The sequence below is a fragment of the Mercurialis annua genome, linkage group LG7 (assembly GCF_937616625.2).
Source record: "Mercurialis annua linkage group LG7, ddMerAnnu1.2, whole genome shotgun sequence".
Taxonomy (NCBI): Eukaryota; Viridiplantae; Streptophyta; class Magnoliopsida; order Malpighiales; family Euphorbiaceae; genus Mercurialis; species Mercurialis annua.
In genome coordinates this window covers 5575162-5861152 of record NC_065576.1, presented here as the reverse complement: position 1 = coordinate 5861152, position 285991 = coordinate 5575162, and the positions used below count along the sequence as shown (strand labels likewise).

Here is a 285991-nt window from a genome sequence, read left to right as displayed (position 1 = left end):
TTCATAAAATTAACAAAGCAGAATGTCCAAATAATTTTTATAAGGCAATATGTAAAATATAATTAAAATTATGAATGAAAAATATCAGTTTGTCATTCTCTAATTATAAAGTATATGTATTTAATGAGGATGTTTTCCTCTAAAGCAATTGTCTTTCATATGTTATTTATAGTAGTATTTTAAAAACTGAACAAGTGGTTGAATCAGTGACATTATCGATTTTTATTTCAACCAGTTTAACCGTCTGTTTAACTAAATAAAATTCAAACACAATTGATGGTGGTTTAACCAGTTTGACTGTTAGTTGAGTTTGAATCAACCGTTTCAATCCGGTTCAATCTAAATGGATCAAATTTATTTTTATGATTAATTGGACAGGATAGTTGGCCAATAACCGGTTCAACTGGTTAGTCAAATCTGATTTTTTAATCCATTTATATGTTTGTCCAAATGATAGTGAAGCAAGAATTTTAGTAGTAATTATTTTATTAGTTTTTTGCTTTTATTTTTGGTACATACATGTTCTCAACACAAATGGGTTACATCTTGTAATTAATAATGAGTTTATGATAATTTGTCTATGTTAATGCTGTACTAAATTGACATTAGGAAACAATTAATTAGGTATTGAAAGAGAGAAAGTGACGTACCAACCTCTATATATGATTAATATATATTATATTAAAAGCTTGTCAAAATCATATTCTTTCTGAATTTCCTTTACCTAAAGCCTTAAAAAGGGTTATCTATATTCTGTGGAGTTTTCTGAGGCTGCAAAGTAGCGAATCGGAGTCGACATCAATCTAGAGTCCGTGTTGAAAAAATTGGGTTAATGTCAAAACCAATTAAAAACTTACATGTTTTTTTATTTTAATCATGCTGTTTAAATTTTTTATTTTCATATAAAAATTATCATTTTTTTTAAATTCATATATGGCGCTGAGCTGACACTTATTCATTGGTGTAAAATAACCTTTACCTCAGCGAATTACACCAATAGAGCCGTGACACCTCCGCCCTGTGTATGAATTTGAAAAAAAGTGATAGTTCGTGCATGAAAATGATAAAATTTAAACTGCGTGATTAAAATAAAAAAACATATAAAATTCATGCTTTTTGACATTATTCCAAAATTTTATTTAGTCAAGTGTATTTTTTTTATCAAATGACAGGTTGTTCGATCGTTTTATAGACCGAGTGATCCGGTTGTAGATGTGGAGTTGAATTTTATAGAAAAGAATAGAGTGCAAAGTGGTTTAATAGCATTTTTTATAATTAAAGTCAGAGGCATGCGATTAGGAGATCTCTTGGTCTAACTTTATTGGAAACGAGCTACATCGATACACATTTTTAGACTAAATGATACACTTTTTAGAATGTATAATACGTTGTGAATTTCTTTTAATTTTTTAGACCAAATGACTTTGCTGTTTGGCTCAAATTTTTTTAAAAAAATTATTCTATTCTCTTTAAAATAATTATTTGATACTCATCAATCTCTAACATTTTAAAATCAGAATGAGACGACTGTCCCACCTTACCCCACCCGAGTCATGCCTTCATCTAGAAGATTGCATATTTGATTCCGACGAGAATGTGTTTTCTCCTGTCTTTTTTGAGTTTTCATAAGGCTAAATTGTTTTAAAAATCACGAATTTTAACATTTTGCACTTTTAACACGAAATTTCAGTTTTATCTAACATCAGACACCAACTTTTGAATTTTTGTAGTTTTGACAACGAGTGATGTTTTGTCAAAATAATGCCGATGTAGATGCTAAAACAATTTTTATTCCGGTGTCAACATCAAAATTTTTTGATAAAAAATTGATCGGTATTTGAAATTGCAAAAATATAAAAGCTTATATATTAAATTGTCAAATTAAAATTTTGTGTTAAAATTGAAAAACATGCTAAAGTCATAATTTTAAAAGCAATTAACCATTTGCATAATTATAATTGCAATTAGCATTTTAATAAACAAAAACTATCTTTAAAAATAATTAAAAATAAACCTAGCTTGTGAAAAATAGTTAAAAATTAAAAGAAATTAAAATAATAAAATCAATAAATATATTTTCAATTAAAAATTATGTTAGATTGATCTAATAATTTTATGACGTGTCTTTATTAAAATAATAATAAAAAGTAGTCTATTATATATATATATATATATATATATATATATATATATATATATATATATATAGCATCTTATTTATTATTATGATAAAATAGTACATAATTGAAAAAAAAACTTATCTACTTTTTTTATCTATTAATATTTTTATCAAAATATTTATGATTTTTTTAATATGGTTCAATTTTTCATAAATATAATTTGAAAAGTATTGATTGTATCTTATTTTTATGAATAGGTAAAAATCAATGTCTGGCAACAATCAAAGCCACAATGTTACAACAGATTTCATCAAATATAGGTGTGTGTTGCATTAATATAGATGATGATCACTTTTGAATTAAAGAGAATAAATATATCACATAAGATATGATTAGGTACTGTAAAAAAAAGTCAGTGCTTTTTTTTATAGTAGTCGTACGATTAAAATTAATATTACAACCAAAACACGAAATTCAGAATCTTTCAAAAATGCATTAGTATTATAAACTAATCCAATTCTCTTTTATTCAAAGGTTATGTTCATTTTTAAAAACTTTTTATTTAGTAGTATATTAGTTTGATTATTCTAATGGAGATGCATAAATATTTTCATTATCTTTATAGAAAACCTCATTTGTCATACATAACCATTTTATTCTATCTAGATGGAAAGAGTGTCTCTTCGATTATTAAATTTTTTACATTAGATGATCGATCAGCTTTTAATTAATATAATTTTTTTTACTTTAGAAAAAGGAATGGAAAGAATAAAATATAGAAGTATAGATTATCATTAATTAAAACATTACCAATATAATAAATAAGAATCTAATCTAATCTTTAATTTTGGTGGTAAGAGGTGGCGGCCAATTATTGAGTGACATAGAATGTATATTATAGTAGTAGTATTGGAATCAATAGAGCAAAAACAAAAAGAATTCTCAAGGAAGAAAAGAACAAAGCAAGAACTTAAATTGGTGTTTGTGAGAAGCAAATGGTTAGCATGAGGCAGACATTTAAAAGCATCACCTAATCAAAAAGAATATGGGCATTTTTCAATCAATTACTAATATTTTAGTTTTCCTTTTCCTCACTTTTAATTTTAGTTTCATGTTTAATCAATTACTAATATTTATATAACCGAATACCATTAATTTGAGTAATGAAGATAGATATTGTAACCTTTTTATTATTATTTTGTTTATAATGCATGGCGTTCTTATATATTCTCCAGTCTCCTGCTTCTAGGTTAATTAATTTACTATATTGAAGAATATTCTCTAGATGGGTTTTGGTCTTTAGATGCAAAAGCTACATGCAATCTGTTTTACAACTTCCATTTCAAAATCCAATGGTATACTTTCCATTGATGGTTACTTTTTTTTTTCTTCCAATGAGTATAATATTTAACTTACAAGAATGGATAATAAAATTATAGTTAGAAACTCATCCGATAATTTTTTATATTCAGAACAATTTTCACTCGAGTCGGTAAGTCTCTTATGGTAGAGAAAATTTTATTTTAAATTTTAAACAGCTGCATAAACGAGTACATGTTGAAACTACAGTTTCATTTAAATAGAAAAAAACGTTTTACTAACTGACGTGCATCTTTAGAATAGATGGTAAACATTATAAAGTATACAGATGGAGAGAGAGTTAACTTCAAAATCTCCGGTAATATCGAAGATCAATCAAGTTACCAATTTGATTGGGCGGTTGTATTTATTAAAAATGTGCATACATCATACATGGCTTAATTTTTTGTTTATAGACATACATGGCTTAAAATTGATAAGAGAATTATAAATTTATGGGCAGGACATACATTAATTATTTTTCTTGTTGACATTATATATAGAAAATAAATAATTGAATGAGTTATTAGAAATATTAATGGGAGTAATTAATTATAAATTGGTGAGAATGTGACAATCCACTCACATGCTTATGAGAGTGTTTAGGTTCAACCATGACCTAATAACTAGAACTAGTTAATAGGTGGTTGAACCTTCACACTTATAAACTTATTTATATTTGTTCTCCTAAGCAATATGGTATTATCTTTAACATGAGTGGGTAGGCTTGAAATTAAGAAAAATAAACCTCGATAAAAAAAAAAGGCATTATAAGAAATATAGAAAAGCTGAAGTGAACAATACCCTCTCTGACAAGTAAGTATTGTTTGGTTAAATTTATACAATAATTTCCATAAGTGAGTATTTCTTTGAATTTTATTGCAGAAAAATAGGTAAAGTATGAAGATGCATATACAAAAGGGGAAAAAAAGTAATGGGAACATGCATGCCAATTTTTTATTAACATAGCTCAAAGCAATAAAGATGACTACTTGAAGACTTGCTTTTGCTTTGCCTTTGCTATGCTTAGAGCTAGTTTCCAATGGTAGCTAGGGCACCCCCTCTTTTTTAATGCTTTACTCATATCCATCACATGGAATAACATCCAAACAAGAAAAAAGAAAACTATCCATCCATAAACTAGAAAAAAGACAGAGTGCCTTGATAGGTGCATTTTACACCTATGTTTAGGAGTTGTTTTCGCTTGTTTTTAGTATACTTTGAAGCACTTTTTCCCCGTATTGGTGTGCTTATTTTGTGTATTAGTGTTTCAGGTAAAATGAAGCAATGCGAAGTGTTTTGGGCTTAAAGAATGAAGAAATCAAGTATCGGAATAGGAGCGAGTTGAAAGAGCGAAGAAACGAGCAAGATATGGGCATTTAAAGGAGGGGCTCGATCGAGCCCTTCACTTATCAAGGAAGGCTCGATCGAGCCCTATGAACAAAGCTGTCCAGAAGTTTCTTCAAGGCATAAGGCTCGATCGAGCCCTCACTCTTAAGTGGATGGCTCGATCGAGCCCCTTAAAAAGAAGCTCAGAATTTGAATTTCGAGACAAGACAAAACTCAAAGGCTCAATTTCTATTTTAGGCCCAACACTCCTTAGAAGGGTGTCCTTTGTTTACCTCATTTGTAACCCATATAAATAGCACATTATCTTTTTTAGGGTACAACAAGTTGTAGACATTTTGGGATTATTCTCTAGTTTTTACCTCTTTTAGATCAGCCATCTTCTCCTTGGAGATTCCTCCATTGTTGGAGCTTGATGCAAGTTTTATTTGCTTTATGATAACAAGATCTTCATTTTTATTACAAGCTACTTATTGTGAATCTTCATTATCTTTATGGTTGTCTATTCTATTTATTTAATCAAGGTAATTCTTCTTACTTTAATGTTCTACTTTGCTCATTCCTTGATTGTTTGTGTTAATCTAAATATGAGTAGCTAAATTTCCCTTGTTAGGGGGTTAGTATGATAATTTAGGGGTTTGCTTGATTGGTTGGTCTTTAGTATTGTATGCTTTTGTTTCTTTCCTATTACTCATTGCTTGATTAGGCTTAGCTACCTTAATCATTGCCATAGTTTGATTGACGCACCGAGAGGTGGTTGATTAGATCGACCCTTAGGTTAGAAAACCTAGATTTTAGAGCTCCACGAGAGTGGGTTTGAATCTAGGTGACCTTGGAGCGGATTGATTAATCGTTTGATATTGATTTAGTTTGCCTTGTAACACGAGAGTGAGCTTGGTGTGATTGAATGACTAGATAGCGGTTTTGGCATTCCTTGAGGCTCGAGAGAGCGGGAATGACGTTTTAGGCCTCGCTCGGTCCTTAGTAGTTTACACTTGACCAATCATGATTGCATAACCTAGGTTGGATTACTAACTCCTTGACATTCCCCTTTTATTGAATTAGATTCTTGATAATTAATTCTCTTACTTGTTTAATTGCAATTTCACGTTAGTTTAATTCTTAGTTAGTAATTGGATACTTGAACCTTCAAGTGATCGTTGCTTTCCGAATTGAATTTCCATTTACGTGTTCGCTCACTTTAAACCTCTTGTCTTCGTGGGATCGATTCCGTATTTCCGGATTACTACAAGTTAGTATTTTTGCTAACAAGTTTTTGGCGCCGTTGCCGGGGACAAGGTTGCGTTTAATTGATTGAAAGTATTGTGAAATTCGGTCGAGTTAGCGTTATTTTCTGTTTTTGGGTTTATTGTTATTAATTATCTTTCGTGGTTTACACTCGGTGTTCTTGTTGTTGTTTGTGTAGGGAATTTGATTTTTGTGTATGCACAATACGCGACGAGCAAATCTACCACTAGAACCGTTCCAAGATAACCTCGGTAACTACGAAAGAGGTGTAAGAAGAAGAGCCCGTATATCCGAAGTTATGAATAACGAGGGAAACAATTATGATGAAGAGGGGAGGTTCAATCCTCTAATGGATGGAGGGGAACAACAATATCCACCCGCTCCTCCATTAGGGAATGTGAACCGACCAAGACAACAAGACCACCCAAGGGATGATCGGCCCCAAGCGCACGCACAAGTGCCAAACCAACAAAGACAAACTTTGGGTGAGTTTTTCTTGCCGGATGTGGACAATGCAACTTTTGGATGCTTCGCTATGCCGGTTCAAGCGGCAACTTTCGAGATCAAGCCGAGTACCATTCAACTTTTGGAAAATCGTTGTGCCTTCTTTGGGTTGAGTCATGAGGATCCTAATGAGCATATCGCCAAGTTTTTGGGTGTTCTAAACACATTCAAGCTTCATGGGATAACGGCGGACCAAATTAAGCTTCGGATGTTTCCTTTTTCCTTGAGGGACAAGGCTAGCATTTGGTTGCACTCTCTACCTAATGAGTCCATTCACAATTGGAGGGAGTTGGCTCAAGCCTTCCTTAACAAATATTTCCCTCATGGCAAGACTACAAAGTTGACTAAAGACATACTTGAGTTTGTCCAATTTGAAGGAGAGTCACTTCATGAGGCATGGGAGCGTTTCAAGGATTTACAACGAAGTGTACCCCATCATCGGCTCAATAAAGAGCATGTTATACAAATCTTCTATGATGGGACAAATGTCACTACCCGAGCTACTATCGATGCGGCTTCGGGGGGTTCACTTATGCAAAAGACCTATGAGGAAGCCCTTGAATTGGTGGAGAAATTGGCCGTGGTTAGTAGTACTTGGGGTCCTATGGAAAGAAGAGCGCCACCTACTCAAAAGTCACTCATGACTCTTGATCAAGTGAGGGAGATGGAGTCCATAAAAGCCGCAAATGCTTCGCTTCAAGCTCAAGTGGATGCTCTAAAGAAACAAGTCGCTCCTATGCAAAGAAACGCTCCGGTGGCTTATGTTCAAGTAGGTTGTGAATTTTGCGGTGATTTTGGCCATTCGGGAGGAGAATGCCTAGTTACGGGTCAAGCCTTGAGTGAGCAAGTCAACTACATTGGAGGACAAAGGCAAGCTAATGACCCTTACTCTAACACCTACAACCCCGGATGGAGGAATCATCCAAACTTCGGGTGGAGAAATCAAGAAGGGCAAGGCAATGCTCAAGGGCCTAATCAAGCGGGTCCAAGCTTCCAAGGTGGAAATAGACCTCCCCAACAACAAGGGAATTACCATCACAATCAAGGTCATGGTAACAATGCGGGTGCTAGACCTCAACATCCTCCCGGGTTTCAACCTCAAAGAAACATGGATGAAGGGAATATGCTTGCTAAGTTGATGGATGAGCTTAGAGAGATGAAGCAACTTCAAAAGAATCAAGCCGCCACTAATCAAATGCTTGAGACTCAAATCTCTCAACTTGCCATAAATCTTCAAGGTAGACCACAAGGGGGATTGCCATCTACTACGGAGAACAACCCTAGAGAACATGTTAAGGCGGTAGAGCTCCGAAGCGGGAGAAACCTTGAGAAAGCCAATGGAAAGAGGCAAGTTGTCGAGGAGGATGAGCCTCAAGTGGTAATTGACATAGGAAGTTCAAGTCAAGAGTTGCCAAAGGAATGTGAGGAAGTGGTTGTCGAGGTTGAAGAGACCTATGTGAGGCCACCACCGCCGCCACCGTTTGTACCACCGGTTCCATTCCCAAGCCGGTTAAGGAAAGCTCAAGGGAACGAAAAGTTTCATAAGTTCCTTGAGATTTTCAAGAAGTTGCAAATTAATCTAAGCTTGGCGGACGCACTAAGGGAGATGCCCCAATATGCAAAATTCTTGAAAGATATAATTATGAACAAGCGTAGTTGGGAGCAAGGTGGGACAATACCGCTCACGGAAAATTGTAGTTCCATAATCCAAAGCACCCTACCAACAAAGCTTAAGGATCCAGGGAGTTTTTCTATACCTTGCACTATAGGAAATATGAATGCTATAAATTGCTTGTGTGATCTTGGGGCAAGTATTAACTTGATGCCATTGTTTCTTTTTAGGTCTTTGTTTGGTGATCAACCGGTAAAGCGCACCTCGATGGTATTGCAACTTGCCGATCACTCTCTCAAAAAGCCGTATGGGATAGTGGAAGACGTACTTGTTAAAGTGGATAAATTTATCTTTCCGGTGGATTTTGTGATCTTAGACTATGCGGTGGATAAAGAATGTCCTATGATCCTTGGTCGCCCTTTTATGAACACCGGGCGTGCTCTCATCGATGTTCATGCCGGCAAGCTCACCTTGAGAATTGATGAGGAAAGTGTAGAGTTTGATATGAAGAGAGTGATGCGGAATGCCATCGAGGAGGAGGATTGCATGAGGATAGACTTGATTGATGAGATTGTGCAAGAACAACTTCAAGAAAATGTGCAAGTGTTGAATCAAGCAAAGGAAAAAATCTCTGCTTCCTTTAACACTAAGGGCTCGATCGAGCCCTCCCTTTTAATGAAAGGCTCGATCGAGCCCCATGAGTTAAAGGGGGCAGAAATTTTTTCTCAACACATTTCTCAAGTCTCGTTTCATTCCGAGTCGGGGGATGATGAATATACTAGAGAGGATGAACCGAAGCCGGAAAGTTTAAATAAGAGCAATGGTGTGACTCCACCATCTTCGGAGTTGCCCCCGAAGGTTGAAATGAAGCCGCTTCCGCCACACCTCCGGTATACTTTTGTTGGGGAAAATGAGACCTTGCCGATAATCATCTCAAACAAGCTCTCTAAGGATCAAGAAAGGAAGGTTGTGCAAGTGGTGAAAGAACACATGTTAGCAATGGGTTGGCAAATCTCCGACATTCGAGGGATAAGTCCTCAAATTGTGATGCATAAGATTAATCTCGAGGACGAGTCAAAGAAGTCGGCTCAAAGACAACGAAGATTGAATCCGAATATGAAGGAGGTAGTGCACAAAGAGATCGTCAAGCTCCTCGACGCCGGAATAATCTACCCGATTTCGGATAGTGAGTGGGTTAGTCCCATTCAATGTGTTCCTAAAAAGGGCGGTATGACAATGGTGGAGAATGAAAAAGGAGAGCAAATCTCCACGAGGACGGTAACCGGTTGGCGTGTATGCATCGATTATCGGAAGCTCAATGAGGTAACCCGAAAAGATCACTTTCCGCTACCATTTATCGATCAAATGTTAGAAAGGGTAGCGGGACACAAGTTTTATTGTTTCCTTGATGGGTACTCGGGTTACAATCAAATCTTAATCCTCCCGGAAGATCAAGAGAAGACGACCTTCACATGCCCCTACGGTACCTTTGCATACCGGCGAATGCCTTTCGGACTATGCAACGCACCCGCCACATTTCAAAGGTGTATGACCTCAATCTTCAACGATATGATTGAAGATATTATGGAGGTGTTCATGGATGACTTCTCTGTGTTTGGCGATTCATTCGATGGTTGTTTAGCGAATCTAAGACGGGTTTTAGCACGATGTGTGGAGACAAATTTAGTGCTAAACTGGGAAAAGTGCCATTTCATGGTGGATGAAGGCATTGTACTCGGGCATAGGATATCGGAGGCGGGAATTGAAGTGGATAGGGCAAAAACAGCGGTTATTGAAAAATTAGTCGCTCCGACTACGGTCAAAGGAGTTCGGGCATTTTTGGGCCACGCGGGTTTTTACCGGCGCTTCATTAAAGATTTTTCGTCGATTGCTCGACCTTTGACAAGTTTGCTAGTAAAGGATGCGTCGTTTGACTTCACAAAGGATTGTCAAGATGCTTTTGAGAAGCTAAAGTCGGCACTTGTGACCGCCCCCATTATTTCATCTCCGGATTGGAGTTTGCCCTTTGAGCTAATGTGTGATGCTAGTGACCAAGCATTGGGTTGCGTGTTGGGGCAAAGAAAGGACAAGCGGGTGCATGTGATCTATTACGCTAGTAGAACTATGGCGGGAGCACAACTCAACTATACCACTACCGAAAAGGAGATGTTGGCGGTAGTGTTTGCCTTGGATAAATTTCGGCAATACTTGCTCGGATCAAAGTCCATCATTTACACCGACCATGCCGCTTTGAGATACCTTTTTACTAAGCAAGACGCCAAGCCAAGACTTATTCGCTGGATACTTTTGATGCAAGAGTTTGACATAGAAATCCGGGATAAAAAGGGCACGGAGAACGTGGTAGCAGACCACTTATCAAGATTTGAAAACCCGGAGCCGATTCCTATCGGTATGGAGATTAATGAGCGGTTTCCGGATGAAACACTTATGATGATTCGGGAAGTAGAAACGCCGTGGTATGCCGATTTCGCCAATTATCTCTCATCGGAAGTCATGCCTCCGGACTTGACATCGCATCAACGGAAGAAGTTCTTATCCGATGTTAAAAGGTACTTGTGGGATGAACCTTTCTTGTTTAAAATATGTGGGGATGGGATGTTGAGACGATGTGTGGCTTTGGGAGAAATGATGCCCATTTTGAGTTCATGTCATGAGACCGGACATTATGGTTCGGCAAGAACCGCCGCTAGAGTGCTTGAGAGCGGGTTCTTTTGGCCAACTTTGTTTCGTGATGCCAAGGAGTTTGTTGACCATTGTGATCGGTGCCAACGTGTAGGCAACATCTCGAAGAGAGATGAGATGCCTTTGACTTCGGTTCAAGAAGTGGAAATATTTGATGTATGGGGTATAGATTTCATGGGGCCCTTTCCGGTTTCATTCAAAAACCAATACATTTTGGTATGTGTGGATTATGTTTCGAAATGGGTAGAAGCGGAGGCTTTGCCCACTAACGATGCTAGAGTGGTGTTGAGTTTTCTTAAGAGGCTAGTGAATCGGTTTGGGACTCCTAGAGTGGTTATTAGTGACGGTGGTTCGCATTTTTGCAATCAGCAATTTCAAGCTCTTATGAGGAAGTATAATGTGCATCACCGGGTCGCCACACCTTATCACCCCCAAACGAGTGGCCAAGTTGAGGTTTCGAACCGTGAGTTGAAAAGAATTCTCGAGAAGACGGTGAATGGATCCCGGAAAGATTGGTCCTTGAAGTTGGATGACGCATTGTGGGCATATCGGACGGCCTACAAGACTCCACTCGGTATGTCACCATTCCGTATTGTTTATGGAAAGGCGTGTCATCTTCCTCTAGAACTTGAGCATAGAGCATATTGGGCTATTAAGAAGTTAAACTTTGACTTCAAGAAGGCGGGGGAAAAGAGATTGCTTCAATTGAATGAGTTGGATGAATTCCGATTCATGGCATATGAAAATGCCAAGCTTTACAAAGAAAAAACGAAGCAATGGCACGACGCCCATATTGCCCCCAAGGTGCTAGAGGTTGGTTCATTTGTCCTTCTCTATAACTCTCGTTTACGGTTGTTTCCGGGAAAGCTTAAGTCCCGTTGGAGTGGCCCGTTTAAAATCCGAAACGTGGCAAATCACGGTGCGGTAGAATTGGAGAATTCTAAGGGTGAGACCTTCAAGGTCAACGGACAAAGATGCAAGCCATATCTTGGGCCCTTGACCAATCGGGTGGAAGATGAAGTTTCTTTCACCACTCCTACTTGAATTCACCGCGAGATAGTCGAGCTTTCGACTTTAAACAAGCGCACTCGGGAGGCATTCCCGAGAGGTTCGATTTTCTACCTTTATTTTATGTTCTTAGCTTTTAATCTTGTGTTTTTGTGTTAATCTTTTTTCTTATTTATGTTCGATTTGATGCCGGGTATGTTTCGTTTTTGGTGTGTAGGAATCAAGTGGAAAGGAAAAATTTTCTGCCCCCTTTTACACATAGGGCTCGATCGAGCCCTCCTTCTTAAGTGAAGGGCTCGATCGAGCCCCCTTTGTAAACGGAAGCAGGGAATTTTTCCCACATAGGGCTCGATCGAGCCCTTCACTAAAATTCAAGGGCTCGATTGAGCCAAGCCATTTAAAGAAGACATGGATTGTTTTAATTTGATTGGTTCAAAGGTGGAGGTTTGGATTGATGATGTGGCATGATCTCAAGCCATTAAAAGAAAACACAAATCACATGGATGGGTGAGGTGGCTTCATCTTAAGCTTTCAAATTCAAAATTCAAAAATCAAAGGTGTTTCCCCCTCATTTTTGCCATAAATGTCCACATTCATTCATCTTCTTCCTCATTCTTTTTACCCCATTTAGAAAACTCCATAGCTTTCCTCCTCTTCTTCAAAAAAAAAAAAAATTCGGCCACCACCTTACCCCCACCATCCTCCGGCGAACCTTAAATCTAACCACACTCTCAAGCACCCTTTTCCTTACTCTTCTAATGGGAAAATCCGGGCAATCATCCAAGTCCGCTAAAAATCCACCACCTCAAGAACAAGCTCCACGCACCTCCACCATTCGTTCTCGCCGGAAAACTACCGCCTCCGGAGCAAGAGAAGTAGGGGTTAACACTCCGGCATCTCTCACAAGACGTTTCAACGCACCTTTTCAAATCCGTTCCGAAGAGGAAGGCTTGCTCTATGAGAAACTTAAAGCAAGAGGTATTACCAAGCCATTCCAAATTGATTGGGAAACCATGAAGAAATTAGGAATTGAAGCTATGGTGAAGAGCCTTCTTTGGCGCTTAGACTTGCTTGAATTGGCACAACTTCCTCATGACTATTGTGAAGCTCTCGTTTATGAGTTTTTCTCAACTTTGAAAACAAGTGGAGAATCGCTTACCGAGTTTGAGTTTCGATTGGGTGGAAGGCGAGCTCATTATGAATTGGATGAGTTGACATGGGATTTCAAAATGAGCAATGAAGGTTTGAAATGCATTCCGGGGGTGGGTTTTGATGAGCACGCCATTTGGAAGGAACTCTCCGGGTTGGATCATTACAACTCCAACACCTCCAAGACCAACGAAGTGATGGATACCGCACATGTGGTAGTCCTCAAATGGTACGGTCACACTTTTTGTGGTCGAAACGAATATAGCAAGTTGGCTAAGGAGGATCTTTTGGCTTTCAACGCCATGTTACACCCGGAGGTGGAAGCATACCGAGTTAATTCGGCGTATAGGCTCTTGCGCAATATTGGTGAAATACCCGAGCTAAGTACGAAGAAGATTGGTTTTGGGTGGTTTGTCACTATGCTAGCTAAGAGGGAGACGTTGCAATTCGGTGACTACAAATGGGAAAAGCCGAAAATGATCAACATGGAGCACTTGCGGGCGGCTTCATATGTCAAAAAAGGGGAAATTGTGCCTTACTATCGAAGAGCCGCTTATGTGAGTCGCCATGGTGCTAGACCTCCATCACCAAGTGATGAAGAAGAAGACACCGAGCAAGAACAAGAGCAAGAAGTTGAGGCGCCGAGGCAAAGGCCTCAAAAAGAACAAGTGCGGAGGAGAGACAAGGGTGTAGCGGAGACAAGCGCTCAAGGAGAAGAGCAAGGTGCCGAATGGGGAAATTGGCCCGAAACCGAGTTCCAAGGGGCCCAAGCTAGTCATCAACAAGCTCCGAGTGACTTTGAGGCGGAACAACGCCAATTCATGAAGGAACAAAGGTATATGATGAAATACCTTCGGGCTAGGCAAAGAAGGCAAGAGGAGAAATTGAGGGATTATTTCAACGCCCAAGGCGGGCCACGCTACCCATCGCCCACACCATCTCCGGAACCCCCGACATTCGATTAGCAAGATTTGATTTCTCCAACTCTTTCTTATTCAATTTCACGCTTTATTTTTCTCTATTTCATGCTTTGGGACTAAGCTAGAAATAGTGTGAGGAGGGTTGGTTGTGAAATTGTATCTTGCCTTTATGTTTTTCTTATGCTTTATGCTTTCGTTTATTTTTTTTTAGTTGTTTTTAGTGTTTGCGCTATTTATTTTGGGTTGTTTAGAGTCACCTTAAGCACGAAATCTTTGGCTTTAGTTTGTTGAAAGCATGATTAGTGGCCTTGGTGTATTTTTGGAATTTGTCAACTAATGTATTTCCCGATCAATGAAGTCATCAAGTGTGTTTCTAGTTTAATCAATCAAATGTTGATGCTTGCTTAATGAAATGCAATGTGTATGACATGTTTCAATGAGATTAGGGTGAATTCAATTAGTTGGTTGTTGTGATTTTGGCAATTTTCGTGGTACTTAATGCGGATGCATGATATGTGCTTAAAATTGTAAAAATTGGTGCCATTTTGAAATTTGATAGCATGATTGGCATGTGTTCATAGGAATGAAGTATTTGGCATGACACCACCCTTATTTGAGTGTTTGATTGAGCCTAATTATTTTTGATGAGTGTCGTTTGCTGGCTAAATCCTAGAACTTGCTTGGTGTCCGTTCGAGACTATATGGTTGAGTGTCAATAGCTAAATGAGTATGGCATTAGGACTAACCCCATTTTCGGATAAGACCACTTTAAAAGCCTACCCTTCACCCGTAGAATTCACCATTTGAGCCTAAACCCTTCCTTGATACACACCAATTATACACCATTATCCTTCAACATTTTACCTCTTAAACACCCAAATTTGATTTGAATAACTTAATTTTGAAAAATTGTGACGCTAGCTTGATGATTAGGAAGAAAATGTGAAAGTGCTCAAAGAATAAGAATTTGCCTCGAGAAAAAGAAAATCAAAAGAAAGAAAGAATAAAAACAATATCAAGAAGAAAAAGAAAAGAAAGAAAGAATAAACAAAGGCAATAGAAAAATAAATAAAAAAAATATAATATAACAAAACAAAAAAAAAAAATTCACAAGTGTTGAAAATCCGAGTTAGGTCAAAAAGTGCATAATAAGTTAGTTGTTCAAGTCAAGTTTTAGCCAATTATCCAAATTTTCCTACCCCTAACCCCTAGCCAAGCTACAACCCTTACACAAGTCCATATGATAGTTGTTGATTACCGAATCAAGTAGTGGAGTTCGGGACTAAGAGCAAGCTTATGGTGAATTTTCGCATGTGGTGAGCCTAATTGTTTACCCGAAACACTTGAGTGTTGGAGTGCCATCTTGAGAGAATTAAATTGCTTTTGCTTGATGTCTATGAACAATATGCCATGAATTGCCAATTCTTGTGGACCAATGTGTGCATGTCCCGTAGATGATTGTAACTTCGAGATTGCTTGACATGATGCCATATCGATAGTATTCTCAATGTCATTGGACTATGTCATTATAATTGCATTCCTCATTTGTTTGCATCGCTTGTGGTTGATAATACTAGTTGATTGTTTTTGTGTCTTCATTGATTGGGAGTTCGGTTGTTGACATGAGTTCATTATCACCAAGGTTGTTAATGTTGTTTTGTTAGTAAGATTCATTTCTTGCTTGGGGACAAGCAAAGGGTAAGTGTGAGGAGGTTTGATAGGTGCATTTTACACCTATGTTTAGGAGTTGTTTTCGCTTGTTTTTAGTATACTTTGAAGCACTTTTTCCCCGTATTGGTGTGCTTATTTTGTGTATTAGTGTTTCAGGTAAAATGAAGCAATGCGAAGTGTTTTGGGCTTAAAGAATGAAGAAATCAAGTATCGGAATAGGAGCGAGTTGAAAGAGCGAAGAAACGAGCAAGATATGGGCATTTAAAGGAGGGGCTCGATCGAGCCCTTCACTTATCAAGGAAGGCTCGATCGAGCCCTATGAACAAAGCTGTCCAGAAGTTTCTTCAAGGCATAAGGCTCGATCGAGCCCTCACTCTTAAGTGGATGGCTCGATCGAGCCCCTTAAAAAGAAGCTCAGAATTTGAATTTCGAGACAAGACAAAACTCAAAGGCTCAATTTCTATTTTAGGCCCAACACTCCTTAGAAGGGTGTCCTTTGTTTACCTCATTTGTAACCCATATAAATAGCACATTATCTTTTTTAGGGTACAACAAGTTGTAGACATTTTGGGATTATTCTCTAGTTTTTACCTCTTTTAGATCAGCCATCTTCTCCTTGGAGATTCCTCCATTGTTGGAGCTTGATGCAAGTTTTATTTGCTTTATGATAACAAGATCTTCATTTTTATTACAAGCTACTTATTGTGAATCTTCATTATCTTTATGGTTGTCTATTCTATTTATTTAATCAAGGTAATTCTTCTTACTTTAATGTTCTACTTTGCTCATTCCTTGATTGTTTGTGTTAATCTAAATATGAGTAGCTAAATTTCCCTTGTTAGGGGGTTAGTATGATAATTTAGGGGTTTGCTTGATTGGTTGGTCTTTAGTGTTGTATGCTTTTGTTTCTTTCCTATTACTCATTGCTTGATTAGGCTTAGCTACCTTAATCATTGCCATAGTTTGATTGACGCACCGAGAGGTGGTTGATTAGATCGACCCTTAGGTTAGAAAACCTAGATTTTAGAGCTCCACGAGAGTGGGTTTGAATCTAGGTGACCTTGGAGCGGATTGATTAATCGTTTGATATTGATTTAGTTTGCCTTGTAACACGAGAGTGAGCTTGGTGTGATTGAATGACTAGATAGCGGTTTTGGCATTCCTTGAGGCTCGAGAGAGCGGGAATGACGTTTTAGGCCTCGCTCGGTCCTTAGTAGTTTACACTTGACCAATCATGATTGCATAACCTAGGTTGGATTACTAACTCCTTGACATTCCCCTTTTATTGAATTAGATTCTTGATAATTAATTCTCTTACTTGTTTAATTGCAATTTCACGTTAGTTTAATTCTTAGTTAGTAATTGGATACTTGAACCTTCAAGTGATCGTTGCTTTCCGAATTGAATTTCCATTTACGTGTTCGCTCACTTTAAACCTCTTATCTTCGTGGGATCGATTCCGTATTTCCGGATTACTACAAGTTAGTATTTTTGCTAACATGCCTTCTAAACTATTTTACGGTGGGGGAGTGTTTTTGATCTCTTTCTGGCTAAAAATCACCTCTCCACTTCTAAATCTTTCTATTCTTACAACAAATAAACGGTTCTTACTATTTTTAGTTTTAGTGTTGTTTTTGGGCTAAACCCATCTAAAGGTTCTTGTACATATATCATTTTTGTTCGAAAAGCATTGGTACTATTTTTTTGTTTTTCAGGTCCCTCTATTTATATAATTTTTGATTTTCAGGTCCATTTTTAGTTTTCTCCAGTCCCTTATAATTTTTTTGTTCCCCTAGTCTTTTAAAAGGATCTGATTGGAATTTTGCCAAGTATAAGGACCCAAATATAAACAACTTTAGTATAGGAGCCTCTCGAACAAAACTAGTAAAATAGAGGGGTCTCCGTATGAATTTTGCCTTGTTTTTAACTAATATTTAATCTATCTATCCTACATGGGTTTTATTCTTTTATAGCAAAATATGCCGAATTGAAAATTGTTGATGGTGCCCGCAAAATGGATCTTTTTTTTTATCTTTAGTATTAAATTTGTGATAGATCTACGATTTACTAATCAAAAATATATTGTGTTGTTTGACCCTATTTCAATTCATTTACATAAATGAATTTAACATATCATATTGATACAATCCATATATAATTTAATTATAATAAATGGCTTAAATGAATTGTGTTAGTATAACTTTTATTTGACATACCGGATTAAACAAATTTAATATAGTCAGTTCTTTTTATTTTGTGTTCGTGATGATACGATTACTAATTGGATAGCGTTTGCGTTGATTTTAATCGGGTCTACACATTAATTTGATATTATGCGAACACATCTCATCAACCCGTTTTAATATTTGTAATGTATAAGATAAAATGAATTTATATTCACTACAAAAAATACTAAAATTCGCAGCACACATTTTTGCTGTTAATAGTGCTAAAATTGTTACTATTAACATATAGCAACAAAAAAAAAATTTGTGGCATGTTACTGCTGATAAAACGTTGCCTTAAGTAATTGGTAACAAAATTTACTGTAAAATGCTGCTATAACTTAACTATGGCAGCAACTTTCGATATTAATGCTGCAAAATGTTTTTTAGCAGCAAAAACAAATTATCTGCAAAAAAATTTATTGCCAAATACATAATTCCTTGTAGTGATTTATTCGTCTTTTAAATTCAAAAGGCACTCGTATACATAGCGTTAAAAGTATAATAATTATAGTTGAAGCTTCACCAAACAACAAAACATTTTTTCTTCCTAACTTATTAAAAAAACAACTAAATCTTTTGATTATTTGACAATTATCAGTATAATTGAAAAACAAAAATAATTACCTTGATCATGACATTAAATATAAGCAGTCCGTCTTAAATTTCCATGATCAACAAAGATATAAAAAATTACAACAAAGCAATCAATGTATAAGTATAATCCACAATAATGAATCGAATTCATGCATATTAAATCCAGAGACAACATTGATCAATTTATTACATATTTAGTATTAAATAATCTTATTATAAACATAATTAATTTTTATATACTTGACGGCAATCTGGTCGTCATCTTCAACCTTCTCAAATTAAGGGTAATTGATTAGCATCATCGAAATCATCTTTGGTGTCAATATATATGCAAGAACATCTCTCTAGCGACGAGAAAAACACCGACGCGACGCCGTTTAGGAGCCATGAAGCTACTCCGCCGTCCACCTTTCTGCATGCGACACTGTTTATAGCACAGCTCTGGCTAGACGACGGTGGCAGTTCTTTTGACGGTGGCAGTCCTTTACAATTGCAAATACAGCTTCTATAAATGAAAGCCGTAACCATTTATTTTTTTATTTCAGAGGATTTTGAAGGTAAAATGTTGACAAGAATGATAGGGTTTTAAAGAGATTTTAATTAATAATATATTAAGCATAATAGTATGATTTAATAATATGATGAGATAATCCATATCAAAACTCTAGAAATTTAATTAATTGGATGGTTTAGATATCTTTTAGGACAATAGTAAATTTCAAGTTGTAATATGATAACGATTCTTGTCTATGATTAAAGACACTTTATTAAATAAAGGAAAATTTATATATTTATAATTATAATAAAGTAGATAAATATTCACATGACCCTATCTCTCTTCTCCAGTTTGCGGATGATACAATTCTTTTCATTCCTTTTGATATTGAAAAACTTAGGAATTTGACTCGTATCCTTCGTTGTTTTGAATTGATCTCTGGTTTGACGATAAATTTTCACAAAAGCTCCATTTCAGGAGTTAACGTGAATGATATTGATTTGTCATTGGCAGCTCACACGGTTGGCTGTAAGGTTGATTCTTTCCCTTTAAAGTACCTTGGTCTTCCTCTTACAAATAGAAAGCTTTCTATCAATTCTTGGGACAGTGTGGTTGAGCGATTTAAGTCAAGATTGGCTTTCTGGAAGGGTTCTCTGCTTTCTCCTGCAAGATGGTTAGTACTTATTAAGTCAGTTTTATTCAGCGTTCCAGTCTATTACATGTCCGTTTTTAGTATGCCCATTCATATTCAGAAGCAGTTAGAGTCTTATATGATGCGTTTTCTCTGGAAGGGAGATGGGTTTGCTAGATCTCTTTGTAAGGTTGCGTGGAAGGTTATTTGTCAGGACTTTGCTAATGGGGGGTTGGGTATTTCTAATCTTCACCTTAGAAATCAAAGCCTTCTTTTAAAATGGATTTGGAATTTGAGAATTAATAATGGTACCTCTTTATGGTTTAAGGTGGTGTCTAATTGTTCGTCGGTTGTTGATTGGAATTTTTTAGTTCATGGGGATGTGAAAAAATTGTCATTTATTTGGAAGGGCATAAAGAAGATTTGCTGCAATGATACCAAGGTTTGGGGTATTTTTATCAATAATTTAAAATATTCCATTGGTGATGGAGCCAGTGTTTCATTGTGGAATGACAATTGGCTCGGGTATGGTTCGTCGTTACAGTTGTTTCCGCGGCTTTATAAGCTCTCAAACCAAAAAAATGCTACTATCCGTGATGTTTGGGATACGGGTTGGCGTTGGAGACGTCGTTTAAGAGGAGCTGAAAACTTTATTTTGGTTGAGCTTCAATCTCGTTTTAATGCTGTCAATGCCACCTTGGGAATGAAAGATAGGGTTTATTGGAACTCTAATTCCAAATTATATAGCTCAGCTTCTTTTATTCAGCTATTTCATCAATCTTATGGGCCTGGTTCAGTTGTTGTGTCTTCTACTGCTAGGAGACCTGCTGCTTCTTTTGTAAATCATCAACCTGTGGGTTATGCTTCTCATCGTCATTCTACGGCTGCAATTGATGAACAACGTCGGGGTTCAGACCTGCAAAACCTCCAACCTGCTGCTGCTTCCTCTGAGCATCATCCTTCCACTTCTAGACCTGCTGCTGTTCCATTAGCTCACCCTCATTCTGAAATTCAGCTTCACCAACCTGCTACTGCTTCCTGCATTTTTTCTGGTCCTGCGTCCACTGCTGATTATGGAGTCCGTCAACCTGCTGCTTTTGATTATGGTGAACGACGTCATGCTTTATTAAATCATCCCTCAGCTGGTAATTTCCCTCCTAATTCATTTCATGATACACGGCATGGCTCAGTAGATACTCTTAATGGTAGGGATATGAATGGGACTTATACTTTGTTTGATTCAGCGTGGAAATCTTGTGCTCCTCCTAAAGTCAAATTCTTTATTTGGCTTGCGTTGCATGGTAGGATTCCTTCCCTAGATTTTTTAGCATTACGTTCTATAGTCTCGGTTGATAATTCCTTATGTTCGCTTTGTGGTGTGGTTGAGACTCAAGATCATATTCTCATTCATTGTCTTTTTGCTCGGAATATTTGGTGCGGCATACTCCAAAAACTCGATGTTCTTTGGTCTTTCCCAAACTCTTTTGGTGATTTTGTGATACAATGGTTGAATATTATTCCAAAAGGGCCGTATTGGAAGCTTTGGCAAGTTTTTTTGTTCTTGGTTTTATGGGAGATATGGAAATGCAGGAACATCAGAGTCTTTCAGCATAAAGACTCAAGCAAAGAGACGTTGCTTTTTAACTGTTTTGCAAAGGCAGCATTCTTTTTTAAATGTTGTTATAGGGATTTTAGTTACTCGGGATTGTAATTTTTTAGAAATCCTTTCTGTATTCTGTTTTCGGACAGATGACTTTGTTCTCTTTGTCCTTTCTCTGAGTCGTAGCCTCTAGTGTGCCACCTTGAGTGTGCCACTTCTTGTGCGAAAGCTCATGAGTTAAGGTCTTTTGCCACTCCTCGTGGCTTTTAATATACATACTATTCATCAAAAAAAATAAAGTAGATAAATATGTTTTTTATTTGATTGGTTCATTTTATAATTTTAATTATTTATATTGGAACAATCAAATACAAAATAAAAATAATTAATAAAAATATATATAATTCAATATCTTAACCTAATTTATAATACTTAGTCCATCAAAAAATATACATACATATTTTTTTGTAGTAACATAAATATTTTAGAAACAACTTACATTTTTTTATAAAATTAGATAAACTATTTAACATACCTTTTATGATTGTTATTTTATTATGAATTAGGTTATAATAAAAATAATTTTAAAGTTTAAAATATATTATATATGGAGTAGGATTCTATTGATTAGAACCTTTATTTTCGTATTTTTAATTTGAATATAACGGCCAAACACATAAAATATATATTGGACCATATTATTTTATTCAAAATCTATTAGATAAATACATTATATTTTCGAATATATAATATTTTTCCCTTGTGACACAAAAATAAATTATTTTCATAGGTCCCTCACCCTTTTTCTTCAAAATAAAAAACTCTAACTGTTTAATTTGTCTTTTTTTAATGTTTTTTTTATCAACGGCTATCGGTGATTTATTTTTATTATTGTTAATGTTACCTTTTAAGTGTTGTTTAATTTTATAAAATATAATAAATAGTCAAATTTCTTTTATGTTGTTGATTTCGTTAGTTAAAATTCACTAATAAAACACATGTTAAATTCAAATTATAGAAAATAAAAATTAAATATAGATCACAACCTTTCAACAATAAATATGAAATTGCTTAAGAGTTATAATACTTTTTGTAATATTTTATTTTGTTGTATGTCCCTTTTTATGAAATTTTTTGTTTGTTTTTTCTCTATAAAATATTTGTCTGTCTTTTTGTAAAAGATTTATCAGTTTTATATTATATTAGAGTAGCTTTATAATATTCATTTTTATTTATTAGACGATCTTCTAATTATGTTATAAATTTAATTTCCAAAACACTTTTTTCGATGCCTGTTATTTAAAATAATTTTATGCCTTCTCTAATTATGTATTACTGATTTCTTCGATCTTTTAGTGGATTTATTGATTTTTTTTTATATGTTTCGATTTAAGTATAGGAACAAGTAATTAATTAGGTAATGAATGAATATAACATTCTTGTTTGCATGCACAAATAAAATTGAATTGAAATTAACTTTAAAGTTAAAATTAATGTTTAAATGAGGTCAAAATATATTATAGTAATTCCAAATAATCTTTGTATGTTACTTCAACTTGTTAAAGTAATTACAGTTTTAATTCTTAAGTTAAGTTTTTAATACGTGTTGAAATAAATTGCTCATCTATGATTTAATCGTTTGACAACTCTACAATACTACAAAAGAGTGTCAAATACATTTCGAAGAAGCTCGTAAGATAAATTAAAATCAGAATCAAGAATCAAGAATGAGATCAACTAAACTTAAGATCATATCAAAATCAAGAATGAGATAAATTAAAATCAAGATCGGAATAATCAAGAATGAGAATAGCTTAACAACATAGTAAAAGTATTATATTTCAGAATCTAATACCATAAAATTAAGTGAGGTATATAAGATATTCTTTTCCTTCTAATAACTTTAAGCATCCAAATCAAAAAACAGTTAAAGAAAATGAATTCAGTTCAATCAAAATGATAAAATCACGTTTTCCATGCTTAAAAGAAATTCTAGCTTAATTTTATTATTTTTGTGATTGAAATGGATTTTGATATTTTTTTTTTATGAACGATTACTATTATAAAAGGCCACTAGAAGTGGCAAAAACCTCTCTACAAAAAGTTTTCTCATAAAAAGTGGCAAGGAAGTTTATAAATGTGAAGGTTCAACCATCTATTAATTAGTTCTAGTTATTAGGTCATGGTTGAACCTCAACACTCTCATAAACATGTGGGGTTATCACATTCTCACCTATATAAAATCAATTACTTCCACCAATATTTCTAATATGATATCAGAGCGTGTCTGGCTTGGGTTCTTAATTTGCCGGTTGTTCGTCTGGATGTCAAGTCCAAGCGGCCCGGTCCGGTATTGCCGCTGCGTATTAAATCAAAAATTTCAGTGGGTCTGGCCCGAATTCTTAATTTGCCGGTTGTCCGTTTGGATGTTCATTCCCAGCGGCCCGGTCCGGTGTTGCCGCTGCTTGTTAAATCAAAAAAAATTCAGTTTCAGGGGGAGTCAATTTCAAGTGACAACTGGATGTCCAGTCCCGGTTGCACTTGAAGGGGAGTGTTAAAGATAATCCCATATTGCTTAGGAGAACAAATATAAATGAGTTTATAAGTGTGAAGGTTTAACCACCTATTAACTAGTTCTAGTTATTAGGTCATGGTTTAACCTAAACACTCTCATAAGCATGTTGGGTTGTCACATTCCCACCTATGTAAAATGTTGGTAAAAATACGCAAGCGTACGTAATCGACAAGTAATACAGACTGTGAAGTCCGGATATCGTACCCACAAGGAAAGCTCTAAAGACAACCAGTTGAAAAACTCGATTTGAATAGCCGAAAAGACAATTATGTTTGTTGTGAAATTAAAAGACAGAATTTATCAATTGTAATTTGAAGTAATCTAAAGCTGTAATTAAATTGGTGTTTAACAATAATGAGAAAAGCAGGGATTATTAATATTTGTTATGCTGTTTATTTAATTTGGGTTATGGATTGTATTGTTCTGATATGGTTCGCACTAATCGGAAGCACCTAAAACTCTCTCTCGAGCAATTGCAGGCAAAAGCATAAAACTAATGAATAACAGGTTAATTACTCACTCTCGCACAGTGATTAACCTAATTACCGATTAATTGAATGATTATGATATAAATCCTAAGAACACGTATTCGTTAATTCACTCTCGCACAATTAACTCCTACGTTCTTAATTATATTGTTCTATTCCAATTTTACTCTCTCGAGCTAAAATCAAAACAATTGGCAAAGACTAAGTGATCAATTCAGACTAGGCATTAAGTACAATAATTAAGAACATATCAAGAACAAAAACCCATAATTCCGATTTAACTAAACAGACATAATTTGATTAATAATCCCCAACGAAGGGTTTAGCTACACATAATAATGAAAATACTAAGAACAATCATTAAAGAATTCATGCGAGATTAAATAAAATACTGAATATGAAATTGATAATAATCGTACCTTGTTCGAAAGTAAACTAATGATAATCGATAACAAAATAAGGGAGAACCGATAAATTCGATAATCGACCGATAAGAAAACTCTAATCTAGGGTTTATGTCTAATAAAAATTAAGCGAACCCTTGTTCAATGTTACAAACTAGTATTTATACGGCTCCCCACTCTAAAATTCGATATTAGGTCGAAGTCGGTGAAAACCCCGAAGTACCCTCGTGTTTCACGGCTTTTAGAACTCATTCGGGGATATTTTTGTCAGTTGAGTCGTGCATTCGAGGCAGGTGTGAGGTCGGGTATAGGAGTGTGCGATCGCACACTCCTTTACTTGGTCAAAACTCCATTTTTCTTGATTTGCTACTGTAACTTCTGTTTTGCTCGCACACCACTTCAGCACTGAGTGTGCGAGCGGGTAAGTGTGCGAACGGGTTGGGAGGTGTGCGAACGCACACCTCCTGACTTGGCCAATTCTTCATTTTTCTTCCAATCTTCAATTTTGCTACTGTATCCTCCCAATTAGCTCGCACACTGGTCTGCCATTGTAATAACCCGGAAATCGTGTTTCCGGGGCTGGAAACACGGCTGCACGAACGTGCAGCTCGGTAGCTGCACGAACGTGCAGCAATGCTGCACGAACGTGCAGCTCGGTAGCTGCACGAACGTGCAGCAATGCTGCACGAGCGTGCAGCATTATTGCTGCACGAACGTGCGGTTGAAGCTGCACGGTCGTGCAGCGACCCGCTGTGCCATGCACAGCAGGTCTGATGCCAAGGGGGAGGAGGACTTTTTGGGGCTCTCTGCCCTAAGAACTTGATATAGTTTCGTTGATCCGAAAATGTTTTAAAACAATAACTTCTTTTGGAAGAAAGTGAAATGAGTTCCAAAACTAAACCTAAAGACTTTTAAAAGGAGATTTTAAAAATAAAGTAAAATGTTTATAACAGACTTTAAAAGAGTTAAAGTCAACGTTTAAACGGTTTAAAAGATTTAGCAATCAGTTTTGCTAAATACTTAGTATATGACCGGGAATTGTTTTGACAATTAGGTCTATACTATAAATGGTTTTCTTTAGGTATTGTGATACCTAAAATAACTTCCAGAGAGAAGTTAGAACGTTTTCTCAAAATGAGAATCTATAATATGGTTTTAAAAGAAAACAGACCATAAGTGCTACGTGTTTATATGATTATATGTTTGACCTAGATCTGGGTTTAAGGACCTAGAAGTTTTATAGGAAACATATATTGATGTGTTTTATCCTGTTTGCTTTGTGTGTTTAGTCCGACCAGCTAGCCAGCAGTCTGACCACAACCACAGGATTAAGTTCCAGACTTAGCGGTGTTTGTGAGTTCATTTGTTTACTTTTGAATATTAGTATTCAATTGTTTTTAAATCCATAAATCGCACTAAGTATGAAACTTAGCCAAGGAAGATCCACTGAAACGAGCTATCTATTGGGCAACAATAGGACTGTGTGATCACCGGTGTTAATGAACTAGATGAGAGGTAAATATTATAAGCATACATATTGAGATTAGGTTTTAAGCCAGATGCTTATAAAGCGGCTTAAACCTAATGGGTAGTCCTGAGGTGGCAGTGATTTAAGTTCCGGCCCAGCAACCCTATACAGAGTCAAGATGGCTGTGATACATATGTATACAGCACTTCCTGTATTAAACAAGAGTTGTGCATACGCATTATATATATGATAGCACTATAACGTAATCAGGATTAGGGTTTCATTTGGATCGAGGACTGGTAATATTTTTATATACCGATATTTTGTATATACGCGATTTTGGTATTTAATTGTAAACCTATCTACTCACTCAGAAATATTTATATTTCTGACCCCGTTGATGTTTATCATTTTCAGGTACCTAGCTATCGGGTCTGGTCGAGCTTCCACCCTTTTCCATCAGGGAAGCTTATTCTGTTGTTATGTAAATAACACTTTAAACTCTGAGATGCTGCAATAGTGTATATAGGTTTGATATGCCTGTAGCCATGTCATGGTTCCTCTGTCTATATACTCTGATAGGAACCTGACTTTGTCTCGCTCTAATAAGTGGCTACTCAATAGGCATATGGTGTTTTATGGTGTCCCCTACGGGTGGGCCAAGCTTCGTGTCTTTGGTCTGCAAAGACACTGTGTGTAGTTTTAGCTGGCCTTACGTTTGTGTGCCTGCTGTGCATGTTTTTAAATATGTTTGATACAACGCTTTGAAAAGAAAAGTGTTCGGTATATTTTATTAAACATATTGTTCGGGTGCGCGGTTTGAGACAGGGCTGCCTGCGAGGCAAGGCACGTGAGCCAAGTCCCTGTACCACCCCACCGGTTTTCAGAAATGCGCGTGGGTCAGAATAACTGGGGTTATTCAACCAGCATTTCTGAAAGTGCTATATCGCCTATATGAATATTTTCAGAATGTGTTTTCCACGTTAAACGGAAAAATGTTTTAACGGTATTTTCTGAAAACGGGTCGTACGCGAGATTTATATATAGTTATATTTAGGAGGCGAAAAATTTATAGAGGTTTTAGGCTTGCTACGGGTTTCGGAAAAACCATTCTCATTCCCTAGCGCCGGTCTCGGCTCGAGTTTCGAGGCGGAAATCGGGTCGTGACAAAGGTGGTATCAGAGCAATGTTTTAGGACTTGAATGTCTGAAGTATTGTTGCTGATATTTGTTAAGTAGAGGTACTAGAAGTCATAAGAGTTCCTAGTGAACTATTGCAGCAACATAGGATTCGAGTCATGTCTTGATCAGTTGTCAGTTATTGAATACATTCAGCTATAGATAGCAACTATACATGTATGTAATGTGTATTGATGTTTTGATCAGGAACACATGAGTTGTTCTTGTGTTAGAGATACGTTACAACTGATGGAACATGTGAGATGTTCCTAAAGTTGGAAACACGTTACAATCATGGAGCGAAATGGTCAGAACAGATGACCAATATTCGAGGAGAATGGTTCTGTTAGAACACAGGACAAAGCGAAGATTTCTTCTGAATTTTTGTTCGAGAAAATAGTTAGATTTTCTCTGAATTGTGTGTGATTGTTATATGTTTTGCTTATATAGGTTTAATAGTTGATACCTGTTATATGAAAATGTGATTTTTCTATAACTATTACATACGGTACTTATGCTGAAAATTCATGTGTTTCAGTATGTCTGGGCCAAGTAGAGCTCATACGCATGTGGGGTCTGATCCACATAGTGTACCAGGTTTGCCTGTTATACCTGATACATCTGTTCCCATAGAGGCTGTTGACTCAACATCAGCATGTGACATGGACATATGGGAGGATGCTATTGGAGTAGAGGAATTAGAGAGAATGTTGAATGAAGACATAAACAGTACTGGAAATAGCCATAGCTCTGTGTCTGAATCGACTGCTACATCAGCTTATCTAGGATTTAAGGTAAAAGAGTTCTTAGCTGAGGTGGACCATCTAAGGAAGGTTCAACAGCAAATAAGACACTCGCCAAATCAGTCGTGGGAATACGTAAGCGAGTGGGAGGTGCAAGAGAACCAAAGTTTGGATAGGCTGAGGAATTATATGGATAAGTATACTAGGGAAGATTTGAATGTGGAGGCATATACTGTTGAGTTTATGCGTTTATGTGAAGAAGTACCTGAGTTAGTTCGTGATGGTGAGGAAGTTGCGAGTAGGTACGTCAAAGGTTTAGGGCCTGAGTTCGAGGAACTCATGGCGGTAAAGTCTGATTCTGTAGCATATCTGGCTGGGCGTGCGAAGCAGATAGAAAGTAAGTTGAGGAGGAATGACATACCCCTCCAGCCGTACTATTACACCAAACTTGAAGAACCTACTGCTACATTTCCTAGGGTAGGAAACTCTGGACCCGCGAGGCACTACAACCCCTACTTTGTTCCGCGAGGGGGAAAGGATAAGGGAAAACTGAAATTCCGCGGAGGGCGAGGTAAAGGCCCGATGATTCGTGAGGCGTTTCCGTCTTCGCGATCATCGTCAGGTAATGTTTAGTTATGTGTTTAATGTTTAAGTTAGTATGTTTATGTGTTTTCAATATCACGTTAGAATTGGAAAACATAAACTACAGATATAAATTATATCCTTAAAAAAAAAAAGAAATACACATATAAGTAAACATTAAAAGTAAATGATAAATGAGAATTGATAAGTTAGGGATGTTAGGAACGTGCATCCTTAAAATAGAAATCAATAACTATTGATAAACAACCAAATGATATGAAGCAATAATAATCCTAAGGTGAGAATAAATTATTAGGATTAAGAAACTTGAAATGTTACAAAGAAATAGTTTGAAAGAAGCTTACAAGTGAGTATTGCAGTTTTGTTTTAAAAGAATGTATTATTGTGCTCAGATGCATCATGAATACATATTGCAACAATTACTATAGAAAAAGGAATACTTGAATTCCATATACCTATATAAAATGATTTTGTTAGGACATGCATCATGTATATTGTATATCAAAGAGAAAGAGGATTGTATAGCAACTCTTTGGGGATGAGAGATGTCATCACCCTGAGCCACAATTGTACAAAAGTTTTAAAATGTGAATTGTTAGATTCACAGTTTTGAAGAGATAAAGTTAAAGAAAAAAAATCCAGCTGGTACACACATATATTTATATATGTGGGTGAATATGTGTATATGCACATATGTTTGAAACGATTGGTTTGAGAAACCATTTGTTCATAAAATAAAATTTTGTGAAAATAAATTGTTGAGAAACAATTTGTTTACAAAACAAACTGTATTTGTTTTAAAATGTAAGCATACTCAAACGAAAACTCTGTAATAATGTCAAGATAGGATACAAGATAGCGAAAATAAGATGTTGTGATTTTTATTGTTCATAATAAACAATAAAGATCTGGATTCTAATGTTTCATTCCGAAACATCAGAAATACTAAAGATTGAGAAGAGTAGGAAGTGAGAATTTACATTCTTACTCTGAGTTAGACTGAGATGTAAGTCTAGTGATGGACTTTTATGATAAATAAAAGTTCAAGACTAGATAATAGAAGATAATTGCGATTAAGATAAGAAAGAGTAGGATATAATTAAACACAACTCGGTTAGTTTGACTTCAAGTAACTGTCGGTGAACAAAGTCATACGCATGTGTTTAATTAAAATGGATTTGAGATTGGTCTTACAGACAGAGCAGACGTCAGTAATGGACATATCTCTTGAATCCAAACGAGTGGTTAGATAAACCAAAACTCATAAGTCTGAGAGGAGTAAACCTCAGCACTTAACCAATAAGCAACAACAAAATAATTAATTAAAAGAAAGATGATGAAAAGGAAAATAATACTCAGAACCAAGTAGTTACACTACTAGTTCTGATCTGAATAAAGAGAGTCGTTGATTATGTTAACGACAGACAGACTTTGTAAAGTCGTGTCAAATGAAGTATTCATTGATAAATAATTATTAATTATTTAATGAATAAACAATATACTTAAACAGTATAATAAACCTTGGATTAACATAAATGGAAATGTTATCAAAGTGAGAAAGAGATGAGAATAAAGAACTCAAGGAGTAAGTTTCAGATGTTATCTAGAAACTAACAAAGTATAGTAAAACCTCGGTAACTAGTGATCGAACCGTTAGATCGGTTTGATATTGGGATAGGATAATCCCAGGACGGTTATCTAAGTTTTAACCGTTGCGATCGCCGAACGGAGAGGAATATGATGCTTGAAGATGAAGGTGATGTTGTGAAACTTGCGTGAATTTTGGCAGTGAGCCAAAAGCGCAAGTGATCACGATAATAAGTGTAAACTTTAGTTAGCTTGGAATTATCAACATAAGTTCCATATATGTATACAAAATGAATTTGAAAACTGTGTTGAGACAGTAATTTCAGAAGATAAATTCCGAGAACCGAGCCTTATGACTGCGAAGTCTAGGCTGACTGGTAACGGAATATACATGTAGCGTACATGTATTTTGAATGTCGGGCCAAGAATGCATAATGCATGGCCGACTAAAAGTAGAAAATATTTAATGAACATTTTGTTTTAGTGTAAAACGGTTTGAAAATGGAGCTACCGTTGATAGTCAGTTAATTAAACATGATAGTAACAGCTATAGCACAGTTATGAAAACTGTTAGCTGTGAACAAGGAAGATATGTATATGGAGAAGAAGTTAAGAAGTTTAATTAACATTGGATATCCCGAAAACTAGTAATGGAAATATAGTTTTGCGGTGATTGTGAAGGAAGTTAGAAGGTGCTCTATAGTGAGATAGTTAGATTGCAACCACATTCCGGAAAGAGAGAAGATCAGTTACCCAATCTGTAACAGGAAGTTACTATAGATTGAGGAGTAAATAAAGGACATTCTATACAAGATATAGAAATGTAAGGAAATTAAAAGATGAGTAGTTAGTTTATGAAATAGTAATCATAAAACATACTAAAAGTCATCTCAATAATAAGATGAGCCATAAACAAACAACTAAGGTTGAAAAGAAAACAAAAGAAAGAAAAAATAAAATAAAATAAATAAAGATGTGTGACAAAGGTGGTATACTAAAAGAGGAGTTATTAAAAGCTAGCAAAGGTAACCTAGTTTTATGATAACCCTGGAGTAAGTTAAATGGTATTAACTTATACCAACCTATTTGGATCGCTTAGCAAGAAAGAGACTAGAGATTAGTTCTTGGAATGCGTTGAAGGACGCTAAGCTAAGGAGTAAAAGATATTCCATACAAGTAATAGGATCAAGAGAAGTATAAAGTGGATAATCTGTTGCTGAACGGAAGTTCAAACAGATGATAAGAACAACAGCGAGGAAGAGAGATATGATTGAAAACGCCAGACAAGATGGTGCTATGCTTTCCAAAGTATGAAGTAAGAATAAGTATAAGTAAAATTTGGATTATAAGTGAAAAGTAAGTATATGTAAATTCGAGGACGAATTTATATAAGGGGGAGAGAATGTAATAACCCGGAAATCGTGTTTCCGGGGCTGGAAACACGGCTGCACGAACGTGCAGCTCGGTAGCTGCACGAACGTGCAGCCATGAGCTGCACGAACGTGCAGCTCGGTAGCTGCACGAACGTGCAGCAATGCTGCACGAACGTGCAGCTCGGTAGCTGCACGAACGTGCAGCAATGCTGCACGAGCGTGCAGCATTATTGCTGCACGAACGTGCGGTTGAAGCTGCACGGTCGTGCAGCGACCCGCTGTGCCATGCACAGCAGGTCTGATGCCAAGGGGGAGGAGGACTTTTTGGGGCTCTCTGCCCTAAGAACTTGATATAGTTTCGTTGATCCGAAAATGTTTTAAAACAATAACTTCTTTTGGAAGAAAGTGAAATGAGTTCCAAAACTAAACCTAAAGACTTTTAAAAGGAGATTTTAAAAATAAAGTAAAATGTTTATAACAGACTTTAAAAGAGTTAAAGTCAACGTTTAAACGGTTTAAAAGATTTAGCAATCAGTTTTGCTAAATACTTAGTATATGACCGGGAATTGTTTTGACAATTAGGTCTATACTATAAATGGTTTTCTTTAGGTATTGTGATACCTAAAATAACTTTCAGAGAGAAGTTAGAACGTTTTCTCAAAATGAGAATCTATAATATGGTTTTAAAAGAAAACAGACCATAAGTGCTACGTGTTTATATGATTATATGTTTGACCTAGATCTGGATTTAAGGACCTAGAAGTTTTATAGGAAACATATATTGATGTGTTTTATCCTGTTTGCTTTGTGTGTTTAGTCCGACCAGCTAGCCAGCAGTCTGACCACAACCACAGGATTAAGTTCCAGACTTAGCGGTGTTTGTGAGTTCATTTGTTTACTTTTGAATATTAGTATTCAATTGTTTTTAAATCCATAAATCGCACTAAGTATGAAACTTAGCCAAGGAAGATCCACTGAAACGAGCTATCTATTGGGCAACAATAGGACTGTGTGATCACCGGTGTTAATGAACTAGATGAGAGGTAAATATTATAAGCATACATATTGAGATTAGGTTTTAAGCCAGATGCTTATAAAGCGGCTTAAACCTAATGGGTAGTCCTGAGGTGGCAGTGATTTAAGTTCCGGCCCAGCAACCCTATACAGAGTCAAGATGGCTGTGATACATATGTATACAGCACTTCCTGTATTAAACAAGAGTTGTGCATACGCATTATATATATGATAGCACTATAACGTAATCAGGATTAGGGTTTCATTTGGATCGAGGACTGGTAATATTTTTATATACCGATATTTTGTATATACGCGATTTTGGTATTTAATTGTAAACCTATCTACTCACTCAGAAATATTTATATTTCTGACCCCGTTGATGTTTATCATTTTCAGGTACCTAGCTATCGGGTCTGGTCGAGCTTCCACCCTTTTCCATCAGGGAAGCTTATTCTGTTGTTATGTAAATAACACTTTAAACTCTGAGATGCTGCAATAGTGTATATAGGTTTGATATGCCTGTAGCCATGTCATGGTTCCTCTGTCTATATACTCTGATAGGAACCTGACTTTGTCTCGCTCTAATAAGTGGCTACTCAATAGGCATATGGTGTTTTATGGTGTCCCCTACGGGTGGGCCAAGCTTCGTGTCTTTGGTCTGCAAAGACACTGTGTGTAGTTTTAGCTGGCCTTACGTTTGTGTGCCTGCTGTGCATGTTTTTAAATATGTTTGATACAACGCTTTGAAAAGAAAAGTGTTCGGTATATTTTATTAAACATATTGTGCGGGTGCGCGGTTTGAGACAGGGCTGCCTGCGAGGCAAGGCACGTGAGCCAAGTCCCTGTACCACCCCACCGGTTTTCAGAAATGCGCGTGGGTCAGAATAACTGGGGTTATTCAACCAGCATTTCTGAAAGTGCTATATCGCCTATATGAATATTTTCAGAATGTGTTTTCCACGTTAAACGGAAAAATGTTTTAACGGTATTTTCTGAAAACGGGTTGTACGCGAGATTTATATACATTTATATTTAGGAGGCGAAAAATTTATAGAGGTTTTAGGCTTGCTACGGGTTTCGGAACAACCATTCCCATTCCCTAGCGCCGGTCTCGGCTCGAGTTTCGAGGCGGAAATCGGGTCGTGACAGCCATTAAGTGTGCGAGCGGATTACGGCTGACTTAACCCCAAAATGACATTCTTTAATTCCAAATTCCGCTTAATCGTGCTCTTTGACTCCGAGACTTCTAGAAAACATCAAAAACGCTCCAAAAGTCGTCATATTCGCATTTTTCTCCTGAAACACTCAAAATGACAATAAGCCACTAATAAACTCAAAAACGACAAATATAATGCAAATATTGACTCCGAAAACAACCTATAAATAGGAGTATTTCTACTCCCATCATAAAATCAATTACTCCCACCAATATTTCTAATAGCAAGTGAAATAAAAGACCGACTTTAAGAAGCCACCATAGATAATACTCCCACCAATATTTCTAATAGCAAGTGACATAAAAGACCGACTTTAAGAAGCCACCATAGATAATACTCCCACCAATATTTCTAATAGCAAGTGACATAAAAGACCGACTTTAAGAAGCCACCATAGATAATTTCCTCCGTCGCTATAATTTTATTCTGAAAAATTCTCTTGTTTCTGCAATTCCAAATCTCTCAAATTATAATAATGCACAACAAATTCCACAATTTTGCATAACCTCCCTTGGTATAAAATTTACCCACCAAAGAAAGACATCATCAAACGAATTTGGCATCACCCATATAAGCTCAAATCTTTGTAACACACTATGCCATATCAAACGAATTGGGCTATTCACGAATTATTCAAAATCGACTCAGAATAGTGTGAAATCGACTTTAAAAATTCAAATCGAGCTGAGTTGGAATATTAATTGGAAAATCCCATGAGCCTCGCTGGCCTAAAAAACTTTTACACATATAAAATATTAATTTCTTTCTTTTATATATTGATTTATGTATCGCTGTATTTTGGTATTATATTTTAATTAGTTAAATTTTACATTTTATAGTGAAAACAATTAAATGCATCATATTTTATAATTTTCTAATAATTTTTTTAATTTATTGAACTTAAGTTTGGCTAACATTTAAATATACTCAAACTTAAAAATTTAAGTCTATTCAAACTCATACTCTAACTCAAGCTTGTTGTATAACACATACAAACTTGAGTTCGAGTTTGGCTATATTTATTTGCATATTTAGTAGATTTATTTTTTAGTGAAGGGACTAAAATTAATTAGGGATCAATAATGGGCCAAATATTTTTTTATGAGAATAAAATGCGCCAAACCTCCTTTTTTCCCCTTTTTAAATAAATATTTATAAAAACTTAAAATATTTTCAAAAATACAACATTAAAGTTTATTTTTAAAAAATACAATTTGTATTTTATTTTGTAAAAATAACTTTTATTATTCTCAAATATATTTTTTAATCTCAAAAATATAATTTTAGTTAATCAGCAGTATACTAACAGGTGACTAATGATATACTAAAAAACAATTTATATTTTAAATGAATAATGTAAATTTACTAAAATAAATTATTAATGATGTATTTAAAATTAATTAACTATAATTTGGTTGTAAACACCACTATATATACCCGTTGTCAGCCTCAAATTCGTATTTTGGTGAAGTCCCAAAGTCGCCCCTTCATAATTTTAGAATCGAAATGAAAGATCGGGGTCAAAACGTAATTTTGGACAACTCAGCAGATAGGCACGATGGGAGGCGCGTTGCGAGGCGCGTTGATTCCATCGTGCCTTGCAATTTCAGCACACTTTTTCCTAAGGCACGATGCAAGGCACGATGCCCCCATCGTGCCTTCCATCTCGCCTCTCCTTCAATGCAATAAACAACATAGGCACGATGCGAGGCACGATGCCAGTTCACTAATGTATCCTAAAAATAAAATTATATTTTTTTTAAAGTACAGTTTGTTTAAAATATACAATTCAAGTTTGTCAACGTTTTACTAATGATTTAGTAACAATAAATTCAAAATAAAGTTTATTACAAGTTTACCAACGATTACCCTAACGTTTCTAATAGTGTACTAAAAATAAAATTGTTTGTATATCATTAGTAAATCACTGATTAACCAACAAACCGTTACATATACACAAGTGAACAATATTACATTAGAAGATCAAGAGCATCATTGTAGGACATCCAACGGTTTATCCAAGTTTAACCATGGTTAACTAACACCAATTTATACCTATCAAATAAACAAAACAAATTAATATCATCTCTAATCTCCCAATTACAATAAAAAGGCAACAGCCACGACCATGCCAACAATAAGAACAACAACTACAGTTGAACGACCGACGATAATTTTTTGTTGTATGGGCGGCATCTGAAAATTCAATAGTAAATTATTATTTTATTTTTGTGAGAAATAAAATAATTGGCGAGCAGAAGATGAGAACAACGGCGACCGGTAGATCGTTCGTCTATTATGCCTCTTGTGTCAGTTCCGATTGCGGCTGTTCCAAAAATCCCAACAGCAGTAGTACAAGTGGACTCGAGGCAGAGAAAAAAGACCCGACCGAAGCAAGCGGTCCTCTTCATCTTCACGAATCCCAGTAGCAGTAGTAGTAGAAGAAGATGATGTGATGTTGAAATCGTAAGCGAGAGAGGCGAAGAAGAGGAGAGAAGATTTCTAGGATTCGCTTTTAAAAATGATTTTAGTGGAAAAGAAGATCAAAGAGATGAGCCCTTGTAATTATGAAATAATGAAAAGTTAAAAATGAAAAAAAAAGAACAAAATGTAATTATATAAAAGCGAACCTAACAGCGTAATGATGAGAATATTTTGGGCAGTTCACGTGATTTGAGACCATTGATTGTGATAAGCTAAAGCAATATGATAAAGGAATAACCCATTTTCAGGTTCGTAAATTATATCAGTTTTATTCATCCGGTCCTTCGGCTGTTTTTTGTCCTTATTTGGTCTTTCAATTTAGCGAAAATCATTTTCAAGTCTCTGAACGATAAAAACGTTGATTTGTTATTTTCTAAAATGCAATTTGTTACCCTAAACAGCGTCGTTTTTGGCAGTTAAGGACCCAGAAATGATTTTTCACTAAGTTGAAGGACCAGCGTAAATTAATTTAAATGCATTTTTCTTTTTTGCAATTTTTAGTTTACAACAACATATGAATTTTAAATTTCTTTTTGTTTAAATTGTTTTGAGATATGTTGGGACTTCTCTTTTCTTTTTGGTCTATTGGATCAAAAAATTCAAAGTTTTTCCACTTTTGCACTTTTTGCTCTATAATAAACAATGTAATTTATTTTGGACTTTTAGTTTCAAGTTAAATTAAGAAAAAATTATGCCTAATATGAAATTGGCTCAAGGATGCATCTGGTGCACCAAAGGCTGCTCAACCTCAAGCATCATTTGATATGGCAAGGACCCGAGCATCCAACAAATCATATGGAGTGAGGCTAAATAGACTTAAATGGAAAGGAGAGAAGGCAGTACAGACTAACAAAGAAGACTTGACTATAGCAAAAAAGACTGGATGTAGTACTTGTCCTAGAGTGGATAAAAAATGAGGATGGAAGGATCTGACTGAATTTTGGAGGAACTAGTGCTGTAATTAAACACTAATTTATTTTTTTGCAAGTTAGAAAGTTTGAATTGGAATGCATTCAATATAGGTTCATAGAAAATTGCTTACCTTTTTGACAACTAAACAGCTAACTATAGCTTTTGCTTTGTATTGCAACTGCTTACCTTTGGGCAATTAATAAATGCCACCTATATATATTACTACTGTTTTGTGCAATGATCTGTTCAGATCAATTCTATACTTATATGTTCATTGCTATTAGGAATGGCAAGAAAACTACATACTTTTGGCTATTAGGAATGCCATTACGCAAATTGCATACTACTATTAAAACACAAATTACAATCACACTAATAGGAACATAGTATAAAGATCACAATCAGAACCAAAATAATAGAAGAACATAATAGTACTTAAAATTCAAACCACAGTCAATTACATTGGTAGCAAAATACAGTTCCTAGTACTGAAAGCAAGAATAGTAAACCAACAAAGGTTTAAACCAAACCAAAAGTACCAATAACATCAACATTCAAAGTACCTAACCCAACAGTGCATAAAGTACTCCAAAAATAAGTCAGACGAGCTGCATACTAGTTAGAATTTTGCCATAATAACTAAACTAAACATAAAAGCAGCAATTGCAATGAAGACATAGTTTGAGAACTCCTTTTGTTGCTTCAGCAACTTAATTTGTTTCTAATAGTCTTACATTCTGTCAATTTTGTTTCCAGCTCCAGCTTCACTTCATTGTTCAGGTCAATATTCATCGTCTCCAGGGCCACTTTCTCAACTTTGAGCTCAATCATTTGCTTCTTCATCGCAATTGAATCCAGGGTACTAGCATATACTCCATTAGGTATTTCAGGCGACAAACCTCCCCCCTCAGATACTCCCCCTCTTTCCTCAGAGTATTCTCAGATCGTTTCAGGTTCTTGAGCATCATCTTAATATGATGAGCATACTCCTCATCATACCAGTGAAAGTAGGAACATTGGCTGGCCTGTATCAAACAAACATTAACATAACATTACATTTTGAACCCTAAGCCAACATCAATACAAAGAAAATCAATTCCATAACCCTAATTGGCCGAAACCCTAAATTGGAATAACCCTAATTTACCGAAATCTTGAAATTGCAATGTAAGACAAAACAAAAAATATTATCATTCCAAACCCAAAATTTGAAAAAACTCATAAATTCGTTATACTTATCCCCAAGCTTTAAAACCCTAACCCTAAATATTATCAACCCTAACCCTAAATCTGTAACAATAACCTTCAAATTCGTTAACCCAAACCTTAAATTTGTTAACCCTAACCCTAAATGACTTGCAGTTTGTTATTACTTCGTATCGAAAGATCTTCTCCTAGGATTCTTTTCTGACCATGAAACAAAGAGTCTTGCTTTTTTTTCCACACTTGCAGTTCGTGATATCAGTAGGAGGAATGACACCGTCATACTCTATTTCTTCAGCCATTGCAACCGTCGACGTAATTAGGAGAAGAAAGACAGAAACAAAAGATACAAACGGGTTAGAAGAATAGAAAGATACAAAATAACGGGTAACACTGAAGTTATATTCAAAAGAAACCCTAACCTTAAATTACTTTGTGCAATATTACTATAATAACCTTACCTCCAATTGTGCAAGATTATCCAACGTGGAATTAAGCTTCTGTGTATATAATGACGTGTAAAAAAAAATTATGGACGATAACAGAGGTTGTGAGTCACGCGTTCCATACCGTCAACAAAAAGATTTTTAAATGGCTGAATCATAAAGTAAAGGGACCAGTTAAAGGAAAAGAAAACGTTAAGGACCAAGCGAAAAAATTGTATAAAGTATAAGGATCTTAATATGGGTTTGGTCTAAATTTAAATTTAAGGAAAAGCCATCATCATCATGTCTAACATCCACTTAACTCGTTCAAATTTGTCATCTTTCGGTTGCCCAATCACAGCAGCAACAATTATTACCTTTCCTTTGTCCTTTGGAATGGCTTCCTTGCATTTCTTCAATATTTTAATAGATTCTTCATCGTTCCAATTTTGAAGAACCCACTGCATTACAATTTGTGGAAAATTATTAAAATAACAAATTAACCTTTAAAGCAAAATTAATTATGAGGGTATTTAAAATGATCTCTTTATAATTTAATGACCAAACTTCATTTCTTCAATTTGGTTGCGAAATTTTAATTTTATATCAACCAAAGATTTTTCGGTCACACATATATATATAGCTGGATTACTTTTTCATATGAACATAATTTAAGGTAAGGCCGAGCCAATTCGGCTCAAAATATTAATAAATTAGAATTGCATTCGATTCTAAAATTTATTAGTTTAAAATTAAATATAAACTCAATTAAATTTTATTTCAAATTTGGTATCTCGACTCGATAATCTATATGAAAGGTCCAAGAATTAAATCTTACATAGTTGCTAACTTTGATGATAAACAGCATCAGTCTTTGGAACATTCTCAAACATATCACCCCCAACATGCGTAACACCGTCACATTCAGGTGCAACCGAAGCAACGTGAGATAGATCTAAATTAATACCGTTAATCCATGGAAAAGCCTTAACCAACAATCATAGAGTGGTTCCATTACCTCCTCCTATATCAACCAAAGATTTAACACCGTCAAACACCTCCAAACACCCTTCAATTAGTTTAGGTATTAGAACTCTAGCGTCACACGACATTGCGTCATCAAATAGTTTGCTCTAACCACCATTTGCTTCGGTTTATTTTCATAAATACTCTCCATGAGGTTCCTCAAATAATGAATTATTGAAAATTCCTCGAACTCGATTGCCTAGACATTCCCTTGCCAAAAGCATATCAGGACTAGTTTGCATCAAAATAAAATCCGCCATGCCTTCTTCTCCTCGACGGAGTAATCGACGAGAGAAAGAGAAGTGTTGGCGTAGCCTCTAATGCCATCGGCGTTGGTGGATTTCTCCTTGATTTTTTTAATGCACTAATAACAGCATGATACGAGAAAGGTAGGATGGATCAGAGCATCCAACGGTAGATGATAGCTCGGAAAGCGTCATGAGACCTTTCATAATGATTATCAATGGCGTCGGCTATTCCAAGCTCAACGGCACACTTAATTGTTCCCATGATGGAAATTCCGAATATATATCTCCATATTACAACTTCCTCGTTCTCTTCTATTCATCTTTTCTTATTTTTAAATCTGAAATTCTTGTTTCTTCCATTTTTTAATTTTTTTTAATGGAAGAAATATGACATATATTGGATAGAAATTATATAACATATAATTGGACATCAAGATAAATAGAAAAGTATGCAATTATTTCTGAAAAATTATAGCACGCAATTGTTATGTCATGTCATTCGTGTAACAAACTAATAATGCGTTAGTCATATGAAAAAATTGATAATAAACAAATTAAACAATAATTAAAAAATTCTTTATTGTAAATACTCACTAACTTGTTATAAATATGACATGGCATAATCAATGCGTGAAATAAACACTCATTATTTTTATTGTTTTTTCCTTTCAGAAATGGCATGGGATGTCCTATACATTTAATGAATTATTTTGCAAGTTGTAACCAAATCTAAAATGGCTGTGCTGCACAAAATAAAATTTATAACTTTATTAGTATCAAACAATTTGAAATTTATAACTCCAATTTCATTTAGATGTAAAATTTATATGATAATTCATTAAAAAATTTAAATTTATCACTCCAATTTAATTAAATATAAAATTTATATAATAATCCCAATTTTTATATTTCACGAGATTTTAAAATTAAGATGAGTAAAATTATATAATTTGACAAAATTGAAACGAAATCATGCGTTTCAGGACAAATTGGATAAAGGCTTAATGGCAAAAAAAACCCAAACCTTTACGACTTGTTGCAATTATATCCAAACCTTTTAATTTTTGCAATAATATACAAATTGTATTATTTTATTGCAATAATATCCAAATTGCACCTTTTATATGAATTTTTTTGAGTTTTTTGCCATTTTTGGAGACTATTACTATATTATTATACATCAAAACATAATAATAGCCTAATATCTTAATTGAAAACAACAAATTTAACCATCAATTTGACTACTATTACTACAAATAATGAAATTTGGATATTATTGCAACAAAAAAAATGCAATTTGGATATTATTATAAAAATTAAAAGATTTGGATATAATTGCAACAAATTGCAAAAGGTTTGAGTTTTTTTACCATTAGGCCTTGGATAAAATTGAAAGGTTTGGAATTTTGTAAAATTTTCATAAAATGTTTGTCTTTGTTAATCATTTGACGCGTTAATTTCAATGAATATTATTTCGTTTATAACGTGTGTCACATCTAATTTCCGACAATTTACACGTCATGCGTCAATAATTGTCATCATGAAAGTACGGGGTATGACGATATAATTATGTTCTTAACTTTAATTGGCTTAGTTAGTAATTGAAAGTATAAATATCTTTAAAAACTAATTAGTTGAATATAAAATGTAACTTTCCAATATGTTCTTAACTTTTATACATATTGACTTTCTTGACAATTAACTTTTATAAAACATTCTAATTATCTAATACCTTCTAAGAAACTTACATTTTTTCTCACAGACGTACACAAGAAAATAGGAAATTATAAATTTTAAAATAATTCATAAAGTACAAAATCATATATAAATCACAAACAGAGTCAAAATATATAGAAGCTAATAGAGTTTACGCACAAAAACATAAGCAAATTACTTAAAATATCTTATAAAAAAAAAACTAAACTCATCGCAAAGTCCTTATATTATGAGTTTTTATTTCAATTGATCTTTAACAAATATTTTACATTTAAATAGCCCTTTAACTTAAACGTCATTTTATAACATGAAATGACGACGTTTAATGTCTGAAAGAATCACATGCATGCAAAATCAATAACTAAATAACTGCTTAAATGTAAATATTTGTTAAATGCTAAGTGAAATAAAAGCTAATAGTACAAGGGCTCTAAAATGAGTTTAGCCTATAAAAAATATAAACTAATTATCATAAAAATTAAAATTTATGGAAAGATAAATAATGACTTCATCATTACATGCTCTAATTTAATACTAACATCTTAAATACACTCATAGGGTTGAGTTTAAAAAATTTAAAGTTTAAGGGAAAGCCACAATAACAGACTGAACTGCAGGAATAGAGTTTATTACATAATGGCTAAAGCCAGCCTCCATCAAAATTGAATCCCATTCATTTAATGTCCTCTCTTTGCCTGTGTTGGTGTGAGCCATAATAATCATGTCTAACATTAATTTCACTCCCTCATATTTGTCATCTTTTGATTGGTCCACCACAGCATCAAGAATTATCACCTTTCCTTTTTCCTTTGGAATTGCATCCTTGCAATTCTTCAAGATTTGTATGCATTCTTTGTCGTTCCAATCATGGAGGACCCACTGCTCAATATTTGAAAATTTATTAAAAACCGAAATTAAATCGAGCCGAGTTGAAATAATGTTAAATTACCAACTTTACTGAACTATTAATTAAAAACCATAAATTAATTCCTTAAGATTGAACCTTAAATAACTAAATATAGTAACTAGCTAGGTTTGAGGTAGGATCTAATTAAGCTGACCTGAGCAAATATGAGTTGAAATAGTATGAAGTTATGAACCATATCTAAAGTTTTAATTTTGACTCAAAATTAATGGAATTTTTCTTAGTAATTTGAGCACAAGTTCAGTAAAAAAATTGAAATTGAACGTAAGATCTCAAATTTTGAATTAAAAATGAAAAAATAATAATTTTATACTCCCTCCGTCCCGTTTAAGAAGTCCTATATTCTATTTTAGGATGTCCCATTTAAAAAGTCCCATTACTATTTTTAGAATGTTTTTCCATTAAATACTCTATTTTACCCTTATTTTAGTCATCTTGAAAGAACAATTTGAAAAATTCCACTATAATTAATAGGGGCAAAACATGAAAAAACAAGAATAATAAATGTTTTCTTAATCTGTGTGTAAAAGCAAATGGGACTTTTTAAGTGGGACGGAGGAAGTATAAAGTAAGAATATTATTGTAATATATATATATATAACTATCATCAAATTACTACAAATAACTTTTTAAAATATGTTTGACAGTTAGGCCCGTCAGTTTTACTAGTACTAGTAATCATATCTAATAAACAAATGAACAAGATAAAAAATCTAATTAATAAAATAAAATAAAATTTTGTATCTTATGCAATTTTGATGAATTTTTTATCTATATTTGAAGATTTTTTTTTTATAAATTTTAAGATTAATAAAATACAAGTTATGATTATTCTTCACATATAAAAGACTGAAATATGTATTATTTTTTTTATCAATTAGATCCAGTATCTTATTTATATGTTGTTTGAATAGACTTATCTAAACTCGTAAAATTAACAAATAAGACAGTTAAAATTACAAACCTTTATGATAACCGCATCAGCCTTTGGAACATACTCGAACATGTCACCACCAACATGCGTAGCACCGTCACATTCCGGCGCAACCGAAGCAACATGAGGTAGATCCAAGTTAATACCGTTAATCCACGGAAAAGCCTTAACCAACAACCGTAAGGTAGTCCCATTACCTCCTCCCACATCAACCAAAGATTTAACACCGTCGAACAACTCCGGGCACCCTTTAATAACTCTAGGTATTAGAGCTCTAGCATCGCACGACATTGCGTCGCTAAATAGTTTGCTGTCGCCAGGATTTTCGGCTGTATATTTCCATAAATGGTCTCCCCCACACTACAACAAAACAGACCTATAGGGGCGGTTTTTTCCTCCTATAGGGGCGGTTATAACCGCCCCTATAGATTATAACGGCATTTTAGAATCCGCCCTTAAAACGCCGTTTTTTCCGGCGCCACTACGACGTAGGGGCGGTTATAGAACCTGCCGGGGTAACATGTTTATCCTTGGTGCGAAATATAGGGGCGGTTTAAACCGCCCCTAAATGTATGTGCTTTGTAGGGGCGGTTTAAGCCGCCCCTAAATGTATGAACTTTGTACAATGTGTGTGCTTTGTAGGGGCGTTTTAAACCGCCCCAAAAGGTTATATATTTTCCAAATTTTTGTCTGCATTTTCATAAAATATCCCCTGTTTACTCCAATTGCATCTTGTTGATTAAACAAACTTGACGCATCATAATTAAAACCTAAATCTAATAAAAATATAATATATGAACAACAATGCTTTCTTAATAATCATAATAATCTACAAATATTTATATTTAGTGCCAAACTGAATTATAACAAGACAATTTCTAGTCTCTTGCCAATGAAAGTAATAACAATATATGATAACTAAGAAAAAATCTAGATAATTCAACACAAATTGCCAACAGATAGTCCCGGTGCAGACGGTGCTAGTAGAGATTATGGTGTGCCCGCTGAATGGACAAAATTGAAGAGTTGGGTTGACTTTCAAACTAACTAACTTGAAGAATGACCATCCTGCAAAGATTGTACAGAATAAAAATCAGATTTCAATTCAAACTGTTATTGTTCAGTAACTTAGCATCAAGTAGAGAGATCAAGTTAACATCAGCAATGAATAAAACACAAAGAAAAAGAGCAGATACGATATCTAAAACTTGACCCACTTCATATTACCAAAAAATCATTACAAAAAACTTTTACTCACATGAAAATTTAACTGCATGCATTTGAGAAATGAAATAAGAAAATAAAATGAATTTATAAACATGAAACAAACAGCAATCACCTGGATCCTTCTATGGTGGCTTTAAAATAAAAGTATTTCCACATGTTATAGCAACAGGAAACAGCTGCATGATAACAAAATAGGAAGTAAAAAAAACAATATTAATAAGCCTTAATATTCCCTCCAGCAACTGGAAAATCGTAAATTTATAGTGACAATGATACTTGTATTGTATCCCTTGCATACTCCAGAATGAGGACTAGGAAATAAACCATGAAAGAACAAAAACTAAGAATTCTGTAGGCTTACCCATAGTGGGATTATTGCTGAATACTCGAATGGCCAAATTCCAGCACATATGCCAAGTGGTTCCCTAATGCTATAGGTATCCGTCCCATTAGAGATGTTGGAAACAAATTCTCCAATTTGCAGAGAAGCCAATTCGCAAGCATGTTCCACCACCTCTACCAGTGAACATCCAAAACTTTGTAGACCACAAGGATCACAAATGAGAATGTTCATACATAGAAAATAAAAGAAACTAACCTAGTCCGCGTGATACATCATTATATGCGTCTTTCAAAGCCTTTCCATGCTCGGTAGTAATGCTCATTGTCAGCTTATCCTGGGAAACATATTCAGTTAACTAAAATGGAAAATAAGTAAGTAACAATACATTTAACCTTTTAGTTCAGAAGAACTTCAGATTAATAAAGATAAAGCAATTAACCTTTTAGTTCTTGTTTAAAATGGAAAATAAGTAAGTAAAATTGAGTAATTAATTTCCATGCATATATACCATGATGAGCATGAGCATAAAGGGCATTCAAGACAAAGCTAAACCCAAGAAATGATGTGATAAACCCTGTGTGCAACATTTTAGTGATTATTGATTTTCTTGGTTAAGTTTTTGTACTTTTCAGCAATTTAGGAAAATGAGTTAAGCAACTCAGTGAGTTTTATAGAGAAGTGATAATGATAGACTACAAAGTTTTTCTGTCAAGAAAAAACCAAATTTAAGGCACTAATACAATACTGCAAGCACCACGAAAGAAGTAGACTATGCTGTCAGTGCAAATTAAACTGACATACAAACAAAATTTCACAATGAGTTTAGTCTTAACATGATATTGTAACTTATCACAATGAGTTTAGTCTTAACATCACCAATTCTTTTTATTTAAAATGTAGAGAGTTTCTAAATTACGATAAACTTATAACAAATTGAATGGACGATTACAGTGAGAAAAGTATTAAGTCAGAATAAAACCAGATAACTAGAGCAATGGTCACCTCACATGTAGATATTCATTGATTCCCATCGATGCCTTGTTAGCCTCTTCAACAAATTCCCTAAAATGCATTATTAAAACATTGAATTAACAACTCAAATTGATAAGCATGCATAGCTTGTTAAAAAAATTCTACAGAATACCTGTTTGGATGAGTATTTCTACAAAGTTCTGCAAAGTCAACAACACAACAAACCTAAGAAATGAAACACAACCACTCATAAGAATTTAAATGGATAGTAAAAATAACTTAACAGGCAAAAAAAACGAAGCTACTAAAACCTTAACCTAACTGAGTTTGAAATCTCATCATGTTAGAGATAAACTTATCAAACCTCTCATTCTTTTTATAATAAATGCAAAACCTCAATCCCTAATAACAGCAAATAGAGTGATAAATCAACCTCTCATTCTCATAATCCTAACCGCATCAAGTTACAGCACACACATGAATTCCAGAACCCTAAAACAACCCTAATTTTCAAAATAAAATTGAAAACCAAATCACAGAAACACAAGTACTAATTACTAAAATATAAAAAACATATCAAATAAGAGAGAGCAATGTTACCTACGATTCCAAGGAGAGAGCAATGTTACCTTCGATTCAGTGAGAAGTGAATTACGAGAGCAGCTGCTAGTGAAATCACGACCTAAATCTACTAGTGAAGTGAAATCAGAAACCTAAATCTACTAGTAAAATCGGGAGAAGTGAAGTGAACAAATCAGATCCGCCATTGGAGAGCAGATCGTTTTGAGAATTAGGTCACCACCATTAGGTCACGAGCTGAGAGGATGAAGAGAACTTGAACGAAGAAGAAGAAGAAGATGATCGCCATTGAGAGAGGAATCATATTTAGGGGGCAGTCTACGAGCTGAGAGGCGAGGGGAAAAAAATTGATTGTTAAAGTTACATTAATTTAAAAACTGCCCCTAGACTTATCAAACCGACCCTACGATACACATTAATAGGGGCGAGTACTCGTTCCGCCCCTATAAAAGGGCTTAGTTTTTAAATAGTACTCCTCATAGGGGCTTTCCATATAACCGCCCCTATAAAACCGCCTCTATTGCTCTGTTTTGTTGTAGTGCCATGAGCCTCCTCAAATACTGAATTATTAGATATTCCTCGAACATGATTGCTCAGACATTGCCATGGCGCTAGCATCATAGGGCTGCTCTCCATTAAAATAAAATCCGCCATGCTATTTTCTCCTCGACGGAGCAATCGACGAGAGAGGGGTGTGTTGGTGTAGCCTATAGCGCCTTGGCCGGTCGGTTTCTCCTTGAAAATCTTTTGATGCACTAATAACCGCATGATACGATAAAGGTAGGACGGATGGGTGCATCCAACGGCTGATGATAGCTCGGAAAGCGTCATGAGACCTTGATGATGATTATGAATGGCATCGGCTATTCCAAGCTCAATGGCACACTTAACAGTTCCCATAATGGAAAATCCAAATATATAGTTCCATATCTCAATTTCCGCCATTGTTTCCTCATTATCTTCTTCTTCTTTTTCTATTTTTGAAGCTGAGTTTCTTGTTTCTTCCATTTCTTTGTAACTATTTCTATCGTTTATTCTATCCTGTGCTTTTTAAATTCATAAATGGTCTCCTCCGTGTGATTTTCTTTTATGGAAAAGCCTATCCCTATCTAGATAAAAGGATCCATTTTAGTCTTTTATCAAAATAAATGAGGATATTTAAGTCTATTTATTGAATAGTAAAAATTAAATAACAATTACAATCTCCGGTAAACATAAAAATTAAAATTTACATTTGATAAAAAACTTAAGTGGCAATATGCCCCCTCAACTTGTAAGCAATGGGCAATTAACACATAAATTAACTTTGTGGACAAATCAGTATACGAACTTGGCGATTATGGGCAATTTGCCCCAATTTGGCAATTTTTCCCTTTAATTTGTGAATTAATTGTATTTTAAATTGGAAATTTGCTCCTTTAACTTGTAAGTTAATTTTTCGAAATGGCTAATTGCCCATAACCATCAAGTTCGTGTATTGATTTGCCAACAAAGTTAATTTATGTGTTAATTGCCCATTGCTTACAACTTGAAGGGGCAAATTGCTACTTAAGTCTTAGATAAAATAAGGTGGATATAACAATTTAGTGTAAATATTTCTTCAAAATAAAATATTTCACCCATGATATTTCAAAAACTAGTTTTGCTTTACGTGTTTCACACGTAACTTGTAGTGTGACTCGTCAAATTATCTAATATAATATTTAAAATGGTAGTTAATTAGGAATAGTTTATCTTATTTAATATTTTGATAATTATTTTAATAATTTAACAATTAAATAATTATAGATAATTTAAATAGAAAATATCAAATAATAATTAAAATAGTAATTTATTGTAAGTAGTTTACCTTATTTAGAACTTTATATAATTAAAAAATAATTATTAAATATTTAAGATAGTGTATTTTAACTTTAATAATTATTTTAACATAATAGTTTATTTTAGCTAGTACTCTAAATTTAATAATTATCTTAATAGTTTTTAATTAATATAATTATAAGATGAAAAAAATATTAATGTAAATGTGTCTATCCTATGTCCGTAGTTCTTATATAGTATAGATATAGTTGAACGAAAAAGGCATGTTAGCATATGTGGCACTGATTTTTCTATCAGAAGTACATAATTGTCCTTTAAATTTTTATGAAAAAAATTTCAAGCATTTAAAAAAAATTTGGTCCTTTAAGAAAAATTGGACTAAAAAAAAATTCTAAAACTATTAAAATATAATTAAACAAAGGATTAATTCACCCTCTTAACTTGATACGAAATATTAAATAAATCATTTTCAAACGAAAAGGATCAAATAGACCCATAACTTGTTATTTTCGTATTAAATTCACCCTTTGGCAAAAAAAGAGAATGAAATTATCTAATCATAATAAAATTAACTCCAGTTAATTCTAAATTAACCCTAATATTTTTAACTAATAATCATATCCAATAACAAATGAACAAGATAAAAAGTATAATTAATAGAATACAATATAATTTAGTATCTTATGCCATTTTGATGATTTATTTATTCATATTTGAAGATTTTTTTATAGTCATTTTTATTAATTGGTTTTGACTAAATTTAAACTCTTCTGAATAGTTTATAATTTTAGATATCTAAATATTTTATTTCACTCTTTGAATTATGAAAAAGATAAGAAAAGAAGAAGAAATTCTAAACACTTATTTTACAGTTTAAGCTATATTATTAATACACACTTACATATAAATTATTGAAGTATTCATATCTCATTAGTTTCTTTATTTTAGCATTTGAATTATTGATATATCTTTGCCATTTTAACAATTAAATTAATGCTAATTTTAATTGCTTTTTTTTTTTCAGGATGGGTGCTTTTGCAATTTGTTTTCAAAATAAAAGTTATTTTGTCAATATCATTAATAAACTATAATAGCAAAACAGCGTTATAATCAATGCTACTGGTATTGGTCCCTCGTCATTTTTTTAATGCTTTAAAATGTAATTATGAAAGTTAAAATTATATGATCACATTAATATTGTGTAGTTTGATTATCTTTTTGTACAAATATATAAAGTTTCATAATGTTTGTTCATATACGTGTACGCAAAAAAATCCAGATGACAATTATCCATCTTCAACATTTTCATGAGTTCGTTTGATTCACAAAACACAAACATATAGATACTTATTGATAGAAACATTAATCATCATCTAATGCTATATACAAAAGTTTATCACAATTTATCAAATCGTTAAGGCATATTAGAGCTCTTATAAATCCGTAAAACAATTAAACTTACCTTTCATCTTGGAATAAGGGAAAAAGGAGAGAAATATTAAAATAATATTGATACTCAAATTGAATAAAAAATAGATAGAATAGGTAGTTTATATAGATTAGGATATTAATCAAGATTAGAACTTTTAACAAAATTTTAATAAATAATTAAATTAAAATAACTATTTTAAAAATAGTGGAAACTAATGAGATTGCTTTATTTTGTGAGATTGATTGAGAAAGCTCTATTTTATGAGATTGATTGAGAGAGCTTTATTTGGTGAAATTGAATGAAAGGTCTCCATTGGTCCTCTTAATTATATAAGTATATAGATATAGATATAGATATAGATTGAGTTGTTTGATCGATGACGTCTTCAATTTTTAGAACAAGGGATCAATTTACCCCCTCAACTTGGCACGAAATATTAAATAAGTTAATTTCGTTGCTTTTGGTCCAACAAGAACCTCTACTCCTCATCCCAAAATTTCTGTGGGTTGAGGGGGTGGTAGGTGGAGGCGGAAAGGTGACCGTAGCAAGAAGAAAAGGAGGGAGAATAAGAAAAAGGGAGGAAGAAGAAGAGCGGAAGAAGAAAGGAAAAAAAAGATTCTTAAATTTTTATTAAAAATTGAAATAATTAGTAATAGTTTTATAATTGTAAAGATATGATTGAAATTTAAAATTTGGGGTATTATTAAATACTGTCCTTAGATTACTAGGTGCCACCCCATTTTTTTACCTCTTTGCCCTTTTATTATTCAAAAAACAAATTAAGGGACGTCTTCGAGAAAGTCTCCTCCTTGGGGAGACATTTTCCGCAGAAGTCCCTTAATTTTTTGGGAAAAAAAATATTATTTGGAAAAAAATCTAAAATTAGACGAAAAACACTTTTTAAATTAAACGATTTTTTTTGAAATTAAAGAAAAAACAGTTTTGAAATTAAACCATTTTTTTTGAAATTAAACGATTTTTTTTGAAATTAAACAAAAAAATTGAAATTAAATTTTTTAAATAAAATGAAATAAAATGTTTTTTTTATGTTAAACAAAATAGCATATAATTTGTACTTAAAAATAAGATAAGTGTATTTTTTGTTAAACCATTAAAATAAAATTAATATAAATATTATAAGTGTATTTTTTAATAAAACAATTAATATATCTGTACTCAAAATATTATAAGTGTATTTTTTTGATAAATAATTAATATAAATATATTCGTGTTTGAATGTGAGTTGAGAGAATTTGAACGTGAGTTTTAGAATTAGGAAAAGGTAAAAATGTATTTAGATAAAAAAGGGTGGTATTTAGTAGTTCATAAAAATTATTAAAGATCAATTTAACAAATAAATAAATAATAAGGGTTTTTTTAAGTTTTTTTAAGTTTTTTTAAGTTTTTTTTAGAGTACAGTTCACTTGCTTAGGTGCGAGTGGAGGATTTTTTAATACAAAAAACATGATTTTTAGATCTGTTTATATCAAAAGTGCAAAAAATTACTTATTTAATATTTCTTGCCAAATTGAATAGGAGATTTGATCCTTTGTTCTCAATTATTGTGTAGTAATTAAACTGAAAATTTTTATGGCTGAAAATTTGACATCATTGCACAAACAAATGGCTTCAGACATTCAGTAATAATGGTCCTACATAAAGTGTCCTTTCATGGAGGGAACATAACATATATGATCATATATTTTACCTTTAAAAGATTTTAAGAAAAATTATTGTCACAACCGCAATTTGTCTTGATGTTTTTTTTGTCATTCTAAAATAAACTTTTTTGTCGGCTTAATAGTAAAAAAAAATCAAAATTTTACGATTTATTATAATTTAAATTAATTTTTAAATTTTTATAATAATAGCCAAATTGTATATTAATTTTTGTTGCAATAACAACTAAATTAGTGGCCAAAATTACAATAAAAAAATTCAAATTTGCTATTATTGTTAAAAAAATGGCTATTATTATAAAAAATTAAAAATTTTGGTTAAATTGCAATAACTTATATGGGTTTGGCTTTTTTTCCCACCATTAAACCTTTTTTATTTAGACTAGTTTTTTGGCCACGTGCTACGCACGTTAACGATATCTATATGACCCATTATTTAATATTATAATTGTATATTTTTTAATAATATATTATTATTTAAATTTTATTAGACTTGTATATTTTTATTTGTTTTGTTGAATTATTTTATAAAATTATAATTTCTTTTATTGGAAATGTTAAAATTAGAATTAAGAAATAGATTTAATTTTTGATATTGTTATTAAAAAATGATAATATGATTGAAACAAATTTATATTATTTTTCATAGTAAATAACTAATAAATATAAAAAATATCAAAGCTTTAAAATAAATATTATAATATGATTATTTAATATTAATGAAACTCGTCATATTCTTTTATATATATAGTGATATATCTGTGCAATTCCTATTAGGATTAGAAATTTAACACATAATGATAGTTGTTGCACAATTCCTTTTAGCATTATAAATTTAATACATAATGGTAGCTACTGCGATAATTATTTTTAATATGTTTCCTTTATGGATTAGGAATGTCAGCTTTCTATTTGTTAAGCACAAATATTCTTATATGTCACAATTAGGAATATCAACTTGGATAAAATATGTAGAGGGTATTTTTGTCCGTGAACGGAAGTGTTCCCCCCGCGAATACACTTTTATATTTGTTATAGATATTGTTGATTCAAAAGTTATACAAATTTGAATAAAATAATAATTATATATATAAAAAGAATACAAAACAGATGATATAGCTAAATCAATAATATTTATGTCCACATATAATAATGAGGAGTTGATTTTATTATCATGTGAGTAGCTAGAGTTGTGAATTGTGATAAAATTATATCAGATATTAAAATTCTTAATGATACACTTCAGACTAAATTCTGTTTGAATATGATTCTAAAACATATTAAAACATTTACACAAAATTCAAATTAAGCCCACATCTCATTCGGTTGTACGACTAGTTCACCAAATAGAACTAGTCGAAGAGCTGAATGAGGAAGAGGTCACACTTTTGATGTAGAGCCAGATGTAGAACTGTGTGATGATCGGAGGCTATATTTCTAGTCTAAAGCTGGCTCGACATCCGGCCCCCTTGGGTGAGCCGGCTGTAGAACCGATTCAAGTCTTCATGCTTTGGTGCTTGGCCGAAGTCAGAATTTTAATATTAACGGGCCAAATCGCAAAAGGTATTATATGAAAGAGATAATTTAAAAAAAAAACAAAAAGGCTTAAATCGTAAAATACAAAAATTTTGAATGTTAGTTTTGATATTTTCTTAAAGTTGGAGGGGCCGTGGCCATCCCATGCCTCCCCCTACCTCCGTCACTGAATGAGCCATATATTTCAATTGTCTCCACCTTGACAGATATACAAAGAGCGGTTCTACCCTCATCTTCTTTACCTGCAATTTCTCCAAGCCAATGTAAAAATTATCCATATCATTCATAATCATATGCCTCTTAGAACCTCATGCAATGAGGTTATCCACGTCCAAAGCTATTCTTGAGCTTAGTAACTGTTCCAACAAATCTGATGCATTAATTAATTGTTATACTTTTTTTCGCTATGAAAATTCTTTTATCTTTTATGATATTCTTACTCAGGATATTTTTTTTTATAATTACTAAGCTTTATTATTACATCAATATTTTTCAATTTCTTATGATAAACTAAATTTTAAACCACGTTTAAATTACTTTGACTATTACAATAAATTATTGTCTTGCAAACTTTGTAGAAAAGCCTTCATTAGGTACCTTTTTATAAATGAACCTGTTGTAACATTGATACCGATTCTTGAATTTTTGGTACCAATTGTCGTGACCGGTTCGTGACCGGATTGGTATGCGCAGCGGAATCGAAACCATTCGGTAGGTATTTAATTATGGATTTGATCAACAAATATAGCAAAATAATAAATAACACAAGAGATTTACGTGGTTCTGCATTAAAGCGTACATCCACGGGCGAAAGATTCGAGCCATCCACTAATCATCAAAAGGAGTACAAAATTGATGGAAAATCACCAAATAGAGAACATCTCTAGTAAATATGCCCTTAGAAGAAAAACCCACAAAGTGTTTCTCTCTCTACAAGAAGTACCCAAAAGGGTAAGAATTAACTTATATTCCTCACATCACACACACCCCCTTTTCCCCTTATTCACATCAATGTCTACATTGTGTGTTCGGTTTTTGGTGTATTCTAAAAGGTGAATAAGGTAGTGTATATATAGTGAATAAATAGTCTATATGGCATTAGGAATATTAATCCTAATTGGATTTATACTTCCTAGTTAGCCAATGATAACAAAGTTATCCTTCTCCCAAACACTTCATTAATAGAGTCCTAATACAAATAGGAATTAGAATTCTAGGCATATTCCAACAATCTCCACCTTGACTTGAATTCTCCAATAAACTGTGATTACTGTTGTGCTCCAATTTCTCCATTTAAGTCCAAACTGAACTTATTCCAAAAGAGGTTCTTTGAGGAGGACCATACAAGTTTCAAGAACGTCTTGAACTTGCTGAAACCAAAATGACTTGAAGATTTACTATCTTCGGGTGTATCAATCAAAATTTCACGAAGCTTCGAATTTTGTTGGTCTTAAAACTGATACCAGAAACAAACGTCATTAGTAGCCTATAATGATTAAATCAAAAAACAAATGTTGAGGTCGTAGCATATCCCTTAATCTTCATAAGTCGACCAACCCAATGAGCATACATCACAAGTGCAGCATCCAATCTCACTTCATTGCCAAATAACCCATAAAACTCGTAGTTTTATATATTGAGATACCAGACATGTGCATATAGAAATCATGTTGAACATTCATTATTGTTCTAACTGCCTCATTATGCATCTTGTCCTTAACTGAACCAAAATCCCAAAATTCTGCATGTATTGACCGTTGCCCATAACTACACTCCACTATCAACTCAGTTGTAGACGGAAAACCAATCGAAATTGGCACATATGTGATATGAACAACCTGAATCTGCATAAATTTTGGATAAAAAATATTCTGCCTATCTCCAAACAAATTGGCTTATGAGCGATTCAATAGTGACGCCGTTTCAAATTACAAACGTTGTAATCCATCTTGTGTCTAAGATTGCTACTTAATCAAAACAAAATCTCTTTTGCAATATCATGATTTTATCAAAAATCTGATTATGCCCAAACGAACTCTTCATTCAACAAACTCTTAAAAGAAATTTTTATATTACCAATAGAATTTTATGAGAGTATAAAGAGATTACCCCAATCATTCATCTTACAAAGGCTCTATAAAATCCTCAAATAGTTGTGTGTTTAGAAAAGTCATACCTTTTTCTTTGTAGTTTAAAGTAGCATATTGATCTCCATCACAAAAATCTCCTTAAGAATTTTAATACCCAAGTCTGTCTTCAGTTGACGACTTTCGGCACTTTCAAATTTGGTGGCTTCTCTATCTCCAAATAATCTTTTTGTGTCAAGTAATTGCGCCTTGCGAAATCCTCCAAATAATACTTTGCCATCATAATCATAATCCATAATTAAATCTGAAAACCAAATTGGCTCTGATACCAATTGTTGTAACATTGATATCGATTCTTGAATCTTTGGTACCAATTGTCGTGACCGGATTGGTATGCGCAGCGGAATCGAAACCATTGGTAGGTATTTAATTATGGATTTGATCAACAAACAATAATATAGCAAAATAATAAATAACACAAGAGATTTACGTGGTTCTGCTTTAAAGCGTACATCCACGGGCGAAAGATTCGAGCCATCCACTAATCATCAAAAGGAGTACAAAATTGGTGGAGAATCACCAAATAGAGAACATCTCTAGTACATATGCCCTTAGAAGAAAAACCCACAAAGTGTTTAACTCTCTACAAGAAGTAACCCGAAAGGGTAAGAATTAACTTATATTCCTCACATCACACACACCCCCTTTTTCCCCTTATTCACATCAATGTCTACATTGTGTGTTCGGTTTTTGGTGTATTCTAAAAGGTGAATAAGGTAGTGTATATATAGTGAATAAATAGTCTATATGGCATTAGGAATATTAATCCTAATTGGATTTATACTTCCTAGTTAGCCAATGATAACAAAGTTATCCTTCTCCCAAACACTTCATTAATAGAGTCCTAATACAAATAGGAATTAGAATTCTAGGCATATTCCAACAGAACCACAATAAATGGCTAAAAAAACTCTAGTATTCAAAAATTTACGGATGATAAAGATGATGACTATGAGAAAAGAGGATACACAAAATCAAGAAATAATAATACGATCTGGATTTTCATAGATTTCTAAATAGAATAAGGAAAAGATGGATATAAGACTTGTAGAAAAAACTCCGCCTTAATCATACATTAGATAACGCCCTTTAAATATTCTTTTTTTTTTACGGCAAACTCTCTTGTTCCGACATTTCCAAAGATTCCACGCTGTTATGTCCCAAACAGAGTACCACAATTTAATATATGTATGTACTCATACATAAACGGAAAACATTTCATACATTCTCAATAAATTGGTGCCATAAACACGTTCATGCAATAATTAATTTAAGCCTAAGGGAAAGCAACAATAACAGAATGAACTGCAGGAATGGAGTTTATAACATAATGGCTAAAGCCAGCCTCCATCAAAATTGAATCCCATTCACTTAATGTCCTCTCTTTTCCTTTAATGGTGTGAGCCATCATAATCATGTCTAACATCAACTTAAGTCCTTCAAATTTGTCATCTTTCGGTTGTCCAATCACAGCATCAAGAATTATCACCTTTCCTTTATCCTTTGGGATTGCTTCCTTGCATTTCTTCAAGATTTTTATGCAATCCTCATCGTTCCAATCATGGAGAATCCACTACAATCCAATTTATGAAAAATTATTAAAAATCAATTATTAACTAGCTAGCTTTGAGGTAGAAAAGTAATTAAGAAGAGTCCAAACACTATTAAATTTTGAATTCGGCTTAATTTCAAACTTAAAGTTTTATATTCGAGTAGAATTCGATCGACTTTTAATTAAAAAGTTAAACTCAAATTCGATAAAATGATTGAAAATCGAATCCAGATGGACATAATTATCAGTTAAAATTGTAAAAATAAAATCTAATATGAAAATAAGAATAATATTGTTACTTTATATTATTATATATAATTATAAAGGATGCAAAATAATAGCAAAATGATATTATATTTATAATTTCGAACTTTTTGACAAATATTTCTAACAAAATGAACAATCTTGTCCGTCAATTAATGAGCTGGGTCTATTATATTTGAATATCAATTCAATCAAATTTATGGAGTTTTTCCTTTCCAGTTGAACCAATTAAATAAATCCACGTGAGCAATTTACATCGGAGCTGACACGCCATGAATATATTTGAATCGATTCGCAAGATTAAGGAATCAAACTGATTAAATTATTTTAGAGATATATCTGTCAAAACAGTAAAAATTATAAATATTTAAAATTATTTTGTCTAAAATCAATTAATAAAAACTCAATTTGGTTTGTGAACATGTCAAGTCGAATATTTTAATATAACTCAACATTTAATTTGAGTAGCTTGAATGTGAGCTCGATTAATTTAACACTGAGTTGATTTCAAATTTTTATCGAGTTAGTTCCATTTTTTCTCAAATTAGCTTGACTTGTTACGTCTAGTCTTAATATATAATAATGAAAAAAGAAGTCGTAGCTACATGCTAACCTTGAAGATTATGGCATCGGCCTTTGGAACATATTCAAACATATCACCACCAACATGAGTAACACCGTCACATTCTGGCGCAACAAAAGCAACATGAGGTAGATCGAAGTTAATACCGTTAATCCAAGGAAATGCCTTAACCAACAATCCTATAGTAGTCCCGTCACCTCCTCCGACATCAACCAAGGATGTAATGCCGTCAAACACCTCCGGGCACCCTTTAATTACTTTAGGTATTAAAACCCTAGCGTCATTGGACATCGCGTCGCTAAATAGTTTGCTCTGATCAGGATTCGCTTCCGTAAATTTCCATAAATTTTCTCCATTTGCCTCCTCAAATATCGACTTATCGGAAGTTCCTCGAACATGATTGCTCAGACATTGGAATGGTGCGAGCATCGGAGGGCTGTTCTCCAATAAAATAAAATCCGCCATGTTGTTTTCTCCTCGACGGAGCAATCTACGAGAGAGAGGTGTGTTGGCGTAGCCTGTGGTGCATCCGATGGTGGATCTCTCCTTGAAAAACTTTTGGTGCACTAATAACCGCATGATACGAAAAAGGTAGGATGGATCGGTGCATCCAACGGCGGATGCTAGCTCGGAAAGCGTCATGAGACCTTGATGATGATTTTCAATGGCGTCGGCTATACCAAGCTCAATGGCACACTTAACTGTTCCTAATATGGAGAATCCAAATATGTATTTCCATATTTGAATTTCCGCCTGTGCTTCCTCATTCTCTTCTTCTAGTTTTTCTACTTTTGAATCTGAAATTCTTGTTTCTTCCATCTCTAACTTGTTGTTTTTTCTTTTGAATTTGGTTTCGACAGAAATATGTATGCAAGAACTTTACATTAACATTATACTATTTATTGACATATAATTGGACATCAAGACAAATAGAAATATGCAATTATTTTTAGGGAACTTTACATTAACATACTACTATTTATTAATTTTTAATTGGGTTAATTACATATAAAATCACCACCTTTACACGAAAAATAACACGACCTTTAAAACGTGTCAATTTAGGGCATCACCTTTCATTTATTTTCAAAAATAACATGGGCAAGTTTTTAGATAAAATTTTGCTGACTTAGACACCCAATGTAAGTGCCACGTGTCATGCCACGTCAGCAAAAATGCCACTAAAAATGTGTACATGTTGTTTTTGAAAAGAAATGAAAGGTGGTGCCCTGAATTGCCACTTTTTAAAGATCGTGTTATATTTGCAATTTCGCGTAAAGATGGTGATTTTATATGTAATTAACCCTTTATAATTGGACATCAAGACAAATAGATGAATATGCAATTATTTCTAGGGAAATGGTTCAACATTGCCCCCCAATGTTTATATTGGAGTACAAATAAGTATCGTGACTTTATTTGTTTAAATATAGCCGTAACTTTTTAAACGGCTCAATGATGCCCATATTTAAAATAGTGTTAACCATCCGTTTCACAGAGGGGCATAATTGATCTGATTTTAAAACATCGAACATATGTTCAAAACAGTTCAAGAGGTGTTTATTGATTTTAGAGGTGTACATTAAAAGTACTATAATAAATGTTAATATACCACAAATAATTAAATTAATCCATTTAAATATAAAAATAAATTATACTAAATATTAAAATATAGATTAAAATTTTATTATACCTTCTCAGTCTAAACAGAGTCTACTTTCTCTAGCTTTTATCTCAAAACTCTTTTCAATTTCAATAAAAATAATTTGTTCTAGTGTCTTTTTTAAAAATATTTTAGTGAATTAATATTTAATCATTGCTATATTTTGAAATATATAAGAAAATCGGAATTGATTTTCTTATAAAATGGATGGCTAACATTATGGGAAAACTGGACCCTTACTACTGTATTTTTCTTACCAGAAATGACAAGGGGTGTCCTACATATATATTTTAGTTAGATTTGTTTTAGGCTAAATTTATATTGGAGTCCTTAAATTATACGATTTTAATTTATCAGATCCCTCATCTTCTATTTACCTTTCTAAGATCCTTAAACGTTTACTTTTTGATTCATTATTTATTAGGTCCTTAAATGCCATTTAACGACCAATGATTCTAATACACTAAAAAGTGAAAGTATAAGGATCCAATAAATTAAATGAGATCCACTTAAAAACCCAATGAACCAAAAATAAAAGTTTAAAGATTTGAGGAAAAACAAATAAAAGATGAGGAAGTTGATAAACCAAAATCGTATATTTTAGGGATATTAAAATGAGAGCCCTTGTTTTACTATATCTAAAAGATCTATATAATAAATTATGTCTTGTTATGTTTTAACTTTATTTGACGAGTCGTTATACTTACCAGTTGATTTTTTAACTTTTTATTTTCTTTGCTTCTGCGACACATGTTTGCTTTTTTCTTTAGATTCGAGGCACGTGTTCTAATCATATGGCGTGTGTTTGTTTGCTTATTTATAGAACTCCTTTAAATTTGTTTCATCTCTTCATCAACTTCATCTTTCATTGTTTATTATAAAATCATGACTTTTATACCACGTTTCAAAAATAACATGATTTTTAAAACGTGTCAATTATACACACCATCTTTTTTTTTAAATAACATCGGCAATTTTTAATGGTATTTTTGCTGACGTGGCATGACATGTGGTAGACTCATAGAGTGTCCAAGTCAGTAAAATTTCACTGAAAATTTTGCCCGTGATAAAATTGAAAGGTGGTGTCTATGATTGACACGTTTTAAAAGTCATGTTATTTTTGAAACTTGATGTAAAAGCCATGATTTTATATGTAATTAACTCTAATTTAAATTTATTTAGATTTAATGGTGAAACACTTCAAATATTTCTCTTTTCTTGTCTGGCTTTGAAGGATCTTTAACCGGTTAAAAAAAATTAATTTTTTTCTTAATTGGATTAAAATCTCAAATTTAAAAGCTTAATCACAAAAAAAACCCTCACCTTTTAACCCCTTTTCAGTTGCACCCTGACGTTGCAATTTTGTCAGTTGCACCCTAATTCGCACCTTTGGTTTTCAATTCCACCCTCAAGTACTAAATTGATCTCTTTTTCATTTGAAAAAAATTAAAATAAGTCATTAATTTTTAACTTTTTATGTGGAAAAGAGTTCAAACGAGTACTTTATAGTTTATAAGGGTTTTTATGAATTTTTTCCGAGTGAAAAAAGTCCAATTTGATTTTGAGGGTGGAATTAAAATCCAAAAGTGCGAATTAGGGTGCAACTGACAAAATTACAACGTCATGATGCAACTGAAAAGGGACTAAAAGGTGAGGGTTTTTTTGGTGATTAAGCCAATTTAAAAAAAAAGTCGTTACATTTTTATTAATTTTGGATTTTGTTAAGGATGTTTGTATAATGGTTGTTCTTGTTTTATTAGATAATTTTTGGATCTATATTAAAAATAAAACTTGAAAAGTTTAAAACTTTAAGCATCAAGCGATTTTAAAATATAGTGTCATTACTTCAACTTTGTGTGTATTTGGACAACCTTTTAATGGTTGAAAAAAACCCTATTTGATAACTGTATTAACAGCTTTCACCATTATCTTAGAATAGTTCTTACAATTTATTGAAAAACCGTTCATCTCTGTAATATTTATTATCATCAATGAAAATTTAAGTCTAAAAAAATAGTGAAATTCTCCAATAATAAATTATACAATTTAAAGATAAATAAGAAATCCCTCCAAATCTAAGGAAAAGCCACAATAATGGAATAAATTGCATGAATGGACTTAATAACATAATGGCTAAAACCAGCCTTCACCAGAATAGAATTCCATTCACTTGATGTCCTCTCTTTGCCTGTGTTGGTGTGAGCCATTATAACAATGTCTAACATTAATTTAACCCCTTCAAATTTGTCCTCGTTTGGTTGCCCAATGACAGCATCAAGAATTATCACTTTTCCTTTGTCCTTTGGAATTGCTTCCCTGCATTTCTTCAATATTTTTATGCATTCTTCATCGTTCCAATCATGGAGAATCCACTGCACTTTATCAATTCGTGAGAAATTATTAGAAACCAATAATTAATTCTAAGGCAAAATAAATTTATCTACCCATAATGTTAGTGTCTATGTCAAATATATTACTATCTTTAAATTTTACCGGTTTGTCTACCGGTTTTCTGATTTTTGCCAAATATATTCATTACTCGTTTTGAGTTCATGTTGTGCAGTATTATTCATCTGCATGTAAAAAATTTATCGTACATAGCTTATACTATTTCGAGTCAAATCAGCTATAAATGAAGTGTTTATAAAAATTTAAAAAATGACGAATTAAAGTAATAACATTTAAAGATCGTAGTATATCTTAAAAAGAAAAACCTTAAAACTAAGGGTCGATAAACTTATTTTGTCAATCCAAAGATATGTATAAGCCCAATTACCAAAGTAGAAGTGTGCAGCACACCAAATTAATCAAAAAATCAAACCAAATTAAAAATAGACAATTCGATTGAACAATAACGGAGTCAGGGGACGCTGAGGGGGCATTCCAAAACTTGATTAAATAATGTAGAAAAATAATGAATATCGAAGTTTGGCCTCTCGACTAGATTCTAAAATTTAAAGTTCGAAGTCAGTTTTATTTTAGGATCTCAATCTCAAATTTCAGTAGAACAATTAAGAGTTAAAATCAACCAGACTTGATTCGATTCTAGATATATTTGCATAAAAAAAATTAAAAGTTAAATTTTTCAGTAAAATAAAAATATTATTTATAATATGAATAAATTATACAAACAAAATAGAATAATCAAACCTTTATTAGGCTCGTGAGTTATTCAAATAAATATTTTAAGTTGACGCAACTCTGTTAATATCCAAATGACGATAAGCTAGTTGGTTTCTAACCTTCATGATAACAGCATCGACCTTTGGAACATAGGCAAACATATCTCCGCCGACGTGAGTAACACCATCACATTCCGGTGCAACCGAAGCAACATGAGGTAGATCGAAGTTAATACCTTTAATCCACGGAAATGCCTTAACCAACAACCCTATAGTAGTCCCGTTACCTCCTCCAACATCAACCAAAGATTTAACGCCGTCAAACACCTCGGGACACATTTCAATTATTCTAGGTATTACAACCCTAGCATCAGACGACAATGCGTCGGTAAATAGTTTACTATGACCGGGATTTGCTACTGCGTATTTCCAGAATTGGTTTCCAACTCCATGAATTTCTTCAAATGCTGAATTATTTTTGGTATTTACTCGAACAAGATTGCTCAGACATTGCAATGGAGCAAGCATCGCAGGGCTGCTCTCCACTAAAACAAAATCCGCCATGCTGTTAGTGTTATCTCCTCTCCGGAGTAATCGACATGAGAGAGGTGTGTGGGCGTAGCCTGTAGTGCCGTGCACGGTGGCTTTCTCCTTGAAAATCTTTTGATGCACTAATAACCGCATGACACGGTAAAGGTAGGAGGGATCGGTGCATCCAACGGCGGATGATAGCTCGGAAAGCGTCATGAGACCTTGATGATGATTATCAATGGCGTCGGCTATTCCAAGCTCAATGGCACACTTGACTGTTGCCATATTGCAGAACCCGAATATATAATTCCATATTTCTACTTCTGCCTCTGCTTCCTCATTAGCTTCTTCTTCTTCTTTTTCTATTTTTGAATCAGAAATTCTTGTTTCTTCCATCTTTTACTTGTATTTTTCTTTTTGAATTTGGTTTCGACAGAAATATATATGCATGAACTATACATTAACAATACTATTTATTGACATATAATTGGTCATCAAGACAACTAGACAACTGTGCAATTATTTCCATTGTTTTTTTCTTTCCAAAAATGGTAAGGGATGTCCTACACTGCATATTTTAGTGAGATTTTTTTGAAGTTGTAACCAAATCTAGAATCATCCATAATAGGAAGAGATAATTACTAAAAAACGAATCCATAACATAAAGCCTAATTAAAGTTGATAATTCTCTGGTGGTAGAGAAGATCAGAGGGAATACTTATGCAGAGGGATATTCATTGGCTTATGAAACAGGATTGATAGAGGCTAATATGGCTGCTGACCACCTTGCTTTGTTGATTCCGGACAATATTTTGGGTATTCATCGGCATGAGTCCCCTCCGAATAGTCTTATTCCGTGGTTAATCAATGATACTCGTGGCGTTACCTATGAGTGTAGTGTTCTTTGCTAGCGTATTCTAGGCTTTTGCCTCCTTTTTTGTACCAAAAAAATCCATAACATAAAGTCTAATTAATTAAGTTCATCCTCATGTTTTAAGGATGAATAAATAGATCTCTAGCGATCTGATCAATTCATTAACATCTGTTTACCCTTAATTAATAGTGTTAGTTGACTTGATTAAAAGATTAATTAAATAAAGATCATTTTAAACTTTAAATTTAGGTGTATTGGCAAAATAAATCTCAACATTTCACTTTTATAGCGATTTAATCCTAACATTTAAAACGTTACGAAACAAATTCCAACCCTTCGTTTTTTTGGCATTTTGTAGCCCAATTTTTAAACTCCGGCCATTTTTGCATACGTGGCTGTCTGAACTATTCCACCTCACTTATTGCTTGCCACGTCACACTAAAAAAATCTCAGTCCACTCCCTTAATTTTTCATGTAATTTTAAAAAACAAAAAATATATTTTTTGTTCATTTATACCTTCTCCAACAACCATGCCTTGCCGCCGGACCACCTCAACCATTAGACCACCTCCCCTAGGCGCCGAAAACCACCTATCACCGAAGAAAATCTCCGTATAGGTACACAGACAAAGAAAATCTTGTCTTCTTTGTCTAGGTAACCAGATGAAGAATCATCTTCTTCGTCTGGGTACCCAGACAAAGAATCGTCTTCTTCGTTTGGTTACCCAAACAAAGAAGAAGATATTGTCTTCTTCGTCTGGGTAGCCAATCGAAGAATCGTCTTCTTCGTCTGGGTACCCAATCGATGAAGGTGTTCGGCGGAGGGAGGTCCAGCTATGGGAGGTGGTCCAACGGAGGATGTAGTGTGGAAGAGAATAGAAATGAAAAATAAGTTCTTTTTAAAAAAAATTATTGTGTAAAATTGAGGGAGTAAATTGAATAATATTTTAAGTGATGTAGCATTAATCAGGCTGATAGGTGGCTTTTTGGATGCCACATATATAGAAAATGGCTGGAATTTAAAAATGGGCAGCAAAAATGCCAAAAAATGATTGGAATATGTTTCGTAACGTTTTAAACGTTAGGATTAAATTGCTATAAAAATTAAACGTTGGAATTTATTTAGCTTATACCTCTTAATTTATAGTGTTGTCATGAAGTTTCAAAAAATCATAACCAATTAATATTAATTATAAAGTTATAATTTATAAATAGTTATTGCATTTTAGTTTTAAATTATCATGTTTTTTAATAATATTAATTTATTATTGAAAAAGTAAAACAATATATAAAAATAATAGGAATTGACAAAAACAGTTGAGAACAATAATGATGAAATTATATTATATCATATTGTTTTTTATATTTTGTTTTATTTTTTCATCATTTTTGTTCTCAACAGTTTTTGTCAGGAATAGGCTCGGACAGAGGGACAGGGGCCATTAAGGCTTGTATCATGGGCGCTACTTGTAAGAGGGCCTCCTCTACATATAATATCAGCACAACTGTAAATTTATCCCAAAAACAAAAATTAATTGTAAACGTTTAATCTTTATTTAAAAAAATAAAAATATAACTTTTACGTTTTTATTTCTGGATAAAGAAAACTTCTGATTTAGAGTCGAGTAACTCACACTTAACTATTTTAATCAATTAAGAATAATATCATTTATTTTCAAAAGACAATTGATCTTAAATTTAGGTAATTAAAGACAAAGCTGACTCATGTCGATTTTTAAACTCGTTGATTTTATACCATTGTGTACCCAATTGATCTATTGTTATTAATTTATTAAAATGATCAAGTATGAGTAAATTGATTATTGCGTACAAATTTAGAAATCGAAATAAACTTAATTTGCACATATTATATGCATATACCAAAACAAAGCATTATTTAACCGTTGAATATATATACATATACACACACATTTTCATCTATTGAATTTTTTTAATCTATTTGACATTCTAACTTTTAAATTATGTCTATTTAACTTTTAAAATATAAAATGAGTTATAAACATTCCGATATAGCCGCCACATAGATCAACACACTAAAAAAACTAAAAGTAATTCATTCATCCTCTAAAAAAAAGTAATTCATTCATAAGTTACACAATTATTCATAAAAAAAAAAGTTACACTATTTAAAGACATTAAAATTCTGATAAAGCCGCACTTTAATGACAATTTAAAGAAATAAATTCGTCCAAATCTAAGGGAAAGCCTCAATAAGAGAATAAATTGCAGGAATAGACTTTATAACGTAACGGCTAAATCCAGCCTTATTGAGAATAGAATTCCATTCACTTGATGTCCTCTCTTTGCCTGTGTTAGTGTGAGTCATTATAACCATGTCTAACATTAACTTAATTTCTTCAAATTTGTCGTCGTCTTGTCCAATCACAGCATCAAGAATTATCACCTTGCCTTTGTCATTCGGAATTGCTTCCTTGCAGTTCTTTAAGATTTTTATGCATTCTTCGTCGTTCCAATCATGGAGAACCCACTGCATTTCAATTTTTTTTGAGAGCGCTAATTAGTAATTAGCACTGAGGTACGCGGCATTAGTCGAACAAGGCAAAAATGTACAACAACACGGTTACTGAATTATAAATATGATAAGAAAAATATCTACAACCAGACGACAGATGGATAACTATTGTGTAATTCACCTAGAAAAATTTAAAGTAAATCACAAATATGAGAAAGACAAATCAATAAACTTTAGAGCAATGTTCTTAAAAAACAAACTGATGGTCGATCCAGCAGTGGACGCCAGTTTCTGAATCAATCGGTTCAATTGTCGGTTGAATCGGTTGAACAGCTAATAAAACATAAAAAATATAACTTACTGGTATGGTTCATGATTAAATTGTTTATTAATCTGTTCAGCCACAAGTTGATCAAACTTTCAACTGTTTAGAATAGTTGATTTTTGATTCAACCAATTAAACTTATCGATCCAATTTGTTTTTTCAATCACTACTTTATACATAAAATATATCTATAACTGTTAAAGATTAAAATTAATAAATTTAGAGATAAGAAGCTTTAGATTGAGAAAATCTAAAACTTTTATAGAAAGAAAAAATTATTATAAAAATAATTTTGCAAGAAAAAATTTATAAATTTCATACTTAAAATTTAGTGAGAGAAAAATTAAAAAATCATTATGTGAAAAATAATATATGAATATTTGAAAAATAATCTAAGTTTAAAATTACACCAAACACAATCTTTAATTTATTTCATTTCACTTGAAATGAATTATATATTTCATTCTTTGTGTTACCAAAAACAAAAATTTATTTGGAAATGAAATGAATCTATTCTTGGTTTCTAACCTTGATGATAACAGCATCAGCTCTCGGAACACACTCAAACATATCACCGCCGACATGGGTAACGCCGTCACATTCCGGTGCAACGGAAGCAACATGAGGTAGATCCAAGTTAATACCGTTAATCCACGGAAATGCCTTAACCAACAACCCTATAGTAGTCCCGTCACCTCCTCCGACATCAACCAAAGATTTAACGCCGTCAAACACCTCCGGATATATTTCAATTATTTTAGGTATTTATTACAACTCTAGCATCGGACGACATTGCGTCGCTAAATAGTTTACTATGACCAAGATTTGCTTCTGTATATTTCCACAAATGGTTTCCGATTCCATGAGACTCTTCAAATGGTGAATCATTATTGATATTTCCTCGAACAAGATTGCTCAGACATTGCCATGGTGCAACCATCGGAGGGCTGCTCTCCATTAAAATAAAATCTGCCATGCTGTTCTCTCCTCGCCGGAGTAACCGACGAGAGAGAGGCGTGTGGGAATAGCCTGTGGTGCCCTGGCTGGTAGGTTTCTCCTTGAAAATCTTTTGATGCACTAATAGCCGCATGATGCGAAAAAGGTAGGACGGATCGGTGCATCCAACGGCGGATGATAGCTCGGAAAGCGTCATGAGACCTTGCTGATGACTGTCAATGGCGTCGGCTATTCCAAGCTCAATGGCACACTTAACTGTTGCCATATTGCAGAATCCAAAAATGTATTTCCATATTTCCACTTCTGCCTGTGCTTCTTCGTTCTCTTCTTCTTCTGTTTTTTCTATTTTTGAATCTTCCATTTCTTAATTTCTTTTTCAATTTCGTCCTAGCTGAAGTTTGTATGCAATAATAATGCAACAACTTGACATTAAATTTCTATAATTATTGGGCTAGTTATACGGTACCACTTAGGTTTTAGTACCACTTATGTCATTCACCTGCTTGAACCTGCTATAGCAGGTAATTTTAATTTTATTTCATTTGACTATTTTCTTTAAACGTCTTATTTATTCTTCCTTTCTTATTTTCTTTCCTAAACTTAACATAAACCACTGCTATTGTTTTTTTCTGCTTTGGTTCATCCAGAAAATGATTCTAAAATTCAATAATGGCATATCGCCAAATTTGTTAGGGATAATATCGGCATGCCTTAAAATTGTATATACTAATGCTTATACGGTTGCTTTTACTGTTTGTTATGCTGGTGTCTCAATCGTCGCCTCTATCTTCTCTTCGTCTACTAAAGATCATAAATATCAGGTTTCTTTTGCCTTCTCTTTTGATTTGAGTTTTTCTGTTTTTTTAGTTGATTGATGCATCAAATTCTTCGTAATTGGATAACCTTAGTAAAAGTAACGATGAAAATGAAACATCTTAATTTTAGTTAGGGTTTAATTAGAGGTGGATAATTTTTTCTGTCTCTGGTGCTTTGTGATTGTTAATATGTCATTTAAGTAGATTTGTTTATTTTAATTTAAGTAGATTTAGCTTGGATGAATTGAGAAACAGGATAAGTGACAGGTTCAAAATTGTTAAAATATATGATTGTCTCAAATTGTAAAATTGTCTCAAAATTGTAAAATTGTCTCAAAACAGGATAAGTGACAGCTTCTTATATGATTGTCTCAAAATTGTAAAATTGTCACCATGAGTTTTTTAAGAGCTTGCAATTGGATTTGTAATTCTTTTAGAGTTTTCAAAGTCAAAATACTTGAAAGAGATTTTGGAGCCAAATACTAAACTTGAATATTTAACAGGTTCATACAATTTTTTTGCCTTTTGAGTATGTTTATGTGAACGGGATACCTCTTTTCCACGAAGAGCTCCAGACTTGTCCAAGTCCACCAAAGAAGCTGAACCCGAAAACTATTGGTATAGTAAAGTGTTTGGTCTTTGGGGAAAGGTGAATGTAGTGTACTTTGTGATATACTTGTTTTTCTCGTACTTTGGATGAGCCTGTATATAATACGGGCGCTAATGGTTGTGATAGCTTATATATAACAAGAAGGGTAGAAGCCTTCGCTGATCATAAGCGCTCATTTGCTGGTGGTCCTATTAATGCGGATGCTAGCAACGGAAACACACCGGTTTACATCAATGACCGAGAGATAACAAAAGTGGAACTTAGAAGCTAGAATCTTGTAGGATGAAATCATTATGAATGCTTTTTTTAATTGATGCATACCGTATGGCTTTAAATATAAAGTTTTAGTTGTTGAAAATAGATTTTGTGCCAATCCATTTAACTATGTAAAGGTTATGAGATGATATGTTCAGTTCATTATGTATGACAGTGGACTGCATTTTGAAATTGCTCTTGTAAGTGAACTTAGTTCTTTAGACATCTAAGTTTAACATGAATGGATTGGTGTACCCTTGTTCTCAGACTACGGTGCTTTTTATTTCCCTATTTTAGAAAACTTTGTCTTTATATGTGCCTAATCTAGATAGTCCACTTAATTTCAATTAAAAGACTTTTAGTTTTATTTTTCATCATCTTTTTTCAGGCCAAGATTCTATGTAAACCTGCCCTTTTCACGGAGGACGAGCAGGAAAATATTAAATTAACCATCCAGAGCAATGTGTATGGTTATCTTGGTATACTCCTTGAAGGACATGACCAGATTGAAGAAGAAAGTTTGGCCGTAACATAGAGAAAGATCAATCTTCCAATGAAAATGACCCAAGTGGTATGTATACCTTTTATAAGCTCTTATAACTTCGCCGGCTTATATGTCCACTCATAAACGCATTCATTTATACAAGATAGGAAATGGCACTGACCTCAAAATAAATGTAATGACATACACCGAGTATTTTCCATCTTTTGATGTTTGCTTAGCTTTAGATGAAATACCCCGCGGTGTTTCATCAAATAGAATTGAAAATCGCTCTTTAGAAGACGGAAATAAATTTTTGTCTCGGGAATTTTTGTATGTGATTTGGTTCTCTTTCTCTGTGGCTTAGGGTCTTTTTTGTAGCTAAACTTAAAATGCTGATCAAAACAGGAAGTACTAGCAGCATGAATGGTGCAACAGTTTACTCAATTGCAATTCTCAATTAATCATGAAAAAAAGATCATTAAATTTACAGTTTACGTAACAGATTGTAACAAGTTGCAGTTTAGTATTATTAAAAGTGATGCTTTAAAAGATCATTAGAAGGGTTTGATTACATTTTACACTAATTCATTAATTTCTTATGTAATTATGAATTATCAGAACATAAAAACTCGAATTCTCAAACATTTTTTTTGTGTTGCAGGTTAGTCTCGAAGAACATCAGAGGAAAAATGCAATACATTTCAGATCTTGATTTTCCTCATGAAGAGCCTTCAATGCTTGAATATCATGAAGCAAGGCAACATAAGAACCGAGAGGCAAAGGTTGTGTGGCTACCGGTGGTGGGACCGATCAACAACATGAAATTATATAAAACAGAGCCAATTTGATGCTCTCCAGTCATTGATGCATCTTTACAGAATAAGTAATTATTAGGACTTGATGTGAACTACTAAAAATTTACTTGTCTTCTAGCCCTACTTTATTAGAAACAAGAGATTTTTTCTATGATGGTGCACTAATCACATTCAATTTTGGTCATTTTGTTTAAATTACAAATAAAACATTTGTATTTTTCTTAGATGATTGTAGAATTTCAGCCTTTTGAAGCCACTTTTTATTTATAATTTTGATCATATGTGATTATAACCTTTTTTATTAACATTTCATGTGTTTTGCTTTGCACTTTTTGTTCTCTGATATGCATTGTGCTACTTCTACAGTTTATTTTAGTTATTCAATGGTAATATGGTATCAAACTTGGAACCTAATCCATGCTACACAAACAGAATGTTATTATGCAGGTACCACATTATAGTACCATGTTTCAAAAACCTCAAGGCCAAAATAAATGACACATTGCAGATTTCATGTTGCAACTTCAATATTGAAGATATTCAAGAGTTTTAGAAACAGATTTTGAATTTTTTGATTCTTGTACATTGTAGTTTCATCTTTTCTTTCTACATTTAGAATTTTACCCCTCAAAGGGAGAATAACCTACTAAATGAAAATAAAAAAACAAGAATAAAGGAGTCATGATAAATCAAATTCAATAATAAAAACAACACCAACAGATGCGTTTATACTCTGAACATAATAAGCTTCCTCTTATTACTCAAAAACGTTGTCCAGGAAAACAAAGACCACAGGTAACATCACTCATGGAGCCTGCACATCTCAAAACAACCACTTTCATCGCTAACTGGAAATTCATTGATTGGCAATGGCAGCTAACTCAATTTCAAAGCTCACCTTTTCCACGTGATTTCATTCCTCATCCCAAAACCTCACAAAGCCAAATAATGATTCATCAAATAAACTGAAATTCAAATTAACAACTATAATATTTTACACAGAAACATCAAAGTATTGCTAACCATTTCAATGTCTGAAGCTATTCATGCCGTCTGGTAATTGCCCGTTGAAAAAACTCTAACCGACTGATATACATGGACATCTCCAATGCACCCACGAGAGCACACTGAGAAATTTGCCAATGGGTAGAGAGTTCTTCGATCTTCCAAAAGTGCTTCCCCTCCATCAATAGGAATAAATCTAAAAAAGAAAATCAAAGATATCTCATGATCCAACTGGCCCGGGGCAGATGAAGTCGTTTGATTGTACTGAACTGGTTAAATTTAGGGAGGTCCCCAATTGAAAAATCAAAGGCAGAGAGCGATGAACGCTCGTGGTACTGTAGATAGGAGAAATAGTTTAGTCAGGTGAAAAAGATGATGACAGACTACACTGTTAGAACAAGGGAAAAGACATAAGAGATGACTGTGACTTAAATATGTCACCGGCAGAATAAATAGCTGGTCATATAATCAATGGAGGAAATTAAGCAAAAAATAATCTAACGGATATGAGAGCCAGTGGTACCTAAACTTAAGTTGTACTGTAGAACGACCCTTGCTGATGACTGTCAATGGCGTCATGAGACCTTGCTGATGACTGTCAATGGCGTCGGCTATTCCAAGCTCAATGGCACACTTAACTGTTGCCATATTGCAGAATCCAAAAATGTATTTCCATATTTCCACTTCTGCCTGTGCTTCTTCGTTCTCTTCTTCTTCTGTTTTTTCTATTTTTGAATCTTCCATTTCTTAATTTCTTTTTCAATTTCGTCCTAGCTGAAGTTTGTATGCAATAATAATGCAACAACTTGACATTAAATTTCTATAATTATTGACATGAAATGGTACATGAAGACAGTATGCAATTACTTCTTTTGTTTTTTGTGTGCAACTTCCGAGATATATCATAATTCAAATTTGGTACTTTAAATTTTAAAAATTAAATAATATAATTTCTTATTTTTATTTTCTATTCTTTCTCTCCATCTATTTTTGATGTTAGTCAAATAAGTCAAACAAATTTTAAAAAAAACCACTTTAATATTTAAATTTATATTTTAGTTATATCTAAATGAAAATTATATTATTATGGGATTTAGTGAGTTTACGATATCAATTTAATTTTTAATATTTTGATATTTTAAAAATATTTTAGTTTAAAAACTAAATGAATTAAAAAGAATTGTTTAAAAAATTAAAAGTGAGAGAATAAAAATTAATTAATTTAAATTTAGGCTTGATCACCAAAAAAACTCCGACCTTTTAGCCCCTTTTCACTTGCATCATGTTTGCAATTTTGTCTATATCACCCTAATTCACACCTTTCGTTTCCAATTACACCCTAAAAACTAAATTTCCTTTTTTTCTCTATATACTAAAAGTGAAGGATCAAATTGGCCTTTTTTCTAGTGAAGAAGGGTCAATTCAGTTTTTAGAATGTAATTGGAAACGAAAGTTGCGAATTAGGGTGATATAGACAAAATTGCAACGTCAGGATGCAAGTGAAAGGGGTCTAAAAGGTTGGTTTTATTTGGTGATTAAACCTTCAATTTATTAAGTTTTTGAATTTTATAAATTTTTATAATTTATATTTATATTTGTGTCAAAATAAGTCTAAATACTAAATTAAAATTTCATTTTTTTTAAATTTTTTGATTCCGTTGATTAACATTAAAAATGGATAGATGGACTAAACCGTTGACGGAAATAAACGTGGAGGACTTTATCATTCGATCTTCTGTAGATATGCTATTATGAGATGTTAACTTCCGATAATATAACCGGACATGGAATAATCCTATGTGGACTAAACATATAACACCGCCTCATCTTCTTCTTTTTTCAACAATCATAACACCTTGACATTCATATAATAATTTAATTTTATTTAGGATATATGTCGGTTCGATCGCTAATCAAGCTAGTTAAAAGAATAATCAGATTTTATTAACATTAATTCTTTAATTCTTTTTTTATGAATACCCCTAATTAATTTTAATAAAAATGATGAAAAAACAGAGTTTATTTTTGATAATAATTGTTCATTACATATAAATTCATTATTTAAAATTCTATATAATGTTTGTTTTATCAATCCTATAAAATATTACAAGAACTTTCAAATTTATGACTAAAAATCTAACATGGTCAATTTTAACAAATCAAGCTACTAGATATAAAAATAAATTTAATAATAAATTGAACTTATTTTATCAAAAAATAAGCAAAGATATATGTCCAGTTCGATGGCAGCAGCCTTTCAACCATGATTGTTCCTCTTCAACCTTACCTCTTCATCACCGGAACCAGCCTCATCCTCCACCTTCCGTTGATCCACCCACACAGTCCTCTTGGGAGAGTAATGCTAGCTCAGAGAAGAAATCGATTGAACAAAACATTTGGATTCCTTAGTGTCGATCAGAACTATGATATCTTCTGATTTCTTTTGATTTTACTGAGGAGTTGATCACTTTCAGCAATGCATTCAGTTCATTTAGATAGTTATTTGATTATATGAAAAATTGGAAGGACTCCTTCTCTTCTAATGAGCAATTTTATTTGGGTGACCCGTTATGGAATACCGCTTATTGCTTGGAACACAAACTTCTATATGCTCGTGGGAGATAAGTTTAGAAAGGCGATAACAGTTCATCCAATGATAAATACGAAGACCTGGCAATTTTAGACACGACGTGATTAAATGATACGACACGACACGAAGTTAAACGAGTTTGAATTTGATGTAAACGGATTTGGGTCATAAACGGGTCAACCCGTTTATGACACGGTTAATTTCGTGTTTAAATGGGTTATACACGCCTAACCCGTTTAAACACGGTTAATCAGTTTTAATGGAATATTATTTATTTTTATTATTTAAATGCTATTAAATTCTTAATTTTAATTAAATTATTTATATTATATACAATTAAAATAGTATTTATCTAAAAATTTAGTAATAATTCTTTTAGTATTATATTAAATAAATTAAAAAAGTAGTTAAATAATTAAACGAGTTTGAACGTGTCACTTTAAACGGGTTGATACATTGACACGTTTAGATAAACGTGTTTATACGTGTCATGTCGTGTAATCCGTGTAATATTTGTGTCGTGTTTGGGTTTTGTATATCAAACTCGATTAATAATCGTGTCGTGTTCGTGTTTAGGCTAATCGTGTTCGTGTTCGTGTTTAGGCTAATCGTGTTCGTGTCTAAACGGGTTTGACCTGTTTATGATCCGCAGACACGAATTGTCAGGTCTAATAGAGTGTATAGATTCGATATATGTTCTTCTTTCCACTAGCTTGAATCGTATTGATTGCTCAGTTACAGTTTTGATAAACAACCAGGAAACTGTTAAAAACGTTCATGAACTAGAGTTTACGATTATTCTTACAAGCGAACAAGATTTCTCCTCTTCTTCAGACTCTGAACTAAACCAATCTCTTCTTCAAACAGATTCCGGCAGTGTAATACTGTAATATCCCGTATTTTTTTTATTCGTCAAGCTTTAGGTAAAATTTTATTATTATTATTATATATTTTTATTAAATTTTATTTTAGTCGTTTGTTGATTCGATTCGTGTTTGGTATGTATTATTAAATCAAAAATAAAAGAAAATAAAGAAAGAAATATAAATGAATATTTTAATCCATGCAAAAAGAAAAAAATTCATGCATTTCTTTTCTTATCCACGTGAAAGTGGAGATTGGCCCATTCATGGCTAAAAGCCCATTCCTTTATTAATTAGCAAGTCAAGTTATTTGTTAGAAGTAGGATTTTGCAGAATCACCTTAATATTCAAGTATATGCTTCTGCAATCACGTTTCTTTCAATTCTCAAAACCTAAATATTTCATTCTTTCAAACAACAACTCAGCCGCCATTCTTACATTTTTGAGATCATCATCATTCGGCCACTCTTTCATTCATTAGCTTGGTAAGTAATCCTTTAACTTCTTTTATTGTTCCAATATCGTCAAAATACGGTTCTTGATTTCTAGCTTATTGTTTTAGCTTTAAATCCGATTGTTCTTCGACGGTTCACATCGACTCAACGATATCTTTGATTCTTACGTATTGAAATCAAATAACGGTACGTTAAATCCCTCTGTTTGCCGCCGTTTCGATTTCGACATGTTAACTGCCGATATGATTTATTTGCTGCTACGTCTCTTTACTTATTATTGCTGCCGATTTTTATTTGTGAGTTTGGTTTGATGCCGATGATTTTGATCCTTTGATCATGATATTGTGTTTGTTCCTATGTTTATAACTGAGGTGTGTTGTCCCTAGCAAATTGATTTGCATTGGTTATGATTAATTCCTTGAGTTGTTCTTGCTTCAATTTAATCCATCTTCTTGTTTGTTATGGCAGCTGTCTTGATTTATGTTCATTAATCTTAATCTTTATTCATTGATTCATTGTCTTGTTCTTGTGATGATTTCTTGTTCACGATTATTTATGAATAATAAACCAAGGTTACGTTTCTATATGAGATCAAAAAGATTGGTTGCCTCGTTTGGCCTTTGATCTCGTTCTGGTAAAAAAATTTATGTTTGTTTGTTGGCTGTGAACTGTGTTATGGATGTTCATGACTTTAGCTTAAAGTATTTCACTTAATAATGGTTGTTATATATTGGTTTTGGGTTGTTAGTTTATTAGGATATGATTGGTACTGCGTACCTTTTAACAAGGTTATGATTTAAACTTTCTGTTTTGGTTTTGCTTTTTTTCAAATTATTATGGCAGCAACTTTCATTATTCATATGTGCATGGATTATTTCCATTGTTAAATTATGATTGTCCATCATAATTGTAAGATACAAAGAATTATAATAATTTTATTTTCAATTTTTAAAACTAAATATAATTTCGGCTTTGATTATAAGTTGAGTTGTTTTTTTATAAACTGATAACGATATTTATAATTTTAATTTAATAATTTATAATTACTTGGGTAATTATTATATTTTGGAATTATTGACTACACGTGTCAATTTGACGTTTTAAGATTTTAAACGTTTTTATTTATTTATTTTTAATTAAATAAATCATTAGTAACTATTGAATACTTGGATCTTAAGATATTGAGTTCCGTTTTAAATACTGATTTATTATTTTAGCAAATTGTTATTTTGGTAATTATAGATTATGGTTTATATTTTTGATAAAATATTTTGGGTCGGGTTAGACTTGGGTCGCCCGACATGTGAGGTAGCTTGGTAGTTATCGGTAACTCGGCTAACCCACTATTTAGAAATTAAATTAATTTATTATTTAAATATTATTTAAATAATATTTTTGAAACGGATTTTAAAGCGGGAATTCAATAGACGTGATTGTTTATGGCTTTATTATTATTTGAGTTTTATGATTACTCTGACTTGACTTTATATTGACTTGCTGTGTGTACTAGTCCTATGTGGTGTTTAGTACTCTTTAGAGTTAGGGTCTGATTTTAATTATGATTTTAATATTTTATTTAGACCCGTCGACTGTTCGTACTTCAGAGGCGAACCAGAGTTAGGTGCTTGTCAAGTTTCACGAGGAATAGCAAGCAGTGAGTTTATATCTCTATTTACCTCTTTATTAAGCAACTATTATATTTTGTATATATATGTATAAACAGCTTTCGAACTGTTTTCGGCATTGTGGATTTGATTTGGAACGTGCTACTCGATGGGCATCATCGGGACTGCGTGCGCACCGGTATTGATTATGGTATTGAGGTAGGTTTGAGATACGTCTCACCTTAGTGAGGGCACCGGTGGAAGATACGTCTCCTGGGCTCACTATTTATTAAGTGATAGTCGGGGATCGGTTATTGAGATACGTCTCACCGACACGACAATGGATTTAGAATTGTGGTTTAGGGTTTCATTGATAATCCATAATGAAAATGTTTTATTAAACGTTTTAAAGGTTTTTAACTTAATAAATGTAAATGGTTATATAAACTCTACTCAGTAAATCTGACCCCGTTGTTTTCCCAAATTTTCCAGGTTTATGATTTGAGCTTTGGTCGATCTCCGTTTCTTCATTTCCGGAGGTTTTTATTTTATTTTCAGAAATAAAGAGTCGAACTGTTTTAAACTCTTAGACCGCAGTAGTAGTATAGATTAATTATGATTAGTCTTTTATTATATTTTCAGATCATTGATTGTTAGTGATTACTTTATCGTTTTTGGCATGATTACAGTATTTATGGTATTTATATTATATTGCCATACTGTTGAAGTTATAATTTCAGATAAGTATGCTTTGAATATATATTGCTTATTGTACTGCTAGACTAGGCTGAAGTCTCGGTTGCCCCCGAGCATGTGGTTTTATGCAGGTACATTGTTGTGTATGATATTTATCTGTATTCCGCAAGACTTGCTACGGGTTTTGGTACGACCATACCCATACCCTAGCGCCGAGCAAGTTTGTCACGACCCATTTTCATGAATCGTGACCGGCGCTAGGGTATGGGTATGGTTGTACCAAAACCCGTAGCAAGCCTTACGGATAACAGTTAAATATCATAAACAGCTATGTACCTGCAGAAAACCACATGCTCGGGGGCAACCGAGACTTCAGCCTAGTCTAGCAGTACATATAAACAACATATAATTTAAGTATACCTATCTCAAGAAAAACCTCCAACAGTATGGCAATATATAAAATACCATAAACATTGTAATCATGCCAAGGCAAATAAAGTAACAGTTGGACCATTCCAACAACCAATAGTCTAAAACGATAAGTATACGACTAAGACATAAATAAACTCATACTACTACTGCGGTCTAAGAGTTTAAAACAGTTCGACTCTTTTATTCTGAAATAAAATAATGAACCTCCGAGAATGAAGAAACGGAGATCGACCAATGCTCAAATCATAAACCTGGAAAATTTGGGAAAACAACGGGGTCAGATTTACTGAGTAGAGTTTATATAACCATTTACATTTATTAAGTTGAAAACCTTAAAAACGTTTAATAAAACATTAGTTCATTATGGATTATCAATGAAACCCTAAACCATAATTTTAAATCCATTGTCGTGTCGGTGAGACGTATCTAGTGCATCCTGTTTTTCATGTTTCTATGCTGAGGAAGTGCATCTCAGATCCTTCACATGTGATTGTGCCTCAGAGCGTTGAGATTGACCAGGAGCTGTCCTATGAGGAACAGCCAGTTGAGATTGTCGATACGCTAGTGCGTAGGTTACGGAATAAGGAGATTCCGATGGTCAAAGTTCTGTGGCGAAATCATTCTGTTGAGGAGTGCACTTGGGAGACGGAGTCCGATATGCGGAAACGTTATCCTTTCCTTTTTTCTTGAGGTACGTGTAACGTTACCTTTATGTTTTAGTTGATTGTTTCGGTGCTTGTTGTGTTGTTTTGTTTATTTGTTTTTGCGTTCTAAATTCGAGGACGAATTTTCAATAAGTAGGGGAGAATGTAATATCCCGTATTTTTTTTATTCGTCAAGCTTTAGGTAAAATTTTATTATTATTATTATATATTTTTATTAAATTTTATTTTAGTCGTTTGTTGATTCGATTCGTGTTTGGTATGTATTATTAAATCAAAAATAAAAGAAAATAAAGAAAGAAATATAAATGAATATTTTAATCCATGCAAAAAGAAAAAAATTCATGCATTTCTTTTCTTATCCACGTGAAAGTGGAGATTGGCCCATTCATGGCTAAAAGCCCATTCCTTTATTAATTAGCAAGTCAAGTTATTTGTTAGAAGTAGGATTTTGCAGAATCACCTTAATATTCAAGTATATGCTTCTGCAATCACGTTTCTTTCAATTCTCAAAACCTAAATATTTCATTCTTTCAAATAACAACTCAGCCGCCATTCTTACATTTTTGAGATCATCATCATTCGGCCACTCATTCATTCATTAGCTTGGTAAGTAATCCTTTAACTTCTTTTATTGTTCCAATATCGTCAAAATACGGTTCTTGATTTCTAGCTTATTGTTTTAGCTTTAAATCCGATTGTTCTTCGACGGTTCACATCGACTCAACGATATCTTTGATTCTTACGTATTGAAATCAAATAACGGTACGTTAAATCCCTCTGTTTGCCGCCGTTTCGATTTCGACATGTTAACTGCCGATATGATTTATTTGCTGCTACGTCTCTTTACTTATTATTGCTGCCGATTTTTATTTGTGAGTTTGGTTTGATGCCGATGATTTTGATCCTTTGATCATGATATTGTGTTTGTTCCTATGTTTATAACTGAGGTGTGTTGTCCCTAGCAAATTGATTTGCATTGGTTATGATTAATTCCTTGAGTTGTTCTTGCTTCAATTTAATCCATCTTCTTGTTTGTTATGGCAGCTGTCTTGATTTATGTTCATTAATCTTAATCTTTATTCATTGATTCATTGTCTTGTTCTTGTGATGATTTCTTGTTCACGATTATTTATGAATAATAAACCAAGGTTACGTTTCTATATGAGATCAAAAAGATTGGTTGCCTCGTTTGGCCTTTGATCTCGTTCTGGTAAAAAAATTTATGTTTGTTTGTTGGCTGTGAACTGTGTTATGGATGTTCATGACTTTAGCTTAAAGTATTTCACTTAATAATGGTTGTTATATATTGGTTTTGGGTTGTTAGTTTATTAGGATATGATTGGTACTGCGTACCTTTTAACAAGGTTATGATTTAAACTTTCTGTTTTGGTTTTGCTTTTTTTCAAATTATTATGGCAGCAACTTTCATTATTCATATGTGCATGGATTATTTCCATTGTTAAATTATGATTGTCCATCATAATTGTAAGATACAAAGAATTATAATAATTTTATTTTCAATTTTTAAAACTAAATATAATTTCGGCTTTGATTATAAGTTGAGTTGTTTTTTTATAAACTGATAACGATATTTATAATTTTAATTTAATAATTTATAATTACTTGGGTAATTATTATATTTTGGAATTATTGACTACACGTGTCAATTTGACGTTTTAAGATTTTAAACGTTTTTATTTATTTATTTTTAATTAAATAAATCATTAGTAACTATTGAATACTTGGATCTTAAGATATTGAGTTCCGTTTTAAATACTGATTTATTATTTTAGCAAATTGTTATTTTGGTAATTATAGATTATGGTTTATATTTTTGATAAAATATTTTGGGTCGGGTTAGACTTGGGTCGCCCGACATGTGAGGTAGCTTGGTAGTTATCGGTAACTCGGCTAACCCACTATTTAGAAATTAAATTAATTTATTATTTAAATATTATTTAAATAATATTTTTGAAACGGATTTTAAAGCGGGAATTCAATAGACGTGATTGTTTATGGCTTTATTATTATTTGAGTTTTATGATTACTCTGACTTGACTTTATATTGACTTGCTGTGTGTACTAGTCCTATGTGGTGTTTAGTACTCTTTAGAGTTAGGGTCTGATTTTAATTATGATTTTAATATTTTATTTAGACCCGTCGACTGTTCGTACTTCAGAGGCGAACCAGAGTTAGGTGCTTGTCAAGTTTCACGAGGAATAGCAAGCAGTGAGTTTATATCTCTATTTACCTCTTTATTAAGCAACTATTATATTTTGTATATATATGTATAAACAGCTTTCGAACTGTTTTCGGCATTGTGGATTTGATTTGGAACGTGCTACTCGATGGGCATCATCGGGACTGCGTGCGCACCGGTATTGATTATGGTATTGAGGTAGGTTTGAGATACGTCTCACCTTAGTGAGGGCACCGGTGGAAGATACGTCTCCTGGGCTCACTATTTATTAAGTGATAGTCGGGGATCGGTTATTGAGATACGTCTCACCGACACGACAATGGATTTAGAATTGTGGTTTAGGGTTTCATTGATAATCCATAATGAAAATGTTTTATTAAACGTTTTAAAGGTTTTTAACTTAATAAATGTAAATGGTTATATAAACTCTACTCAGTAAATCTGACCCCGTTGTTTTCCCAAATTTTCCAGGTTTATGATTTGAGCTTTGGTCGATCTCCGTTTCTTCATTTCCGGAGGTTTTTATTTTATTTTCAGAAATAAAGAGTCGAACTGTTTTAAACTCTTAGACCGCAGTAGTAGTATAGATTAATTATGATTAGTCTTTTATTATATTTTCAGATCATTGATTGTTAGTGATTACTTTATCGTTTTTGGCATGATTACAGTATTTATGGTATTTATATTATATTGCCATACTGTTGAAGTTATAATTTCAGATAAGTATGCTTTGAATATATATTGCTTATTGTACTGCTAGACTAGGCTGAAGTCTCGGTTGCCCCCGAGCATGTGGTTTTATGCAGGTACATTGTTGTGTATGATATTTATCTGTATTCCGCAAGACTTGCTACGGGTTTTGGTACGACCATACCCATACCCTAGCGCCGGTCACGATTCATGAAAATGGGTCGTGACAAATACCCCATAAGTTTCCGACATGTTTCGCCGAGGTTTCGGAGGATTTCTAGTGAATCACATGTTAAATTTTTGTTGAGTCATTATTCGATTTGTGGTTTGGTTTGAGTTTTGGGGAGTTTGCATGTGTGGTTGCATTTGGGTTTCATTTCGGGGTTTTAACCATTGCATTTTGTCGAGTTTCCTTTAAAATAAAGCTGTTTTTAGCTGTTAAACGATCGTCTATATTTTTCGAGGAGTGACGAGGTTAATTATGACGATGCAACCTTAAGCGCTCTAATCAAATAGGGGTGCCTTGGATAGCTCGAGATTTGAAAAGGATTTTCTTTAGGCCCGGTTCTTGTACTTTACAAGTTTTATCAGATTCTAAACATGCTTATGAACTTCAATTCCGGAAAGCACTAAGTTGCGCAATGACAAAGAATAAGAGTCGGGTTCAAATTGAGTCTGGGGCTCTCATAGTAATACGTGACATGATATCTGCTTCTCTTGAAATATCTTGTGGCTTGATTGTTATTTATTTAATTAAAAATTTAGCAATTTACTTTTCAGTTTTTTATGAATAATTTACTTTTTAGTTTTATTAAGCGTGTCGCAAATAGAATTGCTCCTATATTAGCTGGGGAATCTATTACTATACAAGCTAAACGTGAATGAAAGCAAATTGAGTCTGATGCTCTCATAGTAATACATGAGCTGATATATGCTTCTATTGAAATATCTTGTGGTTTGATTGTCGTTAATTTAATTAAAATATTAGCAATTTGCCTTTTAGTTTTTTTGATGAATAATTTACTTTTTAGTTTTATTAAGTGTGTCGCAAATAGAATTGTTTGGGTATTAGCTGGAAAGTCTATTATTATACAAGCTAAACGTGAATGAAAGTATGTCTCATCTTTTGAAATTGTTCCTTTTCTCTCTTTTGATTAATAAAGATAATTTTATTGCATCTCTCATAAACATCACTATTGTTGTGTTGGAAGACCTGCCAAGGTATTTTTGGTAAGGTATTGTCAATTAGAAATAAGATGATGAACTCAAGTTATTCGCTAATGTGCGCGTAGTTTAAATGGCTAATTTCTAAGTGCATTAAAAAATTGTAGGTTCGAATCACACCACTGTAACTAACAACTAACCATCGAAACATTAAAAAATCAATTATTATTTTTGAAAAAAAAAAGTCAAGCTATTCTTTGCAAGTAGTAGCAATGATTTAGGGTTGTGAATGGTGGAAAAAATGAAGTTAAAATGCCACCCACATACCATTAATTAGCTAGCAAGTTTGAAGTCCCACTATGACCCAACGGTTATTTTACCACTTATTATCGATATGTACACATATGTCAACTATTCTAGAGCCAAAACATGCAATTGCAACTTGGGGGAGTTCAATTGGTTCTGTTTTTATCCTACAAATGTTTAACTTAATTTAGTTTGAGAAATTTAAAAATTAAACTAGCTAAAATAATAATAAAAAAATTAATTATTAAATTTATTTAAATAATATATAATTATTTTACATATATGTATATTAATAATTGTATGTAAAATTGTTTTAGAAAATATTTTTAACTATTTAAATAAACAAATTATTTCCAAATAAAAAAATTAATAGCTGAAATTTTTTACCAAGCCAATCAAATAATTTGGTTTGATTCGACGTCAGTTTAAACTTTGTATTATGATTAATTTGTTTGGATATTTAATTAATTTTGATTTGGTTTATTTCAGGCGATCGAATTCAAATCAAAATGAACCAAATCCATTAATTCAACGCTCCAAATTGCCATTGTTATATTCTAAAATTTTCATGTTCACATATTGGTTTTTAGTTAGAAATACACTAGTATTTAAAAGGCCAAAGTCCCAAAACATATCAAACATTTACGGTATATATTTATGTATTAATACAAAACACTTAAAGTAAGGAAGAATATCAACTTAAAATATGCATAAATTTGTAGATTAAGTAGCTTTTTTATGATGGGTGTTGTAAGATCTCGACACTAGAAATCATAAACCATATCATTTAAATGCAGATTTTGAAAGGTTTAGTGACTTGATCATAACTGATAAAAGTAGTAAAAGTATCCATTTCGTGAAATATAATTTGTAATTATAATACGTCTCTAAATGTAGTTAATGTATTTACCATTTTTAATTTTTTATAATTATATCACCGTTTAAAAATATGGTGGTTTGTAGCTGACATAATAGATGACCTGGTGCAAGATGTCATAACTAATTGATCATAAATACTGATATTTTAAATCATAATTTATTATTTTATATGTTTTTTCTCACAAAAATATATGGTCATATATTGGATTTTATCAATTAATTGTGGCATTTTACTTATCGCCCCATGTCGTCGGGCGATATATTAATTATAGATCATTAAAATTTTAGATGGTCTTATAATTATAAAAAAATTATAAATTATAAATGAAATTGATAAGTTTAAAAATTATAAACTGTGATTTATTGTAAAAATTAATTTTATATGTAAAACACCTTAAAATTATAATTATAATAACAATAAAAATAATCTAATGTTTTTGTTGTGGGACATAAAATCATGTCATGATGATCTAGTCACACGCTTCAGCATTTGAAAAAAATGGCTGAAATGGAATGTTTCTAGGTTATTCTAGAAATATAGAGATGTCTCCAATTGTATGTGTTGGGAAATCTGGGTATGAATGAAGAATTCAGGGGGAAGTTATTATATTAATATCCATTAAATTGAATTTAAAATACTATAGATAGTTGTCTATTAAATTTAATTCCGATTCATATTAAGAATCTAAACTCAATTAAGTGTTTGGCAGTAGTCAAAGTTATTTATTAAACATCAAGTACAGATTGTATTTGGTTAGGTGGATAAATATATATATTTCATTCATTCAAATGATCAAATATTTGAATATTATTTGATGTTATATGTCAAATCTAATTACAGTCAAGAGCCTTCTAGTACATAAAAGAGTGTCTCAATAATGATATAGCGGATCTCATTTAAATGATTAAATATAATATTTTTCCCGTTACTAATGATATAGATTATAAAGTCTTTAAAAAAAAAATTGATGGCAACATTTTTTTTGGGTTAAGTTAACCCAATTAGCTAGGTCAAAGATGACAAAACTTGGGTAAGACATTCTATTAACATTAAAAATTTATATTAAAATAAGTAAATCTATTTATACGAGTTACTTGAGATGCAGCTGCTCATAAAAAGCTACATTCAATGATGAAACTAGACTAAATATTCAATAGGGTACAATTTAGTTATTCAAAAAAAAAATTACTATTGTTTTTGAAAGGTTTTGTCCAAAATATCATCACCCATAAATTTTTTAAATTATACTATTCTCCCCTCATATTTGACTTTTTTTTTAGGGAAAATATAATATTTCCAACCAAAACTCATAAATATAATATTAACTCTAAAAAAATTAAGGCTTAATCACCAAAAAAATGCCAAACCTATACGTTTTGTGTCAATTATAGCCAAATCTTTAAAAATCACCAGATTTAGCCAAACTTTATATGTTCTGTTTCTTTTTTAGCCATTTATGAATCGAACCGGTTTTTCTGACACTGTGGCGTCCACGTCACCGCCAACTAAGCAATTGGCTGGCATGTCAGCTGAAATATTTAAATAAAGTTTGGCTATAACTGACACAAAATGCATAGGTTTGGTATTTTTTTGATGAATAAAACTAATTTTAAAATTAAATAATTAAATGATTAATTATATTATAATAAAATTCATATATATTTAAAAAATAATATTTTTATTTAACGCTAATTAAAATTAATTTATTTTTACTAAATTTAAATAATTATAATAATTTTTTTACATATTTGAGGGATATATAATTAATTTAAATTCTAATAAAAACAAAAAATGTTATATTCATTTTAAAAATTTTTTTTTTTAAATTTCAGTCGTCGGTTCTTTGACACCGCCGCCGTTTGAGACCCAATTGTTCGTCTTCCGACGAACAATCTGAGAGTAATATACACAAAAAACATACGACAGTGTTCATAAGTCAATTATACACACATAAACATAAAAATAATTACTGAATAGATTGTTTATTTAAAGGACGAATTTAATTATTTTCTAGTTTTTTTTTCTTTAAAAAGTGAAGCTCATTGCGGTGTAATCAATATATATCATGATGTTTATAAGCATAAACGCATATGTCATTTTACTCGGCATAGCCAAAAAAATTACCTTAATTTATACATAACTATTTTATTTATTAATCTAGTCATAACAAGATCTCAACAACATTAAAATACTAAATCAAGTTCAAAATCACCATAAACATTAAATCCTTTCACCAAATTTAATTCACTATTAATTCCTAAATAATACGTTAACTCATTTTTTTAATTACATATTCATTAAAATATATTATAATATAAATTTATTAGATTAATTAGGTTTAATAAAAAATTAAAATTAATTTTAATTAGTATTAAATAGGAAATATTAATTATTTTTAAATATATATAAATTTCATAAATGATATAATCAATTTACTAATTATTAAATTTAAAAATTGGCTTGAATTTAAAATTAGGTTTATTCACCCAAAAAATACCAAACCTATATTTTTTGTGTCAGTTATAGCCAAACCTTATTTAAATATTTCAGCTGTCATGCCAGCCAATTGCTTAGTTGGCGGTGACGTGGATGACACGGTGTCAAAAAAACCGGTTCGATTCAAAAATGGCTAAAAAAGAAACAGAACATATAAGGTTTGGCTAAATCTGGTGATTTTTAAAGGTTTGGCTATAATTGACACAAAACGTATAGGTTTGGCATTTTTTGATGATTAAGCCAAAAATTAAATATGGTAAATATACACTATATAATATAATTATTAATAATTTTGAGTTAGTGTATTTTAGTATTATTTATCTATTTTTAGGTTTTTTAAAAATGAATTTTTAATATATATTTTTGAGGTAGGGCCCAGGCCATGTCTAGCCCTACCCTCTCTCCGTTTTCGGCTACTTCCATGTCCTCAGCATTTTATAGATATGGATCAATCTGTGATAAATAATCATACCTAAAATGTCAATATATTATTTTAATCAATTTTTAATTTTTTTAAGTGTGTGAAATAAATATTTAACTTTTTCTTATCATTCATCAAATTAAAATTCAAATTACTAATTACTAATTAAACTAAAATATTTTAAAAATTCATTGATAAAATTTACCAATTTAGATTATATATATAAGAGAGAGTTTGCATACATTATATTCACCCTTCAACTGACATTTGTTTTTTGAATAATTCTTCAAATAATATATACACTAAATACAATGGGGAAATTTGTGCAAATGTAAAATTATTTTTATCTTTTAGCATTCAATTGAAAAATAAATAAATATTTTTATTTATATATTTTCATAAAGTTAAAATATTAAATTTTAATACACAATTCAGAAAAATGTAAACATCATTAATATAATAATTCCTAAATATTGCATGCAAAATTAAAACAAATCAATAGCCATAAGTATGATAGATACACCATCCTTTTCTTTCTTGTGGTCTTTATTCCACCTTTTCTCATACGTAAAATCATGGAAATTATTATTTGATGCAATTATTTAAATAAATAAAAAATAATTAATGAAAAATAAAATATTATTATAGAAAATTCAGACACCTTTAATATACTATTTTCTAAAAATTGACATGCAAAATTAAAACAAATCTATAGCCATTACTAGTCTGACAGATACACAACCTTTTTCTTTTTCTTGTGGCCTTTATTCCACCTTTTCTTATACGTAAAATCACTTTTCTAGAAGTATATAATAAGTTAAGAACATTGATATAAAACTTTATATTTTTATTTTTATTAATCAAAAATATCGAAAAATTAATTTCATAATAAAGAAAGCTGCTATAGTTGAAATATCATATCATTCTCAGCATCTAGAATTCACATGCAAAATCACTTTATTTATTGCTCTTATCTATAAATAATACACACACAACACTACAATTTCTATCTCAAAAAACTCAACCATTTCTCTTCATATTACTCTCTTTTACACTTAGCAAACAAATTAATTAAGTTGCTAAAAAAAGATGGTTAGTGTTAGAATTTCCACCCTATTCTTGATTTCCCTCCTCCTCTGCTCCGCCGTAATGATCAACGCCGGCCGGCCCGAGCCGGCCTTTCCAAGTGTTAATTCCTTGGCCAGCAACCAACAAAAGGTAATTGATTTAAATTAATTAATTAATAGCACACATGCTAATTCATGATTAATTTGGTCTGTATTAATTTTTTTATATCAAATTTGGATTTATTTAGGGTGTTGATCAGGCAGAAGAAATAGAAGAAAGCTGTGAAGGAATTGGAGAAGAAGAGTGTTTAATGAGAAGAACTCTTGTTGCTAATCTTGATTATATCTATACCCAGAAGCATAATCCATAAATATATTTATTATTATTTTAGCTAGCTAGTTAATTTCTTTTTTTAATTATATTATTAATTTCTAGCTGGCTACTTTTATGTAATTTAACTTGTTATTGTTTTCTGTTAAAAAAAAAAAAAACTCGTTATTGTTTAGTATTTTACTTGATGATGGTTAATTATCAGTTTGATCATCATCTGTTTTCTGGGTATCTTATTATCATTAATTTGATTTTGACTTTTTCTCTTTTCTTAATCTTAATCTTCTTGATATATCATTAGAGGAAATTTCTTACCTAACTCATAACTTTATTTAATTATAAACTCAGTCAATCAAAAAGTTAAAAAAATTCCTTAACAAATCTGGCACGCACGATTATGAATTTAGTAATTTTATAAACTATAATTCAGAATTATGAATTTACGAATCTTCTTTGCATGTTCGGTTAGCCAGTAACCATAATCACAAGTTCATGACAAAGGTCGTCCTTAAAAGTATATCCTTAATTAACCAACAAATCTGGCATGCACGATTTCAGTTATATACTTTGAGCTTATACTTCAATTATAGTCAACTACATAAATAAAAAAATAATTTTTTTAATGGTATAAACGGTGAGTAGGGGTGTAAACGAACCAAACTGCTCGCGAACAGTTTGGTGTTCAGCTCGATAAGAGCTCGGCTCGTATTCATTTGTATTCTAAACAAACCGAGTTCGAACTTGATTATATGTGCGTTAATTTAAACGAGTCGAACATAAATATAGTGGAATTCGACTCGTTACGTCCACGAACATCTCGATTGTAAATTGTTCGTGAACAGGCTCGTGAAGGAGTTTGAATAAGGGTTCGTGAATGAGTTCGTGAACATGTTCGAATATGAATTTGTGAACATGCTCGTTTAAAAACTTGATTAGATGTTCGCGAACTAACTCATATTTAAATTTATTTATATAAATATATTTTAAAATTTTAAAATTAGATGGTCTAACAAAACTGTTTAGTTTTGATATCATGTATCAAAACTACGTAGTTTTGATATGAGAAATTAAACTTACATTGTATTTGTGTTTGTTCGTTTAGCCCTAAACAAACAGGCTCGTAAACGGTCTCGCGAACAGTCTTGTTTAGTATTTACCAAACACATTCGCGAGCTTGTTCAGTATTTATCGAACTCGTTCGCGAGCTTATTTGTTTAGCGGCTAAACGAACGAATACGAGTTGAACACGAACTGAACTTGAACACTATAAAATTTAAAGTAACCGAACACGAACACTCCGTTTAAAGCTCGAACGAACATGAATCGAACATGAATACCTTATTCGCTAAACAAGACGAACATGAACACTACAAAACTCGGCTCGACTCGGTTCATTTACACCCCTAACGATGAGCAGCTAATACTAAGTTGTAAGTTCAATTCCTCTCACAAGTGTTTTACTCAATCAATGATTAAAAAAAATATTTTTATTTATTTTGTAATCAAATTTAAAAGAAATAAAAAATACTTATTAAAATAAGGTTACAATTGACGAAATTAAAATATATGCTCCAAAATGATTTGACATTTTTTAAAAACAAACATGTAATTAACAATAATAACAAAAAAATTACTTATCAAAACTAAGCTCTCATAAGTAAAAAATAATAAAAAATGATTTATTTAGAGATTTTCTTTTATGAAAATTATTTAGTGATTAGGCCTACATATTTATTGAAATTATCGTTTTTGTCGTAATTTTTCAAGGAGTATTGTGGCCTAGGTGTACACACTTACGTAATTGCTTTATTTTGGTTGAGAATGTTTATTCAATAAAGCAACCGAAAGAAAAAGCAACACATTTTGCATGTGATTAATTGTATCTTCTCATATAATATTAATCAAGAATAAATTATCCTAATTAGGGGTGTAAACGAACCGAGCCGTTCGCGAGCAGCTCGGTGTTCGGCTCGATAAAAGCTCGGTTTATGTTCATTCATATTCTAAACGAACCGAGCTCGAGCTTGATTTTATGTTCGTTAATATAAACGAGCCGAACATGAACATATTGGTGTTCTGCTCGTTTAAGTTCACGAACAACTCGAATAAGAGTTCGTGAACAAGTTCGTGAACAAGTTCGTGAACGAGCTCGTATATAGTTCATGAACAAACTCGTTTAGAAACTCGATTAGGTGTATGTGAACTAATTCATATTTAAATTAATTTATATAATTATGTTTCTAATTTATTCAGCTCATATTCGTGAACGAGATCAATTAGATTGTTTTTAATTTATTTAGCTAATTATATTCGTGTTTGTTCGTTTAACAGCTCGTATTCGTTCCTTTATCCGCTAAACGAGCGAGCTCGTGAACGAGCTCGTTTAGTACTTATCGAGCTCGTTCGCGAGCTTGTTTGTGAACGAGCTCGTTTAGTATTTATCAAACTCGTTCGTGAGCTTGTTCGCGAACTTGTTCGTTTAGCGGCCAAACGAACGAAAACGAGCTGAACACAAACCGAACATGAACATTATAAAATCTAAACGAATCGAACATGAACACTATGTTCAAAGCTCGACTGAACATGAACCGAACATGAACACCTTGTTCGCTAAACGAGCCGAACATGAACACTTCAAAACTCGGCTCGGCTCGGTTCATTTACACCCCTAATCCTAATCAGCCATGGAAAGCCTCTATTTTTTTCTTACTTTTCTAATTTTCCATCATACTAAAAGATTTCGTCTAATTAACAATTCATGCTATGCAAGTCAAAAAATAAATATTTTTACTGTAAAATTATGTTAAAATTCCCGTAAGCAAATTTTGATAATTACATTTTTTTATTTATTTTTATTTTTTGAAATAAACATATTGTTCTAATTGCAGTTTTTTCCAAGAATTGAATGCAAACAACCAACTTTAGTTAAGAAATAAGATAGACCTAAATTATAGTTGGCAGTTGAGTGGAATAAATTTGATTGCAATATCGTAAAAGATTGTAATTTTGACATTACAATTCATGACAAGTAGTGAATCACCATTGTTGTTAAATTTGATATACCTTTTTTTTTATAAATTAAATTTAAAATCTTTCGCAAAGTTACATCACCATTGCTGTTACCGCAACCGGTCGAATGAATTACGACGGTGGATATCATACGAGTATAATTTATATTCCAGTCAAAATAAAAATATAGATATTAACTTGAATGTTTTTTTTAGATTTATACTTATAATTATGAATGCATTAATACATGTTCATATTATAAAGTACAAGTTTGAAAAATTGATAAAGAAAAACGGCATTCACATTGAAGTCACAAAGTAGTGTCTAGTTGATAGCCACCACAGGCAGGACCACGACTGCGAAAGTGGAAGTGGGCTGTGGTGATTTGCAAAATATTTTTTTGTAAACCGTTTTTTGTCTTTATATATATATATATATAGGTTTAATCACCAAAAATATTTCGACCTTTTAACTTCTTTTCACTTGCACCCTGACGTTACAATTTTGTCTATATCACCATAATTCGCACCTTTCGTTTTCAATTACACCCTAAAAACTGAATTGACCCTTTTTCACTAGAAAAAAAGCCAATTTGATCCTTTACTTTTTGTATAAAATGTCAATTTGATCCTTCACTTTTAGTATATTAAATACTTTTTAGAAAATAAATTAAAAATGAAGGATCAAATTGACATTTTTATTTGTGAAAAAAGTTAATTTAGTTTTTTAGGGTGTAATTGAAAACGAAAGGTGCTAATTAGGGTGATATAGACAAAATTACAACGTCAGGGTGCAAGTGAAAAGGGGCTAAAAGATCAGGGTTTTTTCGTGATTAAGCCATATATATTATAAAGATGGAGAGTTTGTGGGAGAAATTACACCCACAATTTAACAGTTTGCCACACAGCGCTTATACATATTTGAGGTATAGCTCATTAGTTTGTCTTTATATAATAATACCTATCTTATAGGTTTCAATGATTTTTGAGTGTATGTAACGTAGAATCATAGTACGTAATATTATTTAAATTTTATTTTTTATCGAGTTGATTAATCGTTCGTGGCATTTAGATTTATGGTGTTTAGAATCATAGTACGTAATATTATTTAAATTTTATTTTTTATCGAGTTGATTAATCGTTCGTGGCATTTAGATTTATGGTGTTAGAATAATCTCTAACAATCTTTTTATAATTTTTTATTTTGATATTAATGATCACCCATTCTTTTATTAGTGAATGTAAGTGATTGTCGAACCATATATATTTTATAATTATATGATTATTTTTTAATTTAATATTTGTCTAGTTATTTTTGAATAGTTGTTTTATTAATTTCGCTCGTCTAATCTTACAACAGTTTTAAATTTAATCCTTTTTTCTACTTCAATTAAAAAAAAGTCAAATCTATCTTTAAGTCTTTGTACTTTTAAATTTTGTTTTTTATTTATTTAAAAAAATATCTTTATTTGGTTTCTTTATTTAATTTATTTTTAATTTTTAATTTTTTTAAGAGTAAACGCTTTTTATAAAACGTATGTGAAACCGAATTTAAAAATCCACCTAACTTGATTTTTTTTTTTTTAAGATTTATGCTTTAGGGGTATTTTTGAAGGAAGGGATGGAATAATTTTGTTGACTTAAAGAGAATTGATGGGGATAAAGCCAAAGTTCTTTTTCTAACAATCTAATTAGAGTTTAATGCCTATGAAAATTGTATGGACCATAATTGGTTACCTTTTGACAAAATTCCACAAAACATATGCTCTTTAAAGTCCTTACATTCTTTGCACCCGCTTTATCTTTTTCACAAATTGTAAGAGTTTAGCCTTTGGGCAAAAAAAAACAAATTGTAAGAGAAATGTTGAATTGGTTGGTATTTTAGAGCATCCACAATGTAATCCTAAATTGTCATGCTAATGCTATAATTTGACATTGAGCTTTAAAATCAGTCTCCAATGCCATGCTATACTCGGTGCTAAATTTAGCATATGCTATATCATGTCTTAAATTTAGCATCCATTATAGCATATGCTAAATTTCAACAACCAATTAAAATTCATTGTTAATTATAATTTTTTACTATTACTTTTTTTGTATTATTTATTTTAATTTTATTATTTATTTTAAAATTTATACTCTTTTATTTATTTTTATAATTTTGATTAATTAAAAAAAATAGACCACACACCAACATATTTAATGATTTATAAAATAATTTATTTTTATATAATCCATCGATTATCTTAATAATTTTTTAAAAAAGATTTTCATAATTATATCAATTGAAAAATAAAAATTTATATTAAAATAATTTATAAAATATATAATTGAATTGCTTTTTTTTTAAAAGTTGATATATATTTATTATAATAAATAAGTATAACATTTTTTAGCATTTTACATTGAAGATAAAATTAGAATTTTATGCTAAATATAGCATTTTGTTACTTTTTCATGCTAAATTTAGCATAAAAAATGACACTGCATTGTGGATGCTCTTAGTCAACAAAACATATCTGGATAATTCATATGTGTAATCATATTACTTCCTGAAGTATTTTTAGGAATAATTAGGCCTGATAAGTCTCAGGAAAATACAGATAAGTCTTAAAGTATTTTTAGGAATTAGGCATCCATGTTTTCAAAATAAAACATTACACCCTCTAAATTTTAAAATCGTATAAATAAATCCTTCCGTTAAATATGACAGTTAACAGTTAAATATAACTATAATTAATTATATTTAACTGTTAACTGTCATATTTAACGGAATGTTTTCAAAATAAAACATTACACCCTCTAAAATTTAAAATCGTACAAATAAACCCTTCCGTTAAAGTATTTTTAGGAATTAGGCATCCATGTTTTCAAAATAAAACATTACACCCTCTAAATTTTAAAATCGTACAAAATTTAATTATTAAAAGTTAAATATAATTAATTATAGTTAATTATGATTAATTAGTGGTTAATTGGGGTTTGATTGATTTAATTGGGTTTTATTATTGTCTGATCCTTTTATAAGGTTTTAATTTATTTTAATAAGAATTTAAATTAATTATAGATAATTAGAAAGGGGGTTAAAAGTGTTCATAAAATTATACAAAATTGGTAAATATTTTAAAACATTAAGATTTTTTTGAACAATTTTACCATAAAGTTATTTTTGACTCGTCAGCAATTAACGATAGTTTATAACGTTTATGGATGGAAGAATTTAATTGTTCTTTTTCTAAAACAAAAAAGTTTAAATGTTCTCAAAAATAATTTAAAGACTTATTTGTAGTTTCGTAGAAATTATGAGGGTCTTTAATACCTTTTACCTATATTAAAGAGATAAAATGTTCATAAAATTTTGAAAAAAGGTGCAAAAATGGCTCCCTTAACTTCCAAAAATTATTTAAATTTATCAAAATTTGCTCTATATTATAATTTTATTTTATTTTTAAAAATTATCTTTCGCATAAAATGATTTTGTAATTTGACCCTCATAATAAAATAATTTTAGTTATATTGTTTGACTTTAACTTAATAATGTATAACCCGTACCATTTTGAGTTATAATTTATTGTCAATTGTTTACTGTGTATTTTTTCTATAATTGAAAAGCGGAATATGTTTATGGGAAAAATTGAACCCACGCCTTACCAGATTGATGGCAAATGCTCATATTGTTTTAGTTGTAGATTTATTGTTGATCATTAAGAAACAGAAAAGTGCAGATTGATTTGCGTATTCACATTAGGCCTAATGTTTAAAACCCTGACCTTTTATACCCTTTTCAATCCTACCCTGACGTTGCAAATCAGTCAATTTTACCCTATTTTATATTTTTTCATTTCAATTGTACCCTAATGTATAAAATTGACATTTTTTTATTTGGCAAAAATTCTCAAAATTGATCATTTTTGCATTAAATTAACTTTTTATATTAAATTGATCATTTTTGAAGAATTCTTTTGATGTTTTGTCAAATAAATAAAGGTCAATTTTATACTTTAGGGTACAATTAAAATGAAAAAAATATAAAATGGAGTAAAATTGATAAATTTTCAACGTCATAATAGGATTGAAAAGGGGATGAAAGGTCGGGGTTTTTCCGGCATTAAGCCTTCACATTATAGAAAATCAACCTGCCAAAATATCTTAGTAGTGCTTTGATTTTTTAGTCAATATCCATTTATATTTGAAGCAACTTGCAGCTTTCTACAATTTAAAATTTTGTTAATTAATTTATATAAGATCATGAGCTGGGTTTTTGAATGTTCAAGGATTTGAATTTGACCATATATATTTCTTACTATAAGTTTAATGTTTGTGTTCATGCCGGCATCATCGCATTAACTAGTTGACATTTCATAGTTCGTAAGAATTCACACATAATGCATGGAATATCAAAATTAATAAATGAAAATTGATTTCTACAGTCGTGGTACGTTGATCGAAGTAAAAAACTATCAATTTAATTAATTTGTAAAATTGTTAAAAGCTTGAACATTCAAAGTCCATCTGAACTATTTTAACTGAAAAGAGATTCATATAGATTTTTTTCTTCTTAAAAGGTAAAATATATACTTTTTTAAGAAAAAATAACTATAAAAACATGGGTTGAATATTTAAACCAAAAATTATAAAAATATTTAAAAAGTAAAAATAATTGTAAAAATATTTGACCATAAAAGTATATTAAACCCACCCTAAGCTCTAAACTCTGACCACCACTTATACCATCTCCACCCCCCATCACCGACAACTGAACACTAACAACGGCCACCACCAACTTCGGCTATTCAATGTTGGCCTCCACTGTCTGACTAACCACCGTCCCCATCGATAGCCACCACTCTCACTACCAGCCACCACCACTACTGATGGTTCTCGGTAGAAATCACCAATAACTGTCGGCCCCCCAATTTTTCTTTTCGTCTTTTCGGCCACCATGGACCACTTTCCTTATTAATAGACCTAAAAACTAATCTAAATTTTAAAATCTCCAAACTAAACTTAAAGTTCTAACAACAAAACTCAAAACTAAATAAATATTTTTAAAAAAAGTTATTTAAGTATTTTTGTAAAATTTTGGTCAAACAAATATTGTCTTCAAGCTACCCATCACGAGGGCTCTATTGGTCATAGCTATGAACTGTAAGCATAAGACATAAAGAACCTAGGTTTGAGTCCTACAGATGAGACTTATTTAATGCATTTGTGGATGAATAGTCAAAGTACATGTATTAAATGGGAGGTCCGGGAAGTGGGATACCGAGACTAACCTCCCTAAGGGTTTACCAAGATTGTCGGCCTCTGTCCACTACTAAAAAACTGTGTTTTACCGACGGATTTTAGCGACGGATTCAAAATCCGTCGCTAATTTTTTTTTACCGACGGATTTAGCGACGCATTTGAAATCCGTCGCTAAATTGTCATTTAAATTGGCGGGAACACTCCCGCCAATTATTTAAAAAAAATAAAAAAATCGTAAAAAAAATATTTAAATTAAATAAATTTTTTATCAAAAAATGATTTAGAAAAATAATTATTAAAGAAAAAAGTAATAATTATTTTTTTAATTATATATAATATTATTTACATATAACATAAATATATATTGAAAATATTGTTATTTATTTATTCATTAATAATTATTTAAAATAACTATTAATTATAAAAAATAATTATCTTAAAATGTGGGAGGAAGTATTTGTCATTTTTTAGTTACATTTAAATATAATATACATTTATACATAACAAGAAGTTGAACTGGTTCAGGTGGGGATACGCGCGGGAGAACTTCAAAATTAAAGAGCAATGAGTGGGAGCAGTGGGAAGGATGGGTGGCCTACTGGGAAGTTTATAAAAATTGCGAGTGGGTGATGGAGGCAACGGATGGGTAACCGAGGGCGACGGGTGGGGGGCGGATTGTGACGGGTGTGTGACCGATTAAATAATAGTAATTTATTTTACGATTTTTTTTATTTTTTGGTAATTAGCGACGGATTTAAATCTGTCGCTGAAATCCGTCGGTCATTAGCAACGGATTTAAATCCGTCGCTAAAATCCGTCGGCAATTTCTGAAAAATCCGTCACCAAATTTTTTGGTCCGTCGCCAAAAATTTAGCGATGAGGATTTTGCCGACGGATTGAATCCGTCGGGAAATCCGTCGAGAAACGTTTTCCCGACGGATTTCACGCTTTTAGCGACGGAAAAATCCGTCGCTAAAAGCAAGCATTTTAGTAGTGGTCCCTAAAGGGTGGTCGGGCTCTGCTGGGGGTTCTCTCGTCATAAAAAAAATTGTTTACTTAAAGACTTCTTTTCTTTTTCATTTTTTTCAATTTCAAAACTCTAGATGATAATAGTATTTTTCATATTATTTTCTCGATTTCCGTCGATGGATAATATTTGTCATTGATAGTAGTCATTCCCTTTTTTATATCACTTATTATCATTAAATATTATAAAAAGACAAAAACATTATTTTTTTTTATTTGATTGGTTAAAATTCACTATTTCAAATTCAAGGCGAATCAAGACATTTTAACAATAAAAATGAATTCATTTATGGATTATAATAGTTCTTTAAACGTTTTATTTTGTTATTTGAAAATTGTATTCATCTGTTTTTTGCGAAAGATTTATTTATCTTTTTTTTAGGCTAATAATCACCCACGGACCCTGACTTTAGGGGTATCTTACGCTAAACCCCCTGATCTAAAAAAACCTGCCGTAAACCCCCTAAACTTTACCCAATAATTAGCTAAACCCCTTTTCGCATAAATTGACCAAAATACCCTTCAAATCTGTAAATAAATACAAACAAACCAGACAACTTCAATCTAACCACACTTAAAACCTATCCAATCAAATCAAACCAAATAATCTAATCAAACCTAAATTTATTTAAAAATTAAATAAATAATTATTTTTAATTTAAATAAAAAATAAAAAAAATTTCAATCCGGTGCCGCGGTGGGTTTAAAATTAATTTAAAAAAAATTATTATTTTTATTTAAATTAAAAATAATTGTTTATTTATTTTTTAAAATTAAAAGAGTTTTTATTTGAATAATTTTTTTTGCGGCAATGGACGGTGGTGGCCGGAAAAAACCGGCGGCGGCGGGTGGAAGTTTTTGGTTGGATGGTTTGATTTAGTTGAGTTGATTGGTGATTTAAGTATGATTTGGATGGTTTATGTCTAATTTGATTAGATAATGACTTTAGATTTGGTTAGATTAGGTTGGTTTGGTTTTTGTTATTGACCTTAGGGGTATTTTAGGTATTTTTGAGAAAATAAAGGGCTTGGGGCGGTTTTTTGGGGCGGTTTTAGGGTAAAAGGGGTTTAGCTGATCATTAGGTAAAGTTTAGGGGGTTTACGACAGATTTTTTTAGATCAGGGGGTTTAGCGTAAGATACCCCTAAAGTCAGGGTCCGTGGGTGATTATTAGCCTTTGTTTTAAAGTATATGTTCCTTTTTTTCAAAAAGTTTTTTAGATGATAGTTGAATCAGATGTCATGACTGGCTGATATCAAAATTCGATTTGCGAGTAATGAAAAAGTTTGATTGAAGATATTATTTTTAGCAAACATTAGATAATTTATTTTTTATTTTTATAAACAGACAAATCAGAAATAACACATGTTAGTGCAAAATGTCTATTGCATATCAGGTTATCAAATTTGAGTTTAAATTTTTCGAAGTCCTTACAAGTATAACAATTTTGTCGATAAAATAAAATTTTCCTTAAAAAATCAACTAAAAATAGTTGCAATCATTTTTATTTTTTAAAATATAGGGTCTAATTTCCTCTAAAATATATGGTATCAAAGTTGTGAAGTAATTAAGGGATTTTTAGACAAATACCCCCAAATTACTAAAATAATCTCACAAATATCCATTGACCAAAATTAGTTAAAATATACCGTTTGACTAAAATAAGTTGCAAAAATAATTTTTCTGTTGTGAGAAATACGATTTGATAAAAATCACAGATTTGTCTCGCGATTTTATAGCAGAATATCCATGGCATTTTTTTCTTTTAAAATCGATGAAGCATAGACGAACAAGATGTATTTTGTCTCGATGCATTAAATTTTTCTGCAAAATTGTATTTAATGTTGCGAAGAAATTTAGGGATTGGAATCAGAGAAATTTTTTTTTTGCATTTTGTTCATCGTTTCCCAATATTGGGCTCTCTGGATGTTGTACAAATCGGTACAGATGTTTCAAATATTGATCCTCAAGAGATATGTTGAATCTGCAGCTAACCATTTTGGTAGATGTATGTGCCTTCAAACCCAATTATTTCTTTAATTTTTAAATTTTCAGTTCATGATATTGTGAATTATTTGTTCGAAATTATGTATATGTTGGACTGGTATCTATCAATGGCGACGGAAGTTGGGTCTGTGAAAGTTTTGAAATGGTAAACACAACACCCACGATTCTGTAAGTATTCATTCAATTTTTGTCTTTTCAAGTAGAGAATTTTGGTTTATGTTTTGCCTACAATTACCCAACTTGTGTAAGATTATCATTGGACTTTATTTTTTAGCCAAATTTGGTTTTTTGTTGTAATTAAGAACATGATAGTAAACTGATTGCCTTTAGCCTCTAAAGCTGTTCTAATAATGATCTATCAGGTAGAACAGGTCAAAAAAGAAACAGGCTTCAGTTCTTAAGTCTTGAACAAAGAAGAGTTGCTCTACTGGAAGGATATTTCTCTTGCAAAGTGGTGCTTCCCAATCCAAAGTTTTGGTGTTTTCCAATGATTCAAAAAGGTGGATTTATGGCTCCTACCTTGCAATGAATTTGTGAGGTTAATATAAGCAAGATTCAGGTTATATAGCTAAAATTGGTAATGATCAGTGTTGTTTCACCCAATATAATTCACACTAGCTGGAAGATGTAGTTTTTAGCTTTTCTCCAAATATCAAGTCAATTGTTGTGTTAATCTTCTGTAATATTAGAGATGCTCATGAAGTTGTACATTTTGTATAATTATTAAGAATTATGTAATCTTGTATCAAGAATTCAGAGTTTACCAATAGTGAACTATCGGTTTCTATCAATATATAAAAAGATACAACTTTTATTATCAATTTATTAAAAAAAAAATTACTATTGATTGACTATCAGTGTTATAAATATATATAAAATTAGTTTATCTTTTGGTTTACTAACGAGTAGTTAACTTACGCTCTACTATCAGTTAACTAATAAGTAGTTAACTAGTGGTCTACTATCAATTTACTAACGATCTACTATCAGTTAACTAATAGATAGTTAACTATTGGTCTACTATCAATTTACTATATTTGTTTGTCCTTTACGATTGCAATTTTGCTAGCTATTTTTCTTATAAGATGGAAATAATATTATGGAAACTAACTATAAATTTATCGACAGTTTACTCACGGTTAACTAACGGTGTACTATCACATAATTTGTATTAATTTCTTAAAAGATGGAAATTAACTATAAATTTATCGACGGTTTACTCACGGTTAACTAACGATGTACTAAAAATAAATTTATTATTTTTCTTTAAAAGAACATTATGTTTAAAATACAAAATTCAAGTTTACCAACAATTTATTAACCATATAATCATAATAAAATTTATTACAAGTTTCCAACGGTTAACCTAACGCTTACTAACAGTGTATTACAAACAAAATTATTGGTGTACCATTAGTAACCATTGGTTAACCAACAAAAAAAAATTACAAAATTTTACTATAAACCCTTCGTCTTCACCACCGCAACAACAATTGTCAAACAAAACCTAAATCGTCTTTTTTAAAATCAAAAATTATTAGTTAACCATTAGTTAACCATTGGTTAACCAACGACAAAAAATGGTTATAAAAATTACAAATCAAAAGCTAAATATGGTTAATAACAAAAGCATCAGTAATGAAACTAATGAATGGAAAAGGAACTCTTAGCTAACACATAGTTAACGATAAACAAAACCACTTTAAAATATAAATAAGTTTACTAATAGTCAACTATTTGTTTTCTAATAATCAACTATCTATTTTTTAACAGTTTACTAATAGTCAACTATCGATTTACCATCGACAAATAAAAAAAATTCATTATTTTTTTACAATTGGTTTAGTAATAGTTATCATTGGTGTACTAATAGTTTACTAATAGTCAACTATCAATTTACTATCAATATACAGATAAAAAATCATTACTAGTTTGCAATCGGGTTACTGATAGATAACTATCAGTTTACTAATAGTTTACTAATAGTTAACTATCAGTCTACTATCGACATACAAAAGGAAAGTCCATTACTATTTTACAATTGGTTTACTAATAGTTAACTAACGGTGTGTTATCGAAAATTAAAATTCAATAATTCCCCCATCAAATATAAAATTCTTTTATATTGAGCCATCATTTGAATTGAAATCTAATTCTAATCTAATTATTATTAAAATTGACAATATCAATATAAATATAACACTATATAACTTGTATAACAATATAAAAACACACGTGGTTTTAATTGCAAAAAAAATAATGAAAACATATGCTGATTAGCATAGCAAAAATAAAAGTTGGTGATTTTTGGTGAAAATTAAAAAATATGTTAAATACCAAAAACATACAAAAGTTGGTGATTTTTGGTGAATTTAAACCCCTCTTTTTTTTATCTAAAAGACATAAAAAATGAGTTTTTGATATTTTGTGTGAAGTTGAGGAGCGCAACTGATCATTTTATCTTTAACTAATACGTACCTTTTTCAAAAAAGAGGAAAATATATGCTGATTAGCATAGAAAATACATATACAAGAAAATATTACTTCATTTTCAAATGGATACTAACAGATCTTATTCATCCATCAATGGACAAACTTCACCTGATTTATTGGATTCAAACATTTATTAAAAGTAATCTTAAAGACACACTGGACAATTTATAAAAATGATGAATCAAGGTTTGGGAAAGCTAGCCTTGATCTTCTGAATAGTATATTCATCAGTTTTAAAGGCCTTGGCAAGAATTCCAAAGAAGTTATAGGAAGTGCATAAACAATTTCTATTATCATTGAGTAGTTTTATCAAACATAACATGTGCATCATTGAAAACTCTACAACCACCTACACTAAGCAAATCAAAACTAACAAAACATTAAATCAGAATAACCAACATAATGTGGAATTGATGAAGTTTTTAATATTTTTCAATTTATTTTACAAATTACAAAAACTTTAATCAGTTTTTTTGATTTAATATCGGTTCACAAATAAAGCGTCGGAAGTGTAGAACACATAGGACGGAACTCCAAATTCATCAACCACATGATCCATTAAAGGCGTACAACACATATCGAGAATAAACCCAGCTAGCGATGCATCATCATTTCGAGAATCGATCAGCTCTGAGGGTTTTATCTTTCTCAATATGATTCAAACCCATGGATTCTGAGTACTCTCGAGTCGATGAGTTTATAAATTGGAGACGGGGTGATGAGAGGATGATCAATGGCTCCGGTTATTCTTGTCTGCAATTTTATTAGGAGGACAGTGATGGAGAGATGGTCGACTCCGGTAGGGAGATAGTCCAATGTATTTATGATGTTATTTTAGAGTAAAAAACAAAAGACAAAAGATAAAAATAAAAGGAATGCGGTTTGAATCGTATTTTAGCAAGGAAAGATGTTGGTCTATATAAGTGAGAATATTTAGGCCTTAGGTGGTGCTGGGCCTAATTTCCTCAGTAATTAAAGGCCAAGATGATTTAGGCCAAGTCCATGACAAAGACAAGGCCCGCTTCTTAAGAATTGATCCGTCATTGTAAAACTGGAAATTCCCAAATTCATAAATCATAGAAATAAACCTCAAAACCCTGAAATTTGTACAAACCATCAAGAAATATGTTTTTCAGAAGAAGCAGATTTTTATCATTTCCTATGGTAATTGGAGCTGTATTGTAAGCTTCCCTCTCTGTTTTTTTTTATCTTTTTAGTGTAATTATATCAGATTTTATCTCAATGATATGAATTGATGGTTGTTTTAGCTTCTTTTAACATTAACAATTGCTGTTATTTTAGTATTCTAATCATAATTATCCTTAATTAGTTGCTCAATTATCTTGCTTAATTTTTATGTTTTTGTAGTTTTAAGAACATTGGAGGTAGAGATACTTAATTCAATTTAGCTATCAAAAGTGTGAACTTTGAGTGATGACCAAGGAAAAGGCTATGTAATTATAGTGACCATGGTAGTATATAACTTCTGTGGTTGCTGATGGATAAACATTTACGAGCGAATAAGAGTTAATTTCTATCGAACTTATGTAATTCCTATTTTTTTCGTGCTTTGTTTTTTTATTTGTGATGTTTGAGTGTAGGAAACTTTACTATATTTTGTTAACTAATCTGGGTGTTACGCAACCCTTCCGATCTATTGTTGACCTATTGTTGTTTTTGAGTCTTGGAGTGGCAATATGCGCATTTTTATACGAATCGGTGAGCCACTTTGATGCAATGAACAAGAATCAGAGAGAAATTTGGGGTTATGTCGATGTTTATTTATAAGAATCAGATTTCTATACTAGGTTACCTATTACTGGTGTCGTATTTTGATTCTTTTAATCTTGATCCTTACTTGGTTGGGCTTCTTTCTTCAATTTTCTGCTCTCCTATGGTGTCAAATCCTCTATAAGATTAATGATTGACAAAGTATGAACCTATTTAGTATTTAGTGATGGGGTTTGTACTCTAGAAATTGCCTCTGGGCATAATCTTTTCTTAATTTACTTGAGCAGATTGTGGCGAGACCGCCTAAAGACATATTTATAATGGACAAATGGATTTCATAAAATACTGTGAAATTCATTTGAAGCAAACAAAGCATAAGGTGTGTATGCTTAATTATAGATTGAATCCATGTGCAAATGAATTGAAATTTAGATTAGAATCGAACCAAACAAGAGGTTAAATCTTCAAGATAAACAATATGAATAATTCTATGTGTAGCTAAATACATTTAGATGCCTCATCATGGTTGTCTCAATAACTAAAATATAGCCAATATTGGCTATTTCCAAACACAGGCTATTCCAAAATCAGGAAATGTTAACTTCTGTTTTTAGTTGTTTATTTATATTTGTGATCAACTTATTCTATAAAAGAAAGTTGGAAATTGTATGTTTTTGCACCGCTGTACCTTCCACTTATTTTGGCCAACGTATTGTCCGCTTCCATTTTAACTTAAATGCTGGTAGTCATCAACAATGCATGTAAAGTTATATACTTAACAAGGCTCTGTAATTAGACACTTTGAATACTTCTCCTCAAACATTTTCCTGCTATGCTACAAATGTTTTGTCAAAAGAACTCATATCTCCGGTGATTCTTCGTTGTATTTCTATTTAATAATGATAATATGCCATTTCTAACCATGCTAGCTACACAATTGGTTCTTTCCTGGTGTAATTTGAAGTAGCTTTTCTTCTCACAAATTTTTGATATTTGCACCAGATTGCTCTTACATGCACTTCCATATTGTGTCGTCCTAATTCTAGAAGGTCGGCGTTTTCCGTCAAAATTAACTTTTGTTATTCTCTGTTATACACTGCTAACTACATCAATTAAATCAGTAATACGTCATCTCAACTCTCTTCCCGTCTCTCTCTCTCTCTCTCGCTCTAGTTGATAGGAAAACTAAAACAAGAATACATGATTCTCTTGCTAAAGAAGTTCTAGGCAAAAATTATCTGTAAATCTGATTTTTGATAGCCTGACTGATTTTATGAGAAGGACTATAAAATTTGTAAATAAAAGGAGATTGATATAAATTACATTTTGTTTAATCTAGCTGAACTAAGTGCATTAGGAAACACTGCGCCTCTTTGTAATACTCACTACTCAGGTTATATGAAATATGATGCTACTTTCAGAAAAAAAAATGCAAGTTATTTACGCAAATTTTTCTGCTATCTGGAATTTAAAAGACTTGTCTGATACTTATTTGAACTTTACTTGGCTAACAAATTCTGTTTAACTTAGAGATTCCTATGCTACACTGGAAAAACATTAAGATAGTTAACAATCTTGATGTTCTTTTACAATTAATCTTCCTTTCAAATTTTCTTTCACCTTATCTACTTTTACACCTTGTACAATCTAGTAGCTGGAAGTTTCAAATGTTTTGGAGTACTTGATCTGATTTTGTACTGAGATGTTTCTAGGCTTTGGAAATGATTATGCATGGATTTTGCAGGATTGGAATGATTTCTGGGAAAGCAATATTTGGCCCCCCACTTGATGAGTATTGGAAAAAGAAGCTTCAAGAAGATGCAGCTACAAAAGACACCGACAAAAACTCTACATAGTCGATATACTCATTCGCGGCAGTAGGAACATGAGATTTGCTGATTAAGGAGCCTAGTAAGTGTATCCATTCACTATTCTTGATGCCATACAGAGTTTGGTAGAGAATGCAATGCTGATACATCAAAATAGTTTTGGGGCTGAGTCGATCGTTATGCAATATGCTTGTTAACTGGTCAAACTGTAAAAGCAGAAACAGCCTCCTCTAGCTGATTCTCAAGGTAATTGAACCTTCAGTTGTATCAATTTTGACGAATTAGTACCGAAGCAAATATTTACTGTGCAAATAATGCAAATCACCTTTATGTTGATCCTAACAAACGCGTTTCTGTTATTTTCTAGTTGAACAATCGTATTGATCCTTAATTAACTTTTAATATGCGAGTATGTCTACGCACAGTCATACATCTACTATTAACATTTTTTTAGGTTTTCATGTATAATCCTGATTAATGGCTTTGATTATAAGTGAACAAAGGCAGCCATCATTAGGACTAATTCATTAACTGTAGAAATGCTAAAAAAATCTAAAGTGTATGCAATGAAGGCTCTGTAGCATCCAAAACATATGATGTACTACTAACAGCAAATTTGGAAGTGTATTAGTAGATGCAATCATCATTTAGCCAGTGGCATAACTGTCCATCAAACTTCAGTATCGTTGAGCTATATCCGTTATCTTTATCTATGATGGCTAAAACAAAAAAACACAGAAAATGACGTAAAATTTTGAGTTTCAGAAGCGTTTCTGACATGAAACCCTGAAACTTAAAGACTCGATAAGTTTTTCTGCGATGTAACCCATTAGTTATCTATATAAAGTCATAAATCGAAAAAAAAAAATTGACCGCATCATCACTATCTCGGATATCCCAGATAAACAGAAACTTAATTTAATTGGAAAAAAGAACTGCAAATAGATATAGCATATTGATCTATAATGAGTATATTTTTCTTTACAAATGCTGGTATAAGAAATGAATTTGAGCTATACAATACACAAATAACTTAGGCTGGCAGCATAACCCAACCACCATCCAGTATATGCAAACACAAAGTAAGACAAACAGTCACAATTGCAGAAGATTTTGCAGTAACATATCTCACAACTCTAATCCCACTTTCAACAACAGTTTCACCAACAAAATCAACACATTTTCTAATCCCATCATAAATTTTCTCCACCAAGAACTCCAAAAAAGATCTTACAGTCTCAAATGTAATCCTCCCACTCAAATCAAGAACAAGCCTCCTATTCCTAGGTACTGCCAATGTAGATGATACTTTGCCAACCCAACCACCATCCTCAGTCGATTCAGTCGAACTCGAAAACGTTTCTTCTTCGCTGGATTGTTTTTTCTCCGATATAGCAAGGTTCGAATTGGTTTCGGAATCAGGATTTGTTAAGACTTCATGAGATGTCTTGACAAGAGTCTGAATTGCACCATTACAGACTGATACTAAAACATCTGAAACTTTCTTTTCATGCTTGGGATTGGTTAATCCTGAAAAAAATTCATCATAAGTGTTGATATGCATAGTTTTGTCAAGATAAACAGCAACTGCTGTACTGACAAACAACTGAATGCAATCTCCAATAAGCTCCTTACATTTGTTGCTACAAACAATATCAACCCAATCTGTAATAGAATTTGAATCAATTTCTAAACTAGAATTTCCACTCTGATAAAACCCCATAACCAAGTTTCTAGCAAAACTTCCAACAACAACAGAAACAAAACCAGAACCTGCTGGAGTTGTCAGCTTATCAAAAACCTGATCCAAGAAACTTGAATCAGTCTCATTTCTTGAACTAGACTTATCATAACCACTCATAATTCCCAAAGTTAAAGCTTGAGTAAGACTAATTACTGACTCAGAAAACTCTGAAGAGCTTGTAAGTTTTGAAATTTGCTTCAAACTATTAGGAATTTTGTCAGAATCTGACTGAAGAAAATCCTTCAATTCCCTGGAAATCACCCCAATTGTTTCAGCAGAATCAGAGACAACTTCAGCAACAGAAATAAAACAACCTAACAGCTTGGAAATTCTTTTTCTTCTCTGAGCAATTGAAGGAAAATTATAAACTCTATAAACAGCATAACTAGAGAAACCAAGACCCAACAACATAGCCACCCATTTTTTCTTTTTCTGGGTATAATCAAGAACACTCCTTTTCACAAACTGCAACTCCATTAGAAGGATTTATACAAAAAGATCAAAACTTTCTAAATATTTCAAAGAACCCAATAAAATTTACATAAAAAGATTAAAATTTTTTTGAACCCAATTGGTTTTAAGACCAAAGATTGGTACTTTCTTGGTGTAATTGAGACAAAGATTATATATGAGTTCATGATAGACAAGAGTTGGAGCCATACAAGAAAAACAAGAATTGCAGAATCAAAACTTGTCCAAATTGCTTATCCATTTCTGAGACAAAAAGGTTAACAGAAATTGGATAAATGAGAGAAGTGGAAGGAATTGGATAATCTAAGTTCGCAAGAATCGAGGAGGATAGGAAGATAAATGATGTAAGAGTCTGTTTGGTTGCAGAGAAAGGAAAGGGAAATGTAATTGTATGGGCATGCGGTGGATTTGGATTAGTAATGAGTAGCTGGTTTTTTTATTTTTTTTGGATGGGAGAAGAGAAACAGTCAACTTCCATGTTTATTTAGCCACTTATTTTTTTTTTTATAATTTTTCAGCAATATTGTAGATATAAATCTTTTGATAGAGAATTTATTATTATCTGTAAATAAATAATTAATCAATATGTATGTGAAATTAATTGAACTCTATTTGACTATTTGATTTACAAAAGTTGTTGATTTTAGCCTTTGTTAAAAAAAAAAAATATGTATCTACACATAAGTACTTTTCAATTTAAAATCAGAATAAAATAATTAAATAAGATTATTCTTCTCTATTGTTCATACATATAAAATGTTTAAACCATTTGGATGAATATGTGCTTAATTGTCTATTTGCACTATAAGTTGTTGATTCAATTATAATTATATAGTAGTTCACTTGAATAAATAACATATCTCCTAAAAAAACACACATGTTAAAATTTTTAATTCCTCTTTATTTCCTTTAAAAAAGAACTTCTCTTTATTAATGTATTTTGAAAAGTAAATAATTAAAAACCCAAAATGGAAAATTTATTATTTTATTGTAAAATTAGGCGCAGAAATTTTAACTAACATAAATTAGAAAAATAAAAATAAATAATAAATTAGAAAAACAATAAATTTATATATAGAGATTGAACTTTAAAAATAGTGAATGGCCTATCTTTTTTATATATATAATTAAATAAGAAGGAGCGTTTGTGGGAGAAAATGAACCGACGGTCTAACAATTTTCTGCCTAACTTTTATAACATTTGAGTTATAATTCATTAGTAGTGAATATCTTATTAATACACAAATGTATAATTCAACAACTATTTACTACACTTAAGGATAAAATTAAATAACTAATTAACTAATATCAAATATAGATTACAAGAGTTCATAATATCAAATATAAATTACAATATATCGCTTTACTGTCTAAATTTTAATCACCACAAATTGATTTTTAGAATTCAAGAAAAATGCTGATTCTATTTAATACAACTACTATGTATTACACACTTACAATCTTAGAGCCACGTTGTATTGTAGTTATATTATTAGAGACGAAAATTGCAGCAAGAGAAAATTATATTTGCGTATCACCAAGGGGGCGGAGCCAGGTTGTCCCCAAGGGGGACTCTGGCCCCTCCCAAAAAATTTATTGGCTTTAAAATGCCTTTGAAATCTTTTGAGAAAATTAGGAAAAATACTCTCTTTTTGAAAATAATATGATTTCCTACCTCAACAAAGAAAAGATAGAGAAAATACCTCACTATTTTAATATATTTATTTTTTTACTCTAACACCTATTTATATTATAATTATACCTACTCTTTATTATTATTTTACTCTAACTATATTATTGATGATTCATAAGTGACAACTGTCACTTTTTTCCTATTTTTCTCTCTCTTTTCTCTTTCTTCTCCATGACTTTCTTCTTCTTTTCTGTTCTTTTTTCCGCCATTTTTTTTCTTCATTTTCTTCTTCTTCTTCTTTTTTTTCTTTATTTCTTGTTCATTTTTATTTTCTTCTTCTTCATCGCTAATTCATCGCTCCGTCGTCGTTCCGCCATCATCCCGCCGTCGCTCCGCCGTTTTTCATATTTGATTTTAGCGATTTTCCTCAACTCGTGGTGATTAATACGATTTCTTTCAACTTTCATATCTAAATAAATTACTCTTGAATTTTTCCAATTATAAATCTAAAAATCTGTATTAAAAACGATTTTCTGCACAAAAAATGATTTTCTGCAAAAAAAAAACAGCTTCTGATTATCATATAAGTATCATCACTGCATTATCATGTAAGTATCATAACACTGCTGAGAAAATTGATTTTTTACTAAAAAAACAGTGTCTGATTATCATATGATTAACACTGTATTAACATATCGTTATCATAACATTATATGATTATGATAAGGTTATGATAATCCAAATGTACGATAATGATAATAGTATGATAATGTTTTTATGATAATATAATGATAAGCTTATAACAGTATGATAATATGATCCTTACATGGAAAAAAATTACAGAAATAGTGTCATATGATAATGTTTTATCATACGATAACGAGATGATAATATTTATGGTACATATATGATAATATCTATGATAATGTATGATAAAATAGTGTCTGATTATCATGTCGTTATCATAGCACTGGAGTATGATAATTAGATGATAATGAATTATGATAAGGTTATGATAACTGGATGATAACGTACGTGAAAATAAAAGTACAAAAGATTCATGACACCAGTATGATAACCAGATGATAATAAAATAATAAAATTATGATAATAGTATGATAATATGATACCTATATGTAAAAAGATTACAGAAAAATTATGATAATGAGATGATAATGTAAAGATAATAGTATGATAATATGATACATGTATGAAAAAAGTAATTACAAACGAATTAATGATAACGAGATGATAATGTGAAGATAATAGTATGATAATATGATACATGTATGAAAAACAATTACAAAATTTTTATGATAATAAGGTGATAAGGTGAAGATAATAGTATGATAATATGACCTTATTATACTTCATTATCATACTATTTTCTTCACATTATCATCTCGTTATTATAATTTTTATGTAATTATTTTCATATAGGTATCATATTATCATATTGTTATCATAATTTTATTATTATGTCGTTGTCATAACATTATCATTTAGGTACAATAATACATTATCATCTCGGTATCATATGATTATATTATGATAACGAGATGATAATACAATGATAACAACATGAAAATCAAGTTTTCTTTTGTAGAAAATATTTCTTTATACAGTGTTATGATAACAACATGATAATACAGTAATACTCATATGATAATCAGAGACTGTTTTTTTTTATATAAAAAATCATTTTTTCTGCAGTGTTATGATAATCATATGATAATCAGATGCTGTTTTTTTTGCAGAAAGTCGTTTTTTGTGTAGAAAGTCGTTTTTTTTCATCATAACATCGTTTTTCATGCAGATTTTTATATCTAAACTTGGAAAAAAAATCAAGAGTAATTTATTTAGATCTGAATGTTATAAAAATCGCAATAATCACATGAATTAAAAAAAAATGGCTAAAATAGAATATGAAAGAACAATGCAGTGACGGTGGAGCGATGGAGAAACGGCGGCGGAGCGGTGAAAGAACGAAGAAGAAAGAAAGAAAATGGAGAAGAGGAGAAATAAAGAAGAAAAAAATTGACGAAAAAAAAAGAAATATAGAAGAAGAAGAAGAAGAGGGAGGAGAGAGGAGAGAGAAAAAAAAAAGAGTCATATAAAAATGACAGCTATTATATGGTAAGAGTAAAAAATTAAAGAAAATGAGGTATAATTATAATATAAATATGCTTTAGAGTAAAAAAAATAAAAGCATTAAAATGATGAGGTATTTTCTTTATCTTTTCCTTATTGAGGTAAGAAATCAAATTATTTTAAAAAATAGAGTATTATCCTAATTTTCCCAAATCTTTTTGTTTTCCAAAAAAATTATAGTAGGTATGCTTCAATTTTTATATAATTAACTCTCTGAATTAATTTGTAGCTCCGCTTGCACCACAGCAGGTGGCTCCCGTGGTGGGTTTTTTTATTAAATTTTGAAAATTGATTTTCTATCATGAGCTTGCATTAAACCTCATCTAAACTTTAATTCTCTGCATCATAAACAAATATTATGAACGACAATCAATCACTTTTATCCATCATGTCGCACTTTGACCGAACTATTACAAGTGAAGAACTTCAAACAAGTTCAAGAACGTCTTGAGTTTGTCTACCAACACAAATCAAATAATTTATCAACTAACCGACACCCAGTTGTGAGTTTGTTGGTCCGAATTGGTAACGCTATACAAAAATCTGGAGACAAAAATGAAGGTGTAATTAACCCAACAATCTCATGCAAGGGGGCGAACCCGACGAGTTTTCATCATAACCACATGATCATCTCTTAAGATCTTAAAAATCTCATTACTTCAAACATATACACAAGTTTTCAAAGTAGATGAAGAGAAAAAATTTACACATTTTAATTAGGAACATATCGAACACCAAATATTCGAACTCTTCCATCATATGCATCTTGATATGGTTAAACCATTATCCAAAATTCTATAAAACCGTCCATTGCTCATAACTATAACTTTATTATGATCAATCTTAATTTGCATATCATTTTAGTTAAACAACATTTGTACCCTAATCTTTTTTTTTTCTAACTTAGTTTTGTCCTTTAGATGTTTCAACATGCTTGAAGGAATTGTTGAACATGAAGCCGTAGTTGATGCAATGGTTGGAAGTGCAAGCACTCCTACTAATTAATTTGTTTGGTTTTTATGCATTTGGGTTTAGTTCAACAAATACTAGCAGTTGCAATATTACTGAAAATCAAAAGGTTGGATCTTGTGTAGTTTCTTCAATACCACCTTCTTCTACTTCAGGTTTGTTTAATTATGTAATTTGTATATTTAGTGGCTAATTAATTGAATTTGGTTGTTAATTTTAGTTTATATTAGTAATAATTTTAATTATAAATGAATTAACACGTTTCATCCTTTGATTAATTGATAGTTTGAAGATGTTAATTAACTTATGAGAAAATTAGGAAAAATACTCTCTTTTTAAAAATAATAGGATTTCCTATCTCAAAAAGGAAAAGATAGAGAAAATACGTCACCCTTTTACTATAATTTTTTTTTTACTCTAAGACATATTTATATTATAATTATACCTACTTTTTATTATTATTTTACTCTAATTATATTTCTTTTACTCTAATCATATACTATCTGTCACTTTTTTTTCTTTTTCTCTTTACTTTCTCTTCTCTGCTTTCTTTTTTTTTCGCCATTTTTCTTCTTCTTCTTCTTCTTTTTCTTCTTTATTCTTATTTTCTTCTCCATTTTTATTCTTTTTTTCGTCATCGTTCCTTCATCGATCCGTTGTCGCTCCGCCATCGTTTCGTCGTCGCTCCGCCGTTCTTTCATATTTGATTTTAGCGATTTTTTTCTTAATTCGTGGTGATAAATACAATTCATTTTAACTTTCAGATCTAAATAAATTAATCTTGATTTTTTTCAATTTTAGATCTAAAAAGCTGCATGAAAAACGATTTTATGATGAAAAAAATGATTTTCTGCACGAAAAACGATTTTCTGCAAACAAAACAGCATCTGATTATCATATGAGTATCACTGCATTATCATCATATTATCATAACACTGCAGAAAAAATTATTTTTTTTATAAAAAAACAGCCTCTGATTATCATATGAGTATCACTGTATTATCATGTAGTTATCATAACATTGCGGGGAAAAAAATTCTGCATAAAATAATGTTTGATTATAAAATCGTTATCATAATATTATCATATTTCGTTATCATAACATTATCATATGATACCGTGATGATGATATTTATGGTATCAAGATGATAATGTTATGATAATATCTATGATTATGTTATGATAAAACAATATTTGATTATCATGTCAGTATCAGTATATTATCATGTTGTTATCATAAAACTACAGTAAGATAACTAGATGATAATGAAATATGATAATGTTATGATAATATCTATGATTATGTTATGATAAAACAGTATCTGATTATCATCTCAGTATCAGTATATTATCATGTTGTTATCATAACACTGCAGTAAGATAACTAGATGATAATGAAATATGATAAGATTATGATAATTGGATGATAACGTGCGCAAAAATATAATTACATAAGGATTTATGATAACCAGATGATAACGGAGTAAAATCATAAATATTTTTAAGCCCAGAGTAAAAACATAAATCTGAAAAAAACGTGAGATATTTTCTGCAACTTTTCAGTGTTGAGGTAAAATGTGCAAATATTTTCATTTTTAGAGTAAATACCTAAACTTCCCTTAACTTATTGACTAACGGATCAAATTAATTTTAACATTAAATAGTTTTAGCAATGCTTTTAAAAATTTAGAGATTTGGATAATATGGTAAAGTCGGCTATGGTTCACAAACTGGCAGTTCTGGTTTGCAACCGTATGTTCAAGCAATGTTTAAACCGGCTCTGAACAGCTTCTTGGACAGTTCCACGGCGATTCGGAACACGTTTGTTATGTTCGTGGTTTTTATTGTGGCTGGTTTAAAAACAATATTTTACACAAATTTTGAAAAAATTAAAATCAAGTTAAAATTAAAATTAATGCAAGTGATTAATTATACTTTATAACTAAAAAACCATCTTGTTTATCATAAGCTTTGATAATTAAATATTTATATATGATAGTTATTATCATATATATGCTGTTGTAGAAATAAAATAAAATTAATGATTAGTATTTAAAGGAAATAATAAACTAAAATAAATTATCATATACCGAATTAGAGGTCAATGATAAATAATTTATGTTTAAGAATTCAAAAGTTTATCTATATCTTTTGCTAACTTCTCTAGTTTCTAACTTTCTATTAAATTAGCGCTTGAGCGTTTAGCCCAGTTGGTTAGGACGTAAGGCTTTCTGTGCATATAAGGTTAGAGTTTTGACTCCGACTCTCCACAGCCTGTTGTTTGGCTGATTTAAATGAATTAAAACTGGTACTAACCCGTTAACCCCCGCTAACAGCTAATCTAGTGTAGTTCTGCCTTTGAAAAAAAAAACTTTTCATTAAATTAAATCTATCTATGAATAAAATATAAACATCGTTTAGGTGAAAAAATATTCGCTACTATCTTTAAAAATATTTAAAATAAAAATTTATTTTTCTATGAGATGAAAAAATTATTTAATATTTCTAACAACAAAGTGATTTGTTAACTTTAAAAATATCTTACAAATTCACATTTGGATTAGTGATGGCCGTTAATAGTTTGACTAGGTAAAGAAATAAGTTTCCAAATGACAACAAACCTCCTAAACCTCCTCTCCAAACTCCACACACACACGTGTCCACCTTTTCAGGATCGAGCTGCCGCAATCCAAGTGCCACGCGTCATAACTGTACACGTGTCACGTATATAGGAAACCCCTCGAAAACTAGTCCCATACAACCACGTTTTAGAACACACATTAAAAAAAAACAATAAATCTTTTAAAAATATGTAAATTAAAACAAATGTAGTTTAATTTATTAAATAATTATTTTAATTTTAATTTTATATAAATGAATATATTATTTTATAACTATTTTTATATTTTATCAATATTCATATATCTTTAATGTAACTAAAAAAAACTCTAAAATCAAAACGTTACCGAATTATACGAGTTAATCCATATTTTGAATTTATATAAATTAAATAATTCAATTTAAGTTAGTTAAATATTTTGAACATGTGATTTATTTGATGCTGAAATATATTAGAATCTAATTGAATACAAAAGTTAATTTAAAATACTAAATTAAAAATCAAATTTATTAAAAAATTAAAAATAATTTACGTCAGTGAGAGAAATTTAAGGGCCAAGTTGATTTTCTTTTCATATTTATTTGACTCTTTTTAAGTGAGTCAGTGAAAACCAGAGCGAAATAAAAAAAACAAGAAAACGAAGAAAGGGTGTATTATATAGTGTAAGGTTTAATCAGATTTTTCTTTTTAACATATAAATAATTTTATGTTATGTAATTTGCTGTATTTTAAACCATCTGTTTGATTTCTCCACAACTCTTTTCCCTTATAAACCCTTCTAAATTTAGCCATCTCCTTCATTTTCGTTTCCTCGTTCATATTTTTCTGGAGTGATCTTCCTCCTCAAGCTAGCTCTCAATCCCAGTCAAAGGTAATAAAAACAAACAAAAAAACTTTAATTATTTTATGTTCTAAGTTTCTTTTAAATCACGAGTCCTTATTCGAATCAAAATCTTTTAGTTTCTGTAAATAATCATTAAATTTTAGGTTAAAATCCGCGTTCTTTTTTCTTGATTTTGTTTTATATGGTGTTTTCTTGATTTTCAAGAAAGGTTGTGGTGAAATGAAGAAGCAAATCTTGATCAAGAACTGAAGAATTTAGAAGAATGCAGATTTCTTACCAGCCTTATATCGACCCGGATTATGATTCTTTAATCGAAAGAATTTACCCTCCTAGGTATGTTATTGCATTCTTTAAATAGTTTAATTATTTTTAGTTTCTTGAATATGTTTATAGTAGTAATTATTTTATATAATTTATCTTTGCTGGTTTTTGGGTTTTGCAGAGTTTGTATTGATAATGACACATACCAAGACTGCACGCTTGTTAAGGTTAGATTTTTTTTTTACAACTTTATAATTTAATTATTCAATCTTATTAGAATTATTAGACTAGGTAGCATGGACACGTCATTCAATCAACGTGACCCGATTCGGAAATGTTTCGGATATTGGACGTTTGGAAAATGTTTCAGATATTTGAAATTTCGGGAATGTTAAAATAATCTCGTTTCCCTGTATCCCTGTCCATGTGTCCCTTTCTCTGTGTTCGTGTATGTGGTACCTAGTTAATTAGGTTTTGTTTTTGTCTTAATTGGTTGATTTAGATTCCATTTAAAGCACATTTAAGAAAATTAGGGTATCTCTAAATTAGAATAATGATGGGGAATTAGAGATGATGGCGAGTTGGGTTGTTACTGACCCACCGAGTGGAGGGCCACTAGAAATCGATATATAAATTTATTTTAAGGAAAAAAGGAAAAGCTTTTAGTGTTTTATAATTAATCAGCTTTATTTCTTTTTAGCTTTTTATAAATGTTAAGAAAGCAGCTGTATAGCAGAAGACTCATTTCCCATTCCTTTTTAGAATCTAAATTGGATGATGTTATCTAGTTGCATAAATACATTGGATCATAAAACAGAATCTGTAAACTAGGTTTTCATTAAAGTGCTCGAGCCAGATTCAAATCTTCCGACTATCGGATTAAAAAAAATTATGGTTACAGAACTATAGCTCTTTTATAGAACGGTTACCATCATTTACTTAGTTATATTTTGATACCTCAATTATCATTTTTACGCTATTAAGAGTTTATTATAGCAATTTGGTCAGAAATTACTTATGTAGTTATCAGAGGTGTCTATTTCCATGTAGGCAATTTTTGGCATGAATTGCTCTAATAATCTGCTTTTGATATAAGGTAGGGGTGTGTAAAAACTGAACCGAATCAAAAATAATTGGTTTATAAGTTCGGTTCGGTTTTTGCAAATAAAAAAGCTCAGTTAATTTTTGATATAAATCAAATATATTGATTCCTTTTGTGATACTTAAGTTTAGAAAACTGGCTTAGTTTGACATCACAAAAAATCATGTTTTATTTCGATTCAGATCGGATCAGTTCATTGAATGCTTAATAGCAATTTAGCTGATTGCAAATATATGTATTGCAGGTTGATAGTGCAAACAAGCATGGGATTCTATTAGAGATGGTCCAAGTATTGACAGATCTTGACCTTGTTATTTCCAAATCTTACATTTCTTCTGATGGAGGATGGTTTATGGACGGTCAGTGCCTTACATTATATTATCCTTTTAGACTATTTTATTCAATTTTCATTTTATTATATAGTATGATTCTTAGGAGTTGATTAAATAATTGAAGTTAGGGATTGTTCCAATTGCTTTATGACCTAATTATGAGTCATTCCACTACTGGGTATTTGCTTATGTTTGCATGGTCTACAGTGTTCCACGTGACTGATCAGCTTGGGAACAAGCTTACTGACGAAACCCTCATTCTTTATATACAAAAGGTATTTTTCTCTCTTCATGTATATGCATAATCCCGTATTTATAATTATATTGCACGGAAACTTATTAATTCTTACGTTTTATTGTGAAATTTATCGATTCTTATGTTTTTGCGGGAAGTTTATCAATTTGTACATTTAACCGTGAAATTTATCAATTCTTTCGTTTTAGCGTAAAATTTATCATTTCTCTTACGTTTTGATGTTTTATTTGCGTTTTTAGAAACACTTTAATCAATTCGTATTACTTCAGCCCTTGAGATATAGTGTATAATTGCTTTGAAACAAATGAACAAAAACACAGGCACTATGCGCGAATAGAAGAGTGGGAGTGTCGCCGGAGATACAAAATTGCCTTAAAAGAGAAGTTAGGCCATTACATGTTTTGACAGAGCACACGGCGATGGAGATGACTGGAATTGATAGACCGGGTCTTTTGTCGGAGATTTTTGCTGTTTTAGCTGAGCTGCAATGCCATGTCACGGCCGCTGTGGCGTGGACACATAACAACCGAGCGGCTAGTATAATCTATATGGAAGACGGGATCAGTGGCGGACCAATAACGGACCCGAAAAGACTTGCCGACGTAGAAGAGCAGCTAGAGAATGTGGTTGAGGCTCATCACGGGACCGGGGAGATGAGGAGTGTCAGATTAGCGTCGCCAGTCCCCGGACAGACCCACACAGAGAGGCGGCTCCACCAGTTGATGTATGCTACTATGGATTATGAGCCGTGTCGTGGCTGCACAGGTAGTGGCGCTGCTCACCGGAGGGACTGTACTAACATTCATGTCTCGATAGAGCCTTGCAAGGAGAAAGGATATTCAGTGGTCAATATGAAGAGCAGAGACAGGCCGAAACTCTTATTTGATACGCTTTGCGCTTTGACTGATATGCAGTACGTAGTGTTCCATGCAGTTGTTAGTTCTAAGGGCACCATGGCCGAACAGGTAACAACTTGATGTATTTCAGAATAAATATCGAAAAGTTGATGTTTTTTTGCTGAAAAAATAAGCGAGAAGCATTGTGTCGCAGGAGTATTTCATTCGGCAAAAAGATGGATGCACTTTGGATACAGAGACGGAAAGGCAAAAACTCAATCAATGCTTAATTGCTGCCATTGAGAGGAGAGTATCCCATGTAAGCACAATACAGTTTCATTATCATAATCAAGTCAAGCGCACATAATTTTTTTATTATATTAAACTGAACCAAACCAAATTTGTAGGTTCAGTCAGAGTAAACATACCAAAACTACAGTAAACTGAACTAAAACATGTCCGGAAACTTATATGGCTATAATAAACATTGCAGGGATTGAGACTTGATGTTTGCACTCTAAACCGAGTGGGGTTACTCTCAGACGTAACGCGGGCGTTTCGCGAAAATGGCCTATCAATATCAAGAGCTGAGATCGGCATTCAAGGTGAGAGATCAGTAGGGTCATTCTATGTCACTGATGCTTCAGGGGATGAAGCTAATCCACACACTATAGAATTGGTGAGGAAAGAGATAGGAGGATCTGTCCTTGCAGTTAATACATCACCAGGTTGGACTCCTAGGACTCCCTCAACAACGGGTATTAGCAGATCTAGCAGCGGAAGTATGGGTGAAGATAAGCAGAAATTCTCATTAGGAAGCCTATTATGGTCTCAGCTCGAGCGGCTGTCGGGTAATTTCAGCTCTATACGGTCATGAATTACTATCCGAGAATCCCTATAGAATGTAAATAAGATGAATAGTCTCGCTTCCTAGCTTCGTCGTAGGTTCTATTGTAATAATCTACCTGCATAGTATGTAATTCTGTGTAGTTTTTACAATATATTCTTGTTCTTAACTTTCAGAATTTTAGGACTAAGCAGAAGTTGAAATTAATTCTTTGCAAATTTCTATCTATAACTCCAAACTGCAAACAAAATCAATTCATTTTCATAGTAAAGAATGTGCTCATTTCATAAAAGTGATTACACAATAGAATGAAAATGAAAACTTTCAGAATTTTAAGGACTAAAATTTCAGTTCTCTTTCATAAACACCATATAGAGTTTCCATCTGTTGATAATATTATATATATATATATATATATATATATATATATATATATATATATATATTCAGTTCATGTCCCTGCCTCCACAATCTTAGTATGGTGCAACGTAATTCTGAAAAAAAAGATTAAAAAGAAACTGGGATATTTTGATTGGACATTGAATATCATTACATTATAAGAGAAATCAATCCAATTTAAGATTGAGGTTTATGTACATATAGTTTCCGGGGCCTAGGGTTGACTGCGGAAACCATAAACAAGCTATACACAGAGGTTATGTAAAGAAGGAAAACACATAAAGCTGCCAAAGGTATTTTTATTTGGATTCATCACATTGCATCAATATCATCAACATCAAGCCAATCATTGGACTCCTTAGAATCAGAGTTGTAAGCACTTACCTGCTCGTGTTTCTTGGAGATAAAATCAATATCCTTAACAGAATCGCTGGAGCTTTTGCTTAACTGAACCCAGTCTCGTGGGTCTTTAGGTGAAGAATCAGAGCGGTCTGATGTTACTTTCTTATAACTTATTGGCACCTCTTCATCATCCTCTTCAAGATCACTAAATGAAACATCTTCGTCATTTTCAATATGAATTGTAGTTCCACTGCTGCCTACCATCTCCGAACTTTCTTCTTTCAACCAATCGTCAGCATCATCCTCACAATTCTCATCAGGAATTTTGGAGGTGGAGGTGGAGCTGGATGGGTCCTTGGTGAGGGAAACTGGTTCTTCCTGAACTACAGCTTTGTCAACAATTTGTATCTCCTTACTCTGAACCGGGTGCTTTTCTGTTTCCTGTTCATCTACAAAAACAGAAGGGACCGCTGCATTGCCTGAAGTCTTGGCCATAATAGATGTCTTTAGAGGTACTGATTCAAACTCAAGACGAGATGGCACTGAAAGAGACTGCTGATGTGGCAAGTCAGCACTTTCTTTTGTACTATCGAAATCCGACCAACCTGCTTTGGTTGGCTTAACTTGCCTCTGCAACTCATGTGACAACATTGCTCTTGCTTCCATCACCTGTATGAAATTGTCAAGTTTAAAGAAGCAGCATAGCAACTCAATTGCTCAGGAAGAAAATATCTTAACATCGTGAAAATCTTGAAATCAACTGAAAAATACGACTTCCGAATCTGGACACTTGAACTCAATACTGATCTCACCCGGAGAAAAAGATTATGCAGTAACGGCTATCAGTCAATCACTTTAAAGTTTAAACACAGCAAAAAGATTTGAAACAATTCTAAGAAACTACCCAAAGGATAATACTCCATCAATTTTGTAGAATAAACTAAGCAAAACTTTTTGTTCCACCTTAACTTCATAAACTCAGACATTAGAAGTAATCAAATTTCACAAATTAACTAGCTAAACTATCTGTTCTTTTCTATTCATCGCCAAATTCTTTTCTATTTTACGACTTCACAAAGTACATGGCGAAGATAAAACCATACCACAGATCAATGTCGCACCATAGCAACTAATGCATAATATAGACATCCATAGAAAACATACAGCATATACCTGTGGAGTAGAAAGCAAAAGAGCATCCTCTTTACTGAGTCTTGGGTGCAAAAGAACAAAGTAAATCTTCCAAAAGCAGGCCTCACTCATATATTCCGGGCAAAGTTCATACCGGAGCGCAGCTAACCTCGGCGAAAGCTGTTCAACAGCCAAAGCATGCTCTTGTTGTGTATCAGACATGTCCAAATCTAAAGAAAACAGAGCTGTTAAAGCATTGTTTGATATAAAAAACATGAGATTTTAAACAATAGCAATGAATTTATTCACATTTTTACCATCAAAATCATCATCATCAGGGACCGGAAAGTCAAGCCAAGTTTCCGGATGGCCGGCGATATCTCTAGCAAAGGCAATAACTTCTTCAGTAACACCGACAACATTCCCGATCAAATCACGGTCATTAATATCACTTTCCGATCCAATCTGTAGAAAATTAGTTGCGATCTTAGTGATTTCCGATACATTTACATTCGTCGATAATTTCGAGATTCCAGACCTAAATCTCCCGCCAATCTCAGCAAAGTCGCTGCGAATCCCCGAAATTAAATCCTCGTCGTCGTTCGATTCATCAATCCCCTTCCTCGGATCGGACGGCAGGAGGAGATCCTTCTTAGGATCGTCAGATGCAGGAGGCGGTGGAGCGAGAAATGAAGCGACGCCCCAGAATTGACGAGTTAGGGTTTTGGATAGCTCGGAGAGGTCTTCTTTGACGCCGCCGCGAGGAGATTTTGACTCAGTAGCGGACGGATTATTGAGCTGTTCCTTATCGTTACTGTTCAGATCGTTTTCGTGGCTGTGTCCGTCGCCGCCGCCGTCGTTGTCGTCGAGCTTGAGAGTGTTGGCAATGGACCTTGCTAGCCATGACATTTTTTAATTTTTGTGGATTTTTTTTTCTCTGGTCCAAGTAAAGTATACTTGCAGTTTCAGAGAGAAGAGCTAATTTTTCCTTTTACCAGCTAATTATTGTTATCATTATTAATATTAGGAAAAATTATACTGGTGGTGCCTGAACTTTTCAATACATTTATTTAAGTGTCTCCATTTTGATTACTCCCTCCGTCCCGTTTAAGAAGTCCCATATTCTATTTTGGGATGTCCAATTTAAAAAGTCCCACTACTATTTTTAGAATATTTTTTCATTAAACACCTCATTTTACCCTTATTTTAGTTATTTTAAAAGAGCTCTATGGAAAATTCCACTATCATTAATAGGAGCAAAACATGAAAAAACATGAAAAGATAAGAATAATTAATGTTTTCTTAATCTGTGTGTAAAGTCAAATGGGACTTCTAAAGTGGGACGGAGGGAGTACTAATAAATTAATGATTCAAGTTTCTAGAGTATATATAATAGAATAATGTTTTTAGTCATCTTTTATCACCGTCTAAAGCTAAAAAAAAGTTGTTATTAACTTTTATTTCGATTCCAAATAAAAATATATTTCATTTACAAAACTTATACTTATACTAATTAAGCAATAAAATTTAAGTAGGATGCAGAATATATTTGTCTTTTTAGAAAGATTATTAGATAGACTCAGTCTACCACGTCATACGTAAACTAGCCTATCATATTATGACACGTTATTAAAATAGTGGCACCATCGTAATTTTATTTATTACTTATTTACATTTTTAAATAGTAATATTACGATAGTGTCATTATTTTAATGACGTGTCATAATATGATAGGTTTAGTCTACAAATGACGTGGTGGACTGAGTCTACCTAAGAATTTCTCAGCCTTTTTGATATTGGTGTGCAGAACTCATTTAAAGACACTTATTTCGTATATTTTTAAGAGTTGAAATAGTAAGTCGAAAGACGTAAGAGTTTAGGCACTCAAATGAATATTTAAGGAAATTCAAACACCATTAGTGTAACATTTTCCTATTTGTTTTGATGTTTAAAAAGTTGTTTAATCCCTAAAATAGAATCAGATAGGATAAAATTGACACGAATCTCATATTCGTAGTCTTGGAATAATTAGTTTTAAAAGGGAAATGATTGGAGTAGGCTGGACATTTAAATATAAAAAAAAAAAAAAACAAAAATTTTAATACCAAATTTGTTCACTAGAGAATTATTACTTCACAATATTAATAATCTACATCAATTTGAGGTGGCTGGAGATTTTTTTGGGTATATTTTAAAATAAATTTTGAATTGGGTGATTAAATTAATTTAATTAATTTTCACAAAAATCGAATGATAATTTACAAAATAAATATTGATTGATTATATAATTTAAAAATATATAATGTCTACAAAAATGTGCAACATTTAAGTAAAATGAGACCTTTTTTGATCTTATATCACGCTAGTGAGCAGGCTAAAATACTCATTATATTTGATTTTAAAAAACTGAACCACTAATATAGAGAACATAAAAGTTTGGACACCGAAATATTTTTTTTTATAAAACATATTGATATCGTTGATGTAACATTTTCTAATTCTTAATTTTATTTTTTCAAAATAAAATATACAATAATAATTTTAATCGTTGAATATCTATGTGGCAACAAAAATTTGGTACCACATAATTTTATCGACTATACAAACAATAATTCACATGAAAAATAAAATGATTATAATTAAAGCATAAAAAATCTATAATTCAGTAAGTGCAACTAATTAAAACAGCTAATGAAGAAGCTACAAACATCATACATACTATAAGTTAAGCTTTTGTTAATTATAATATATAAATAACCTAGACAAAATACGTTCAAAAAAATAATAATAACCTAGACAAAAAGAAATACAACTACATCAAGAAAATAAATTACACAACAATTAAACAAGGTAAATTAGTAATAATATAATTATTCTATAATTAATATAGTAATTGCACAGTCGCACTAAATTTCCAGTAATCCATCTCTCTTAGAACCATTTCTACTGCTAGAAAGACTCCACTGATCAGAAGATGAATATCCACCACCACCTCCGCCGCCGCCGCCACCAGATGACGACGACGACGACAAGCTTCCATTATTTCCACATTTAGCAACAGCCCTCAAATTCTCCATCAACTCATGAGTCTGATCATCTTCCGAAAGAATCTCCAAAAGCTGCTCACGGCTAATCACAAGCTTCACTTTCCAAAACCCATCACCACCGCCACTATAACCAACTCCGCCGTTTTTACCGCTGTATGATCTCGAGCTAGACAAACCACCAGCCGGCGCCGATCTCTTCGCCATTCCTTGATGATCAAACGACATTCTATACGGAGTAAACGAATTCGAAGCGCTTTTTGACCTGACATGGCCGGTTTTTGCATGGCTGTTGATGATCGGAAGTAAAAAGTAAGACTGAGCTGGTAAAAGATTTTCATGTAGTGGTAAAGGTTTCCAAAAGAGATCGTAGCTTGGATATATTGCGTGGTTTGGAAATTCGTTGGTGATTCTTCCGGCGGTTATTGGCTCGGAAAACTCCATTACTCCGCCGTTAGGTGTTAATACTTTGATTACTCCATTATTAGCGTCGTCGTCTCCGAGCCCGCCGAAGAGGCAGTTGCCCATTAGAAAGGGAAAGTTTTGGAGGGAGAGGGAAAAATCGTCGGTGGGAATTGATGCTTAGGGTTTTATGGATACGACGAGTCAAAAGAAGAAACAAAAAGAGTGGTGCACTACCGCCATTATAGTTCAACTATTCATACACAACCAAAGAAAGAAAGGCTTAAATAATAATAAAAAAACATACAAACATTTACAACTTTTATTGATTCTAAAAACAAGTTTAATATTTTTAGTTTTAATTATAGTCTAATTGCAAAATTTAAATAAAAAAATATGCTCCGTCTTTTTTGTCTTATAAAATAAAAAAAGTTATCACATTCTATGTTAATTAAAGATAAAACAATATTAAAATTTCTCATATTTTACTATGTGACCTTTTAATATAGTGAGACTATAGTAATTCAATTTATAAAATTGAAAAAGTATTAAAAAAATTCAACGAATTAACTATAAATTAATAAATTTTCACAAAAAATAATTTGTTTTACTTTTATAGAACGAAGAGAGTATTTTCTCTAATGTAATTATAGTTGTGGTTTTATTTTTTAAAATATAATATCCATTTTAGATTTTAGCAAAGGGACATCACAGGCTTTAAACTAAAATCTTAGAATTAATAAATTCATTTTTAGTTATTTTAATTAATTAAAGATAATATATTGAATTGTAAACATTTAAATTGTAAATTAAAATCAATTAATTTATATTCAATTTTTTTGATAGAAATTTAATCTGATTACAATAGTAGTTGGTGGTTGATAGTTAGATTTTTTATTTTTTTTAAATCGGGGTTACACCACTGATCCTACTGAGACACAAAGCCAATACTTCAGAAATATGTTGGAGCGTCTTAACCAGTTGTCCTAGGCCTTGGTGGCTAATTCAGTTATTTAATTGATTAGAGAAATATTTTTAAATATTGGATCAAATCGTTCTTAAATAATAAAATTAATATTGCATTTACAGATCATTGTTTAACATAAAATTAGTATATATTACTCTTAATTGATTTATACGATAGTATAAAAAAATGTATAACATGAACGTCGCATATATAAAAATTGTTTATTTCATCCTATAATTAAATTGAAAATAATATTACACCTAAATTTAATAATATTTTAATTAAATAACTAAAATTTAATAAAAGTAAAACACTTTATTATACATTATGTGCATAAATGATGAAAAATATAGAGAGCCGGTTAAGCCGGAGAATCAGTGATTTATTATAAAGAGTTTATGATCCTATCTTCAATATATTAGAGCATCTCCACTCTAATGCTAAAATACCTCACAATGCTATAATTTAGCATTTAATATAAAAAAACACATCTCCATTGCACTTCTATTTCATGTGCTAAATTTAGCATATGCTAAACTTTGTGCCAAATTTGTTAGAAAGTTTAGCATATGCCAAATTTGTTTATATCTAAATTATTTACTGATTTGCCATTAACAATGATAATCACTTATAAAATTATAAATTTAGCATTTAGTTTAGCATTTTGCAATGGAGTGAATTTCAATAATATGTAATATATATAGCATTTTATTTTATTTTGTGCTAAAAATAGCATAAAAAATACAACATGCAATGGAGATGCTCTTATCTGCGGTCAAGATGGAGCAAAAGAAGGACCGCTGCACTTTGTTTTTTTTGTTTTTTTACTTTTTCTTTAGAGGATTTATCTAGCAAGAACATGCCCATGTTAGTGCAAGAATTTCAGTCATTGGATCTAATCCTTTTGTTGGTAGATGACTAAATCGAATGGCTGTAATTTTGAGTGCATGACGCGCATGCATGCCTTTAATTTTTTTCATTACAAGTGAAAATGAAAGTTATATTATATGGTTTTCATTTTAGCGTACAAAAAGAAAATTAAAAGAAAAACAAGAAAAAGACAAGTGGGAGACCAGAGTGCTTAATGCTCGCATTTCCCTCCACATTTCAACTCCATTTGCCTCTTCTTTTTAATGAGGATTGTATATCATGATTCTTTCGCATTAGTGTTGGTGTTAAAAATTATATTTGAATAACTATCTCAGTTAATCATAAAATATCAATTAACGATAAAATTTTAATTTTAGATAAATATATTTACAAATTAATTAGTTCAGTTTATTTTACCCTCTTTACTGAGGTGATAACATATAATGAAAATAATTGAAACAGATATGGCAACAAACTATTGAGCCATTAGAAGTTTAAGGGATAAAATTAGTCAAAACGCATATTTTGAAAGTGTTTTTTATTGGTTAAAGACCCTTATCCAAAAGCAATATAAAATAAACCAAATTTAATACTAGTAGCCTTTTAGCAATGTGGCGGGGTATTCACAAGATTTGTGTTACTAATGCTGAAATTTAGAGTTTGTTTTGCGGCAGAGTGCAGTTTAAGGTGGGAAATAGAAAGAGTATTTTCTTTTGGAAGGATTGGTTTGAAGGTCAGAATGTTCCTTTGGCAATTTCTCACTCTCAGCTTTACAATTTAGCGTGGAATCAAAAGATTTTACTTCATGAAGTTGCGGATGTTAATGGCGTTTTTCAACGCATTTTGTGGAAGCGGAGACATAGAACGGGAGAGGATTTAATTTGGGATAATATCAGAAGCATTTTCTGTCGAACGCAGCTTGTTTTCAACGGGCCTGACCGTGCTTTTTGAAACAACAACGGTGACAGCTTCTCTCCGGCACAATTCTGCTGGTTGAAGACGATCAGTTCGGGTGCAGGGAGGTTTTTGATTGGTCTTTGGAAGCAGCAAATCCCGCCAAGACTTCAGTTTTTATTTGGCTTTTGCACAAGATCGTATCACTTCGAACTCGTTTCTTTTTAAGCGAGGTTTGTTATCTCTGTATCAGCAATATTGTGTTATGTGTAGTGAGATTGAAACGGGCATTCATATCATTTTACATTGTATGAATGCTTGGGTATTTTGGTGTTATTTTCTTGAGCGTCTTCAGATTATGGGTTGGTCGGCTCCTCCGGACATTGAAAGCTTATTTTTTGAATGTATTTTACTTGAAAATGTAAAATACATGAAGTTGTGTGGTATTATTTAGTTCTTCAGTATTTGGGAACTCTGAAAAGCCAGAAATAATAAAGTCTTTAAGGATATGGATTCGAATTACAGAGATCTAGTTTTTATTTGTATTTAAATTTATAAGGGTGTGGTTCATTATAAACACCACAATCCTGATTTTTCGTACAATAGTAATGATGTTTTTAGGAGTTTAGATTTTTTTTTTTAACTTTTGATGCGGCTGCATTTTCTGTAGCTCTTGTTTTTCTTATCACTCCTTGTCAAGAACTCAATTTCTATTAGCTTACTAATCCATTAGCTTATGAGCTACTGCTGAATCCCACAATTTTGTTCAAAATGTCTATGTCAAGAGCGTTTGTATTTAAAACTAGGGATAATGTCACAAAAATTCACCAACTTTACATGTTTTCTCAATTTAATCATGTTCTTTAAAACTTCTCATAAACATACACCAACTTTCAATTTTTTTCAAATTCATACATAGTGCTGACGTGGCACGCATTCATTGGTGCAATTTGTTGAGGTGTAAGTCATTTTCAACCAATAAATAAGTGACACGTCAGCACCATATATGAATTTGGGAAAAAAATGAAAGTTGGTGTATGTTTATGAGAAGTTTTGAAAAACATGATTAAATTGAGAAAACGTGTAAAGTTAGTGTATTTTTATGACATTAACCCTTAAAACTACGAGTTTGCCTCACTTAATCTTTTATTCCAATTAAAAGGGCAAAATAAACATTTGTTAAATAACTATCATACAATATTCTTTTTTTTTAACCGAAAGACTCATCCAGAAATCAATCTATCTATACTATATATAAAAGTCTGGATGGGGGGAGGGAGGGTGGAGACATGCAAAATTTACTGAATAATCCTTTTTATTTTACTACTAAATAAAGGTTTTATAGTCATTAACTAATTAGTTATTTAATTAATCACTATTGTAATTAAAGTCTTAATTAGAATAGGTAGCTAATTATCTCCAATTTAGTTTTTAATATGTAAAAAGTAACTAAATTGTATATTAATTATCACGTTCTTTACAAACTGTTAAATAAAATCATCACCTTTTATATTTTTGCAAATCTATCATCTATGAGAAAATCGGGTGTTCTTTTCCTCCTAAATAAATGTCATAATCTCACTAATGCCCTAATTAACGCAAAAAAATATATTCCTCTTACTCTGTTCTTTTTTATTCCGGTTGTCAAGTCAACAATTCGTGATAAGATTTGCAAAAGAAATAAAAGTGGTGATTTTATTTGACACTTTTTAAATGACGTGATTAAAATGAAACAAATATGTAAAGCTGGTGATTTTATATGAAATGAACCCTTTTTTATTAGACTACATCTATTTTATTTTTAAAAAGTGACATTTTTTATGGTTATTATGATTAAAAGTTGTAAAATTAAAAATTCAAACCGTTTTAAATGATTAGCCGATTAAATAAATAACTATTTTACATTTTAAGTTTAGATTGTAAATATTAAAAATTATAATATTAAGGATTGGTTTATAAATAAAACATGGCCGAATTGGTCCATGCTCAACCTACTAAATATGAATTGATCTATTTATTTTAAAAAATAACTTAAGTTGGTGAATTGTATCTCATTTTTATATATTAAATTATTAATTTTTTTATTTTATTTGATGTTTGAATATAATCGACTCAAAATGTAAAATTATTGAATTAAAATTGTCAATTTTTTTATTATAGCTGTTAAAATATGAATTATTTTGCCTTTTATGAATTACTTTTTTTTTTTGTGAAAAGAAATGAACCCACGATTTTAACATTTTGGGTTTAGAGTTTATATCATTTGAAATACAACTCGTTAGTACTTTCAAAAATTACTTTCCAAGTTTGTATGAAGATGAATTTCATGATCAATTACCTCTGTACTTCATCAATCATTTTTCCTCAAAGAAACGGAAATTAATAGTTATAAATGTACAATCTCTTCATTTCGTGTATTTTTAATGTAAAGAAAACAAAGCTAACCGCACCATTTTTTTTTTCATAACCAGTTAATTAATAAATTCAAATAATGACAACAAAATATATAATCATATCATATGATACATTTTGATAACTTTCATTATTTCACATACTACTCACTTCATTCAGCAATTGTTTCAAGCTCCGGCCGCCATTTCAAAGAAGGGTAAATATTACTTCCGTCACCGTCGCCGCCATCGTCATCGTCACCATTATTATCCGTCTTGATTTCATGACCCAACACGCAAATCTCCTCCACTGATATCTTATCTGATAACAACATTTGAAGCTCTTGTTTTGTAATAATCAGTTTAATTCTCTTACAGTTACCGCCCGTAGAAACCGATGAAGTACCCTCCACCGGAGAATCATCACCGTCACTGATCACATTTCCGATCGTTAACTTATAATCACGAGCAAGATTCTGTAAATTAGAAGAAGAGTGTGATTTGATAATGTGAAATGTAAAGCAATTTCCCATGGCTGTGTTAATTCAAGAACTGTGAAATGAGAAATGGAGAGGAGTAAGTTAATTAAAAGGAAGAAGATGAGACGTTATGTAATGGAGAAGACGAAGAGAAATTTTAAAGGGACAAGCGATGAGCTGCTTGCATGTGCATATGAACGTGTGATAATATGAACAAGTTTACTTTTTGTTACATATAAAGCCTTAGAAATTAAAAGGGCAATTTCATTCCCACAAGTTTAATCTACTAATATATAAATTACTATATTTTTATCTAGAAAATTCGGTTTCAAATTTTTTTCCTCTAATGTTTTAATAATAATAATGATTATAATGAAGTAGTAATAATAATAAAAAGACAATGTGCGAGTCTGTAGCGGAACCCGAATTTCTTTTTAACTCGAGCTAGTCCACTTATGATCATTTCAATGGTGAGTCAAAATATTTAGTTAGGTGGGGCGGAATTTTTTAGACGAATTATACGATGTTTGTTCTTTTTTAACCGAATATTATGTTATTTGATATTATTTTTAAATTTTTAGACCAAATGATATTATTTTTTGAGTCTTATTTAAAAAAATATTTAATCCTTATTAAAATAATTATTCGGTACTCATCGATCTCGAAAATATTGAAAATAGGGTGGGACGCCCCACTCTAGTTTCGATAAGGACTATATCATTTACTTTGACCTTCTGATAGTTGGAATTAACATTTTTCGAACCGTTCTTGTCACGACCCGATTTTATGGATCGCGACAGGCGCTAGGATATGGGTATGGTTGTACCAAAACCCGTAGCAAGCCTCACGGAAATCAAATAAACATTTAAACCTGTAGAAAACTGCTCGGGGGCAACCGAGACTCCAACCTAAGTCTAGCAATTTATAATACAGTTCTAATATAAATAACTTAAGTATCTGAAATATTTCACAGCATGCCTTAAATATAATAATAAAATATTCCAGAATAAACATGCTAATAATAAACAATCGGTCTAATCGATAATCCCAATGCAATAACAAATCTAATATATAAACTAGTTCTACTGCGGTCTAAGAGTTTGAAAACAGAAATTAGTTTAATAACATAAAAAACTCCGAGGAATCAAAAGAATCGGAGTGGACCATATTTCAAATCATAAACCTGGAAAATTTGGGAAAACAACGGGGTCAGATATACTGAGATGAGTTCGCAATACTATTTACATTTATTAAGTTTAAAACCCTTAAATCAAAACATTTTTATACTAACATAATATGATTATGGAAAACAGTATTGAAATGATCCCAGCGTAAGTATGACATAGCATACCGATAAACCCAGAGTGGACGGGAACAAATCCTCGTCATATATCTATACCAGCGTAAGCAAGACTTACGTCTGCCGTTTCCCAGAGTACTTACCGGTGCACACAGTCTCGATACAAGCCTATCGAGTAGCTCGTTTCAATCCAGATCCATAATCCGTAAAAACAGTTCACAAACATTTATAATATTAAAATATGATGCGGTACTTAATAAAGCGGTAAATAGCACTACAAACTCACTGCTTGCTTATCCACGTGAAACTTCGGCAAACAGCTAACCCTGATTCGACTCCGGAGCGCGAGTAGTCGAAGAGTCTAAAATTAAATCATACGTTAAAATCGCTCCAACCCCTAACTCTAAGAATACTAGACACCACGTAGGACTAGCACAATTAATCAGACAATTAAATATCACACAGAGAACACAATTCTCAAATAAATTATAATGCCGTAATAATTCAAGACTATTGAGTTCACACCTTAAATCCAGTTCGAAATATTATTAAAATAATATTTCCAATAGTGGGTTAGCCGATCTTCATAAAACTACCAAGCTAAATCCACATGTCGGGCGACTCAAGTCTAACCCGACCCAACCAATAATCCATAATTATAAACCACAGTTTATAATTATAATTTAATAAAATAAAATGAATTAAATATCAACATGAACTCAATAGCTTGAAACCCAAGTAATTATAATTATCGGCAAAAAATTTCAAATAGTTAAATAATAAAATAAAGCTAAAATATAAATTAAATCCCAAAGGCATTCTAAGCCGAAAATCTTAAGTTATCGATTAAATAATAATTAATAATAATTATTAAATTAATTTTTAAATACTCAAATATTATTTTTAGGTCTTAAAAATAATATAATTAATTTGACAAACTTTCAAATTAAATAAAATCCCCAATTCTTATTTAATATAGTCAATATATAAAATCACATATAAACTATAATAAAATTAATATTAGTTTAAATTTAAAATAATAATGCCCAAAGAAATTTCAAATTATTGAATAAAAATATAATTATCGATCTCCAAGTATAATTATCGAAATAAAAATTTAACAATAGACATATCTAACATTATTCTTAGATCTAAAATAATGTTGTCAAAGTAATTTATAAATAATAATATTATCAATTTATTATAACAATAAATAATAATATTATTAAAATAATTTAAATAACAAAAAAATATAATGTTATTAAATTGCCAATTTATAAATCAAAACTAAAATCGTAGATTAAAATCGGAAATAATTAACGTCAAATAAAATGTGAGTAGTTAGAAATAAACTCAAGGAATTCAATTGATTTAAAACAAACAATTAATTAACCAACTTAGCCTATTAACCATCACTATCAATTTGAAGAAACAAAATAAATCTAATTACTCCTGCCAAAATCTATACTCACACAGCAAGGGCATTAATCTTTTCTAAGAATAATTTAACAAAGCTCAAGTTGGTTTGTAATTCAAATCTAATACCACTAATAACCAAGTAAAATCAATATAGTGATAACAAAACATGCACCCAGGTCTCATGAATAACAAAGCCAAGAACGAACTCAAGCAAACTGAAGAAAACGGTAACAATGGCAGTAGCAAGAAACCACCAACAACCAAAAGAGCGATGAACCGAATTCAACCTAATTTCAGAAAATTATACGTACTGTTTGAAAATAACACGTTCAATGATATTTGGAGATGATGCGGCTCAGTTTTAACGCGAGAACAATCCTAAGTACAACAAGAATCATGCCCAGAAACAGTTTAAGGATTTGGCAGCCACAACATACAAACGAAGAACCGAACGTTGCAAAAAAAAAACTAGGAAGATTGAACTTACCAAATGCCTTAGGATTGACGAGAACTAATAAAACTGATGTAACTATGAAACCCACCTCAGATTAAAGCTAAAACAATAGAGGTATGAGTTAGGAGACGGTAAAGCGATATCGAAAGAATAACCTTGAAAAGAGACGAAGAAAACTCACCGGATTCAAAAGCAATAGAGAAGAAACAAGGTTATGATATTAGAGTCTTATTGCTTGTGTGACGGCTAGGGTTGATAGAAAACAATAGACTATGAAAAATAGAATTTTTTAAAAACGCAAAAATACCCGAAATCTCGTAACAGCGCAGTGCACGTTCGTGCACTTGAGTGCACGATCGCGCACTCCATCGCTCCTCAAAATCACATCAAATTTTGATCCAACAGTCAACTTTTTGTCGTTCACAGCATACCAAAAAATGAGCCCGATTCAACGGTATCAATGTTTTATCAAAACATGTCAGATTTAGAAGGCACACAAACACAACATCGTTTATAATTCGGATGCAAATCAAATCGCCATCGAAAACTCACACGACACATGCGACACATATAATATACAACTCCAACCCCAATTAAAATTTCACACTTGCTAAGTCTAGGAGTGGGCATGGACCGGTTAACCGGTCCATGAGGGTAATTTGTAAACCGGTCCATTGTAATACGGTTTTTAAAATTAAAAACCTAAACCTAAAATTTTAAACGGTTAACCGGTAAATTGGTTAACCATAAAAAACGGTTCGGTTTTTCGGTTTTTCGGTTTTTAACCATATAACCATTAGAAAAATTAAAGACAAAAAAAGATATATTTTTAATTCTATTTGATTTTTTAGCAAACAAAAAAAAACTATAGAAATTCAAATTATATTAAAAAAATATAAATCTAAACTATCTTATAAATAGTTAAATCAATGCAAATATTTAAAACTATTATTATTTACAATTAATTTATGAGTAATATTAAAGCTAGGTTTGTATTTTTTGAATTGTTTGTAGTGTTGTTCACGTCCACTTTCTACTATTTATAGACTTAAATATTCCTATTTTTGTTAAGTAAATATTTTAATAAGGAAAACAAATTTCTTTTACAATATTTTCATATATAAAATCTCCTAAAATATATAAATATTCCTAAATAAAATATACGTCAATATATTTTTATATTTAAATTTTATTGTGTATATTATAAAATCAATATTATTTTATAGATCATAAAATATATCTTATTAATTATTAAAAATATATGAATATATATATATATAAACCGGTTACCGGTTAACCACGGTTTTTAGAAATCCAAAACCTAAACCTAAACCATTAACCATGAAAACTAAAAATCAAAACCTAAACCTAAACCGTTGGACCGGTTAACCACATTTTCCGGTTCGGTTTTCCGGTTTCGGTTCGGTTAATCGGTTTGACCGGTTTTTTTGCCCACCCCTAGCTAAGTCCACCATTAATAATCCGAAAGTAAGTCGAAAACACAACGAAACTATGACGGAAAAATACGGGATATTACAGTTCTTTTATTACAAAGTCTATTTTTTTGTCTTGACAATTCTGCAGTTTGGAATCAAAACTCTCCAAATTCCTTCTTAGTTCCGCTATTGATGGAATCAAACCAATGTAAATATATATATAATTATCTCATTTATCTTGGAGAATAAAAAAATTCTTCATTTTAATATAGTCCTCTAATTTCAAGTTTAAGGATATAATCGAAATAAAAAAGTACAAAAAGAGTTCAATTGTTCATCATGATAAATACTAGGGACACATTTGCACTTTCTTTCAGTTAAATCTTTATGCATAGTTGCATACATATATCTCTATTATAAAATTCAAGCATTTGAAAAGTATAAATATACAATGACAAAAAAAAAGTATAAATATACATGTCTGAAAAATATGATTAAAGGACATTTGTAAATGCTTTAATCATATTACTAGGGATAGATGTTTTTATCCTGAATTTTATATACATACTTTTCAAATGTTTTAATCATATTTTTCTGATCTATAAATACTAGGGAGTATAATTTCACTGATTTAGTTACAGAATCAAACAAAAATGGCAAATTAGAGAGCGAATTCCACTATCTTTCAAGATTAATTGAAAAATTAAAAATTATCCGCATTTTGTAGCTTGAACAAGAGTTCTCTATTTGAAATATAAAAGGTAATAAAATTTGAAAAATATATTCATTACATAATGAGAGATTGAGAAAAATAGAAGTGAACGTAATTAGCAAGGGATTAAAAGAGAAAATTGGAGCATATAATTTCAGCGTGTACGTTTTTGCTAGATTTATTGTAACAAGTTAACAGATTCTTTGTTATTTATAAGAGATAAATTGTAAATTGTATATTTGGATCCATGCATAAACACATTTTTTTTTGAATTGGCCCCTCCCTACTACAATTTATATATATATATTGAATTTTTATATTTTTATTCTCTAGACATTAGGACTTCAGTCTAAAAAAAATCAACATATCAAATTAGACAGGAAAAATATGATTAAAGGACATTTTTAATAAAAATATAAATGTAGAGAGCTAATTTAATAAATGTTAATATAAAAATCAATTAAAATATTATCACAATAGCACTAGCGCGCAGTGGCGGATCCAGGATGTTTGTATGGTGGGGTCCGTACTTATGATAAAAATTAAATGATAAAATATATAAATTTATCTAAATATTATACTTTGAAAAAAAAGCTAAATATTATGAACATGTTAATAATAATATTATAATCGTCATATGCTGAGTTAAATAATTAAAAAAATTGTAAATTATTAGATTCAATTGTCAATGAATCTAACTTTTTAATGATGTTTAACATAATTAACTGAATAAATTCATAAAAGAAAACAATAATTTATTATTAGATTATAAATTATTAAATAAAATTTAAGTATGTGATTTAATAAGTTTTTAAAATTTAATAAATATCAACAAATAAAAATGAATATAAAATTTATTAAATTTTATAATTGATTTTGATCAGGTAAAACTATAAATTTATACATCTTTAATATAAAATATAAAAATGGTAAATATTTTTATATTATTGCTGTCTATTTCGTTTTGTTGTCAAATTTGTAAGTCTAATTTTTATACATAATTGCAGCAACTATAGATTAATGAGGGTTGATTTAGTTGTATTTTTCTTATTTTTCCTTAAATGCATTGATGCATGTATATAATTTTTTTTTTTTAATGAAAGGATGGGGTCCATGGACCCCACCCTCCAAAGAGTGAATCCGCCTCTGCTAGCGCGTGTCGGAGTTCAACTCAATTCATTTCCGGAACTGAAAAACTTACTGCATACAAAATTAAAAATGTAGGAATTTAATATAAACAAATAAAATTAAAGAAATCCACTTTAAAAAGTATGATATTACAAAGATTTATTATTTTTTGTCTAATAATAAAATAAATAAAGTATGGTAAGACAAAACAAAATAACCATAGGAAGGAAATTAGCAATAACATATAAAAAAATCATTTTATTTCTATTTTTTTAAAATGAAACGCTGCCGTTTTACTTCCAGAAAGAAAATCAATTGGTATTACCCAATAAACATCTGCAGATAAAGGAAAAACGAACCAGAGCAAGAATGCTGCTAGTTCGGAGCCGCCTTTTCACGACTGTCCTGTCACCACCACCGTCTCTTCCTCCTCCGTTCCGGCAATCTCTACCTTTTACTCTCTCTTCCAACTTCTCCACTCAAAAATCTCCAAACCCAAAAATCTCCGCTTCAAAAACCTCCAAACCGGTACTTACCGACTCCGCCCGGTTCGCTCGGACCGTGCTCTTTGTCCCTCCCGGAGTAGAGCCAGATGAGGTCACCGAAAATATGGTGTTACCCGGGTCGAATATCGTTGTCGGACCTTACGCGGGTCACTCACAGATTAAGGAAGTGGAGTTTGTAAAGAGTAGCAGTCGGGCTAGAGATTGCCCGAGAGATGACCGACCCGAGTTTGCCATTTTGGGACGGTCTAATGTGGGGAAGTCTTCACTTATTAATGCTATGGTTAGAAAGAAAGAGGTTGCACTTACTTCTAAAAAACCAGGTTTAGTAGTGGCAATGGTGCATTCAAGTTTTAATATTTATGTACTTCTGTTTGTACAGTAGCACGGACACTTCATTCGATCAATGTTGTTTGTTGTTTCGGAAACATGTCGGACATTTGGCGTTTCGGACACTTCAATTTGATTTTAACATAGGAAACCTTAAAATAATGCCGTTCTGCTGTGTCTGTGTCCAAGTGTCCCATTTCCCGTGTATGTGTCCGTGATTTTATAGCTGCTTGTTTGAATTGATGATAGTTATTTTTATGTAGGGAAGACTCAGCTGATTAATCATTTCTTGGTGAATAAAAGTTGGTACATTGTGGATTTGCCTGGTTATGGGTAAGCAAAGCATAGCTTGCCTTTTTATTTTTAATCTAACTATTTTTATGCTGAGTCATTTTAATGGTTAAATATTAAGGTGGAATAATAAGTGGGATTTTAAGGGTAGCATTTGAAAGCTGATAGATGTCTATAGTATGCTTGCAAGTTCTTTTCTTTTCTTGATTAAGTATATGCTTCAAATTTCAAAAACTGCCTACAACAATGCTGAAATTTCTTTACTTGGGTACAAAAAGTTTCAGTTTAAAGAATGAGTATGCAACATTACCTTCGGGATGTATGTTTGATTGAGAAATTAACTTTTGTTTATGTTGAGTTTATCAGTGTTTGATTTATGTTGTCCAGTAAGGATATATGTTGCTTACCTGGAAAGGAACACGCTAGGAAAAATTCTTAGGTGAATCAAGTTCATAGTGTAGAATTATATACTTTTTGTTGATACTATGCCATGTGTTGTAATTGGTTTAAATCTCCAATGCACATCAAGATCACACTAGTTTATGATTGAGTTAACGTTTTTTGAATTAGAATTGATGTGGCTTTTATTGATTGGAGACTTGATTACACCATGTATCACACGATTACAAAAATTTAAAATGTTATTTATACCTAAAACTTTCTTCCAGACTAGGCATTTCTAGGACTTGAACTTCATGCTGTCTCTTTGTAAAGTTGTGGCAGTTATCTTAAATCTGTTTCCGAGTGAGTTGAGAATGAGTGAAAGATTGTACTTGACTCAGTGAAATATACCTTATCGAGCACATAGAAATTTGTATGTTTGCGGTAATGTTGGTTATATTCTTTGTTATATTACTTGTTCTACTTTAGCAACCATCTGCAGTGACCTTCTGTCTGCTCTGTATTTCATACATAATTAGAAAGTACCATTGAAGGTACTGCTATTTCATATACATGATCACAAACTGGAGTTATTCCTATTTTCCCCCATTGCCCCCCACTGTTATAGTTTATAAGTGACTTTTTAGTATTTAATTGTTTATCGGCTAAATTCACAACCATAGATGATGTATATTTTAGAGCATTAGTTGCTTATAGGTTATTATTGCTCATAGTTGTCTATTAGTCACTGCAGGCATGCATGTGTTTCTTGGGAGGCATATTACACACTCGTACTCTTCTTTTTTCTAAACAAACACTCGTATGCTTCTTTGAGAGTGCAGAATATCAGAGTTCCAATTTATCTAAAAATTCAAATTTGGATGCTTTGACATATGGGCATATAGTTGTTAAAAGTGCGCCCAAGGCGCGCCTAGGCACTAGAAAAGCGCTAGGCGAAGGTGTTGCGCCTAAAAAACACCTCAGGCAACCGCCTTTCTCCGGGCGCACTTAGGCGGTGCTAAGGCGTTAGAAGCGTAGCAATGCTGAGGCAAGAGGCGGCGATTCTTTGTTTAACAATTACAGAGGTTAAAGAAATCCTATTTTTTTGTATTTGTTATACTACTGCGTTTTGCGCCTTCAAAAAATAGAATAGAAACGTGTTGACTAATAATGAAAAATCCAAACAGAAACGTGAAGTTGAAATAAAATAGAAACCCTATTGTTAAAAATCTATTGTGATGATAGCTTGGTAAGGAAACATATTGCGGCAGCATCAGGGGCTGGAGAAGGGATTGGAGAAGGGAGAAACACATGAGTTAATACAAAATCAAAAATAGTTGCAGGAGATCAAGCTTCAGACTAGCTAAAGAAACATAAATTGTTGAGGAGGAGCAATCTGAAGATGAGATGTTTAAAGAATTTGATTCAAATGATCAGTTCGATTTTGATGTTTGTCTATCTGGGAGTGAGGGTCACTCACTCTTTGACAAAGAGAGAGTTAGAAGCAGAATAAAGAAACTAATGGATATTTTTAAGTTGCAACTAATATAGGCTAATAGTTTTTTTGGACTTCTTATTTTATTAGAACCATAGTTTTTGTTTTACGAATAATTATTATGCAAATGTTTATATATTTGCTATAGTTATAATTTTCTTTTTGACATATATGCGCCTAGCTTCGCTCGGACATGCATTTTTTTTGCGCCTAGCGCCTCAGGCTATATGAGGCCTTTGCACTTTAGGTGCGCCTAGGGCCTTTAACAATATGCAGATGGCATTTGATCTTCACTGCTATTAAGTCATGCTTCCTTTCTTTAACTTAATATATTTAAAGATTATATTTCCTTACCACAGTCTATTAAATTGTTACTGAATCTCTATTTTCAGGTTTGCTAAAGTCCCAAATTCTGCTCAAACGGATTGGTCAGCATTCACAAAAGGCTATTTTTTGAACAGAGAGACTCTGGTTGCTGTTCTACTTCTCATTGATGCAAGTGTGCCACCTCAAAAAATTGACCTAGATTGCGCTGATTGGCTTGGACGCAATAATGTAGGTTTCCCTCTTACTTGAATCTTCCTGTATAATCAATCTATGTTGCATGGAAATGAAACAAGGAAATTCCGAAACAGAAAACGGTGGAACAATTTTTTTCATATAACAAGTTATTATAAGTGTAAAGTTTCTGAGTTTTAGAATCGTTTCCAAAATCAAAAACGAAATGCCGATATGTTGCATTCGACAAGTTCCCATGCAACATAGCATATTGCTAAAACTAGTGGTTCCTCATGGTTTCCTACCTGTACAACATTTCAGATACCAATGACTTTCGTTTTCACAAAGTGCGACAAAATGAAGGGCGGGAAAGGAACGAGGCCTGACGATAACATCAGGAGTTTCCAAGAGTTGATCAAACAAAATTACCGGGAGCATCCCCCGTGGATCATGACTAGTAGTGTTACTAACTTGGGCAGAGATGAGCTTCTCCTACATATGTCACAGCTAAGAAACTACTGGGATCAATAAAATGTGAGTCGAACAACTACAGCTTATACTAATTCATGTTTAAAAAGTTTTTTTAAATAGATGTTTCAGTTTCTAACCAACAACTCGTTACTTGTTGATTCTTGTTAAAACTTATATCTAGAGTCGGAATCTGCGCTGCGATGAATGTAATGCGAATTCATGTGTATATAGACTGATTGCATCTTACCCTTTTGTTACTTTTCGTGTGTATAATACGGATTTACTTTCTTAGAACAATAGGTATTTTCTACGGGTTTACTTTCTTTGGTCAGTTTCAACATAGTTTGCCTTATCTAGAGGAGTACGAGTTATTGAGTATATGTTATTACTTAGGTCACTTGCTGCTCACCTGACTCTGTAAGTTTGACCAAGACCGTTTTCTGAATTTAATCGAATCTAAATCAGTTGGATGCCTTGACGACTTTGTCTTTCGTCAAACTTGAAATCATTTTCCGAATCGAATTGATTCATAATTTGTTTGATATCTTGATGACTTTGTCTTTTGTCAAACTTTGATTGCCTACATGATGCATGTTTGCTAATATATAAATATAAATACATTCTGTGCACATACGATTCTCAGCAGTTGGTCTGTTGATCCAACTGTTGAAAGTCAAATGCATAAGAACGAATACACAAAATTTGTTTGTATATTATATAAATATTAGTTAGTGTAGAAACTTGTGATCCCCAAGTATTTAGTATGATTGAAATTTATATTGCACAAAATCAAATGATTTATATTAAATTCTGCTATTAGTCTTTATTCATTTATCACTTGATTTTTCGTTAATTGTTTAATATGAAATTAATTCTTATCTCTGATACTCTTTTAAGTGCAACTGTGTTTGGAATAATTGTTATTTACTTAATATGAATGGGTAACGCTCCCGTCACTAATATTTTTTCGTTTATTTTTCTGAGATTTAAAATCATTAATGGATTTACTTTTATCTACTATGTTCAGATCATTATTTGAATCATTTGATATCATGTAAAATAATAAATTCATCTATTATGTTAGACATGTCCAATTTGATAAGATTTTAGAATTTATTTCCATTTCATCAAACCTTTTCTTGATCAAATATATTTATCAGATATAATAATAAAAGAATTATCAAAATCTCACTTAAAAGTTATAAGTTTATAGATGAATAATTTATTTATATAGTTGTTTATGTTTCGAATTTAATAAACATTTACATATATGCAAGAGTATACAAAAATTAGAAGTAAAAATTATTATTGAAATCCAATTAAAAATTTGAGTTTTTGTTGAAGGGTTTTTTTGACTAGTTGTTAGAATGACATAATTAGAGAAATGATTGCAGCCTATATGCATGAACCTGAATGATGCTGACTGATATAAATGACTAATTTAAGAAAGTTTTATATAGATTTTTTTATCTGAATACTACAATAACATTTTAACTATCCATGACATACATTTATCAAAATATAATACACAATTCAACTGTTCAGCTCAGCACCTTTAAAGATCTGATAGCAGGAAAAAAAAGATTTGATAGCAGAAGATTTTTGTTGGGTAATTCAGATAAAAAAGATAGGCAAAACCAGTCTCGAGATCCTTATACTTCACCATTTCTGTTCAGAAAGCCCTTGTCCAAAAACACTTGTCTTTTTAATCCTTATGCTTGCAAAATTTTATTTTTTCATGCGCCTATACCGAAAATATTATGTTTCCAGCCTTATACTTGTTTTCAGTTCATAAAAAAGAGCATGAAAATTGAAATTTAACAAGCATAAAGATTGAAAAAATAAGTTGTTGGGATATGAGATTTTTGAATAAAATGGTAAAATACAGGGATTTTAAGATGAATTTTCTTTTAAAAGATTAAAAGAAAGAAATTTACTATACTTATATTCTTATTAATTTAAAGGGCAATATTACAAAGTAGGAAGTTATCTACTTTATCTAGCATTGGCCTCAATGTGTCAAATTAATATTTCTAACTATAATAAAGCTTTATTTTGCTCCCTCAATTTGGTATAAAATATTAATTAAGTTCATGACTTTGGACAAAAATTCACATAGGTTGGTTAATTTGGCTCATTTTACCCCTTACCTAATGTGTCAAAAAAATTATTGGAGCAATTGGAGATTAGCTGACAACAAATTATTGAACTGATGATGTAAAACGAGTCTAAATGCCTATATTGAAGGTGTTTTCGTCCAAAATACCTATTTTAAAAATGTTTTTGTTCAAAATAACAAACTTGGCTTTATTTGATTTTTGTTCCAAGTTAAAGGAGCAAAATAAAACTTTGTTATTTCTAATAATGTCAAAATTCTAATTGCATTATAAGATATGAAATGGTATAATAAGGTTATCTAATGCTAATATATATAGTCAACTTTTGTCGAGTAGAACTATTTAGATAGTTGAATTGAATGACAAATTTTGTCAAATGTAATTTGTTCATACTTCATTTGTGGCAGTCGGTAGTAAAGAATGCAGTTGGCCGTTATAGTAAAACTCTTTTATTCTTTAGATTATCTTTAAAAATACTTATTTTCAAATATAAAATAGCAATTATATGAAATTATTGTAATTAATTTAAATATGAATGAAAGTAATAGATAATTATTTTAAATAGGGTAGGTTACATAACTGCACCGAAAAGTTGTTGACTTTTCATGCGGTGCTTTTCGCATAAAGGAATTAACATTCAGTACAAAAAATTTGAATAAAATTTCATTTTATACGAACTGTCATGTCAGCAGGCCTGACACATGCGTCAGGCCTGCTGACGCATGAACATTTGCACCAGCTGTGCTGGTGCACATGCTCCACTGACCCGCGGGAGACGCGCGGGTCAGCCTGCTCAACTATTTTTTTTTTAAAACAAATCTTTTCTTATTTATTTATTTATTTAATAACTAAATTTTACCTAGTATTTAAAACAAACAGTTTACTTAATTTTTTTTCTTCAGTATCTATTTATTTATTATTTAATATTTAAATTTTAAAATACTAATATTAATTTTAATTTTAAAAATATAAATATATTAAATTTTAGAAATATAAAATATAGAAATACACAAATAATACTTCCATCGTCTCATAAAAATAGACATATTTTTTTTTCTATAAAAATAAAAAAGTAGCCACGTTTATTATTAATCTAAGATAAAATTATCAAAATACCCTCATGATTCTATTGTTAGAACATTAAAAAAAATATAATTTTATAAATTACTTATCGAATACATTATTCTTACACATCAAAACACGGGTTTGATACATAAAAAATATATTTATTATGTATAGATTATATATCTACTAAGTATATTTTAAAAAAAATATATATCATGTATAAATTATGTATCAACGATTTATCTTTTTAGCACATTTTAAAAATGTATTTATCATCTATAAATTATATATCATATGTATATAAAATATGTATACAAAATATATATGTAATACATGTATTAAATTTTTTGATAAGTCTCTAAAATGTAAAAAAAATATTAGTAATAGAACTTAATAAATAAGGAAAAGGTTTCGAACAACGCATATGCATTGTCAATGTATTAAATATGTATCGTAGGTGTATCAAATATGTATACAAAATATAGAGAAAAATGTTTCGAACAACGAATGTGTATTAAATATGTATTGGAAATGCATCAAATATGTATTAGAGGTGTACCAAATATATATATACAAAATATATATGTTATACATGTATTAAAATTTTCGACAAGTCCTTGATATGTATAAAAATATTAGTAGTAGAACATAAAAAAGACAAAAAAATAAGGACAAGGTTTCGAAAAACGAAAATGTATCAAGTATGTATTGGAAATGTTTTAAATATGTATCGGATGTGTATCACATATGTATCCGAGATGTATTTAATATATTTTTCAAATGCCTTTTGTATGTATAAAATATACATCGGTTGATTCAATTAAATTGATAAAAATTAAAAAAAAATAAAGTTTAATTAATTCAATTAATTAAACTTTAATTTACTACATTTAATTCACTTCTTAATCCAAAAATTTAAAAAATAAATATATAAATAATTTATTTTGAGAGAAAATATAAATAATATATTTACAAAATAAAAGTATTTTTTGTTTTGATGTTTTAAAATAAAATTAATATAAATATTTTTTAATTAATTCAATTATTTATATTTTTAAAATTAAAATTAATATTAATATTATTATTTTTTTATAAATTTATAAAGATCGGATTATTTTTAACATAATTTAATTGAACTTAAAAAAAACATAAAAAAATAAGAAAATTTATTTGAAAAACGAATATGTATCAAATAGATATTAAAAATATTTTAAATGTCTTTGTATGTATCAAATTGATTCAATAAATCGATAAAAATAAAAAATAAAAAATACCAATTTAAAAAGTTAGTTAATTTAATTAATTAAACTTCAATTACTATATCTAATTCATTTCTTGATTTAAAAATTAATACAAGTATTTTTTAGTTTATTTAATTATTTATATGTATATTTTTTTAAATTAAAATTAATATTAGTATTTTTTTTATAAATTTATAAAGATTGGATTATTTTTAGCATAATTTAAATAAATAAATAAATATAATTTTTGAATATATATATATAAATAATTTTTTATAATAATAATTTTTTAAAGTATAAATAATAAATAATTTTTAAAAAAAAAGAATCATATGATGTGTTTCACTCTTATATAGAGTGAAACAAATCATTTAACTGACCCGCACATCATGCGCGGGTCAGTTACTTAGTGCACCAGCTTTGCTGGTGCACTAGAGAACATGACGCGCGCTGACATCAGCAAAATTGGTATTTATTGTAATAATTTGGTGTTATTTGATACATATGTAAATTTTTGGAGAAAAAAGATACCCATGTAATTTGGGCCCAAAAAAGGCTTACTTATGTAATTAAACCTTTTAAATAAATATTCTATATTTTCTTGTTAATTTTATGAACTGAACATGCACCAAATCTCTTTTTCAACAGTGCGGTTATTCTAATGATCTATAAAATGCAAACCTTTATGACTATTGTCATTCTAACACTTAATTTTAATCAGATATTTTTTTTAATTATAACATAATTGCAGACATCAGATATAAGTTTGTTTTCTAGCTTACATGACTATGTATTTTTTACTTACGTAATTATCATATCAAAATAAATTAATAATTTGTAGTTTAATGAATGATTATACTTATTGTTTTTTATTTAAGATATATTTTATACTTGTACAAAGTGGAGCTAACATAGCAATCACATAAGCAAAGACAGATTCTGCTCATTCAGATTTTATAACTATAATATAATGAAATAAAATCAATAGAATTGAAAGTTTCAATTAGAGATACAACAACAGTTAGGAAGTCTGATTTTCTTTTTTTAAGATTATTAGGTTTTTTTTTCTCCAGTATTGCCAATAAAAATACAAATAGCTAACCAATGGGGTTGGTTCAAGTAATAAGCGGCTTGATATCGCTTAAGCAAAGTCTCGGGTTCGAGTCTTGTGAATGCAGAAAATTCCCACTAGAAGACTCACCCACCATGCCAGGCGCGCGACGCTGGTCGGATCCGGATTAATCAGGGCGATGCTTTGTAAACCGGATGGGCTTACCAAAAAAAAAATACAAATAGCTGAAGTGTTAGCATCAATATTGGTACTTAATATAAAGTATTAAATAACTGATTACGAGAGTATCGCCTAGTTCACAATATTATTTCAAGAAGAAATTTTCCGATAAAAAAACACAACTAGATTTTACTTTTACTTTGTACCTATAAAGTTGACATTATACATATTTGGCCCGAAATTTTTACACTGAATTGAAATAATACATAAGTATAAGTTTTTAGAAAAAATAGAAACAAAAAATTATTGCCACATGGTAAAGTCCGGCTGTCGCGTCAGCGTTTTGGCCGAAAAAACTTCACTAAAATAAAATTAAAGTTTAGAACTCAAAATCAAACAAATCAAAATTCGATCATTAAAATGTAACAAAGCGATAGTTTGGATATTGCGAGTGCAATATGAATATGATTCATATGAAGAACTAGAGAACTGTGCTTAGCTCCAAACTAGAAAGTGTCCCAGGACTCAGAATCGGAAAATGACACCAACCATGAGTAGACGGTGAGAAAATATTAAACTCGAGAGAAACACTCTCCGAGACCTTCCTCGGTTTCGAATCCGGTAATGTATCGGTCATCAGCTCGTGATACAACGCCGAAAACGGAGTCTTCACGGGAGAAGGATAAAACTGTTGCACCGATCCTGTTGCTGCTGCAAATTCTCTGCTAAAAAATGCAGGTTCCCTTTCAAGATCGAGCGGAGGCGGAGCAACACGTTGTAGCCTCTGCTGCGGCTGCTCCAGTGACTGATCGAACGGTTCAGCTGCACCGGTCAGCTTCTGAACAAGGTCCCTGAAGTTTATAGGATCCACGTTATACACTCTCGGCGGAGTTGGTGGCAATGGTGCAATTGGTTTCTTCCATGGCTTCATCTGATGAGGCTTACGAACCGAATGAAGCGACGAGTAAAATGAGTGTGACGAGGCTTTAACAGTGTTGGTTTGTTGCGGGTATTTTGATAAGTACATCGGAGGAGATGATGATGAAGAAGAAGTAGTTGAATATTTATCCATTTATGATATGCTTTTTGACCAAAGTGAGGAATGAGAAATAATCAAAAGATTAGGTTATATTTATACGAAATTCTTGAGATGGTGTAAGTTCTAATTATATTCAAAATTTTGTGTTTGTTACCGGTCACAACCAAAACTTTTATTTTCTTACAGTTTCAATCCAATTTGAGAGATTTGTTGCAATTACATACCTCAGTTTTTTTATTTATGTGGAAAATTAACTCTTGTGAAAATACATGTAGATCTCATATGCACAATGCTAAAGAGACATCAGATAAATAAAAGACTAATATTTATAAGTCAATAGCTTTTCTCTCTTTTCTCTTTAAAAACTCTAGCCATTTATAGTTTTTTTTTATACTTTTTGGATGTTGATAATTTTTTTTCCGTTGACGGTAACTATTTTTTATGTTATTTTAATTTCATAAAATAGAATAAATTGTTAAGTCTTCTTTCTTGATAGGTTAAGATTTATCAACGAATCATAAAATAAAAATAGATTAAAATCTTTCAATAATAGAAATATAATTATTTATGACTTATAGTAATTTTTTATTATTGTTTTATTATTTGTTTTTTTTTTGAATTTTTTTAATGAAAGATTGTTGCTGTTTTTTAATATGAAAAGTTTGTCAAATGGTGATTGAATCATGTCATGATTGTGATTTTTGATATCAAAAATCAGTTTGTAGGTGTTGAAAAAAGTTTGATCGAGCACTGTATTATTAGCGAAACAATATTATCGATAATATCTTTTTATTTTTGTAAGCAGCTATATTGCAAATCAAGCAGCGTATGCATGTTAGCGTGAAATGCTAGGTTCTTTTCAGGTTATGGAGTTTAATTTTCAGCTTTTTTGAATTTTTTACCAATAAAGACTGTTTGATTTTTGATTTAATAATTTAATGAATTAGGAAAAAACACATCAAACACAAAATATATAACAAAAATTAAAAAAAAATTGCTTATTATTATCGTTAACACGTAAATATGTTTCTTCCACATATATAAATTGAGATATGATTGTAATAAGTTTTTCAAATTGAGACAAAAAATAAAATTGAGACAATATTTAATGGCTTTTAGGCTTTTTTAGGTAATAAGACAAGAAGAAGGCAACGGCCAAATAAAGCTGTTCACAGGCGAAAAACATAATCAAAAATTTAGTGGACTACTATTTACCGCCCCAAATAACCACCCACCGCCCAACTTTTGACCAAACTACCCCTAACCTATTTTCAGTTTTTTTTTTTAAATCAATTCTTTCAATTCAATTAAAAACCCAACGAATATTCAAGCGGATTTATAATAAAAATGTTAAAATCGACTAAAAATAAATCTAACAATTAATCGGTTTTAAATTTGTTCATTTAAAAATTTTTAAATTTTTTTTTAAAATTTTTTAATGGACAATCGCCCTAAGATGGCGATGGTCCAATGGACCATCGTCCAGCTTTGGCGATGGTCCAATGGATCATCGCCAAAGCTGGACGATGGTCCAATGGACCATCGCCATCTCCTGGCGATGGTCCATTGGACCATCGCCAAAGCTGGACGATGATCCATTGGACCATCGTCCAGCGTTGGCGATGGTCCAATGGACCATCGCCAGGAGATGGCGATGGTCCATTGGACCATCGTCCAGCTTTGGCGATGATCCATTGGACCATCGCCAAAGCTGGACGATGGTCCATTGGACCATCGCCATCTCCCGTCGATGGCCCATTAAAAAATTTAAAAAAAAAAATTAAAAATTTTTAAATGAAAAAATTTAAAACCGATTAATTGTTAGATTTATTTTTAGTCGATTTTAACATTTTTATTATAAATTCGTTCGGATATTCGTTGGGTTTTTAATTGATTTGAGAGAATTGATTTTTTTTTTAAAAAAATGAAAATGATTTAGGGGTAGTTTGGTCAAAAGTTGGGCGGTGGGTGGTTATTTGGGGCGGCGAATAGTACTACCCAAAATTTATGTGTGTGTTTGCTATCAGCCGACGGACGGATGTGATAGCTAATACATATACAAATTATTCATGCATCATAGCTAAATTGGTCCACTTTGCTGAATTTTTGACCATTTTCTTTCTTAGATTCTTTCCATAGTTTTTCCTTCTTTTTTTGGCAAAAGGTAGTGATATTTATATATTTTTAATGAATTATATTGACATAATCAGTAATATATAGCGATTTCCGTCAATGATTTCAAGTAACAATAAATTATCGTCATTTTTTGCTGATTTGACGCCGATATAGTGTTATAATCAATCTTTAATATGACGTGATAATACATCTTTCACTACCATGTGGCCACAATTGATAAACGAGTTGTTTCAATTCGAATATGTCGGTTCACAGTTCAAAAAAATTAAGAATTCTGTTTAACAGTTGGTATTAAAACTGATGTTCCAATTTTAAGAAATTTGGAACTGGCTTGAAACCGGTTTCTTTACGATTTTAAAACAGTGTTGCCCCAGTTTGAAAAATTCGGTTCGATCCAATTTACATGTCGAACCGGCTTGTAGCCACCTCTAGTCACATTATCACCTTGTCATCACAAATTGCCACATGATATGAATATTTGTGACGCATTGGCCATGTCATGCCAAATATGATTGTATTGCATATATTTTATACTTTTTTCTGTTTGCTTTAACAGATTAATAAAATTTTAGTGTTGGTTTTAGTGTTTATGATAGTGTAAGGATCAAACTGATTTCGTTCGTAATAAGAGTGTAATTTTCAATTCAATATAAGTATCCAATCGTTCTTGAAAAACAATTCTCATTAGTGAAAATGTTTGTGATTTGATAATGATAATTGAAGATAAATTGCAAGTTGCAACCAATGAACGAAAACAAACTCAATCATAAACTTAATTAAATTAATATAATATTGGGTTACTATTAAATAGCCAGCCATTAAAGAACAGCTTAGATCTGGACAAATCTGGACAAGGTGGAACCTGAAAAATGGACCAGCCGCCACCTTTGGACTCATGTAATAAATCTTCTAACCGTCCCACGTGGACTTTTAGAATCTTTGAACAAAAAGCTGCTCAACAATATCCAACGATTTTTAATTAGTATAAAATAAAATCATGAATTATGATAATACAAACTATTTAAAAAAAAAAGAAATAAAGAAGATTTATGACAAATATCACACTCCATGATGACATGATCAATAGATATTGTGTTCAACATACACTGAACTTGTTGTAAATCTTTGTTAAAAGTGTTCCAAACAAAAAAAAAACACTAAAGTCTAACCAAAAAATGGTAATCGAAGATATTAAATATTAGTATAAATTTAGTGTTTAAACTTGTTCGGAAATAACCATTTAATATTTAAACAAATATTTAGATCAATTTGATGTTTAAACCGGCTACAGTAACATTATAAAACGAATCATTTTACCTCCTAATTTTACACCGAATATAAAAAACATAAAACTATAATATTTTGATAAAAAAAATAAAAAATTTATATACGTCTAAATTATTTAATTCTATAAAGTGAGAATATAATGACCACTCTCTTGATACATCAATTTGTCTTTAAAATTTGAAAAAGGATTTTCAAAATATACATTATTGTTTTTTATTTTAAAACTATTATTTTAAAACTATTATGTTTATTTTTTCCAAAAAATATTATTTAGTACTATCAACTAAAATATTATGAAGAATTAAATTAATTACTATAAAAATATTGGGATTTTTATCACAATTTGATAAATTTTCCTTTTTTGATACATAATGCTATGTTCAAGGAGTAAAATGACCATTTAACCAACTGGGCATGTGTTCCTTGTGTTCATGGGTCGGACCCGCCGGGTTTTTTTTAATTTTTTATACAAGCCCGACCCGAGCCTGACTCAGGCTTTGTTTTTATCCAAAACGGCCCTAACAATAAATTTTTATGGGCTCGGAGCGGATTTGGGTGGACATACATGTAAAATCTATAAAAATAAAAGTTCGAGCTCGCTCATAAAATAGCGGGCTTTTTTTAGACTCAGCCCGGGCTTGAAACGGAAAATTATTGTCCAAGCCCGGTCCTTAGGGTCAGGCTTGGACATATACCTAAAGGTCTAGTTTCTTGTCATCATTTTTAAAAATTACTTGACAAAATCACCTATTTATAACTTTTTAGTTGGTTCAAACATAAAATTGATATAAATATTTAAGAATTTTTTTGTTCAATTTAAAAAACATGAAAATTTAATTGTGCTTAAAAAACGAAAAAGGTTGATCTGTACTTTTATAAAATACTCGAAAATACTTTTTGCCTATAAATGTTTAATGTGGTTAAATTTGTATTTTATCTTTTAAAATATAATGTTAATTTTAGATTATGTTACACTAACTGTATCTGACCATGCTCGTCTTGGAGAGTTAGGATAATTTAGATACCTTGAGCAAAAAATGAATAAAAATAATACTATTTACTCTTTTAGTTTAGGCATAATGCCTTAAAAAAATCCCGACCTTTTAGCCCCTTATCAATCCTATCCTGATGTTGAAAACTTGTCAATTTTACCTTGTTTTGCATTTTTATGTTTCAATTGTATCCTGAAATATTAAATTGACGTCTTTTTCATTTAGAAAAAATTAAAAATATTATGCATGTCTAGCATATATTAATAGTATGTTTTTAAAATTTATTTAAATTTAGTTAAATTAATTAAGAATTTAAATTAGTTTTAAGTTGATTATGGTTTTTTGTTAGTTTTTAAAAATAAAGGATTTATTTGTATTTTTTTGAATAAAAAGAATTTAATTTTATCTTTACATTTAGTTAATTGAATGATTTCATCATTTAAGTAAAAAATAATTAACAAAAATTTTAAAATTGGGGTACAATTGAAATCAAAAAATTCACAAGTGTTTAAAGTTGACGACTTTTCCACGTTGGTGTGGAATTGAAAAAAAGTTTAAAGATGAGAGGTTTTTGAGTGATTTTGTTTCCATAGGCTTAACTCTATTAGATGAAGTTAAATTATATATAAGTTAAAAGATAATAACTTCTTATCACAATAAGTGAGCCATACTATAAGAAAATGATGATATTGTGTAACAATCATCCTACTTTTCAGCTACCAAATGAGCCGCCCAAAAATATAATATAGACCGAAAATTTAGTGTAAAGATAATTGTCATTAAAATTTCTCATCATCAAAATATTTAAGTTTATGTAAATCCGATAATTTTATTTAAGATGAAAAGATATTTAAGTAAATATTATTTTTATTATCTAAAATCTCGGTCACTGTATCTAGTATTTTACCAAAAATTAGCTAAAATAAATTGAATTAGCTATTAAATTTATTATCTATGATTACTTTGATTGTTATATAATATATTCTTTATCTATTATTATTGGATGAATATGTCACAACCCTATAATATCTGAAATATTACAACCCTATAACTTTTAAAAAGTTAGTTGTCTTTTTCCAACATTGATCAAATTTGCTATTTTTTCTTTGGTCAGTTAACTTTGTTAGTTGATTTGATAAAAAAAAATTGATAATTAAAAATTAAATTAGATTAAATCTAATTCTCAATTTTATTTTTCATTTAAAAAACTCTATAAAATTATTAATTTTTTATAAATATTAAAAAGAGTTTATAATTATTACTAAACTTAATATATTTATAACTATTTTTATTTGCACTTAGAATAAGTTGAATAGTTTTTTTTAAATTAATATAATCTAATATATTTTGATTCAGAAAAAAATAAAATTTCATTATGTTTCTACTTTATTTTAAAGTTTAAAATTTTTCTAATTCAAATGAAATTATATAACAATTATATTGAATTTTTTTATTTTAAAATTGAACCAAATATATTATATTAATTTTTTTAACTCCAATTCAAAATTTCATTTTTAATCTAATTTAAAAGAACAAATATATAATAATAAATATATTTTGGTTCAATAAATAATTTTAAAATTTATTTGAATTTTTTTATTAGTTTTATATATATATTGGAAAGAAAATAAATTTATAAATTTAATTGAATTTAATTCTAAATGTTCAAATCTTTTGTCTAGTCAACTAACCGAATTAATTAAAAGGAAATTATAAATTTGATCAAATGTCAAAAGAAAAACAGTCGATTTTCTAAAAAATATGGGAATAATAATTTTTTGAACCTAAAAAATGATGATTCAAATAAAAAGAATTGTCAAATATAAACTAGGCCTAATATTAAAATAAATTCAAATTTTTACGGGTGTTGTAATTCTATTCAAAAAAATCCTAATTTCAACATTTCATTGCAATTTTAGCCAATCGTTTTCCAATCAATTTAATTGTTTTAATTTTTAGTTGAATTTATAAATTTACTCCGTAATGAGCAAAATCCATTTTTCAGAATTTCAAAATTTAACTTCTAATATTAAAAAATAAAAAATAACGTTAAACTCTAATAATACTTTCTCTAACTTGTTCGATGATTGAAAAAAGAAACAAATTTGAAGTTAAAAATGACTAGAAAAGTCAAATGAAGCTAATAAGTATAGTTTTAAGGTGAAAATTGAAAATATTATATTGATAAATTAAAATTAAAGTTGCAACAAAATATTGAAATTATACTATTATTAAAAAATTAAAAGTTTTAAACAAAATTGCAACAATTTGCAACAATTTGGATTTAATTTATCATTAGGCCTATTGTCCCTATTAATTGTTCGGAAAATTATACAATACCACTATTACGCCATATCATTCGAGCAACAAATAAATAATATATTAGCCATGTAGAATATTTAATGATAAAAAATATATAATAATTAATTTTTTTATGATAAATACTTATTAGCACATTGTTAATATATATCATGCCAACGGCCATTATATGAAATAAGCTCTGATTATTGCTATGAAAGCAGTGTCACTTTTTTTTCTTCACAGAAATAGAAATTGGTGGGTGGGATGAGGGATGTTAGTTTTGTAGTTGAACATCTTTTGAAGTTGATGACTATGCAAACTCCGGTTTTCATTGTTCATGTGCCGCCTTTTGTGGGCTCTCGTCTTTTTACTAAAACGCGGGAGCTTGGAATGATGAGTGAAGGCTATGTTTGGATCATAATTGATGGGATGGCTAATTATTTGAGCTCTTTAAACCCTTATATTATTGAATGTGTGATTGGTGTTCGGCCTTATGTTCCGAAGAGTAAAGAGCTCGAAAACTTTTGTGTTTGTTGGAAGAGAAATTTCCTGCAGGAAAATCCAGGAAATGTTGATTCTGAATTGAGCATTTCTGAACTATGGGCGTATGCTGCTGCTATTGCATTAGCCTTGGCAATTGAGAAAAATGGAGATGCAAATCTCGCCTTCCGGAAGGCCAATACTTCTTCTTCGTCGAATGACCTTGCATTACTTGGGGTGTCACTAAATGGTCCTGCACTTGCTCAAGCATTATCAACCACTCGCTTCAAAGGCCTTACTTACCAGATATTTCCTTTTCATTAAAGGACAGTTACCACTATAAGCTTTCCAAATAATCAACATCATGGGTGATGGAGCTAGAGGACTTGGATCTTGGACACCTAAGAATGGACTTGTCAAGAAACTGAACTCATCAGTAGCAAAAACAAGCACTTCTAAGCCTAATCTTGCCTCTGTTATCTGGCCAGGGGATTCAACTTCTGTTCCTAAGGGATGGGAAATTCCGACGAATGGCAATGAACTACGAATTGGAGTGCTAGTGAAGGAAGATTATAGTGAATTTGTAAAGGTGACAAGAAATAGCAGGACTAATGCTACAATTGTCACAGGTTACTGAATATATGTTTTTGACGCTGTAATAGAAGCATTGCCTTACTCAGTGAGTTATAAATACACCCCATTTGTTAAGCCTGACGGTACCATTGCAGGAACATATAAGGATCTAGTCAATCAAGTGTACACGGGGGTAAATCTTTTAATCTTTCCTTAATACTATAATTAATTAAGTTTATGTATAATGTTGTCTGAGTTAATTTTACGTGTTCCTTGACTAATAGAATCTTGATGCTGTGGTGGGAGACACAACTATAATTGCCAACAGATCCTTTTATGTGGACTACACATTGCCTTACACCGAGTCATGAGTATCAATGATAGTTCCAATTAAAGACAACAAGAGTAAAAATGCATGGGTTTTCTTGAAGCCTGTAACTTGGGATCTTTGGGTGACAAGCTTCTGTTTCTTTGTTTTCATTGGATTTTCTGTCTGGGTTCTTGAACATAGAGTCAATGAAGATTTTACCAGGCCCTCCTTCTTATCAAGTTGGCACAGCCTTTTGGTTCTCCTTCTCTACCATGGCTTTTGCCCATCGTAAGTAAACTACGTATTGATATATTTTTTACAAGAATAAGTTATAAATATAGAGTTCCGGAATATTATAAGCATTTTCGGAAATGAAATGTAGGACTCGATAAGTTTTTCCGTGTAACATAGATATAAAATAAAGAAGTACTAGTTTATAATTTCAGGGGAAAGAGTGATGAGCAACTTGGCCAGAATAGTAGTAACCATATGGTGCTTTGTAGTATTGATTCTCACTCAAAGCTATACAGCTAGTTTAAGCAGCCTCCTCACTGTCAAGCAGCTCATACCAACCGTAACTGATGTTCATTCGGAGATAATGTAGGGTACCTGAAGGGCTCTTTCGTTCCAGGAATCTTGGCAAGCTTAGGTTTTGACGAATCGAAGTTCAAAATGTACAAATCTACTGAAGAATGCGATGACCTTTTCTCGAAACGAAGTAAAAATGGCAGCATTGTTGCTGCTTTTGATGAAATACCATACATAAAGATGTTTCTTGCAAAGTATTGCTCCAAATATACTATGGTTGAACCGATGTTTCAGACGGGTGGCTTCGGATTTGTAAGTTCCTTCCCTCTTTCTTGCTCAACAAGAAATTTTCAGATAAGTTTTACATTCTGATAAGGAGTTTCAGGTTTTCTCTAGAGGATCTCCCTTAGTAGGCGATTTATTAAGAGCGATCCTGAATGTGACAGAAGGACATAAATTGAAGAGGATTGAGGAAGCATGGTTTGGAAAACAAGTCAGTTGTCCTGATCCAAGCTCTACTGTTTCTTCCAGTGGCCTTAGTCTCAGAAGTTTCTGAGGATTATTTTTAATTGCAGGAGTAACTTCAGTGTTAGCTCTCGTCATATATGCACTCATCTCCTTTTACCAACGTCGGCAAATATTTCTACCTAATCCGGATGTATTAGATTTTTCATCGGTATGGAGCAGAATTATTAAGTTGCTCAAACTATTTGACCACAAGGACCTGAAATCACACACTTTCGGAAAGGGTAGTGAAGTGAAGGTAACACCGTTGGCGACGCCAAGTCCTTCAATCTATTCCGTCCGAACAGATTTTCCTGAAGAACATGGGACGCCTTCTGTAGATTACAGCTTCTATTTGGACTCTAATGGTTAGAGTCAGCGAACATGATACATTGATTACAAAACTTTACTAACACTCTCTCATTCATTTACATGAGAGCTCATGGAATATATTGTTCTAAACATATATACTATTAGTTGCTACTGTTAATTATAAATAAAATAGTCATATATTCGCGCGGTTGCGCAAAATCACTATAAACTTTTCTTTTTTTAATTTTTTATATGAACTTTAATTATTCTGTTTTGAAATAACGAAAGTTTAATTACACCCAAAATAGTTTAAAAACTTATGTGTACTTTTATAAAAACTACGAGAATTTTGTATATCTTTTGCCATTAAATAATATTAAATTTTCAATCAACATTGCGTTTTTAGTAACTTTTTTAATTTTGTATGGTTAATGTTGTAGAAGATGGTCACCACTGTTCGGTGGTGTCCGACCAAAGTGGGGGAAGGAGAAGGCGGTGGTAGCCGGAGTGCGAGAGAACGGCGGCGGAATTAAAATTTTGGAATAAAAATTAAGTCTCGAGATAAATTGAGGTTTAATTAAATTAAATAAAATTTTAAGTTAATTTTAATAAATTTATTAAATAAATTATTTGATTAAAAATTAATTTAAATTAATTTAAACTAAACTAATTCAAATTATTAAATCAAGAAATTTTAATTATTTTTAATTAATTAATTAAGAAATATTAATTATTTGTAAATGTATATAAATTGTATAATAATATAATTAATTGATTTGAGTTAAAGATTGAGTTTAATTTTGTTTTGGTTATAATGTGGTTTCATGTGATTTGGTTGGATGAGAGGTGTTGTCACGTCAATAATTTGCTGAGTTGACAGTGACCTGGCAAACAACTTAGCAAAAATTCGGTTTGATTCAAAAAAATGGCTACAAAAAATTTCAAATATTTTAAAATTGGTTAAAATAACCGATTTTAAAAAGTTTTGCTAGAACTGATAAAAGCGGCAAACATTTGATATTTTATTGCGATTGACATTATATTAAAATAAATTAATATATTAAAATGGAAAAAGGGTCACTTATGTCCCTAAGGTTTGCCTCTACGATCAAGTAAGCCCACAACGTCCGGATAGGTTCAAATATGCCCCAACGTCTTAAAAATGAACAATCAGACCCCCGATTTTAACGCATAAATGAGAAGTTGGGTGTGTGGTTGTCAAAACCGAGGGCCTGATTGTTCATTTTTTAAGACGTTAATGGTATAGTTGAACCTTTTCGGACATTGAGGGGTTTACTTGATCCTAAATCCAAACTTTAAGGGTATAAATGACCCTTTTTCTATTAAAATACATAACATTGAGCTTGGTGGCATGAATTTTTAAGGGATTATAATTTGAAAAATTATTGGAAACATTCGCTGTTGATAATCTATATGTTAGGACAATGAATTTAAACATTGAGCTTCATTAAAAAAAAAAGTTAAACATTGAAATTGGTGGCACGATTTTAAGTGGATATAATTAAGAATTTGAGAGTTTTATTGGGAACATTCTTTGTTAATAAAATCTTCATGTTAGGATAATGATTTTAAATAAAATGTCAATGAAGAATACATGCCTTCACAAAGAAGCATTGACTAATGAAAATGACTTCCTAAATGAATTGGTTTTTTAATTAATCAACTTGGATATTGTCACTTGAGTGTACCTGTTAGCATAATTACAATATTATTTAATCATTTTTCCGGAATTAGAATGTGGCTATATATAATTATTTATTCGAGTTTATTTATAAAACATTATGCGTTGGAAGTCGAAAATTATATTATGTAAAATTAAATTTTTAATAATTGGGAAGTAAGAGAGCTTGTGGAAAAAATTGAACTCATGAGTCACGGCCTTGATAGTTTATTATATAAAATTTATTAACTTGTGATATTAAAATAATTCATTTTATATTTCATAGCAACAATCTAAATCAACTCATCCTTAAATATTATTTTTAATTATATGATGATCCAAAATTAGGTCTTCAAATTTAAAATTATAATCATTTGACAATTAAGTTATCTAATACTGAAATACCACATAAAAGTTTACGATCTCTAAATGTACCGAGTTAATACATATAATGAACTAAAAATCATATTTTAGATAAAATCAATCACTTAATACTAAATTATCAATATTTTCTACTTATTATTTATTTTATTTCTATTGAATTATTTACTAATTTTAAATTTAATTCAGATTCTTTAATATTGATTTTCTCAATCTATTAAAGAAAGCTAGTTGTCTCAAAAAGAAATGTGTTAACCCGGTGATGAAATTTAATTTGCTGAATCAGCTTCTTGGATTTTTACTAATAATACTAGACCTTTTTATTAGTGATTTTCTCTTTTTTATTAAAGACTAAACAATTCCTGAACTCTAAACTAAAGTAGGACTACTTTTGAATGAGTCAAGCATGTAGTTATTTCTTTTTTACCAAAGACCTATAAATATTATTTTCTTTTATTATTATTCTTCCAAAAAAATTATTTTCTTTTCATTTTAGAAATTATCCTCAAACTATGTTATTTTTAAAAAATAATCATTCCCTCCGTTCCAATAGAGTTGTCCACTTTATCTTTATCACACAGTTTTAAAAAACACAATTATTGTTATGGATTTTATAATTTTTTCTTTATTTTTCTTATTATACTCTTAATTAATATAGAATCCATTTTCAATTTACTTTATTAGTGGGATTTAAATAGAAGTAGAATAAGAAGATTAAGTTTTAAAATTATTACTTTTCGAAAGTGGACAACAATTATGGGATAAAAAATTTCTCAAAGTGGATAATTCTATTAGGACGGAGGGAGTATAAAAATTTGGATCATGAATTGTTAATTACATTCTATATCCAGTTTCATAAAATATTTACAAAAATACCCTTTTTAACCAGCTTTATTCAGCATAAATACACAAAAGATACACTATAAATACACCACAAAAATATTATAAATACACTAAAATACACTATAAAGACACCATAAAATATAGGTCTAATGGTAAAAAAAACCCAAACCTTTACGACTTGTTGCAATTATATACAAACCTTTTAATTTTTGTAATAATATCCAAATTGCATTTTTTTGTTGCAATAATATCCAAATTGCATTTTTTGTAGCAATAATAGTCAAATTGATGGCTAAACTTGTTGTTTTCAATTAAAATATAAGGCTATGATTATGTTTTGATGTATAATAATATAGTAAAAGTCCCAAAAAAAAAACTCAAAAAAAATTCACATAAAAATGCAATTTGGATATTATTGCAACAAAAAAATGCAATTTGGATATTATTGCAAAAATTAAAAGATTTGGATATAATTACAACAAATCGTGAAGGTTTGGGTTTTTTTTGCCATTAAGCCTAAAATATACCATAAAAATACTAAAAAAAATAAAAATAAAAACCAGAAAGATTATATTTGAAATTAAAAGGGCAATTTAAAAAATGAAAAAGATATGAGATGTAATTATACAGAAAATGGATACACCGATTAATGCCAATATAAACTGGTAAATGCTATCAAAAGTCTTCTAAAATGGATTGACGTATTATTATCCAGCATATTCACAGAGAAGAAAATTGTTGTCCTGACAAAATGGTCAGCCATGGCCTTTATCAGTAATTCGATCTCAATGTCTTCTACACTATATCTACAAGTATTTCTAGCTTTGTTTCGGATGATAATGCAAAAGTTTTGCTACTCTATATGTGTAGATCTCTTTAGTTTACCTCCCACCAAAACCAGTCTCCTTTGTATACAAAAAAAAAACAAATGAATTTCGGTGAACATTACATATACATCATTCTATGTGGCATCCGACCAACAAATTTAAAAGCTAAAGAAAGTCTGTGACAAAAAATGATACTATTTTGCTCATTCTAACAAGTAAATATATAAAAAAAACACTGTCTCAAAATTCAAGTTTATTTATTTTTGTTATACTGGCCCTTTTTTAGTATTTTAATTTTCAAGTCCATTTATAAGTGGAATGACGCATAAAAAAAAGTATATAATTCAATAAAAAAAGTATATAATTCAATAAAAAAATTGAATATATTACACATTAGTTACAAGAAATATGAAATTGGACATAGTAATAATTAAGTATATGGCCTAAATAAATACTCCAAAAACTGGAGACTAATGTATGAAATATATAAAAAAACTTATATATAATATATAAATCTTAATCTCGACTCCAAATTACCTTAATGTCCAATTTGGCCATTACTTTGAAGTTAAATAAAACTCTATAAAATAATCATCCTGAAGATTATATAGGACTATATAACAACTCTAATTTATTTTGTATGACACATCTTTCTTGGATATAATATTGCTTTAAAATTATCATCCTAATGCTATAATTAATTTACAGCTAAAATTAGCATTTGTTAGGTGTGTGTGTGTATATATCATAGTTCAACTACAAAGGTGTACATATAAAGTCAATGATTTGAGATTGTGTGTAGATAGGAATTTGGTTTTGCGTTTCAATGGTGGCCTGGCCTCGCATCATCATCGACACAGTATACAATTGCATATAATTAGAGTTTATATCTTTTTCAGCATTAATTGCATTTTCACAAGTTATGATAATAACTGTAAGGCCTAATGGCATAAAAAACCCAAACCTTTACGACTTGCTGCAATTATATCCAAACCTTTTAATTTTTGCAATAATATCCAAATTGCATTTTTTTGTTGCAATAATATCCAAATTGCATTTTTTTTTAGCAATAATAGTCAAATTGATGGCTAAATTTGTTGTTTTCAATTAAGATATTAGGCTATTATTATGTTTTGATGTATAATAATATAGTAAAAGTTCCAAAAAATGGCAAAAAATTCAAAAAAATTCACATAAAAAGTGCAATTTGGATATTATTGCAACAAAATAGTGCAATTTGGATATTATCGCAAAAATTAAAAGGTTTGGATATAATTGCAACAAGTCGTAAAGGTTTGGGTTTTTTTTATCATTAAGCCTAACTATAATGTTAATTTTCGAAATAAATAGGCTTAATTACTTAAAAAGCACCCACCTTATAACTTTTTTTATTTATACCATGATTTAGGAAAATTTTCAATTGTACCATATTTTCGATTTTTATGTTTCATTTGTACCCCAAAATTAAATTTTTTGATAATTTAATTAATTTAAGGGTGAAAATATTGAAAACAAAATACATAAATGATTAACATTAACGTTTTTATCAGAATATAGGTTAAAATGAAGGACTAAAGTAAACTCTTTTTCAAAAGAAAATAGGTCAATTCAACTCATTAGGTAGAGATGAAACATAAAAATCAAAATAGGGTACAATTGAAAATTTTCCTAAGTCATGGTATAAATGAAAAAAAATTATAAGGTGGGTGCTTTTTAAGTAATTAGGCCAAATAAATATGATAAATTGATCAAAAAAATATTATGAAGAATTGAATTTGATATTTTGTATAATTATCTCCAAAACAAATTGATTGGAAAAAGTGCAAAAATGACTCCAATGTATAGCTCGCGTCTCTTGTAAACACCTCATGTATTTCAGGGGGCGGACTCAGTCTTATAGACTGAGGTGGCGTCCGCCCCCTCGAATTTCTTTTTTTTAAAATTAGTCCTTTAAATTAAAAATATAGTTATTATACTTTAATTTCTGTATAATTTGCCCCCACAAATGTTTTTACACCAACTAGCCAATCCATTTTAAAATTTCTAATTTCCCCTTGTATTTCGGATCTCAAAAATGACTCTAACGTCTGAAAACGCATCAAAAATCACGCTTCCATTATCATTTTCATTTAATGCCGTCCAAATTTATGTTTAACGCCGTCCATTTTTTTATGTTTTTGTTATATATTTCACAATGTTAAGGTCATTTTGAGAATGTTTAAAAGAAACGGGGTTATACATTAGGATTATTTTTGTATTTTTTTCCAAATTAATTTAACGGGAACAAGATTTACTTGATTTGATGAACTATTTTGATAGGTAAGTTTAACATTTTCTTGAACTTACATGATATAATTAAATTAAATCTTTCATTTTCTTTAATATAAAGGAAAGTATGAGTTGTTTTCTTATTCAGCATCATAATTAAGGATTTGATTGAAAAACTTAGTATTTAATACTTATGATTAATTATAAATAAACTATGAATTTAAGCATGTTCTGCTATTACAACATCTAATCGGTATCAACATGGAAAAACATACGTATATTTAGTGAAATTCGTCATAAGATGATGACTTTAATTGTTGCAGATATCCAAGTAGCTTACATTGTAAAAATTAATATTTTCATCTCCAAATATGAAAATAACAAACAATATCTAATCTGCTGCTGCCTTCATCAATATCTAATCTGCTGCTGCCTTCATCAAGGCTGCTCTCCGGCTCCAAGATAAACTCATATGCTGACTTGTCAATCCAGCTGTATTACAGCTCATATCATAGCTGTAATCCAGCTGTAATCTAGCTGGATTATAACTGAATGTTTAGTGTGTGTTAAGTGTTAGTTTTTCTGTATAAATAGGTAGTATACATTGTTAATTCGTTAAGTTTTGTAATCTACAAACTTCAATCAATATAGTTGCTCTGTGTTTGTTTTCTGATATGGTATCAGAGCGGGTCCGAGCCCGGGATCAGGCGCTGCCGCCGGTGTTGCCGCCGCGTTTCAATTTTATCGTTTCTTCTCCGTTGTACTGAACTGGATGTCCAGTCCCAGCAGTCCGGATTGATTTCAGATTCAGTTTGTTGTTGAGCATCGCTATCGGTGACTCCAATTTCTCATTCATCGCTATCGGTGATTTTCTATCAGTTTCAGATTTCAGGTTCTTATCATTGCTATCAATGATTTTCAGCTTCAAAGCTTCAAATTCAGATTCTGTTTGATCAATTTTGATAAGTTTCGATCCATTATCGGTTCAATTTCAAAGTTCAAATTTCATTTCAGTTCATTGCTGTCGATGCTGAAAATTCAAGGTTCTTTTCTATTAAATTCAGGTTTCAATTCTAACAGATTCAGTTCATATCAGATTCTCTTTTCATCTATCCATTCTTGTTTGAATCTTTGTCATCTTTGATCTCTTATCTTCAATTCTAATTGAATTAAGATTCTTCTTCAGCTCATATGATTTGATACATGTTTCCTCTTCTTTCTTAAATCGATTTCTGTGTTTTGCTTGATAAATTCAAGCTGAAATTTTTATCACATTCTTTGATTCTTTCAGTTTATGATTCTCATTCTCTTTGATTTGTGATGTTGCTGGCGTATTATTGGATTTAGGTGTATGAACAAGTATGGATTCCTCTTAAAACAAATAGATATTATTCATGCTCATCAACTGTTTGATAAAATTCCTCAATGGTTATGGTAAAGAATCCATTTGAATGATTGTTTGGGAATTGAGTGCAGCATATGTGATTTTTTTTCTTTTCTAAGGCTTTATTTTGTTGGTGGAGCTGGAATCAATGGTGCTACTAAAGCTATTATGATAAATATGCCATTAATTTGGTGCAAATTAAGAGAACTACAGGAAAAGGTGTTTTGAGACTTTTTGATATTCAATGATTTCAGTCAAGAATTTGGTGAGCTTGTTGGAAAGCAAGGTTCATTTTTCATTCAGTTACTGTTATGGCTACCAGTACATGTTTGTGTTCTCTGTGGTCATTTTTTTTCCATCTTGGAATTGCTGAAATTACTCTTGCACAATAAGGGAGAGTCTTGATCATCGAAAGGTTTTATCAGTCTGAGAAACTTAAGGCTTATATGTTGAAATTCTAAATCAATTGTGATTGTTGAAGAAGTAGCAGTTATATAAAGTGCTAAAGCCTAAAGGGAAGTGTTAAAACCATAGTGACGGTTATAAAGGAACAATGAAGTATGGTATAAATAGAGGCTGCTGGTGGTCATCAAAGTGCTGCTGCCTTCATCAAGGATAAAATTATCCTATTATCAAGCTCGGCATTTTTGACATCTATGCCTAGCTTGAGGGGGGGTAACAAACAATATCTAATCTGCTGCTGCCTTCATCAATATCTAATCTGCTGCTGCCTTCATCAAGGCTGCTCTCCGGCTCCAAGATAAACTCATATGCTGACTTGTCAATCCAGTTGTATTACAACTCATATCATAGCTGTAATCCAGCTGTAATCTAGCTGGATTATAACTGAATGTTTAGTGTGTGTTAAGTGTTAGTTTTTCTGTATAAATAGGTAGTATACATTGTTAATTCGTTAAGTTTTGTAATCTACAAACTTCAATCAATATAGTTGCTCTGTGTTTGTTTTCTGATAGAAAATAAACCATTCTTAAATTCGATTAGATCAGATCTAATTCAATTAAGAAACTGTGATAGAAATTAATTGCTAGCTAAACCAAAATTTAGTAAGAGACAAATTTTATTCAAAATTAGAGACAAGACCTATAAAGAAATTAAAAAAAATGAATTTAAAAAATATGGAAAGTGATTTTTTTGCCAAAAACCACCTCCCGGATAAATAAAAATAATTACTAAAATTGAAGAGATATATTTATTTAAAAAAAAAAGAGACCGCTAGAGTTGGGTTTCGTTTATGGGATTGAGGCGTATTTTAAAAGTTAAATTAAAGTTAACAATTTATATTTTGGTTACGTTGATTAGATTTTAGAAGAATTAACCACTTTGCTCACAACAATAATTATATAAAATCATCTCTTGTTTTATCATAAAAAAAAATCAATTTTAGAATAATAGATAAATACACTCATGATTTTTATTTTTATTTTTATTTTTACAAAATACAACAATAAATATATAGAGGGTTGCTAATTGTATGGAGTTTAATTTTCTCTTCCACTTTCTTTGTTTATTTTTTTTTCAAATTTATAACATGCACTTCATTTTCATCCAACAGAGAGATAAGATCTAAAAGCAGCCAAATTCAACATTTTATCAATTAACTAACTAGCAAATTATTAGAACATTTTAGTCCTAGAATCATTGATAAACTTAATTTTTCCTTTTTAATTTGACAAATCCTAAGTGTCAATATATAAGAGGGTGGTTCAAATTGGAATAAATTAAAGAAATATTCAACTATAGATTTCTCTTTCTCAAAATTAATATTCTGTTCTTCAATCATATTTATAATTTAAAAAGCTTTAAATTGGTTTTACTTTTATGTCTTTTGCTTAAGAAAAATAATTATCTATAATGACGTCCGGCCTTTACTTTGTCAAAGTCACCCAAAAACTCCAATAAACAAGTCGCTATATTGTCCATTAACTAGCCAACAAGTCATTTTAACAAGTCTGTAATTAAAAACTCCAAACCAAATTAAACCCAATCCTATATTAGACCATATATTTACCCGGTTCAGACCGATATAAAATTTTATTTAGAAAACAAAACTGAATTTTTGTAAAAATATTTCAAACTGAACCGAGTTAGCCGGTTTAGTTCGATTATTTTAGTTTTTTTTCATACTAAAATTTAATTTGAACTTTTCTATATCCAGAATCAAATGAGACTGAAAAACTGATTTATTTATAATATTAAATGGAACTAAACCGAATTTTTCGGTTAGGTTTGGTTTTGTCACACCCTACCATATAATATATCCCAAACCTTCTAATTATTTTTTAAAATTATCTTACAAAATCTATAAGTCCTCCTTTTATAAACCATGGATATCTTCATTAACACAACATCTCATTCCTTCTAACTTCTATATCCATCTTCTCTTCATTCTTTCTAGCTAGCTCGTCATTTTCTTGCAATATATATATCAAAAAATTAAACAATTCATTACAATTTCTTGATCTTAAAATTTAAAGATTATGGAAACCAAAAAGCCTACAAGCAAGCAAAACAAATTTAGCAAGTTCATCAAAGTTCCATTAAAGATCTTGATAAAAGCAAGGGATTTCTACGTCAAGAGCATGACGGAATACTCCGATCGCATCGGTTACGGCTCGGTCATGGGTTGCCCTACCGGCCATGTACTCAACACCTTGCCTAAGAGTTATAGTGTCAACTCGTCGAGATCAAGCACCCGCGACGATGATTACCGGGAGCTTTTAAGGGTCGCTTCCGTCAAAGGATTAAGGAGTACTACAAATAATTTTGATGAATTTCAAAGGCAACAATCAAGAAAATCTCCAATTAGGGCAAATTTAGTTAGTACTAATGGAATTTATAATTTGCCTAGGAGTTATAGTGTTGGGATTGGAAGAATTGATGAAGACAGAGAATGTGATAGTTTTGAAGAAGAAATCAAGGTTAAACCTAATGTTTTTTCAAGAAGCAAAAGCTATGCTGTGTCTAAAACTAAAAGAACAAGTATTGGAGCATACTAAATTTGAGTAATTAATCAAGAAAAGATTAAGAAAAAGGCAAGTTTAATTTCTTGATTAATTTCATTGTGCTTTGTTTAAACTTTAATTCTTTGTTTTTATCATTTTCCCATCTTGTTTTGGCTTGTGTTTAGACTTTGACATGCATTTTAATGTTAATTGTTCTTGACGAGGTTTGTTCTTGTATTTTGTTTCTTTTACATATGTAGAAAAAAGAATCAATTTGTGTAATTAATTTAAGATGTTTATTTTTTAATGAAAATTTTAAAGTTTTATGTTTATGCTTAGCATGATAGTATGAATGAAGAAACAAGTTTTGATTCCTGAGGATGTCAATTTGAATTCTTTCGCTATCAAACTTTCTCATGACAGTCACTTATTAGAATTCTACATAAAATCTAAATTGCAATATTTTTTTAAATTATTTATCAGTTATGCCACATCACCTAATATTATTCCCCCTAAAACTATATACATGATATAATTTTAATGGTCTATTGTCTTAAATCAAAAAAATACTGAGGTCAATTTTACTCAAAATTTTTAAAAACACCAATTTTAACAAAATTTTCAACAAGTATATCTCAACTTCAACCCACTCATTTTTTTCAAAAAGGCTTAATCACCAAAAAAAAAAACCCCACCTTTTAGCCCTTTTCCAGTTGCACCGACGTTACAATTTTTTCAGCTGCATCCTAATTCGCACTTTTATATTTCAATTCCACCCTCAAAATCAAATTGGACTCTTTTTTACTCGGAAAAAATTCATAAAAACCTTATAAAGTACTCATTTGAACTTTTTTTCACACAAAAAGTTAAAAAAGGATGACTTATTTCAACTTTTTCCAAATGGAGAAGAGATCAATTTAGTACTTGAAGGTGGAATTGAAAACCAAAGGTGCGAATTAGGGTGCAGCTGACAAAATTGCAATGTCATGGTGCATTTGAAAAGGGGTTAAAAGGTGGGATTTTTTTTGGTGAATAAGCCTTTTAAAAAATACTAAATCTTTTATAATTTTTTTAAATTCTAACCAAGTCTAATCGTTTTATGGAACACATTAGGAATTTTCTCTCTTCAAAAATATTGTGCTCTCCCTTCTCTCTAAAAAAAGAGTCTTTTTTTCATCTTCTTTTTAAGGGTGGGAGAAGATGATTTTTCCGGTTAACCGGAAAATCATCTTCTCTCCGCCCATAGAATTAATTAGTATAGATCTATTTTTGTTGTTTGAATAAGACATTTGTTATGAAGTTTTTGATTTCGGTTTGTAATTTTTATGTTTGAATAATTTTAGGTCTTTTGAATTTGTAGTTGTTATATCTAACAAGGTATTTGGTGGATTTTCAGACTTTAGATCCGAGTCTTTAAGATCTAAAAAATATGTAGAGAATATTTTTTAGATCTATACAAGTTCTTGAAGATCTAAAAATTTAGGGGTTTTTTAGATTTTTCAAAATTCTTGTAGATTTATGTTCGGAGAGTTTTGAAGATCTCTAAATTCATAAAGATCTAAAAATAGGATGGTTTGTTGGTTTATCTTACTAAGAATTCATTGAATATGAAGACCGGAATGCTAAATTCAACCGGATAGAGCGGTTTCAAAAGTAAAATCGGAAGAAGAACTATCCAAGTACCGTGTACGAGAAACATAGTTTCATCGTTGTTAAGTTTATGCGGGATCTATGTCACATATTTTTCTCCCCTTCGATTATTTTTTGCTTATCTAGAAATTGTTGTTTAGCTTATAATTTGTTCAAACTTGAAAGATCATAATTGGATTGTGATATAACTTTTATAATTTATACTTGTATCTTTTTAATGAATTTTTTAGCTTTGGGAAGAAAAAAAGTCCAATCGTTTTCATTTAAAAAATACATATCAAAATTAGGATTAAAATTACGAAATGGTCATATTTGAAATAAATAAAAAAAATTGGTCTTTTTTTATAAAGAAATAGACGACTGGCTAAAATTTTAAAAGTTTTGGTTAGAATTGCCTCACCCAATATGATTTGGTATGTTTAAGACACTAAGCTAATTTTAATATGAAAATAATCTTAGTGATGTAATGTTAAGGTGATGTAGCATGCCTAATTGGGAGATAATTATTTAACATACCGAGAAATTAAATTCAATATTAATTTTTAAAAATAAATTAAAATATGAAATCATTTTGATAGGTGATCTACAATTTTAGCAATCTCTAACCTTTTACCATAATACTTACTCTGCCATTCTATATAGTCTTTTACAAGAATTTAAAATATTTTTTCATGAAAGTTTAGGCATTTATTTTTTGTCATATTTTTCAAACATTCCTTGTTAATCATGTGAAAATGAAAGGGATCCAAGGGTGAAGTTCCAAAATTGATGAAGTTCACAATGTAAAGACAATTCATTAATGGATTAATTTGTTTATTGCCAATGATTCAATGGCCGGATATGAAACAATACAGCTTATTGTGTTCTTTTCATTTAGACTACGAAACTCAATTTATGTTACAGAGTTATTTAACTTAATTTTTATTTTTTAAAATAATTAATTCTAAAACTTTTTATTTTTAGATCAGATTATCTTATAACTATATTTTTAAAAAGTATGAAATATAAATCGGAGATGAGGTATGCGAAAAAATTAAAAAATTTCCTAATTGTTGCGATAAAATTATCCTAAACCTAGTTTTAACAATAAAAATATAAATTACGGGATAATCTGACCCAAAAATGAAGAATTTTAGGATTAGTTGTTCAGAAAAATAAAAACTGAATTAAATGATCTTATGTCACAAATTCAGGAAGCGCGTTGACCCTCTATTCAAACTCATTATTCAGCTTATCCACTAGTAGGGCTCTAAACCAACCGATAACGATTCGATGTTCGGTTCGATAAAAATTGACTCGCCATCATCCTTTTGTGTAAATGAATCGATTTAAATTCTATTTTATGCTCATCTTTTTAATCAATAAACTTTCATTAAATTACCAATATCATAAACAGTAACTAGTGTTAGATTAATGCATTTCTGTTGACATGATATGGAATGGAATGTGCTGAATAAAAAAATAAACATCATTATTTGCATCACCTAACATATTTAAAAATAAAATTAAATAACTGTTGAGCTATAATAACACTATAAAATGTACAATGTTAATTAGTGGACTGTTGATTTTTGTTGGTTTTTATAAATGAGTGTTTTTCTGTGTATTTTAAGTGTTTTTTTAATATATTTTCTTTAATTTTTCGTTGTTTTTTTCAGTGTTTTTTCAATATACATTTAGTGTGTAATTGATTATTTTTTGTGTTTAATTGATTTTTTATTATATGTTTTAGTGTTTTTTTTTGTTGTATTTTTTGTGTTTTTTATGGTATTTTTGTACTTTATTTTTCAGTACCTCATAAATTTTAATTTCTTGCTAGTATTTTTGTAAATATATATTTTTCAGATAGTTTTGAAACTCCCATTTTTCAAACATCAAATAGTATAAATTGAATAAATATATTTAGAATTTCACATAAATTATTTGTATAATATATTTTTATTTTAAATAAAATTCTATAATTTTAGCTAAAACTATGTACTATATCTTAATTTTAACCGAACGTATATAATTTTAGTTAAGAACTATGCAGTTTGGACTAAGAGTCTTAACACTGTGCAATTTTAACAGAGGGATCTTTACTCGGATTAAAAAAGTCGAAAGCTCTTTTAATCGGATCTAAATCCTCAACTAAAAAAATAAAGTCTTTGTGGTTGTTTTTTCTAATATATTTTTTGATGTTGTGTTTGTGTTTTATTAGATTTAATTTTTGGATTCATGTTGGTAAAAATCTTAAAGTTTCAAAAATAAAGCCCTAAATCGTATTTTCAATGTATGAGATTTACAGCTCTCATCATTATTTTAGAATAGTTCTTTCAATTTGTTGAAAAATCGTTCATTTATTGTATTTTCATTATTATTAATGGAAATTTTAACCTATAATAAAAAAAAGTCAAAGTCGTATTCTCCTGATTTAAGTGAGGTTGTTGTTCGAACAATATTTATGTTGCTGTTTGAACGATATTTATGTATGCAGCCGTTTAAATTTTGGAGTCAGAGCTTGTCTTTCTGTAGGGGATCTACCCTGCTCGAGTTAAAATTGGTCTAATGTGAAAGATTTAAAGGTGGTGTTTCATATTTAAAATTCGTTTAGACCATCTCGTGGAATTACAAAAAACAGAGGAAATGAAAATGAAGTAGAACCCTATGTATTTTCCCCCTTTCATCTGTAATTTTTAGCATCAAACTCAAAACACAAACAGAACAATTGTCCTCTTCTGGTGCTCTTTCGGCCCGCCGCGGCTGCCGCTGATTTCTTCCGCCGCCGCCGCTGATGCCAGTGCTGTCTTTTTCCGTTCCCTGCGATTCATACTTTTAGGTTCTTCCTCTTTCTGGTTCTATCTACTTTCATTTTCTTTGTCTAGCTTTAATTGGTGCACTTAATATTTCCAGTCTCGTCGGCTTTGACAACTATTTTAGGACGAACTTCATAATAGTTGTTTTATTTCTGACACTGACAGCATAAATTTGAAGCTTATCCTAATTACTTTGAATCTTAATTTATTTTTTGAGTTAATCAACTTTTAATTAAATATGCAAGTCATTGCTTATGTAGTCAGTTTTATGTATATACTACAAAGAATGTAATTTGCATTGTTTAACTGATGATATGATGTACATAATTTAATTGAGAATTTCTCCATTTCCACAACCAACTATTGTTAAATGGACATTTCAAAAAAATAAAATTAGAATTGCTAAACCGAAAAACAAAATAAATAACGATTAGCTGAAAGACATGCTGCTAAAAGTTCTAAGTAATCTAAACAAACAGAAAAGACACCACATTTTAGTTCCTACACACTCAATTACAGAGCCTAATTCTTCTCCGTACGGCGGAGAAATAGAATTAAAACTCTACCTAAACAACATATTTTGGAAGATGGTAGTTTTGTAAAGACTTTAAATGGAGTATCGTCTAGAAACGAAGAGTTTACATTGTTAGCTAAAAGCTAAAGCTTACACCCTACTTCTTTTCTGTACGTAAATATGTTTGCAGATTGTAGATTTTATTAGTTGACGTCGATGATCAAAGAAAAACAATGCATCATCAATAACAACGATACCCTCGTTTTAAGCAATTACAACATTAGTAATATTACTGCTTCCATTAACGCATAGCAGGTTCATTACCGGACTCTTTGCATTTCTATTCAAATTCTTTTGCTGTTCTATTTTGTTTCAATATTATTTTTGGTGTGTTTCATTAGGTTTTCCTCCAAATCCTTCTCTAGCAAATTTATGCAATATGTTAGCAAATTATGTTCCTATGCAAATGCAACCTTCAACTGGGTATTATCAATCAGTCTTCAATTTTTTCAAAAAATTCTTGTACCTTTGTGCCCAATCTCACCTCTTCTCACTCAATAACCTCCTGCATTTGTTAATCCTCAAATAGGCTTTCTCCCTCGTAATAATATGTTTGTCAATCAATTCAACCCATGCCAACTCAAGGTCGCCCTTTCCCTTTTAGTTTCTCCAATTTTCTTCAGTAGCTCAATTAAAATGTGGGGTTCCTCAATTTACAGAATCTGAATCCCGGTTTACCTTTACCTTTTCAAATTTGGTTTTTGTTTTTGGTGTTGAATGTTTTATTTATATGTAATAATTCAGGTTTATTATTAGTGTAATTATTCATTTTTGTTTTGTTTTTGTAGCTCTGTAACATCATTTTGAATTGGTCTGTTTGTAGAAGTTGTTAACTTTTTGGGGTTGACAGTAATCAGCTGCATCCTGCTGCCGCACTCTCAAAAGTGAGCGACAGGGAAACCCAACTTCATTGTCGGAAATATTATGGCAGGTGATGGAAGTAAGAAAGGAAGTGAAGCATCATCGGTTCCTCCTCGAAAAATTAATGTCCAAAAATTTGCAGAATCACGTGCTTCTGAGCTGGAAACACTTCATTCAATTGTATCAAACAGATTAAATAATGATTTTACGTCTAGAAGAAACAAGAGAAGAAGAACTACTTCATTTGATAATCAAGCTGCAAAGAAGAGACATCGTAAAAAGAGGAAATTCGGAATTGTCGCTGTTAATAAAAGAAGTGCTGCTGATGCTGCTGCAGTTTCTGACCAAGAAAAAATTAAAGTTCCACCTCGTCATATTCGAAGGAGAGTTGAGCTTAGAAAGAATCCTGGAAGTGGTTTTTCTACTTCTGGAGATGGAACAAAGAGGCTGAGAACACATATTTGGCATGCAAAACGGTTTACTATGACTAAGCTTTGGGGTTTTCACCTTCCTTTAGGTTTGCAGGGCAGGTAAGATGTCGTTTTATGCCGTTGATTTAAATTTATACTTGGGAAGTTTTAATTATGCGATAATTCATCATGTTTGGAAAGGTTCTATAGCTTGTTAGAATTTGACTATTTTAACTTGAAAAAAGGAACATTACATTTTGAAAACAATCAGTTATGTTACAAGTGTTATGATTTTGCTCCTTTATTGCAAACAAGGCCTATAAATATGTGTTCATTGACAAGAGTGAGTTGTACGATGCAGAGGAAGGGGCTCTAGAGCTTTATTGAAGTGGTACAAGCACGGAGCTGTTATGCATGATGCTAGCTATTGTTCTGCCCTCCAGTTGGAGGGTCATGAGGCAGGCATTTCCTTTTCTTTATTATAAGCAAATTTAATTATTGAACTTTTGTTTCTTATCTCTAGATGAATTTAATGATCGAATTCAATTATCAAGTTGAGGAAGTAGCTTATTGATGTCTAATGTTTAGTATTTTATGATTTCTAAATTCATTACTAAAGCATAATTGCTGTTATATGATTTCCAGGATGCATTAACATCAGTATTGAAGATGGTGCTGGAGCCTTGTCCATCCGCTCAATCTGAGGAAATCACTAATGCCACTGTATCTGGTGCTATCTATGGCTCAGCAATGGTAAGCTACTACACTGCAAAAGTTTTTTTTAACTTCTGGAAGAAGTTTGACGTAAAAAATGCAGATGTATAAAATCTCTTTTTTCTGTAGCTTCATCATGTTGGAGCGCCCATCTCTCAGCTGATAGCTCCTGTGACCTATATGTGGCAACCTATTCATCTTGGGGATGAAGAAAATAGTGGTCATGAATATAAGTCTGGTGGATGTAATTCTCCACAAAGCTCTGAATCTTGTTCACATCGCCGGCTTTGGGTGTGGATACATGCTTCAGCTTTTAGCGAGGCATATGATGTTCTAAAGTTTGCATGTCAGAAACAGGTATGTCTTTTTGCTGTACCAAGGAGATTGTATTTTATAAAACTTAACTGTGATTAAATTGGTTTATATTTGCTGACTAGACCTCCATATTTATGGAAATCCCATTTGATCTAATACCCCAAATAGTTTGTAAAAGCTAGTTGACCATATGCACAAATATTTTCCATTTGTCATGCATAATTTTTGTTTCTTCAGCTTACAATTTGCTTTGGTGTTACCTTGGCATGTAATTTGCTGTTTAGAACAATAATTTATCATGAGAATTTATGTATCTGCACTCCCTTTAAGTGTGATTTTCATGGTTTTTATATTTTATTTTCAGATGAATGAGAGTGGCATTTTGATCAATTGTTTTTCACTTGAAGGTCAACTTGCCAAGTTAGAGGTAATGGGCTCAAAGGCATTTCAACTTCTTCAAAAGATATTACATCCTGTTTCTTGGTGAGCTGCTTAAGCTGTAATTAAATCCTTCAGATTAATGTAGAAGTTAGCAACCACTAATATGACAGTTTCTTGTGTGCAGTACTTCAAATAATTCAGGGACTTTGAAGACATGTGCTGCTAGAGAGGCAGACCCTGAATTAAAGAAGCCTTCTCTACTTCAAATTGATGAGAATGTTTCTCCTTGTTCTATTTTATCTTTTAATGTCAGGGATCCTCGAGCATTGCCTCAGAAAAGGATTGCTGATATTCATTTGGCAGTTCCTACGGCTGTAAATTCTGTGCCAGATTTTAAAACTGGGAAGGATGTTGCGGTATCTGGAAGTCTCGATAAGGTGGAAGCCTTGGGTTCACCATCATGCTCAAAGCCTGAAGGGGATAGCAATCTCTTTAACAACATGAATCTGTGGGATGCTAGAAGCAGAGTAACTCTTCCAGTGGAAGAGAATGTTCTTTGCTTGGAAAAACATCATTTGCGCATGGATTTTATTTGCCTTGATGATCCGAAATCAAGGACGCTGAGTTCTTCAGCTGAGGTTCAAAGATCTTGCCCTATTATGCTTCTCAAAAACAATAATCAAATGGGCTCGTTCATGGGGTAATTTATTTTTCTTATTAATTCCCATTTTCGTGTTATTCGGTTTAATATAAATGCTCTCATTCGCGTTTTAGGATCTTAAATTTGACACGACTTTAATTTTGCAACTGTATTCATCCAAATTCATTCTGATAAATTATCTGTCGATAAATTTGGATTCTTGTTTATCCACTTGAACAATGTCAACTAAATTTGGCTCACTTCAACCTAGACATGCTTTAAATATATAAGGTACTCATTGCATAGACAGTATATCTTTTTTGTTTCTTTCTATTTTTTGGTATGAGTGTGTTGTCTAGTCTTCTTGCGACTGCCACTCTGTTATCAAGTAAATTTGTTCTTTTTCTTTTGTTTAAATTCTATTATCATTTGCATGTGTACCATGACAACTTAGCGGAAATATGCTGTAAATCCTCGTTTCACCACGGGACTAGTGATTGCCAAAATGGTTGATCATTAGATAATAACAATGTATAAATGTTAAATACTTTAATAGTTTAATAGAATAACAAAATGATATAATAGTAATTAAATTTAATATAAAAATTAATTTAATTGACTGTAATTACTAATTACTGTTTGTTGTCTTTCAGATGGTCAATTATAGTCCCTTTATCCTGGGTCAGGGTCTTTTGGATTTCTCTCATCTCCAAGGGAGCTCATGCAATAGGTCTAAGAGAGAAGCAATGGGTTACGTGTGAAGTATGTTTGCTTAACAAGATTTTCTTTCTTGTTTTTGTTAATTTTTTTATTACAAAACAGTAATTTTCTGGCTTTGGCAGGTTGGATTGCCAATCTTTCCTGCAGACTTTCCTGATAGTAATGGATACTGGTCTTCTATGGAAACTGTAAATGCCACCCTGGACCAAAAGGCTGAACAACAGCCTCCTGCTGTAAGGCTTTCGAAAGTGCCCATTCCACCGCCTTGGACTAGTGTCCATGTTTCTGTTGACAAGGGGTTGTTTGCAGTGCAAGGCACGTCAATTTGTAGCGTAAAAGATATGGTTGAGTGCAATTTATCATTGAATTCCAGATATGAAATTAGCAACAATACATCAACCAGTGTTAGTAACTTATTTAATGGAATCATAGCAAGGACATCACTTGTATTGACAGATTTCTTAAAAGAAGTTGATGCTTGTCAGTTACTTTTATTTCCTCAAGTTCCAAATGGGAAGAGGTTTGCCGAGTTGATGATGGATGAAAACAGGTGTGCCAACATTAAAAATGAGAGTTCCGGAATCACTTATGACCGAAAATTATGTTTCGTTAGAGTTCTTCTCCATGCATACAAGGAAGGTGTTTTTGAGGAGGGGGCGATTATATGTGCACCGTGTCCTAGTGATGTATCACTCCTCACTTCCAGGTATCCTTTTAAACATTTATTCTTCTTAATAGTTATTGCATCAGTTCTGTTGGGCAGGAGTGCTGAAATTTCGTTTTTCTTCAATGCTGCCATACCGAACCAAATTTATAAGAATTTAAAATTTTCAAACCTAACAGAACTGAACCTCAGTTTAGTCGGTGTTTCAGTTTGGTTTGTACCAAAACAGAATTGAAATTTTTTACCTCTGAAATCGATCCAAACTGAAAGGCCAATTTTTTTTTATAATATCAAATTAAATTGAACTGAATTTGTTGGTTCACTTTGGTAATATAGTTTTTGCACACCCCTACTGTTGAGCTGAGGTCTGCTTGATTGTGAGAGTATCTGATTTAGGGGTGATACTTTCTTTACATATATAATTGGAAATAGTAATTGATCAATGTTCTGCAACATATCAAGCTAGTAGCTCTTGTATTTTGTGAACTGAATGGGTGAGAACAATAGATGCTATTGAGTTTGCTTATGGTAACTTATGAGAAAAAACATATAATTTTGGGGATTCATGGGATGCAGAGCCCATTCTTTTGATTTCGATAATGTCTGATATGATCGGAACATGCTCAGGTCAGAAGAAGGTGAGGCTGGAATTCAAATTCCCGAGTCTTCCGTTCGGTCATACTTCACAGAGCAAGCTTCTGGTAGATGGGAGCTCCAGTTACCAGAGAGCATTGCTGCTAGAGAAACTTATCGATGGCCCATTGGATTTGTCACCACAGGATTTGTTCGAGGGAGGTTAGTTATGAAGATCTCTTATAACTTTGCATCAATTAATTTCTATCAGTGAATTCATATACCTGTTTGGTTGTAAAATTTTAAAAAAGTTTCGTATCTGCAGCAAGAAGCCGGTGGCAGAGGCCTTATGTGAAGCAGTTGTATTAGCTGGGCTAAGGGAAGAGCAGTGGAATGCAACAGCTGTGAAGCATAGGAAGAAGGAAATATATGTGCTTGTGAGAAACATGAGATCTTCAAAATATAGACTTGGTCTTGCATCAATTGTTCTGGAGCAACAAGAAGATTTGGAGTTCTTGTGAAATGTTTCGACTATTGTCGTTTTTGACATGTATGATGACTATTGTCGTTCATCTATTTCTTGCAATCTTAATAGTTATGCAGAGTCAGAGATGAAGTTTGACAGATTTTGTTCGACGCATAAGATAGCGAAAATACATAGATGAAATTTTGATCCGCTCAAATTCTGATCTTTTATTTTGAAATTTGTTCACTTTTGAAATAATAGTATTGCACTAAACCGATCTATATACTTATATAATTGAGAGGACCAACCGAGCCTTCTCATTGATTCCTATAAAATAGAGCGTTCTCATTGATTCTCACAAAATAGAGAATTCTCATTAGTTCCCGCCCTTTCTAAAACACTTATATTATTTTAATTTTATAAATCATTTTTAATTTACATTAATTAAGAGGACCAACAGAACTCTCTCATTCATTCTCACAAAATAGAGCATTTTGGTGAGTTCCCACCTTTATAAAAATACTTATTTTAATTAAATTATATAGTGATTTATTTAATTTATAATAAATTTCTTTATCTATATAAAAATCTATTTATTAATATTAATATTATCACCTTTAAATTTTGTAAATCAATTTTGATTTACATCAATTTTTTCGTTGATAGAATTTGTTACAATAAGATAGCCCAATTAATGAGAAATTTTGACAAAATAAAACTCTTCATATCAACTTCCTATATAATGACCATCAATTTCCCATGATTAATGCTGACCCGGCCAAATTGTTGAAATTTATGCTCCAATACACATCGTTAGGTATATTTTATAGTTTAAGGTTCTAATTAGTTATTATTTTGATTTTTTTTTTTTTGCAGACTTTCAATTTTGATCTGTCAACTAGAACAAACAAATTATATATGGTTGCATCATTATTAAACTTCAAGGGTGTCTCCTAACATTAGTCTTTGTAAGTTATGATCCTCAATTTCGCACCTCAATAATTATGTGTTCTTAAAGACATAATAATGATTGGATTATCATACTATAGAACCTTTTGTAATTTAGAATTATAATTTTGTTATTTATTTATTCTGATTTATTCTGCTAATATTTTTGTGAAGCAATAATGCTATGAGCCTTTGAAAGAGAAAATTAATATTGATTTCTAGGGTTCTCTGGCAGTTGAATAAGGTAAGCTTTGAGTTTTGACAATGAATTTATAAAATTTATATAACATATATTCTTTTTGCAATCTTATTTATTTTGCAAAAAATGAAAAATGAAAACTGCAAATATGCTAATATGTTGAGTTTATTATTTGGTAAAATCCAAATTAAGAAATTGGAGGCCTCATGTTAAAATTATATGTACCAGTAGTTATCAAAATTTACCGATTTTATGTTTTTACAATAAAATTAGTAGCCGAATGATTTATCAATTCACGTGCTTTGATATTTGGTAATTCTTCATTAGGAATTCTTTTAGTATTTTTGGACAGATAAGTCTTTTTTGTGCTGAATATGCTTAATTCATGTTTATAGACTATTTGACCTTTTTTTTTCACTTGATGGTAGGCAGGTGTTATACTATGAGTGGTTTAGTCCATGAATAACATGATAGACTCGGTCTACCTAAAAATTTCTCATAGATTTATATAAAAAAATTCATTAATTTTCATTAGATAGAACTTTGTTATGAGAACGTTTTTAAAAAAAAATAAGCAAAATTTTTCTCACTAAAAATATTAAATAAACAAATAAAAAGACTAACTTGATTTATGAATTTATAAAAATAGATTAAATAGTCAAAAATATAATTATTTTATAAACTAACCCAATATATTTATTTAAAAAATTTAAAAATAATTTTAATTAAATAAATATCATATTTTTTATTAAAAAAGTTATTTTATTTGTATAGAATAAAAGAGTTAAAAGTAAGCTATATTTTTTATAGGTTTAAATTGTATACTTTATATTTTAATTTTATAATTAAGTTTAATTCACAAGTTTGAGTTATTTTATTCTCTCTATATATAATGATTGTTATATAATAAATAAAAAAAATACAATTTTAATTATATTAGAATCTTGATTTTTTTTTATAAATTTATATACAATGTTAAAAAAATTTAATATGATGTACTACTAAAATATAGAATAGCTAAACATAAATATGTTAAAGTTTATTATTGAAATTTATAAATACTTTTTGCTGTAAAAGAGTACAAAAACTTTATAGTTTAAAGTAGGTTTATAAATAAAGAAACAAATATCCAACTGTGATAATTAAACACGCATTTTATAATCACAGAGGAGTATAAATTTTATTAAAAATTGCAAATAAATCATATCACATAAGAAGATTTAATGAATATTATAAAAAATTAAAATAATGGTTCTCAATCCACATGTCATTATTAGAAACAATTAAATATAAATTTGCAAGAAAATAAAAAAAATGTCAAGTATAAAATTTCAAATCCGAAGTAAAAAGTATATGAATTATAAAATCTAAAAGAATTTTTTTTTGTTAAAATTATTTTTTAATACGGCTAATATATAAAATATATATCAATTTAATTCCGCGCAAATGCGCGGGTTTACGACTAGTACTTATATAATTGAGAGGACCAACGGAGTCCTCTCATTGATTGTTACAAAATCGAGCATTCTTATTAGTTGCCACTTCTATTAAACTACTTAATTTAAATTTTATTTTTTAAATCAATAAAATTACTTACTACTTATCTTATTGAGTAAAAAACTAATCAATTTACTAAGTTAACATGGAAGTAGTAGTCTCATGTTCTAAATCGAATAGTTATGTCATGAATAAAATTACTTACTGTTTGTTTTACTAAGTTAAACTACGTAATTTGTTGAGTTAAACCCTAAAAAAACGAAGTCTCTCGATCTAAATCAAATAGTTATCTCAATCATTCTCTAAATATGATACTAAAAAAAGAAAACTTATGCAAACAGAAGATAGAAATTATACATATTGTCAATATTCAATATTTTAAAATGATCAATTAGTAGAATTAATTTAAACACAATGAAAAAAAATAAAACATCTGAAAATTAAACTCTGATCTATTTTTATTTATTTTATTGATCATGAAAATTTTATTTGCTTCATATCTGATTTACCTAATAAATTTTTATTTAAATATATAAAAATAATCAATACTATTCATCATGCGAAAATTTAAAACTATCCCTAAAATAATATTTTATAATTTAAAAATTAATTTGTTATAAAAAATTATTATGACAAAAAAATTAAAATAACATAATATTATATTGATCCCGCACAACTGTGCGGGTATACGACTAGTTAAGAAAAATTTCCCACTTTTAAAATCCAAGAAGTTTAAGATTGCAAGAAATAGATGAACATCAGCAAAAACCTGAAACGACTTCAACAAAATGGCTGAAGTGATATTCAATAAAAACATCTAAAACGACATGCAGTATGCATTTGCACAGAAAAAGGCCGAAGTCAGATGCAGTAGTTCTAGTGTTTGGCCTTCTTATGTCACGCCGTGAAGAGAAACGTCGCCGCTTCCACGACGCCCTGCTTAACACTCTATATCCACCGGCGTCGCCGCCGTCAGCAACACCGCAATCCACCCATGTCATCACTTCAAGCCAAGAGTTGGATGTGAATCTCATAGCAGACGATTATGGGGTGGAGGAAACAAGCGACGACAATGGTGCAGGTGGTAGCGAGTTGGGCTAAAAGGAAGCGACTTCGTAAGAAGAAACTTAAAGAAGACATTTCTCGCCGTAGAGGCATTATTGGGCCGTTGCTACCTTCATCAAAGAAGGGTGATTTTGATGGTAATAGTGGAGCAGTTAAAGAAGACAGTCCAAGTGTTCGACGAAATGGCGATGAGAATAGGCAGTGCAAAAAAGTAAAGCAGAGGAGGATGGCTAAGAGATTGGGTAGAGAAAAGGTGATGGATGCGGAGAAATGTGTTCAACATCAAAGCTTAGAATCTGCTGATGTGGAGAATTGTGATCAAGAAGATAAAAAGATTCCTCCTGGTTAATGAGTAATGGTTGCAACTTGCAAGCAAAACATGAAGTAAAAAATATGAGTTCATGAATTTTAAGAACTTTTTTGGATTGTTGATCTTCTGTTAATCTAGTTTCACATTTTTGGATTGTTCATCTTCTGTTAAACTGTTCATCTTCTGTTTAGAGTTCTAGTTGTTGTTGTTTTTTTTTTTTTTAAAGATAAAAGATGAAATTTCATTTCATTAACTTACGAAAAAATGAAAGTTTCATATAAAATGAGACTAAAAATATTATAAAAACTTTTTAATCGAACATGTAAAATGAATTACATCCTTCTTAAACGGGACAGAAGGAGTCTATAGAAAAATTAAAAAAAAATATACTAGCGCAAATAAAAGTAATTATTTATCATACTTGAAAGGCTTAATTTCTTAAAAAAAACTCACCTTGCACTTTTTTTTCGTTTATACCCTGACCGTATAAAAACACCATTTATACCAAATTTTAGATTTTTATGTTTCATCCCTACCCAAAAGCATTAAATTGTACTCTTTTCATTTAAAAAAGAGTTAAAACATACTTTTTTCTATTTTTAAAAATACAAATAAATCCTTAAACTTAAAAAATGATCAAATATATCTAAATAATTAATTAATTTTTTTAATTATATAAAATAATAAAAAAATTAAAAAAATCATTATTATTTTTAATTTTTTTGTTAGACATATTTTTTAAAAAAATTAAAAAAATTAAAAAAATAAACAAAAAATTCGGAATTATTTTTAAAAAAAAATTTAAAAAAAATTGTTATTATTTTTAATTTTTTAAAGAAGATGGTATTTTTGTACTATTAATAACTTTAATATCTAATTAGTATATAAGTTAAAAATGAAGGATTGTTTTAAACTCTTTTTCAAATGAAAAGAGTACAATTTAATGCTTTTGGTAGAGATGAAACATAAAAACTCAAAATTGGGTACAAATGGTGTTTTTACAAGGTCAGAGTATAAACGAAAAAAAAATGCAAGGTGGGTTTTTTTTAAGGAATTAAGCCTACTTGAAATAATGTTAGCTTTTAATTAAAATTTTAAAAAATGTAGATACGATTTTATCCAAAAAAAAAATCTAGATACGATCTTAAATAAAATATGTTGATTTGGTGCAAGTTGGCATTTAAAATTATAAAACCGATGAAATCAACTCCGTTTATTGTTCAATTAATGAAAGGGTTTATCTGCTCGGATTTTATAAGTTTAAGGATTGAGTTAGCCGAATTAAATTATAAGGGTTTATACAGCTGTCATTAAAGTTGAAGGGCGTAATTGCTCATTCTGCCATAAAAAAGCACCTAAAATTTCTTCCCTTTACATCCCACAGAGAGACACTGTAAAACCCTAAACCCTAATTCATCTCACCAAAACAACCACCAAAATCGCCATGGCTGAACTCAAGCTCTCAGAAAGCAGAGACCTAACCCGAATTGAACGCATAGGAGCCCACTCCCACATTCGAGGCCTAGGCCTCGACTCCGCCCTCGAGGCGCGAGATGTTTCCGAGGGCATGGTTGGCCAAACCTCCGCTCGTAAAGCGGCCGGCGTCATCCTCCAAATGATCAAAGACGGCAAAATCGCAGGCCGCGCCGTACTCCTCGCTGGCCAACCGGGTACGGGTAAAACCGCAATAGCTATGGGTATGGCTAAATCATTAGGTCTTGAAACGCCCTTTGCTATGATCTCCGCTAGCGAGATATTCTCGCTTGAGATGTCGAAAACCGAAGCTTTAATGCAGTCGTTTAGGAAAGCTATTGGAGTTAGGATTAAGGAAGAAACAGAGATAATTGAAGGGGAAGTTGTTGAGGTTCAAATTGATAGACCGGCTGTGGCGGGCGCGGCTTCGAAGACGGGGAAATTGACTTTGAAGACTACGGAAATGGAGACGGTTTATGATTTGGGTGCGAAGATGATTGAGGCGTTAGGGAAGGAGAAAGTGCAGAGTGGGGATGTGATTGCAATTGATAAAGCTTCTGGGAAAATTAGTAAGCTTGGGAGGTCGTTTTTGCGGTCTAGGGATTATGATGCTATGGGGCCTCAGGTTAAGTTTGTTCAGTGTCCCGATGGGGAATTGCAGAAGAGGAAAGAGGTTGTGCATTGTGTTACTCTTCATGAAATTGATGTCATTAATAGCAGGTAAATAGTTTCTGCTCATTTTTCATAATTTGATTAGCTTGACGGATAGAATTTGAACTTCATTGCTTGAAAAATCTTAAATTCATATTAGAGAAGTCAAAGCATTAGTACCCATAAATAATAGCTGTAATGGTGTTCTTTTTGTTGTTTTTACGATGTGATTATTTTTATTCAAGGTTTAATATTTGCTGAATAGATGTTATATTGGAAAAAATAGTTCTTGCAATTGTAGACAGAAGCTACTGTTGTAACATCCTTAGTTTCTTGAAACAATAATTTGGAAATGCAATGAACTGACAGAGGATATGCTAGTAGCATTTCAACTATTATAAACTGGCTTGAGTTTATGTGGTTAGCATTTATTCAATATTAAGAAGACACTTTTTTGCTGCGGTTATTGTCTGTGACCTTTATGTGTTACTCTTGGTTAAACTGGCGTTTTAGCTCCATAATCTGGGCTAACATCTGTTGATGTTACAGTACATAAGTCAGACGGTGATACTCGGCGTTTATATCAGTTAAAGTTTAGCATTTAAGTTTTAAGTTATTATTGCAATTTCATTCATGTCGTTGCATATTATGATGCAGTATATTTCTCTCATGGGACTGCAATATGTAGTATAGCTAAATTGACAAGTTAGAAATGGTGTACAATAAGGGAGTGATGATGGTGCAAGTCTCCTGTTATGACATGAGGATGCTCGATGTGGTAGAAACTGCTCAAGGATGGTGCTATCTTTGAAGTAGTTCACAACCTATCAATCTTGCTTTAGTTTTATTCTTGAAAGTAGAAGGGACTCGCCGAAATGAGAAGCTAGCTTCACTTAAACTGTAGGTGTTGTTGTTGGTCTTGTGAATCCCCATTGTTATCTGAGTAACAACAAGTAATATTTATAGTCACTGATAGTACTCTTTTATTTATATATTATTCTCAAATCTACTATGGTTCCGGAGCTCTGATGTGCATCTTGGAGCTTCTACTAGGAAGTACAAGGATGGAGTGTCATTCCTGTGTTGAAATTAAAGGTTCTATGTAAGTAATAAAGCATGTAAAATTGGGTCAAGTGTTAATTCAAAGATCGTGGACGCTTGATGTTGCGAGCTTCGTCTAAGATAGCGTAGTGTCTTAGTGAACATAAAGGGATGGAGATTTGTAGGGTGTTTCCTTTTAAATAAAATTTGGACTTACTTTAAAAAACGACCGAAAATCTAAGCCTTAGTTGCTTGAACTCGAAAGTTTGCTTTTGAGTTCGCATGTCTCTAGGTGGCAATTAGGTCAAATCAAGATCATTTTGGTGCACTACCTTTTATAGGATGAATTTTATTTCTAACTGGCTAGAAGAAGCATCGGGTTAGGTTTGCAGATTTTGGTAATGAATCAGATAACAATGAATAAGAGTGTGAATGTGTGATCTGTCTTAACTCAGAAATTTTTGCAGCCAACCTATTTCTGAACGACAACAAAAATTGTTTAAAGAGGGGAATGGAAACCGAAAATTTTATTTCAATACCATTTTACATAAACATGTATCAAAATGCCCATGCTCAACTAGTTTGACACTTTTTGGGCAAATTTCTGTCTCTTATAGTTGAAGATTGTGCAATATATAGCAAGTCTAGATACATATTCGTCACTGCACTTAGGTCTGAGCAAATAGAACTTATGTTTACTATACTCTCTTACTTAATTTTATTGCTCCTTTTCAGAACGCAGGGATTTCTAGCTCTCTTCACTGGCGATACTGGTGAGATCCGCGCAGAAGTAAGGGAACAAATTGACACAAAAGTGGCAGAATGGAGAGAGGAAGGAAAAGCCGAGATTGTGCCTGGTGTACTATTCATTGATGAGGTTCACATGCTTGACATTGAATGCTTCTCTTTCTTGAATCGTGCTCTTGAGAATGAGATGGCTCCTATATTAGTTGTTGCAACCAACAGAGGGATCACAACAATTCGAGGCACAAATTACAAATCTCCACACGGTATTCCCATAGATCTCCTTGATCGCCTGCTGATCATCGCAACTCAACCTTATACAAAGGATGAGATCCGCAAGATTGTGGACATTAGATGCCAAGAAGAAGACGTGGATATGTCCGAAGAGGCCAAGTCTTTGTTGACGCATATTGGTGTAGAAACATCTTTAAGATATGCCATCCACCTCATTACTGCCGCCGCATTGGCTTGCCAGAGGCGCAAGGGTAAAATCGTCGAAAGCGAGGACATTACTCGGGTTTACACTCTTTTTCTGGATGTAAAACGGTCAACACAATATCTGATGGAGTATCAGAATCAGTACATGTTTAACGAAGCGCCAGTAGGAGACGGTAATGAAGATGATGCTGCTATGCTTTCTTGAAAGTTATTTAGAAATGGATATTTTTGTCATTGTACTTTGTCCCTAATTTAATGAAGATAGGTAGCCGCAAACAGTGATTGTGTTATTATGGTTTTATGTTTTATATCAGCTGTGTGATTTTGTATAATTTTGCATATCAGTTGAATCAACAAGTTGCCAATTCATAATGGAGATCATGTTTATTAGTATGATAGTCATCTAATGAAATATTTAACTAGAAAATAAATAACTGTAATAAAAAATCCATCACTTCTCTCACTAAAATTTGGTGCTCTCACTTCTCTCTAAAAAAAGACTACCTTTCTCTTCATCTTTTTGAGGTGGGAGAAGATAAATTTTCCGGTTAGCCAGAAAATCATCTTCTCCCCACCATATTACTAGTTTTTCTAGATCTATTTATCTATCTCAATAAATCTAAAAATAAAAGTCTAGATTTTGTTTGATTTGAGTTTTGTTTCTTACTTGTTAGAAATAAAGTTAAAGTCTTTTTCTCTCCTTTATTTGTATTTCTTAGATTCACAAGAAGTTTTAGTGTTTGTTTGAGCTTTAACTCTAAAGTATTGTAGATCTAAGAAATGAAAAGGATATGGATCTATCTCCATTGAGTTTTAATGAAGATGAAGATCAATGATCGGAATAATAGGCTTCAACGGTTCAAGCGGTTTGATTGACAAATCGGTGCAAGAAAATTTCGAAACACTCTTCCAACGATTTCGTTGTGTTAAGTTTTGGGATTTATGTTTAGAATTTTCTTTATTTTTCGATTTCTTTTGCTTGTATCTTATTGTTGTCTATTATTTTGTAGTTTAATTTATTGAAAGATCATATGTAAGTCTTTGTTATATGACTTTCACCCCTTGTAAGTTGAATCTTCATAATTAACTCTGGCTTGGGGGAAAAAAATAAATCTAATGAAATATTTGTTTTCTCTGTTTATATGCAAATTGAAGCAAGATTTATATATAATATTTTGTTTACATGATTGATTAAAATAAGAAAAATAATTATTTTGTTTGATAATATATTACTCTCTCCGTCTCAATAGAGTTGTCCACTTTAAGAAATTTTTTTGTCCCAAAACTATGTCCACTTACAAAAAGTAACTAATTTTTACACGTAATTTTCCTATATTATCCCTATTTAAAATTCACTAATGAGTAAATTAAAAGTGGATCTTATATTTAATAGGGGTATAACAAGAAAAGTAAGTAAAATTTTATAAAACTTATAAACAATAATTGTTTTTCTTAAACTGTGTGATAAAGGCAAAGTGAACAACTCTATTGGGACGGAGGGAGTATATTAAATATAAATAAATTTATTTATCTATTATAAATCATATATGGTTATTATAATTAACAAAAAAAATCTATTGTGGTTCTTTATTTTTGTGAAAAGCGACAAAATTAAAATTAAAATTAATTATAATATTATATTTATTGGCCAATAAGAAAAATGTAGAAAATCAAAATTCCAATGTGCAAAATACTAAAACATATGGAAAACAAATATTTTTGATGTGAAACATAGGAAAGTTCAAAATTAAGCCACTTGTTTGGACCCTACAATGATAACAATCTGATTTATATCTGAAATGATTTATGTCATTATGATTCGATTAGCGTAAAAGCCGCCATGATTTGGTCAACATGAATAAAAAAGAACTTAAGTGTCTTTTATTTTCTTGGAAACTACTCATTACTATAAATTTAGATGTTCACAATTATCCTTCAATCATGCACTTATTAAAGCTAAAGTATAAGGCTACTTATTCATCATTTTGTACATAAAGTAAATGGCAAAAGAAAAAGTAAAACACCCAAAAGACTAAAAAGTTTCCTCGCAAATTTGATTCCATTACCATAATAAATAATATTGATAATTATTTTAATTTTAAAGTATGCAAGTATAGTCTCTTTTTCTTAAAAAAAAAAAATCAAATATTTAGACTTGTTCAGTTGGGGATAAATTAGCTAATATTTTTTGAAAAATAGTAAAAAGAAAATTATTTAGTTTATCTTACACTTCTTACTTTGGAAAAAATTAAGAGTTCAACTTCACTTTTAACCAATATGTAACTTTCCTTATAAAAAATAGATAAGTCGTACTTCTTTAGTTAAATGGATAACAACAATATTTTGACAAAAAAAACATACAACAATATGTTTAAATTTATTTATTTTAATTATTTAATATGAATTATATTATCTTTAATATTTTATGAATAATTAACTTTTTAAAAAACATATTTTTTTGTTTTGAAAGAATACAATTATGAGCCAAGTGATGCCATATTTAAATCATTTTCTGCTATTATCTATCTATACTATATATAAAAACACGGATGGAGGGGGCATGTAAATTTACTGAATAATCCTTTTCAGTTTACTACTAAATAAAAGTTTTATAGTCATTAACTAATTAGTTATTTAAGTAATCACTATTGTAATTAAAGTCCTAATTAGAATAGGTAGCTAAATTATCTCCAATTTAGTTTTTAATATGTAAAAAGTAACTAAATTTTCTCCAAATTAGTAGGAATACCTATCTTTTAGTTTGATTGAACTACAAAATTAAAATATTGTATTTGGTCAATATAATATTATTTAAATTTCTATCTTATTATTTTTAAGGATATTATTAGTAAAATTAAGTTAATTATTTAATTATGGTTATTATAAAACCAAAAGAAGAATAAATTCGGTATGAAAAAAAATTAATAACTGAATATATTATATTTACTTTTACAAAAATTCTTAACTAATTTAATATTAATTATAAATAAAAAATTAATATAATTATAATAAATTTACTAATATATTCATTGAGGAGTTACGTTACGAGCCACGTGCATAGTACGTAATGCGAAACTAGTAATAAAAAAAAACTAAAAAAATTAGAATCATTTTCTGCTATCATAATAAAAAATACTAAAAAAATTAGATTTATTTTACTCATAATATATATCTATCCTTAAATTAATATATTAAACTTAACCGATAAAATTTTGCGCCATACCATTAAGCAGGGGCAGAAGAACTTGAAGCCTGGAGTAGGTTTTAGTCTCATTGGAAATTTTTAAATGTTTTCCAAAAAAATTAAACAAATGAGGTAGAACCTATTACGTATGTACTATCACATAGACAATATAAATTAAATGATCAAATAAAATTTAGCTGGGGCTGAAAAGTCATAATTCTGCACTGCTATTAGGTGAGAAATAAAATTTTCCCTAACAATTTAAACTCCAAAAATAACCAAATCATTGTAACTAATACCACTACAATTACTGTAAATCTCATTCCTTTTTTCACATCATTCACACAATCTTACCTTATTGTCACTTTAGAAACCCTAAATCTATTCAATATTTTATTCCAATTAGATGCCAAACTTAGAAAACAACAATTATATACCATAATATTAATATATACTCCATTTAGTTCAAAAATCTATGATAAAAACGCCCCACTCCATTTAAAATATAACCAAATGAGTCCAATTATACCATCACCATGCAATTAAGGACAATAATTAAATAATTATAATTTTCACCCAATCACATAGTACCACATCATTAAAAACAACTTACACTATAAATTGTTTAAACCTTTCCTATCTTACCATGGTCCCTCATCAGGATAATCAAAGGGAGTCTCAACAACAGAGTTAGAATCCAGTAAATCCGGATGTACAAACCCATACTTTCTAAGCACTTGATTATCAGCAAAATTCAAAGCCTTAACCATCCCATTCCAACACTTGTCGCCCTCATACATCTTATTATACTCCCCGCTACACGGTTGACATCCCGCAAAATGCGTTACAAACGGCCGTCTCCAGCTCCCTCTTCCGTTACCCGCTCCCTTCAAATGCCGCTCTCTAAACGCACCGTATTGCTCCGTCACCTTCTCCGCGTGCCGTCGCCGTAACTTCACGTCCGCTTTCTCCATCTCCGTGTATTTTCCCGTTATGTTATCGTATGTATCCACTATATCCACCCAATACCCTTCCAAATAATACTCCCCTTCTAAGTAAATCCTGTCCGTTAAACTCTTGTCATTATACAGCATGTAAATCAAGGCCGTCTGATCATCTGACTCCGGGAATAGCTTGTCTTTGAATATTGACCGTTGGATCTTGCCCCACTTTTTATACTCAGCACCCATGGGCCCCATGTTGGCCCACTTCTCCATAAAATCCATCGACCACTGACAGTTTCTGATTAAGAAAACTCCGGCGTTTAACGCCGTCCAGCTTTTAGCGCCGTAGATTAACTTAGCCCAGCCGTGGACGACTAAATTATGATTCTTGAGATCGTAACGGCGTAACGGGAGTTTATACTCCATGTCGGTGAATAAAGCGTCCGAGTCGACCCACCAGATCCACTCAGCCTCGGGATGCGCGATCATCGCCGCTTTAACCACCGGATACTTCGCCCAAAAACTCGTCATTTTCGGGTGTAATAACACGTTGTTGTAGAACACATCGTGGCCGTGGATTCTACAGTAATCAACTTTATTTTTAAAGAACCGTAACAAAAAATGGTCGCCAATCGGGTTCTTACAGGGTTTAGTCTGAGACCCGGTTACCATAACGACCCGGTCACGCGCACCGGGCGCAAAAGAAGGGTGATGCTTAAGCCAATCTCTCCGCTTCTCGTCCCAGTTTTTAATAGGTTTTCCGACGGAGTAGCTGAGGTCTTGATGGTCGTAGAAAGTCGGGTCGGGCGGGTCATACCCGAGATCAACAGCGGGTTTTCCCCGATTTAAAACCGGCGAGAAACTGATGGAATCGGCATCTAATTTAAGAGACGGAGAGGTGTAAGACCAGAGAGACCAGAGGAGTAAAAAAGAGAGAAGAGCGCCGCCCAGATAGATTAAAGAGTCACTGAAGCAAGATTTATTAGAATTAGTTTTAGCCATGGAAGCGTGTTTGGACTTCGAATTTTCTGGAGAAACCATTTTTTAAAAGGGGGAGATGAAGATTTTAATTTCAAACAGCTCAATGGCTAAAATTAGGAGATTTTAAGATTAAAATTTGATGATTTGGTTTAATAAAATGAGATTAGAGAGAGTGTTAGGGCAGTTATGAGTGAGTGATGTGAGTGAGTTAAGGAGGAGGAGACAGGGCTTGAACTGCGGAGGATTTATTTGTTTTCTTCTGTAGTAATTTTAGCTTGTAAGAGATTGACACGTGGACTGTAACACGTGAGACTGCTGTATGCCGACACTTTTCAAAAAGGAACAAAATTTAATTACTTATCTAATTGCAAATTTGCAAGTTACATTTAAATAAAGATAAAATCATCAATCAGATGATATCAGTAGCTTTAACTTAGCAGCAGCAAAAACAAGTTGTCAATTTTTTTTATAATAGCTGAACTATCAAGTATAATGATTTAGTTCAACTGGTAATATACTCAAAAAGAAAAAGAAAAATCAAATTGAAACGATGTTAATTAAATCAAATTTAAATTTGAGCTAGTCGAATCAATTATTAAATTAAATTGCATTGGCATGTTCGCTTCGTATTGTAAAATATTTATACTTAGCCTAATCGTTTTCTAAATCATTGCACATCCCTATTTGTCGCTCAAATATGAGGAGATATTCTCTCGCAATGAAATATGAATGCCGATCAAAGCTTATGAGAAAGACTATTCGGGAAGGCGTGGTCGGTGCAAGGGAAAACATGAAACAAACTTGCAAATCTAATCATTATCCTCTCTTATAAGTATAAGTATCTATAAAAATATAAAATATTTTCTATATTGAAATTTTAAATATTTATACAGATAACACAACTGGCTCAATTCGAATTCAATTCTCAATTATTCTACTGAACTCAAGCTCGGAAACCTGAAACAAAACTCGGTTGAAATTAAATCAAATTTTAAACTTATAAATCGAATACGATCTTCCATTGAGATTGGGAAGAGTGTGTCCGTAGTGGATAGGCAAATTAAATATAGGATCCAATATGCAGGGAGCTAACCCAACAGCATGTGAGGACTCAATTTAATTACAAGATGGGAAGATCAGAAGCAGCCAACTGTTCATATAACGATTTATCAGAAACAAAACTGGACCAACCATCATGTGATCTTCCGACATTTATGTCTTAATTCAGATCAGCCAAATTACCTTTCAGCCCTTCTCCATCATTAGTCGGTACAGGCTCCATTAATTCCTGAAATACTCCTTCAAATACAACAATAATGTCTTCATAATACATGACATCAAGATTTGTTCAATTATACACAGAAAAAATGGAGTATAATGTAGTAATACATAATACTTCATCGACGTTTCGAGATTAATCGTTCTCTAGCATCCTTCCAGATCTCTCCACTTGAGGTAAATCAATCCCGCGCGATAATGAGTGTAGGCCCCTGCCACGACAAGTACGTGGAAAAGCTGGTGGCTATGCCCTGCAAGGTCGAATTTTCCGGGCATCCATCGTTCCGGTATTCTCGTAGCATAAACCACTGCTCCGAGGCCGTATAAAACACCCATCAGAATTTCGTATCCCGTTGTGTGCAGTGCCTCGGGTTGATGCCTGAACACGATAAGTTTGTGCAAGACTGGTGCTATACCTGACATGCCCATGCTTGAGAAGAGAACTGCTCGAATTGGACGAAATTGAGGCGTCTGAAACATCGGCATGAGAGAAACAAGAACTGTGGCAATCCCGACTATGGTTATGAACCCCAAGTAGAGTTTGCAGAAGAAAGGATCGCACATGAACGAGTAGTAAACAGGAGGGTAAAATGAGGTAGATATAAGGGCTGCGATACCAGCGTAGTCGAGCCTAAGCATAATGTATGACATTCGTTCCGAGTGGCATGATAGTAGGTGGCACGTGCTGCTAGCTAGCAAGCAAAACATGGCCCCACCCATGAAAATAAAAAATGGCCATCGCGTGATTGGCCTCACCATCAGAGGAGCGAATAGATTCGCCACGTCATCCTTCATGCTTCGCTGTAAGTAATACAAGAACAGAATTTTAGTAGCAAGAACTTCAAGATGAAAGAAACATGGAAACCGCTTTATTAACTACAAAAATCAGAAAATGTAGCCTTTTATCACCCCAATGAACCATTCTTCACAATGAAGTGGAGTCATTAACTCCTTAAAGCACCCCACTTAGCAGGATAGAGATATGCGGTTCTCATGTAAGAAGCAAAAGTAAAAACTTGTGTATCGAGGCATCACAACCACATTGCCAAGGTTAAAGAATTTTATTTACCTTGTTAAGCAATATAGTTTCACTGCTTTCTTAACATTCAAATAGCGTCTACATTAACCAGCACAGAGTTGATTAACATTCATGACTAAACAACCCTCTCTATTCTAATCACTAATTAAGTCGTGCATCTTAGCAGTTAGCATCTCCATAATATCTGCAATCTTATTAATTTAGGTGCATCTGACTTGAATTACAACCATTATGCCTTTAAAATGTAAATCGGACTTCAGTTACACAAATTTCAGACATGTCCGTTTTTCGAGTTATTTATTCCCGTAAAACTCCTATCATGCAGATATAAGACTCTTGAATCTCAATACATTATATCTGGAAGTTCACCTTGAAAAATAATTCATCTTAACCAAGAACCTGAAGAGTTTAAAGCAAAATAATGCAACTTCAAACAATTGGCATTTCCAATGTAACAGATTCAAGATCAGGGCTATCAATTTTTTTTTAACATGGTATATCAATTCTAAATTGGTTAAAGGTAAGCAGAGACAAAACAAGAAGATAAAAATACAGAGAAGCAACAGAAAAAACACATTTTGCAAAAATCGAGCAAAACATTGTCCACATGATAGAAAGCCAACAACTTTAAGCTGTTAAAATAATAGATAAAGGAAAAACTAGAAATAAAAATATTAAATGAATACGGCTGTCATTAAGATCATATAATTACTAAAATTTCAACGGTAATAGAGAAAAAGAACATACCAGAACACAGACATCTGAATGGTTGCCGCTAGAAAATCGCTCTGGCAAACAATTATATAAAAGTTCCATGATATGCCATCGTGAGGGTGATGGAAGCATATCCATTGAAGGCAATGTTGTCTTTAATTCTTGCCTAAGTCTATGCATATCAGGCATGGTGGGTAAAGAAGGGAGGCATTTATGCAATTTGTGCAAATCAGCTTTCAAAACTTCTGGAAGATGAATCGAGTGGAGATCAACAACCTCTGGAACTTTCATGGCCGTGTATATGGTCAGAGAAAGGAAAAGGAAGAACCCAATCAAATGCCTGCACCATATAACAATTTGAAAACCAATATTACTAATTGTCAATGTGCATACAAATACACAAAACTCATAGAGTCATAGCCATTAACACATAATTTAAAACGAAAATAGCACTTTGTAAGGTTTTTTTAAATTATATCATAAAACTTACAAGTGTAGCCATATCCCACTCTCGAATTCTGCATATTATATTAAGTTGTATAACAGGGTTCTGTACAGCATATTAGTTGACTTGGTGTTTTTTAGCAATATTTAAAATAAAAGGTAGGCAGTTAATTTAGCCTAACATCAATATGTTATGGCAAATGAAAATGCCGAAACAGAAAAGCGAGAACGAGAAATAGGCAATGCACCATCCTTGCTGCTACGTACGTTGACCTTGACTTGACGGATTCTACCAATTGAACCCACTCTCAAAGGAGGACCACAAGCTTGGGGATCGACGAAAAACATAAAAGTCAAATAACATTTTTTACAAAAAAGAAGGTTATAAATGCAGAGTTTCGGAGTTTCAGAAGCATTTCGGAAACGAAAACGATACTCGAGAAGTTCCCGTGCAATAATAAGTAACATAAATAATGCTTTGCCAAATTATCTATCAACAATCTCAATTTTTATCTCAGATCATAAAACCATCAAATATTTCTTAATGCTTATATGTAGATTATGTTTGACCTTTTTTTTAACTCAACCAAAACAGCTACATGAAAAAATTAAACCTTCCAAATGAATTTTTAAATATTTCTTTTTATTCCTATTCCTATAATATATGATAAGTAACAATCCTAAATCTATGCTCAAGTCAAAACCACCAAACAAACATAAAAATATCCTAAATGTGACCAATTTCCTAATAAAAAATAGGAATCAATAAATTCATTGAAAACAACATAACTTGTACAAACATAAAGGATAGAGAGAGAACTTACGTCCAAACATTTAATGTCTCATTGTGAATACTGAAAATGCTTAACAAAGTCTGCTTCAATGGCCAGTCAGCTCTATAATGGCCCACAATGTATTCATTATCCCTCAAATAACCAGGCAGAGCATGATATTCTACTAGCTGATATTTCACCTTTTTCCATAACCTCTTCCCTTTACCTTCCTTTGAAGCACTCGTTTCCAATGTTTCCGTTACTAAATTCGTCTTCTCGTCGATTTTCTTCCCGCGATCCATCATCTGTGAGCAAAATTAGAGAATTCTGACAATTAAACAGTGCAAATTCACATCTCAATTTCAATTTTTTTATAATTTTAAAGAACCAACAGAATTTAACAAATATTAACAGCCAAAGATTTATACACATTTCATGATTTGCAACCTAAGCAACACCGACACTTCAATCAATCAACGTGTCCCATTTCGAAAAAGTTTCAGACACTTGACTTGACGTTCCGGACATTCATTTTTTTACTTAGAAAACCTTAAAATAACACCGTTTCGCGGTGTCCGTATCCGTGCTACCTAGTTACAACAATATATTTAATGAAAAAGGCAAATAATGTGAATAAAATACCTGAAATTGAAGAACAAGCGATTAAAAAGAAAACCCAGATGGGGGATTCTTGAAATAGAATGATATTTTTACAAAATTCAGTATCAAACGAGATAAAAGATTCAATCTTTGAAGAACCCAGCTAGCTAAAGGGTATCAAAATTCAATGTTGGAAATTAAAATTGCGAATTGCAAGAAACTTAGAGCTCAACAATGGAGTTTGTTTGATTTGATTTGAAGAAATAAAGGAGGAGCGAGAGAGAGAGATGGGATCAATTATAGAGAGAGAAGGGGAGATGCTATTGAGGAGATGCGGAGATGCCGAAGATTTTTTCGTATATTTGAAGAATTATTAGTGTAAAATTGTCAAATCAAATGGGAATAGTTGCGGATTTGTTGAGGTTTGTTACAAATTAGAACGACTATAAAAGAGTTTATGTCAGATAATTTTGGTTGTATTGTCAAGATCTATTCTTGTGTTTTGTTTTTAGAATTGTTTTTTCTTTTGCATGAATGCCATTTGTGATCAATATTTTAACATTTGTAAATTGAAAGTGAAATTTAATTGGAAAGAATACTATGGTCCCGTTTGATTTAATAGGGGCAAAACATGAAAAAACTCTTTTATAGTTGTTCTAATTTGTAAACTCTTTTGAATAAAGATAATTAATATTTTTTTAATAGGGGCAAAATATAAAAAATAAAAATAATTAATATTTTTTTAATCTGTGTGTAAAATCAAATGAGGCTTGCAAAGTGAGACGGAGGGAGTAATATAAAGAGTAATAGTAATTTTTTAAACTTTTTATATTATAAATAAATTTTTGTATAAGTAATAAAAATTATTAAATTTATTTTTAATAAAAAATAATATTTAATTTAAATTATTTTATATAAAAAAAATTATATAAATAATTTAAAAAATTATAATCAATTTAAAAAATTAATTAATTAAAACTGCTATGATATAAATAAGCTAATTTTATATAATTTAAAAATTATTAAATTATTTAAAAATAATTAAAATAATTTTACATATCATAAACTAATATATTTTAGTAGGAGTCATTTTATTTAAATAATTAATAATATTGAAACAATTATCAACTCATAACAAAAAAATTGAAATTAGAGTTTATAAACAACAGCGGCTATTGGAAGCCAAGAAGCACCAACAACTTTTTAAATTTTTAAATTAAACACTTAAAAGGAGCTTTTTGAAAAGCAAAATCGATTTCAACGAAAAAGGGCTAATAATCACCCATGGCCCCTGGCTTTTAGAGATCTGATCATAAAACCCCTGATATTCAAAAACAATCAGTGAACCCTCTAATTTGTGTGGCAGCGCTCGTTAAATCCCTCAAGGACAAAAATATCTTTGTCGCCGTTTTTTTAGTCAACTACGGCGCCACGTCACCAAAATACCCTAAAAAATTAAAACACTCAAATTACCCATAATTTTAATTAAAAAAAATCACCCAACCCAATCTAACCCAAACCAAATACCCCTAAACCAAACCTGGCCACCATCACTCGCCGCCACGGCTGGAATTGTTTCCAGCCGTCTTTTAGATTTGTTCTTCGTTGAAGAACAAGTCCAGGGCTGTTCTTCATTGGAGAACACGGCCTAAATATGTTCTTCAACGAGGAATAACTCAGATATGTTCTTCGTTGAATAACAAATCAGAAAAGACGGCTGGAAAAAAATTCAGACCTTGGCAATGGCAGGTGGTGGTGGCCGGGTGGTGGGTTGCGGTTAGGGTGAAGAGGTTTTGTTGGATTTCACTGGATTAGATTTGGTTGGGTTGTTTTAGATTGAGTTAGGTTGGGTGAATGTTTTGGGAATATTTTGGGTGTTTTAGTTTTTTAGAGTACTTTGATGACATGACAACTAACGTGACGCAGCCAATTTTTTTTTAGAATGTTAGTTGACTAAAAAAAACGTCATCAGTGATATTTTTGTTTTCAGATAGTTTAGCAAGCGCTGCCATAAATATCAGGAGGTTTGCTGATCGTTTTTTAAACAAGGTTTTGTGATCGCCCCCTCAAAATAAGGGGTCGTGGGTGATTATTAGCCAACATAAACAAACACCCTATATATATATATATATATATATATATATATATATATATATATATATATATATATATATATATATATCAATCTAAAAATAACACAAGCATAAATACATTATAAATTATATTATTCCATTTATTTTAAAGTATTTTACCTACACTCTAACAAAAAAAATTATTTATCTTTATTAATTATAATTTTTGAGTTTTCTATAATAATTAATTATTTAGAAAGTGTGTCTAAACATAAACATAAAAAAAGGGATTAAACTTAAAATATAAAGTATATTAAATAAACTCTTAAAATGAGATATTATAAAAAAATTATTAAATGAGAATGAAAGAGTGTAACTTCTTGTTGATTATTTTATAATTAACTGTTCTTGTTTAAATTAGATTAATGTTAATAATAAGTATTTTCATTAATAATAACTATTTTGTGGTTCAAATCATCATGTAAAATGATTTTCATCATAAATAGCCATGTGCGATGGAGATTTTAACAAAAAATTATTCATTTTTCCAGAATAAATAATGCATTTTATAGTAAAATAGAATAAATATCAATCATTCCATTATAGATAAAATATGAAAATATATATGCACAACTTATGATGTTGGGACAATCACAATAAAAAAATGAAAATACTAAATAGTTGAGTCGCACACTAAAACATTTTTTTTAAACGTTTCGCGGCTCTGCCTGCAAGACAAGTTAACAACCACGGCTCCCTAAAATAAAACAGTTGTATTACTACTATCACTGCACTAAGTATAGTAGCTCTATATCACCCTCATAGTACTGCTCAAGAAACCGAAGCGAAGTGTTTTTAGAAAATAAGAGTAACAGCTGCAAACTCTAGGGTTTGTATGAAAATATATTTGTCGAATGAAGAAAAAAAATGTATATATAAAAAAAAAGTAAAAAGCAACAATAATATAATAATGAAAACGAACATTGCCAAATTAAAAATGTAATCAAATAAATCAACATGACGCTTTTTTTCATATAGAAAACACTTGAGTAAATCAAGGCACTTTGGTTGATAAAAACTTACATATACATATAACATTCAAAAATAAAAAATAATATTAAGTGCCTGAATCAAACCATCCATCCAACCCAAACCAAACCAGTCAATCAACCAACTAACTAACTGCCCGGACACTGCACGCGTCGTGGTATCGCGGAAAGGATTTATATCTCCTCCCACTCACAAAACTGGATATCCATTAGCACCCAAACTCTTGTGGAAGAGTCTATCCTAATAAATTCAAATATTGTCATACTTCGAAATAATGTGGAAATTCCTCAAAAACATTACAAGGCATTTAAGTCTTTGAATATTCAACGCAACACCAACAATCTCCCGTTTTAAATTTTAAAAATATCCCTATAGAAAAGAGATTTAAAATGAGTTTGAATGTCTATGTCCAAAATCTATTTGATGTTTAAGTAATTGGAACTTTCAGTTTATGAGTAAGATTAGGATGAAACTGATGATATTTTATTTCGGGACCTTTGATTTTAATGCCATCTCTATTGCTTCTATTTACAAATTTTCAGCATTTGTTCTCAGAGTGGCTATGTCTTGAGCGTAAATCCTCTCTACAAAACTTCTTTGCATGGCATATTGCAGAAATGGTTCTTTTAACCAATTTATGTGACAATTTAGTCATTTTCGTCTTTTTGATAAGATTATAGCATCTTTTCACCATATCCTGCACCCAAGTTTTCTTTACGAGTAAAAAAAAAATCACAGCTAATTCTTATGATTCTCTATTTATGTGATCTTTTTGGGATTGATTACGATTTTCTAATAAGTAATTAAAGACTTACTTTGTCTAATCTCTTGTGAAGAAACTCCAATTTGAGATCATTAATTGTTTAATTAGTCATCCAAAGCACTGTAGCTGCAGCTATCGCTGGTGGAGTGTAATCCAAGAAGTAACCACTCTTGAACAAACCATTAGAAATCTTGGAAAAATATAGAAACCCCGAAATAGAAAACTGTGAAACAATATATATATAATATCTTTAAAACAAATTCACGACAATTTGAACCGTTAATTTTACGACTAGTGACAATTATATCCACCCCTCAATTTGATCTTATATCTAAGATTTATTTTTATAGTTAATAATTTGATTTTATAAATAATTATTTTATACAATTAATTTTTTATTCCAGTTTAATGGTTATATTTGTTACAAATTATAAAATGGGCGGAATATGTTGTCATAATTTTTTTTAAGAGTATATTTGTCATTTTGGCTAAAAATATGAATATATAAAATTATATGAACAAAATTTTCCTGCTGCCTTAGGCAGCAGGAACTCCTGCAATTGTGCATGTGGCATTTTTTAAGGCTGCCACCACATAATTTTTTATTTATTGTGAATAGATAAATTAACCACTTTAATCCTTGGTCAATTGACCTATTTAGTTCTAGATAATTAAACATTTCAGTCCCTTCAATTCAAGCTCAACAGATTAGTCGACCAAAATTTTGAAACAAAACAGAAGCTTTCAACAAAATTAAAACCACAACTGATACACCTTAAACAAATACTTATATCAGAATTGCTCAATTATATTTCAAATAAAAGAGTTCTAGAAATGTTGTTTTTTTTTCTTTCTTTTCTTCTATCCTTCTTTTTTTAATTAATGTAATCTTTCTCATTTTTAATTGTTACTCCTTTTCTAATTTGATCTCATTTTTTTTGTTTTGTTTTGTTTTTTTTCTGGTTGGATTTATGAGTAATTTAATTTTACTTTTTTGTATTAGGTTTTTAGTGATCATTGTTAGTGTATTGGGGTTCTTTACAGGTATTATTCTGCAATTAAATTGCAATGCAATAACCTTCTGGCAAAAAATAAAAGTCTAATAACCTTAATTTGCAAGGGTTATATATTATGTTAAATAGAATTTTCTTTCGCGTGATTATCTTATCAATTGTATTGAGGGTAATAATTATTGTCTAACCAGACTTTAACTCGTCAGATGAGCTGTTTGGTCATCTAGAACATAAGTTTTGACAGACAATTATCTTTCTCTTAATTCAGCAGCCCTTCAATTGGTTCTTTAATTTTCTTTGAGTTTGATAATGATAAGATTTGTTGAATTAATTTTCCTCTCAAGTTCTAATCTCTTTTTGTATGTTTTGGGAGAAATTAAGAAATGATTTTATGGATGTTTCGTTGTATCATAATTATGCCTTAAGGGTGGGAAATAATTATGGCTATAAGTTTTTTATGATTGCATGAAGGAATTGAAATGATTAATTAACCAAGGATTAAAATGGTTAATTTGTCTATTCACAATAAATAAAAAAAGTTATGTGGTGGCAGCCTTAGAAAATGCCACATGCACTTGGGCAGCAGGAAAATTTTGTTCAAATTATATTGTCTATTTTTATATAGAAATAGAATATAAAGTAGAATCATAGAGTCGAGTTTCCATATCATTTTTAGAAACGAAAGCAAAACATCAAAATATAGAACTCGACAAATTATATAGAAGTCGAGAAGTTTGAATGCCACCTAAATGAAAAGCCGTAAATCTTCTGCAAATGTTGAATAAAATTACCTCTGCAAATGTTGAAGATAAGCTCAGAAGAAGACGAAAAAACAGAGCTGACATTTTTACAAGAAAGTTTTGCAATGGAATGGTCTAGAAAATAGAATGGTTTATGATTTGTAATCGCCATTTAATTTGAATAAAAGTTTTCGTTGTAAAATTTGCAAGTCTAAGAGAAGTGGAACATATGTTTCCTCCAATTTTGCAGCTATTAAAATTGGTTGAACTGCTAATAGTTGCATTAACCATCCTTTCCCTTTCTGCACCCAAAAAATGTCACAATTTGGAGTCAGTATAAATCAGTGATTAAAAAATCGAAATGGATCGGCCGGTTGAACCAAAAATTGGCCAGCTATATGGACCAACTTAACCTAAAAATAAAAATTTAGTCCAATTGATTGGACAGAATCAAACCAATTAACTCGGATTGAACCGTGGTTGACTGAATTGAACCGGTGATTCAATCGACTCGTCCATAAAAACATGTTTTAAGTTTTTTTTATACAATTTTTAGTAAATTAGTTTGTAACATAATAGCAGTTACTTGTAAGCCATTCTCTATAAATAGGAGCTACATCTCCTACCTTTGTAATCGGTTTTTTCATCAATAAAGTTTCAGTTTACAAATTCAACGAACAAAGGGTCAACGCGCCCCCTAAACTTGTCACACGGGGTCATCTAACCCAATTTACACTTTTTTTAGCAACTAACCCCATGACTCTTCATTTTTGGATCAAATAACCCCATAATTGTATTTTTAAAACGCGTAAAATACAAATCGGAGATGAGGGATGTAAAAACGTAATTAGATATTTCCCTAATTGTTGTGATATAATAATTTTAAATCTATTTTTTTAAAATAAAAATATAAATTATGGGGTTATTTCACCCAAAAATAAAGAGTTTTGGGGTTAGTTGCTTAAAAAAGTATAAAATGGATTAGATCACCCCGTATGACAAGGTTAGTGAGCGCGTTAACCCTTTGTTCCAACAGACATTGTTTTGATCTACTTCACTTTTGAAGAAAAAAAATTAAAATTTATTTAGTTTTTATTGCATTTTGAGATGATGAATAAAATGTCTGATACTGACATAATATTTGTTGGTATATTATTATTAGGGTTAATTGCAAATTAATACACAAACTTTACCCCAATTTGCAATTACAACACGAACTTTAAAACTTGGCAAATTGGTACACCGATTTTTATTTTTTGGCGAATTGATACACCGAACTGGAAAAACACTAACGTGGACATTGTCATATACAGCCACGTGTTGTTGTATGATTGGTCGGTGTACTAATTTGCCAAAAAAATGAAAGTTGGTGTATTAAATTGCCAAGTTTCGAAGTTCGTGTTGTAATTGCAAATTAGGGTAAAGTTCGTGTATTAATTTGCAATTAACCCTTATTATTAAGGTTGTTTTAAAATTTAAGTGAAACTCCAAGAAACTTCTTTGAGACAATCCAAAAATTATGTAGGACCAAACTGATATAAATGAAGAATTGCATGAATAAAAGTTATTTTAGGATTTGTCCTGTGGCTGATTTAGGTTAGTTCCTATATATCATATACTCAGTATAGTATACATAGTTGTCTACCTAAATTAATTATTGTACTTCTTTTTTTCCAAAACCTGCGAGGCATTTCATTCCATGCATAGCAACATAAGTATTCCTAATCTATACTTAATTTAGGAATATCGGCCACAGTTCCCCCCAACCCCACCAGACGATGACGGCGTTACAGTTTTGTAATGTCCTGTTAATTTTTTTACGAACAGTTTATGACTTTCTGTTTTTTTTCTTTTTAGACGTTGGATGTATGATTTGATTATTTATATACATATTTAGTGTCCTGTTTCATTTAATTGAGATTTGAAAATGAATTTTAATTATTGTATTTAATAGGTTTAAAACGACAGGAAAAAACAAAAAATAGCAGAAAATGGCAAAATTCTGCCGAAAAAACTGTTAAATAGCGATGGAATTTTGTTGCATTAATGACGAATTTTCGGTCGCTAAAAGTGTCTGCCCTAAGACGAAATGGCACATTTCGCGACAGATCTATCTGTCACCAAATTTATTAATTAGTGACGGATTATTCGTCGCTAAATGTGCCTAACCTGAGACAAGAATGGCACATTTAGCGACGGATTATCTGTCGCTATTAATAAAACTGGCGACGAATAAATCTGTCGCTAAATGTGCCATTCCATCGCAAATACCGTCTCCATTCTCGTCTCAATGGTTGACTTTCTACGACGGATTTAAAACATTTGGCAACAGAAATTTCATTGCTAAATTGGCCGCGGAAATGAAGAAGCGTCGCAAACATTGTGCGCGACCAATTATATTGCGACAGACTTCGTGTTTTTCGACGGATTATAGGGCATTAGCGACGAAATAATTTCTAGTAGTGTATATACCACTCTATTTACTACATATCGCCGCTCTAAATTATCTTCTTGCCTTTTAACCAAAATATAATAATTTTTTTCCTCTCAACCTAATTATAATCCAAAAATTGTAATGGCCGATTACAATTTCAAGTCCTCGAAAAACAAATACTGAGATTTTGGACAAAAATTTGATATAATTTTTTTCGAATTTTTTTCTTGGAAACGTCATCGGATTGCGTCCCACCATATGGTAGGACATCCGCATTTTGCGTCCCACCATATGGCAGGACGTTTGCACAAGACGTCCCTCTAGATGGTGGGCCAATTGCTTTATTCAACCCGGGAACATTTTCATGAAAAATTTCGAAAAATATTTATCGGGCGTTTTATCTCTTTTTCGGTTAAATTTCGATATTTTTATTTGAAATTTTTGTTATTCGTTTTTCGTGTTTACAATATGAATTGAGAGAAATTGAATATGAGTTTTAAAATTATAAAAAGATAAAAAAAAAAGTATATAAATAAGAAAGGAAGCAGTGTGTAATAAATCAGGGGCGATAAATATTACATTTTTTGTAACATCCTTTTCTTCTTCTTTTTTTCAAGAAAGGCAGTTGCAGCCCACGATTCTAAAATTGTTTTCTTTTTATATGGTTCATAAATTTTTCTGAACGAGTTTCAATTATGAGACGCATTTTTAAATCATTCGGGAAATATATTCTGACTCTAAATTTTAAACGACTGCATATATGAGTATGGTTCAAACTCGCAACCTCACTTAAGTCAAGAAAGCGTCTTACCAACTCATATACGTCTTGAGATCCACGATTCTAAATCTTTTAATATAGCGAACCGTCGATTTCGAATAAAACCGGAAGTCCATAAATCATGGTCAAGTCTTGAAAAACTGGAAACTAGTAAATGAGTATCTGCATTCGAACCGTCATTTATCGATTGTCTCTATTTACATTTTTACTAGTACTTTATTATATTTTGTTTTTTGGTCATCTGTTATTTATTTTAATATTTTGGGTCAGTGGCTATAAATGTAGATAATTTACTGGAAACTAAAGCTATTGCCTATGATCTAAACAATTGACCCAAAAGAATCAACGTGTCAGTTCATAATAAATAGCAAAACAATGTGTAAGAAAATGTGATGGTATAAATATTTCATAATAAACAAATAATTTGATTTAAAAAAAATTAATAGTTAGACCCCTTTAAAACAATTTTATTTATCTACCGTAATACATTTATAAATAAAGTCCACTAGAATTCATTTGCAAATAAATTCCATTGTTTGGAATGAAAAACTGTAAATTATAGAATTAAAATGAATTCTGCATATTTAAGTTTAGAATGAATTCTAAAATTTAATTTTTTTTAACTCTATTCCTAAATTGACCCTGTAACTATTTTTAAAAAAATTCAAAATTAAATATAAAAAAGTAAATTAATACTACTAAATTTTATTTATATTAATAATAACCAACTGGTATCAAAATTTCAAGCCATGTTAAAAATTACACATATATGATTTAAATTAGATACAAATATATAATAAAAACATAATTAAAAAAATTACCTATTACTTTATTCAACTAATTATAAAATAATAGTATAAAAATATAGAAAAATAATATTAATCCATAGTTTAACATGTTTAATATAATTCATAAAAAAACATATGTAACATATACGCATTATTGTACTATATCCTAAATTAGATACAAATATATAATAAAAAGACAACAACTTCATAATACCATCAATTTTTGAAAATCATACATATTCTAAAATCACAAACGACACTCCTTCATTCTTTTTTCTTAAAAATATAATTAAAAAAGTTTAATCACTCATGTAAAACAATAAACCCTAGACGACGACAACAAAAGTAACATCACGAATCACAAATCCGATAAAAACAATCATAAATTTAAATAAATAGATTAAAAATATATAAAATAATTCATAATGACTTTTAAAAATTAAAATTAAAAATATATATAAAAAATGGAGATGAAAATTAAGAAGAACATAGGAAGAAAAAATAAAATAAATATCCTTAAAAAAAAGTAAAAAGTGAAAGAAAAAGAAAATAAATATCTTTAATTTAGTCAAATAGAATTGTTCTTTTAAATTTTTGAAATTCATTTGCAAATTCCACCTATTTTAGTTGGATTTGCAATTCCTCAAATTATAACTAAACACAATTCTAGAATTTCAATTCCAAAAATTATATTAATCCATTCATTCATTCCAAACACAAAAATTTAGAATTGTAAATTAATTATACATAATTTTATAGAATTCAATTATTTCAAAGGGGCCCTTAAGGCCCCTTTTTGAACAATTCTTTTTACTCACTGGAACTCATTTATAAATGAATTCCACAAGAATTCATTTGCAAATGAATTCCGCTGTTTGGAATGAAAAACTGTAAAAATATAGAATTAAAATGAATTCTGCATATTTATGTTTGGAATGAATTCTAGAATTCAATTCTTTTTAATCTATTCCTAAATTAACCTTATAACCATTTTACTAAACATTAAAAATTAACTAAAATACTATTAAAATTTATTATATGCTAAAAATAACTAATTATATTAAAATATATAATTTATTTTTTAAATTTCAAAAAATTAAAACATAGCAACATAAACCACAAAATTAGTATTTCTGGAAATTACCGTGGGCACGCTTTAACTGAAGAGATTTTCTGTTTTTTTTTTCAAAAAATTTCCGAAGCATCGATTTTTATAAATTTTATAAATTCAAAATATAACAAGATAAATCACCAAGTTAAGCATAAACTACTATTTTAAACAAAGATCAAAATGCATAACTTGTTCTTCAAGTTTTACAAATCCAAAATATAAGTATATGCTATATCAACATATTTAACATACATATTATTGAATATATTCATAAGCAACAAAATAACAACTAATATAAAAAATTTAAACCATTCAATTATAATTAAAATCAAATACATAATATATAACAAGAAAAAAATAAAAAAAATTCCACTAGTTTATTTAACTAATTATAAAAATCTGAAAAAATATTAATAAATTTTTTGAAATAGTTAATTAAAAAAAATAAAGATAAATTGATAAAACTAAACTTTTTGGTTTGAGATTTGTTGTAGTATGTATTATAATGATTGGTTGTGTAATATGGAGTAGAGAAAATTAAAAAAAGAATAAAACGAGAAGGAAAATTGAATAAAAATGGAAAGAAATAAAATGAGAAGGAAAATTGAATAAAAATGGAAAGAAATAAAATGAGAAGAAAAATTGAAATGAAAGTGACAGCAAATAATGTCAAAAGAAAAGAGAACCTTTAAAAAGTTGAGGGTATTATTGTCAAAAAAGAATTGTTCTTTTTGTCATGTGTTGTTCATTTGTAAATTCTATTTATTTTGCTTGGATTTATAAATCCACAAATTATAACTAACATTAATTCCCTGATTTTAATTTCAAGAATTGTGTTTGTCCATTCATTCATTTCAAACATAAAAAATTGGAATTATAAATGAATTCCAACTTTTTTTAAAGAATTCATTCATTCCAAAGGGGCCCTAAAGCAGATTCTAAATATGATATAAACCAGTTAAAATGATAAAAACGCCGGACAACAAACTGCTAAATCGTAAACTTTTTTGATAATTGCTCCTCTTTCTCGATTATTGAAAAAACAAAAGCAAATGTGATATACAATAATAGAAAAGTAAAACCAGCTTTAGAATTAGAATAGTGGTAATTGGGAATTTGGGAAAGTAGCACTAAGAGTTCGCATAAATGAGGGAGACCCAACTGCCACTCTTCCTTACAGACGCAACCCAACACAGCCCACAGAGGGTTTTGCAGATCCAACACGTCTCCAACTCCCCCCAGTCTAACTAGTTATTCATAACCATAGTTTAATTTAGGCCTAATGTCTTAAAAAACCCCGACCTTTTAGCCCCTTTTCAATCATACCCTGACGTTGAAAATTTGTCAATTTTACCCTATTTTGCATTTTTGTGTTTCAATTGTACCCTGAAAAATTAAATTAACGTCTTTTGCGTTTGAAAATTTGTTTAAAACATTCTCCATGTCTCGCATATATTAATTGTATATTTTTAAAATTTATTTAAATTTAGTTAAATTAATTAAGAATTTAAATTAGTGTTAATTTGATTATGGTTTTTAGTTAGTTTTTAAAAATAAAGGACTTATTTGTACTTTTTTGAATAAAAAAGAATTTAATTTCATGCTTAGACTTAATTAATTGAATGATTTCATCATTTAAGTAAAAAAATTAACAAAAATTAAAATATTGGGGTACAATTGAAAACGGAAAATTCAAAAGTGGGTAAAATTGACAAATTTTCAACGTCATGGTGGAATTGAAAAAAAGTTTAAAGGTGAGGGTTTTTTGAGTGATTAGGCCTTTAATTTATATTACTATTTTTAGATTAATATACTGAAAAAACCCTAATCTTTGTTTTAATTTTCAATTCCACCCCGACTTATTAATTTTTTCAATTATACTCTATGTTGTATTTTCAATTTTCAATTACACCCTAAATTAAAAACATTAAATGAATTTATTATTATAAGAACTAAAATATATAAAACAAATATATTTAAGGATTAGTTCATATTTTTTTCCATTTGATAAAATTCAAACAAATCCTTATACTTAAATCTAATTCAAAACAATTCTAAAAATAAAAATAAATTTTATTTTTTATTTTTTTTAATTTTCGGAGGAGGAGGAGCTGCTCCTCCTCCGGCAGCTCTTGGCCTGAGGAGCTGTTGCTCCTCAGGCCAGGAGCAGATGCTCATCTCCTGAGGAGCAACAGCTCCTCAGCCAGGAGCTGCTGCTCCTCGTTGAGGAGAATATGTTCCTCTGTTGAGGAGCAGAAGTTCCTCAACGGAGGAACAGTTCTGCTCCTTCGTTGAGGAGCTGCTGGAGGAGGAGCAGCTACTCCTCCGGAAATTTTCAAAAATATTTTTTATTTTTTTAATTAATTTAAATTTAATTTTTTTTATTTATAGAGAAGATGGTTTTTTGGTATAATTTATAATATTAAAGGATTTTTAGGTTTTTTTAATAAAAATGAACGACTTATTTTGAATATTAACCAAATGAAAAGAGTTCAATTTAATACATCAGGGTGCAATTGAAAACTAAAAATATAAAATAGGGTATAATTGAAAAAATTGGTAGGTCGGGGTGGAACTGAAAACAAAAACAAAGGTCGGGGTTTTTTCCAGCCTATTAGCCTTATTTTTACCTCAATTTGACACGAGACATCAAATGAATTATTTTTTAAAAAAAGTCAAATAAATCTACAATATAGCATTTTTGTATTAAAAAGGCCTTCTCTTGCTTTTACTCTCTCGGGTGATATACACTCTCCATATAAAAAAAAAACTTTTAGTATTTTATTTATTTTGAAATTGATTTTTGATAATTTTTAAATTTCAGTTATATTTTTATAATTTTTAAAAGTTCATTTATATTTTTATAATTTTAAAAGTGCAATAATTATTTTTATTTTCAAATAAAATTTAGAGATTTTTTTCTCATTTATTTGTCTTCTTTCCTTCCACCGGTTTAATTTCCTCTGCCATCGCATTAAACTCATCGTTTGAAAACTCGTTCTTGTCTAATCGATCAATGGAACTCGTTCTCGTCTAAGAACATATTTGTTCTCGGACGAGAACATTCTTAGAACAAATATGTTCTCAGACGAGAACATACGAGTTCGTGTGTTCTCATATGAGAACAGATGCGGCCGACAGTTTGGTTTGGTAAGGGGTGGATTAGAATAGCCGATGGCGGTTTTCGTTGGTGTGTTTTGTTTAGGTTTAATTAGGATAATTAGTTTTATTAGGATACCTATGGTTAATTAAATTTTAATTGCGTTTAATTAGGATAAATTTTTTATAATTAAGCAATCTCACTTTTTTTTTGTCTGAGGGGTGTCTTTGTTGCTAAAATACTAAATTGGGGGTTATTTTGACCATTTTCTTTAAAAATTACTCACTTGATATTTCGTGCTAAGTTGAAGGGGTGAATTAATCATTCGTTCCATTTTTTTTAATATATGTATAAATTATGTTTGTCATTTTACATTAATCATTATTAGCTGAACAAAAACTAAACCAGCCTATTATATAAATCAGACCAACTTAGAATTTTATTTAGGTTTAAATGGTTCAAATATTAATGTGAACGCGACTAATTAAAAATAATGATATTAATTTTTCATTTAATTTTTACTATCAATTAATTGAACCAAGTAAAAAAATCAAATTTTAAAATAATATTATAATATATATATATATATATATATATATATAAATTAATATGTATATTATTTTGATATCATGTATATAATGACAAAGCCTAACCAAATCAAATTATAGTAATTGTTAATTGGCGGAACTAAAATTTTATATAAGTATGTGTAGTGTGGTTTAATTTTATCTCTTAAAATATAATTTGATTTTAAATTTCATTAAACCAAACCAAATCAACCAAAATTATGCTCATCCATATGCTTGTTACTATTTTTCTTGTCTTTCACTTTGTCTGTATCAACTTTAAGCATAGCTCCATTTGATTTATATGCCCCAATGCATTGATAAATCCGTTTAAATCCAAATCTTTATACAATGAACGATATTTTAATAAAGTAGTCTTCATCAAAAAATTCGCATGAACATAATTTTTAAAAAATAGTCAAATTATAGACATGTTTTTTTCTATTAGAGGCAGATTTAACGATAACTTTATTATGATTAAATCTCAAATAAAAAATGATTAATATGCTACAAAAATTGGACCCCAAATCTCTTTTCTGTTACAATTTAATTAAAAATTAAAAATTCTTGTATAATTCGGATTCATAAAAAAATCTCCCAACAAATATTTATATTAAAAAATATGATATACTTCATCAAAATTTTAAAAGAAGCACTGGTACAATACTTTTTGCCCACTTTGTCACTTTTCTATTTTTCACCGGATAATCTTTTGTATATTTTTATTTTTATCACATCTTCATATAATTAAATACATTTTTAATTTTATACATTAATTTATCTAGTAAATTCATTAATTTGTCACTGAAAGCCTACCTTTAATGACTAAGACCTTCTAAGGCAATTTGCCCCTTAAACTTGTAAACAATAGACAATTATCATGTACATTAATTTTATGAGCAAATTAGTTATAAACTTGTTGATTATGAACAATTAACTCCATCTTAGCAATTTGCGCCCTCAATTTGTAAGCTATTATTCCCTAAATTGACAAGTTTTCCCCTCAACTTGTAAGCTACTTAGCCAAAAGAGATTAATTGTCCATAACTATCAAGTTGGTGACTAATTTGCACATAAAGTTAATTTATTTGTCAATGGCCATTGCTTACAAGTTGAGGGAGAAATTGCCACTTAAGTCTTTCCAAGTATATCAAATCTTGGATTCCAACTGCAACTCTGCACTATATGTTTTGGCTAAAAAAAACTCGTTAATATTAATCGTTAGTAATTAAAAAATAACATTATTTTTAAATATTACAATTAAAATGAGATGCTGGGAGTAATATATAACGATTTATACGTACAAATTGAGCAAAAGATCAATTTACACCCCATGTACTTGGCACGAAATACCGCAAAAATGGATCAAATAACCCAAAATTTGACAAAAACATATTAAATACCCCTCCCTCATTCTCACCTTTGAGAGTGAACACATTTCCAGTTTTAGATGGTTAAAAACTTAAAATAGTACTTAATATTTATTTTATTTCAAAATTTTAATTATTTTAAAAATATTAATTTAATCTTTATAATTTCAAAACTTCAAAAAAATTATTAACTTTTATTTAAATTTATATGGACTATTATGCACTTTTTGTTTTCATTCTCAGATTTTTTTTTTCATCTTTCTCATATTTCTAACCTATTCAAGCATTTTTTTCAAACCTATTCATAGTTATCGTTGCCTGAATTCGGTAAAATTTGTTCGTTTATTTGTCGAAGACAAAGATGAATCCATGTCTCTGACAAAAAAACAACCAAAAGAATGGTGTTGTTCAAAAACAGATCCCAGATGGGATCTGTATTTTGTTTCTGTTTTTCGTTAAAGAATAGATCTATATAGGATATTTTCTTCACTTGAAAAACAAACCCCCTAGGTCTGATCTCAGAGAGGTGGCCAGAACTTTTAATTTCGGCGGTGGTCAGTCATCGGTCGGCGGGAAATTGAATAAAAAAGCCTCCAATTTTATATTAATTAAACTTAATATTAAATAAAAATAATTAGTATTTCAATTAAGTTTAATTAGAGTTAATTTTTCAAAAAATAGGTTATTCCATTCTCTTTTTTGGTTAAAAGAGTGAAACTCCTCGGTTTTGTCAAATTATGGGGTGATTTGATCCAATTTTACGAATTTGGACTTCTTTGATAGTATGTGCCAAGTTGGTGAATTGATCCTTTACTCCGTACAAATTATATAAGCAGCTGACCACCATAAACCACCACCGCTCCAACTCCAAACCACCACCACCATTTCTTTCTTGTACCTCCTCATAAAAAAATTCGTTTTTTAAAACTTCTTTCTAGTTTTAGTCTCTTTGTTTATTAAAACTGAGAAAAATTCTGCAGAACTTACAGTTTCTTAGTCCTTCTTTTTCTTGGTTTTATCACAATACCTCCTCGATCTTCCCTTACTTAATCTCTTAGTCACATCTCAGGATTCTTGCCCGTACATCTCCAACGTGAACCCTTCGTCATCGTCATAATTATTAATTCATTTCCTATATCTACCACTCCCACAAATTAAAAAACACACCCTTCAATTTCTCCTGTTTGTGAATTTCTAAAAAAGAATGGGAAATTGTCAAGCAGCAGAAGCAGCAACAGTGGTGATTCAACATCCAGGAAACAAAATCGAAAGGATTTACTGGTCAGTTAGTGCTGACCAAATCATGAACTCAAACCCAGGCCATTACGTGGCGCTTGTGGTTTCTTCTCCGAATTTGAAACCGGAGAATGACGTCAGTACTCCGCCGTTGAAGCAGCTCAAGCTTCTTCGACCTGATGATACTTTACTTATTGGACAATTCTATAAGCTCATCAGTTTTGAAGGTATAAAATCTAACCCTAACTTTTTTGTTTCTGAAATTTTCTTTTTGAAACTGTAATTTTTTTGGTGTAGATGTGTTGAAAGAGTTTGCTGCAAAGAAATGTGTTAGACTTGGGAAGCTGTTGAAGGAGAGAGGAGGAGCAGGGCTTGGAGTTGAACTGAAGAAGAAGAAGGACTTGTCAAATAAATCTGAAAATTGCAGCTCTCATGTTCAGGTAACACATACCTGCAACTTTTTCTAATTATTCTTTCGTTTAAGTTATAGTTTAAATTTTAGTAAAGTTTAATTTTGGGAATTGCATTTTTTGAGTTTTTTTTTTTAAATGAGATATTATTAACTCAAATCATAAGCAAGTTATATTTGTAAGAAACGCAAAAAAAATTTTGAAAACCACTCATAATGACTTGTAATAGAGTAGACATTTTACGGTAGAATATGCGGCGCATGATTTTTTAATTTGTATTTCTTGAGTTAAGTATAAGCTTTGATTTTTTTTTCCATGTTTCAAGTCTAACAAGTAATTATTCATAAAAAAAATCTAATTAGTAATTAGAGAGAAAAAAAAGAGAAGAAAAACAGAGTACCTTTTCTTTTATTTTTGTTAATTTAGTAATTTATAAATTCAAAACGTGAAATTGAAAGAGAAAAATATAGATTTTTTCTTTTAAAAATGACACACTGATTTTCTTTATCTTTAATGGGTAAATTTAAAGTGATCATTTTCTATAATACTCCCAACCTTCCAAAAAAAATATCAGAATATTTAATAAATTATACATAATTAATAACATTTTAATTTTTATGAAAATAACTGCTTTTCTTTTCTTACTTGAAAATTGAAAAAGAAATAAGAAATGGACTGATAGTACCTAAGGAGCGTATGTATAATGTACTTTTATTATATATATATATAAAATAAAATAGGCAGTACATCTTAAAATTATTGGCTTTTTTTAATCGATATCCATGTTTTGGTGATCTGCAACCTTATTTGAAGTGATTTTTAATCATGTTTTGGTGATCTATAACCATTTTTAAGTGATTTCTAGTAACTCTAACCCACTATACAGCTAGTAGTAATTCAGAGTTTTAATTTTAATTAATGGTCACATAATTGCACACGCATGGCCAAGTACAACTTTGCTAGTCTTGAAAGTTGGACCATCATTATCTTACAGTAGGGGAATAAGTTAGCGCAGATTCAATTATTCTCATAGCTTTTCTTATGCAAGGACGCCATTAGTGCTGAGACATGCTTTTAGGTCTATTTCTCATCTATAAAATTTCATAAATTTAATTCAATTGGATATTGAAAAAACAAAAATTTTACTTCAATTTGATTCGCTTCGGTTTGAACCAAATGCACACATTCTAAAATAATTTTTTTATAATTTGAGTCAAACCTTTTCTGATCTTCAATCTTACTTTTATGTTGTGGAGTGTAATTTCTTTTAATCGTTGAGGACATAATAAATTTAGTGTTCGTGTGAAAAAAGAAACTCATAATTTTAACAAAATATTGTTCGACGTTTATACCGTTTGATCAGCTATCATGAGTCATTGGTAAGTGGAGTCGAAATTAAGCACAGTATAAATGGGGTAGTTAAATAGTTTCAATCAGGTATTTATACTTTTATGTCAGATTAGCAATAATGAAACACTATTGAAACAAGTAAGAAACCAATAATGAAACCTTTGCTTAGGGATCAAGTCTGCATATCATAAAAGGAATACATAAAATTGAAATGTCGTTGTCTCATGTGTATATATGTTTATTGTTTATGCAGGTGGAACAGGAGGTTCACCGATTAGGAAGCAACGGTGGCAGGACCAGCAGGAGCGGCAGCAGAGGAGGCGGAGGAGTTGGAAGACATTATGGTGGCGGTGGTGGGGGACAGTGGAAACCAGCTTTACAGAGCATTACAGAGTTAGGAACTTGAAAATCACACATTAGTATTGTTAATTATTAGTGGAATTATTATTAGTACTCTTTTTTCGTCTCGCTTTCATGTATTACTACTAACTTTTAGAACATGCATGCACCCTGTAATTATTTTTCTCTAGACTTAATTATCTAGCTAGGGTTTTTGTTATGTAACTTTGATCATTTTCAGGTGCTCAATATTATAATGGCGGGGTTAGAAAATCACTAAAAAAATTATAAATTTACTATAGAATTAGGAAGGGGATTTGAAAGAAAAAAGAGACCGAAACATGTTTGAGAAGACAAAATTCAACATAAAAATGACGTAAAAAAGACAATGAAAAGACCAAATATTCGATTCAATCGGAAAAAATAAATATTAATTTAAAATGGTAAAATAATGAACTAATGTTGTCATTTTTATTTATATGCTCTTTTTTTTATGCATTATTATTTTCAATGTAAAATTTTGGTGATGTTTAAATTGTACATGTAGAGTTCTATACAATTAAAGGTCCTTATGTATTAGTTATTGCCATATTAGTAGTTATTGATGAGTACACAATTGACATGATTAATGCAACACGCCTATCACGATCCACTTACAGCTTCAACTTAATTTTATGTTCATTTATTTAGACAAGCAGAATTTAAACATATATATGATATATTTATGTATAAACAGCTCATTGAACTTGTTAAATAGTTTGCAAACGAGATCATAAATGAGCTCGATTAAAAATCCATAAACTAACTTGAATAGGAGATTGATAAAGAATTCGCTACAGAACTTCTGTATGACTTCGACCATACCTGTGCAAATTAATTGTCTCATATTTGATTAAATTTAAAATTATAATTTTATTTCGCATAAATTTTTATACAATTACACTGATAACTTATTTATTTTAGATATAGTCATAAAATTACATAATCTTTATTCATTTTATGGTTGTCATTTGATATTTATTTGTTATTGATGTTTCATATAATCATTGGCCGAACCCATTTTTACATATTTGATAGTCATCCTTTAATAATTTCTTATTATATTTTAAATGATTAGTATTTATTTAAAAAATAAATTACATTATTTTTCAGTTAATTTTATAAAATAAAACCTAAATTATATCATTGTAAGATCAATTCCTTCGCAAACTTCAACCTCACAATTACCAAATAAGAAAATATAATCAAAAAAATGTGGGCCCTTCCAATTACCCCAATTTCACCCTAAATAAATCCAAAAGCTGTTAATTCTGATAGCTTGTGCTAGAAAAACACACCAATCGCTTTTTCCTGTCCATCGTTCAACTTCAAACGACAGTTAAGTGCAATACTGCAGTTCTTGAAAGCAAAACTTTTAGAACAGATTGCAATTGGTTTTAATATATTTTCATTTTTATATGCTTTATATTTTCACTTTACATTTAAATTTTTTATTTATATGCTCCTTATCATATATTAGAAATATATTATAGATATATCTTTGAAGAATCTAGAACTGTACTGGATGTCCAGTCCCAGCAGTTCAGTGATTCCAGATTTATTGATTTGTTTCTTCTCCGTTGTATCGATCTGGATGTCCAGCCCCAGCGATCCGGATTGAGTTTATTTCAGTTTACGAGCATTGCTATCAGTGTCTCGAGTTTCAGTTCAAGTTTCGTTTCAGTTCATCGCTATCGGTGCTGAAGATTCAAACTCTCTGTTGAATCGTTGCTGTCAATAATTTCAGGTTCCTATTCTATCAAATTTATCTTTTGATCAATCTCTAATTTTAATTCCTGTGTTGAATTATTGTTATCAATGATTTCAACTTCGACCTCAGATTACAATTTCAAGTTTTTTCTCATCAATTTTCTTTGGATTAATGTTTTATAATCAAATCAATGTTTGATTTGATTTTCTGTTTCTCAAAATTTATGTTCTACTGCTTCTATCAAATTTCTTTGAGTTCCATATTTTGATTCGATTTTATTATTTTTCAGTTCAGTGTTGATTTGATCCTCATTTTCATTTCATTCAATATCAGATTCAGTTCGTTGCTATGTTGATACATGTTTGTTGAATAAATTCAATTCTCATCAATTGAGTTTTCTATCTCTGCTTCTTTGATTTTTTTTGTTTCTCACAAATATAATTTTCAGTCAATTTCTTATCTCTTTTTATCATTTCAGTTTTAATCTCAAATTGATTTCTATTTCACGGTTTGTTTAGTTTGAGATTATTCAATTTGGGAAAAACAAATGAAATTTTCAGTTATGCTCTTTACGTGTTCGATAAAAGTTCTCAATAGTTATGGCAATGGAACCATCGGTATGATAGTTTGGGAATTTAGTTCATTAAATGTGGATTGTTGTAGAGATTCTATTTGATGGAAAGAAGAAATTTTGTGATCAAACAAATGAAGGTGTTGATTCTTTTTAGTGATGAATGTTTCTGCCAAGTCACAATTGTAGTATCAAATTGGAAGAAAATAATTGAGTTCATAGTTGCCATATGGAAAGAAGATAAATGTCCCTGATTCAAGGTTAATGGCATGAATTTTTCACTTTATGCTTCAGTGCTATTAAGCACTACTTTTATCAAACCTGACAACTATTTCAAGCAAATAGAAGTGAAGTAGCAGCAGAATTTGCTAACCATTTCAACCAAGAAGCTGCACTTTTTTGTTTTGATTGGGCTATCATTTTGATAGTGCTTGTTTTTACTGGAGTATATGCTTCTCTGCTGAACTAAATTGCTTCTCTGCATCAAGCTCGGCATATTTGATATCTATGCCTAGCTTGAAGGGGTGTAATAGAGTATATGCTTTTCTGCTGCACTAGATTGCTTCTCTGCATCCACCAAATCTGATGTCTGCATCTCTAGAGCTTCAACACACCCAACAAGCGTTTTTCTCGCGTGTTCATTCTTCTCCAGCTCAGCATAATCCAGCTAAGATACAGCTCATGAACAGCTAATTCACAGCTGGATAACATGCTTTTAATGTGCCTTTTGTATTGAGAAATAGTTTGTTATTCATTGTCTATAAATAGAAGTAGATTTAGTTTTCAAGTTTTGTAATCTACAAACTTCAATACAGCGCCGTTACTCTGTTCAAATTCTATCATATGGTGGTACTTGTATAAATTTAACATAGATATTTTAAAAATTTATCATTTAAACCGGCAGTTTTTTCTTTCTATTTTTTTGGAATTTTAAACTGACTTCTTGTTTTATTTTGTTAAGATATAGTGAGTAAAATACATACTTTTATGATTTATATTAATTAATTTATAGTTATTCTAACTATTAATTAATTAATACTTACATTATTAAAGAAAATAAGTTTAATGTTATAATATAAAAATATATTGTCAATTGATTTGGAGATAGAATAATAAAAAAATTATAAAAATCCTTATTCTAAATCTCAAAGTGCCCAACTATGTATTAGGTTTTATAAATTATATATTTAGTTAATTTATAGAATTGGGATATCTCTAATAATTTTTATAAAAAAATAATTTTTTTTATCAAAGATTAAAATTTTATTGAATGAAACGTGAGAAATACAAAGATGGACGACTCCTCAACGATTTTGAGTGAGCCATTTCATAAGAGAATGCTGAGTACTGCAAAGGCAGTCATCGACAGTGGCTTTTTTAGCCACTAAATAGGCCATCTAATTACATTTGAAATTTATTTTTCGAAAGTTAGAAAATTAGTTTATATAACTATTTTGGTATCTCTGTCTGGTAGAGGAGGAATTAGCAGCATCAGTACCATTGAAAATAAATTATCATATCTTGTGAGTAACACCTCTTTTATCAATATCTGAAGCGCCAATGAATATCACAATCGGTATCACTACGCCAACATAGAGTACCAACCAAAATAATATTATCTTCAAAACTACTAACTCCAAAAAATTCAATAAAGCCACGAAAAAAATAGAAAATAATGAAACAAATATAATGGCACGTAAAATATAGTACTCCCTCCGTCCTAATAGAGTTGTCCACTTTGCCTTTATCACATAGTTTAAGAAAACATAATTATTATTATGGAGCTTCTAAATTTTTCTCTACTTTTTTTATTATACCCTTATTTAATATAGGGTCCACTTTCAATTTACTTTATTAGTGAAATTTGAATAAGGATAGAATATGAAGATTGATTTTAAAATTTGTTATTTTTTGAAAGTGGACTACTCTATTGAGACGGATGGAGTATATGGAATTACAACTTACAAAAAAGGCTTAACCCATCTAGAGGTCCTCGTACTTTACACTTTTTTTTTCGTAGGTCCTTATACTTCATTTTTGTATTATTTGGTCCTTCTACTTACCTATTTTCGATTTTCAGGTCCTTTTTGAGTTTTTTCCAGTCCTTGTACCTACAATTTTGTTTTCCTCCAGTCCTTCTACTTACAATCTTTTTTTCCTCCAGTCACGCAAAAGGACTGGAAAAAACTCAAAAAGGACCTGAAAATAAAAAATAGGTAAGTAGAGGGATCAGATAATACAAAAATGAAGTACAAGGACCTATAGAAAAAAAAGTGTAAAGTACAGGGGCCTCTAGATGGGTTTGGCCTACAAAAAAAGGTGACAACTTCAACTTGGAAAGAAGAGACAATAATGATGTAATATTTAAGACACATTACTAATCAAGAAAATAGTCAATACTGGTATTTTGAATCGGGGTGGAGATTTTTGCACTCTATCCGTTTATAATTGCACTCCATTTTATTTGTAAAAGACTTTATAGTCTCTCATTAGAAAGTACTATCCATTAAAAACTACTTCTTTTTTCTCTCCAAACTTTGTAATTATATGGAATGCTTTAGTTGCCGGTAAGCAAATTTCAAATTAAAAGTTACAGATATATCACTTCAACATTTGAAAAAAAAACATAAATTAGATCTAAATGAATTAAAATTTAAAAAATTTTGAGCGTTCAAAAATTAATAAATATTTATAAATGAACAAAGGATCAATTCACCCCCTCAACTTGGCACGAAATATCAAATAAGTCATTTTGGACGATTTTGGTACAAACAGACCCAAAAGTTGCGTTTTCGTATCAAATCAGCCCCTCTCTCATTCTTGCCCACTCTCAACCCGCGTTTGAAACACACCCTCCTGGTTAAAAGTCTAGAATAGTCCTTATTATTTTAAAAAATTACTGAATCAATACCTAAATTAAAAAAATCTAGTTTTTTTTTAAAAAAAATCTAATTTTTAAAAAAAATATTGTAGAGGAGGAGCACTCCTCCGGCTGCCAAAAGAGTATGGCACTCCTCCACTGAGGAGCAGACCCAGATCGGGTCTGCTCCTCACCGTGATCGGGTCTGCTCCTCACCGTGGAGGAGCAGACCCGATCTGGGTCTGCTCCTCCGTCGTGGAGGAGCAGACCCAGATGGATCTGCTCCGGCGAAGCAGACCCAGATGGATCTGCTCCGGCGAAGCAGACCCAGATGGGTCTGCTCCGGCAAAGAGCAGACCCGATGGGTCTGTAATGCGAGAACCGTAAAAAAAAATCGACTGAAAATTAAATTCCGGCGAAAAAAGAGGGATGAATTAAAGTTAATTGTGTTTTATTAGAATAAATTAGGGTATAATTAAGAGTTTTGATTAAGAAAAATATAATTTTTTTGATGAATTTTATTAAAATATAATTAATTAGAGTTAAATGTGTTTTATTAGTTTAATTAAGGTATAATTATAGTTTTAATAAATTAAGATATGATTAATTAAGTTAATTAAAGAAAATTAAGAAGCTCACTCTCTCGGGAGCTTTTTTGATACGAAAACGCAACTTTTGGGTCTGTTTGTACCAAAAGCGACGAGAATGACTCATTTGATATTTCGTGCCAAGTTGAGGGGGTGAATTGATCCTTTGTTCATTTATAAATGATATAAAGACACACTGTAATTCAAAAAAATTAAATAGTTGCACTTTTATTTATTCTAAGTAAATTTTATAAATTTTTTTGATATTATAGTCAAGTCCGTTCAATTAATCAATTAAATTTTATTTTATTTATATAACAACAATTGAATGGTTATTTTTTTATATTATTATTCGATTGAGTTGATTTATCTTTAATAGGCCATTATACGATGCATGTTAAGTGTTCAAAAGTACTAAATTTATCAAATGAGATAAAAAAATATAATAGAAGTTAAATATTTCAAATTAGGTTATAAATAATAATATTATAAACTTTTTCTGGAGTTGATAAAAATGGTAAATGTTGATCTTTTTTGAATTATTGAACAAAAACAAATTTATTTTTTACTTATTCACTTTTATTTAATTATCATTTTAAAAAGTAGAATAATTAAACAAATAAGAGCAACAATAGTTGTTTACAATTAAAAGATAGCCGGAAAACAGTTATATAATCTTAGAATTAAGGCTTAATTTCTTAAAAAAAACTCACCTTGTATTTTATTTTCGTTTATACTCTGACCTTGTAAAAACACCATTTGTACCCAATTTTGAATTTTTATGTTTCATCTCTACCCAAAATTGTACTCTTTTCATTTGAAAAAAAGTTTGAAACGATCCTTCATTTTTAACTTATATACTAATTAGATATTAATGTTATTAATAGTACAAAAATACCATTTTCTTCAAAAAATTAAAAATAATAATAATTTTTTTAAAATTTTTAAAAAAATATTTCCAATTTTTTTAAATTTTTTTAATTTTTTTAATTTTTTTTTAAAAAATTCCGAAAAAAAAATTAAAAATAATAATAAATTTTTTTATTTTTTTATTTTATAAAATTAAAAAAATTAATTAATTATTTGGATGTATTTGATTATTTTTTAAGTTCAAGGATTTATTTGTATTTTTTAAAATAGAAAAAAGTATGTTTTAAATTTTTTTCCAAATGAAAAAAGTACAATTTAATGCTTTTGGGTAGGGATGAAACATAAAAACCCAAAATTGGGTACAAATGGTGTTTTTACAAGGTCAGGGTATAAACGAAGAAAAAATGCAAGGTGGAGTTTTTTTAAGGAATTAAGCCTAGAATTAAAAAAAAGAAACAAAAATTTAATGATTCTTAAGTAAAGACAATTCAGTCGTATATGACTATATAATACATAAATGGAGTGCAATTATAAATGGGTGGAGTGCGAAAATCTTCACCCTTTGAATAGATATGAATCAGATAATTTCTTGGATTTGATTGAAGATCCATAATACTGAATCAATTTACTAGTACTCAACGTGACGAAGTATTTATTCGGTTCAAGTGTTGGTTGCTTTTTTAGCAGAAGATGGTTTCCTTCTGTAGATTCGAAATCGACTTTAAAATCCCGAATTAAGCTATAAATAGATCGAACTATTTGACAATTTAATGCATCAGGCAATAAAAACATCACAAATCTAAAACCTCGTTTGGTTCGTAATATGCACTTCCCGATAAGTACACTTTCTAAAAAGTTAATTATCCAGAAATATAACTGCTAAAAAAGTAGTGATAGTTCTACTTGATTTGTTTTTCAACTGAGTTGATTTTTATTAATTATTAAATGATAAAAACAATAAATTTTTTGATAAATAATTAAAACAATTAAATTTAGAAAATATTATTGTAGTTTATTGCTATTTATCTAAGTAAGTGCAACTTACTTAAATTTTTATAAAGAAGTTACTTTTCTAGTTAAGGGGAAGTTTAACTGTCAACTTTTCAAAAATAAAACACATATAATCAAACAATTTTTTTTTTATTATTTCCGGAAAGTTTTACTTCCCTAGTCAATTTACCCCAACCAAATAAGGTATAAATTTATAAGTAAACCTAGTTAAATAACATAACATATATAACTTAAAAATTATAATAAAAAATTCTTAAATTTACAATCGTCGGAAGTGAACATCCAGCTATCAATTAATTTTACGAACAGAAACATAATAAAATCCAAATTTTACCAGCGTTTTTCAATATTTTTTTCTATACAAACTATTTCTAAATTTTAATTCATATTTCAGTTGTTGTTATATTTTTGTTTAAAAATTTAGTTGTCCATTTTTCTATTCCTGCACTATTTCTGTCAATTTTAATAACATGATATCTCAATTGAATATTACGTAAATAATAAAATTACCACGTGATGTTATACGATAAAAATTAAAAATTTTAGGTATTTTTATAGGACTTCAGTAAGCACGTCGAATCATAAGGATTTACAAAAATACTGCACAAATAATGTTATGTATTTTAAAATTATTAAATAAAAATTTAAAAATAATTAAAATTTATGGACAGTTTGAAGAGATAGATAATAGTTCTAGAAATCCTCAAAAAAGAAAGTTCTAGAACAGGAAGTGTAAATTACAACAAAGCCCCTTATAATTATAATAAATCGTAAAAGTTTGGGTTTTTTTGGCAGTAAGCCTAAAATTTATGGACAGTTTGAAGAGATAGACAATAGTTCAAGAAATTCTATATAAAAAAAAATAGTTCTAGAACAGTGTAAATTACGACAAAGCCCCTTACAGTTCCGAACGCATACAAGCAGAGCCCAGTACATGGAATGAGCCCAAAACAAGAACAATCCTTAAAGGGCTAAGCCCAAACATGGCGGTTCAGGCTGTCTGTACAGCAATTAAAACTCGGAATTTTCTATTTTCTCGCGCCTTTTCTCTCCAACACCAAACCCAGAAAGAAATTAATGGCTACTACTGCAAATTCCAGTCGGAGCTCCGTTTTCATTCTCCGGATTATCCTGCTAAATTTGTCTCTTCTTTGCTCAGTTGTCTCTGCACATGAACGCTCGTTAGGTACTCTCAGTCCATTTCTTAATTCTTTTTCAATTTTCGTTTTTTTTTTTAACTCTTTTATATTAACCATGAATTTTATTTCTAGGGTTTTCTTTATTTTTCTACCAATAAAAAATTGAAACCCAAGTTTATGAAAATTAGCGCATGTTTTTTTTTTATTTTTTGGTGAATTACTTCCGCCTACCAAAAACCCAAGAAATTGTAATGATTTTACGAGTGGGTTTTGTATCAATTTTATAAAATATATTTAATTCCGGTGTAATCTCAGTAATTGCAGCTTACTGCTTAATTTCTTGTGTTTTCTTGGAGGAATTAAATGGGTTTGCTTAGTGATTAAGATTTGTATTTTCTTTTTGTGGTTTTGCAGTTGTTGGTGAGTCTAGTAAACTGCATTTATCTCCTAGTTTTCAAGTGGTTAAGTCGCCAGGTACTAAGCCCGGCTCGTCGGTGCTTTGTGAAAGAGTTCATATCCATGGATTATCTAGGCTCAAAAACTTAAGAAAGTTCTCCCATACACTAAAGGTGACTCTTTCACATTCAAGTTCGAGCCTTCGCGGGCCAAATCTTGAGGTTTGTTTCCATAGGTGAGTTGTTTTGCTGCTTTTTCAGTCCATTGCTGCTCAAGTTTTACTTGGTTTTATTGAAAAGGTGACAACTGATGGACAAGTTTATAGTCATAAAAGTTATGCTTGTTACTTAGATGGTTGTGTTTGTTTTGTAGGAATGCTTCCCTTGCAATCGGGATGTGCCCACAAGGACAGTGGGAGAAGGTCGACAAAGGTCCATGGACTCGAGCTATGTCACCTTTTGACCACAAGATAGTAGATATAAGGATGGCTGGTTCATCATTGGAAAACCTTGAATTGTCAATTGAAGAAGGTGATCTTGTTTCTCCTGTTTGTTCATCACTAATCTGTAAATTTCTTTCTTATTTGATTCATTTTGATGGTGGTAACCTGTTCATTTACTGTAATTTTTGTGTAGTCTTCTACTTATATCGCGTGATTTTCTTAATCCTGGGTGTCATTTTGTTGAGTGTGGCATCCACTTTGAGCAAGTCCTTAGCTTTTTACTACAGCAGTGCCATGGCAATTGGGATCATCCTTGTAACACTTGTGGTCCTTTTTCAGGTAAAGTAATCTTTCTATCCTTTATTGTGGGAAACATGGATTATTTTTTATAGCATTTCTGTTATTTTTCTCTTTCGGCATTTTTATGTAATCTTATTGAAAGCTTAAATTACAGTTCATTTTTTATTATGTAGCTTCTAAAGATGCTTTAGTTAGTAGCTGGGCCATTTATCTTGAAAGCTTAATTTTCCGATCTTGTTGGACTTCTCATTTTTACAATTTGTTATCAATTTTTATACCAAGTCTTACCATTATTGAATTCTCTACAATTAAAAAAGAATGTGCATTCTTGACAGGGGATGAAGCTTTTGCCAACTGGTCGGAAAAATTCACTGGCAGTTTTTATATACTCATCTCTTGTGAGTTTTTATTCTCATCTGACTTTTGATTACGAATTTGATAGACCATCAATTATCCAGTTATGCTCATCTTGTCATTGCTTTATTCAGGTTGGCCTGGGTTCCTTTCTTCTTCGCTATGTGCCTGGATTACTGCGTTCATTACTCGTAGAGATTGGAATCGATGAAGACATGTATTATCCTGTATGTAAGTTATAATTTTTATGATAGTTATGTGTGTAATTGTCTGAACATGTTCTGAAGAAGATTAAAGCTTCATATCCTTGACATAGAGAATTTTCTCAGTCAGGCCCACAGTTAACCTATTTAGCCAAGTTGTAGCTGTAAACTTGACAGTTATCATATATTAATGCTGAAAAGTTTGATATTTTTGATTGATGCAAATTATGGTATTTTGGGCCTTTTGAGGGTTCAGTGCTGTGAGCAGGTAAATTTGATATACTTTTATTTATTCAAACCTTGCATTGGTCAATCTCAATGCGTTGATTGGGATGAGTCCTTTTTTGATTTTTCAGAACAACACATTTCCTTAATTTTGAGTTTTGCAAAATTGTTCTGATCACCTACATGATGTCAGGATTGGAATAGTCATCAACTGATATATCAGTGCTTTTGTGAACTTGCCATGAAATACACTTCCCATTGTAATTTTTATAATTTGTTGATGAAGTCTTTTTATATATCTACAGTTGGCCATTTTTCTGCTGGCTTTTGTTGTTCTTGCTGGAGCATGGATGGGTTTCTGGGCTGTTCGTAAACTTGTCCTGACAGAAGAAGGATTGGTTGATATAAATACATCCATTTTTGTTGCCTGGTCCATTCGGATTTTAGCTGTTATTATGATTCTTCAGGTATTTCTACTTCTCAAAGTTCTATGCTCTCAATTTTATGTTATTTATAATCCTTATAAGATATACATTTGTTTCTTTTTATTTACAAATTCGATATTCAATATGCTGTTCTAGAGTTCTTTGGATCCGCCGCTGGCAGCTGAAGCGTTGATATCTGGAGTAGTGGCTTCATCAATGTTAAGGAGAATTTTCAGATTAAGATTTTTGCGTAAACTATGCAAGTAAGTTTTATTTTGCTATTCCAGGGCTTCTTTGTATCTATTGGATGATCAATCTGTTTACACTTTATCAGAAAACATGCTAGTTATCTTTAACGGCTTTTTAAGTGTAAGGTTGGGTTGACAAATACCCGCCACAGTAATATGTAAATAACCAAAAAATGTTTGTATGTCTTTCCGTTCCTCCTTTCCTGGCTATTTAACATAATTTAACTGTCGGAAGCACATTTTATATGCCACGAATTATTTACCAATGAAATTTCCGCGCTACTTATTTTTTTCTATGTTATCTTCTGTTATTCACATTTTGTCCACTGCTTGATTGCTAATACATAGCATTTTTGGAATAAAACTGCAGGAAGCTGTTCAGACTCGGTAAAAACATCCAGATGGGATCTCCCATTTTTCCTGATTTATCACCATTTGGAAATTCTCACGATGAATCTGTACCGAAGACACCTAAGGACCGGTTTCTGCCCAAGCGATTCAACCTTGAGTCTTGCAGTTCTCCTATGCAAGGTTTTCCCTTTAGTATGTTGTTAGGATTGCAATCTGTACCGTTTAAGTATGTTTTTCGACGACATTGACATTGTTATTGCTCTTTCAGGTCTAAACAGGACAGGGATTCGTCAGCTGTCAGATTCAGATGCTTACCCTTCAACCTTCCATGCGACACCAGAAAGGAGAAAATTTTCAAAGGAGACATGGGATAAGTTTACCAGAGACTCCACTCAAAAAGCTGTCAAAGATCTTGTTTCGTCCCCTGATTTTAGCAGATGGGCTGCTGCAAATGCAGAAAGAATCACTGTAACTCCAAAATCCAGCCGCAGTTCTAGTCAGCCTCGTCGCAAGTGGCTCCTTTGGTTTTAATGAAGAACTGTGAGCTTTACTAACTTTGTAGCCCATTTTGAGGTGTAAGATGTTTCTAGCACATGTAGTAGGAATTAGATTGATTATTGTGAATTGTACATTTAGATCCTTAAGATATATTATAACGGTGTATGTGAATGCTAGGTGATTTTAGATCATAAATTGACATCACTAGGATCCCAGTTCCATTTTTGTTCATCTTTTTTCTACATTTAGCCGAGTGGGATTGTTAGAACTATTGATTTCGAGTCAGTTCTGTGCTTTGAGATCGATCTGTCTCGGTTTATTTATGACATAAACGACTGGGTGCATACTTTTGTATTTTATTATTATTATAGTGAAATCTATTTATGAGGGGTGAAAAATTCCCATAAATTTGTTGGCAAGAAATTGATATCTTTTGACATTTAAGGAGAATCTAAAAAGAGTGTCATGTTGTCTTTCTTCTTTATGAAGAAATTGATCATTTTCTTTCTGTGATTTTGGCTTTTTCATTTTTCAGATATAAAATGCACCTCTCTTTCTTCTTTAATAACTTTTGGCAAAACTTTTCTTCTCTACTTTTTATTTTATTTTATTCTAATAGTTCGTTCGAAATAAGATTACAGCAAGCAATTTTGCATTTTAAACCTCTTTTGCACGATATTCCTTGATTGTATCAATCTTTACTAGGTGCATAAATGAAGCATGAGTTATGCCAAGTAACTTGATTCGAGTTCATTAAAACATAGATGTTAATTTTAAAAAACAACCTATTTAATATATTGCTATAAAATTCAAACAATTAAAATAATACACATTTAAATTTTTAAAAAATAAAAAATAAATTACTATTTCATTTTTATATAATATATTTTGGTTTGAAATATATTCAAATAGTTCGAATCGGAGCTCGAATGATTTTTAAATTGGTTCCGATATCGGAATAACTCGCGATATCCTCTGATTGTCGCCCTATCAAAATTTAATAATCCAACAAAGTAAGAAAAAGCTTTTAATTTTGAAAAATTTACATTATCAAATAGAAAAAGGGAGGTTCTAGTAGGATGCATTAAGCATAATAAATAGAACTAAAAAGTGAAAATTCTGGAAGGAGGCAGTGGATGACATCTTTTGAAACCCTCTTTGTTAAGGAATTTGAGGAAACCTCCTATTGCTTTCCAAATCCCTCACTCTATAAATATAAATTACATCCACAGAAACCCAAAAGCAACTCAAAAGAAACTTAAAAGAAACAAGAATGAGCTATTATAATCAGCAGCAGCAACCACCAGTTGGTGTTCCTCCACCTCAAGGTATGTGAGTATATTTTACATATTTGATATTTGATGGTTTTCTTTGGAGATTTCTTAGCTTTATTTTGTTTATGTAATTCTTTTGGTTGTAGGGTACCCTACAAAAGATGCTTATCCACCACCGGGCTATCCTGTTCAAGGGTATCCTCCTCAGGGTTACCCTCCACCTCAGGGGTATTACGCCCAGCAGCCTCCTAGGCAAGAGACTGGTTTTCTTGAAGGATGGTATGTTTATATGTGACCTTTATTATATTTCTATATTTTGATTTTAAAAATAACAAATTTGATGCTAATAAATTATTTTCATGTTGGTTGCAGCTTAGCAGCACTATGCTGTTGTTGCCTTTTGGATGCTTGCTTCTGATTCACCTAACTCAAAGCTTCAACTCTATATGTATTCAGCTGGGATTCTATTTGTTCATATATTTTCAGTTTCCATAACCTATTGCTAATAATTTTAGTTTCTGTTAACATTTTTTTTTATGTGTAATGTATTTGGATTCTTTTTCCTAATTGAAGTTTATGTTCTATTGCATTTTCTTGAATAATTGTAATCCTTCTTAATGCTTTGGTGGGAAGCAATTTGCTCATATTTAGCTTAGTATCCCTCTTTGACTTTAGGGGGTTGAGGCAAGAAATGGCTTCCGTTTGCCACGCACCGGTCCCATTCACTTGATTATTGTAGAGGCTGTAAGTACACAGTTTCCCGTTTTGGGTTTGACTCCTCAATCAAGGGATTGAAGTTTTAAAAGGAGTTGTTCAATTCATGCTTTTTTTATGATAGCTATTTAATCTTCTTAGTTAATCCATGGTCGCCCCCATCACAGAGTTGCTAATGCCTTTTGGTACGTCGTGCGTACGAAAGAATCTCAGATAGTCTAGGGTTCTCGTCCTATAGACCCATTTCGATGCCAATGCAGTGAGCTGAGCCCTTTAGTTTTTCGATCACTCTTCTTGTACGCGAAGTACGGCAAGCTGTCGCCACTTTGCTTCCAAGCGCGGATCGCTCATCAAGTAAGTTGAGAGATCGGTTCTCACGTCGAACACGTTGCCTCCTTAGGCGCGTTGGTGCGTGCAAAGGTGAGCCCACGACATCTTGATCTGATCCCTCTATTGACTCGCAAGACACGCTTTACTCACCATAGAATAGATTGAGGGATTCTTCTCCATTGCCTGCTTGTCCGGCTAGATTTCATCCGATTTTGTTTGACTGTTTATATACAAAATGAGTTATCCCTTTAAAATTGCCCAGAAAATGACAACCATCAAAAGCCTAAGCCCATAGAGCCTCGGCTTATCCAAATGATGTTCAGCGGTCTCTACCCAAGTAGCTGTGGCCGATGATCCGAAGGACCCGCAACCAGTCAATCATGCTATCCTTACCTTCCAACCAATCAGTCAATCACGCAATCCTTACCTTTCAACCAATCCATTCGATTCCGCTTCTGCAGTAGATATAATCTCGGTCCTTTACTTTGTCGCCTATAGTTTTACAATTTCTAGGGAAATAATCAGCAAAATATTGTTCTTTTTTTTAATAAAGAAGTGTGCTTCTGTTAGTGTAACATAGGTGTCTTTCTCGGTTGATGGATGGAATAAATGTTTATATCGCTTTATAATGTTATTGTCGTGTTGATAATATTGCTATATTAAAGAATAGAATCTAAAAAAGTTGCTTTACTCTCGTTTTTTATAATTATCTTTCTCGTACTGTGTAAACGAACTTCAAGTCTTAATTGCGTACTCAACAGGAAGCGTCGCAGCCTAAGTTTGGGTCACCTCCAAGGTCGATCTCTAATAACTGTTATAAAGTCGTTTTTCGACAAAGGTTCTATTTTAAGCTCGAGTGATTTGCCTGCTTCTTTCTAGGCTATAGTTTACCTGTATCATGCAAATGTACAACACGTGTGGACCACATAATGACTGCGATGTTGACCACAATTGACCGAGTTGTTAATGTTGGTTGGAAAAACATCCTGACAAAATTCTGGCGACCAGAAAAAATTCGACGAGACTCCAACGATGTTTTCTGGCGATTTTCTAGTGGGTGTTTTTTTTAAACAATATTTTTATAAATTAAAATTAAAAATCAAAATTAAAAATGTATTATTTTCAAGTGCAGGTTTTGAAATTCTACATTATTTTTGTCAATAAATTTTAAAAGATAATAAATGGGATTTTTTTTTATTTAAGTACATTATTAGGTTAAATAATGACGCGACTCAAATTTGATATTTTTAATAATTTATAGACAATTTCAATTAATAACTCTACATAAAACTAAACTTTACATGTAATTTTTGGATCGCTTAATATATTATTTAACCTCTAAATTTTAGCACTTTATTCCATGTGACCTGTAAACTATTTTTTTGTTCCGTTGAATCTTTTAACTATTTTTTTTGCTCTATTTAACCTCTAAATTTTGAGAAATTTTTGTGTGAACCAAGTTCACCACATAGGATTGTGAACCATCCATTTATCGTGTGACACGTGGCGTATTTAATATGAACAATCAATCATTTAATAGCCTATTAATTAGAGGTTTTTATTTAAAACATAAGACTATTAATTAAATGATTGGTTGTTCATATTAATTACGCCAACGTGTCACACGATAAATGAATGGTTCACAATCCTACGTGGTGAACTTGGTCCACACAAGTATTTCTCCTAAACTTTACCATTTTATTACATGCGAATTGTAAACTAATCTTTTGTCATTGAACCTCTTAAATATTTTTTTTGTTCTATTTAATTTTTCAAATTAAACTATTTGTTCTATTTAACCTCTTAATTAAGTGTTTTTTTCTAATGAATATCTAAATTACTTTTTTACCCATTTAACCTCTCACACAATGTATTAATTTTAGAAAATATATGAATATGTTTCTTACATTTAAAATAAAGAGTGATGTATTTTATATATTATTTAAAAATCCATTGAAGGATTAATTACTTTAAAAATTATGAATTTTAGCGTGTTTTACAATTTAAACACAAACTTAAAAGATTCGTAACTGATTTGAAAATTTTGAAATTGTAAAAAAATTAAAAGTTGGTATCTTAAAATTTCTAAAATTAAAAATTTGAGTCAAATTTACGAAACACACTAAAATTTATACTTCCTCCGTCCCAAAATAATAGTCCACTTTCTTTTTTTTTGTCCCAAAATAATAGTCCACTTTTCTTATTAATCACAATTTAGAGTATTTATTTTTGATATTGCCCTTATTTAAAATGTATCATTTATTATTATTATTAGTCTATAGTTATAACATTTTATAAGGGTATGATAGGAAAAATAAAGATAATTTTGTGAAAAGTTTAGCATTAATTATATTTCTTAAACTGTGTGAAAAGAGAAAAGTGGACTATGGAGGGAGTATTTTTTTTAACACCATTAAACATTCATTTAATATTATCAAAATATAATAAATTTATGTATTTTACAAATATCGTTAACCAAAATAGACAAACTTCTTCTTATCATTGTTGAAATGTAAAAAAACATTTGCATGTTCAAGAAGTAATATCATTTAATTATTTGATCAAGTTTAAATTTTTTTTATTTATTTCTACTCTTTTATTTCTAATTTATACCGTCGTCAACAATTTACGAAAATATTATTAAAAAAATACATTTTTGAAAAAATCATATGTCATTGTTGTAAATTAATTTATATGCTTTTAAGCATTTATTCTAGACATAATATGGTTGAAAATTAAATAATTGTATTTTTGAGGAGGTTAAACAGGTACAAATTAAAAATTTAAATGTGCAATAGGCAAAAATAATAGTTAAGAGGTTAAATAGAATAAATATTATAGTTCGAGGGTTAAATAGAACAAAAAATAGTTAAACAGTCTAATGGAACACGAAATTAATTCAGAGATCACAACAAACCAAATGGTAAAGTTTAGGTATTAAATAGAAAAAAATTGTTAAGACGTCTAGTGGAATAAAAAAATTTAATTTAAAGGTCGCATGGAATAACGTGATAAAGTTTAGGAGTTAAATAATATATTAAATCATTTTTTATTAAGTTCTATTGAATACGGGAAGTTAAGTTAGGTGAATCTACAAAACAACCTAACTGATAAAAAATAAAAGTTCTCCTTTTTTACTAAAAATAAAAGAGTGTTTTTTTTTCTTTATCTTCTCAAGGGTGGGAGAAGATGATTTTTTCGGTTAACCGGAAAATCATCTTCTCGCCGCCCATAGCACTATTATTTATAAAGTTCTTTTTTTTTCAATAAATCTTATTTAAGGTGTTTGTTTGTTTGGATTTTAGTTGGTTGAATATATTTTGAAGGTCTTTCGCAGTTCTTTAATCCGAAGTTTTAGATCGCTCAAGATTCTATCACTTTTTTTCGAAGTTTTAGATCTATGTTCTCGTTTTTGGTTTTTTTTATTAGATCTAGTTTTTGGTTTCATAATTGAAGATGAGACTTTAAGAGTTTGAAGTTTTAAGTATATAGCTGTTTTAAGATCGTAATTCAATATTTGAATCATAAATGTATTGGGGATCCATTTGGTGGTTTGAAAAGCCTTTATCGTGACTGTATGTACGGCTACTTTTTTAATTTGTTGAAAAACCGTTCATTTATTTAATTTTCGTTATTATTAATAAAAAAATTAATCTTTGAAAAAAAAAAAGAATCCACACTTTCATTTCAGAATAAAAAAGGCTAGCCACAAAACTGTTCAAAATAATCATTTAATGTTTAAAAATATGCTCTAAATTTAAATATTTTAGTTTTATTTGAAAAGTGAATGTTTTTTCACGTTTTACACGTTTGTTTGGCTATTAAAAATACATCGTAAACATTTATGATATATTTTCGATACACTTTTATATGCCGATGAATTTTTTCTAAAAGAAAGGGTTCGATATTAAACTTTTCATACCCTATTTTTACTTTCAGTGATTGCATATAGTAATAAACTTTTCATTTTCGTGTTGTAATTCTTTCATTCAATCATCTCTACTATACCAACGAGCTGTAGCTCAAATGGTATAAGCGCTGGACAGCAAACTGTCAAGGTCGTGGGTTCATTTCCTCCCACAAGCGCTCCCCCTCCCCCAATTATCAAAAAAAAAAAATCATCTCTACTATCATTATCAATCAACATTATATAATATCCATTAGCTTCGTAACTCATCTTTCCGTCACTATTATCAAACAAGATATGTAAAAAGACAAGTTCAATTTGGACGTAATTTATCCATTAACTACATTACTTTTATTCATCATCCCCAACTCTAGTGACTAATCTTTTTTTTTATTACAAATAAGGGATAGGAAATCAAACTTTTGAAAATTTTTGAATTTAATAAAGATCAAAATATTTGGTTAAATTTTGCAGCTTTTATTAATTTTGATTAATTATTTAATTTTTAAACTGAAACTTAATTTTACTTACGTGGCATCCTACATACTTTATAGTTTCCAAAGTATTAATCAATCAAAAATACCAATCATAACCTAATTCAAAATTTATAAACAAATATTATTAAATCAAGTAAATATTAATAAATAGTATAATAGGATTGACTATGATTATCTCATACAATGATTGTGTCATGTATTATTTACAATAAAAAAAAATAAGCATTTATAATAAAGAAAATCTTTTAATGTTTTTTTTAATCATTAGAAATTTCAGATGACTAACATACCATTGTTTTATTAAATAAATGATATGGCGCAATAGTTACATTGAATAATTTTCCGAAAGGTTAATTGTATAATAGCTAAGATAGAGCGGCAAGATAAGGCTGGACCAGAGGGCTGGCCTGGAAGAAGGAGAGGTTCACAGGGGGTAGGCCAAAGCCCGTAAGGAAGTTCGGAGTAGGCCGATTCACGTTAGCAATCCCTTACTTAAGAAAATACGTAAAGATCAATTCAACCACACACTCCCCGGATTTTTTGACTAATCCCGCTATTCCATTATTGAGAGAGCGTTTAAGAGGCAACAGCTGGCCGAATTACATTTAAAAAACGAACAATTTATAAGACAAAATACAATAAAACAATGGACAATCTTTGAAACAAACAAAAAAATATAATATATGACATAAACATGTCAAGATACGATGGCTTTTATTTTATGTACCAGTTGATAATTCTAGCAGGGGCAGCTGATATTTGAATTGAATACTACTTTCACAGTAGGGACAAGTGCATTATTATCTAAAGAACAAGTGTATTTTCAAATCAGCTGACTATTATTTATTTATTCATCATTCTGTCTTTTTTTCACATATTCCTATCGATCCGCCGCGTTTCGCTTCTTCTTCTTCCTCCAAACCTTCAAAAGAAATTTAATAATGGCGGCCACCGCCAAATTAAGTTCATCGGTTTCTCTGCATATTCACAGAGAAAAACGTATCAGCAGCAGTAGAAAATATCTCGCCGTTAACAGCCACCAGAGAGATTTTTCAAGCTATGGCGGGAAAAAGACATCGAAACTTAGAAGAAAGGATGATCAGACGGCGGTAGTGAATGCGAAAGGCGGGAAGAGGAGTATGAACGGTGAGATTGAGGATTATGAAACGGCGGTGGAGGTGTTGAGAGAGCTTCAGCAGTACAGTGTGTTGCACAGAGGGAGTACATTTGTTATGGTGTTATCCAGTGAAGTTGTTGAGTCGACATTTTTGGATTATTTGCTTAAGGTACTTTTTTCTTTTCATTTTTATTTTCTTCAACGTCCTCATTTTTCTTCTTATTTTCATTTTGAGTCTCGTTAGTTTTATGATTTTGCTTAATTTTCAGCTTAGGTTTTATTTTGGTGGAGTGTAGTTAGTTTTTTCATTTACTTATTACTACAAACTTGCTAAATTTAGACACAAACACACGTGTGATGATTATATTATTGGTGTAGGTCAATTTAGATGTATATAAAACAAATAAAATTAGCCTAAAATATAACCTAATTAAGACGCAGTTTGATAAGATGCTCTACTAATTTAAATGAGATTGCGGGTTTACATTGTATTCATGTATACAACTGTTTAAAATTTGAACTAGTTTGTCTCTTCAAAAAAATCTATACGGATCCAAATTTTAATAATTAAACCTAATTTATTAATTATAAAATTTAAAAATTTAAACCTATTTGAATTTATTAATTATATTTTTCAGTTCGATTTTTAGTTTTGATTCCACTCCTAATCATAGCAACATCTTGATAATGGACTAGGACCTTCCCTAGCATAGCCTCCCTCCACAGCTGCCAAACAAACTTTTGACCGGTAATTTCGTCTTCTTTGTATCAACTTGCCAAAGCTAATGAGAAATTAATTTAAGAGGGCCAAATGTATAAAAATGGCAAAACTAAAACCTTTTATTACAATATTTAGGCTAAAATAGCTTAAATTAGAAGAAGCAAATTCATAATTTCATGGAGGCTGGGGTTCATGGCTAATGGGACGCCAAAATGGAAAGAGGTTTAATAATAAAATAAAATAAAAAGCCGCCAAATTCTATTCAGAATTTCAGAATAATAGTTAATCAATTTGACTTCACTGATTAAATATACGTCTGCAACATTCTGTTTAAATTATACTGAATTTAATTAAAATCTATATTTTAAAACATTGGATCAAATTGATTTTATATAATTTTCCAATATTGGAAATTATGTTCATATTTTTGATTCAGTTTGTATTAAAAATAATATTTTTAAAATATAATTATTTATAATTTTTAATTGAACAAAACTAAACTTATTGGATCTTTTTAATTATTTAATTTGGTTTCGATTATTGGATATGAAAGATCTCTGAACCGAAACAACCTCCTCTGAATGATGTAAAAACTAAAAAGCCTCATCACAAGGAAGTCATATGAATTAATTATTTCGAACTGACACATAGTATAAGATTCCCGTTGATATAAAAGCATATTTATTTTGTGCTAAAGGGATTTTTTTTTTCTCATATAATTGAGCATATTTATCCATCTTTTGAAATGTTTTGATATATGGGAAGGATAAGTTTTTTTTTTTTCTTTTAACGAAAACTCACTCCCCCAAACTAAAGTCTAAGATTACAGTTAAATTTTGGGATGTAGACCCTCCGAGCTCACATAACTAGTAATTCCGGGTTATAAACACAACTGTGGGATGAATGCTGCCCACAACTTAGTCTACATTGCTCTTGCAAATGAACTTTGCCTCAAATCTTGCTTTATGCATTTGGATAATATATATTTGCAAGTACTATGTTTTGTCTCAAAAAAGAAGAGTTGCTACTTATTTATACTACGGCCTCGCTTGGTTCGTTTTATAGCAATTCCCGGAAAGTTAACTTCCCGGAAAGTATAGTTTCAGGGAAGTTAACTTCTCAGCAAGTTGATAAATATTGCTTGTTTTGATTTTTACTTTCCAGGAAGTACAAAACTAATTTTTAATTAAAAGACAAAAATGTCCTATGATAATTTTTATATAAATTTAAAAAGGAAAAAAGAAAAAGAAAAATGTAAGGTTAAATTAGGAAAATACAATAAAAATGTTAGGGAAGTTCTACTTCCTTGGGTTTTGCTAGGGAAGTTACTTCCCTAGTCAAAGGAAAGTCAAACATCCAATTTCCCGGGAAGTAGAATGTATAAATTGAACCAAGCAAAAAATATTTGCTACTTCCCCGGAAGTACAACTTCCCTAGCCTATTTACTCCCAACCAAGCGAGGCCTACGTTTATCCCTCTATTCGTCCATAATTATATATACTCTAAAAGTGTTTTTATAAAGTTAATAACTCATAAATTATATTTACCGAAGAAGTGGTAATAATTTTGCTTGATTTGTAAATTTTAAATTACACTATAATAGTTGCCAATATTTTAAATTAGGTTGGAATTAATCGAAATTAAAAGAAAATATTGAATTTATAAAAATTCAAAAATATTTAAAATCTTATATCAATTAGTCCAATTACAAATTATTATTAGGGGGAGAGAACCATCTTAAAAAATTTATTTAGAATCAAGACAATATAAATAATAGTCAATTAATTAACAATTCATTAAATTGATTTTAGGGGTGTGAAATCTTTATGCTAGTTTAAGATGTTTTTGTTATTCTTTTGTAATAGTGATTTTGACATTATAAGAAAAAGTGGTAAAGGAATAACAATCAAACACCAAACATTATATATAGAACTAAAAGAACATGTGTGTGATTGGCATTTTCTGGACTTCATCTACTTAGCATAAATGTCCATTTCATATAGTTCTCCGCATTTATCACCTCTCAATCCTACCGTTCCTAATTTCTGTTATCAGAATCAATTAACTTACACTTAGTCTGATAATATTTTTTGATTTTCATAACAGTATTTTTAATTTTTATATTAATCTCCAAATTATATTATCATTATTTTTTAGCGTGTTCATTTCGTATAATTTAAGAGTTAATTGATCTAAAAACAGAAATTAATGTTCTTAATTGGTTAGATTAACTAAGTTAATTGACACTGAGACACAAATTCAGGGAGTGCAATGACCCTTTTTCTTTTCTTGCTTCTATATATATATTTATCTCTCTCTCTCTAATCATAAATAACTTAAAAGAAAATCCATGGCTACATTCAAATTTAGCTCATGTTTTTCCTTACAAAATCACGTAGAAACTAGCTCTTCTTCATCATGTTCCACCACAACACAAATAGATTTGATCTTTGGAAATAGGTCAAAAATGAGGAAGAAATTTGGAAGAAAAAAAATGGCGGTAAAATTAGGGTGTTTTAGGTTTAATTGTGGAAGAGATGAGATTTCAGAAGATGACAGAAATTTTGTGGAGGTATTTAGGGAAGTTCAGTGTGGTGTTGTAATGCTTAGAGAATGTACATTTGTTGTGGTGTTATCTACTGAACTTGTTGATTCTCCATTCTTACTCAATAACTTGCTTAAGGTATGTCATTATTTGCCACTTATATTTAATTTTATATTCAAAATCAAACATATATATATATATATATATATATATATAAATTAAGTAATTGTCTTATTGCTATTCCTCAAGAAAATAATTTGAAAGAGCTGATCATTTGAAGCTCGCCACCATTCTTTAAAATGATTAATTTGAATATTTGAAAAGTTGAAGTCTACGAGCAAGATATTTTATAGGGTTAATGTTATAAAAATTCACCAACTTTACACGTTTTCTCATTTTAATCACGTAGTTTAAATTTTCTTATTTTTATACACGAACTACCACTTTTTTTCAAATTTATACACAGTGCTAAAGTGTCACGGTTCCATTGGTGTAATTCATTGAAGTGGAGACCATTTTACACTAATAGATGAATACCACCTCAGCACCATGTATGAATTTGAGAAAAAGTGATAGTTCGTGCATGAAAATGAGAAAATTTAAACTACGTGATTAAAATGAAAAAATATGTAAAGTTCGTGATTTTTTTGAAATTAACCCTATTTTATATTGCTAGAATAACAAAAATATAGTACTAGTATTCCCCACAAGATTATACCATTATAACCACTTTTATTTATTTTAAAGCTACTTATTCTTGTTTGAATAAAAAACACCACTAGCTCCCTAGTCCATTTTTATTATCGCAGTTTGATAAAACACAATCGGTATTATAATTTTTTATCATGTTTTCTTATTTAATATATTCAATAAATGTTGTTTTTGTTTCAACAAAATTGTTCCTTCTTTTATTATCGCAGTTTGATAAAATACAATCGGTATTATAATTTTTTATCATGTTTTCTTATTTAATATATTCAATAAATGTTGTTTTTGTTTCAACAAAATTGTTCCTTCTTTTATTATCGCAGTTTGATAAAATACAATCGGTATTATAATTTTTTATCATGTTTTCTTATTTAATATATTCAATAAATGTTGTTTTTGTTTCAACAAAATTGTTCCTTCTTTTATTATCGCAGTTTGATAAAATACAATCGGTATTATAATTTTTTATCATGTTTTCTTATTTAATATATTCAATAAATGTTGTTTTTGTTTCAACAAAATTGTTCCTTCTTTTATTATCGCAGTTTGATAAAATACAATCGGTATTATAATTTTTTATCATGTTTTCTTATTTAATATATTCAATAATTCTCATTTCATTACATATATCTTAATAAATAATAATAAATACTACTATTTCACTAAAATTTTAAAAGTTTTATTTATAAAATACAGATAAAAGAATAATTCCATTGAAACCAAACAATAATAAAATATTTTTTGTCAAAAATACTACTACCAGATTTGCTTGTTTGCTTTCTCAAAGGTTAGGTGATTAAAAAACAACTCAAAGGTCATAAATTAAATAAAAAAAACTAAAGACGGCTGAACTGCGAGTTTCTTAAGTGGGTCCCACAATTTAACGATTCTACACATATTCGTCTGATTCACCGGTCGTCCGCCTTCGTGGCCGCTGAGAATATATGCAAACTTCAATACATATTTTTCAAATTTCTTTCTTCAATTCTTTTCAATTTTGAATTTTTATCAGCAATGGCAACTTCTCCTTCTTCAAGCCATACTTATACCAGTACTCTTCACCACCACCGCCGCTTACACCTCCCACCTCGCCGCCACCAACCCTTCAAATTCAAACCAACCACTCCAAATTTACAGTTTCACCCTCAATCCCACCCTCCAAAACCCTACTTATGTAGTAGTAATAGAATAAAGTTGAATAATTTGGTAAAATGCAATGCCTTTGATACCGATGAGCAAGAACTGGAACAAGAAAGTTATGAAGAAGACAAGCAATTCGTGAAGTGGTTTCGCGAAGCTTGGCCCTATTTATGGGCTCATAGGGGTAGCATTTTTGTTGTAATTATCTCCGGTGAACTTATTTCTAGTAATTTCTACCTCGATCCTATTCTAAAGGCATCTTCTTTTTCTCTTCTGTTTCTGTTTTTTTCTTGATTTTCAGTTTGAAATTTGTCTCAGTTTGATTGATTTTTGTTTGTGTATTGAAGGATATTGCGTTTCTTCATCACCTTGGAATCAGATTTGTGCTTGTTCCTGGTACCCATGTTCAAATTGATAATCTTTTAGCTGAAAGAGGTAATTTTTAACTCTTTATGAGCTTCAATTTTTTTAATTTCTGTGACTGCTTCTTGATTTAGCAGTAGAACACTAGGTAGCACAGACAAGACAAGGACACGGCAAAACGTGTTATTTATGTGTCCGTCCCGTTTTTGGAACGGGAAATGTTTGATTGAGTGAAGTGTCTGTTCTACCTAGGTAGAACATAATGAATAAATAAGTAAGTGGAGTGGTTATGGTTTTTATTTTTTGTTTTCTAATGTATTGCAGGGCATGAAGCTAAGTATGTTGGTTCATATAGAATAACTGATTCTGAGGCGTTAGCTGCCTCTATGGAGGCTGCTGGCAAGATTCGCATGATGATTGAGGCTAAGCTTTCTCCTGGTCCTTCCATTTGTAACATTCGTCGACATGGTGATAGTAGTCGTTTGCATGATGTTGGTGTCAGTGTTGCCAGTGGTAATTTTCTTGCTGCCAAGGTACCCTTTTTGATTAATTTTAGTTATTGTTCAAAGCATGCACTTGTATGATAAAGTGGTGTTTGAGTTTTTAAGTAAATGCATATTTTGTAGAGAAGAGGAGTTGTTGAAGGTGTTGATTTTGGAGCAACTGGCCAAGTGAAGAAAGTAGATGTTACTCGCATGCGTGAAAGACTTGATGGCGGTTGTATTGTTTTGTTGAGCAATCTAGGATATTCCAGCTCTGGAGAAGTTTTAAATTGCAAGTATGTAATCTCTTTTCGTTGTTGCTTCATGTATGAGTAATCTAAATGGATGCCTTGCGCTATAATTATATTTTTGCTTAGCTAGATTTGACTTTGCTTTCTAGAGATCAACTGAGCAGGATAACCTGGAATAAGAAGTACATACATGATTGATTAAGTATTATTACTTTATTTTGTTAACAATAATTGTATGTTTGATGGTTTTGGTTTTATATGTTTCAGCACTTACGAAGTTGCGACAGCGTGCGCATTAGCCATTGGTGCAGATAAACTTATTTGTATCATAGATGGACCCATTTTAGATGAGAGTGGGCACCTGATCCGTTACTTGGCTATTGATGAAGCAGATGCTCTTATTCGGAAGCGAGCTATGCAAAGTGAGATAGCTGCTAACTATGTAAAAGCTGTAGGCAAAGATGATTTCCCAGATGGTCTCACTTCTATTGAACACAATGATTCTGTCAGTGTTGTACCTTCATTGCCAAATGGGACGCCTGTTAATGATGATTCTGTTGGACTCATACCTCCATCACAGAATGGGAAACCTGCTAATGGAGCGCATAATGTAGCCTTCCAATTCCAGAATGGTGTTGGCTTTGACAATGGAAATGGGTTATGGTCTGGGGAACAAGGCTTTGCTATTGGAGGCCAAGAACGGCAAAGTCGATCAAATGGTTACCTTTCAGAACTGGCTGCTGCAACTTTCGTTTGTAAAGTAAGTTCATTGTGGATGCTGTTAGACTAATGATGTATGTTTCAGGTCTTGTCACATTTTTAAACAAATATTTTTCTGTTTCAAGGATACTTTAGACTTGATAAAACCACCATGTGTTCTAATCTTTTAATATTTTCTCCGCTTGAACCCAAATGATTACCTTTCAGAACTGGCTGCTGCAACTTTCGTTTGTAAAGTAAGTTCATTGTGGATGCTGTTAGACTAATGATGTATGTTTCAGGTCTTGCCACATTTTTAAAAAAATATTTTTTTGTTTCAAGATACTTTAGACTTGATAAAACCACCATGTGTTCTAATCTTCTAATATTTTCTCCGCTTGAACCTTAGCTTTCTTTTTTGTATTCTTCAGTTGTTAACATAGAACAACCATAATCAACCCTTTTGCCATTATACATGCCAAGATATTGGGGACAGTTGGTGATGGAGCTTAAGTTTGAGGTTTTACAACGAATGGTTCTCCATATTATCTGATACATAAGACTTCATCATATGCTGTTCGAGCTTGTTAACTTTAATTATTGTATTGACTGGTAATCTTTGTTGATTATATTTGGTGCTATATTTTCAGGGAGGTGTAGAAAGAGTACATCTTTTAGATGGCACAATTGGTGGAGTTCTATTGTTGGAACTTTTTAAAAGAGATGGAATGGGGACAATGGTGGCTAGGTGTGTGATTTTTTGCAACACCAAGTTTCAGCAACTTACTTTAACTATGTATTGAGACAGTGTTAGTTTATACTTTCATGTCTTTGGTGTACTTTGTTGTTAAATTTAGGTTTTCTGGTTTTGAGATTATTTTCAGCAAGCTTCTGATACCTTGGTTTCTTAGCTGTTTATGTTGGTTGTCCTTCCATCAGATTACAACTTGAAAGAATGCTTAATTATTTTTTTAAGTGGTAGAAAGTTTAGTTGCTGAGATCTAATTGTCTATACTTCAAACCTTAGGCACTTCCAATTATAAGGATCGAACATTAAACTATGTCCAATCAGACCTATATTTGTGCACTTGAGCTAAACAGATTTTCACTCAAGAGGTGCTGAATATGTAAAACAGTCATTTCAGTTTTTGTGGAAACTGAAATGATCTGCATCCAGCAGTTGACAGTTATGCTTTGTTGTTCTAATATGCTGATTACTTCCAGATATTGTGCATCACATCCATTAACTTGTGGTTCATTATCATTTGTTCAGTGACCTATATGAAGGGACTCGAGTGGCCAGAATGACTGATTTCTCTGGAATAAGACAGATCATACAACCATTGGAGGATGCTGGAGTATTAGTTCGGCGGTCTGATGAAGAGGTGCTTTCTTGCTGTGGTTTTTAATTTGATGTGTTGGAATTTTGCAAATGCAGTTCTGCTATTAAAAGGAGGCTGACATGGTGTCTGAGACTGGTGAGAATTATGTTTGCTTCAAATTTAACTCACTGCTTTCTTCTTCTTGTTTGTGTTTGTAGCTGCTTAAAGCATTGGATTTATTTGTTGTTATGGAAAGAGAAGGCCAAATCATTGCTTGTGCTGCTCTTTTTCCTTTCTTTGAGGACAAGTGCGGAGAGGTTGCAGCTATTGCAGTTTCTCCTGAATGTCGCGGACAAGGACAAGGGGACAAATTACTTGGTTCGTCTTATAATTTCTATTCGTGGCATATCCTTTCTATTTGTGATGTGAATTATAGAAATGGACACACTTTTTGTTTTTGAAAATAGCTGCATGTTCTATCTTTTTACATTTACTGAATTAAGGAGTAGGAATCTAGCAACAAAGATAACACACCTTTAACAGATTGCAGATTGATAGTGGGATGTGGGATACAGAATATCATTTTTTCGATAATAGATATGGTTACATATTTTTTTTATGTAAATTATTATTTCGAATACTAACTCCAAATATACATTTTTAAGTCTTTTATGTATTAATTCAGTGGAAAGGAATGCCTTGCTGCATCTAAACTTTAAAATCGGATCATATACTGTATAAACCTCATTAATTGTGATTGAATATTTGCAGATTTCATTGAGAAGAAGGCCTCCAACCTTGGCTTGGAAATGCTTTTCCTGCTTACAACTCGTACCGCTGACTGGTATGTTGTTTATTTACATTTCTTCAAGTATATTTCATATGCATAAAAATTACATTAACTGCGAATGAGTTAGATAAATCTGTTGCAAAACAAAGTGCGTAGTGGTTGGTCTGTTGAAGGAATTCATTTTCCCCCTAACAAGGGGATGCTTTGTGGTGAAAAATTATCTAGACTTCATGCTACCAGTGGTCCATAGTGGATCAAATTTTTGTGAATGGTAAACATAGAGCAATCTATTTTCAGGTTCACAAGGCGCGGTTTCTCAGAATGTTCAATTGAAAAGATACCAGATAAAAGAAGGAAGAAGATCAATCTGTCGCGAAATTCAAAATATTATATGAAGAAGCTGCTGCCTAATACTAGCGGGATTACAATTAATAGAGCGTTCAGCTAGGGTTTTGTCGGCCTACAAAGATCTATTAGTGTAAGTAGAAGATCAAACATCTTTCCCTTTTCCTGAGATTGCTAGAGATGCTGAAAGAGGGGGGAAAAGATTATAAATTATGTGCCTAATCAGATAATGCAATCAGAAGGTCGGTTGCAGGTTTGAAGCACAATTTTGCCAATCAGAAATTTGGATGCACATCAAAATACAAGTTAGCTAAGGAAATGTAAAATGAGTTGGTTAGTTGGTACTGTTAGTGATTCTTTCAGCTAGGGACAAGTTTTTTGTACCAAGATGTATAATTGAAAATTATAATAATGATGATAATTATGAATAAAGTTTATGACTTTTCTTTTGTAATCTTTATTTCTTACATAAGTTTGAACTTCGAAGTATCTTCTCAAAGACTCCCCCACCTTGCCAACTAAAGAGTTTAGAATAAATATAATTATAAATATTACTAAATTTAGCTTATCTATGCAAAATGAGGCATAAATTAGTTCATAAAAAAACCACTTTCTATGATTAATAAAAATTTATATAACCAAGTTTCTCCCACAAGTGCTCTACCATTCCCTATTATAAAAGGATTATATAACATTTAATCATTGAAGTAATAGACGATAATTAATTGGAAATGAAGTAATTTCTAGTGCATTAGTTGTATAACAAATGCTACACTCCGTTCCCTTAGTTCATCATTGAGTTTAGCACTTAGATATCGAACGCACTTGCCAAGTTAGATGAACAAAAATGCAACAGATTTTCACACAATACTTGAAGAAATGTAAAATGCGTTTCTTTTGCAGCTTTTCATAGATGGAAACAAAGAAAAAAATTACAAGAGTGAACCCATCAATCTTTATTATGAAAAAGGTTTGCCTGGAACAAGTATTATCACAGAACGTCCATCGCTGCTACATCCTACATTAATAGAATTGCGAGCAATGTTGTGCAACTTCTGTCTTACGGAGCAGAGAAACATAACGGACAAGAAATGCAATCAGTTGGCTTCAGTTTTAGGAAGACCCTTGAACTTGAAATTGTCTGCATATGCTTTTACCTGAGAGCAGAAGAAGAAACAAGTTCCATATTGTAAGAACTACACTATATTCCAAAGTTTTTCTAAGTAAGCGGAGATGGAAAGTGTGAGTAATAATATTATCAAAGCAAGACCTAGACTTGTAAGTATACTGTGAGCTAGGACATCAATTTAACCACCAGCTTAAGGACAAAAAACTTGGGTCAAAAGATTTTGTGACTGCTGACTTAGTTTACTACACTTAGTTCATTGTATAATTTTCTACTTTTTGGTACCAAACTTCTATTTTCTCATCAACATGAGGTTATTCATTGAATTCATGCGAATTATCGCTTCTGTGGCTGACAGAAAATTATGCGGCTTCAAACTTTTCTGTTGTCACATAATCAATTATTGGCTGGAATTGTGATAGTAACCTCCGGTTCCGAGAAAATGAAAGTTGGGTAACCAAAATATTGAAAATGAAATGATGGTAACTGAAGTGTAAAATTCTTATACTTCAGTAACCACAATTTTTTTCACCCCATAGAACTTCTTCATAAAAGCATGGAGAAATTAGGGAATTCAAAATTGAAGCATGACACTAACAATAACTCCTTTCCTTTCTAATGTTAAGAGGATCTCAGATGCACGAGACAGCCCACAAACTATGTCTCTATCTATAAGATTTTCAGTGATACAAGTTGTAGAAATGGCTTGAACTAAGTTCCTCCATTTATGTCCTTAAAGAATGTCATAGTTCAGAAAGAAGACGCCATAATGTGGCTGGAAAATCAATGAAGCAATCATTCAACATGCAGTGTATGGCCAAGACTATACCATCAAATCAATAAAATAGCACTACTAACTTTCCTTGAAAGGAAAATATAGGCTATTTTTAAAATAGAGAAGTGTGAGAATTTAAAACCTTCAGCAGAGGTGTGTGGCGCTTTTTAACCTGCAAAAGATACAATTACAATGAATTAGAGGCATGAAAATAGAAGAATATTGCCAGTTGGACAGGAGGGGACAATAACCATAGGAAGAAAAATCAGTTGACACAAAAATTATTATACTAAAAGGTGCAACGCTAACTGCTTTTTGTAAAATAAAAAATATACCGAAAATTTGAAGGGTTGAACTTCAAAATTTGGCAGGCAAAAAAGTTCAGAAACAACTTGTTCCAGTTATAAAATTGAGAAAATAAAAATTTAGTCTACACATACCGTGTATTCCCAACCATGTCGTTCAGCAAATTCCTTTGCAGCCTCTTCACTGTCAAAATTGAATCCAGCATCACCAACATTGGCATATGGGTCCCCTGTGGATGTCCAACCCATCAATGGATTTTCCCACCTACATAAGCATAAGCCAAGAACAGAGAAACATGAGTCGCGTTTTCAGGGAAGCAATGTCAACAAAATAATTACATAAAAAAATATAAAATACAAAAGAAAGATAATGCTCTCTTTTATAAAATGGTACTAATAATAAGAATCTTAAAGCGGAGGCGAGCATGCAAGGTAAAATTAATTCGGAATTCATGAAGTTGGTAGACTGTAAAGGAACTATGAAGTCATTCCCAAATATACTCAAAATGAAACCATAAAAAGACATAGCGATGTCCTTTGTTGTATGATTTCATTTCTTCAAAACACCTCTTCGGAGCTCCTCGTTTTTATAAAGGGCATGAGGACTATTCCAGCAACTTTGCCTTTTCCAACATCAGTATTAACCAAATAGAATTGAATTAAATGAACCAAATTCTTCAATTTTTGACATGATAAAGGCTATGTATGTTTTCCAACTAAATGTTATTCAGCACAGATAAAAAAATGTGCAAGAAAACGAGAGAATTACTTTTGGGTTGACATGAAATTAATTTTCCATCTTCCGATTTTACCAGATCCTTGTTGAGTTGCAGTTCTAGCAGGTGAATAAATTACCACCTGTAATCATCATCATCATCATCATAGATAATCATAGAGCATTATTGAAAAAACAAACTTAATTAATTACAAATATACAAATATTTCAAAACCCTACTCAATCCAATCAACTCACAGAAAAGGGAAAAAAATCAACAGCACACGCATTCAGCTGATCCCTAAATTTGCTAAGTTCACTGCAATTCTTTTTTTTTTAAACATTGGGAGGGAAGATTGGTCAAGGAATTGTACCTTACGGCGGAGATGCTCCTCTGGAATTCCGGAGACCGTGCCGATCTCGCTGGGCTTCATCTCCGCTTCTACCAATGCGTCTGTTGTTGCTGAAAACGGTCGCGACAATTGACCCGTTTTTGTGCCCAGGGCTCGACCATGGCTCCATAATCGTTGCAGAGAGTTCGCCATTTTGATTTTTCTTGCTCAGAAAAAAATTGAGTGCGTCTTTTTATTTTTCCTCTGAACTTACGGTTAAATGTTAAACAGTCCAGTTTTTACTAAGAATAAAAGAAAAAAACAATTGTTTTTTAATCGACAAATTGCATTTATGCCCCTTTAGTTTTTTTGTTTTCATTTTGAGTTGCATAAACATTTAGCCAAACTTTTATAATAAACATATTATTTACGTTTTTACATTTTCCAAAAATTAGACAATATAATCTTTTATTTTTATATTTATCAACGATTTATTCTCTCCATCTATTTTTAATATTAATCAGAAAGACTTAATATAAAAAATATAATTTTTAATTTGATTCTTAAATTTATTTTTGATACAAATATAAATATAAATTATAAATTTATATATTTAATGTCTTAATGAATTTACTTATTTACTTTTTACTTCACTTATTTTTATTTTTAATTTTTTTTACTTCATTTAGTTTTTAAAATTAAAAAATTTAGTTTTTTTCAAAAAAATAAAACATTAAAAAATATACACAGTAGATTGAAGTTATTAACTCTCTAAATTTTACAATAACATAATTTTTATTTAGATATATTATAAATATAAATTTAAAAATTATTATTAATTTAGTCCTTTAATTTATTTGACTGAAAAAGGGTATACTGAATAAAATATTGAGAAAAATAAAAGTGGAAGATAATTTCATCTGATTTTTTTAATAAAATTGACAAAAATATGAATTATAACATATATAAAAAATTTCTAATAATTTTTTCTTTTATAAATTGTTTTAAACTATTTTTGTGTGACTGCAAAATAAGATTTTTATCATGTTTTTAATTTTGATATAATTTTTAATTTTCTCAATTTAGCATATAAATTATACTATTTTTTATAATTTAAAATATTGCGTATTTGTTTTGATAAAAAAAATGCTAGAGAGGACATTGCGTAATTTAAAATAGGAATTATCAAGTAAAATTGGGATTCGTTTATGAGTTTTAGAGAAGTTCAGTGGCCAAAATGTAAAAAGAAAAAGCTGAATACTACAGGCATTGAATTGAAGGACCAAAGACAGAAAAAGAAGAGAAGAGTTACCATTTTCATTTTCATTTTCATTTTCCACGGCTAAAAATAAAAGAGTCCTAAAATATTTATTAAGTTGCAATTTCAAGAATCCAAAACGTAAACAGAAGTTGAAAAAAATTTACTAATCAGAGCTCATAGTCTCTAATTAAATAATAATGGTGTTCCTCTGAATTTCTCCCTCACATTCTCTTGCAGAGTTGGTGTCCAGGTACAATTCACGCGCGCTCCACTCTCTTAAATTCCCTTGAATTGATCAGTTATTCTTTAAAGATAATGATTATCAGATTATGCGTTTTTTATTTTTTTGCAATTTCTGAGCTGAATTTCTGCATTTCTTTTTTGATCTACGCTCATGGTTTTGTTGATTATTTACTCAGAAGCCATTTTTGTTTGGTTGCTGTGATTTTGATGTGAGGAAAGACTGTGATTTGATCCGCTTTGAGTATAGTTTATGAGAGTTTGTTGTTTAAAATGGGATTATGAAGACATTTTCAGTCTACGTTTAAATTCAATTACTGAAAAGTCTGGAAAATAAGACTAGATTTCCAGATAATTGTGTTGATGTTGTGCCTAACAAATTAGAGTTTACTTGGTTGTGTTTATGTTAGTAGAAGTGTATGTGTATGCAAGACTGAGTTTGTTTTTGTTTAGTGCTTGGTAGGATACAATTTACATAGGTGAATTGGCTGAAAGTGAGCTAATTTTCAACTGTTTGTGCAGATAGTTCGGGTGAAGGGTCAACCTCCCGTTGATGGGTGCTCCTAAGCAAAAGTGGACAGCAGAAGAAGAGGCTGCCCTTAAAGCTGGAGTGCTTAAGCATGGGACGGGGAAATGGCGTACCATACTCATGGATCCTGAGTTCAATTCCATCTTGAGGTTACGCTCAAATGTTGATTTGAAGGTACTTATGTTCAAAATTTTTAGCATGTTTGTTAAGAATTAGGCGTTCTTGGACTTCTAGTCAAATGTCAAGAATCTTTATTTGCTTAAATGGTGTTTACTATGTCTTAATAAATGAGACGAGACAGTTCTGTGTTTATCATTTTTTTTGGCAATGTAATAATCATGTAGTTTAATTTTTTACAGGATAAATGGAGAAATATAAATGTGACTGCGATATGGGGATCAAGACAAAAGGCCAAGATCGCCCTTAAAAAGACTCCTCAGACTCCCAAACGCGATGAGAATCCTAAGGCTTTGAGCCTTGTAGTTCAGGGGAAAGATGAAATTATTGATGCTAAACCTCTAGCAGTTTCTAATGGAACTCCAAAGCCTGTTGGTTCAAAAGAACAAGTTGCAAGGTTACACTCTTTCTGATGACACGATGATTGCAGTTTGCTATTTTACCGAGTATGGATATATATTTGTTGGCACCTTTCAGTTAGATATCTCTATTTTCACATCTGAGACAAAATCATGTTAAGTAGCTCATGCTGTAGGTTTTATAGGCATTCTTAGGCCGACTGATAATCGGATTCTTGACCAGCACAACTTCAATAACAGAGTCAAAAAGTAGCATAAGAACAAATATTATTTCGAGCATCATAGAACAGCTATTTGATCTTGTGGATGCCGTTCTGAGTTCAGATGCACTGTGTTTTCTCTTGTATTTCTAATTAGTTATCTTTAAACTCTGCCAAAATTTTCCTTCCTCAATTCACTCTTGGGTCATTTCAGATGACAACAAGGGTCTGTGAAATCTACCTTTAACTGGTGAGAAAACTGAGTTATGCTTGATAAAGGGTGAGTGACTGATTGGTTAAATAAAATGTTTGAATGGTGAAGAAAATGGCTCTGTAGTGACAGTAAACCTAGATTTTTATGATCTAAAAATATCTTGTCTTTTCGGAAAAAGAAGCTACACTGTAATGCTGGAAAATGTATATTACTCGGTATTTTTGTATTGGGAAGCTGCTGTTTTAGCTGGAAATCATTTATGATCAATTTTGTGTGTTTCTGCAATTGTAGGCTGGACAATGTAATTTTAGAGGCTATTGCCGCATTGAAGGAGCCAAGCGGTTCTGATAGGAATTCAATTGCTTTGTATATAGAGGTACTTTCGCTTGTATTTTTTTTGTTCTTAAATAAAGAGAGTATATTTCTGGTTTAATGTCTTGAAAAACCCTGACCTTTCATCCCCTTTTCAATCCTACCCTGACGTTGCAAATCTATCAATTTTACCCTATTTTTCATTTTTTCATTTCAATTGTACCCTAAAGTATAAAATTGACCTTTTTTTATTTGGCAAAAATTCTCTAAATTGACCCTTTTTGAATTAGATTAACTTTTTATATTAAATTGACCATTTTTAAGAAAATTTATTGAACTTTTGTCAAATAAATAAAGGTCAATTTTATGCTTCAGGGTACAATTGAAATGAAAAAGTGCAAATTGGGGTAAAATTGACAATTTTTCAACGTCAGGGTAGGATTGAAAAGCGGATGAAAGGTCGGGTTTTTTAAGGCCTTAAGCCTATATTTCTTGATCTAATTTGCGGAAGTTTGTACTTATCTAGAAGAAATACCGAACAAAGTCAAACAGTCTGATGTGTTCACTTCTAACTTTTAATTGCAATCTATTATTTTGTTGATGTTCTCTCACAAATTATTTCAAATTGAGATTTTGATTGATCTAAAATGAACTATAATTACGAAAAGATAATCGTGCATGGAAGAGTCAATTAAACTGAGATTTTATTGATTGATCTAAAATGAATTAAATTGCAAAAATATAATGGAAGAGTCAAAACTACATCTTTTCTTTTTCCTCTTCATCTGTTGATATGCTCATTGTGCTTAAACTGCATTTAACCTTATCAGCTGATGAATTTGTAGGAGAAATATTTTGCACCTTCAAACCTGAGGAAGCTATTGGCAGGAAAATTAAAACGTCTGACGGCCAGTGGAAAATTGAGCAAGGTAATCTGATGCTATGGTCCATTATGCTGGATACATTTTTTATTCTCATAGAAAAAAGTATTTTCTACGAATTAGTGGCCTTGGTAGTTTTATATTTCGTGTTCCGGGAGTTTTTTCAGTTCTATATAGTGTAAATTTTTACTGAGAAATTGGAATAGCTCTCTAAATCCAAAAATTTCTGCAATTGCTCTATTTTATTGACTGGTTTCCCATATTAATCTTCCTTAACCAACACCATCCATCATGATCATTTTGCTGAGTAGAACTATAGCATAAGATGTGAAATGTAGTGACTGCTTAAAGCTAATTGAACCAACATCTTCTGCATTTACAAGACGAATCATTTCTGGATTTTTTATATTTCAAAGTCATTTCTTAGAAATCTATGATGAGTTACATTACAAGAGGCTACCCATAAATTCTCTAAAGTGGTAGTTTCCTGCACTTGGGTTGCCCTTTTCTTTTGGCGAGGGACAAAAGAAGAGTAATCAAAATCCAAGGCCTTGGTTAGTGCCTGTTGTTTTTGCATGAAAGTCTGCAGAAAATAATAAAACATATTATGGTAAAAAAATGACAGAACAAAAGTAGCAAACAAGTACAGATTTAGTAATGTGGAAAGGATTTGAGAAGAAACATTGTGTTTGACTTCATGAAGTTAGTGTAACATCATATGAATGAATGTATTATATGCTCTTATAATGGAGCACAACATCTTATTATAATTGTTCATTTGTGATGACAAATTGCAGGTGAAGCATAAATACAAGATTGTGTCAAGTTCAGCAGTTTCTGAAGGAAGAAAAAGCTCTCCCCTACAACGTGCAGAGGCAAAACAGAAGGATTCTCCAAAATCTGAAAAGAGTACCCCCAAAATTCTAACCAAGTCCCAGGTTGATCAAGAACTATCAAAGATTAAGGGCATGACTGCCCTAGAGGCTGCTGCAGCTGCTGCAAAAGCAGTTGCAGAGGCAGAAGCTGCAATTGCAGAAGCTGAGGCGGCAGCAAGGGAGGCTGATGCGGCAGAAGCTGAAGCTGAAGCAGCGCAAGTTTTTGCCAAAGCTGCCATAAAAGCATTTAAATATCGGGCACGTCATCTGGTAAATACAGTACTCAAATCCTAGTTGTGTTTCTCAATATGCTGTACATAGAATACGTTTGTTTTATGTCGGTCCATCATGAAAATTTAGGTGATTCACAGGATTTTTCAGAGGCATGAATGCTGACGGAGAATTTTGTTATTTTGAGTTACTATTTTCTCATAGTTTTATGATTGTCCTTCCGTTATGTTTCCATATTTTTTCTCAAGCCTGTTTTTGTTTCCATATCTTCTTACAAACCGTTTTTGTGTCTACATCTTTCGCAAGCCAAAATGCCGAACTTCATTATATTTCATCCATCAATTTGTCAGTCAAATCCTAACTTTTCACCATGGATTGGTTCGATATAAAATTATGAAAAACTCGAGTTTTGGCAATAAGCCCCTTATTTAAGTGATTTTTCATTGTTTTCTTATTGGAACTTTTCAAGCGTAAGCCGCGTAACCAGTCGTAGGGTACTACCTTTATTTAATGTGAATGTAGTTACTTTTCTCAACTGTGTTATTCATTATCATGCTTATAGCCCCGTATGGCATTCATTTTTTTTTTCAGTAGGTATGAACTTTCTAATATTGGTACATTTTTGAATTTATGATCATTGGTATCTTTTGCATATTTGTACAGATGGCTTGAGTTCATCAAGTTGCAGATGAAGCATCGTGTATCGGATTTTATATCTAGCTGAGGCAGGCGTATGAGACTCCTATTTTGTCAATAACTGTAAATGTGTTTAGTTTTGTAAATTGCGGAAATGCAATATCGAACTGTGATGACATTATGTTCCCTTTGGGCTGGGAACATATAGGTGTTTTTGACTTGGAAACTTAGTAATGAGAAAAGCATAGATTTCAGAAATAGTACAGTAGAATGACAAAGTTGAATGATTACGTGCCTATAGAAGGGTGATTTTTGTGAATCAATTACTCATATGTACGCTTCTCAGAGTCTGAAAAAAAAAACATCTTAGAGTTGAAGGAAAAAGAGAGTTTATAGTTCAATTTTTGAGAGCGGATTTGGGGCAAAGTTTAGTCGGTGAGCCTAGATGAAGTTGGTAACTGATTTGACAGTTGAAAATTTTCAAAAATGAAGCTTTTAAATTTAGTCTTACAACTACAACAATAGTTGAATCAAATAGACTCGTAGTTTTATTTAATGTCATGTAACCGGGCACTCTTTGAAGCTTTCTCGTCACCAGAAAGCAAACATCCAACAAGTAATATTTCAGAGGTTAGTAAATTGCAGCAGCACCTTAAACATCTGTGTTGATGAAATATCATCTATTTGACAATTAATTTTGGTTTTGAGCGTAGCTGACAAGGACCTATCATCATCCTGACTAGGAAAAACTAGAATTATAACTATAAATCATAAACTCTAAATTCTAAATCCTATGCCGGCAATTTTCAACTGATAAATTACCAGACGTCAATCTTCTTTCAGTTGATATGTTGCAAGATGTCGATCTTTACAAGAAGGGGGCGAAGTGGATAATCTCATAGCAAATTTAAACTCATTTTGAGATGCTCAGTTCTTGAAGATAGTCATAGTTTTACCAAGTTCTCCACCTGTCAAAATGAACTCATTCCTGTACTAGCAAGCTGTAATCCTTCAAGAATCAAGAAATTCAAGTTCTTTACAATTTCTAGAAGTAAAAGTTCATTCCTCACTCATAATCAACTAGTAGCCATCAAAGCGAATCAACAACTAGCTATCAACTAGGTAGCACGGACACAGAATCAACAACTAGCTATCAACTAGGTAGCATGGACACAGACACAATGAAATGGCTAGCTATCAACTAGGTAGCACGGACACGGACACGGACACAATGAAATGGCGAACGACATTCTTTTAGTGTTCCGTTCGTATGTTAAAATTGAAGTTTCCATACAATTCCGAAATGAATTCCGACATGGGAAACATTGACATCAAAGAACCTTCAAATCAACAAGTTTAGCAACATAAATAATTTCAAAAGAAAGAAACACAATTTCAAGAAACTTTTGAATCATTAATTGGTCAATTGTACTCAAAACTATATTATTTTTAATTCTACACTAAAAACACAAAAATTACAAAAACAAAATCAAGAATTCATTCATTCAAGAACCACAGTAGCACCCAATTCTTTAAGCTTCTCAAGAATTGGATTAGCCTCATCTTTAGTAACACCCTTCTTCAAAACAACAGGCGCTTTCTCAACTAAATCTTTAGCTTCCTTCAAACCCAAATCAGTAAACGATCTCACTTCTTTAATAATCTTTATTTTCGCCGCCGCCTCGAACTTCTCCAGCTTTATATCGAATGCCGTCTTCTCCGCAGCGGCTGGTTTCGCATCTGCAGACCCGGATCCGGGTCCAGATGATCCGGACAAGCCGGTCGCGGAGATTGCAGGACCGTAGCGATGGAGACCCATTTTGTGGCGGAAGAGAATGCCATAGTCGTGTCTCTCGATCTTTGTGAGGTCTAGTAGTTGATCGGCTATGCGCTCGAGTTTCTGGGTTCCGGTCGCCGCAGCGGCGGTGCAAAGAGGGCGAGAAATGGGGTTTGAAGTTGCGACGGTGACGAGCCTAATTAGGGCTTTCGAGCGCATTTTTGTTGAAACGGCACGGTTCAGTATAATAATTTTGTTTTTCTGGGGGTTTTTGTTAAGAGCATGTAACGCTTAGGGGACTGAAGAAGAAATTTGTTATAAGAGCATATAGGTCTATTAACATTTTTTAAATAACCTTAATTTATACTACCATTATAAATAATTATTAAAAGAATATAATAGTTATGATAATTTATTATATTTATTCTTGATTTAAATTTAATAATTTAAATTCAAAAATCTATAAATTTATGTTTTAATATATAATTATAAAAATTAGCATACACCAACTTTCTTTATTCATAGTTTAACAATTTAAACATCAATTTTAAAATTAATTTTGATAAGTGTATTTTAGTTGCTGCAAATTAAACATATTTATATATATAAAAAAGCCAATCATTTTATTTTTTTAATTAGAGCTAAATTTAATTATTTTAATCAAAATATATTTTTAAAATTAAACTATAACTGACAATTTATAAAGTTGGATTATAAACAAAAAATTATTATTTTTTTACTAGTTGCCTAGCATTGAAATGTACTTATTGAAATTAAGTCTACATTGATGTTTTTGAAAGATTAAGTTAAGTGAAAAAAATTAAAAGCGTCGGATATTTTTAAATTATTATGTCTAAACAAAAAAATGAATTAAACTCATGTTTTATCAACTAAAAGATGAAATTAAAATTATAATTTTATCAATCTGAATTCTCTAAATGAAACAATCACTTCCTTTTTATGTTTAAAGTATTTTATTGATTTCCGATATTTATAATAGTAGTAGTTTTGAAAGAGAATTTTGTATTTTATAGTTTTTTTTGGCAATATTTGTAAAATCCTGTCATTGACACTGAGCCCTAAAGTCCAAGGAGAAGTAGCCTTTGAATTAGCCCAGCCCAAGCTCGTCCCTCAAAAAGAACAGACCCAGACTGTGATTTGATAACATTACCAGATGCAACCCATCCTCATTAATCGCCACGCACTTTAATACTTACACGTGTATATTTTTCTCTAGAAGAAGGTGAGTCACAGCATCTGCTCCATATAAGCAAAGCTTCCTTCAAAAGAAAAGCACAAAACCTAATCACAGTCAAAATTTCACAATCATGGCGCTGGAATGGGTCGTGCTAGGCTACACCGCAGGAGCAGAAGCAATCATGGTCCTCCTCTTAACACTCCCCGGCTTAGCCGTACTCCGTAAAGGATTAGTCTCCGTCACGCGCAACCTCCTCAAACCGTTTTTATCGGTGGTGCCGTTCTGTCTGTTCCTTCTGATGGACATTTACTGGAAATACGAGAACCGGCCGAGCTGCGAAGGCGAGTCGTGCACGCCGTCGGAGCATCTGAGGCACCAGAAGTCCATAATGAAGAGTCAGAGGAACGCGCTTCTGATCGCGGCGGCGCTTGTGTTTTACTGGCTGCTGTATTCTGTTACTCACCTTGTGGTTAAGATTGAGCAGTTGAATCAGAGAATCGAGAGGCTTAAGAATAAAGAAGATTGAAATTGATTTTAGGTTATATTTTGTTCTATGATGTTGTGTTTGAGATGTTAATGAATTTCAATTTCTTGGAAAATGGAACTAAAACTTATTTTTTGTTAATGTGAAATCATTTTGATATTTTTATTGTTTATGTGATTTTGATCTCTTTAATTTTGTGCAAATGCTAGATCAACAATAATTTTATTTTTACTTTTTTAGTATCAATTGGTGACATTGTTATCTATATATAGCACATATTTATCGATTTGCTCCTGCTATATATAAATAATTAAATATATATGGCATTGTTGATTACATTTACGGTATATTATTTTATTGGATACTAAAACTGCAGTTGATTGTAACTATCATATCCATTTGGCATAGAAATGTAAGTAAATTAATTCCGTTTACCTAGCGAATTCAGTATAGTGGAAGTAATTTTAATGTGGTAAAGAGATCTAGTTTGCTAAGCCATTGTTTTGCTCTCTTTGCTTTTTATATCGATGGGTTTTCTATAAGTTTTGCAGAGTTTAGTTAGTTGTGCAGGTGTTTTCTGTGAGCTGTGAACCTCCTTTGATGGGGTGCTCCAGCAGAAGAAGAGGCTAGCCTTGGAGCTGAAGTGCTCAAGAATGAGACTGGAAATGGCACGATACTTATCGATCGTCAGTCAGTGCCATATTCTTTGGCTCAAACGTTTATTTCAAGGTACTTATTCTCGCATGTTTGTTAAGAGAGGCATGCTAATGTTTTCTGCTTAAATGTTGAGAATCTTATGTTATTGGATGGTGCATGTTGCAACTTAAGAAAGGCCCTATACTGTTATTGATAGTACTATGCTTCTTATATCCTGGATGCGGGTGTTTTATGGTAGTAATTATGTAGCTTAATTCTCGATAGAGAGGTATAAATTCGGCTGCAAAATGAAGATCTAGACAGAAGGCTAAACTTGCCTTTAAAAAGAGTCCAAATACTCTTAAAACTTGACGAGAATCCTAAGGCTTTTTTAGCTTTGTGGTTCAGTGTATCCTAAGGCTTTTTGAGCTTTGTGGTTCAGGGTATTTAGAAATCGTTGATGTGTAGCATCATAGATTGTTGGTTCAAAAACAACTTGGAAGGTTACTTTCTGCAAGATTTTTGCAGTTTCCTGTGTTACCTAACATTGAGATGGTTTGGTGGTTCGAGGTTCTTTTTCATTTATTTTGATATGCCCTATACTGTTATTGATAGTATTATCCATCAATGAAGTTGGCCAATTGCAAACTTCTCGCCATGGTTGGTTGTGAAATTGGTGAAAGATTGATTTAGCATGAAGCTTGGTCCCAGTAAAAGTTCATTTTATCCTAGCATAGGAACATGAAGACAAGCCTTGCCTTAGTGGTAAAGCTGCTTTCTATAGACCAGTAAGCCCTTTTTATCTTATGAGTAGGTACCTAGATACCTCTTTGGCATAACCATAGTCAATGTACATGCGGTGAGTGACTTCTCTTGATGCCATCATGTAAAATTCTTTGTAATTTTAGAACTTTCGTGTATTGTATCCATTTCTCAGTATTTATTTAAGAAGTTATAGAAGTTCCACTATTTTTCTTTCTCATTGTTATATGTTGCATACTTTGCAGATGGCTTGAAGCTACGGAAACTGGGCTTGAAACATGCATGGTACGTCTCTCTGCTGGCACAGCCACATTCTGCTCCTTCGGTAACTTTAAATGTGTTTAAATCGAGAAAATGCAATATCAAACTATGAAATTTTGTTCATTGGTTGGGAACAGTATAGGCCTTTTGTCTAATGTGATGAAGTAAAGAGTATATATTGGTTCAACTTATAAACAATTAGATGCTGAATTAGTAAAGTTAAATAGATCAGATGGTTAGTCTATTGAATAGTGAAATGTGTGTGCTTTACTCCATCTATATGCCTCTTGACTCTGGAAATCTAGGAGAAAATTATTTTGAGTTATATTTAGGTTACAATTTTAGGACTAGATTACCAAAGAGCAGAGCTATGTACATTTGATAGCTGTTTTTAATTTGATGAGAAAAATAAAATTAAGAATGCATTTACTTTGTCAAAATAAGTCGAAAGTAATTATTCCTTCTCCGTCTCTGTATTATTGAGAGAAGCGACATATCTCAAGCAGAACGGTGGAGAAGTATGTATTGGGCAAGGTAGCTAGGCTGAATGACCGATTGAAGAGTAGTTTAGGCATTTAGCTCCTTTACTAGGGTGTTCTATACATTTTTTTTTCTGGTTTAGTTTTGATCTTGATTCCCTAATTCTATTTTATAACATGAATTGTTAGTCCTAAATGGACCGGACTCTTCAAGTCCTATTCAGGATTAATTAATATTCATACCAAATCTTATATATAAATCGAATTTATGCGGGTTTAGTTAAAAAGCTTGGTCTATGTGGAATAATAATTAAAAATAGAAGTCTAATTGACCATTGAACATGTGTGATTCATACTGTTCGATTACGAGTTTGAAGTTTGATAGTCTGGTCGGTGCAGTCGTGCTCCGCATGTGTGCGGCATGCTATAACTTCATGGCTTTCAAGTAAGGTGATATTTATGTGAAAGTATTTTAATATTGTTATTGACAAGTAGTGTTAAAAAGTGGTGCAGGTATGATATGGCTTTCACAATAATGCAAAATATATGTGAATGCATGCATCAAAACCATATGCATTGAGTTTATAAATTTCTCAAGAAAAACATAGAAAAATGCAATTTTGTGTTCTTTATAATATCTTTAAAATTTTATCCTCAATATTCAAAATTGATAAAAAATTTATGATAAAATATATCTCAACAAAAATTTCTCCTTACAAAATGATTTCTAAAATTTGAGATATTGATGCTAACTAAATTATTATTGAATTATATATAGTTTGTGGATCTTTTTATATAAATATAAAAAGAAAAAGGTCAAAAATTTGTTGATGTGTAATGTAAAAAGAAAAAGGTCAAAAATTTGTTGATATGTAGTGTGTGTTTTCATGGTCTTATGGGTTCTTTATGGGAGTCTTTGTTTACTTTGTTTATTTTAAAAATTAAAATTTGATTCGAACTAAGTTAACACTATTCAAATCAAATCTTATTAAGTTGGCTAATATAGTAGTTAAAACATTCTACCGGTAACTTATGTGAAATTTGCATATATTATTTATATGGATGATTAACAGTGCATCATTGGCAATAATATAATATTTACACATTGTTATGTAACACATATATTATTAGTCGTAAAGTAGCGCATTTGCGTGAAATCAAATTACAATTAATTTGAATAATAATTCTATTAAAAAGGTAATGTAGAAAAAAAATTAGTATAATTTCAAAAAAAAAATTCATATAGTTCTAATACTATTAGGTTTTTTCCTCTCATTTTTTATGTTCTAAAAGATTTACATAAAGCTATGTATTCTAATGAACTATGGACCATGTAATATGATTTTTAGTAATTTATGATATTTATCAATTTTTTTTGTATAATTTAATAATTTTACAGTTTTTGATAAAATTTATATTTTCGTTTATTGTAAAGTATGTACTCCATAACTGCATAAACAAAATTTGCTACATGTTTAATCTTTATAAAATTGCTTTAGAATGTAAAAAAAAATTATACTATTTTTTCCGGAAAAAACATATTAATAAATGAACAAAAATTTCCTGAAAATTCCTGCAATTTCTTACATGGCAGCCTAAGAGAGTTTGCCACTATTGCCTCACTTAGGTTTGCTATTAATTGGTTAATTAATCATTTTAGTACTACTTAATTAACCAATTGAATTATCACTGCAACATTGTAAAATAACTTCGTAACCGATTCATGTCAACTTCCCTTATACTATTCAATTATCCTAATCATAAATTGGTTTTGACGTATGGTTAATAAACCAATTTAATAATTATATTGTTTATTTCATAATTTTATTTATCTATGTATTATATTTATTTTATATTTTTTTTAACTTTAAAGTCATATTTTTTAAATCTTGTATAGTAATAAAATATTAATATTAATATAAATTTAAATATTTTTAATATTATACAAAATTACTGTTATACAAAAAAAATATTTCAATATTATATTGATTTAAATATAAACTGAATTGTATATTAGTCATATTGAAATGTTAGATTAAATTAAATAAATATAAATATAAATATTATACATAACATGACTACATATTTGAATATTGTATTAGTTAAAGATATAAATATTATGTAGAATATCAAAATATGACTACATCTCAAACGCTTTGTTCTTGTGTGGTTCTTCTAAAATATTTTAATATTATTAAATAACTAGTCGTAAGCCCGCGCATTTGCGCGGAATCAAATTTATATATTAAATTCAAAAACTATAATATTAATTCCTATAAAAACAAAAACTCATAATTTATGAACTAATAATACTAAAAAATATTGAATATATTCCAAATATCTATGATATATTTTTTATATATCATTTAAAAAAAAAATCCTGCACCTGCATTTTTTTATCCCTCTAATGAGTCTCTTCTGTTTTTCTTGCAAATATGTATACAACTAATGGAACATAATATTATCAAGAAAAATGAAACATAATAAAACAAAAATTCATTTTAATAACTATTAGATTGTCTTGAAATATTGACTATCTATGATATACTTTTTGCATTTTTTGAATTTTATTATTTAGTCCGAATTTTGTTTTTATATAAATTGGCAATTTATAAAATTGAATCTACAGACATCTTATTAAAAAAATTATATGACTTAAATATCAGTTTAAATCTTTTATTGGAGAAATGGACATCACATTTTTTATTATATCATGTACATAGATGTATTTGTGTAACATTTCAAAATTTAATGCAAATATTGCAAAGTATCTCTAATTAGTCTGCAACTTAACAAATAAATAACTTTTAATAATCAAACTATATATGCGTGTGCTTTTTATTAATTGATTGATTTTGATTAAATTTGAACTCTACTCAATAGTTTTAAATTCTAGATACTTAAAAACAATAACATGTGTTAAGTAACTTCTAATATTATATCTTACTTTTCAAAAATTAAATAACTTTGGTCTTTAATAGCTCTTTCACTAATGTTAAAGTCTTTTGAAGTTCTCAAAGATAAATTAATCAATATAGCAAACTGCAAAGCATATGTCAATATTCACGCATTATATGGCTTATTGAGAAGTTATATGCAACAGAAAACAAATTATTTCAAATGTTAAGTAAACCAGATGTTTAATATTCCCTAGAGGTTAGATAATCATGCAAAAAATAAACATTTTCAGTCATATTTACCTGACCCTAAGTCATCAACATGATAATTTCTTCGGAGAATATCAACTTTTGAAAATTCAAGCATATGAGTTAGGGTGTCAGCAATAATTGTTGACCTCAAATGCCCAACATGCATTTCAGATATACATAATAATATATAGGGCTTAATATGATAAAACAATAGAAACAGTGGTTTAAACACTTCAAAGGAGTTATAAATTCCAAATTAAAATAAATAAAATCTCACCTGTATATATAATGGTCGTTGCTATAATTTTCTTTTTTCTTGGTGCCATATTATAAGAATGGATCGGATTGCTATAAAAGAGAGATGGAATGGAGCTCGAACAAAATGAGAGGTTATAGAATAATTTCCTTGATGTAAACATAACAAAAGCCAATAAAAAAACTCAAAACTTTAAGCTGAAATTTATAGTTATTTGGTTAAAATAATAATAACACAATGTTATTACCACATGTAAAGGAACAAATCAAACTCATAAGATGAAACGCTTCAAAGATCATATTAATTATCTGAAAATCAAAGTATAAATGGTCGTGAATTAACAAATCTCTAGAAGACGAAACACTTTAACGTTTAGATTAGGTACCTAAATATCAAAATATAAGGTGGCATTCATAAAAAACAATACAAGGCGGCATTGAATTAGATTATATAGTTCAACCAACCAAAAAATATATTGTTCAACAAATGTTTTATGAACAAATAAATATGATGACAAACAAATGAAAGATACAGAGAAAAGCCAAATCTTTTTGGAAAAAAAAACCTTATTAGTTGGATTTGGGAGAGATGAGCTGAGGTAATTGGAGTCAATAGCAGCCACAATAGTCTTCTACGGTTGGACCTAGTTTTATATAATGACAAAGGATGGATGCGATCAAGCGCCCTTCAGAATACAGTCCGAAATTCAATAGGGCATGAAGGCATTGAATAACAAAAGTGGCTGGCCCAGAATGTGGAGAATTACTATCAATACATAAGAATATTAATCAAATTTAACTAAATATCAAATAATAAGAACATAATGATCAATAAAGGTAAGATAAGATTCAAATTCTAAAAGTATGTAAGCCAGAAAATATATTATAATGTATATGTTTAATTAATAAAGTAATGGTTTAGTAAATGCCAATGGAACAACAACAAATAAGAAATGATTACCTGAATCCAAGCTAAAGATAAGTCTTCTTGTCTTCATTAATTAAAAATTCAAGCACTCTTCTTCAACACATTCTACCGATCAATACAAAATGAAAGAGATAATACGTAAAAGAAAATTAATATAGATTGATAATTTTAAGAAATTCAGTAGTTTATAAACTCTTTAAAAAAGTGATAACTTAATCGTGTGATTAAACTTATCCATTTAATGGAGGGATAATTAAGGGATTATTTTTATGAATTATCTTTTGATCAATTAAAAAACAAATAAATAGGCTATTTGTATTGATTAGAAAGTTTGTTTAGATTAAAAACTAATTAAATTAGATAAACTAAAATAAGTAGTTTTAAAAAATTGGAGACTACCATAATGCTCTATTTGGTGAGAATCAATGAGAGGGCTCCGTTGGTCCTCTCAATTATATAAGTATATAGATTTTGCATTCACATTGTAACCGATTCATGATTAGGATAACAGAAGTTGATCTTAGAGCATCCACAATGGAGTGCTACTTTTTATGTCAAATTTAGCATGAAAAAATGACAAAATGCTAAATATAGAATAATTTTTTAATTTTATCTCCAATGCAAAATGTTATAATAAGTGTTATAACTACTTATTATGACGATGATGATTATTATTCTTTATTAAAATTCAATTATATGTTTTATAATCTTTTACAATATACTACGAGCACGTATAGAAGTGATGCCCTTTGCCTTAGCAATATGGAACAAGAATAATTATTTTTTATTTGATATAATAATGAGCTATTTAAAATAGAATTGTTACGTGAATTAATAAATTAAAAATAAAATATTTTAATATATTGGCGTGCGGTCTACAATTAAAAAAATTTAATCAATTGAGATCGTAAAAATAAAAAAGAGAGCATAAATTTAAAAATAAAAATAAATAAAAATAAAGCAAAGAAAATAATAGTAAGATCATACTTAAAAATGAATTTTGATTGGTTATTCAACTTTAGCATACGCTATAATGAGTTTTAAAATTTAACATGTAATATAGCATATGCTAAATTTAACATGGAGTATAGCATTGTATTGAATTTGAATTTTATGTCTCAATGTTAAATTATAGCATTAGTATGCCAATTTAACTTTACATTGTGGATGCTTTTAATTGTGAAATTATTTTACAATCTTGTAATAGTTAAATTGGTTAATTAAGTAGCACTAAAATGATTAATTAACCAATTAATAGCACACCTAAGTGAACAATTTTGTTGAAATTTTGTTTGAATTTTAAGCTATTGAGATAACCGGATATTTACTCATGGATAATTAAATTGAATACTGCTACATTTTTGAATAGTTCTCTTCTACCAATTGAAAAATAAAATTATATGGCAATCAACTATAACCCTGGAACCCTATCATAGGGGTGTGCATCGGTCGGTTCGCTCACCGAACCGACCGAAACCAAATTAACCGAACTCAAAATGTTAGAAATTTTCAAAATCGAAACCGAACCAATCTATATTGAAACCGAATCGAAACCGAATCAAAATAATATTTCGGTTTGGTCGGTTATTTCGGTTAACCGAAATAACCAAATTTTATTAAAATTAATTATTAAAAATAAAAAACAAAATACAATATAATAATTTTAATACTAATTTATAATTTAAGTACAATTTTAGGGGTTTTAGTAACCAAATTCTAATAAAATTACAAAATTACCTTAACTTTAAAAAAAATACAAAAATTACACAATTAATATATATAATTCGGTTGTTTCGGTCGGTTCGGTTAATTCAGAAATTCCATAGCCAAAACCGAACCGAACCGAATTAACCAAACTTTTTAAAAATAAAAACCGAAACCAAACCGAATTAACCAAAACCTGAACCAAATTAAAATTTCGGTTTGGTTCGGTCGGTTAATTTGGTTTTAACCGAATACTGCAGACCCCTACCCTATTGAGTCATTTAAACCTGCAAATATTTGTTAAAAACTAAAAATACTCTTTTTCCCATCAATGTGGGTGTTTGTTAACCGCTTTCATTTTTAGACCAATCTCTCATGTAAATCTTAATTTTTTTTTTCTTAATGGACTCGTGTAACCGTAAACCTCAAATTTTTATAACCTTAAATTTTTGTGGATAAATTCTCTTTTAGAAGGTAACTTAAAAAAATGGAGATAATATAGTTAGTATTTAGAGTCTATATCTTGTCGATAACGATGAATAGTTAAAAATTTATTTTTATTTAAAAAGTTTAAAAATTGAGTAATCTATATAGATTAAAAACTCATTAAAATAAATAAATAAATAGTTTAAAAGATGAGAATCCGTTAGAATGCTCTATTTAATGAGAAAATTTTGCTGGTTTTCTGCTATAAGTCCTATTGTTATGGCATTAGAAAATGATTTTGTTTACCAATATGGATCATATGCAATAAAGTGTATGTAGATCAATATTAATCATGAATTTATCAGATTGTCACTCAAAGGATGCATGTTAATTCACCAAATAACCAGTTTTTTTTGCTCAACATTTAAAAAAATTATAATCCCTTATATGCAAAAGTTGCAGGTAAAAGCAGTATATTACCCGATAATTGTTTTTCTTTTCCTCTCCAATCTTCGCAATAACTTCTTTGTCTTGCTGTGATAAAACATCAGGATGCATAACTAAAGCAGAAAAACCAGGGAACCACTTTTGAGTATTCCACCAATAGGTTAGCGAAGGGGCGTAGTGAGCAACACGGAGATTGTTGAGCATAAAAACAATTCATATGGCAATTAATAAAATAATCACACTGATAATACATAAGGTCAAGTTGTAATTGCATTAACTTCTAATAAGTAGAAGTTTGCTTATATCCGTAATTGATGTTGGTACTTGGTACACAATTTTAAAAAAATAAAATTAATATTAGAAACTAAATACTACAAAATGTACTAAGTATTAGGTTTAAAGATAAGTATTCTATTAAAATCATTAGAAATAATAAGATTAAATTAAGTATCTTAGAATGCTCAATTATATAATATATAGATTTATATGAATGATTAACAGTATATTATTTACATCATTGGAAATAATATAATATTTACACATTGTTTTGATTTTCTTTCACAAGATTTATTAAATATATTGTTATTATGTTATATAATACAATTTTAGATAATAGTCTGCCAGAGGTTTTTTTTCTATTATTGTTATTTATATCTCTCGCTATTTTATAGTCAATGGTGAAATCTTGGCCATACGTATGCGATCTCTCAATGCTTACTCTCCTAGCTATGCACATTTGATATCTATTTTTAATTTGACGAGAAACATAAAATTAAGAATACATTTACTTTGTCAAAATGAGTTTAAAAGTAATTTTTCCTTCTCCGTCTCTGTATTATTGAGAGAAGCATATCTGAAGCAGAACGGTGAGAAGTATATATTGGGCAAAGTAGCTAGGTTGAAAGACCGACTAAGGAGTAGTTTAGCCATTTAGCTTCTTTACTAGGGTGTTTATACTTTTTTTCCTAGTTTAATTTTGATCTTGATTCTCTGGTTTAATTTTATAGCATGAATTGTTAGTCCTAATTGGACCGGACTTTTAGGTCCCGATTCAAGATTAATTAATATTCATACCAAATCTGATTTATAAACTGAATGTACTCCCTCCGTCCCGTAAAGATAGAAAAAGTAGCTACTTTTTATGTCCCACAAAAATAGAAAAAGTAGTGTTAGTTAACTATAAAATTATTAAAATACCCTTATATCAACATTAATTGATTTAAAGTTTCAATGTATTCTTTTCATACATCTAAAATTCTATTGGCTAATATTTATATAGTGGCTTTGGGTTGTGTGAATCACTAATTTACTATGATTTACTTCAAGAAATTAAAAGGACAATTTAGAAAAATTATCACACATTACCTATAATTAACTACTTTCTTAATTCTTGTGAAAGAGCTACTTTTTCTATCTTTACGAGACGGAGGGAGTATGTGCTTTGGTTAAAAAAATCAGTAGAATAATAATTAAAAGGAAAAACCCATTTCGAGGTCCTCAAAGTATACCGTTTTTTATTATCTAGTCCCTGAACTAATTTTTGTCTTTTACTGGTCCTTTAACTCTACGGAAACACATCTTTAAGTCCTTCGAGTGTTGTCTGTTAAGTGTGTGGGGTCACGTACTGTCAACTATCGGAAAAGTCTAAAATATATTCCACGTAGGAAAGATTTTTTTGGTAAAGATTTAAAAATAACTTTAAGAATTTTTTTTATGCATTTATCCATTCATCTTCCTTGACACTGTTCATCTTCTTCCTAAACTAGTCACCATTTACACTGTTCATCTTCTTCCCTAACTCTTCACTTATTCTCATGTTTTAAAATTTCATCCTCTTAAAACAAAAATCAAGAAAAATCCACAAACCCATCTTCAAAATTGAAAAACCCATCTTTAAAATTGAAAAACTAATCTTCAAAACTTAATAACCGATCATTAAAAAGAACTTGTGGAAAATTGGCGGAATAAATAATAATTAAAAATGATCTCAGATGGGATTGGTAACCTTAATCTTCTCAAACGCCATGACTTTATTTTGGGTAATCTGAGTTTTGGTTTGTTCAAAAAGTGAAATGGGTATTGACTTTTAGAGATGATTGTGCAGCAAAAGTTGAATAAAAAGATATAAAAAATTAGCGGAGCAACGACCAACAACGGTGGAAGAGCAACGAGCAGCGGCGCTATAGGAGGAACGAGCAGCGGCGTGAACCGCAAGAGATTCGACGAAGTGAGGAAAAAGATCAAGGTGACTAATTTGATGGCCGATCCAGGTAGAAGAAACTGATCCCCTCTTTGTGAAACTTGTGCATGCGGCTGAAGAATAATTTTATTGGGTTCTTTGAATTCTTTTGGTTGATCAATAAAATTCTTATATAACATTAATCTATACCAAATTCAGTTTAATTAATCTGTCTTAATTTGTGGATTAAGAGAAGTGTCAATTTTGGATTAAGAAGAGCCATCGTTATGCTTTTACAGGTCTGGTGGAAGAATGAAGATGATGGTAAAAATGTAAAATGGTCCTTAATCTTGTAAACAAACAATTTTAAACTAAAAAAAGATTTATTTGTCCTATGTGGAAGCTTTTAAAGACTCACTCTCCATTGTTGGAGTGTGAATCTCACACTAATAACGGACATCATCTAGGGACTCAAATATGTGTTTCCGTGGAGTTAAAGTACCAGTAAAAGACAAAAATTAGTTCGGGGACTAGATAATCAAACGTTGTATATTTTAAGGACCTGGAAATGGATTTTTCCTAATTAAAAATAGAAGTCTAATTGACCGCTGAACATAATTCATGAATTATACTGTTGGATTACTGATAATTTAGTCTAAAGTTGCACAATCAAAACACTAGAGTTTGAGGTTTGATAGTCTAGTTGGCGCAGTTGTGCTCCGCATGTGCGGCAAGTTAAAACTTCATGGCTTTCAAGGAAGGTGATATATATGCGAGAAAGTATAATGATACATATACATATATTTTTTTTTAATGGAGATAGAGATTTTATTTTCTTTTTTTAAAGCTAGAATTTAGATACAAATGTTGAAGGTTTCGAAAGTATCGAAAGTCTTATACAAATCACTAATAAAACTTTCAAAACTCTAATCATCAACCAAACAGAAACTATTAAAATTCAAGTAAAAAATAATCGAAAAAAAAGAAAAGAAAAAGAAGCATTTGATTTGCTAAACCGTTGCCTCCATTTCTTGATTTGAGGCTCTCAACTAGGGAGGAGCGGGATTTTAATTTTTTTTATTTCCGATTGAAGCTGTGAAACCGTTCGATCCTCTAAATTCCTACTTTCCAAACTTTTACTTCAACAAGAATCAACAAGATAGATCTGACATCATTTTCATTATCCACATCAAAACTTCTTGGATCACAAAAAGTTTGAATATAATCTCCAATAAACACCATAGATCTTTAAAATGACTCAAAAATACGACATGCAACAAGAAAAACCACCCTAAAAAAATTATTCAACCCTAAAACTCCAAAAAATTACTCAACCCTAAAAAACTACAAATAAACTTATATATATATATATATATATATATATATATATATATATATATATATATATATTACTATTTATAAATATATGTAAATTTAAACGCCAATCACGCCATCCACATTATTTAGTTGAATGTATCGCCTTTACGAGTTCGCCAACGTGGGAAAACGATGCCGCAACTGCTGTTTCTGACGTTTTGAGTCTTCTTCAAATGCCTTCAATAAATCGTCGAATTTTTCCTTCCTCTTAATACATGAGGGATCGAACTCAAGACTCTTACGTCTTATGCCTCACTCCTTAGCCAATTGAGCTAGAAGGTTATCAGCATTTTGATATTATTTTTGACTCGTGTTAAAAAGTATGATATGCCTGTCCCAGCTAATGCAAAATATATGTGAACCTATGCAACCATATGCTTTAAGTTATTCTCAAGGAGACATAAAAATTCAATTTTGTATTTTTTATAATATGTATAAAATTTTAAGATAAAATATATTTTATAAAATCATTTTTTAATTTTTGAGCTAACTAAATTATTATAGAATCATATTCTGCTTTCTTGTTTGCCTTACGGGTCTTTTTCAGCTTTCTATATGGTCATCATAGTCTGAACGGATGCTCTTTCTTAATTTGACAGAAAGTGGTTCCTTATTTTATTTTCATCACCTATTAAAATCATATAATCCATGTATGCTTGTCATCGAAGCACCACCCTTTTTCAATCTCCCGAGAGTGGCAATTGATTCAATGTGGATTGACGACTCGTTATCGGCTCGACCAACCAGAACCTTTATGCCTAATAGGGGCTCTGTTCCATACACATATCTGTCCTGATGCTATGATCAGGATGTGTTTGACTCGCGGAATTGAAACTATTTATACTTGACTTGCTCTGAAAAATTTATTGATATGTAATATGTGTAACAATAAACTTAATCTGAAGTCCTTCACCAAGTGAAAGGCATTTAAAGAAGGTTAACATTTTTAAAATGTCTCTAATAAGTCTATATACACCATAGAATGACGATTCTATAACCTAAAAAATTTACGGATTTGTTCTTCATTCTGTCACGATTTAAGTTTAATTCGATTAAATAATGTTGTAAATTTAATTGTATTTTTTCTCGATTTTTATATTCTTTTAATTTTTCGTTTACTCAGTGTATTTTAAAGGGTTAATGTCGTAAAAATTCACCAACTTTACACGTTTTCTCATTTTAATCACGTAATTTAATTGTTCTTATTTTCATGCACGAACTACCACTTTTTCTCAAATTCATGCACGTGCTGAGGTGTCACAGCTCCATTGGTGTAATTCGCTGAGGTGGATGTCATTTTACAAATGAATGAGTGTCACCTCAGCAGCGTGTATAAATTTACGAATCTCCATACAGTGTGTCTATGTTAGTTATTCTGGTTTTGATTTTCTTCCACAAAATTTAGTTAGATATATTATTATTATGTTATACAATAAAATTTTAAATAATGGTAGATGCTAGGGGCATAAATAGTTATTATTTGGTGCCATAGATTTTTTTTTATTGTTATTATTTTGACGGGAAGTTTCATCTGCTGCTATTACTGCAGTCAACGTTGAAATGTTCACCATACATATATGATCTCTCTATACTATTGTCCTTTTCCCACAATTAGGATATATAAATTACAATGATTAATAATCATTTGACGTAAAAACAAGAAAAATTAAATATAATATGCTTATAACACATATTATACGATCAATCTGTTCAAAAGTATAGGTATGAATTTATTTAATTATTTAAATATTATATAAATTTATCTAATATAAGATAAATTAGTTTTATCGATATTTATTAAAATAAATAATATAATAATTTTATTAATATAATTAAGGAATTAATAGAATCAAAAATTAAATCATATTTAAACATACTTAATTATATTTAATCATGTTGAAATGGATTAAATATGTTTTATTAATTTAGATATATAATTCATCATGGATTCATTTATATACGAATTTATTTCTATCAAACTAAAATTTATTATCGAATGGGACCCGCTGGTTGAATCGGTTGAATTGGAAACTCGTGGTCCAATTAATTTTAAACCTAAAAATACGGTCTAATCGAATTGAACCAAAGGTTGAATCATTATTGACACAGTTGAACGGTTGTGTAGTCAGGTAAACCATAAATCGTGTTTAAAAACTATCTTATTATATTATCTATTCACTCCATTGAATTGGGGATTAAATCAGAAATTGGTGGGTGCCATTTAATTATAAGATTTGAGAGGTCTTTCCACAATTTTTTCTATTGCAAAGTCTACATATGAATGGTTGGACCAGCAATACTTGATAATTTTGCAACTGTGGGCTCTCAAGGCTACATCAGATTCTGAATTACAAAGTGTATCATAATCAAACAAGTTCTCTAAAATTTCCATGAGCTATTTTTATCTCCATTTCAGTCAGGAAACGGAACAAATTGTGACGACATTTTTACGTTATTGTTTGATATAGTTTGAAATTCTTATTTTGATGATAAACGGAAAACAAGAAAACATCACAAAATTACTGCTTTTCTCGATTTTGCTTGTTTTTTGAAGTCATATTCATGCGTGTCTCGTGTAAACTGTTAATTGTTCTGATATTCTTTCATAAGTTAGCAAATTTTTCTGGTAATGTTCTTTCACAAGTTATGCAATGCAGCAAAATATATGTGAACGTATGCATCAGTTTTATATGTTTTCATATTACATACGTTACAAATGGAAAAGTAGATTAAAAATTTGATGGATACATAAAAAAATAAAATAGAATGTAATGAATAGGGGGTGAGATATTTTGGTGATATATTATTGTTTTATAATAGAATGATGTGAGATATTGATGCGAACTAAATTATTACTAAACTTATGAAGCTCAGGGGAATTCATTTTATTGAGTTTATAATCTTGTTATTTTTTTTGTGGGTTTGGGTATGTTGTCCGGTCAATCGCACGATATTAGAAAATTTAAGCTTTATTGATATCAAAAAATTAGTGAATACAAGAAGGAGTACTACTCCTTTTATACTGATTACTAAATCAGATTACTTAATGACTAAGCTAACTATACTAGCTAAGAAAACACACATTCTGTGTGTGTGAAATGCCAGGCTGTACTGAGCTGGCATGAGCTGTACAAACATGAGAAACATGTGAAGTTTGACCTTGAAGCTTGATGATTGACTTTAAGCTGATGAGGCTTGTAAGACTAGCTTGCAGCAGCAGAAATTGCAACTTGAAGCTTGCAGCAGCAGAATGCATAATGCAGCTGAATGCAGAGAATCAATAACTCTGTTACCCCCCCTCAAGGTGGATCATACAAATTCTGGAGATACAGCTTGGAGATAGCTGTTTGATAAGTAGATGGAGGTAATGGCTTTGTAAGGCAGTCAGCAACTTGATTAGCAGATGAAACAGGCAGCAAATGAACTAATCCAGAATTCAACTTCTCTCTAATAACATGGCAATCAATCTCTATATGTTTTGTCCTTTCATGAAAAACAGGATTATGAGCAAGCTGTATAGCAGAATTATTATCACAGTATACTTGAGCTGGAAGAGATACTGGTGCTTGCAAATCCTGAAACAAGTAGGATAACCATTGAATCTCACAAACCAGACTAGCAAGGGCCCTGTACTCAGCTTCAGAGCTAGACCTTGAAACTGTAGTCTGCTTTTTGGAACGCCAAGAAATTAAAGATGATCCCAGAAACACACAATATCCTGAAATGGACTTTCTAGTATCAGGGCATGAAGCCCAATCAGAGTCTGTGAAAGCCTGCAGCTTGAGAGCAGAATCTGCAGAAAAGAAAAGTCCAGTGCCAGGAGAACCTTTGATATATCTCAAAACTCTATGAGCAGCCTTGAGGTGTGAATCAGTTGGACAATCCAAAAATTGAGATAATTGTTGCACAGCAAATGATAAATCAGGCCTAGTTGTGCACAAGTATAACAACTTTCCAACTAATCTCCTGTATTCAGTATTATCAACAATAAGCTTGGAAGGATCTTTAACTAGCCTTGGAGAATTAACCATAGGAGTAGAGACTGGTTTACTGTCAAGAAAACCAGTGTCTGTGAGCAAATCCAAAGCATATTTCCTTTGTGACAAATTGATCCCTTTATCAGTTCTAGCAACCTCTAAGCCAAGGAAAAACTTGAGCTTACCAAGATCTTTAATACTAAAAGCAGTATGCAAATAATGTTTGATCTCAGTAATTGCTGCCATAGAAGTACTAGCAATAATGACATCATCAACATAGATGAGCAGAGCAATGAACATGTCAGAATTTTGCTTAACAAATAAAGAGGGATCAGCAGAAGAGATTTTGAAACCTTGATTCAAAAGAGCAGAAGTAAGTTTTGAATTCCACTGTCTGCTGGCCTGCTTCAAACCATATAGAGATTTTTCAAGTTTGCACACTTTTGAAGTTCCAGTAACCATCTCAAAACCTGGAGGAAGTTTCATGTATACCTCTTCATTCAAATCTCCATGTAAGAATGCATTATTAATGTCCAACTGATGAAGATGCCACCCATTAATAGCTGCTAGAGACAGTAATGTTCTTATAGTGGTCATCTTTGCAACAGGAGAAAATGTTTCAGTGTAGTCCAACCCCTCTTGCTGAGTATAACCTTTTGCTACCAACCTTGCTTTGTATCTTTCTATGCTCCCATCTGCTTTATACTTTATTTTGTAGACCCATTTGCAGCCAATTGCAGATTTAGAGACAGGTAAATCTGTAATTGTCCATGTATTATTGTTTTCAAGAGCTTGTATTTCCTTCTGCATAGCCTCCTGCCATTCAACAGACTTTATAGCTTCACTATAAGTTGAAGGTTCTGAAATAGATGAAATAGTGAGTGAAAAATGTCTGTGATTATGTGATAATCTATGATAACTCAGAACAGAAGAAACTGAATGAGGGCTAGTTATTGGTTTAGCAAGAGAAGGTGGTAGAGAAACTGAGTATTTTTGAAGATGAGAAGGAAGACTAGTAAGTCTAGTAGACCTTCTTAATACTGGAAAATCTGTATCTGGAAACATAGAAACTGGCTCAGATGATAGAACTGGAGGATTTTGCCAAGGAGAAGATGGATTTTGAGAAGGAGATTGAGATGGAGATGAAGGTGAAGATGGAGAAGAGGATAGAGAATTCTGCAAATGGAAAGAATCATAATCCAGATTTGAAAAACTGGGATTAGATGCTGCAGAAGAATTTGGTACTGAGAAGGGAAAAATCCTTTCATAGAAGATTACATCTCTAGAAATGAGAATGGTTCTATTGAGTAAATTATAGAGAATGAAACCTTTTGTGTGTGGAGGATAGCCTAAGAAAATACATTTCATGGCCCTTGAATCAAATTTCTGCTTGTAATCCACCACAGAAGCAAAAGCCAAACAACCAAAAACCTTCATATGACCATATGTAGGAGCATGACCATAAAGTCTGTTAAAAGGAGTTTGTTCAAGAATGACAGGAGATGGAGTCCTGTTTATCAGATATACAGCATGAAGCACACAGTAGGACCAGAATTGCATAGACAGTGAAGCCTGTAGTTTAAGAGCTCTAGCAATATTTAAAATATGTTGATGCTTCCTTTCAACTACACTGTTTTGTTGAGGAGTATAGACACATGTAGTTTGGTGTACAATGCCAAATCTATGATAGAAATCTGGAAAAACAAATTCCAGGCCATTATCTGATCTAATCCTCTTAATGGTTGTGGAGAATTGATTCTGCACATGAGTAACAAAATTCTGCAAATGTCCCCTTGTCTCTGATTTGGTTTTCATTAAGAATAACCAAGTGTACCTTGAGTGATCATCAACCAAAGTCAGAAAATATTTATATCCTTGCAGAGAAGGTGTACTTACTGGTCCCCATATGTCTATATGAACCAAATCAAAAACAGCAGCACTAGTAGATTGACTTATTGGAAAAGGTAACCTTTTCTGTTTTGCATAATGGCAAATATCACAGACATCAATATCAGAAACTTTCACACAATCATCAAGCTTCTGTAACATTTTCAATCTACTAGGAGATAGATGGCCAAGTCTATAATGCCAAATGTCTATCTCTTTATTTCTATTTACATTATTACTAACAGCATGGCACTTTGGAACAACACTTTCATTTTGCAGCAGAAGATATAATCCTTCTTGTTTCTTAGCTAGACCAATCATTCTCCATGTACTCATTTCCTGTATATAACAGGAATCATGATAGAGGATTAAGCAAACATTCTTGTCATCTGTGAGTTTGCTTGCAGAGATAAGATTGAAGGTAAAGTCAGGAACATATAACACATTATTCAGTGTTAATGCATTTGTCAACTGCACTGTTCCAATGTGAGTGACTTTAATCAACTGACCAGTGGGCAACTTCACATGAACATTCTCAACAAGTTGAGATGTTTTGAAAAGAGAAAAGTTGCATATAATATGGTCAGTAGCACCAGTATCCAGAATCCATTTATTCTTATAAGAACATGAAGTAAAAAGGCAATGGTGTATATTACCTTCTACTGAATCTGGCTTGAAATTACTAGTGAGTGAATTAATCTGAACTGGTCCCTTAGGAGATTCATTCTGAATAAGTGCCATCAACTTCTTACACTGCTCCCGAGTGAATGGAAAAGTCATTCCATTATTGTTTGAGATGTTCTTAGAACAAGAACTTTCTGCAAAATTTCCTCCACCAGCATTTGTTTCCAGGAAATCTGAACCAGTAAATTCAACTTGATTAGCATATGAGTTCTCCATCTTACTCCTTGGCTGATAGCCTGGTGGATAGCCATGTTTTCTGTAACAAATATCAGCAGTGTGATTAGTGTAACCACAATAAGAACATAGTTTTGATTTGGACCCCTGCATAGGATAACTTCCTCTGCCTCTAAAGTTTCCTCTGAAATTTCCTCTACCTCTTGCATAGCAAACATTTGACTCATATCCAGCATTAAAATCATGTGACTCTTCTTCACTGGAGAATTCCATATTTCCCTTACTCATTAAAACATTTGAATCCATATTCCTCATTATAGGAGGGTTGCTGAACTGCCTTTCATTCTGAATCACCATTGAAAAAACTTTGTTCATAGGTAAGATTGGTTCAATCATTAGAATTTGCTGCTTCACATTTGCAAACTGATCATTCAGGCCTTTTAAAAACTTTATCACTTGATCAACTGATCTATCTCTTCTAAGTATTTCAAGAGCATTGCAGGTACACCTTGGAATACATAAGCATACAGGAAAAGGCCTCAAACTTAATAACTCATCCCAAAGAGTCTTAAGATGAGTAAAATACTCAGTCACACTTAGATTATTCTGCTGAAAACTATAGATTTCTTCTTGAATATCTCCAATTCTATAAGCATCTCCCTGTGAAAATCTATCTTTAAGATCATTCCATATTTCCAAAGCTGTATCCAGACAAGATATACTATCAGCTATTGTAGGTGTAACAGCACGATAGAGCCACTGCATCACCATAGTATTTGATCTTTCCCAGGCTTCATAGATCTGATCATTTACATCAGGCATTGTAATTGATCCATTTACAAATTTGAACTTGTTTTTGGATATCAGGCCCATTCTCATTGACCTGCACCATGAATGATAATTGCTTCCATGGAGTAAGCTTGAAACTAAAACCAGAGATGGATTTTCATTCGGATGTAGAAAGTAGGGACTTGAAAGTGCTTCTTCAGGTCTGATTGCCATTGAATAATGTTTGATTAGTGAGAGAAATAAGAATCTGCTATGAATTCTTAAGAGAAATGAGAAAAAAAAAATGTCTGTTTGGTTGCTGAGAAAGTGGTAACTGCCACCTAGAAAATTTTAAGAGAGCAAAATAGCTCTGATACCATATTAGAAAATTTAAGCTTTATTGATATCAAAAAATTAGTGAATACAAGAAGGAGTACTACTCCTTTTATACTGATTACTAAATCAGATTACTTAATGACTAAGCTAACTATACTAGCTAAGAAAACACACATTCTGTGTGTGTGAAATGCCAGGCTGTACTGAGCTGGCATGAGCTGTACAAACATGAGAAACATGTGAAGTTTGACCTTGAAGCTTGATGATTGACTTTAAGCTGATGAGGCTTGTAAGACTAGCTTGCAGCAGCAGAAATTGCAACTTGAAGCTTGCAGCAGCAGAATGCATAATGCAGCTGAATGCAGAGAATCAATAACTCTGTTACACGACCTGGTCCGGATGGGTGTTTCGACACTTTACTTTTTGGATGTGTAATTAATTAATTAATTAATTTAATTCTTACGTAATAGTTTTATTTTCAAATAAAAACACATCACTTGATTTATTCCTATGTTTTTTATTTTATTTATTATAAAAAACGTTTCCTGTATTAATTATATTTCTAACAGCTCTATTTTTAAAGGCTATAAATATTGGTTTCCTCTTAAAGACACGGAAAAAGTGCGCAATAGAAAAAAAATGTTTTATAAAATTGTTATCACAGTGCAGTGGTCATAATATTTTTTGCCTGTTCTATCCTAGGGACGCCACGATTGTCAGTTAGTATTGCATCATCGAGCTGTGTCTGAAACGTCTAAAAAAGCGACCCAATCCGTGATTCAGTCTCATCGAGTTCCAGTTCTTTTTCAGCAACTGTTTCAACATATATTACGATAAAACGTATAACCAATTCAAGTCGGTGTATAATGTGCACAAGAAAATGCATACCGAAAAGCTCATACATATAGGAAACATGCAACAGATAAAAAAAAGATCGTCGATTTTTTTTATTACTGAGACGCGAGAAAGAGGGAGAGATTTAATTAATGGAATTCCATGTAGGTCGGATGACCCCAATGCCCTATGTCGGAACCTTGAAGTAAAGCTGCAAAATGCGTAGTTTAAATTTTAATATACGTGCCAAAATTGCAAATGCAAATGTATAAAATAGCTTACTGTTTATTTTAGTTTCCTTACCAAATGTTTATTTTAGTATTACTCCAACTAATGTTTACATGATTTTATTATAACATTTTATATGATTTTATTATTTAAACCTTTATAGATGCAACAAACTAAATTTTACCATATTTAAATTAACTATTTTATCATAAAAGAAAGATTATAATGGATATCTTATATTTAAAATTGGCTTAATCGTCTAAAAATGATCCATTTTTCTTATTATTTTTGTTTATGGCTCAAACTTTCAAAATCGTCAACTTTAATCTATTTTTTGATTTTTAATTTCAATTTTAGCAATTTTTTCAAATTAGAGTGGAAAAAAATTCTAATATGCATTTTATATTATTTCAATTTACCATAAATTTTTTAATACATGAAGGTGTATTTAATTTTTTTCACATTAATTTAAACAAATTGCTACAATTGAAACGGAAAATTGATAAATGGCTAAAATAAACAATTTAAAAGATTAAACCATAAACAAGAAATCAAAAAAATTGAATATTTTTCAATAGTAAGCTTTTAATATTTACTTTAATCTTAACTACTACCCCCTCTGTTTTTTTCAGTTCCATTTAGAAAAAATTGCACATATCAAAATAGTGCTCATTTATCTTAAATTATAAAAAAAATACGAATATAGCCCTATTAGTTAATAAATACTTTCTAAAGTAAAACATAGAGTCATTTATTAGGTATAAATAAATTTAGAAGATAAATATTAAAATTACCTTAAATCTCTAAATGGACAACTATTTATAAATAAATATAATTGGCTAAATGGACAATAAAAAAAAGTAATTTTATACATGAGCATTTATAAATTATCAAACAATTTTCAATATTTATTATTTTTCAATCCACTAAACATATTAATTATTGTATTACTAACTGTATGCATGAGTAAAAAAGCTCCAAAACTAAAAAAGAAAAAAAAATATCGAGCTCCTACCTGCTTCCTGTAGAGCATTGCTCAATAAACTTTAAATAGACTACTGATCACATTCTAATGAAAAACACCAACCAAATTTATTTTTTCTTGTTTTGCACTATACAATTTGTAAGAGATGGCTCAAGGCTATTAAATCCTCTCCGCTAAATTTATACTAAATTCTTATACTTTTTTCCAACGTTGAAAGGGGAAGAATAATCCATCTTTTCTGCTTTCCTTCCAAGCATCCAGTATTTCATTCGCTGAGGGCGATTTAGATTCACGAGAATCGTCAATCTGGTCGATGGAGATTTCAAATTCCGTCGCATCAAAATCTTTCAAGGGTTCAGTAGATTCACCATACGCCTCATCGCAACCCAGTGACTCCAAATTGTTACGTATGTCGGCTGTTCCCTCCCGATCAGTGCTGTAATTTTGTGGGCTAGCGACCTCGTTCGAACCACAGATGACGTCAATAGCTGAATCAGTCGAACTCGGTAAGAACACTGACTTGCCGCGGCCACACAGAGAGTGTAGTGTTCTTGATAAGTTTGCAACTGTGGGTTCTGATGCATAATCGGACTTACGAAGTGCGTCTAATAGGTTCTCTAAACTTTCCTGAGTAACTTCATCTCTATTTTTCTCGAAAAGCTCTGTCCATTGCCTTTCACTGATTTGAAAAGGGGCAAGAGCAAGTGTGTTGACTAGGATGACAGATCTCTCGTAATTCTGCTGAATTGCAGCTTGGAAAACCATTTCGGTGAACAAGTAGTGATGAGGAATTTCTCCGGCTTCTAACGCTGCATCAAATGCATGCTCCAGAAGATGACACTGCATTAAGAACAAATCAAGCAAACAGAACATGAATCCAACCATGTGTATGGGTGCCCCATTCGGTTCAAGCTGAACCATACAGAAATTTTGTTTTCATTTTGACATAACTGATCCGAACCAAGAGTTTAAGGAATTAAATTTTTTAAAACCAAATCGAACTAGTCGGTTTGGTTATTCTGTTTACACCAAATTAACTACATTCTTTTTATGTCCAAAACCGAACCGAATCGAAAAGCCAAAAACAATTTATAATGTGGAACCAAATTTGTCGGTTCGGTTCGGTTCGATTATTCGATTTGGTTCGGGTTTTTCATGCCTCAACCCATGCGTTGAGCTTGTTCAAATTCAAGCAGATATTCGGAGCAGGAACATGTAAACTACAATGAAAAGTTATAAAACAAAGATGCCTTCAAATATGAAATAGATCTATAACTACCTTTCCAGCTCTCGATGCTTTCACGAGTAGTGATGCATGCTTGCTTTGATCAAGTTGATATCCGGAGAATGTCATCTCCTTGTACACATGTTCGAAGTATTCCCATTGAAGTGCACTGGCAGATGCCTCGAGCATTGAGCTATATGTAAATTCATCTGGAATGAGAACAGTATCATTGTCGCCTTTGGCCCCCTTATATTCCTCGAACAACTCTTTAGCTTCTGTGAACAAATCATTCCGGCCATAAACTTTGAGCATAATATTTATGGTCCCAATATTAGGGACACAATGATCTTTCATGAATTCAAAAATAGAGATGCCGTCACTGACATGTCCGCCATCCAGAGAAGACATTATCATGCCGGTGAAAGTAACTTCCAACGGTTTACTATGACGAAGTTTTCTCATATTTTTAACCTGCACATAAATTAACAAGACGAAAAACAATCATGAATTTCTGCTCCAAGGATAACTAAGAAAATTAGCTTTCTGTAAGGATGACAACTAATAAAGAGGCACGGTTAAGCATTAATAAGCAACGCTGCAACTATACAATGGTTAAACTCAGAACCAAAAATGTTGGAAGCTTTAATCGAAACATAAATTGCACGGAAACTTATTGATTCCTACGTTTCTGCGATTTATTTTTATTTCTGGACACACTTCTAAAACTCTGAAATTTCATTAATAGCCTATTGTAAAAAATATCATTTTGCCGTGTCCGGTTTCAGAATTTTCATATATGTGTAACAAATATCAAACTAACCTCTAGCACAGCATCTTGCCACCTCCCATAGTAGCAAAGGCAGCATGCTAATTCATAATATAGACTGCCATTTCCTACAACTCCTCTTCGTTCCATACTCCTCACTGCTTCAACAGCTGCGTCGACTTTACCTTCCTCCCAAAGAGCTCTGACGATAACTGAAAAGTTCCAACATTGTTGCATTAGAGATAAAAGATCAACACCTTCCAAGACAAAAGAGACCAAATAAACTACCTTTATATGTGAGCGCTGTGGGAGTTTCTCCACTTCTATTCATCTTTCTAAATAATTCATGGACAAGGTCGTACTTCCCAGAATTCAGCATCACCTTTAAAGAAATACCTCTAGTAAGAAGACTATTATGCAAAATTTGAGGAAAAAAATCATTATCTTTTACGTCGATGTCCATCTTCTCAACCAGATTCGTCAACATAAACTTCAATATGAATGAAGAAATTTCTAAGACGAATTGGGATTGAATTTAGTACTAATTTACATATTAGCCATAAGAACTTAGGCTGAACGTGTACGAATGCTATCCTGTTCTGATTCACCTCTGATCTAATCAATCAACTAACATTGAGAAGTCTCAGTATCCAGCTTAAAATAATAAAATGTAACTTGTAGACACGTTACATCAAATTGATAGACTAGTCTACTTCCCATGTTACATCTACGAGCATGAAAGACATGTTTCATGGCTTCAGTTCCTTACCTGGGAAGTCTAACTAAGAATCAGAAATAACATGTAAAACATGTCCATGAATCAAGCAAATACCTCCATTGACAATCCATATGTTGCGCCATTGGGCTTAAGACCGCTCTTTCTTAAATCCCCAAACACCCACGACACACCCTTCCACTGTTGGGTTGGAACACAAGCATTTAATACCTAGCAAACAGGTTGAAGAAGACCAAGTTATCATACCATTAATACGGAATTGAAAGTACCTTCAGTCAATTCAAAATCAAAGGTGGCGATGCCTGCTTACAGCATTATATATAACCATATCTGGTTCGAGGATTGGATCGCAATGCTTGTACCAAGCGCTATTAGTTCTTTTAGAAGGTTTCTCCCTCATGCATTCAACAATTTTAAGCAATTCTTTGACCCAACCAGCTTGACCAAGCGTAACAGCAATGACATGATATGCAGCCATGTCGGGATATATATTGTGGTCTTCCTGAATAACTTCAAAGAAATTAAGAATAAATACAAATTCATAAGAAATATATAAACAAAATAAACATAAGAAAGCCAAAAAAATGTAGTCAGCAGATGATTACTCGCATCAAATTGAAAATGTGAAGAGCTTCCTTGGGCCTCCTTTCGATCCTTAGCACTGATAAGAGTTTTGTGTAAACAAACCTACAAATATAGTTGAGTTCTTTTAGCACAAACACATAAGTTCTTGCGCACCACTTACACGGATTTCCAAGCATAAACAACGAACAGTTGCGACAGTTATCAAAACATAATTTGGCTAGCTGAATCTCATAGCAACAAAATCAACTCCTTGAGAACATAAAAAAATAATGCTGATCAAAACAGTGAAAGAATGTTAGACATGTTTCATAAAATTAGACCTTCAATTTCTACACATAACAAAATTATGTTAAATTTATACTATTAAACAACAAATTACACTCATCTTGAAACAAAAAAAAAATAGAGAAGGAAAACCAATCACCTGCTTCTACTATTTTTTCTCTCTTTATCATTATACACCCACTCCACAATAGCCATGGCTTGTTCCCATTTCCCCAACTTCCCAAGCAGCTTCACAATCATCATCAATTGTCCTTCATTAAACCGCAATCCAGATTGCTTCATTATCTTAGCTAACTTCCAATCTCTCACAGTAAAATCCCTTTTACTTAACCTGAACACCCAAAAATAGAAAAAAAAAGCTTTAAATCAACCAAAATCATAGGTAACACGGACACGAACACGGGGAAACGGCATTATTTTAAGGTTTCCTATGTAAAAAATGAAGTTTTGTGTGTGAAACGTCAATTGTCCGGAATATTTCCGAAGCGGACCTGTTCATTGAATGAAGTGTTCATGCCACCTAAACGGGTAAAACTCATGAAAAACACACAAAAGTGCATAATTTTAGACACAAACGGCGGCGTGGCGTTATTTTAAGATTTCCTAGGTAAAAAAAATGAAGTTTCATGTCCGAGAGGCCAACCATCCGAAATATTTCCAAAACGGACCACGTTGATGGATCAAAGTGTGTCTACTACCTAAACCAAAAAAACTCATGAAAAACACACAAAAGTACACAATTTTAGACACAAACCTACTAACAAGAAACCGAATTTCCTCCTTATCATTACGGCTCCTCTTAGTTGGGTCATATTGAGATTGATTCTCACTACTTAAAAATTGACCATCATCGCCACCTTCAAATTCAATATCATTATCCAACACCCATTTCAACCCATCTTCAAAAACTTCTTTCAACTCCCTCAAAGTCTCAACCCTCAGCTTATTCCCACCATCAAACTCATTACTCCCACTCGCAATTTCCCTCAACTTAACTCTCTCAATTCTCTCCCACGGCATGCCCACCAGCAACCCACTAGACTGTGAGTCGCCTCTGATGGCTCCACTAAAGGTTTTGTACTCATTTTTTAGGGTTTGGAAATGGGATTCTTCTGCTAGAGCTTGCTTTTCTTGGTGGGTGAGTTGGGTTTGGGCGGTTTTTGAGAGTTTTCGATTGTGTTTTTGAATTTGTTTTTTGCGGAGGTTGCGGAGGATTTTGGGAGTTGGGTGTATGTTGTGTTTGAGGAGCTTGTGTTTGATGGCTTCGAGGTTTGGTTCGAATGGGGGAGGTGAGGGGACTGTGGAAGCTGCTTCCATTGATAAGTGATAAGAAAGCGAGGGAGTGTCTCGGCTTAGTGGGATATCGGCTATGGCGGGTGCTTGTAGATTGCTGTTGGGTCATGGGTTTAAGCCAGGGTTTTAGTATATTTGTTGGGCTGTTTAAAGGGCTAAAATCCATTAAGAAAAGAGAAAACTACACCCTGCACGTTTTTTTTTTGTTTTTAAATCGGAAATTTGCTTTGATTGCTTTTTTTTATATATATATCTATCTATCTATCTATATCTATCTATCTATCTATAACTATTTTATATGTGGGAAGGGGGGGGGGGACAATCAAAATTACGATAATAGACTTCATTAAGGGTATAATTCATATTAAAAAATAAAAAATTAATAAGAGTTTGTTCGCGTGAAAATATTTCCAAACTCGAATCTTTGAATTTATAGATGGGTACTGTGTGGATCGATGCTTTAACCGGTTCGGTCCGAAAAGTTGAACAG

General features: G+C 31.2%; 26 protein-coding genes, 2 long non-coding RNA genes and 3 pseudogenes across 43 annotated transcripts; 15 read left to right on the top strand and 16 right to left on the bottom strand.

The window, feature by feature from the left end:
* Positions 1–38475: 38475 nt before the first annotated feature.
* On the bottom strand, positions 38476–40501 carry LOC126656649 (acetylserotonin O-methyltransferase-like; annotated as a pseudogene).
* Positions 40502–42306: 1805 nt separating this feature from the next.
* LOC126655164 (acetylserotonin O-methyltransferase-like) lies at positions 42307–47956 on the bottom strand. The gene is made up of 3 exons (XM_056103671.1): positions 47382–47956; positions 43747–44074; positions 42307–42736 (listed from the first exon to the last, which is right to left on the bottom strand). Exons 1-3 carry the CDS (start codon positions 47843–47845, stop codon positions 42440–42442), a joined length of 1089 nt encoding a protein of 362 aa, XP_055959646.1. The 5' UTR covers positions 47846–47956; the 3' UTR covers positions 42307–42439.
* On the bottom strand, positions 44510–47351 carry LOC126655163 (methylmalonate-semialdehyde dehydrogenase [acylating], mitochondrial-like). Of its 5 annotated transcripts, none has more exons than XM_050349187.2 (7): positions 46888–47344; positions 46431–46458; positions 46294–46348; positions 45542–45641; positions 45305–45459; positions 45056–45119; positions 44510–44784 (listed from the first exon to the last, which is right to left on the bottom strand). In XM_050349187.2, the coding sequence occupies exons 3-6, from the start codon at positions 46315–46317 to the stop codon at positions 45066–45068; spliced, it is 333 nt and encodes a 110-aa protein (XP_050205144.1). In that variant the 5' UTR covers positions 46318–46348; positions 46431–46458; positions 46888–47344; the 3' UTR covers positions 44510–44784; positions 45056–45065. The 5 variants fall into 5 exon arrangements, 4 of the variants coding, with proteins under 4 accessions (XP_050205144.1, XP_050205143.1, XP_050205142.1 ...); XM_050349186.2 differs by having other exon boundaries at positions 46431–46483; positions 46859–47343; XM_050349185.2 differs by having other exon boundaries at positions 46431–46483; positions 46888–47343.
* An 8535-nt stretch (positions 47957–56491) lies between the features above and the next one.
* Positions 56492–58767, bottom strand: LOC126655160 (acetylserotonin O-methyltransferase-like). The gene is made up of 2 exons (XM_050349181.2): positions 57882–58767; positions 56492–57025 (listed from the first exon to the last, which is right to left on the bottom strand). The coding sequence occupies exons 1-2, from the start codon at positions 58668–58670 to the stop codon at positions 56729–56731; spliced, it is 1086 nt and encodes a 361-aa protein (XP_050205138.1). The 5' UTR covers positions 58671–58767; the 3' UTR covers positions 56492–56728.
* Positions 58768–61588: 2821 nt separating this feature from the next.
* Positions 61589–63643, bottom strand: LOC126655159 (acetylserotonin O-methyltransferase-like). Its single transcript, XM_050349179.2, has 2 exons — positions 62757–63643; positions 61589–61886 (listed from the first exon to the last, which is right to left on the bottom strand). The coding sequence occupies exons 1-2, from the start codon at positions 63561–63563 to the stop codon at positions 61590–61592; spliced, it is 1104 nt and encodes a 367-aa protein (XP_050205136.1). The 5' UTR covers positions 63564–63643; the 3' UTR covers position 61589.
* Positions 63644–66096: 2453 nt separating this feature from the next.
* On the bottom strand, positions 66097–68254 carry LOC130014876 (acetylserotonin O-methyltransferase-like; annotated as a pseudogene).
* A 48-nt stretch (positions 68255–68302) lies between these two features.
* LOC126655162 (uncharacterized) lies at positions 68303–71035 on the top strand. Its single transcript, XR_008789558.1, has 3 exons — positions 68303–68638; positions 69136–70068; positions 70643–71035. It is a non-coding gene; the product is annotated as an uncharacterized LOC126655162 (long non-coding RNA).
* Positions 71036–71305: 270 nt separating this feature from the next.
* Positions 71306–72686, bottom strand: LOC126655161 (acetylserotonin O-methyltransferase-like). 2 transcript variants are annotated; one of them, XR_008789505.1, is made up of 3 exons: positions 72325–72686; positions 71820–72136; positions 71306–71728 (listed from the first exon to the last, which is right to left on the bottom strand). XR_008789505.1 is itself a non-coding variant. In XM_056103710.1 (2 exons), exons 1-2 carry the CDS (start codon positions 72543–72545, stop codon positions 72022–72024), a joined length of 336 nt encoding a protein of 111 aa, XP_055959685.1. In that variant the 5' UTR covers positions 72546–72686; the 3' UTR covers positions 71306–72021. The 2 variants fall into 2 exon arrangements, 1 of the variants encoding a protein (XP_055959685.1); XM_056103710.1 differs by having other exon boundaries at positions 71306–72136.
* A 30736-nt stretch (positions 72687–103422) lies between these two features.
* Positions 103423–106404, top strand: LOC126654709 (uncharacterized). The gene is made up of 2 exons (XR_007632674.2): positions 103423–103623; positions 105918–106404. It is a non-coding gene; the product is annotated as an uncharacterized LOC126654709 (long non-coding RNA).
* Positions 106405–106935: 531 nt separating this feature from the next.
* On the bottom strand, positions 106936–108691 carry LOC126654560 (protein PHLOEM PROTEIN 2-LIKE A10-like). Its single transcript, XM_050348465.2, has one exon. It carries the CDS (start codon positions 108221–108223, stop codon positions 107036–107038), a length of 1188 nt encoding a protein of 395 aa, XP_050204422.1. The 5' UTR covers positions 108224–108691; the 3' UTR covers positions 106936–107035.
* A 7528-nt stretch (positions 108692–116219) lies between these two features.
* Positions 116220–120286, top strand: LOC126654450 (ACT domain-containing protein ACR1). 3 transcript variants are annotated; one of them, XM_050348308.2, is made up of 8 exons: positions 116220–116461; positions 116643–116767; positions 116877–116922; positions 118042–118156; positions 118337–118404; positions 118706–119350; positions 119436–119540; positions 119715–120286. In XM_050348308.2, the coding sequence occupies exons 2-8, from the start codon at positions 116697–116699 to the stop codon at positions 120096–120098; spliced, it is 1434 nt and encodes a 477-aa protein (XP_050204265.1). In that variant the 5' UTR covers positions 116220–116461; positions 116643–116696; the 3' UTR covers positions 120099–120286. The 3 variants fall into 3 exon arrangements, with proteins under 3 accessions (XP_050204265.1, XP_050204264.1, XP_050204262.1); XM_050348307.2 differs by having other exon boundaries at positions 116639–116767; XM_050348305.2 differs by having other exon boundaries at positions 116220–116462; positions 116619–116767.
* Positions 120287–120575: 289 nt separating this feature from the next.
* On the bottom strand, positions 120576–122937 carry LOC126656404 (uncharacterized). The gene is made up of 3 exons (XM_050350973.2): positions 122258–122937; positions 121983–122170; positions 120576–121478 (listed from the first exon to the last, which is right to left on the bottom strand). Exons 1-3 carry the CDS (start codon positions 122847–122849, stop codon positions 120780–120782), a joined length of 1479 nt encoding a protein of 492 aa, XP_050206930.1. The 5' UTR covers positions 122850–122937; the 3' UTR covers positions 120576–120779.
* Positions 122938–124692: 1755 nt separating this feature from the next.
* LOC126656164 (uncharacterized) lies at positions 124693–125652 on the bottom strand. Its single transcript, XM_050350665.2, has one exon. It carries the CDS (start codon positions 125510–125512, stop codon positions 124847–124849), a length of 666 nt encoding a protein of 221 aa, XP_050206622.1. The 5' UTR covers positions 125513–125652; the 3' UTR covers positions 124693–124846.
* A 12110-nt stretch (positions 125653–137762) lies between these two features.
* Positions 137763–141661, top strand: LOC126657640 (GTP-binding protein At2g22870). The gene is made up of 4 exons (XM_050352353.2): positions 137763–138261; positions 138532–138601; positions 140828–140990; positions 141255–141661. Exons 1-4 carry the CDS (start codon positions 137805–137807, stop codon positions 141462–141464), a joined length of 900 nt encoding a protein of 299 aa, XP_050208310.1. The 5' UTR covers positions 137763–137804; the 3' UTR covers positions 141465–141661.
* Positions 141662–147227: 5566 nt separating this feature from the next.
* On the bottom strand, positions 147228–148178 carry LOC126656397 (uncharacterized). Its single transcript, XM_050350968.2, has one exon. The coding sequence runs from the start codon at positions 148128–148130 to the stop codon at positions 147540–147542; it is 591 nt and encodes a 196-aa protein (XP_050206925.1). The 5' UTR covers positions 148131–148178; the 3' UTR covers positions 147228–147539.
* Positions 148179–155077: 6899 nt separating this feature from the next.
* On the top strand, positions 155078–157581 carry LOC126656688 (glutamate receptor 2.8-like; annotated as a pseudogene).
* Positions 157582–167253: 9672 nt separating this feature from the next.
* Positions 167254–167979, top strand: LOC126656396 (uncharacterized). Its single transcript, XM_050350967.2, has one exon. The coding sequence runs from the start codon at positions 167403–167405 to the stop codon at positions 167919–167921; it is 519 nt and encodes a 172-aa protein (XP_050206924.1). The 5' UTR covers positions 167254–167402; the 3' UTR covers positions 167922–167979.
* Positions 167980–172130: 4151 nt separating this feature from the next.
* Positions 172131–178846, top strand: LOC126656282 (ribonucleases P/MRP protein subunit POP1). 7 transcript variants are annotated; one of them, XM_056103649.1, is made up of 12 exons: positions 172131–172335; positions 173017–173141; positions 173737–174277; positions 174519–174615; positions 174803–174910; positions 175001–175228; positions 175551–175669; positions 175752–176267; positions 176861–176969; positions 177050–177633; positions 178219–178386; positions 178490–178846. In XM_056103649.1, the coding sequence occupies exons 3-12, from the start codon at positions 173811–173813 to the stop codon at positions 178683–178685; spliced, it is 2592 nt and encodes an 863-aa protein (XP_055959624.1). In that variant the 5' UTR covers positions 172131–172335; positions 173017–173141; positions 173737–173810; the 3' UTR covers positions 178686–178846. The 7 variants fall into 7 exon arrangements, with proteins under 7 accessions (XP_055959624.1, XP_055959623.1, XP_055959621.1 ...); XM_056103648.1 differs by having other exon boundaries at positions 173710–174277; XM_056103646.1 differs by having other exon boundaries at positions 173675–174277.
* A 3165-nt stretch (positions 178847–182011) lies between these two features.
* On the top strand, positions 182012–182809 carry LOC126656166 (uncharacterized). Its single transcript, XM_050350668.2, is given in 2 exon segments — positions 182012–182371; positions 182373–182809. Coding segments are annotated over 2 exon segments (579 nt in total). The 5' UTR covers positions 182012–182108; the 3' UTR covers positions 182689–182809.
* Positions 182810–183997: 1188 nt separating this feature from the next.
* On the top strand, positions 183998–187372 carry LOC126656330 (uncharacterized). Its single transcript, XM_050350875.2, has 2 exons — positions 183998–184842; positions 186550–187372. The coding sequence occupies exons 1-2, from the start codon at positions 184094–184096 to the stop codon at positions 187199–187201; spliced, it is 1401 nt and encodes a 466-aa protein (XP_050206832.1). The 5' UTR covers positions 183998–184093; the 3' UTR covers positions 187202–187372.
* A 3350-nt stretch (positions 187373–190722) lies between these two features.
* Positions 190723–192349, bottom strand: LOC126655919 (putative glycosyltransferase 7). Its single transcript, XM_050350291.2, has one exon. It carries the CDS (start codon positions 192163–192165, stop codon positions 190822–190824), a length of 1344 nt encoding a protein of 447 aa, XP_050206248.1. The 5' UTR covers positions 192166–192349; the 3' UTR covers positions 190723–190821.
* Positions 192350–193367: 1018 nt separating this feature from the next.
* Positions 193368–197466, bottom strand: LOC126656178 (heptahelical transmembrane protein 4-like). The gene is made up of 4 exons (XM_050350683.2): positions 196996–197466; positions 196405–196658; positions 195170–195476; positions 193368–194184 (listed from the first exon to the last, which is right to left on the bottom strand). The coding sequence occupies exons 2-4, from the start codon at positions 196656–196658 to the stop codon at positions 193531–193533; spliced, it is 1215 nt and encodes a 404-aa protein (XP_050206640.1). The 5' UTR covers positions 196996–197466; the 3' UTR covers positions 193368–193530.
* Positions 197467–213566: 16100 nt separating this feature from the next.
* On the top strand, positions 213567–216307 carry LOC126654802 (uncharacterized). The gene is made up of 3 exons (XM_050348792.2): positions 213567–214201; positions 214272–214414; positions 215988–216307. Exons 1-3 carry the CDS (start codon positions 213943–213945, stop codon positions 216138–216140), a joined length of 555 nt encoding a protein of 184 aa, XP_050204749.1. The 5' UTR covers positions 213567–213942; the 3' UTR covers positions 216141–216307.
* An 8440-nt stretch (positions 216308–224747) lies between these two features.
* On the top strand, positions 224748–228647 carry LOC126654485 (uncharacterized). The gene is made up of 10 exons (XM_050348353.2): positions 224748–224908; positions 225276–225492; positions 225630–225787; positions 225893–226038; positions 226335–226397; positions 226488–226580; positions 227087–227248; positions 227363–227469; positions 227825–227985; positions 228074–228647. Exons 1-10 carry the CDS (start codon positions 224800–224802, stop codon positions 228334–228336), a joined length of 1479 nt encoding a protein of 492 aa, XP_050204310.1. The 5' UTR covers positions 224748–224799; the 3' UTR covers positions 228337–228647.
* A 762-nt stretch (positions 228648–229409) lies between these two features.
* Positions 229410–230166, top strand: LOC126656161 (protein CYSTEINE-RICH TRANSMEMBRANE MODULE 13). The gene is made up of 3 exons (XM_050350662.2): positions 229410–229631; positions 229724–229856; positions 229950–230166. Exons 1-3 carry the CDS (start codon positions 229577–229579, stop codon positions 229993–229995), a joined length of 234 nt encoding a protein of 77 aa, XP_050206619.1. The 5' UTR covers positions 229410–229576; the 3' UTR covers positions 229996–230166.
* Positions 230167–235951: 5785 nt separating this feature from the next.
* On the top strand, positions 235952–245962 carry LOC126656359 (probable amino-acid acetyltransferase NAGS2, chloroplastic). Of its 3 annotated transcripts, none has more exons than XM_050350907.1 (10): positions 235952–236311; positions 241604–241691; positions 241944–242152; positions 242246–242397; positions 242620–243112; positions 243702–243799; positions 244325–244436; positions 244592–244751; positions 245145–245217; positions 245461–245962. In XM_050350907.1, the coding sequence occupies exons 1-10, from the start codon at positions 235967–235969 to the stop codon at positions 245609–245611; spliced, it is 1881 nt and encodes a 626-aa protein (XP_050206864.1). In that variant the 5' UTR covers positions 235952–235966; the 3' UTR covers positions 245612–245962. The 3 variants fall into 3 exon arrangements, with proteins under 3 accessions (XP_050206864.1, XP_050206865.1, XP_050206863.1); XM_050350908.2 differs by lacking the exon at positions 235952–236311 and adding an exon at positions 239197–239546; XM_050350906.2 differs by lacking the exon at positions 235952–236311 and adding an exon at positions 240894–241511.
* A 426-nt stretch (positions 245963–246388) lies between these two features.
* LOC126657644 (NADH dehydrogenase [ubiquinone] iron-sulfur protein 4, mitochondrial) lies at positions 246389–249038 on the bottom strand. The gene is made up of 5 exons (XM_050352355.1): positions 248804–249038; positions 248484–248572; positions 247850–247979; positions 247552–247581; positions 246389–246665 (listed from the first exon to the last, which is right to left on the bottom strand). The coding sequence occupies exons 1-5, from the start codon at positions 248972–248974 to the stop codon at positions 246606–246608; spliced, it is 480 nt and encodes a 159-aa protein (XP_050208312.1). The 5' UTR covers positions 248975–249038; the 3' UTR covers positions 246389–246605.
* A 1026-nt stretch (positions 249039–250064) lies between these two features.
* Positions 250065–254934, top strand: LOC126656138 (telomere repeat-binding factor 2). Its single transcript, XM_050350624.2, has 7 exons — positions 250065–250272; positions 250785–250965; positions 251151–251365; positions 252033–252117; positions 252899–252982; positions 253732–254079; positions 254704–254934. The coding sequence occupies exons 2-7, from the start codon at positions 250816–250818 to the stop codon at positions 254710–254712; spliced, it is 891 nt and encodes a 296-aa protein (XP_050206581.1). The 5' UTR covers positions 250065–250272; positions 250785–250815; the 3' UTR covers positions 254713–254934.
* A 1135-nt stretch (positions 254935–256069) lies between these two features.
* On the bottom strand, positions 256070–256770 carry LOC126656139 (uncharacterized). Its single transcript, XM_050350625.2, has one exon. The coding sequence runs from the start codon at positions 256670–256672 to the stop codon at positions 256178–256180; it is 495 nt and encodes a 164-aa protein (XP_050206582.1). The 5' UTR covers positions 256673–256770; the 3' UTR covers positions 256070–256177.
* Positions 256771–257684: 914 nt separating this feature from the next.
* LOC126654509 (uncharacterized) lies at positions 257685–258294 on the top strand. The gene has a single exon (XM_050348397.2). The coding sequence runs from the start codon at positions 257782–257784 to the stop codon at positions 258175–258177; it is 396 nt and encodes a 131-aa protein (XP_050204354.1). The 5' UTR covers positions 257685–257781; the 3' UTR covers positions 258178–258294.
* A 22372-nt stretch (positions 258295–280666) lies between these two features.
* Positions 280667–285595, bottom strand: LOC126655328 (pentatricopeptide repeat-containing protein At5g67570, chloroplastic). The gene is made up of 9 exons (XM_050349455.2): positions 284963–285595; positions 284348–284539; positions 283944–284025; positions 283649–283840; positions 283435–283548; positions 282891–282984; positions 282657–282814; positions 281891–282307; positions 280667–281451 (listed from the first exon to the last, which is right to left on the bottom strand). Exons 1-9 carry the CDS (start codon positions 285523–285525, stop codon positions 280804–280806), a joined length of 2460 nt encoding a protein of 819 aa, XP_050205412.1. The 5' UTR covers positions 285526–285595; the 3' UTR covers positions 280667–280803.
* Between the last annotated feature and the right edge of the window lie 396 nt (positions 285596–285991).

Bases quoted from the DNA above. Each gene is read 5' to 3' on its own strand.
- LOC126654509 (XM_050348397.2), top strand. From the start codon at position 257,782: ATGGCGCTGGAATGGGTCGTGCTAGGCTACACCGCAGGAGCAGAAGCA.
- LOC126656404 (XM_050350973.2), bottom strand. From the start codon at position 122,849: ATGTCATGGCTAGCAAGGTCCATTGCCAACACTCTCAAGCTCGACGAC. The intron at 122,171-122,257 runs GTAAAAATGTGA...TGTTTTCTTTAG, and splicing joins TGATGATGATGATTTTGATG to ATTTGGACATGTCTGATACA. The intron at 121,479-121,982 runs GTATATGCTGTA...AATTTCATACAG, and splicing joins TTTTGCTTTCTACTCCACAG to GTGATGGAAGCAAGAGCAAT.
- LOC126656139 (XM_050350625.2), bottom strand. From the start codon at position 256,672: ATGCGCTCGAAAGCCCTAATTAGGCTCGTCACCGTCGCAACTTCAAAC.
- LOC126656396 (XM_050350967.2), top strand. From the start codon at position 167,403: ATGGAAACCAAAAAGCCTACAAGCAAGCAAAACAAATTTAGCAAGTTC.
- LOC126655161 (XM_056103710.1), bottom strand. From the start codon at position 72,545: ATGGAAGATTCAAAAATAGAAAAAACAGAAGAAGAAGAGAACGAAGAA. The intron at 72,137-72,324 runs GTACCACTGGCT...TCCTATCTACAG, and splicing joins ACAGTACAACTTAAGTTTAG to TACCACGAGCGTTCATCGCT.
- LOC126656164 (XM_050350665.2), bottom strand. From the start codon at position 125,512: ATGGGCAACTGCCTCTTCGGCGGGCTCGGAGACGACGACGCTAATAAT.
- LOC126655160 (XM_050349181.2), bottom strand. From the start codon at position 58,670: ATGGAAGAAACAAGAATTTCAGATTCAAAAGTAGAAAAACTAGAAGAA. The intron at 57,026-57,881 runs GTTAGCATGTAG...ATTGGATTGTAG, and splicing joins CCGATGCCATAATCTTCAAG to TGGATTCTCCATGATTGGAA.
- LOC126656138 (XM_050350624.2), top strand. From the start codon at position 250,816: ATGGGTGCTCCTAAGCAAAAGTGGACAGCAGAAGAAGAGGCTGCCCTT. The intron at 250,966-251,150 runs GTACTTATGTTC...AATTTTTTACAG, and splicing joins GCTCAAATGTTGATTTGAAG to GATAAATGGAGAAATATAAA. The intron at 252,118-252,898 runs GTACTTTCGCTT...ATGAATTTGTAG, and splicing joins CAATTGCTTTGTATATAGAG to GAGAAATATTTTGCACCTTC.
- LOC126657644 (XM_050352355.1), bottom strand. From the start codon at position 248,974: ATGGCGAACTCTCTGCAACGATTATGGAGCCATGGTCGAGCCCTGGGC. The intron at 248,573-248,803 runs GTACAATTCCTT...TGATGATTACAG, and splicing joins AGGAGCATCTCCGCCGTAAG to GTGGTAATTTATTCACCTGC. The intron at 247,980-248,483 runs GTAATTCTCTCG...ATGCTTATGTAG, and splicing joins AATTTCATGTCAACCCAAAA to GTGGGAAAATCCATTGATGG.
- LOC126655919 (XM_050350291.2), bottom strand. From the start codon at position 192,165: ATGGTTTCTCCAGAAAATTCGAAGTCCAAACACGCTTCCATGGCTAAA.
- LOC126654802 (XM_050348792.2), top strand. From the start codon at position 213,943: ATGGGAAATTGTCAAGCAGCAGAAGCAGCAACAGTGGTGATTCAACAT. The intron at 214,202-214,271 runs GTATAAAATCTA...TTTTTGGTGTAG, and splicing joins TAAGCTCATCAGTTTTGAAG to ATGTGTTGAAAGAGTTTGCT. The intron at 214,415-215,987 runs GTAACACATACC...TTGTTTATGCAG, and splicing joins ATTGCAGCTCTCATGTTCAG to GTGGAACAGGAGGTTCACCG.
- LOC126656178 (XM_050350683.2), bottom strand. From the start codon at position 196,658: ATGATGGATCGCGGGAAGAAAATCGACGAGAAGACGAATTTAGTAACG. The intron at 195,477-196,404 runs GTAAGTTCTCTC...TATATGGTGCAG, and splicing joins GAGACATTAAATGTTTGGAC to GCATTTGATTGGGTTCTTCC. The intron at 194,185-195,169 runs GTATGTTCTTTT...TATTACTTACAG, and splicing joins ATTCAGATGTCTGTGTTCTG to CGAAGCATGAAGGATGACGT.
- LOC126655159 (XM_050349179.2), bottom strand. From the start codon at position 63,563: ATGGAAGAAACAAGAATTTCTGATTCAAAAATAGAAAAAGAAGAAGAA. The intron at 61,887-62,756 runs GTTAGAAACCAA...GATAAAGTGCAG, and splicing joins TCGATGCTGTTATCATGAAG to TGGATTCTCCATGATTGGAA.
- LOC126655164 (XM_056103671.1), bottom strand. From the start codon at position 47,845: ATGGAAGAAACAAGAAACTCAGCTTCAAAAATAGAAAAAGAAGAAGAA. The intron at 44,075-47,381 runs TGGCACTACAAC...TTTGTTGTAGTG, and splicing joins TCAGTATTTGAGGAGGCTCA to TGGGGGAGACCATTTATGGA. The intron at 42,737-43,746 runs GTTTGTAATTTT...AATATTGAGCAG, and splicing joins CTGATGCGGTTATCATAAAG to TGGGTCCTCCATGATTGGAA.
- LOC126654560 (XM_050348465.2), bottom strand. From the start codon at position 108,223: ATGGAGTTGCAGTTTGTGAAAAGGAGTGTTCTTGATTATACCCAGAAA.
- LOC126655163 (XM_050349187.2), bottom strand. From the start codon at position 46,317: ATGGGAATCAATGAATATCTACAT. The intron at 45,642-46,293 runs GTGAGGTGACCA...TTTCCATTTTAG, and splicing joins GAATCAATGAATATCTACAT to TTAACTGAATATGTTTCCCA. The intron at 45,460-45,541 runs GTTAGTTTCTTT...GTTCACTGGTAG, and splicing joins TGATGTATCACGCGGACTAG to AGGTGGTGGAACATGCTTGC.
- LOC126656161 (XM_050350662.2), top strand. From the start codon at position 229,577: ATGAGCTATTATAATCAGCAGCAGCAACCACCAGTTGGTGTTCCTCCA. The intron at 229,632-229,723 runs GTATGTGAGTAT...TTTTGGTTGTAG, and splicing joins TGGTGTTCCTCCACCTCAAG to GGTACCCTACAAAAGATGCT. The intron at 229,857-229,949 runs GTATGTTTATAT...TGTTGGTTGCAG, and splicing joins ACTGGTTTTCTTGAAGGATG to CTTAGCAGCACTATGCTGTT.
- LOC126656282 (XM_056103651.1), top strand. From the start codon at position 173,811: ATGGCAGGTGATGGAAGTAAGAAAGGAAGTGAAGCATCATCGGTTCCT. The intron at 176,268-176,860 runs GTAATTTATTTT...GTTGTCTTTCAG, and splicing joins CAAATGGGCTCGTTCATGGG to ATGGTCAATTATAGTCCCTT. The intron at 177,634-178,218 runs GTATCCTTTTAA...GAACATGCTCAG, and splicing joins GTATCACTCCTCACTTCCAG to GTCAGAAGAAGGTGAGGCTG.
- LOC126654485 (XM_050348353.2), top strand. From the start codon at position 224,800: ATGGCTACTACTGCAAATTCCAGTCGGAGCTCCGTTTTCATTCTCCGG. The intron at 225,493-225,629 runs GTGAGTTGTTTT...TTTGTTTTGTAG, and splicing joins CTTGAGGTTTGTTTCCATAG to GAATGCTTCCCTTGCAATCG. The intron at 226,398-226,487 runs GTGAGTTTTTAT...TGCTTTATTCAG, and splicing joins TTTTTATATACTCATCTCTT to GTTGGCCTGGGTTCCTTTCT.
- LOC126657640 (XM_050352353.2), top strand. From the start codon at position 137,805: ATGCTGCTAGTTCGGAGCCGCCTTTTCACGACTGTCCTGTCACCACCA. The intron at 138,262-138,531 runs GTTTAGTAGTGG...ATTTTTATGTAG, and splicing joins ACTTACTTCTAAAAAACCAG to GGAAGACTCAGCTGATTAAT. The intron at 140,991-141,254 runs GTAGGTTTCCCT...ACAACATTTCAG, and splicing joins ATTGGCTTGGACGCAATAAT to ATACCAATGACTTTCGTTTT.
- LOC126655328 (XM_050349455.2), bottom strand. From the start codon at position 285,525: ATGGAAGCAGCTTCCACAGTCCCCTCACCTCCCCCATTCGAACCAAAC. The intron at 283,841-283,943 runs GTAATCATCTGC...GAAGTTATTCAG, and splicing joins ACATTTTCAATTTGATGCGA to GAAGACCACAATATATATCC. The intron at 283,549-283,648 runs GTAAGCAGGCAT...CCTGTTTGCTAG, and splicing joins ATATGGTTATATATAATGCT to GTATTAAATGCTTGTGTTCC.
- LOC126656330 (XM_050350875.2), top strand. From the start codon at position 184,094: ATGGCTGAACTCAAGCTCTCAGAAAGCAGAGACCTAACCCGAATTGAA. The intron at 184,843-186,549 runs GTAAATAGTTTC...GCTCCTTTTCAG, and splicing joins ATTGATGTCATTAATAGCAG to AACGCAGGGATTTCTAGCTC.
- LOC126654450 (XM_050348308.2), top strand. From the start codon at position 116,697: ATGCAGATTTCTTACCAGCCTTATATCGACCCGGATTATGATTCTTTA. The intron at 119,351-119,435 runs GTAACAACTTGA...ATTGTGTCGCAG, and splicing joins AGGGCACCATGGCCGAACAG to GAGTATTTCATTCGGCAAAA. The intron at 119,541-119,714 runs GTAAGCACAATA...TAAACATTGCAG, and splicing joins TTGAGAGGAGAGTATCCCAT to GGATTGAGACTTGATGTTTG.
- LOC126656397 (XM_050350968.2), bottom strand. From the start codon at position 148,130: ATGGATAAATATTCAACTACTTCTTCTTCATCATCATCTCCTCCGATG.
- LOC126656359 (XM_050350906.2), top strand. From the start codon at position 241,131: ATGGCAACTTCTCCTTCTTCAAGCCATACTTATACCAGTACTCTTCAC. The intron at 244,437-244,591 runs GTGCTTTCTTGC...TTGTGTTTGTAG, and splicing joins TTCGGCGGTCTGATGAAGAG to CTGCTTAAAGCATTGGATTT. The intron at 244,752-245,144 runs GTTCGTCTTATA...GAATATTTGCAG, and splicing joins ACAAGGGGACAAATTACTTG to ATTTCATTGAGAAGAAGGCC.